The sequence below is a fragment of the Melospiza melodia genome, chromosome 1 (assembly GCF_035770615.1).
Source record: "Melospiza melodia melodia isolate bMelMel2 chromosome 1, bMelMel2.pri, whole genome shotgun sequence".
Taxonomy (NCBI): domain Eukaryota; kingdom Metazoa; phylum Chordata; class Aves; order Passeriformes; family Passerellidae; genus Melospiza; species Melospiza melodia.
Genome location: NC_086194.1, coordinates 91,589,419 through 91,819,228, shown reverse-complemented (window position 1 = coordinate 91,819,228; position 229,810 = coordinate 91,589,419). Strand labels below are relative to the sequence as shown.

Here is a 229,810-nt window from a genome sequence, read left to right as displayed (position 1 = left end):
AAGAAAGAAGAGCAGTTGTGTATAAAATGGCCCAGAGAGAAGAAAACATGGGATAAGTGCAGAAAAATCTTGAAATTGCTCAGTTGAAAAGAAGATGCTAAGAAGATTTTTGACTGAAAAGTTTTTAAATTTAATAATTAAAAACCAGCCTATTGCCAATGATTCCTCAAGTAGGCTTTTTCTTCTTCAGAGCTTGCAATACTTCACAGTTGTCTGGGAAAGTAAGGGTATTTTTCTTTTAAACTCTGATTGCTCTTTCAATACATGCTAGAGAAAGCTAGGCATGACTAAATTATGATTTGAAGAGTTCGTAGACAATTGTGGATCATAATTATATCCTGTTTAAAACATCCCTTGAGGTAGGGATGGAATAGGGTAATTTGTGACCCTTGTCTTCAATTACCAATGACAGCCTGAACACAAAAAAAAAAAAAAAAAAAAAAAAAGAAAAAAAAAAAAGAAAAAAGAGAGGGGAAAACTTTGGGTTTCAACCACATGAAATACCTCTCTTTGCTAAAAAAATCACAAGCATCACCCACTTTTACATTCAAGTTCAAGGTAAGCATGTGCTGGAGTGCCCTTGCTGAACCAGAGTGGGAATGAGGTGAGCACCCACTCACCTCATGGGTACAGGATATAGCCTGTATTCTCCACTTAGAAATTGCTCTTCTTCCTTATGGAAAAGAAACACAGCTGCTCCTGAGCCTGGGCACCACTGCCAAAGCAGCCAAACCCCCCAGCCAGGGGAGGGCCTTGTGGTGGGAGTCTGTGCTGCCCCAGGGGTGAGGCTGAAGCCTGGCTGAGCTGAGGGCACTGCACTGGTAACTGCAGGCACCCAAGCTGCTCTTCAGTGCCCAGACATGCTTTAGATATTTTCTGTACTGCAGTCGCCTACTTCAGCTTCACTTGGGATTTGAGGTGTTGACACTAAATAGCAAACCTAATTCCTTGGACCATTAAAAACCACCAAAGTGGGGCTATTAATTTCAGTAGGAACTAGACCTTATGTAGGTTCCTTTTTTTCTTCTGTAGGAGGTATCCACTCAGCTTCACTTCATTGAATTATTTATTTTTTCCAGAGTAAATTTTATGATTTTTTTTTCAGATTGTAAGACATCCTGCTTATATGCTATAGTCCTAATGAATACAGATCAGACTTAAAGAGCTTCCATAAATGTCATTATTTTGAGGCAACCTACTCATTCTTCAGAAGTGGAAAGCCAGAAACACCTCCAGAATGAAACACCCACACATGGAGAGATTTCCAATTCCTTCTTTTATTCCCAAGATGTTGCCAAATGGAGAACTCCTGCTTTATAAGCAGGGATTCACAGCTGAACTGAATACTGGACATCCCCAAAGAGCAAACAGGAAAACTCTCAAGGACAATTGAACTATGGGCACGTCAAAATAAATACATGTATTGTGGGAGAGAGCATGAGGAAAGTGAAGGTTGCTTCTTTGGTGTTTCTTATTTTCACAATCTACCATAACTGAATGTCAGTGTGTAACACCTCCTCTGGTGAGCACTCCTGCTCCATTTTCAGGTTAGTGCATGCAGTGGGTACAAACAAACACCAACAGTATACCGAGTTGTGCTGAGGCTTGAAGATTTTTTTAACAGTGATGATGTGTGCCCTGAGGAAAAAAAAGTGGTGTGGAGCTGAAGACAAACAAGAAGCAGCAGACAACCACTTCACACCTCCAGTAGCACTGGGCTGTACAGCTGGGGTGGTCATTTTTCCACCAGACCCAGTCTCATCCATAAGCTCATGATAGCAATTCCCACCCCAGATGGAGATCTCTCCTTTTGCCTTTCAGCTCGGCTTCCTGGCAAAGACCTACAGGATCCCAGCTTTGTCTGTTTGTCTCTTGCAGCTACTGAGGGCTTCTGTGGGTCAGAAGCCATTCTTGGCATGAGGGGGTTCCCTGTCTGCAGGTGAGATGCTAAGCAAGGTTTGAGCTACGTAGAGCACCACGCTCTGAGCACTGTCGGCGATGGCTTTGCTCAGTGACGGCGAGAGCTGTGTGTCTAATTTGGGCAGCAGCAGATGGATCATTTAAGACAGAAAGAGACTGGCACTACCAGCAGAGCAAAGGGATAACGTGTTCCTTCTGCAGCACAAATCTCACAAGTGACTCATGACTCTTCTACAGCTCACGCTGGCATCCCTTGGTCTCTGTGACTGTAACTGCACATTTTAAAGGTCAGGACATAGTGCTTTCTCCCTGGTACCTTGGAATCCATGCAGGTGAGGGTTTTGCTCTGAAGAACCTCCATTGTACATGGTGGTTTCCATATGGTTTGATCAGCAGGTTGCTCTTCTCCTTCTGGCCCAAGCGTAGAGATTATGAAATAACCTAGCCAATAAACCTCTCAGTTTGATTCCCGGGTGCTCGTTGCATACATAATTATCATGTACATGACTAATATCAGGCAGGCCTGGTGCCTGAGCCACACCCACATTCCTTCTGCCAGCCCTCATTTCAGAACAGATTTCAATTAACTTTCATCAGATGTTTAAGGTGGCCTAAGTCTTTTCTTCTTTGTGTAGGTGTTTATATTTCAGTGCTTTATACTTAAGGATGTACTTCACTGCTAACTGGAACAGAGACTGGTTTGGGCATGCGCTTAAATGGTCTTTGGACTCCTGGTCTTATTTGGGTGGTATTTCCTCTGACAGCAAAGCCCTGGCACTAACTGAGCTGTGTGTGCAGGCTGCTCACGTTCATGAGTTAGTGTGCTACAGCTTGTGAAAGCACACACTGATGGTTCACCTGTGCCAACCTGGAATCACAGGCATTTCACCACTGTCCTTGCTGAAACATTAGGAAGCCTGAAGCTGAATGGTGTTGAAAAAGCCCATTGCTTTCTTGCCTGAAATGGAATTGTCATCTAGATTGGGTAGTAGCTTTCTGTGCAAATTTCAGTTCTGGGTACAGGGTGTCCTGATACTGCACAGTTTATACCAGCCTTAACTCAGGCGGACTCAAATCAGTGCAGGCTGGGCTCGGTGATGGTAAAATCCCACGGAGAATTACAGACAGTGCAAGGAAACCACTGGCCAGAAAGAAGACCCAAAATATATGAAAATACCAGTGCTTCTGCACATTTAACTTTCCCCAAATTCTCTTGATAACTTTACAAGGAAAAAACAAACCAGTACAGACGGCCATGTGTTTCACAGGCTGGAACACTGCACTGAAGTTGAAATAGGCCCCCCTATTTTAGCAGCTTGGTAATGTTTCCATCTTTCACAGGTTTCTGAGCTGGATCCAGCTGAAAAGAGCAATAACTCACCTTTGACAGTTATGTAAAAGGTAGACTGCGGCCTCAGTTCAGCTTCCCTTGAACAGGGAGCTGAAGTTTGCAAGCATGTTTCATAACAGTACCTTTACTGGCAAGCTTGCCAAACAGGCCTGGGATAGGTGACCTTTGCAAATGAATAACCAACAACTTTGACTTTAGAAATAGTCTTTCATAATGAAGCTGATCCTGGGAAAACACCCTCTGCCTACACTGAACTTTTTTTAAAGTAGATTTAAATCCAAAATTATGCTTAAATAATTTAAAATGTGCTTAAAATTGCATGTTTATTCTTACACTGAATACTAACATAATTAGGAGTATGGGTCATCTTCTGCATTTAACTATTCATATTGAATATAAAGTCCTAAATGTCTTTAATATGCAATTTTATCTGCAGGCACACATATTAAAAAAGCACTTTTTAAAACCTATCTTCAGTTTTCAAACAAAAGCTTGCTCAACTCCTGCTGAAAAAGTTCGAAAGAATAAACCAGCTTGAATATTCAAAATCCACCACAGCAATAAGAATTAAAAATCAAGTAATAACAACCTATCAATTTGACAGGCTTTATTCTTTTTCAATTTCTAGTTGTCACATTCTCAAGGCTTTTTCTTCCAGATTCCAGGGCTAAAAGGTAACTACCTCCTATTTAACGAAAGGTAAGTTACACAAAAAATCCCAGCTGTCATGAGATAAAGGACAAATCATGAGTCAGCAAAATCATTCCAGAGCTTTAGCAAGGAACTTATCTTTTCTTCCAGGTTGTTTTCTTTTGTGTGACATTTGTCTGACATTGCCTGAAATGATTTCCTTACACCTTGGGAGTTTGGCTGGGAGACCTGACAATATTACTGACAGTGGATTAAACACATCTACAAATTTGGTATAAAGAAGCAATTGATCATCCTACAGTCTGGGAAAGGGAAGAAAGGGAATAAAGGGGGGGAAAGGGAAGAAAGGAAATAAAGGAGGAAAGGAGGATAGGAAGATTTGTTTCCTTATTTATCTATCTTATAGCCCCTAGCATGGGCATCTGTGCAAAGACTCTCACTGAAGATTTGTTACAGCCTTTGTTAAAAGTGAAAATACTTAGTAGCAGAGACACTACCTGGGGAACAGTATCAACATGAAAAAAAGATCTTGATATATATGAAATATATATTTATTACTCAACATGAAATATATATCTACATATCCTACAATTTCCTACTAATATCTACAATGTCCCTATCTGATTTTTAAATGGGCCACAGATCTACTGCATTCCTGTTTTTACAAAATAATTTTAGCAGGTCCTTAGTAGCAGTAAATGTACAGAGACTGTGAAACTGATTTTATATGTTGCTGAAAGAGAAGTCAGTATTTTTTTAAAAAGGATTAAAAACAAAAACCCAAAAAGAAATGTATGCTGATAGAGCTGAAGGTTGCTTTGTTGGTTCCTCCCTTGGCTTTAGCACTCAGTCCAGTCTCCCAGTGTTTTAGTTTTAATTTTTCTTAATGGTTTTTCCCCCATCTAGAAGCATTGCTGGGAAGTTTTAGGCCTGCTCAACTAAATCCTGCAATGTCAATGACCTCTTTGGAAGAATTTGGTGAGGAAGGACGTGTCACTCAAAGGACACTGTGGCTGCCTCCACTCGGTGTGGTGGCACACGAAGTACAGGAAGCAGCCTCTCCAGGGTTTGTGTGTCTCCTGGTGCTCTGCACAGCTCATGCATCCCAGCAGGGGTGGTCACAGCCAGGTGAAGAGCTGAGCCAGGAGGCTCACAGAAGAACCTGTCTGTAAGGACATTTCTAGACTGGCAATGGAGCCTCTGTGCACTCAGGAAGCTCCAAGACTTTGGTAAACAGGGGTTATGATGTACAGATGAAAAGAGAGCAATGGGGAAGATTCAGAAAAGTCACTGTTCCTTTTGCTGCAAATCCAGTGGTGACAACCACAGCTCACTTGGACACGGCTTCTTGCCCTTTGTCCTGGGGTGTCAGACCAGATCTGTACTCTAAAGAAAGCCATTTCCCAGAGAAGTGGCTGCTCCTGAACCAGCAGCACTGTCCTGCTGTTCCTCTGCCTGCTCTGTGTTGCATCAGAGTTCATCTGGCTTTCAGCTCCGACAGATTACACACATATTTTTCCCTCTAAGGCTCTGTACAGTTGCTCACCCTAAGTCAGCATGACTGTGGGCCCAAGTCATTAAGGACCTATGCAAGCTATGCATTTTTTTTAAAGAAAACCAGGTTAGAAAACCTCCAGGGCACTTGCACTAGGCAAGATAATTTTATAGTAGCTTTTCCCATTGTACTAGCTTGTCAGTGTTTGAGCACTTCCCCTCCGTGTTCCCATTCCATTCAAAGTCTGGAGTTTCACTTTCATTTCTCTTGGGCACTTCAGTTTCAGTTCTCTTTCAGCACTGCCCTCTCCCTTGCTGACACCTCCCTCAGCTACTGAATTACTTGTAAACCCACTTGGAATATCTCTGTCTTCTTTTTGCTTTCTCATAACATTCCTTATCCTTTATTTTTTCTTCTTTCCTGACTTTGCATCTTTCTCATCTGTTTTCCTCAAGTATCATAGTGTAAGCCATTAAGAAGGGAAAATTAAGAAGAGCTGAGTTAATTAGGTTCTTAAGCTTATTTGTGAAAGTAAGAATCAGCTTGGGAACTGTCACAAATAGGGATGGGCTTCAAGCATTTTCTGGATGAGGAGAGTATACATTTAACCACTACCCTCGTGATTTACCTTACCTTTGTGGATTTTTGAATGGACCAGCATACCTTACCTTTCTGCCCTCCCCTTCCACTCATTCCCACAAAAAATAAATTCCTTTTTCACTCTCCATGGTGTGATCTGTTTGGAACTATGTCACGTTTTATTTGAATCACAGATTGTTAAAGTAGGAAATACTATTTCTAACATTTGGATCATTGCAATTCTGATCTTGCGAATTCTCTTCAGACTAAATATCTGTTTAAATTACTAAGCAGAAATCTCAAGCCTTATTTCTGTGCTTCCACAATTCCAGCTTGGCACATCCCCCAAGACAGTCCCGGTAATTTTTCTTTGGGAAAAAAAAAAGTCAAGAATTCTGTAATTCTAGAATTACTGCTTCACAATGACGACATAAGAAAATATTCTACTGTGGCATTATGATAGCTGCTTTGATGAATGACTGCAGGGATCCGGAGTGATTCACAGGTCCAGCCCAGCCATAACCAGCAAACAGAATCAAATAAAAGAGGATAAAACAAGTTTATGAGACTTCACAACACTTTTCTTCACATCCCTAGTCCTGGGACTAGCAAAGAACTGTGGCAGTCTGGGATGGATGGGTAAGGTCCGACCTACTTCCCACTCCTGAAGATTTGGTGAGGCCAGTGCCAGTGCTCTTGTGATGCCAGTGAATGAGGAGAGCTGCTCTGAGTCAGGGTCAAGTCCAATTGTGTCACCAGAAGAGGACTGAGCAGCCACCAGGAACTTATAAACCCAACATGAGCTACCTTCACATTAGTCATTTAATGTTTAAAATTAGAATACATATGTTTGCTGTACATATATAAAAATGCAAGGAATTATATAGTCTGTAACTCAAGACTGCTCGGTGGCAAATCTGTGTGATGCAGATAATACAAGACTATTATAATCTGCACAACACTTTCTTAGTGGTTGATAAAGCTCCTCATTGTAGCACCATCGGCTTCTGGACAAACAGGTAAGGGGCAGCCAGCTCTGGCAGTTCATACTCTGTAAGCAGCTCAGAGATGCTGCTCTGCATAATTGTAATTAAAATGAATTTTATTCTTCGCTGTGCTGTTAAGCAAGCCACAGGCTTGGTTCTCCTTTTAAATAGACTTCCTTTATGTAACTGTGGGGGAATCAAAATGAGGAGCAATGCAACTTTCTGACTACTCAGAGCACTGCTTAATCTTGTAATTGTAGGCTTTTCATCGTGGAACTACAACAGCTGGGGGAATGAGAGCGCAGCCAGCCTGCTATTTCCTAACAGAGTATCCCTAAACCATTTCACTATATTTTTTCTGCAATTTTTCCTTTATTTCTCTGTTGTAAAAAAACCCTGGATGGAAAGACATGATTCTAGAGCAATAGTAGTTTTAAAGAGGAGACATCTTACAACAGCAGAAGTTTCAACTGCATTAGAATTTAGAAAATAGGAAATAAGTTTAGAAAGGCCTGTAGCAGCCATGTTTCCACACTCAGCATTGTTCCAGCACCGGCACGGCACAGCTCTGGGCCCGCTCCCGCCGGCTTTGGGCAAACCCACGTGGCTCCGCACACCGGAGCCACCAGCCAGCGCACGGCCTCATCTCGGGGAAGTCTTTCATTCGGGAGACAGGGAGGCTCGCTCGGACTGCTCCAGGCGAACTATTGACCCGTTCCCATCGGCGTGTCCACCGGGACTCACCGGGCACACCCGGCCCCCGACCGTTCCCAAAGCGGCCGCCGGTCCCTGCGCCGCGCGCGGGGCGGGGCCGTGGCGGCCGCGCGTGCCCGGGGCGCGCCGCGCGCGCAGCCCCGCGCGCAACGCGCCGCCCAGCCTCGCGCCCCCCGGCTCCCGGCGGGCGCGCGCGCTGACGCGGGCGGCGCCCATAGGCGGAGAGGCGCGCGCGCGCTCCGCCCGCCACCTGCCCCCCCCTTCCCCTGCCCCCCGCCCCGCCGCTCCCCCGCCGGGAGCTCGGACCTCAGCCGGTCCCGCCGCGCCGGCCCAGGGCCACGAGCGCTCCACCGCCGGCGCCTACCGGCTCTGCGCGGGCGCCGGGCACAGGCGGGGAGAGGGGGAACCGCCGCGGGAGCGCGCCGGGGGGAGGCGGAGACGGGGAACGGCCGCCGCCGCCGCGAGCGAGTCGAGCCCCGCCCCGCCCGCCCACTCCCCACTCCCCGCCCGCCGGGACCGTTTCGGCCGCCTTTCCCCCGCTCCGCGTGCGCGCGCGCCGCTCCCGCGCCGGCCGGGCCGCATGAGCGGCATGAGCGGCTCCGCCTGAGCGCCGCGCGCGCCGCCACCTCCCCGCTGCCGCCGGGTCCCGGCGGGCGTCGCGTCCCTCCCGCGCCGCCGCCGAGGATGCTGAAGATGAAGCTGCCCCTGAAGCAGACGAGCCACAAGGCAGCGGCGGCGGAAGATGCGACGGCGGCGGGGTTGAAGGAGCCCGGCGGTGCCCTGGACTGTCACCTCCCGCTGCAGCAGCAGGTGCCCCGGGCTCGCGGGGGCGCCTCCGCGGCGGCAGGGAGGGGGTGCGGGCTGGAGAGGCCGAGCCGGCTGCACGGCCTGGGGCCGGGGCCTGGGCCCGGCCCGCCGCCCCCCCCCGCCTCGCTGGGCGCTCCGGGCGGCGGCGGTCCCGGCTCGGCGGCCGCCCGCACCGACAAGGAGACGGTGTACGAGTGGTTCGGGCTGGTGCTGGGCTCGGCGCAGCGCCTGGAGTTCATGGTGGGGCTGCTGGACCTGTGCAACCCGCTGGAGCTGCGATTCCTGGGCTCCTGTCTGGAGGACCTGGCCCGCAAGGACTACCACTGCCTCCGCGACTCGGAGGCCAAGGCCAACGGGCTCAGCGACCCCGGGCAGCTCGGCGACTTCCGCGACCCCGCCGTGCGCTCCAAGCTCATCGTCTACCTGGCCCTGCTGGGCTCCGAGAACCGCGAGGCCGCCGGCCGCCTGCACCGCCTCCTGCCCCAGGTGGACTCCATCCTGCAGAGCTGCCCGGCGGCGCGGCGGGCCCCGGCCGAGGAGGAGGAAGAGGAGGAGGAGGGGGACGTGGTGGTGGTGATGGACGGAGCCGCCGAGAACGGGCAGGCCGGGCTCCCCGCCGCCCAGGGCCTGGGCTGCGGCGCGCAGGAGGAGCTGCTCCTGCTCTTCACCATGGCCTCGCTGCACCCGGCCTTCTCCTTCCACCAGCGGGTCACCCTGCGGGAGCACCTGGAGCGGCTGCGGAGGGCCCTGTGCGGGGACCAGGAGGAGGAGGAGGAGGGCTTCGGCCGCCACCCAGCCCAGGTAACGGCGCGTCCTGCGCCCATCCTGCTGCGCCATCTCAGCGGGTGGTTTCGTCCTTCTTGCATCGCTCCCTCCTGTTTTTGTAGGAGCGGCCGCTTGCTTTCCCCGAATCCCCCCCACTGGGATGTGGTCCCTTCCGTCCTCCCCCTACCACGGCAGTGTCAGCCCCGGCCGCCCCCGCAACCTCCTGCGAAGTGTCTACTACAAATTTCTTGGCGGGGGGAAGGGCTGATTTTCCTAGCCTGCTATGCTTTATGGAACGCTGGGTTTTTTTTCTGGAACTCTGCCGTGCTGGAGTGCAGGGTGCACAGTACTGAACTGGCTGCCTTGTACACTGTAGGTCACTGCACGAAGCAGGAGTTCAAGCAACAGCAACTAGCAGCTTGATTAGACTTGTAAAAATAGAAATAATAGTAATGCTAGATAGAGACCAGATTGCCTAAGAGCACATTCTCTAGGGGCTTCAAACCAATAGAACAAGTTGAAATATTTTTTTTATATGGCGTCTGCTTCCTTGCCCCTTCACAGAATGAGACACAGGCTTGAACTTGGCAAGAATCAGGGCAGCAGTCGGGTCACCAGCTCTAAGGCTGGTTCTCTGAAACACCAGGTTCAGTGAGATGGCTGGCAACATTAGGAAAGGGGTGGTAATGATTCCACTAAAGAAACATTGTCACAACTGGAGCTTCTGTCCAGAGAAATACTGATTTTTTTGGGGTGTCTGTCAGGAAACAGCAAAGCTCATCCTGAAAGCAGATGTGCCACTTGTTGCTAGGATGAGGCTGTCACCAGGGATGAGGACTTGCAGTGAGTGACAAGGGAAGCATTCTCCTGTGCAGTAGTTCTGTTTAAGCAGAGGTTTTCCTGCAGTGCCATTCACTGCTGCCCTCTTTGATGAGCATGGGCTTTAAAAATTGCCCCATATTTATGCAGCCAAGCTGTTCTCATGGAGCTCTGCAATTTTTGGTCTATAGATGGCCTCTCCTGCAAAAGGGGAAGGAAGGGCTGGAAGATGGGTGTTTATAGTGCTGTTCCACTGAACCCATCAGGTTTTCATGAGTTACTTGACAGAAAAGGGTACAAAGCAGTAAGGGTTGGGGTTTTGGGATTTTGTTTCTAAGTTTGCTTGCAGTGCAGTCCATTTCAGCCACTTGTAAAAAACTTCTGCATTGCCTGCCATGTGAAAGGAATGGCTCCTTCTGTTTGCTAAGGATGGGGTATGCTCTTGAGGAGTACCCAGAGGAGACAGAGATCAATTTCTTAGCCTTCTGATATTATATTTATTAACTAAATGTTTATATCACTTAAAGGCCAAAACGCAATTGGCAGGTCATAAACTAATGGACAGATGTTACAGAACTGAAATCACAATGAATTTGGAGCATCAGTCCAAAAAGTGTTTATTTTGGCTCATTGGCCTGCAGCAAGTCTAGTTCTATCCCAGAATTAATCCTGAAAGTCCATCTTTCCGGGGAAGAGATTGAATTGCAGGAAGTGGTAAGACTGGACACTGTCCCTTCTGGGTTTAAAGTGCTAGGAACCGGAAGCATACTTCCTGCCTGGAACTGGCACAGCAATTGTAGCTGCTCAGTGTGTCCCACCAACTGCAGTTGGGACAGCAGGCTCCCGTGAACTACTGGATTGAAGTCAGTTTTGTGCGGTGTTCTGGCTTAAGCATAAAAGCAGCTGTCCAAGTTGTGGTGGTTTTGTTTACTCGGGGAACACTGAGAGACCCGAGTCGGCTTGGCTGAACATGCACATCACATACTCCGTACTCGACACAGCAGTGAAACGGCAGCGCTTCTGTAGGCCTTCCTTCCCCTTCCCCTCTTTAATGGCTAATTGTAAATACAGCACAGCCTTTCTGGGAAATAATGGCTGACAGAGAACCCACTGAGGGATCAGTGGGTTTCTGCTTAGTATTTCAGTCAGCGTCCCACGGGGACAGTGGGACCCTCGCAGATAAAACGCTAGAGGAGATGGAGCCAGTAGCAGAATTAAAGGCTTCTTTGGCAAAATGCTGCCGTAGCATTACAGTGAACTTGATTTAAAATCCTGTCGGGTGTCCACAGGCCTTTTCTCCTCCTTTAACCTCTGAAATTTGAGTGCCTTCAGGGCTCTGCGTTTGTGAACTGGAACAGTTCATAAAGACCTCTCTGAAATTTTATTCGGTTGGGCTCGTGTCAGGAGGGCTGGGCTCCATCTCCGGGAATAACCCGCTCCGTGCCGGGCAGCGCAAGCAGCTCCACTCGGGAGCCCTCGCGGTGGTCCCGCGGCCGCACGGGAAGCGCTCGGGCAGGCGGTGCCGGGGAGGAGGACGGGACGGCTCCGTTAGAGGGGCACAGCCGGGGGCGGCGAGGGCGAAGGACCGGCGGGAGGGGGAGCGGGGTGGACACGGCGCCCCAGAGCACCGAGCACCGTCATGGCCCGGGGAAAGGGGGTGACCCCTCTCTTTGTTTGCGGGGAGGAGGGTGGGTCAGGGATCGCCGGCGCTCCGTGAGGGCACAGCCCCGCTGCCCCTCCGCGCTGCCCGCCGTGGGGCGGGGGCCGCCCGGCAGCGCCCTGCGCGGGCAGAGACGCGGTGCCTGATGGTGGCCGCCGCTTCCCGCCCCGTCCAACATGGCGGCACTGGCTCCCGGTCACGTGCCCCTGGGGCGGTGCCCGGCCCGGCCCGGCGGGAAGGGGCGGTGCCGCCATTGCATAACGGGGGGCGCTCGGCCTGGCCCCGCTCCGCTCCCCGGGCGGGAAGCGTGTGTGGGACTGCGGCGGGCCCGGCTGTCGGGCGGGGAAAGCGCAGCAGCGTTCTGTGCACGGAGGCTGCCAGCTCTGCTCTGGTCTTGCCGTGCTTAGCGCTCCCGGGCGTTCTCAGCTCCCGGCTTCTGACCCGTCGGAAGGCGGTCACTGAGCTGTTGTTCACCGGCTGGGCTGTGAAATACCAATGCATTCCTATGGCTGGCAGCAGCCAGGCATAGGAAAGCAGCCTGCAAACTGAGGGAGTTCAGAGCTGGAGCAGAATCAGGCGGTTTGTCCGTTCTGAATTCTTTAGGGCAAAGGGCTGTGCTATTGCACGTGGCGTATCTAACTAAATGGCTCCCTTTGAGGTTTTGAGGAGCTGTAACACCTGGCTTCAGTGAACACCAAGGCTTGGGAGGTTCACCTGCAGAGAATTTGTGGGTGATTTACTAGGACGTAAAGCAATTTGCTTTTGCCCATTGTTGGGGTTCTGTTTTCTGGTTAGGGTCTGTGTTGTCTGATAAAATTGAGCTCACTATAAAGTTGCTTCATGACAAAGGGTTAATAAAATTGTTGCTATTTTTAGTGTCTTATTTCAATGATTTTGAAAAATGTAACTTCTTTAGTGATAGATTTTAAAATATTCTACAAATTCTATTCAAGCTCAAAACACGAATTTGAAAGTGAGGAGGTAGGACTGCTGCAGTGGGATGGGCAGGTCTAGGATTACCTTACAGTTGATAAACTTGATTTCTTTATGAAATGTTCTGAGTTAAGGTTAGGGAGTTTTTATGCTTAAAGTAGAAACGCTTGATACTATTTTCAAATTCTTAATTTAAGGTGTAGTTTATAAGAACATCTTTTGGAAAAAAGTAATTGGTGTGTTAAACTGCAGAATATCAGCTTTGAATCTGAAGAATAAATCAGCAGTATTGGCTGCTGAATAAAAGAAGCATTAATGTGCAAAGATCCTGTTGATACCTCTGTATATTGGTTTAAGTAACAGAACACATAGCTTAACTCTTGTGTTGATTATTTTTGTTTAATAAGTGCATCATTACCAAAGCAGTTTGACTTTATTGTTTATCTTTCTCCATCCCATCGCATGTCTGGGATCAAAATGCTGAAATACCGAAGAAGCTCTGTATATCCACGAACATGATAAATATGGCTTGTATTAGGCACTGGAGTGTTTAATCAGGCATACTTGACAGGAATAGAACCAAGGTTCTGTTGAAATAAGCAATCTCCTGGAGATAATAGTTGTTGAATAGTAATATAATTAGTTGGCTGCAGGATTCTTCACAGAAAAATTCTTTACTTACAAACAAAGGGGAAGTTTCTATTTACAGAGTACTTTTCTTAGTGCACTTCTATTTATAGGATATTTTGTGTGCAAATTAGAAGAATGCTTTTATAATTGGTCTTCAGTGACTTGCAGCAGAATAAAGTAGTAGAATTTAATTTTATAATCTAAGAGCTCTGTCTGCAGTGCACTGTTTTTAGTGTCATAGAGTTGAGTATAAGGAGAAGTGTATCTTCTGAGCCTGGTTTAAATAAGAGACATAAAGATTAAAAATGTCATTTCACTCTTGGCAAAGATCTTTTAAATTATGATGCACTCCAGGGAAATACAAATGTTTTAGAAGCTTTGCATACTGAGATGAAAAGTATTCCAGATGCCTCGGAGAACCTAACAGCCTTGTCTCTGAACAGGAATTTCTGTGTCTCCAAACAGGAGTTAAGAATTTCCAGAAACATTACTGGAAGTCTTCTGGAAAGGAAGTCATAGCTAGATAAAAAACAATGCCTAAAATGAATGAGTTCTATTTAGATATACATGCTGATGTTCCAGGAAATTGCAGAGTAAAAACTTTCACTGCTTTGAGCTGTTTTAGCTGTTTAATTCTAAACATGAGGTGTTAGTACAAGTTTGTAGCCCTTCCCAGACCCATTATACCGAGTTAATCAACCTCTTTGTTGTCCCTGACAATTTGTTGTCCAGCAGAGTCAATGAATACCGGGAGTGTTGAAAATACACCCCTGACTTCCTAATGCTGGTACTTCGATTGCTGTAGTTGAGCTGTGGTCCAGTTTTCAGGGTTGCCCAATGCTGACTTATTTATAGGTGGCAGGATCTCACTGGGCTTGGAGTGCAGAGGACTCTGAGCTTTTTCTAAAGAGCTGCAGAAAAGGGTGCAGACAGCTGCAGTGAGATGGTTGTGTCTGTGAACCCTCTGAAGTGTGTAGGATTCTGCCTGCTTAAATCTGTCACCTTGCTTGTTTGTCATTATCAGTCTCTAGCCATAGCTGTCCTAGAAAAGCACTACAGCTGATTCTTCATTACTGTAATTAAAACAAAATACCTACTTTTCCTTAAAGAGTTGGTGAATTTCTGTAGTATCCTCCAAGTCTAAGGGTTTATACTTCTGGAGACCAAAACTGTAAGAGATCTGACTTGAAAGTGCATTCCTTTGTGAGTTTATTGCCTTTCCTCAACCTCTTTCCTTAACCTCCTCAATCTTGTCTTTTTGGGAGAAGAAAGTAAAAATATTTTGAACAGCTAAAGAAAATTTAGTGTCTTGGGAAGTGTCTTAGGAGCAAGATAACCACAAGACAAAGATTTTCTGTTATTTGAAAATGCTGTACATAAAAGAATACTTTCAAACTATGCTGGAGTTCAAGGATTGGACAAAATGATATATTGCCCTTTGATGGTAATTAAATGTAGTAATGAAGGCATTGTCCCTTCTCAGTACTGACTGTACTTAAGTGAACTACTCTTCAGGGGCAAATGTTTTTTAAATCTTCCTATCATTCTAGACTGTTATGAGAATATTTTTTTGTATTAGTCTGAACTGCTACATTCAAGTAATCTTATTTTTATTCACTCAGCTGACAATAGCACAAGTATGATGTTGCAGGGTTGTTGAAAGAGCAGCCACCTGGGGACAGAGTAATTCTTGAACTGGTGCTTGGCTGGCTCTAGCTTCAACTTCCCTGCTGTGTCATGGACTAGCTAGGTTAGACTGAAACTGATTTAGGTCCTGTTAGAAGCTCAGGTGAGGCGAGACTTAAAACACACTGTGTTTCTAGCAAACACGAGGTGCATTATTTCCCCAGCACTGTAAATCATAGGTGTAGCCATGTCTAGTACTTCAAATGTAATTGCCACAGGCTGAATTTGTTCCTGTGATGTAACAGGGTTGGTTGCCCTTTGTCTCAAAATTGTTAGAATTTGGTAATGCTATAATTTGTCAGTGTGTGATTGCTGAAGCTGTCACGTGGTGTCATTTTCTTCTCAGAATCAGCTGATGTTTTGTCAGGTTTCTCTCTCCACTTAAATGTTTTGTTGCTGCCTCTTGCAGGCAGACTCTTTAACATAGTTTAGCAGAACAGATATGCTTCAAAGTACTTTTAGGCCCCTGTGCATACTCTCTATGCAGTCCAGCTTACTAGATATGAGTTAATAGGGCAGTTGCACATAATCCATTTGAACTGTATGTTCAGCCAGTCAGGCCTTTACTGCACATATTATGGGATTTTATGTCTGGTCACAGAACCATGGAGGGACTGAGATTGGCTGTGACCTCTGGAGGTGATCTTGCTTAAGCAGGGCTACCTACAGCTCATTCCCTAGGACTATGTCCAGATGGCTTTTGAGTGTTTTCAAGGATGTAGACCGCACAGCTTGTCTGGGCAACCTGTGCTCAGTCACCCTGACAATGAAAAAGTGTTTCCAGATGTCCAGAGGGAACCTCCTGTGTTTCAGCTTCTGCCTGTTGCTTCTGTCACTGGTCACTGCTAAAAAGAGCCTGGCTCCATCCACGTTGCACCTTCCCTTCAGATGTGTGCATACACACACACATTTTTATAAGTATAGATCTTTTTCTGCAAAGCCACTCTATATATAGTCTGTTAGGTCCCCGAATGTGTGGTGCCTGTAGTTCTTCCTGCCCAGGTGTAGGATTTTGCACTTTCTCATAGTGAATTTTCTGAGGTTCCTGTCAGCCCATTTCTTCAGCTGAGGTTCTGTGTGGAATAAGCATTATTGTTCTGGAGTATCATTGATTCTATTTAAAAGTTGACATGTAAACATCTAAGTTGTATGTTGGTTTGGCTAAAAGAGAGATAATTTGGTGGGTTTTTGTGGTCCAAGATCTTGAGGCTCATTCTGCTTTAGTCTTGTAGAACAGAACAGCATCTCTCCATCTTAGAACAATTGGATGGTGCCTTTGCATAGTTCAGAGTTTGCAGATTGGAGCATGGTTTAGCAGCAATGTCTGTTGGGCATTTGTCTGCAGTCTTGGTCTTGCATTTGCCTAGCAGCTTGTCTGAGACAGCACTGGATTTTTTTTGGTTAGGGGACAATCTGTTGTATCAATGTGGTAAGCATTAAATAGATTTTGAAGCATTGCTGCTCTAGATGTTTGCATTTGTAAGTATTAAATGCAAATGCTGGATTTCCATTTTAAAATGGCAAGAATGTTCTATCCCTGTATCCAAGCCACACCCCACAGTGATGGGGTGCAGGTACAGTTGCTCAGAGTGTTGAGTAAGGCTTCATCTCTGCTGCTGTAGTCATCAGGAGAGGGTTCAGCAGCACACAAATACTCAGGTGGTTTCACCTGGTTGTTGCTTCTGGAGAGGAAATGTTGAACCTTTATGCTACCACAGCTATGTAGTGATACATCTGTGTATCACAGCTGTGAGGCAATGAGAGCCTGCACGGTTTGTTATAAACAAATCATGGCTTTGGTCTTGTAATTGGCACCACATCTGTTAATGATTATTCTGACATCACTCAATTTTGTTGAAGGTGCAGATGCTGTAGTTGATAGCTCACAATCATGAGTTAGACCTTGATTTTTTCCAAAATGCCTTCTTTCATCTGGCTTTGTTTGTCAGTTCCCACTTTTGGATGAATGAACGAGCTGTGCCAGTTTGCATCTGCACAGCCTGCAAGGCTGAGTAGTGCTGTCCCTCATAGCACATTTACTGTAGTTCTTGCAGAAAAATAATATTTCATATTTGGGCATGTAGAACTAATCAAGCTGTCCAGCTGCTGGAAGTGTGTTTCCCTTGTTAGTGCTCATCAGAGCTGATGAATGAATAGTTCTTTTATGAAAGTGCAGTGCAAGCATCAGAAGACTTATGTGCATCAATTGCTTGCTCGTGATGATTAGTAAGCTATCCAGTAACAGATTTCACTGCATATTGCCAAAGCAATGCCAGCATGACATTGTTTGATCAGTCATCTGCATTGATAGAAGGCAGAGTTTGGACATCTGTCATGTGTAGGTGAGCTGAGATCTCAGCTCACATGGAATCAGGCAGAGCAGCATCCTTCTCAGCAGGATGGCTCACCACTTTAGATATTTGGTGCTTGTGTTACAGACAAGCACCCCTGGACCTTGGGGCATAAATACTTCTGGACTCCTCTTCAGGAGACTGATTGGTAGAGTAGCATGAGATAAGCCTCAGAGGGAAGAGGGGCCCCAGAAAATTGATTGATATTACAGAATCACTGCTTCTGAGCTCATTAGTGATGCATCCCAGTGAGGAGGAAGTCAGGCAGAAATACTAGGAGGCCTGTGTGGATAAGTAAGTTGCTTCTCGATGAACTCAAACATGAAAAGGAAGGCTATGAAGGGTGGAAGGCAGTGACAGATATCCTGGGAGAAATACAGACAAACTGTTTGAGTAGCCAGGTTAGGAAAGCTAAAACCATGATAGAACTAAATCTAGCCAGGGATGTCAGTGGCAACAACAAAATCTTCTGTAGATACATGGGTGGTAAGAGAAAGACTCAAAGTAAACGGTGTATTTGGTCACTTGGGATATGGAGAAGGCCGAGGTACTCAATAAATTTTTTGCCTCAGTCTTCACCAAGTGCTCCAGCCCACACCATTGAAGTCATGGCAGCAAAGGCAAGATCTGGGAGAATAAGGAACCACCAGCTGTAGGAGAACATGTTGAAGACTATCTGAGGAATGTAAGGGTGCTCAAAACAATGGGACCTGATGAGATCACAGAATCACAGAATTTTCAAGACTGGAAAAGACCTATAAGATCATCTAGTCCAGCCGATGTTCTAACTGTTCAACTAGATCATGGCAGCAAGTGCCACATCCAGTCTTTTTTTGAATTCTTCAAGGGATGATGCCTCTACCACCTCACTGGGTAAATGATTCCAGTTTCTGACCACTCTTTCTGTGAAGTATTTCCTTCTTACTTCTAACTTACATCTAGCTTGACGCAACTTGAGACTGTGTCCTCTTGTTCTATCCGTTGTCGCCCGGAGAAAGAGGCCGACCCCCAGCTCACTACAGATGCACCCATGGGTCCTGGAGGAATTGACAGCTGAAGTATCTCAGCATCTATCCATCATATTTCAGAAGTCATGGGAGTCTAGTGAAGTTTCCACTGACTGGAAAAGGGGAAACATAACCCCCATTTTAAAAAAGGGAGATAAGGAAGACCTAGGGAATTAGAAGTTGGTAAGTCTCACCTCTGCCTGGCAAGATCATGAAACAGATCCTCCTGGAAACCATGCTAAGGCAAATGGAAAATAAGGAGGCATTTGATGGCAAACATGGCTTTGCTGAGAACAGATAATGCCTCATAAAATGGTGGCCTTCTACGACGGGATGGTAATGTTGATAGGAGGAGTGACTGTCATTATCTCCCTAGGCTTGTGCAAACCATTTGACACTGTCCCACATGATGGCCTTGTCTCTAAACTGGAGAGACATGGATTTGACAGATGGACCAGTCGGTGGATAAGGAAATTGGCTGGATGGTCACACTCAAGGAGTTGTTTTCAAGGGCTCCCTGGTCCAAGCAGAGACCTGTGACAGCTGGAGTTCCTTGGGGTTCGTCCTGACACTGGTGCTGTTCAACATCTTTGTCAGTGACATGGACAGTGGGATCAAGGGTACCCTTGGTGAGTTTGCCAATGACGGCGAACAGTGTTTTGCACTTGTCACACTGGAGGGAAGGATCCACAGGGACCTTGGCAGGGTTGAGAGAAGAATCTCTGTGAACCTCATGAAGTTCAGCTAGGCCAAGTACAAGGTTCTGCTGGTGGATTGGGACAATGATAAGTACAACTACAGGCTTGGCAGAGAATGGATTGAGAGCAGTCTGAGGAGAAGAACTTGAGAGTGTGGTTTGATGAGAAGCTGAATGTGACCTGGCAATGTGTGCTTGCAGGCTAGAAATCCAACCACATTCTAGATATTAGGAAGAAATTCTTTACTGTGAGGGAGGTGAAGCACTGGAAGAGGTTGCCTGGAGAAACTGTGAATGCCTCATCCCAGGAGGTGTTCAAGGCCAGGTTGGATGGGGCTCTGAGCAGCTGTTTCTAGGGGAAGGTGTCCCTGCCCATGGGAGAGGGATTGGAACTAGGTGATCTTTAAGGTCACTTCCAACCCAGAACATTCTGTGATCATATGATACAGTCCTGGGAGATGTCTCAAGTGATAAGCTTTTTTTGACATAGTACTTGCTTTCAACCATATGAGGATAGATCTGTTTAATACAAAACTCTGGTCTAGGTTGTAAGAGGAGATAATTCTTAGGGTACTCTCTTAGCTTGTTTCACTTTCAAGGAGAAGTGTAGTTAGTCCTTCAGCCCATCACTGAGATCTGTGTGATTATCAAATTAATTATCTGGCAGCTGATTTGGGGCCACCCACGTTTCTTGCTTCATTAGCAGCAGCACCGTGAGTTGCAGTGAAGTCTCACAGTGGCAGAGGCTTATGTGAGAGTTAGCCTTACACTTGTGTGTGTTGTGTGAACACGGATAATACGCTGTATTCATTGACAGGAAAGGACGAGCACAGCTGGTTCTGTATGGCATGCCCTTCCTCAGCAGTGTACCAGGCTTTAAAGGGCTTGTGCTCCTGGTGTGACTGGCACCACGTAACAATATATGATGCCACTCTTAATATTCTTTGGCCCTTCAGACTTTGCAGTCACTTGCCCTAGAGTTGTCTGCTCTGACAGTGGCGCCTGTGTTTCAGTTACTTGTGAGTTTGATGTGGAACTGTCACAGCAGGTAACACCAAAAGTGAAGAGTAGTAATGCAGCTTAAGACAGGATCTGGAGCTTTGCAGGCTGTAAGATAAAGCTGTGACTGCTCTGGATTTCCCACTGTCTACCTTCTGTGTTGTGAAAGCCAGCAGTCAGAATAGATATTACTGGTTAACTTTGGACATGAAGAATTCTGCAAGTGAATAAATTATAAATTTATTATAGTTATTTTATAATAATCGGTATAATTATTTAAATAAGGTTTGAAACCTTAATGTAATATTTTGCAGTTTAGAGGGGGCATTCAACTGTGGTTGTAGTTTGCCTGTTACAGACTGCTGCCATGGATAGAAAAATAACCATTCTACAATAATTCACTGCAAAAGTATTTGAATGCTGTTACAGAGATGATATATGTGCTTGGTAAGAAGCAATTTTCTAGTATTAGAAGGTGTAGCAGCAGTATTTAATGCTTCTTTGACATGAGCTGAACAGAATACTTTTTTGAAGTAAATCCTATTTCTATAAATCTCCTAAAAACTGCTCACAGTTTATTTGACTTTTAAACTAGCTATTATTTTTTAGAATAGTCTGTGATTTGTTTTCCATTAATCAAAACAAATATCCTGGCTTTGAATGCAAGAGAAGGTCTGACCTCAAATTTGATCGTTTTTAGATCAGGAGTTAACACTTAACCAAACCAAAGTACTTCCACTTTTTCTGCCCACAGTTGTTATGAAATGTCTGCTGAAACAGTATCGGTGGGTTTTTCGAAGTGTTCTGGAAGTAGTTCTCTCCAGAACATGCTTGTGGTGGCTTGTTTGAGGGGTTATTTTAGTAAACTAAACCTGAAAATGTGCTAAAGCTGTTAAAAATTGCAGTCTCATTGACATACAGCTGTTTTCCTTTCTTACCCTATATCTGACATTGAGCTCATAATTTATTAGATGTTTGCTGCGATTATTTACTGAGTGACTGGGGACTGGTGTGAGTTTTATCTTGAAGAAACAAAGCAGGCTTTGTATTTTAAATCTGATGGCTTTGAAACCTGAAATTACCAATGCTCAGCTCAGAGCACAAACCATACACTGGTTTGATGAAACAGCTGAAACAGCTTTAGACTGCAGTGCACTTGCTAACTGTGCTGCTATGGGTGTCACTGACCAAAGTTAGGTTATCAGCATGCCCAGGGCAGCCTTGATGCCTGGACACTTCCTGGGTTGGCATGTGTTGGATGCACTGTCAGGAGTTGCCACAGTTCCTGCCCGTGCTGTAGATGCAGTAAAGCTGGTTTTGTAAGATGAAGCCAGCTTTAGCTGGTATAACTGTCATATCTGAAGGAGTTTGTTGAAGAATTGGCAGGGAATTCCTATGTCTTTTGCCACCTTTGTGCTTTCTCATTCTGGTCTTTCTGTTGTGACAGTCTTGGGGTCCTCTTCAACAAATACAGCAACTAATCATGGTTGATGATTTGTCTCATCACATTGCACAAAAGTGATAATAACCCAACCAACCACATATATTCTGACACTTATTATGCTTCCTGCATTTAAAAATAAAGAATGCTCTCTGGAGATTTATATTTTTTCTCTACCCATCTTTTATGAAGGTCTTTCAGTGTTCTTCATCCCGTATGAATAAATTTAGTTTTCATGCAGACCAGTTCCTAAATGTTTGTGGTGCATTCAGTTTTCCCGAACTTGCTATTTCATCAGCTCATATGTTATACTACTTGTTACAGATAAACAAAGGTTTTTTACTTAAAAAAGATTAATCCAAACACTTGCTAGTAACTTCCTGTATTTCCTAGTTCTTTGTGCACGTACCTTTCAAAGACAATGTGTTGTTTCCTTGAACATGGAATTAAATAGCTGCATTTAATGTTTAATGTTACTGTATGTTTCAAAATATTTCTGAGTTTTAACTTGGTTGTTCGTCAGTTTGTTTGTTTGCTTGCTTTTGTTTTAGCAAGACCAGGTCATTGAAGAATGTGTAAATTGATACATTAGTGTTTCATCCTAATTTGGAAAAAATTATATAGGCTCTTGTTACCCTAGGGAAACCACTTGTAGTCCATGCTATTCTAATACTTTTTTCTTATTTATCATTGTTAGCCCAGATTATTCTTTATTCTCTTACTTAGCTATCTGTGTTATCTATCTCCTTCTTGTCCACTGTATTAATATGTCTTGGTATATAATTTTGAAGTCTTCCTGTAAATGTGGGGGGAGATGAGCTTTCAGTCTGTCCTTTTCTCTGTCAAAGTGAGGGTGTTGGTGGTAACTGCTTGTGTTCTGAATTTTAGCTGGTAAGAGATGCATGGATTTCATTGATGAGAGATGCATGGACTGCATGTCCTCCTAGACTGTCCAAGCAGTTACTCATGATTCCCTACATAGAAAAGGCGGCAGGCTGAAGGAACAGGGCATGAATATAAGTGAGGAGAATATATTTAGAATGTAGTGAGTAGATGACTGACGTGTTAGTAGTTGAAAGAGTTCATGCTAATTGTAAATTATCACTGAAGTTCTGAGCTAATGGTCTTGAATTGTCCAGCTTGAGATATCCTGTTCCTTACCATATTATGTTTTTAAAATAAGGTCAGTGAAACATTGGAGGCTGTAGATGACATTTGATAAACGCATAAATAAAGTAAGAACTGAAAGGAGCACCTTTTTGCCACTGTCAAGAGCTTCATGGTTTTTGTCGTGTGGAATAACAGATAAAGGGTTTGTGGGTTTTTCTGCAATACCTGCTGAGTAAGAGAGCAAGCTTTGGTAGCAGTCCTTCCACTAAGACGTGTCTTTTTTTTTCTCTTTCTTGATTTAGAACGACTTTTCCCATGGTGACTGCATGTCAAGTAATGAGACCAGTTTGCTAGAACGAACCACAGCGCCTCATGATGGACTCCCGGTGGCTTCCCACAGACCTCAGAGAGAAGGTACGTTGTCTGAGCTTCCTTTTGAGGAAGGCTTCTAAGGGTTTCCTTGAACATTAAACTCTGCTTGGAATTGTAGACATCTTGTATCTTTCTTGCTGTTACAAGAAGCTGCAGTGATTGGTAAGTAAAATAGCTTCTCTGCCACCTACTTGGTCTTTTCTTTGTTATAACAAGTTGTCATTTGCGTTAACTGCTAACTGCTAGTGAATGCCTGCATGAAAATCAGCTGCAAATGGGCTTCCCACTGAAAAAAGGGTCAGGATTTGGGGGAAAACAAGAACATAAAATGCAATTGTATTAAGAGTATTTGAATTTTTTAAGCAAAGCTAAACACAAAAATATTGGGAAGCAGTCCATAGATTTTGCTGCTTGATTCAGTTGTATGTGATGACATTAAAAGAAAAATTAGCAAAGAAAACCCACATTAGCAGGTGTTATAGAAATGGCAGTTTGGAGAAGTGAAAGGCTTAATAGGAGTCACTGTTTTGGCTTGGGAGAATAAGAACAGGCTTCTGAGCATAAACAAAACTCTGATATGCCATTGCCAGCACAATATTTTCTCTTTGAAGAAGTGAGCATTATTGAAAACAGATTTATTCTCACCCTTTATTCTTCAAGAGGATTAGCAAGTTACTTGCCTACTCAAAATTAGTCAACAGATAGTGTGCAGATAGGAAGGAGCCAACAATATGGAAAAACGATTGCTATTCATTTTGTCCTCATAAATGTCCTTTTGTCTCTAGTGTGGAGATTTAACTGCACTTTGAAGACAGGCAATTTGAGAGATTTGGTTCCTTGAAAAAAAAATACAAGAGGAAGATAATGGCAGATTACAGACAACAAACCTGTTTCAAATCCTTTTATGGAGTTCAAAGTGTTCGTATTCATGAATTAGAAACATAAAAGGGGGAATCTCTTTAGTAACACTCAAATTGAGTAACAGAAGCACAAAAAATTTGAATAACTTAATCTAGCAAAGAGCCTAAATATTTTTCCGCATTTGTATTATCATAGTGAGAAACCACAGTGAAGGATAAGAGTACCTTTGTGATATTTGCTACACAGTTATGTGGTAGAAATTCCCTGCTGCAGAAATCTCCTTACTGGTTAGAAATACCACTGATAGTAAAACTCAGGTTTTATTCTCAGTGGTGATGAATATGAATTTTTAAAATCTTGGCTTAGAATGGAAGCAGTGTCATGTATACATGCTTTACTTCATCATCCTAGATGCATGTGCTGTGTCCAGAATAGAGGTAGAGATGTGACATGCCTCATTGGCTTGTGTATTCAAACTTTTCTTCCAGCCATTTAGAATATTTAAAATGTCTTTATGGAGACAGAATTATAAAGGAGTCTGTTGAAACTGTAGAACTAAAGCTGTGCAGCAACAACAGTGTAATTACCTGTTGTATCATGCATTACAATGAAGCATGCAGCAGAAAGAAGTTAAGGAAGTTGAAGGTACTGCATTGTGTAATAAATTTTTTTATACCCGAGGACAAATTTTTAGCATTGAGAACTGTCAATAGTTTAAAATAAGCAGTCTCATTAGGGAAAAAAGCTTGTCTGTGAATGTTAATGGTCTTAGTTTCCTAATTGTGTATGCTAAATATATGCATGTAGTGGAATGCAATTTAAACCACTATTCTCAGTTCCAGTCATGGGAATCAACTTCTTAATTAACTTATGAATATGAATTCCGATATCAATTAGAATGTTAGCCATTAAGAAATTTTACTGCAACAAAACTTTTGTTGTGCCATGTTCCTCCTTCTAACAGCACTTTAATCTATACCAGACAGGTAAAAATTAAGATCACTAAACATTAATCTTTTCATGAAATATTGTTATTGTCTGGCATCCTTAGCTCATCTCAGATTTCTTTCCTTTGTAATAATAAATCTTCATTAACTGGTAAAAATGAAGTGCTTGTCTGTCTTCCTAACTCCCAGCTAGAGGATTACAACCATTGTATAGCAGCACATTCAGTATTTATCTCTCTACTAAGAAAATTGGAAGCTGTAGTACTATCACTAGACTTATTTGCTGGCTTATTGTTCCTTTATGGAAATTGTCAATGCTTAATTCTCTTAAAAATGGCTTGTTTGATGGGGATGAGACTTGATTTGTAACTGTAACAAAATTAATTTTAAACTGTTTACATTATATTAGATGATAATTAGTTAATATCCGTTAATAAATTTTGCAACATGAAATTACAGGAGGTTTAATTTTTCTTTTTTTTAGGAAAAGACACTGTTGTTATGAGTAGTTCCCAATATATCCCATGTAAACGTGCATTTAAAAATTGAAAGGGAAACATTAACTGTTAACACCACCCACCTCCCTCCAAAAAAAAGTAGCTTCTAAAGCATTGAAAAGGAAGCATTGATGATGTAGGGCAGGTCGAGCTGCTTTTAAATAATTTTTTTCTTTACATGTAAAGATGTGTTCAGGCTTGCTCTGCAATAAAATTCTCTTGAATTCTTAGGCCAGCATAGGAGCAAAACTGGAAAGCCCATCTTGGCTATACAAGGGCTTTTATATGGAGTATTACCTGAGCAATGCTGTGTGCCCTCGAGAAAGTCTCCAGGCCCTGAAAGCCATATGGTGCTGCAGTTTGCCAGGTCACAGCCAGAACTCCCTGTTGTTGTGTACAGTAGGCTCTGGGGAAGGAATGTGAAATTAGCCAGTACTTATAGTACCTTTGTTCCCTCTGGGTTCAATTCAGTGACACTCTTTGCAGTACAACTGTCAAAGCTTTCTGCTTCTTCTTTGTTTTCTGTTTGCTGACACTCATTTCTGTCTCCTTCAGGCCTTCCCTAACTAATTCTTTTCACCTAAGTACCCTCAGAAACGTGGGTATTTGGCCTTAGTTTGCCCTCATGTACTATTTTGATGCTCCTGATGCCTAGGTGTAGAGGGTACTGGCTGGTTTTTATCAGCACTTGTTACTTCTTGAAGATACCATTTGACTTCCTTTTAGTGTCTTTTCACTTGGAGTGGTTATATTGTTGTAATTATGTGACATTTGGTGTAAATAAGCTCTTGGGAAATGCATAGATTCTCATGATGTGTGCCAAAGAGATTGTCATTAGGCCAGAGAAATACTTAGAGCAAGGTTCTGCCTGCTCCCAGCAGTTTGTTGCAATACAACAGCTCCTAGGGAAGAGTTGCACTGTGTGCATCAGGATTTAGCCTACAGGCATGCTCAGAGAGCCTGGGAAAGTAAGGAATGGTTTGCAAACTGACAGTTTTGGAGTGCACAATAAGGTGTTTTTCTTTCAGCTGTACACATTGAGAAGATAACCCTGAAAGACGTATCAAGAAAAAGGGCTGACAAACATTTGGAGTACACATTCAAAGTAAGCAAATAATCTCTGGGATGTTAAAATTATTGTCTGTGTGCAGATACATACAGCTTGTTTCAAAAACCTTCACAGGAGGCAATTTTGAGATTCTTGGAATTATCTTGTGATTCTTTTGAATTCTGTGTACAAATCAGGTGTTTTACATAACTGTGGACGTAAAGTGTGAGGGCATAAGGTGGGAACGTATAAAACATCAGCCCTAGCTAGGTGTGTGACATCAGTTCATGAAACTTGGCTTTTTCTAACTCATAAGAATTCTGAAACTAGAAGTTTTAGAGTGCTCAAGTGGCACAGGAAAGCAGGTGTGTCTGCAGATTGCTTGGAGTCGTATGGTCATCTTGGGTCTTGTTTCTCGCTGTTTACCATATGAGGGTGGAGCCTGTGCTTTTTGAGAAAACTGGAGATTGGTGCCTTTGTTTTGGACTTTGTCTCTTAAGGGAAAACCAAACAAGCTGGAAAACAGCCAAAAACTGGACAGCCTATCTAGTGTAGTCTTCATCTATGATAGTAGCTAAGGGCAGCATGTATTAAATGATAGTTACTAAGGCTGGTGGTGGTGATGCTCTAGTTGAATCAAAGTAGTAATTTTCTTAGCAAGGACTGACTAACACTATGAGTCATTGTGCCAATAGATGTGAATCTGGTATTATACCAGGTTTGAAGTTAAAGTTAAATGTTCTCCTTTTTCACCCAAAAAAGAATGGTTCACATCAAACATTCTAACTGATCATTTGACATGGGGGATGTTTTTAAAGAAGCAAACTTAAAAAAAGCCATTTTGAGCTGAAAGTTGGTGTGTTGATCGCAGAATTTGGTATTGTATTCTGTGATGTTGTATTCTCTAAATAGATGCACTCCTCTTTTGTTGAGGACAGTAATATGTGGAAGGTAGCCTTCAAAGTCTTTAAGGTTAACCTGGCCAAATATTTCAACCACATCATAGATTTTTTTTTTTCCAAATAGTCTGTGAAGTGAGTATGAAGTAAACTACAGTAGGAGATGGGGAAAGTTTGTACAGAATGTCTATAGGGATTATAAAAATTTAAAATAAAAAAACTATTTTAAAGATTCAGCATGTAGACAGATTTTACAGTGGTTTTGAATTTCTTTGTTAAAGGGGGAATGTGGAGATATTCTGGCGATTATTTCAGTAATCTTGAAACTCCACCTCAGTTCTTTTAGGAAAGAGTTTCCTTTCCTCATCTGTGCAGGTATATTCTGTGCTCTTCACTGTAGATAATTTTGTACTTGCCCAGACACTGCTGTTTTTTAAGGTTGTAACAGCAATTGCAGTCATGGCTTCCCAGCTGAGGACACTGAGGGTAGTTGGCATTTTTGGGGACTAAGTTGAAGGCAGTTGGTGGATGACATTACTCTATCAACTCCTGAGAGTAAATGAATGTTTGTAATTGTTGTGTCCGCTCCTGTTACCCTGAATGTTCCCATGTAACTAATTGGAATCTTTGGCCCAGAAGTGGGCTTAAAGCCAGGCAGCACTCATCTAACCAAGCTTACTTATTTTTTACTCAAAACATGCATGTGAAGGTGCTATTTTACTACTTGCATGTCGTGTCAAAACAATAAGCCAGAATCATCAAAACATATGCCAGAATGTTGTCTGATTCTTGAGTGCCTTCTTCAGTAACTTGCAGTACTTTTTATGACTTGTAGCCTAAAATAACTTCTATATGATTGTGTAAGATTTGAGTCTAAGGCAGATAAAATTATTTTATAGGTAATATAAACAGATTTTTTGTTTCGTTTTGACTTCTGGTAATGACAGTGAGAGCTCAATGCAATATATCTGACCTACAGTCATTTTCTCTGGTACCTATTTTTTTGTGGTCAATTATTTCTGTTTGATACAACTCCCATAATTACAGAGCCTTCTGCCTGGCTTCTTTTTGAGTCAGTAATCTTCAGGGACTTCATTGTATTTCCTTGAATTTGCCCATGCTCCCTTTAGCCACAAATAACATGAAGGTGATCCTAAAATACACACTCAAAATTGGTATGTCTTTGAAAAAGTACAGCCTTATCCCCGATTTGCCTGGTGTTTGCTTAACTGCAAGTGTTAATTCTGAGACTGCCAAATTTATGAAATTGTTCTGATAAGCTAATTGCTATGAAATTGCGAGAAAGGCACTTTCCTCATTCTTTTTTCCTTCATTCTAGGTAACCTGGTCTGATTTTTCTGTAACATGTGTAACAAAAACACATCAGGAGCTTCAGGAATTCCTGCTAAGAGTATGTATTCAAATATGAAAGTAGTGTTTATACATCAGAATTATAACTTCAGAAGTAGTCTAGGAGAGCTATGATTTCTGAGGTGTAATTATAGAAACAAAAGCATGCCAGCAAATTTTTGTACTTCACAATTGTATTAACCATTTAATTATATATATTGGAGTTAAGGATCTTGACAGAAGAAGCAGCCCTGGAGAATGTTTGGGGAGTTTCCCAGGAGGTGATTGTTTGTCTCATCTGAAATGGCACTTAAAGTTTTAATTGAACTACCATAAATCTACCAGATGAGGTTTTAATATTCCCCACAGACCTCATGTATAGGTACAACCACTGGTTGTTTGCTTGTGTTCCTGCTAGAAGGACCTTAAAGAGTATCATTTGTTACGTTTAATTAGTGGGACACAGCCATAAGCATAATAGTTTTTAATTTAGCTGTTGTATTCTTCAGTAGCACAAAGGCTGGCCTGTTCATCATCACAAGAAGTTCAACCTGAGGAAAATCTAGCAACTATATGTGTGTGTGTGTGTATCCATGTTTTAAAAAGCCACAAGTTCTCTCAGTTGTTTTCCCCTCTGCTCTGATCAGAGAATACATTGCTGTGCATAGGCCATGTGCAGACCCCATCAGTGTGATGACCTCAAACTGTGTTCATTGTCAGTGTCTGATATTTTGGGTTCCACCTATTCTGGGAAATTATTCTATATTTAAACTCTTCCCTACTCAGGGCAATAATGAGGGATCTGTTTTGGACATGTTTTGATGGTATCTGGGGTTCTTAACTGCAGTGTTAATTGCAAGTGGAAAGCCAGTCACTGTATAAAGGTCATTCTCTTGTTCACTGTTTAAATTATCAACATTGTTTTCTGGTATTCTAGAAATTAAGCAGTGAATATTAATCTAGTTGAATATCTGGTTCTAAGAGTTCCCAGAGCTTGGTTTTGGGGACTTTAAATTATGGATGGCGTGTCTGATTGCAAGTGGGTTATCCCACAGCTTAGGGTACATGCATCTGCACCTGAAGAGAGCCCTAAAAGCAGCGATTCGTACAGGGTCCTGTGCAGCTCTTGGATGAACATTCACTTGCATGCCCCCGTTCTCCCACATGTGTAAGACAAACATCAGTGTCTGAAATGGACCTCCTAGAACCTACTTGCTTCCTGGAGGAGCCAGGAAAACAGACACGGTCCAGTGTGTTGAAGAGTTGTGCTGTTTGGCTGATATAGGATGTTCCATGTGCTGGCTTGCATGTTCCAGCAGTGTCTAGGACATGGCAGAACAAGACGACGACAACCACAGGTTGCTATGAGCTTCCTGAGATCTTCTGTGGAAAATGTGCACAGCTGAAAAGTATATTTGGTTTGATAGCTGTAGGTATAGAAGTAAGAGAGCATTGTTAAGTAAAGCAGGACAGAACTTATTTGCATTAAAAAGCATAAAGCACAAACATCCACTTCACATGCCCTTATGTTTTGGCTTTTTGTTGTTCTTGTTCCAATCTACATGGCATTGTTAAGCAGTATACTCAGGTTCCTGGGGACAGAAAAGAATGGTCAGAATACTTGATGGAAAATTCCAATGCTTCATATGATAGAAATAAGATAATGGTAAAAATTGTTTCAGAATAGAGGCATTGTTGGGAAAACTAAGGTAGTAAAAGGCATAACTTGGATGCTTAAATTAAAGGCTGGCTTCTCTTAGGTGATAAGCCAAAAAGTTTTTTTGCAAGTAGGAAATTACCCACATATGTGGAAGGACTAATAAGCTTGTAAGTAAGTAACAAGGCTGTCCCATTACCTTAAGCACCTAATTTTGGGTTGGTATAACTGAATCTTTAACTACAGAAGGAATTGCATTCCTTTTAGTGGAAGTTTTAAAGGCAAGAAGGTAACTGTTTCCAGAGACAAATCTACATACAAAATACTAGGATAGGAGATTTGATAATTCCTACACTTCTGCAGTAACTTCCTGATACCTTTTGTCTAGCACTGACTAATTCTTCAGTCAGAGTTCCTCAGTAATGCATATTAAAGCCAAAGGGTCTGTTAAGAACCGCTGCTTTCAGCCCTTTGTGGTTTTAGATATAAGACATTTCAGATGTTGCAGTACTGTGCTAACATAATACTAACAGCACCTGTCTGTCTGGATTCCAGGAGTTCCTCTTATGTATTTTACCAAGCAATTATCTGCATCAGACACAGCATCCCTCTGTTAGTACCACTTGATTCAGTGAAAGAATTACTGAGTGCTGGGCTGCTGTTCCAGTAGCTGGATGCAGTATCCAGCTGGCACTCTGGGTCAGGTGTATTCCAGATATACAAAATGAAGATGCTGCTTTAGTGTAAATTGCTGAGTGCTGTTGATCATAATTGGTGGCAGATGTTTTAACCACATTAGCAATAGCTTTGAACTTCAATTTAAAAAAAGCCTTTTTCAGTAGCAGTTTACTCTTAATTGCACCATATTAAAACATTTTTTTAAATGTAGATTTACAAGTTTGATCAGCTTTGATGTACATAAGTACAACATTGGAAGTTCTAAAGGTGAAAAAACTTTGTTCTGGGGAATAGTCTTCATTTAAAATAGATGTGCTCTTAAGTAGCAAGCATTTTGCCTTCTCAACTAGAACATCAGAAGACCTCACTTTGTAGTATTGGCATTGGAAAGTTATAATGAATTTTGATAAGGTGTTTCAGTGTTTATAGCAACTGGGGAGGGACTTGCTATTGATTAATCTCAGTATTGCCTGCTGAAGTCTAGTGTATTAAAGTCTAGTGTTTAGTCTAGCTAAGTGATGATAGTGAGTACAGTGCATTCAGTCACACCTGTTTTTTTTTTTTTTTTGTGTTTTCAGAACTAATTTCTATATGTGAAAGATTTAAAAAAATTAATTGTAAAAAAGGCTATAAACTATCCTGAAAAGACCATAGTATTTGGTAGTAATTCCTTCAAATACAGCTTTAAACAATTTTATGCCTGGATTTTCTGTGAGGATTTACAGCAAAGTGTTTCTCTTGCAAAACTAGATGATGTTGATTTGTTGTACCTTTGGTTTGTAAAACACATCACTCAAACTGAAACAATTGAGTTTCTTGTTGATACCAAAAGGTATAAAGACACATAGTGAACAAATGCAGTCTTTAAAATGTCAACTACTCATTTTTCACATTAACCTTTTTCTCAGCTCCCAAAGGAACTATCTTCTGAAGCATTTGACAAGGCTATTTTAAGAGCACTAAATCAGGGTTTTCAGAAGAGGGAAGAACGAAGGCATGCTGATCTTGAGCCCATAATCAGGTAAATGTTTTAGCAAATAGCCTGAAACTCAACACCAAAAAAGTGATTGAAGTCAAGCTAGAAGACTTCTATGGACAGTGGAAATTCTGCTACCTAAACCAAATTTGCAAAGAAAATGGGAAGGCAGTGATGAAATAGATACTCTTGACTCTTAGATTTTCTTTAAATTAAGACTTTTAGTAAACTTCATAGAATTACTTCTTTGGAAGTAATTGCACAATTATGAAAATAATTGTCCTAAGCAGCATTATATAGTAATGATTGGCATTTGTGGAAGCATACTACCTCCTTTACAAGGGTATATTTAGAAATACTAGAAACAGGAACTCAGAGCACATATGTTCTACTTTTTATGACAGGGTAGAGTGAGAGACAGAATGGAAATTAAAAGGTATAAACTGTAATAATGAAGTGTGTCTATAAAATTAAAAGTAGCTCATGTATTTATAAGAAAATGGCCCATATCTCATGACCTGCTCTTCAGTGATGAGAGAGCTTGGTGGTCAAATTCTATAACTCAGAACAGTAATATGAATTTGGGTTTACCTACTTGGTTTTGATTTTGTTTTTTTTTCCTGGTTTGGTACAGATACCTTGTTATCTTTGTCCTTTTCAGTCAGGATTGTTCAACCTTGTTGAAAACAAATTATTCATCATGTTAGGCAGTGTCTCTTGAGTTGGGGTAGTTGAGGAATCAGGCACTGCTTTCCAAACTCCTACTCATAATGTTCTGTTGGTTCTAGCATTTTGTCCTAGTATTTTAGTTAAAGAAGATTTGTAGCCACTCTGAGCCTCAACTACCCCCTTGCCAATTTTTTAATAAATCTTGGTCTGTAATATTTATCTGTCTTTATTGGCTTGATTGTCAAGCCAAAAATTAATCTTTGTGAACAGTTTTGGCTGATAAACATAGTGGTTTTAAATCAATAAACCTGTTAAACAGAGGTTGAAGGGAATGTATTGTAATACAGAAAGGTTGTGAAGCCTCACTGCACAGTAATTACAAACCCAAGAGACTCACTTGGAAGATAACCTTTGAACATACACAACTGTGATAGAGTAAGCAACTGTAATTACAATTTGCAGGTTGTGTTGTGACTATACAGGAATGCTACATGAAAAATCTCAAGCGAATAGCATTACTGTATTCAAATTCCTTTTTCTTTCAGTATCAGTTTTAACATAAATATATACTTATTTGGGGGTTTCAGTATGTGCCCATTTGCCAAAAATTGCTCTCCCCTGCCCCTCCTCCAAAGAAATAGAGCTGGGTAGTGCCTCTTGGCAAGTAATATCTGAAACCTTTGTGTGTGGGCAATGAAAACCATTAATTGTTGTCCTATTTTCTTATTTGAAGCTAATAAAATTTGTCATTGACATCTTGGTAACTGACTCAGACCAGTACAGAGCAATGTTGAGCATCCCGCCCTTTGCTCTTGGAGATAATTGCAAAATTCAAATACCGACCTTACAGGTGAACTCAACTTTGTATTTACCCTTCAAATGCATTTAAGAAAGCGGTGCATTGTTTTGGGAAAATAAATGTGTTCTCAGTTTAAAAAAAAAAAACAGTTAAAATACAGAGTCCAGTGCTTTTGGACTCAATCCAAACTCCTCTTTAATAAAATGTTGCAGGCGGCTAAAATGTTTAAATTAGGATGACTCAAAAGCACCTATCTTTTTAAATTCAAAAAAATCATCATGCCAATTGCTTATATTGTCTGTACTCCAAGCTTACACTAGCACTTAACAGCTCAGCTCAAAAGTAGCTTTTAGCATTGTTGAACGTGCAATTTGAAGGGTTTGGACTTCTTAAGAACTGCCTATTTTGCTTTTAAATGGTACTGTAGTACATTTTTGTGCTTTTCCTATGATTCTGTTACTTAGTTTAATAAACTCTCACTTAAATTTCAGGCAGCTATTTTCAAATACATCACAAGCTTTTCTGCAGAATCAGAGAGTATACAACTTCTTCCAATCAATTTCATCAGAATCTTTGCACACTCACAGTAAGAAATATCCTAATACTGTTTTATATTATGAAAAGTCTATAAAAAGCTAGTCTTGCTGCTATGCCTAAGTACAGTTTTACAATTTTTTGTTTGTGTGTTATATTCCACTGGTTGTATTTGAACTCCTGGTAAATGAATAGTTTCTTGAGCAGATACTCATACTTTTGACAGTGGGAACATGCTATGTAGCATCAGCTTGTGTTCTTTTTGTTCTTTCTTTCATTCTTTCTTTCATTCTTCTCTGTACCGTCATGCTCTTCAAGTAGACTGTTATGAATTGAATATGTTTGAGTATGAGTATGTTTGACATTTCTTCATTTCACAAAATTTAAATTTTGGAACAAAAAGTTTGAACTGACTGGAAAAATCACATCTGCTTTTTGTTTTGTTTTTTTTTTTTTTTTTGTTTTTGTTTTTTTTTTTGTTTTTTTTTTTTTTTTTGTTTTTTTTTTTGTTTTTTTTTTTTTTTTTTTTTTTTTTTTGTAGATAAGCATCTCTCTTGATATTTAAACTGAGATTTGTTTTGAGTACATAAATGATGGGATGTCCCTAATTTCAGAACATACAGAATTGTGTACCATCATTTATATTGTAGAGATTTCTTTGGTGGCCCTCTTAACCTACTGTGTATTACAGTTTGTGTAACCAAAGCTTGACTTCCCTGTATGAATGCCTTAGGATGATGTGATCTTTATTTCCATTTAATCTTTCCTTATTTCAGTGCATGTTACACACATGACAGTTGAGGCACTCACTGGGAGGCCACTACCTCAGAAGTTGCAAAAGATCATAGTAGGAAATTGAATAGATTGGAGATTCCAAATAGACAGCTCATATTTGTTTGGGAAAAACTAGAGGAATGACAGCTGACTTCAGTTTGAAATGATGTGTGTGATCTGTGAGGGATGTATTCTTTCCATGATGAGATAGAAGCGCTGTGGTTAGGGTAGAAGCTGTAGGTTGCTTTGTAACATTTTTTAGTAGCACTTAGTACATTCTTACATGGCAATTTTGTGGAAATGTTAAACTAATTACAAGGTCATTGTGGAACTGGCTGGAATTTACTGCTGTAAGAATTGACACCTCTGTTGCACTGAAAGGCTCCAAGGGGAGGAAGGAGTTTCCAAAGTCCAGAAAGATTCATATTAATGATGGGCACGCTGGACAGGGTGTGCATATTTTGGACTGTAGACTTCATCTGGTTTGGAAGTACTTGCAGATGCATTGTTGTACATGGTAGTAGTTTGAAATGGTTTCAGAAAAGAACCAGTGCCAAGTTCCATCAAGACAGGGCAGAAATGATCTGCAGGGTGGGTAGACCAGAAGGAGAACAGACAAATGTCAATTCCGTCAGAAGTCTTATGGATTACAAAGTGATCTTAAATGTGAGATAATTTTTATAGTAATAAATAATTCAGCACATGAAAGTTCATGAGGATTTGTCAGATGTAGAATGTATGACAGACAGGATGAGGAACTTAATTGTTTAGCAGAGTGGAGGAAAGACTCAAATGGAAAATTATTTAAATCATCAAATACCAGAGTCCTAATGTAAAGAGGATGATCTGTTCTCTCTGATGGATCAGACAGAAAGCACTAGGCTTAACTTCTTATGAAGAAGATTAGGACCAGGGGCAGGCAAGAACCTTGTGATTGCCAGACAAGTCCAGAGTAGTGAGGCAGGTCTGAGGTCAAGGCAGAAAAACAAGTCAGTAGGTCAGGGTTAAGAACAGGATCAGCAAGATTCATGTCCAGGCACAGGTGTGCCAGCAGTGCACCCTAGGCAAGAGCCTGAGCTCAAATGCAGCTCCTGAGCCAAAGGATGGAGGCCCTGGCTGAGGCATCTTTCAGTTCTTTTCCCAGCAGTCACACCCCAGATTGCAACACTGCGGTGTACCGGATTGGATCTTCACTGTGGGCAGGTGAATGAAGCCCTTGGGAGAGCAGGGAAGAGTTGCAAAGCCCATTGGCATGATTCAGGCCCTGACATTGAGTTAGATATTAAGAAAACATTTGATGAGGAGAATTACTGTGTTAGCAGTAATTAGCATTAGGTGTTTTTCTTTTGAGAAGGGGAAGTGGATGGCTTGTCCATGGTAGCTCACAGTCATATTTCCTGTGGTGCAGGCTATACTAAGACAAAAGTGCTCACCCCACCTGTTGCCAAAATTGCCCCAGTTAAGTGGCTCTTGAGGATTTTTTTTATTGTTGGTTTCTGTGTTTTTCTGTGTTTTCCTGTTTAGGATTCCTGTAATCCTGCACCTTGTTACTGCAAGTTAGTCATACTTGCACGTTTTGCATGTGCTGACAGTGTTGGGAAAGGAAGCATATATTTAAGAAAAAATCTCATCTAGTTCTCAAATAGAACATGCAGAATTAATTGACAGACAAAGCATTTGTGGCTTAAATTGGTCTTCAGTTGCTATACAGAGTCAGCGATAAAAATATCTTTTCACAGAAATACAAAGTTATTTAGCAAAACCTATGTGGAAGTAAATTCTGTGTTTGTGAAAAGTCTTCATACCTTAAATAATAGTGGCTTTCTCACACTGACTATTCACTAAGCTTAATTATGCTGCTATGGTTCCATTAAGGAGGAAATCAATTAGCCTCCCTCTTGATTCATAAACTCAGTTGTTTAGACAATTTTTCAGGTTGGAGTAGACTTTTGATTCCAACATGATCTCTGGGGATGTAGTATCTTCAATGCAGATGCTATTCAGAAAGATCTTATCAATGTTTCAACCTCCTAAGCAGCAGCTTTCAGATGCTTTTACCTGCACTAACTTGAAACTTTTTGAGAGAGGAAGAGTGAACTCTTAGAGTTAGATTATTAAAGAAATTAAGTCCTTTCTCGGAGCATGGAAGTGGTGTTTTTGCAATAAAACTGTTAATATTATTCTTACTTATTTTTCATCCTGTCCGGCATAAAAAGGCAAAAATGGTGTGTGAAGACTGTGCTAAGGGCACTAGAAGACTTTATCCCAAATTAGGTTGCTTTTGGCAGATGAATGATTTGACAGTGGAGGAGTGTAATTTGTTGCAGAAGAATGCTAGTAACTATCATTGCTCTCCTCCCATTTCCTGTTGTAACACAAAAAGATTATAAAGAAAAATCTGAAGTGCAGCATAGTAGGAATATCTCTAGTAATTATCACAATCACAACCTTTTGAAATTGTACCCCATAGCATTACAATTATTTTCGACACTATTTTCTTCAAAATAAAAGTATCTCTTAAGAGCCTTTACTCTTGGAGATGGCCTGCTTTGACAAAGGCAATATTTAAATTGCTGCCACATGCCAACCAGCAAGTTCAGTCTTCCATTTCCCTAGCTTCCAGTTTAGTGCAAACATTCAGGAACTGTCCAATTGTTCAAGATCTATAAAGTTACTACGTGAACTTTATTCTCTGCAGGTAACTTACAACCCTCTTTGAAGACGGTTAAGACAGCAGAACACTTCAAGGAGGACAGTTCAGAAGCTTCAAGTCAGGAGGAAGGTAGTTGTGTACTCAAAGGTGGTTCTTGGAGATATTTTACCACACTCAGTTCTGAAAATCATACACTTCACTGATTTCTCCATTGGTATAAAGTGGTACAAAAATTGAATTAAATCTGCTATGCAAATGAAGAATTTTCATGTACTTTCAGCAGTTTCCTTAAGAGGTTGTTCTATAACTCAAGAAGTGGCAGCATTCATAGACTGCTCAAAGGCAGAAGTTCACAGCTGTGTTGAACAACCAGGAATATATACCTCACAATTTACATGAGCCAAGATTATTTATAGACTTTCATGTCTTTACCTATTTATTCTTCAGTTACAGAGTTCAGAGTTAAGTGCGGTATTTCAAGAGTATTTCAAGACTGTTTTACATTAAATATGATAAATTTGTCTGGCTTCTAATTTTACACAGAAAGGAAGTTCAAGTTTTCCTTTTCTTGTTCTTAACCTATGTTGCTTTGATACTCTGGATGGTTACTGAGGTTGGGACTGTAGTGAATATTGATTACAGTCTGAAAGCTTGTGTTTTTCAAATGCTTCAAAAACAGTTCACACATGGAAGCAGCAACCTGGTGACTGGTCAGTAGTTTCATTCTGAAAGGAACAGCAAGCCAGTTTTGCATTGTTTTTAGAAGGAAACAAGTACAAGCTCCTGGTAGGTGGAAAGAACAGGAAAGGGGACTGATGGGTGAACACAGACCACTGAACACTTATGCTGGCTTTCAAGTAATGACAGCACTCTTATCCTCTTTCACATTAAAAATTCATTAGAAGTTTGCTGTTGAATTTCTGTGGATTCAGTAATCTACATATGCAGTTTGATCAGCTTTTTCTTGTGTTGATAATCGTTGCCATATTCTTAAGAGTTCAGAGCACACCAAGTAAATTTACAATCTATTACCCAAATAGTCTTTTAAATACTGCACTTAAAAATACATAAATCTCTTCATCTGGTGAAACTACAAATGCATTTCAGAACACCTTTTGTGCCATTTTAGTGGTTACTAGAAGTTTAAAAATCATTTTTTTTCTCAAATTTTTAAACTAGAATTTGAACTTAGGTGTAGTATTGACGGGAGTTCAGGCAATATCCTAAGTACCAGGAATACAATCATCTATAGTTGGAATTAAGGAAAGTTGCTTTTGTTAAAATGTAACACTTGCCTTAAAAAAAAGGGTAGACTATATCTCTGAAATTCTCAGTTTTTCTTTGTAGACTCTTAAAATGGTTTGGGTTGGAAATCTTAAAGTTCCAAACCATCTGCCACAGTCAGGGAATCTTCCACCGTACTGGGTTACTTGGAGCCCCACCCAGCTGAGCCTTGAGGCTGTATCTCTTTTTGCCAGGTGTAATTTGCAAAGCTTTACTTGCCTAGTGAATTTTCAGGTTCAGAATGCAGTACTTTAGTGTAGGACTTGTTTTTGTTTGCTAGTCAGAATGTGTGACATAGTTTTGAGATTAATTTCAGTATTCAGAAGGAATAACAAAATGTTGTATTTTTTTCTGATTCATTCCTTTCTTCTCTCTCTGATCTTTCATACTGGGTGATACTCAGTCATGCATTCAGTGCTTAGAATTAAATACAGAGGTGAGCAAACATTGGCATTGTCATAGTTCCTCTCTTTCTGTTTTATTGTTCTGTGAAATGGAAAGTAAAGAGTCTTGTTTATATAATCTATACAAATTGATTTCTCTTCTATGCAACACCTGCTAATTTCAGCACTGTAAATGAAGCCTGACCTGTTTAATAGAGATGTCTTCTGCTATGTGCCTGGTAGTTATGGAAAGATGAATTTGCTAGATTGATTTAAAAGATTAAATGGAATTTCTGTTGAAATTATGCTTTGGTTTTTTTTTTCCAGATGTAATGCAGCACACAGCAGTTCACAAGAAACATAATGGAAAAAGTCCTGTTGCCAAGTAAGTACTAGGGTGTAATGTGACCATGTTACATGTCTGAACTTCCATTTGTTGATGCTTTGAGAGTATGTGTCCTTCTAGATTAATGCTTCTTTGTGGAGCTTTTGTTTGTTTGTGTTTGGCTGTTCTGGTCTTATTTTTACAATTTAGGAGGTTGTTACTAATATCTGAACTATTAAAAAAATAGTTCAGAAGACTCTATTTCTAAATCTGTAGGTCTAGGTCATTTTGATAGCTCTTCTTTCCCAAATTTTGTGGATCTTCACAATTTGAATGGATGTTTGATTTATGTTTATAAGATATGCCATAATTTGTATGGCATGTATCTTTCCTATGTGCACATACCCCCATGCTTGTACTGAAAATTTCCAGTGCTATTGATTTGAAGGCTAGGAAACCTCAAAGAGGAGCTTATAGGAAAAGGCAGCCCATTCTTGCCCTTGCTTACTAGCAGATGCACACACACCTCTCTGGTTTGTGTCCATTGTAAGTGGAAGCAGTTCCTAACCATATTAAAGTAGTTTATATATGCCTTCAGATTCCTGAAGTACCTAATGTGAATTCAGTCATTAAAGTATTTTGATTAAAGACTTCAGGTATGTTTGCACATAGTTGTGCATAATTCAACTAAATCAAGGAAAAGGAATGGATACAGAATTTATTGTGATTTACAATTTTGTTCAGTGTTAATTTGCCTGTAAAAGGTATTTTTCTTGTAGTGAAAGTTTACCTGGAATTCCAATAATTAGATATAAACATAGCACAGAACAGTGTTGGTTAACGTCTAGAGATCTTTACCAGACAAAATTCTTGTGAACTCACCACAAGACAACTTACTGCTTTTTGTCTGTTTTGGTTTTAAACTGTCCTACTTTCAGCCTATATTTCCTCAAGAAGAAAGTGTAAACTTGACAAAATCTGTGATTATAACGGTGGATATACAGTCTACTACAAATTTATCAGATCAGGATCCAAATTTACTAGCTTATGGTTATTCATAAAGAAATTGTCTTTTTTTTTTAGTCATTGTATAATGAATTACACTAAGGCTGACCATGGTTTAGGGTCTGTCTTTCAGGTAGGAAGAGAGGGACAGACATTTCCACAAAGTTCTGAGAAAGAAACTTCTTTAGCTAACTATTATTTTCTGTTTATCTAAGAGGGGGAAATATATGTACTCCTTGACTGCTAGAGGTCTGTTAGGCCTTTCCTGTTTGGTTATGTGTCTGTCTCCTTAAAATCTATGCCTTTTGTTTATGGGTTTGTAAAGAAATGGCATTGAATGGAACTTTTCTGTTATAAATATGCATAAAGCTGTTTAGAGTCACATGCAGTTAATCTCAAATAGCATTGGTACATTGTGCATCTCTCTGCCTCTTGTTTTCATTCAGTATTGCAGCCTTACTCTTGAAAAGTTGAAAAATTTACTGGTAGCAATGAGATCACACATAGAAAACAAAAACTTTAGTAATGCTACAGTTTCCATGAAATGACTGCAAATTTGGCAGTGAAACCATTCACCTCCACTTGGCAGAAGTTTCTAAAGTGACCTTACTTCTGCCTTTGCAATCAGGGGTTTATGTCTGTCTTTTGGGACCTTGGGTTCTTGCCATTTTCTTAATTTTTTAAAAAATATTCTGTTGTGTATCTTTTAAGTAGTTTGAGTCCTTACTCACAGAGATATTTGGTAGGTAGCTACTGGAATTTGATGATGTCTTGTGCTTTTCAGTGAGCTGGATTTCTGCCATCATGGAGCTGAGTAACATTTCATATTGCTTAACTTTTGTGAAGCAGCTTGCCAGCAGCCCTGAATTAAAAGGCACTTTCAATTATCAGCATAAGTATTTAAATAAGAATTTTGAAGTATTAACTCCTTTTTTCTTTTTTTCTTTTGCATCCAACCTGCAGTAAGGCATAATTTTGTATGAGATATGAAAAGGTTATAGGTCCTTGTGCCTTACTGACTCTGTCAGGACCCTGACTATTTTCCAGCAGCTTTAGCTGACCAGTGGTCTCAGACCTAGTTCAATATTTCTTCTGACTGGCTGCTGTAGAGCAGAGCTTCAGTGGAAATCACTATAAAGTCCAAAGTAAATGCCAAATGTAACTCCCCTCTCCCAGCACTACTCAAAACTAGCATTCCTGGAGGTAAAAATGCAAAGCAAGATGACCATTTCAAAATTGAAACAAACACAGCTGCAGTGTGATCTGTAGTAACTGTGTCTCCATTCTTTAAATATCTCATGAATTCTGAAACAGAGTTTAAAAAGTAATTCCAGCTTTGTCATTAATGATAAGGAAGAAAGAAGATGAATTCAGACTACATTTCTGTCTGGAAAATTGCCACATGTCTGGTATGAAAATAGCAAAGTTTTTGTGTTATAGAAATATCCAAGGAAACTCTGCCCTCAATTACTGTTTTCTACAAATTCTGTTGTTCTGAATTTTACATCAAATTATAGTAGACAAATGAAAAAAGAACTCCAGTTATGATCAGATCATAACTTTGGAGCGCAAGAACTGCTGTAATTTACATCTTTTAAACCTCTTGAAAATTCCTAGGGTTTTCTGAAAGCAAAATTTCCCAACATGCTGCAAAATATGTATGTTGGTAAGACAAGCCCACAAGTTTGTTCACATCAGCATAACTTTTGGGGCTTTTTTTTTTTTTCTTTTCAGCAGCACTAGCAGTGCGAAATGTTCTTCACTGGATAGCCTTAACATTCAGCACTCGGAGCAGAATGGGGTAATGGACTGGAGGAGAAAAAGCTGTATTGTCCAGCAGCACCCAGAGCACTGTACTAACCTACTTGACCAGGTGTGTTGCTGTTTATTCTTTAAAACCATATTCCGAGAAACTTGAGAAGATTGTCCACTACACGTGATGAGATTTAGCTTTAAAAGATGACAAGTGCTCCTGATATTGTACAAAATAAGTGTTGAAGTTGCTACTGACTTACCTTGATTAGAAAACCCTTCATAATTCCTTACCACACTCTCAGAAAGCTGAATATTTTGTTTATGAATTGGTAAATAAAATTCCCCAGGAGAATGTAAGTAATCAGAAAAGTCTAATGTTAATTTCTGATCAGGCACTTTCCTATTGCTGTAGCATTGTCATTAGAGAGGATTCCAGAATGCCTGGGCAGTTTCTGTTATTGCAAGGAACAAACTAGAAACAGTATTGGTAGCTAAACTGTATTAATGCTACAGTAGGTACAACAGGTTAAACATATTCTTTCTGTCTCACCTGCATTATTTAAGTAATAATCTTTGAAAAAAGTTAATAGATCAATACATATACATTTTCTGGGATTTGTGTCTCTTCAATGCTCAATCTCATTATGACTATAGGTAACCAGAATAATTATTTATAAATAAAATTACTGCTACTGAATTTGGGGGAAGGAAGCTTGCTCACTGCTTATATATGAAAAACACTGAATGTTCGAATTGTTTGATATCGCTCTCATTTATGTTTGGAATTTGGCTATTGATTGTTATGTGTGGAATAGCAAGCCAAACAAAAATAGTTTCCTTTTTTGATAAAGCAGAATTGAGGTTGGCTTCTAAACATGAAATGGTAGGCTGCATCAAAGTTTGAAATACTGCAAATTTGAAGGAAGAAAAAGGTTAATTTACTAAAGCAAAGGAAAAGCTATTTAAAGGAAGTTCAAATACAGTGATTTGGACAGATATTATTTCAGAATTTTCATAAATTTTACTTCCTTGCCAAATATGAGTTGTTAATGACAGTTATTGATAGCATACTTTAAGAATTGTTTTTTCTTATGTGCTTGTGTGCTGTATTCTAGAGTTCAGTTTAGCAGCTTAAACCTCCAGTTTAAGGCTAGGTACCTGCTTGTCACTATGTAGAAATAATTTGTCACATGTATTTCCCTCACCCAACTATCAAATAATTCAATTTATAACAACAAATTTTATAGCTCCTTATGCTTGGTGATCGGCCTTTTTAGCAGGTATGTGACGAAACACATTTGTTTTAATCCTCTGGAGGAAGAACAGCCTGCAAACACTAATTTGATTGATATCTCTGGCATACTTGCAAGTAGTAATTTGCTGAATGTTTTGCTGATTCTCGTGTAAACACGAGACATTGCACATTATTTTATAGGCTCAGATGCACTGAACAAGTGGTTCTTTGAGTGGTTATAGCACCTGTGAGCCCCCTACTCTTGGACTTGTGGACCTGTCAGTCTAGAAGAGGTGTTGTCTTGGCTTTCATAATTGTTTGACTGGGGTCTTTCTATTTTCTGCCTAGCACACAGTGGAAAAACGAAGTCTGTCTGCAGTAAGCAAGAAGAAAGGAAAGCCACAGCTGGAAAAGTAGGTTTCTAATGTAACTGGTAATCCAGAAATGGAGTATAATGCATTCACTCTGATAAACAGTGTCTGCAGTCAATTAGGTGCTTTCATTTGCTGTGCTGGCACAAGAGCTGGCATGGTGTGAGGCAAAGCTGCATAAAAATCCTTATTTTATATTCTATAAAGAAGTAACTTGAAAAATAGAATTTTAAGTGAATGCATTAATTTCTCAAAATAGCGCTTGGCATTTAATAAAAAGATGAAGGAGTGGAAGTATATTCTTAACCATATTGCCTTTTCCCCTTTATATTTATTTGAAACTCAAAAGATGTAAAGCTGTCCAGAATACACTGAAAATCAAATGAGGGTTGACAGCAACCTTTAACATTATGAAGTGGGTGATAACTGGCTGAAATGTCTTAATGAACATAATTTGCACATCAGAGGGCTTCCGAATTTCCTGCAGGCTACACAGCTCTACACTGCCAGAAGTGAAAGCACTTCGACCCTTACGTACTACTCTGCCTACTTCCAAGTTTCCAGATAACTATTATTCTAGACTGGTATAGGGCTGCATTACACACATCAGCTTTCAAAAATGACTTTACTTTTGCTGCACCTATTCCTTTTCAGTATCTTTTCTTATATAGATATTCATTCATAGTGTTTAGTAATGCTGCTTGTAGCTTAATTCCTGGTATATTGCACCAGCAGCCTCCATTTAATTTTTTATTATTTGTTGTTATATCTATTAAATACACATTTCTGGCCTGGAATCACTGCCTTTGTTTCCAGTGTCATTCCATGTTTATTCATGGTTGGTTATTTGTACTCATGCATTTGCAAAAAAGCCATGAAATTATTTACACAGGGAGAAAGCAAAGAAAACTGACTGCAGGTTGACTAACAGGAGCAATGGAGTTCGAGTTGCAGCATCGCAGCACATCCGTACTGGGACAGCAAAAGGTAAGGTGCTTTTTCCAAAGCTGTTAGTAAGAAACAGAACTTGCAGCTGATTTATTTGAGGCTTTCTGTAAAGGGGAAAGCACAAGTCTGAAAAATGTTCTGGTGTAAGTTGGTGTATTGGCAGCCTAATTTGTGCTCTGACTTGCTGTGTAGTACGCACTAGACTCAGTCTTCTGTATCCAATTGCTTGGAGTGTGTCTCTTCATGCATAGGTGGCAAAATACTTGTCAAGTCTGCATAAGACAGCTGATGGGGTGGAGTAATTGCAGAAACAGCTACTGTTGGGCTACTTCCATATGAAATTCAGCAGTCTGAGTGTGTGGACATGGAGCATCTTGCCATTAGTGTGCTCTTTGTAGCCTACTAGTTTGTCCATCTGTTGCGCAACGGCCCACAAGAAACCTGTCTAAAACCTATGGTGTGAACCATTGATGAACTGTAGTGTTTATATCAGGTGACCACTGAGCTACCACACAGAACTGTGTATGCTGCCCTAGCAGGGTCATCAGTTTAGAGTAATCCTAAATGGAGTGTCTAGGCCAAGACTTGTGTACATCAGTCAGTTGTAAGAAAAACTTATATTTGTGTTCCTTTAGTAAACTGAGTCTTCAAGCTTTAATACAAATTTCTGTAGTCTGTGCTACTCATTGACTTCGCCATCTTGATGTTTTCTAAATTCCTGCTATCAGTTGTGACCTTGCCTGTCTTACATGTAGTTCTTGTGACGGAAGGTTGACAAAGAGTTCGCCTTTTTTTACGCCACCTAATTGGCCTAAGTGTTGAAAAGGACTCTTAAAAGTGCCTTGTCTTTCTATTGCTTCCATTTGTGATACAATCTTGATTAAGCTTTCAATCTTTTTTCTCACTGCTTCTCACCTTGGAGAGTTCCAGCTAGGTCCAGTTCAGAATTATTACTGTGTTTTATGGGCAGGTGTTTTTACCTTTTACAAACAGCTTTGAGTAAAACTTTTAAGAACTCACTGTTCACAAACTTAGCAAGACTAGAACCATTTTGGAAAGCTATAGTTAAGGGCCGTTAAGTAGAAAACATACTCTACAGCAGAGCCGTGCTGCATGCATTTCTGATTGATTACTGTTTTTGTTGTCAGGCAAAACGCACTGGGTTTTATGAACTGACAATGACTTTAGGAGGTGATGCAATGGTGGGTAAGGGGAGACCTTATCAGTCTGTACAGCCACCTCAAAGGAAGCTGTAGCCAGGTGGGGATCAGTCTCTTCTCCCAGGCAAACAGCAACAGGACAAGAGGACACAGACCTAAGCTGTGCCAGGGGTAGTTTAGGCTAGACATTAGAAAAAAATGAATCACAGAAAGAATGACAGGGTATTGGAATGGGCTGCCCAGGGAAGTGGTGGAGTCACCATCCCTGGATGTGTTTTGAAAAAGACTGGATATGTGGCATTTGATATCATGGTTTAGGTGGTGTTAGGCATAGGTTGCACTTGATGATCTCAGAAGTACTTTCCAAACCAGCTGATTTTCTGATTCTGCAAAGTTAGTAGGGAATGCTTTTCCATAGGAGTTCTGTTTGCTCACTACCCACCACTCTACAGATGTGAGACTGCCTCCTGTGAAATGGTTGGCCGGTTCAAAAAGAAGCTGTAACCCACAGAAGCTGTTAGCCATTAAATCCTGCTCAAAGACAAGCTTTCAACCCACATATAAACATCAAACTGTCTTTTGAGATACTTATTGGAGAAATAGTCTATGGGGAAAAATAACAATCTGAATCTCTGCCTAGGTTTATATATCCAGGCTTGGTTTGAAATGCCCTATTTTGAGTCTGTAATTCTTAACTACATCATGTTTTCTTTCATTTTTAGCTCCCTATTTTGAGCTTGTCTGAAGCATTAGTTAGTTACAATGGTAACTTTTAAGACTGGATACTTTGTGATTAGCACTTTACACTCTAAGCTCTTAGTGATCCCTGGTTCACACTGAGGCTCCAGTTTATATTAGATGTTCAAAGTAGTTCTTAAAATAATTTAAGCAATTATGGGTTTAATACAGGAAATTATTTCAAGAACTGAAGCATTAAGGCAACTTTTTGGTGAGCATCCCAACCTGTTAAACTTCCGATAGCAATAAAAAATGGAGGAAAATTATTTTATTTATAAATTATTATAATAATTAGTGGTCTAATTTTTGTCCTGAGGTTTTGCTAACCAAGGTTTTGTGGGCTGGGGTTTCCAGCTTGTGTTTGTCATAGATTCTGAGAGAGGGTGCGTTTATCATTTTTCTTCCACTCTGAGGCTGTACTTGAAAGCCAAACCATAGTAGCTACCCACCCTGAAAGGTGGTTTCCAGCAAAAGTGTGTCCCATGATCCATTCAGAATTTAGAAAACAGTTAACCACTGTTTCAGTTCACCTCTTTTTCTTTAAACAGGATTTGTTGATAGAGTTTGGTTAAAGCCTGTTCTAGAAGAGTGAGTTGTGAAGTGGTGCATTGTTTTGCTGTGTCCTGCTGAGTTAGCTTCCTGCCTGTGCTGGTGTCACTGAGGAGTGCTGCGGCTCTGCCAGTGGAAATGCTGGATCGCTGCTGTTCAGAGGAAATCAGTGTTGTACTGCAGTCCAGCATAAACATCACAGGAATCATTCAGGATCATCATTCTTTTCACTGCTATGCATAAATACCAATTTTCAGTATCATCTTTTTTAACACCAAGGATTCACTCATCACAAATTTAGGGAAGAGACCAGTCCTGAGTGCTGGGAACGGAAGTGATAGGAATACAGGGGACAGATGCTATTAAGTAGAAACAGGCAAAAATCTCAACTAGTGGGAAATGTGAGAAAACCAAAATAACCTCACTTCCATACACTGAGATCTGACAACTTTTATTTGTAGATCTGAATTTGGATGCTGGATCTGGTCATGATACGTGTGGAGAAACATCGTCTGAAAGTTACAGCTCTCCTTCTAGTCCACGACATGATGGGCGGGAAAGCTTTGATAGTGAAGAGGAAAAAGACAGAGGTTGTATTTATGGAGAGTGTGCATGAATGCCTTTATTCCCAGACTAATCTCTTTATTGCATTTATTTTAGTTCATTTTTTAGTTTGATTAGGTACTTTGTTTTCTGAACTAGCCACAGAATACATTTTTCTTTGTGGATTTCATGACTGGGTGTTTTGAGGGCTTCTAGCACTGTTTTAATACCACTGAGTTCTAGGTTACTAAACATATGTCATAATTGTTTGGCCTCTGTGATACAGCTCTCTTGAGAAATTTCCACAGTACAATAATGTGGAAAACTTTGGCCTGAAAGGGGCTGGGTTTGTATGAAATTATGGGTGGCATGTCCAGGAGCTCCATCTTTTTGTACTGACAATTTGCCACTCCTTCCAAATTTAAATAATCTCTGTTAATATCTTTCTAGACAGATGCAAATTCCTAATTCATTCTGTGTCCTACTCTTTACATTTGCAGATGTGCACCAGTCAAAGATACAGTAGCTAGTTGGGCAGGGAGATATAGACAAGTCATGAAGATGGACCTAGCTTAATTTGGATGAATGAGAAGAATCTCGAAGTTGTCACAGTTTGGGAAGACATAACTATCATTCATGTCATCAAATTCGATAGGTCTTATATGGGTAAATGGGTCCAGGGCATGATTCTCTGTTGCTTGAGGTTCATTCTTGTGACTGACAAATGCTTTTGTCCCCACAGATACAGACAGCAATTCTGAGGACTCTGGGAATCAAAACACAACCAGGTTTACAGGCTACAGTGCTGTCAGTTCATCAAATACGAACAAATCATCTGCTCAGATCTCTTCAGTGAATAATGAAAATGGGAGCCTTTCAGAAGATCCTTTGAATGCAAAGTTTCAGCATATTTCCTTCATGCCTGCCTTACACTGTGTGATGCACAGCGCTGCCCAAAAGCCTGAAGCAGTTGTCCCACCACCCATATCTGCAGATGGTAAAACCATGGGAATGCTGGTTACCACACCTGTCGCTGTCTCGCCGGTGAGAGAGGCTGCGAATTCCCCTCCTGCGGGAATGGGCCCGGTGACCTCTGGTGAACCTGAGAAACGCCTTGAGCTCATGGCTTCCCCTTTGCCAGTCCCATCCTCTTTCCTTCCACATTCTGTCCAGCCTGGTAGCCCTGCTTTGCATTTGGCAATACATAGGTTGAAAATCCCCTCTCCACAGGGATCATCAGAAAGTTGCACAGTTAACGGACCACAGCAGCCGACAGGAAACTTAAGTATTGGATCACCAAATACTGCCTTTATCCCAGTCCACAATCCAGGTAGTTTCCCAGGATCCCCAGTTCCTACTACAGATCCCATCACAAAACCTGCATCCCAGGTGGTAGGACTGAATCAAATGGTGCCTCACATTGAGGGAAACCCAGGAGCAATCCCTCAGCCTGCCAATCTCAAGGTAGTTCTTCCAGCAGCTGGTCTCTCCACAGCAGCACCGCCACCTCCACCAGCTTCGTACGCTTTGCCAGGCAGCCCTCACGCTACCAGCGTGTTGCCCAACCAGAATACAAACGTGCTGAGCACTGGAGCAACTTCCTCACCTCCTCAGTCCGCTGGCCTCGGTGTTGGTCAGGTCCAGTCCACTGTTCCTCCTGCAATCCCGACACACACGCCAGGCCCTGCCCCCAGCCCGAGCCCTGCTCTAACACACAGCACTGCACAGAGTGACAGCACATCCTACATAAACGCTGTTGGGAATAATAACACTAACGGGACAATGTTACCTCCGCAGCAGCTGGGATCTGGCCCTTGTGGTTCTTGTGGACGTAGGTGTAGCTGTGGGACCAATGGCAGCCTTCAGATTAATAGCTATTTTTATCATAACCCACTTCATGGACAAGTCTACAGAGTTCCATCTTTCTTCACTCTGCCATCACTTTGCAATGGCAGCTACCTCAACCAAGCACATCAAAGCAATGGAACACAACTTCCGTTCTTCCTGCCTCAGTCTCCGTATGCAAACGGGCTTATGCATGACCCAGTGATGGGAAGCCAAGCCAACTATGGTATGCAGCAGATGGCAGGATTTGGGAGGTTCTATCCTGTATATCCAGCACCTAACGTAGTTGCCAACACGAATGGGTCGGGACCCAAGAAGAATGGGAACGTTTCATGTTACAATTGTGGTGTAAGTGGACACTATGCGCAGGACTGTAAGCAGTCATCCATGGAGGCCAGTCAACAAGGTAATCATGATAACTCCCAGAGGACTTGCTTTTGAGTTTGGTGGTTTCTCTTTACCTTTCTGAATGTGCTGTTTCTGGTCTTGCAGAAAGGTGTGCGTGCGTGTGTATGTTTCGTGTAAATGGTTGTGCACTAGTGACCTGCTCTAAAACTGCAAAGTATCCTATCTCTGCCTGAAAATCTTGTAGAACAGTGCGAGGGAACGGGGCTCACAGTGTAAAGTTAAAAATGGGTTCAGAGCTGGAAAGTAAAATGATACCAGTCCTAAATTGTCATTGTTTTTTCACTGGTTTGGTTTTGGCATTATGTCGAGACTTCCATGTTGTTTCAATTTTCCCATTCCCATTCAATGGAGTGCTTTTTGAGGGAATTCATTGGCAAAAAGAAATCAGTTGTTGTTTATGATATGACCTTGGATTCCTTAAACTTCTGAGAATTGAAAGAAAAACCAGTAGACTGGCCATTTGATATTTAGCATTTTTTAGGGCTTACCTTTGCACAATCAGCCATCCTTCTGTGCCCCGTCATGCAATACGTTTAACTTTTCGGACAAGTTGCAGCAAAAAGGCAGAAACTGGTTGGAGCTAAATATAAAAGGAATAGCTCCCATTTCTCTCTCCGTCCAGAAGAATGGGGAAAATGCAGGGTTTGCATCAAGCACAGTCTATTTTTGATTCTTGCCCTTGTTCCCATTCTGACTTTAGTAGTTTGATTGGACCGGAACAGGAAAGATGAACCTTGAGGGGACCATCTTTTCATTTTTCCAGTAGAGCTCAAGTACTATATCTACACTCTATCTTTTTTTAAAACTTACAGTTCTAGAAAGAGGATGAAAGAAAATAGTATTAAGTCTGAGGACCTACTTTAAAAGGACTGGAGGATGATAGTGCCTTTTGAAGAGCATGTCCATTTTGATACCTTGTAGTGGTTTTGTAATCCATTTTAATTGTGAGCAGTGACTTAGTAGTTCTCTTTCCTGTTTTAGGCACTTACAGACTGAGATACGCACCTCCCCCTCCCCCTTCCAATGATACCTTGGATTCTGCAGACTGAAACAAGTAAACATTGCCTACTTAAAGTGAAGCTTGGGAAATTGGGGGAAGGTGTGTGTGGGAGGGGGAGGTTGGTCTTGTGTTTTGGGACATTCCCGGTTTTATATTCTTTTGGAATTTTTCATTGCTTTTGCACCTCTGTTCCGTACAAAAGAAGAAGGCTGAGTCCCTGGTCTCCTCCTGGTTCTACAAGAGGCTTGCGTAATGCATGTAATTCACACACACAGCCAAACAATCAGACAGAGCATTCGAACCATGCTTTTGCACTGAAGACTTGAGACATGTGCAATGTTTACTGCAGTTTTAAAAAAATTCCTCTGACCTCTGACATCACTGGTGGAGCAGTCACATGGTGAAAGAAGAAACTTGGTCATGTTCCCCACCACAATCTTCTTCCCTCCCTCCCTGTTCCCCTTATGCTGCTGTTTTCTTTACTTTCCTTGGTTGTCCACATGGATTCATTGGACTTACATGAGTGTTTAGCAGTTCATACAGACCCTGCCCATACTCTAAATTTAATGCTCATGAATTGAGAGGAGATGTTCAAACATCCTATTAGCAGAGTCCAAAGGAAAACATGACAGTGTATGTGTACTATACCTGATAATAATACAGATCCGCAGCTCTCGAGGGGCCCAAACAAATGAAAATACATAGAGCAGGAAGGGGCTGAAACTGTGTGGACTGGAACAGATTTAGAACAATGAACGAGCTTAAATTGACAGATTTTTCTTCCCTTGTAGCTTTTTAGCCTGTATGTTCAGCAACAAAGGTGAAAAAATGGTATGAATGTTGTACTCAGTGTGTTTGCATTTGTAATGAAAGTTGACAGCATTTTTTCCTTTTTTAAAGCTATTCTACATCGTGTCAACACAGAATGAACATTACTTGATTGAATATTTTTTTCCTAAACTATTACAGTGTTGCATTGTACTTAGAATGTAAATGTTTTATTTCAAACTGAACAAAAGCTATGGTTTTCTACAAAATAGTCAGGTATTAGTATTAGAACCTGTCTACCAAATAGGAAAGTCACTATTTTATAACAATTTACCACTATGCGTAATTACGGTATAATGTGAAAGACTGAAATGAGTGTTAAGATGGTATTAAACATGTCAGTATCATGAGTAAGTAAGTTTAATGCTGCTGTATTTTTTATTTTATTTTTAAAAGCCAATATATGTACTAAATTGCTTCCAGGTAATATTTGATTTCCTAAAGTGCACTGAGGTTATCTGGAAGACGAGTGTGTTTTTTGACTGCTGCATTCAACACCGATGAACAACTACCACTGTATATCCATAAGGTTTGGCATTCCTCACAGTTCATGGCAGAAATGTTTTTTTCTTAAAATCAGACCCAGTGTCCGGTAGAGGGATGAAATAAAAATCAATCTTTGGTTCAGCTGTCTAATAAATTGCTAAACAAACAAAAAACTTGAAGAAAAAAAAAGCTTGATTACTACATTTCTTCATAGATAGCATTTATATTTATAGCACCAGTGTACATTTTGAAACTTTTTTCTTGGAGGGGGGGGGGAAGGGGAGGGAGGTAGATGAAAGCTTTAATTTAAAAAAAAAAAAAAAGTTTAAGTAGTAAATGAAAATTATTTTGATTAAAATTTTTATTTGATCTGGGTATTTTTGGACCACTTGAAATGACTGAACTGCGTTTGAGTTGAAGTGAGGGTGTTAAACCACCAATGGACTTGTATTGTGAATTACCTGCCAGTTGTACTTTATGGAACTTATTTTATGATTTAAAATACTGTACTGTAAATAGGAGGTATGTTACCTTCTCTTTATTTGTATGTTTACCATATACTTTGATATTTGAAATGTACTGGAAAGGTCACTTATATTTCTAGAAGAGATTGGATTTTATGCAACCTTTTTCCTTGAATTAACAGCAATAAAAAAAAAGAAAAAAAGTACCTGTGTGAGTGTATTGTCCTTTATCTCTGAGAACGATGAATCACTGCTGCTGGGTGTAGGGGTGGGATGATGGAGGTTTTGGCAAGCTACCATTTTGGGTGGAATTTGTCACTTTTGAGACAAAGCCAAGAGTATTTGACCTAACTGACGTCAGTCTTGTGTCTGAAGTCAAGATATTATATCTTGATTTAAACTTCTTTAAGATATAGGAAATCTCCTGGTTAGAAACAGGTTGCCCTTGTGTGACAGGCCTAGGACTTGGACCTCATCCCTTTCAGATCAGATAAGCCTATCCTAACCTGATGGCTCCTGGATTTGGGCTAAAATCCAGGTTAAATGTGCTTTTTTGTTGTTGTTTTACTGCATGCAAATAATGTGTGTCCTAGTCCTGTAGTGAAAAAAAAAAGTGAGACCTTTAGTGAAAAGTGAGATCTGTAGTGAAAAGAAAGTGAGATCTTCTATTTCTAAAATAAATGGAAGGGTGCCAGGAGTTGCCAGGAGTAGGAAAGAAGCTTGGAAAAATTTGCCTGATCAGGGCAGTGGAAGGGTCTGCTAGGAATGCAGTGTCTGGATGTGCTCAGGTTGTGCTTAGGAAGAGTACTGAGGACTCTGATCTCACTCTGCTGTAAGGAGAACTTCTAATTCCTACTACTTGGCTGCAGTTTATCCATGGAGCCAAGTCCCACAGCCCACCTTGGATTTTTATCCTCGATTTTTTTATCCCCTTGGATTTTTTTATTCCAGAACAACTTACTTCTGGAGATACCAGTGCAGGCGATGAGAAGGCTGAAAGTTGCCCATAACCCCAACCTTCCTGGCAATTCCTATAATCACGGTGGGGTATTGAGCCCAGGAGTCACACAGACACCATCACACAGTTTCCATTACTGCAAGTGGCCCATGTTCCTTCCCTGGACTCCAGGGAGTGCAAATACCTGTCCAAGGAGTTTGTAAAAGGTGATACTACTCTGAAAATGCCATCTCCTGCTTTCAGTGCCATCTTGAGTTGCTGGTACACTCCTTTGTCTCCATACTGCAAGCAGCCCTGCCTTTGACAGATCATGGGTGGACTCAACTCAGAAGTGTGAAAATACATTCCGTGTGGCAGAGCAAACAGCAGAAACACCTCACACTTGTGGTGCTTGATTTGCTGGAGAGCTGACAGCACTGGTGCCTGACTGTGCTCTCTTCTCTGGCTGCACCACTGCTGTCTGTGCAATCAGGTTTCACTCCAGCTGCAGCTGCAGAGATTCTCCCTTCCGCAGAGTGGCTTGGAAGCTGCTGAATGCCCGAAAGATAAATGAGAAAACCCACTAGTTGGTTGGCCTGAGCAGCTATCCAGGAGTCACTCCTGAGTACTGTGCTGCTCCTGGTTTGCAGTGCTGCTCTGGATTGGAACCATTTGGTCCCTAAAGCTGGAAGAAAAAATGAATAATGAGGCAGGCCTGGGGAGGATGGGAAGGAGGGAGCACAAGGGAGTGTGATGATGCTCCTTGCTGTGGCTGAACATGTGGCCTCATTTTCCCAGCTGAGTGACCTTTGGATGGTGGGGATGGCCTAGTGTCTGGGTCTTGGCTTAGCTGGTACTGCTGGAGAGGTGAAGGAACAGAGCACCTCTGTGTTCTGCCAAGGCAGAGGGGGAAGTAAAAAGGTGGGGAAAGGTACATTGAGAACTGCAGAACTTGGCCAGTGCCAAGCTACTTCAGTTTTAGAGAGATGGAAGTGCTCTTGTAGTTTGTTTCAGCTTTGCTCATGGTGTGAGCCTCTGGAGGTGTGCTGGACTGAGCCTCCTGAGGCTGCTCTCCTGAAATAAGTTTGCCTAAATTCTGCACACAGGAAAAACAGAGTTTCCTGCTCAGGGCCGGTGACTGCAGCTGCTGGAATCGGGCACAATAGATATAATGGCTACATGGACTGCCCTTGTGCTTGGGGGAAAAAAGAGGGGTCCTAAAGGCGCAGTCGTGTGTTTATACTACAGCTCAAGTTCTGTCTCAATTTTGTGGAACCAACCTATAGCCCTGTGCTCCTCGCATGAGGGAGGAAGGAAAAGCACATCTTAGAGCTGGAGCACTTTGCCTCTCTGCCCATGGCTGCATTCCTCGACCACTGATCCAAGTAGAGAAGCAGGGTTCTCATTTTGGACCAGCTTTTGAGCTGACAGCAGCAGACAGAGCCAAATTAAACTGTGCATGTGGTAGATTAGAGATCAGAATGTATGAACACCTGTATTTGGTCCAGCTGAAAGGCCACCTACGCCTGCAGCCTCTCCCCAGCAATGATCAGTAGCAGATATTTCAGAATAAAGTACTTCTAATACAAAGAAGAGAAGGACTAGTGATGATTATTGCAAACGTTGCCTAGCAAAATAACGTGTGTCAGATTCATCCTCACAATAGGTGGCAGCATAACTCCACCAGTGGAATATATGGGAACTTTTGAGGTACCACTTAAGATCACAGAAATCACAGAATTTTCCACATTGGAAGGGCCTCACAAGGATCAAGTCCAGCTCTTAAGTAATCAAACCCATAACCTTGGTATTATTGGCACCATATTTCAGCAACTGAGGTAATCTCAGATGCTTCAGTTTAACTTGGTTTCAGCATCCTCATGCCATTTAAGTAAGCTTTGACTTGTGATCCTGTAATGCTCGTTTCTGCTGAGTTTTCTCATGTTTATGTATTTTCTCACACGATGAGCATACTATTGTTACCTCTCGAAAAAATAAGAATGGTAACTGTGTGGCCAGCAGGTTGAGGGAGATGATTCTCCCTCTCTACTCTATGGTGAGATCCCAGCTGGAGTACTGTCCAGCTCCGGGACAGCTCCCTAACTTAAAAAGGATGTGGACCTTGAGTCCAGAGAAGGTTCATGAAAAATGATTAGAGGGCTGGAGCGCCTCTCCTGTGAGGAAAAGCTGGAAAGCTGAGAGTGTTCAGCCTGGAGAAAAGAAGGCTCTGGAGAGACCTTATTGTGGCCTCTGATACTTCAAGGATGCCTAACCAGGAAGGTGGTTTTAAACTAAAAGGAGGATGGTTTAGAATAGGAAGAAATTCTTTACTCTCTGGGTGGTAAAACACTGGCATGGGATGCCCAGAGAGGAGGTAGGTGCCCCATCCCAGGAAACATTCAGAGGCAGGTTGGGTAGGGCTCTGAGCAGTCTGATCTAGTGGAAGGTGTCCCTCCTCATCACAGAGAAGTTGGAATAGATGACCTTGAAAGGTCCCTGCCAACCCAAACCAGAGCTAGAATAGCCCAGGTGTCATAAGGAATATTGAAGACCCAGAGAATTGCAGCTGGATATGGAAGCTGTGTCTTAAGAACTATTGAGGATTAAAATTATTCTAGAGTCTTGCATTCATACAATGAAAATTGCTTTCTGAGCACTCTGAAGGTTTGGGGGTATTTTTTGTTTATTTTTGGTTTTTTTCTGGGAGTAATTCCCGAGGCAGTCTGGTTAACTTTGAGGGTAATGTCTTACCTCTCTCTACTTAGCCTGAAGGTCCACAGATCAGACATTATCTGGAATATCTCATGCTCAGGAACAGTTTGCCCTTGAGACAGAACATAATAAAACTATTATTTTTAATATTGATATGTGTTCCCTGACTGGTGTACAGGGTCACTGTTACATGAATGAGTCAATAGCACAAGGTATAAAGGCAGAGGCTGAAAAAAGTGCTGAACTTGGAAAGCTGTATCTTAACCACTTGTGCATTTATCTTAGAACTTTCCTCTGATCTAAAATGTCCATTTTTACTGACTTTTAAAGTATGCTTTTATCCTGAGGCAGAGGATGTTGAAGATGGATACAAAGATAAGAATTAACTCCTACTAATGCTCATTGGTGTGCCTATGGAAAGATGGAGATTGTTGCATTAAAAACTTACTTGCCGCTTAGCTTTGGTGTTAAAATACTGCTTAGGAACTTCTTTAAAAAATATGGGATACATAATAAAATATAATTTATATAATCAAACATTACATTGAAATAGTCTTTTACATCATTTGTAGTTTGATGCCATTTCAACATCTTCAGATTTTTTTCTTGTTTTTACCAAAAATAAGATTTGAAACTGATGGCATGTCTAGGCTGAGTAAATATAATGTCATAAAAATAATTGTGTTGCTATCAGAATGCTCCTTTCCTTTCTTTAAAATGTTTTTTACAGGATATGCACATGCCTCAGCAAAAGAGCAGACAGCTTAGCAGTCTCAAGATTTCTGGATGAAAGCATCATGGGACTTATTTTAATTGCTCCTTTAAGACCAGATTGGCTCTGAGGTACATCTTGCCAAGGCCTCCTGGGTATTTCAAACCAGGCATGTAAATCCTGGCCTCTGTCAGTGTACAAAATAAAGATCACAGATGAAAAGAGCAGTAACATGAGGAGAGGAGAGCAGGGGAAAGCAACAGCAGCACCAAAAAAATAGGAACAGGCATTGGGGAGAGACAATTTCCACACATCACTTGATTTCTTACCACAGCTCAGATCAATTTCATAGCACAGAACTTCAAAGAGCAACTGCATCAATTTGGTACAAAACCAGCTGAATTCTGCATGTCACCACAGTGCAGATGGCCAGATGAGACACATGACAGAGGAGATGAGCCCTTCCAGCAGTCTGCACAGGGCTGAGCTGTGTGGGCATGGGACAGACTAGAACAATACATTCAAAACCTTATGATGTGTTCATAATTGCTTTGGCTACACAGAGCTAGCTAAGACACTCAGAAGAGTGTTGTCTCCCTTTGATTTTTTTTTTTTTTCCATTTCTCATTTATGTTTGCTGGGGTTTTTTTTCATCTCACTTTTGCCCTGGTTAGCCTTTCTAAGTCTCTTACCCATTTGTGCTAAAGGCATGCACATGATGAAGGTGGCAGAGACTGTAATGTTAGGGTTCATGGCTTAAACATTGTTATGAAGGATGTGGAGGGCTACTTGAAATTATTTAATCTGTGATAGGTAATCTCCCAAATGATAGTACAACTTGCTAATTCAAAATAAAAATAACCAGTGCAAGAGGGTAGCTATCAGAGTCTGAGCCTGTGCCAGTGCCTGCTGTTGCAAATGCAGCTAAATGGGAGCTGGGACTTTGCACTGCAGACTGAAAATACATTTTTTTTCCTTGCTGAGGAAGGATATCTCATTTCTAGCATGTTCTTAGTTGGAAGAGGCAAAGAACAGGATGTTAATTCAGAGTTAAACAGGAAAGCAAATGTGCTTGGATACTCTACAGCTAAAGCTTGATTCCCAAAGGCTGTCATGCCTCCAGCACCACTGGGGAGAGCAGCTGCCCTGAGGTGACAAAGCTGCCACTTTGTCCAAGCCAGAGATGTCTAGCCAAGCTGCTGGAGACTAACAGCAGCATTTTCCTAAGTTTAGTTCTTGACTGTGGAATATGATAATGCTTTTATTGCCATCTATTGCCAGCAGGTTCCTAATGCTGGTGCCTGTGTGGGACAGCTGGTGGGAGGTGCTGTGCTTCACTGCCCAGGGCAGACTGGCAGGAGCAGGGCACTCATGCCCTGACCAGCACTCTGCCCTTGGGCTCAGCATGCAGGGACTGCTGCCCAAAACCTGGCAGGGAGCTTGAAGGAAGAGAATGCTGATGTGCCGTTTCTGAAGCTTTTTCAGGCACCTGTGTGAGCCCTATTTTCATTTGCACCAACAGCCCCATCAGCAAAGACAAGAGGAGCAGGAGGTGTTGAGGCCCCGTCAGCAGGGACCGCCCTGCGGCTTGCAGGATACATCTCAACCTGCATTTAGCTGGTGACCTGCCCTCACTTTCGGGCTCTTTCCAGAGCACCTGGGACGCCCTCGGGCAGGAGGATGCCACCTCCTGGCCAGTGGCAGTGACATGCACAGCACTTGAGAGCAGGTTTTGACTTGCACAGGGGTGGGGGTCAGCATCCTGCGGGCAGAGGGGTGGGAGCTGTGATCAGGAGCCACCGGGGCACCACGACTGCTTGCTGGTGCTCCGTGCTACAGAAGCTTCATTTACAAACTTCATTTGTTTCTGGTTTTGGATCCATGTTAAAAGTACCTAGCCAGTGGTCTTCTTGCAAACAAGTAGAGCCTGGGCTGGGATGCAGTAGGGTGAAGCCAGCCCGACATTTCCAATGGTGTGTATAGGCAGAGCGTGGGCTCCTAGAAAGTTTAACCATTTATTTGGGCCCTTACTTTCTTAATTGCCAAACAATGCCTTCTTGATCAATGCCCTAAAGTTTCATCTTTCAGTGCACATCTTTAACCAGTTTTAGACAACTTCCATATTCAAAAGACTTTAGTGCTTCAGGCTTTCTCACTCAGAGGGAAGGCGATGGGAGCCCTCTCCCCTCCCCACTGGGTGTTGTCACTCACCCTGTATTTTTCAGCCTATTTTTGTTTGGAAATGTATCTAGTTTCCTTCGGAGCACTTTAAAGCTCCTTACTTCAATGACAGACATGTGTAACACATTCCATATGCTCTCTTCCCTTTGGTCCACGAGCTCTTGCCGTCTGTCTCTGATGGAGGGACATGCCAGGCTCCTCCTGTTGCCACTTAAAAGCTGGGAAGCTCCCTTGGTTCTTTAATAAAATTAAACAAAATTAATTTTGCTTTAAACGCTCGCGCCGCACACAGCCTCGCTTTGCTCTGCTGAGGTGTTTGCATATTGTGCCGTACTGCTCCATTCATGCCAGGGTATTATTTTTACAGCTGGCCGTGCCTTTGATAGGGGGAAACGTGAGAGTTGAAAGGCGGCGGAGGGAGGGAGGGAGGGAGGGAGAGAAGTAGGGAAGGAGAGAAGGAGGGAGGGAGGGAGAGAAGGAGGGAGGGAGGGATGGGTGGCGGGGAGCCGCGGCCGCTGCCGGCGCTGTCCCCGAGCGGGAGCTGCGCTGCACCGGCCGCTGTGCAAGCCGAGCTCCAGCGGGGCGGCTGCTCCACAAAGCAGAGGGGAGAACGAGCCAGAGCTGACACAAAATGCACGGCTGGGCCCTGGGGGCACCGATGGGCCTTAATGGGCCCGCCCAGCCTCCCCCGGGCCCAGCAGCCCCGGTTCAGCTCAGCCAGGGGCGCTGGTGCCGCCCGTGTGCCTCGGCCCGGCTCGGTGCTGGCCAGGCCTGCCCAGGTGGCTCCCAGGGCCATGGTTTGGGTGCTTCCCTCTCCTGCTGCTCCTGCCCAGACCCTGGGGAGGTCCTTGGGCCTGCCCCATTGCTGCTCTTGGGGCTGGGGCAGTTCATGCACCTGTGTCCATCTGGGGGCTGTGGGAAGGCTGGGGGCCCTCTCCCTCACGGGGCAGCCTCGCTGTCCTGCAGCCCCCTGGCAAGCATCTCCTCATCTCGGGTGAGGTCCCTTCTGCAAGGTGCTGAGTTAAAATCCCTCCCAGGTAAGTCATGGTTTCCTTCTTGCGGTCTTGGCTGTGGACTGAAAAAGAGAGGGTGGCAGATAAAGATGGAGGTCACCCAGATTGCAGAGGGCAGAACACAGATGGGGAGAGGGAAGAAAAGCTTCAAAGACTCAGACTAAAATGTAGCTAATAGAGTCACTCAGTGCTGTTTATTTAAGGCTGGTTCAGGTTCAAATCCAGTCCCAGGTACTCTGGAACTGATTTTGGTCACACAACAAATGGAGAGCCAAAGGAACCTGGCGCTGGTTGGGGCCCTCCAGTGAAGCCCACAGAGCTCTGCAGGCACACTCCCACACGAGTGTTTGTGCAGCAGTGAGGAGGCCATCGAACTGTGCGGTGATGGATTTCATTGCTCACCTGAGACCTATTAAAATAAGGTATTACATCGTGTGCCTGAGGCAGCAGGGACAGGTGAAAGAGGGCAGATTTGGCATCAGACTGCAGTTGCCTTATCAAAGAAAGCAAAATAGAGTTCTCTAATTTACAGATACTGTAGTCTCAGCTAAAAACTCACTTGCCTGTGCTTGTTAGCACTCAGTGTCTAAAATGTCACTTTTCCCTCCTTGAGAAAAGGAGCAGCAATAATCCTGTGGTGCTGCCTCACAAATGTGAATGCAAATGCACTGAGTGGTGGTTTGTTTATTTCCAGAGACTTCTAATCCTACAGGCTCCTTGTTGCCAGTCTAGGGCTTTGCCTGCCCTTTGTTTTATCTGTGGAGAGCAGAGTGGTTCTGGCTGGGCTCTCACCAGTGGGGTGTGCAATAGCACCTGTGAGGAACAACCTGGGCTCAGCTGGGCACACTTATCCAAATGAAAAAGGTCATTTTCCCCTTCATCTCAGCTTCCATTGTGCTGCCTCTGTTGGGTCTCATTTAAGTTTTGGCCACAAGCCATACTGTGCTACCACTTCCCATGTTCTTGCTTCACTTCTCTCACAGTGAGGCAATGGGATCAGCCACAAAATCCCTGCTTCCAGGCCTGCTGCTGGGTGAGTTGGACAATACTTTCTCTTCCCTGCTTCTGCCATTTTCCTGTGTTTTCCCTTTATTTCATCTCCTTGTGAGTCTCATATGCTGCTGTTTGTCTGCCTCGGCGTGTCCACAATGACCTTGCTCCATCCTTCTGTTTTGGGTTTCGCTGGCTGTAAGTTATTTCACTTTTAATTAGTTTATGTATTTTTGTTCTGTATTGTTTATTGTAGCATCATGTTCTGTTTGGATAATGTCATGTTTTGGCTCAAAGGCCTTTAAAAGCTCAGAAACTGTCGCTGGAGACAAACTCTCTCTCCAGACCGAGTTTCTCCTGAGCATCCAGCAGGTTGCCCTTGTCCTCAGAGCCGTGGGGAGCATCAGCTGCAGTGGGGAGCCAGGGCCTGCCTGTGCCCAGGACATGGGGCACTGGGCAGGAGCGTTGCTGTGGTTTCTGTCCCTTGTGGGATTGAAGTGGAAACTCGGGCACAGGCAAGGCTGTCACTTCAGTGGTTCCTGGAGCTGAGTGGGTGGCAGGAGAGTGACTGAGCTTTAGACTGGAGTGGCACATGGTAGAAGTGCACGTGCATGTTCTGGATCTTTCTGCTGCCCAAAGGCCAAAGCAGGGCTAGACTTGGCTGCCCAGGAGAAGCACAAGGCTTGGACATGAGTACTGGTGGAAATCTCACCCAGCACAGCAGGTGAACCTCAGTGGCTCAGCAGTGCCCTTGTCTTGCTTCCTCTGCCTGGAAACTGCCTTCTTGTCCTCCCTGAGGTGCCTGGGGCGTCTGCTTGGGCCACAGGGCTCTGAAGCCACCACCAGCATTAGGGATTGATGATGTCCTTCCCTGCCAGGCTTTTCTCTTTGTTCCATTTTAAACAAAATTACAACATGTGGTTTGAAGGTAGACTGAGAGTGCTTCTCCTTCCCTCTAAAATTTTACATCTTCATGCTGAAGTGACAGCTGAAAAGGGAACAGCAGCAAAAAGCTTCCAGATTAATGTACACAGACAAATCACAAGCCAAGCAACTTTCACTCCTTCCCTGTCTCCGCCTTCAAGGCTTTTGTTTGTGTTTCTTAATGTTGCCTGTTCCCTTCCAACTCAGAATATTCTGTGATTCTGCATCTCCAGCAGCTCCCAGTGAATGCTGGTGAGGTGGGAATATTTCTTCATCTCCTGCCCCAGCCCAGCCAGGGCTGCCAGGTCTTAGAGGTCCCACAGACTGTGCTCCAGCCGGTGGCCTGTCATTCCCACTGCTGATACAAATGTGCTCTTTAAGCAGGCAAAGCAAGAACTGTGGGACATGCCCCTTTGGTGTTTATCATTGCAATTCTTTGATGAGATGCTGTCTCCTCCTGTCCTACTTAATGCTGTTTTTTTGTGTAGACAGGGGGCTGGATTAAATTAGTCCAGCATCATTTGAGGAACCTGGGTACATCCCAGCAGGCCTTCAGCTGCCTCTCCAGGCATGTGGATGTCTCCTGTATGCCTTGGAGCTTTATTTTCTCTCTCTGCATTGCTGCCACAAGTAGCTGTGGGTGGCTCTGGTGGCAGTGAGAGACCATGGGGCTGAAGGAGGCCCTTTACCAATGGGCAAAATGATCAGCTCTCCACTGATTGCCAATTTTATCTATTTTTGTCAAATTTTCCCTCAGTTGTACTACCTATAAATGGCATTGCATCCAAATGGAGGCACACCTGCTGGAGTCTGATAGCCAAGCTTGACATCACTGCTTCTGATGGGGCTCCTGTCTGCCTCTGGTGCTGTGCACTCCCCTCCTCTTTCTAGTGCTTTTTCCTTTGCTCTAAACGTGTTGCTGGAGAAAGGGTGAATGCAGCCATGCACGTCATTCCCTGTCCTGAAAAATAATCAGAGGGAAAGGTGTCCTATTCTCCCAGTATCCAGCTCTTTGTGGCATGTTTGGGGCTTGGGGGCTTTTTTCTTTCTTTCTCTGACTTTACAGACCATGACTCAAGGAGGCAGCTACACTATGTAGACAGGTCTCAAGATTCAGGTTATCTGAGCACTGAAGAGTTCTCTCTAGAATTACTTCCATGGCTCCATGGGACACAGAGATGCTTTTGTCCCCCATGGCACTGGGAGGATGGTAAACAGCAGTGTGAAGCTGAAAGCATGAATCCCCTCCTCTCCAACAGTCATTTGCTCTGGGAGAAATGTGTCCAGCTGGTGTCAGGAGCCCAGGGTTACATCCCTGCTCCTGAATCCTGCTGGCTGTGGGATGGGGCTCACAACAGAGCTTGGCTGCACACAGCTGATCCCTCTGCCCCAAGGTGGGCAGGAGAGACTCGTGGGGAATGGCACAGTGGGCCACAGTGATCATGAGATGGTTGACTTTGTTTCTCAGTGTAATGAGGAAAAAGGAGAGCAGAGTTGCCCCCCTGGACTTGAGGAGAGCTAACTTTAAACTACCTGGGAGCCATTTAGCAGGGAACTCTGGGAATCTGCTTCTGAGGGCCTCGGAGCTCACAAGTGCAGGTCAATTGTTAAGAATCACTTTTCAGATGCACAGGATCAGGGAATTCCACTGTACATCACCCCTGCAGAGAGTGGAGGGTCTAAGTGGGGATGGAGGGCCACCTGTGCTGAACCTTGCAGGTATTTTGCCACTGTGAGCTGTTCTTGCTCACTTGGTGAGGTTTCTGCTCAGAAATCTGTGTTACAGATCAGCTGCCCTTGTCCCTCAAGCTTAGTCTCCTCTTGCCCTCTCTGAAACCTGGATAAATAAAAGCTCCATTAAGGGTCAAAATGAAAAATGAGAAAGCAGCTGTTTTGTAGGCAAAACTGATGGCTCTCTCTTACCAAAAATTGGTGGTGGCTTCTGCAAAGGCTTCCAAAGTCTTTTCCTAAGAGGTGCTGGGTTGTGCCTATAGGACTTAGGGACAGCTTTGCCTTGTGCCTTGTCTGAGGTGCAGCCTTGGCTGTGCAGGCTCAGCTGGCCAGAAACAGAGAGCAGAGTTAGCCCTGACTTCCTGGATGGGAAATGAGTACAACAGCAATTGGCTTTATTCCCTACTGCCTCCAGCCTGCCTTGCAGAGGAGTTTTAATGCTCCTGCCCATGGCAATTGCTCCTGCAAACCCTGGATTGGTGATTTTGTGAGTGGGAGCCTCAGCATTCATTTGCTGCCCACTCAGGGTCCCTTTGCCAGTGTAACTCCCCCACTGCCAGTGCTGCTTCCTTGGCTGTGTGTGGTCCTTTTGCCAAGTCCTGACATTTTTTATTTTTGGTTTACATCAGAATGGAGCTGCAGAATAATTGCTCTTTCACTCTGCTCTTAAATAGGCCACGCTGCTCGTCTGCATAAATGTTCTCTTCATGCATGCTGCCATTCTGCCTTGCAGGCTTCTTTGAAGGGAAAAAAAAACCCAAACCACTTTATTTTTTAAAAAGATGCCTTTTCTTCTTCATGAATTGCCCCTGCTCTGTATGATAGCCAGCAATTGGCCCTGAAGGATGAATAATAAGCTGTTTTGCCAAGGTGCAATTCAGCCATAAGGCATCCCATATATCCTAGGCTGCCCTCTGAGACCTTTCAAGCAGGGGATTGAAGCTGGGCAAGGCCACCTTGGCAGATCCACCCCACTCAAGCACTCGACCTTAAAGCCAAAGCCAGGTTTGAGCCACTGGTGTGCAAATCCCAGGAAGAGGGGCGGACGAGCCGCAGATGCAAGTCAGTCTTCTCCAGGATGAAAGCTTTTGCTGTCAAGCTGTTCAAAGGGAAACATCCTGAGGCTGGGAACTGCTGGTGAGCACTGGCTCCTGTTCCAGAGGCTGGCCATGTGCCTCAGATTGCCTCAGGGATGGATGGATGGATGGATGGATGGATGGATGGATGGATGGATGGATGGATGGATGGGGACAGACAGAGAGTCCCAGGGGAAGGGTACAGAGGAGCAAGCCAGGCTTTGCAAGGCTGGCCACAGAGCCCCTGCCCTGCTCGCCCTGCCCAGAGGCAAACGTTCCTGCCCCAAATGCGACAGGACTTGGCCGAGGAATGCACAAAGCTCTGGCTCTGCCATCGAGCACAGCGCCGAGGGTTTGCCCTCCTTGCTGAAGAACTTGCCGGCAGAGCTCATGCAGCTGATCATGTCTGATAGCGTTTATGCGACCTGATTCCTTATCAGCACAAAAGCCAGCTCAGCCTTCAGTCCGGTCAGCTCTCACTGAGATGTTTCCCAGCGCTCGGAGGCCGCCCTGAAGGGAAGGAGCAGAGGAAAAGCACCGCGCACCCTGCCGGGCTGGAGCCCGTGTCACTCTCGCAGAGCCAAGGTGGAGTTTGCTACGAAAGGAAAAGCAAAAAAAGGAGGTGTAAGTCAGACCATGGGGGAAATGAAGCACGTGGAAGAGAGGATGCATGTGGGAGCAGTGCCCGTGCCCGCAGGGGGAGCAAAGCGGGATGCGCGGAGCCGCTGGCTCCCCTGGCGTGGCTCCGCGGATCCGCAGGAAAAGAGGAGCGGCACCAGAGCGGAGCGGGCCGAGAGCGCTGCCGCAGGCTGTGCTCCGCTGTGCGGGCTCGGAGGTAAGGGCAAGCACAGGTTTTGCCTTTGAAAACGGCCAAGAGGAATGTAGGGGCTTAAAGACATCATGAGACTCCTGTGCGCGGCTGGCAACCTCTTCCATCGCCCACAGCTCGCTGTAGGTTTCTGTTTCAGACTGCCCTAGCTCTGCTAGAGTGGTAATTAGGCTGAATTTTGTCCTACTTCTCTCAATAAAAGGTTGTTCTGGAGTCTCCCTGCTCTGGCAATTTAGAAACCAGCCAAGAAGAAGGGAGCAGCCACGTGGGGTCAGCTGGAGGACCTTTCTGAATGTCATTTGCCCAGCATTAGTTAGTAGTGTATTTTAGCTGGAAAAGCAAGACCTCTTAAATTTAGAAAACCTAGATTATAAACAAACCAAACAAATCTTCACCCTCTCTGGAGGAAAACACGAAGCATTTGGGAGGCCACATCTAAGTGTGCTGTGTCCAGCTGTAGGGTCCTTGGCACCAGAGCAGGTCCAACAGAAGGATGTGGCATACAAGGAGAGGACAAGAGGGCTGGGTTTGTCCAGCCTGAAGAAGAGAAGGCTGAAAGGAGACCTCAGTGCTCTCTGACACTACCTTGCAGGAAATACAGAGCCAGACTCACCTAGGAAGTGCACAGTGACAGGATGAGAGGCACCAAACAGAAGTTACATACAAGGGAATCCCAATTAAGCCTTAGCAAAATATTTCACAGGGTTGGTGGTCAAGCTGTCTCCTGCAGGGATGTGCAAAACTCTCCCAACAAAAGCTTACCCTGACTTTAGAGCTGGCTGTACTTTGGGTGGGGATTGGGCCAGACAGTCCCTTCTAACCTTATTTATTGTGTGATTCTATGTATTGTTTATAGGTATACCTGATTCTTTTATTTCATTTGTATGTGTACCTGTAGCCCAGGCAACTGTAAGTGTAATCACACTTGTAATAAGACCTCATTTTCACTTCCTTGTGGTACCAGCAGATACCACCCATTTATGCTGAAATTGCCAGTGAAGCCCTTTGTGCAGCATCTTGTCTTTCAGTATGTTCATCTCTTTCCCTTTGCTGTTCCAGTTTCCATGCTGCATTTCAAAGAATGAGATTTCTGACAAAGCCATGACCAAGAGCCAGGGGATGGCTTGGGAGCCAGGCAGCACCTCCAGCAGATGTGGCTGACAGGGTTGATCCTCCAGCTGTGAGGATGATGAAGGTTCACACTTGAGCTCAGCTCCTGGGTCTCCCTTCTGTGGTGTCCTTTTTCCCAGACAGTGACACAGCGCCATGTGGGTGTCTCTGAGCACAGCTGGGGTTGGTGGCAGCCCTGCTCTCACATCTCCAGAACAGGGCCCCAGCCCCAGGGCGTTGGTGCCCAGAGGGCGCCTGTGCCTCCTGCAGCAGCTCTGTGCCCACACCCTGGGGACAGAGTCTGACCTCTTGGTGTCGAGGTCAATCAGGCAATTACGAACCAAGGTGTGGCAGCAGGTCCAAAAGGATGTAGGTCCTTCCCCTCTGCCACCCACAGAAGGCCAACTGCTCTGGATTCATGGCTCTCTCAGGCAATAGCACCATGCTTGGTTGAAATGGCTGTGACCTCCATACCACCTTCTGTGATGCTTTAATTATATCAGGTGAAAAACACATCTCAAATGAAGCTGCTGGGGCTCTGGGCCATGAGCAAGCCCTTCAGCATTACTGTCCATATTGCCCTTTTTGCAGCCTGTCCTTTAATGCAGAAAGTGGCACATAAAATGGACAGGCATACTCGGAGGATCAACACTCACTTGTGAACCCTATGTGAACCCAGGAAAAAATCAATACAGGGTTTAAAAAGACCAGCAAAATAGCATTTAATCTCCTCTGTGTCAGCAGATCTGCAGAGCAGGTTTAGGGTTGTTTTGCATCTGGGACTGGAAAAAAAAATGCCATGTAGGATTGCCTGCAGGTGATTAGGTTTTGTTTTAAAACTTTAAACAAACATGAAAATCTTAGCATAAGCTTCTCAAAGATTAAGCACTCATGAATTTGGGAAGAAAGAGCACAAGGCTGGGATTCAGGAGATTTAGGATTGCTGTCTTCTTTGCCACTGTGCAGCTTGGAGTGTGGCTGTGTCCTGCTTCATTGAAGCCAGATCTTCCACTGAAATCAGAAGGCATAAGTTAGCGTGGGAGCTGAGGACCTGAACACAGTCAGGAGACATTTGCTGAGGTTTCTCTCCTTCTCTCCTGTGAAGCATTGCAAGAGCTCTGGGATGAGGACTGGTCCCTACATGTCTGTAAAATTATGAGCTCTGATTTATTGCTTTCCTCTGAGGGTCCATGTAGGGAGTTGTGTTGCCACATGCTGGTGGTGTCCACACTTGGTTTGTGTCTGGAGATACTGATCCCAGCTTGAGGTCTGTGGCTGTACACTGACAGCAATGTCAGTGACGAGGGGTGGGCTCTGGTGATGTGCAGCCAAGGGCTCCAACAAAGCTGAAATGCCTTGTCAGGCTCTGGGACTGGTGCCAGTCCTGAGCTGCTGGGAGCCGCTGGCAGCAGGGTACACACAGCCATGCACGGCTCTTCATCCTTGTGTGCACATCCACAGCATGTGCAGGAGAAGGTACACAGATTAGGTGTTTACTCATTTTTCATTTTTTTCCCCCCAAAAAAGAAAAAGTGTCGACCTTGTTGAGAATAAGACCCCCTCATATTATCAGCCTGCACATTCCCACTCCCAGAGGTGGGTGCAGCAGAGCTGGCACTCACTCTGTCCCACAGCCCCAGGCAGCACCAGTGACCCCACGTGCCCATGGACAGTGGCACCTGACTCACTTCCTTCTCTGGGTGGAGCAAAACCTCTTGCCTGGCGACACCTCTGCTGCCCCCGGGTACAAAGGTTGGCCAGGGCTCATGTGTGGCCAGCAGGAGCAGGATTTCTTCTCCTCTTTTCATGTGACGTAAATGGGAATGAACCAGGGTTTATGAATCCCAGATGAAAAATGTCAGGAGTGGAAAGCAGAGCTGGTCCAGAAGCCACGTTTCCATTTGCAAGACTCATTTTGGAGAGAGGACATGTGGCCATTTGGAATTTGGGGTAAGGGCTGGTAGTAAAACATCATCCACCCGTGCAGTTCAAACCAAAATCATTGTCATGAAGCTGCTTCAGCTTCTGACCTCAGTTCCCTCCCAGTCTGTGGGGAAAAAGAGGATTGTTCCCTGTGTGCCCAAACAAGCAGGTGGTGTTTGGTGTGTGCCTGCACACGGTGGGGCAGGAAGAGGGATGTGCAGTGTACAAACGCACCCGTGCTCACAACACAGCCTTGATTGCACAGCTGTATCATAGATGGGGAGATACCAACCATGTTGTGTAACAACAGAAGGCTTTTCCAGACTTACACAACAGCTGGATACTGTAGATCAAGAAACTGTAACTAATTTATTCCAGGTAACAAAGCACACCCTAAACAGTGGAAGCTCGGTACATTACACAGACACCCCCCGCCCCGCAACTGACCCAGTGTGGATGACAACATTTTAATTTGTTTTGGATCAAGATTAATGGGCTTGGCATAAGTGAGGGAACAAAGATAACCCTTCTGAACATAGGTGATGTCTGCTCCAGTGGAAGATGCAAGGTGCCTAATAGCTTTCCATGGCGACACCATTTGTGAGCACAGGGAAAAAAGTCAAAGTGGAAGCAAAATCCAAGTGCGTTGGATGATGGTGACAACTCCAAAAAGCACACTTCTACACGTGGTCACAGTAAAACCTAAATTTCTCACTTTGAAAAGCCAGGGAAAGCAATCCTTATCAAACCTGGCTTCCTCAAGATACACCAGATGTATCCAGTGCCACTCATGCTGCCACAGGAGCACATCCTAGGGGGGAAAAAAACCAAAAGAGGAAGATATGTAAATCTGGTTTATAGAGAGAGGGATGATCTGGAAGAGCCCTGGTGAGCTCTGTCCTAGGTTTGTTTTCCAGTTGCTTCTGGAAAAATCCTGCTGTATCTCTCTTGCAGTTGCAGCACCTCGAGTAGTTCTGGAAGACAGACCAAGTTGCCATCTTCTGCCATGTGCCCATAGACTCTTCTAGAGGACAACCACCTGCAGGCAGAGACACCTAAGTTCAGCTAGGAGCCTCGCAAGACCAGGCTAGGAGGGCTGAAGACTTTTCTCTGCATAAAACACATTGCAGGGCTTTTGCCAAATGTGCTGTGGCTGACGCAGTCGGTGTTGGTGCCTCTCCCTTTGCTGCAGAAACCCCCTGCAAGGCAGCCCTGGCCACAGACACAGATCTGGTAATGGCTCCAGGGAAAACAGAAATGGATTTCTGCTCTGCATGGGAAGCCAGAAAGAGCCTGGTACTGGAGTCAGGTTGGGAAAAATGACCAAGAAAGAGGCCACACTCATGACTGAAGCATTCAGCCACTAAATGCCCTGCTAAGGAGCTGATGTCACAAGGATGGGAAATCCATCATATCCTGCTGTGATATGATGTTTGCTTGGCTCTGGAGCTGTAGCATGAAACTTGTGCAGATGCTATGGATTGAAAGTGTTTGTCGGGACTTGCACATCACTGCGGTGAAAACCAAAGTCAGGAGTTCTCCTCCACCACAAGAGTGGGTTCACACAAAGTCGTGAGATTTCATCTCTTGCCTTCAGTGTCTGCATTTTATATCAGCTCCCTGTGATTAAATGAAGAATACAGCATGATTTTATGGCACAGCCTGTGCTTCTCATAAAATCTCTTGGCAAGAAAGAATTTTTCTCAAGATACACAGTGAAAACAGCAAGGCTTTTTCTGTAACCACAAAATAATTGTTCTAGATCTACTACTGAACCAAGCAGAACCTCTTCTCTTTATATCTGGTATTTCTTGGCAAACAGTGATTACTGCAATGAAAAATGTTTGAAAGGCAAAATCTTGTGATGGAGTTTATCCAAGATATTTTTGTGTTCATCGGGCGCATTGCTGACAACTGCTCTGTTCTTCATGACAAGTTCAGAGAATAGTAAACTACTAGGAAAAATGTTTCCATTCCAAAAAAGAGCATTCATACCCCTCAGTCAGAACCTGGCTATGCTTACTAAAGCTGGTGAAAAGAAATAGTTGTCGTTATATTTTGTAAAAGCTTTGAATCCTTTTTACTTAGTTGCAGTTTTTAAACTCTTCTTTAGATAAAGTAAGTGCAAAGCCCCTTTCCAATTTCTGAGATCTGGGTTGGTTTTTTTCCAGAAGAAGCACCAAATGCCAGCAGAGGACACTACCGGGATTCATGGCATCCCAGTCAAAATCTGCATCCTGCATCAGGCAAGCCAAATTCCCATTAGCACCTGAGGTTGAGCCAGCAATACAATTCCTGTTCTCCTTTCTGTCCCTTTTCTTTTTTTGAGCTGATTCACCACCTTTGTCACCCCCGCACACGGGGTCAGCCTAAGGATGTTGCCAAAGGAAAGCAGTAACCTCTGAGCTGGTACCCAGGCTTAGGATCATCTGCTGGAAGCAGGAGGCATTGCTCCTGCTGCAAAAGAAGTTCTACAATTGCATGTGTTACAACTGGGATGGAAGAAGTTATTCTTAATTCCTTGGCTCCCTTATTAGCTCCTTTTTAAACCCTAAATGACCTAAATGGAAAGAACAGTGCCTGTGCTTTGCTCACCGACAATTAGGAAGGAAACAAGTTTGAACTGTGTGTGTGCAGTCTGTGGCAAAGGGAAGACTCGTGCTCCCCACTCTGCCCCCGAAATTACTCCTAATAGGACTAAAGAGTGTTTTGCAACCGGGCTCTGGGCAAGCAATGAGCTGCCTTCGGGAGGCTCTGCTGCATGCTACCACCAAAACGCCAGAGTGCTTTCGCATGTATCATGCTATTGTTATTATAATGGAAATTAACGAGCTGTAAACAAATTATATGTCTCGATACAGCCCTTTAAATGAGCTGGGTGCATACCTAGTGGTAGGTAAAAGGTAAAACAACAGCACTAGACAAGTCGTTTCTGGAGCCATTACAAGTAATTTGCAAGTGCAGGCATCTCAGTTTTGCAATCTCACTCATCTTCATTTCCTTGGAACCCCGCGTCTTGCCAGCGACAGCAGGCTCTGGCTTCTCTTTTGGAAAGATTTGCCTTTACTCAGCTCTCTTGCTCTGGCTGTGCTTGTGCAAGCGTCGACAAATGTTTAACTCCGTTCATATTTCTAGCCTGGAGTAAAAGAGAAACGCAAGTCTTCTATGGACAGGGATTAATATTTTCTCCTAAATTTGCCCTTTTAATTATTATGTGAAGAAATTAGGGTTATATTTGCCTAAGGGCGCTACTTTTGTTACATGCTTTGCAAGTGCCTGAAGTTGCTGCTCTAAGCTTCATTAGGCAATTTTGGCAAATCGTGGCACGTTCCTGAGCCCTGGCTGCTTATCCCGCAGCCTCGTGTTTCTGTGAGCTGCAAGGCAGGGAGCTGCAAGGCAGGGAGCTGCGGTACGGAGGGACCCTGAGGAACAAAAGCAAAAGGATGCACTCAGCAGGTGCCTGCCAAGCAGGACCCCTGGAGTTCCAGGTTGTGGCAGCCAAAAAGGTGTGTGGGTTCCTGGCAGGCAGCTGGGTGAGGGGGATAGGGACACACAGGCAAACTGCAGGAGCTGTCAGGAGCCCAGCCTCACTGCAGAGAGAGAGAAATCCACGTGCCAGCAAAGAGTTGTTGAGTAAAGCAGCACACCTGCACCAGGACGCTGGGGGAAAAGAGCCTGGCAGTGGGAAGGCACACTTGGGATTTAAGGGATGAGGCAAGGCAGTTTGTCCCTGCTTGTCTTTGAGTTTAGGGGTTCTGCACAAGCACAGAATTTTAACACAGCCCGGCACAAGGAGCCACCTGGCCCCACAGGCCGTGGGCACGGTGTGGACCCAGAGGCACAGCAAACCCCTGGCACACTGGGGGCGCCATGACAAAGCCTCATGTGGCACAGTGGCTTCATCTCCCTGGGAATCTTAAAGCACTTTTGAATTGATAAACCATTCCCATGATATTATAGGATAATATTTTTAATCCTTAGTGTTTTGGGGAAAAAAAAATCCCCAGCACAAGACAAGCCCAACCTTCCAGCGCTGTGGCTTAGAGAAATTATGTGAGCTCAGCTGATCTTACCAGTAGGAAATGCTGGCTTCTCCCAGAGCAGTGTTTGCTATAAGAAGGAAAAAAGTAGGATGAAAAAAGGGTTGAATAAGAAAAAGGGAAACACATTTTACAGTAAGGGCTTAGGAATGTTTATCTACAACGGCAGCTCATGTCACGGCCAGGGTGAGCAGGGCCCAGATGCTGAGTTTCAGCTTGTGCATGGCTGCAGGTGCCTTGGAATGGGAGCAAAACCCTCTTCCAAGGTGGGCTTTGCCATTTGGGGAAAGAGGGGCACACACGCCGTGCAAAATGTAGGTCAGGGCCACGGGCAAGTGCTGGGGTGCTCTGCAGGGACCTGTGTGATGGACTAAGCAAGTTGTACAAAGAGAAAACATATCAAGATCCCGTACAGCTGGCCTCAGCTTGTATCACTCACTAAATATTTGATGAATGCTAACTGCCTAACCTACTTTACTCCTCTCACCTACTGCAGCGTTGACTGTCTCCTCCATTTTTTCTCTATTATTTATGCATTTTGGAGGAAGACCCTGTTTCATGACGAAACAGTGATCTTAGATGTGAGATAAAAAAGGAAACACAAAAAGGGAAGGTACAACAGACAACCTCAGGAAGACGAAAGCAATATGCAAGCAAAGGAAAATATAAATTGAGAGGCAGGGCACTATCATCATTTTACAGTGGAATGGAAACCAGCAAAGTCTGGTGATGAAATTGTGTGGAGAATCACATTAATCTTCTATCCCTCCCGAAAAAAAAGTAAAAAGTAAGATTGATTTCGCCCTGGGAATTGCACAGGCACGAATCTTACTGATATAACTATATGGAAGAATTGCCAAGGAACTTCATTCTATATGAAATTGCTCATTGCGTAATTTTAAAGTTCCACGTAATTCATGCTATATCTAGTTTTGCCACCATAAATATTAATGAAGGAGAGGGAAAAGTGGGTGCAGGCAGGACTCCATGTGGCAGAAGGGTTTTTACATGACAGGCACTTCAGTAAGGTCATTCAGTGCATGATTCTCCTCCTCCTGCTGAGAGCAGAGATTGCTGAGCCAAGGTGCTCTCTGGCCTTATCAAAATCAGGGAAAACAGATGAGGAGCAATAAAAATAAAACACAGTTATATTGGATGAAGTCCCACAACAGCCCCTGCTCCAGTGTTTCAGAAGCCAGGGTTCAGTTTAATCAAGCATAGCTTTCCTGAGCAGAGCTGCTCATGGGACTTCTGGGGATGCGCAGTGGCAGCTCTGTCAACAAGGAGCCATTTTTCTTCATTATTAACAAAACATGGTTGGCTTGTGCTTTTTGGCCAGCCAAAGTGGAAGAAGAAATAGTGGGTAGAGTGGAAGAAAGCAGCCACTGGCCTTTTTCAAAGATTATGTCAAATACCTGCACCCTGGCATTCCTGTTACCCTCTCCTTGTCTCTCCCAGGGCTGCCTTGGGGATGTTTCCCTGCTCCCCAGGTTCAAAAGAGCACAACAGTTCTGGCATTAATGGTATGGCTGAGTACCGAGTTTCTGCAGGGCTGCAGGGAAGTGTTTTTCACTCTGCACCAACTCCTTTCAATGGCACTGTGAGAAATTGGCCTCATCAGTCCTGTGAGCTGGGGTGAGACATGGTGCACCAGGGATGGATCTGTGAATGCGCAGGTCTCTTGTGCTGCCTCCATGAGCAAAGCCATGAAATCTACTGATTTACTGTTTTATTTTACTTACAGTGACACGTACCAGGGCATGACTCACTTATTTGCTCTCTATAATCTTTTATTCTTTAATTGTTGCATCTTCCATTCTCAGCACAGGAGGGAAATGCCCAGGAAGAGGACACCTGGCAAGACAAGCACGTACAAAGCATTGCCCCAACATGCAGGGGCAAGAGAGGGGATTATCAAGGGACACCAGGAACCACATTCTGATGTGAATCACATCAGGAATCCCATTCTATGATTCTATGGTCTCTAATTCCTGAAAAAGGAATGCTTCCATCGTGCTCCTTTCTGTAGAAGAGGTGTTTAGTGCCTTTAGTTTCCACTTTTCTTCCCCAAAACACCAGTTGCATGTGGGTAGGTAACACAAACACCAGCAGCACCAGTGGGAAAGATGGGTGACTAACAAGGAAAGAGTTCATGCAGAAGTTAATTATTTGCAAATTGGCAGCGATACTTTGACCTCAGATACTTGAAGACCTGGCTAATGGCACCTCTGGGCCATGAGTAGTTAGTTGTCTGTGTGACTTGATGGAGAATGAGTCAAACTGTGACTTTGTACAGAGATGGACAAATAAAAAAAAGCTCTCCCTTAAAACTGAGAGCAAAGGAGAAAACTGGCCAACTTCATGTCAATGCCCTGGAAATACTGGAGCAAGTAATCAAATGTGGGCTAATTCACACTTGGTGATAAAAGCAATGAGCACTAAATGAGCTAAAGCAAATTTATTTCCTTTTGTGGCAGCCATCAGTCTTACAGAAAGGAGACACCAAATACCGTATCTTGTCTTCCAAGTGCTTTTGACTGTGTCTCTGATGCCATTCTCATCATAAGTAAACTCAACAGAGAAATTTACAAGAGGCTGACACAAGGCTTGTCAAATTGTAGCAAGAGGGTGAGTGACAGCAGGCGCAGTGGCTGTGCCAGGGACAGCAGGGCACACTGGTGCCGGGGCTGGCATTGTCACTGGTGTCGCTGAGGGGACACTGCGGTGGTGTTGGGGGAAACACAGGATGCAATTCAGAACGGGGACAGGCTCATATGAGATGGTGCCATCAGGCAGGAACAATGGACAAATCCAATCAGGTAATAGCCCAGATTGCTGGGCAGGAGTCTGCCTTGTGAGCTAAAGCCTGGGAGCACCGTGTTCCTGAGACAAAGGCGAACACCACACTGGGATGGACCAACGAGGGAACGGCTCACAAGATGCAGGCACAAGCCCTTTTCCTCTACCCTGCTGCAAGTCAGGCTGGTTTTGGGCTGTGGCCCTCCCAGAACAAGGGCACCCCAGCTGGACACAGGGGCAGCCATGTGGCTGGCAGGAGGCCTGGAGAACAACACCTATGAGGAAAGTCCAAAGGCACTGTCCTTGTTCTGCCTGAGGAAGGAAAGAAGGGCGTCTCCACACGTGGGGCTGCAAAGAGGAAGGCAATTATTCTGCTCTCTGCCTGTGGGGCAGCAAGGCGGTTTCGGGTTAGTCACTGGGAAATAATTAGGGCTGGTCAGGGCAGCGGGGCAGAGGACAGACAGCAGCCAGGCAGGGACGTGATGGAGCCTCTGTCGCTGCATATCTAAAAGACAACCTGTTGGAACATCATGGGTACAGTTTATATATTATTGCTGACATTATACTATAAGTAATATTTCTGTACGGTATCTATAGTACTCTAAGTCAGTAAGAGAAGACAGTAAATATCCCACTGGGATCCCTTCCAGCCTTCATTCTTCATTGAGCACAGCTCAGATTGAAATTCTACATGTTCCACATCACTTGTAGGAGAAAAATCACCCATGCAGAGCTCAGCATGAATGCCAAGTAGGAAATGTCCCTCACCACAGTGTACTAGTCCATGTTCTTCAGGCCGTAGGACACATCCAGCTTTGGGGGGTCTGCCAGAGGCTCCAGAGAGTCAAGATCTGCAGAGAGTTAACAGCACCAGGGCAAAATCTGAACCACCCCAAAGTACTAAAACAGCACAGGCCAGAGACTGTGAAGAAGGATTTGGCTACACATCAGGGAAGAAGCAAAACCTGTATCCTTTTGGGTTGGGGGCTCTTAGGGCAAGCTTTGCACATAGACTTTCAACTGCACCCCCCTTTCTGAGTTCAAGCCCTTACCTAAGCTGGAGCTTTATGAGAGACAAAGTAATTTGTGACATGCCCTAGGATGTCTGTATCTGGGTCTTCTCCTGGCCCTGTGCCTGAGGCTGACCAAATCTGAAACTTGATGTGCAGGGCAGCACCAGATGTTCCAGTTTGCTCCAAAGGGACTGATGGCAAGAAGAAATACATTGAAGATCTTTTTAGTTGTGGGTGCAAAGCTGGCCTGTGCAGAGCTGACTTGTATGTCCCTGCAAACAGCAACCCACACTCCAGGAATTACTCTTTCAGCCTTAACATTCTCACCAACTATTGGAAGGCATTTTGATAATTACCTCAAGCATAAGGAAAACATCTCTATAGTTACTCAGTAACTAAGATACTTTGTCAACACAGAACTGACAGAGTTCTTATTGCCTAGTTAGTTACTTGAAAAAAATGGAATTATTTACTATAGAGGCATTCAATATATTGTATTTGCTAATGCTGCATTTCAGTGCTATAGCCATGGAAATCAAGATGATTTAATAGCCTAGAGCTTGTCATGTTTGCATCATGGAGGAGCTTCTTCAGAAAAAAGTTTGCAGAGGATACTTTATATACATAAAGTGTATTTTATTTGATGGAAAATTAAATTGACAATCAGAAGATACCAATACTGTAAAGTTACTTGTTATCATCTCCCCATTAATTTCCAAATACATGCATCACTGTGCAGGATCTTGCATTACTACGGACATTTGAAGGCCTTTGAGTTTATTCAAGTCAGGTTAAGAAAATTCTGGTAAATATGGCAGAAGGAAAAGTAAAGGATATTCACAAATGCTGCCTTCTGCCTGTGGGTCAATGAAGTTACCTCCTCCTAAGCCTCAAGAAAATGAAAGCTGTGCTGTGAGAAAACAGCTGTTTGGGAAGATCCTTTTAAACATAGATGCCGGCATGCTGCTGGGAGCTTGGCTCTTTTTCATGTTTTGCTACTGCCTTTTGATTTATTATGTGTTCCGCTCTCCCCTGGCCCCCTGCCCACCATTTCAAAATGAATGAAAGAGATTAGCTGTGACAACAGCATGGGGAATGTGTGCACGAAAGAGGTGAGCCTAGAAGAACGAAACAAACCACAGTATTCGATATTCTGCAGTTGGCTTTAATTAGGGTAATTAATTGTTGCTCTTTCGTGAGTGGAATGAAGTGTGCAAGGCCAAAGCTGAGTGGCTTTGGTGCCGGGGCTGCAGGGAGGCAGCAGAAGCCACCAGCTCTGCTGCCAGCTGTCCTTTTGGGGAGCAGCACTGTGCTCCCTCGCTGCCCTCGCACACCTTGCCACAAGCACATCCTTGTCACAAGCACACCCTCCCACTCCCAGGGCCATCCTGCTGCCCCTGGCCTGGCCTGCAGCTCCATGGGCTCACCCACACCTCCCTCCACCCCAGGGATTCCCCAGGTGCCAGCGCTGCCTCGGTGCCAGCAGCAGCTCGGCCTTTTGGAGGGGCCTCTGTGAAAACTCCCTTTAATTGTCAGCGAGCATGAAGCATTATGCAAACAAATTTCACTGGAAACCAGGAAAAGAGGAAACCATAGGAAAAGAAATTACAAGATCCCCTGCTGCTCAGAAGCAACTCCCTTGCTTTCTAAAGTAGGCTGCATAAATATTGATCTAGCCGGGATATGCCCTACATTCATTTGCACAGACGTTATAAATGTGCTTGAGAATGAGAAATCAATCTTGTTTTCCTGACTGGTAACCATGTATAGCCAAAAATGTGTACTGATAATGCAAATCACAGTTCTCAGGCTTGCCACTTAAACAGGGAGTCAGAAAAGGTGTTCTTGGGGAACACAGGAGGAAAATATCTTCTTCCCTATTTGCTCATTTTCAGGTATTTCCATTAATCCCTTTACAGACCACCTAAAACACACGCCCCCTCCAATTCTAACCATAGTCTGTCATCTAACTAGTTTTCTGTGTTTTGCCTGCTGAATTTGTTTAGGTTACTGTTTCATAACCTCCTCCAAGCAAGGTGAGGTTCAACCTTAGGCATCCCCATAACTTTATGTCTCCCTCTGCCATCAGCCTTCCGTCTGGCTGAGCGCTGCAACACCGCAGCTGGGAAAATCATATCATTAGGTTGCAAAAGCAGTAGAGTTCCTGCACTAGAGAGCCACAGGGTGGCTTCTGAAGCACTGAGTGATTAATAATTAATATGTAATTGTTGGATAATCAGTTCATACAGTCCGAGCATAGAAAATATATGAGTATTTTTTTCTGGAGAATGCTGCTACTAAAATAATGAAATTTTAACAAGCCCCCTCTTGTTATAACACTACTTGATAACAGAAATAGTGTAAAACTGCCATATCTTGCTATACATTTTAGTGAAAGATTCTGCCTTTTTACCAAGCAAAGTGTATGTGTTCATAAAGTAAAAGATGTGGCAAATGTTAGGTGACAGAGATAAGAATTGCATGTCTAGCTGGATTTTGAAAAGAAAATTATTCAACTGTTTTTTAATATGTGATCTGCCTTCTTTGAGCTACCATTTGGCTGACTCCTCTGCTAGTTTTATTGGCTTGACTCATTATTTTCAGTTATTTTCATCTCAATTTACGCATTCTAAAAAACATCACCTTTACAGAAAGCATTAGAAATGGTTGTATTGCTTCAAAGACAAAAAACTTAAAATTAAAAATGTAGAGTCCCTTTTCATAAATATAACTCCAGAACAACATGATGCAGTAAATGAATGGCATAATGGAATGGAATAAGCTTTAGATGGTGTTTAAATGTTTAAATGGTATCTTTAATGACCTGGCAAAGGCAGGAGGAAAAGATGAGTCAAGTGATCCCTATTTCTTCTAATTACTTGCCATGCTGACAGAGCTCATCACCATTGGCCTCAAAATGAAATAATTGTCATGTGCATTTCAAGGCTGTGATTCAGGAGCTGCAGGAGGTGTCTTTCTGTTTCACAACATTGTTATATATGGAGATACTCAACTATACTCTGAGGTTGCTGAACTTAGAATATTCCTGCATTACACAAGTAGGGTTTTTTTGAATGCTGACTGCAATATGCAGAATTTGATAACCCATCAATTTACTCTCGGTGACTAATGATCCTGCGTTAAAGTGCTGGATATTCTTATAATGGGCAGATGCTCGCCCCGCTTTATAGAGCGTGTTTTGTTCAGCAGTACATTCAATGTGATTTGTAGCTACGGCGCAGAAGCGATCCAAAATGATAAATTTGCTTACTGAAGGTAGCTGTCAGGCTATACTAAGTGGAGGAGCAGAAGCACCCGCTTTCAGAAAGCAGTGTCTTCCAACAAAACAATTTCTGCCAAACATACGGAGCTTAGAGAATAATGCAATGTTACAGCTGAAGTACCAGGATAATTGAGCCTATAACATCTGCTCTAAATGTAGTGACACCAAAAATAAGCCCTTCTGTCTGTGTTGTTGTTCCTTGTTAAAGCAGAGTGCAAATATGCAACATGACCCCAGCACATCAGGGAATTTGGGAACAGAAGCAGCCTACTATCACAAGTACCCTTCCCCTGCCAAAGAAGGAACTTTCTCAGCAATATAACAATGACATTGCTTGGTTTGGTTTCCAATAACCTTTATAAGAAAGAAAAAGGGATCATACTTAGTTAGCCCTTTTAATAAGAGATGTTCTGGTGACTGTTTTAAAACTGGAAGAATGCATTCGGGTTAAGGTTGATTGATTTTACCTTGATTTTTAGTCATAGAAGCACAGATTGGTTTGCGTTGGAAGAGACCTTAAAGATCATCTATTTTCAACCTCCCTGCCATAAGCAGCGATACCTTCCACTAGCTTGCTCAACTAGAAATTGCTAAGTTTCTCATAAAATATTGTATTGAATCATTCCTGAAAGAAAAAGGAGGAAGGGAGGCAGTGAAAAAATATGGGTGTGTTCTAAGGACTAACTCTCCTAAGACTTTCTCTTTGTTCCAAGTTACTATTGAGTTTGATTAACCAGAACCCCTAATTTGTGTATTCCACTGTATTGTGATTTCCCCTGGTTTGAAGCAGTGGGAAACCAATCCCAGCCCTTGTCCAGCAAATCCACTCACAAATACATGCTGCTGGTTTCCCTTCCACAGTATAAACACAAAGGAATATTCAATTAAATTGAAAATGTACACATTTAAAACTGATAAAAATGAAATAAATTTTTTTTTGCACAGCGTGCAGTTACTCAGCCAAATCCCTTCCTACCTAGTATCATCACAACCAAAATCTTAGCAGGAGTCAAAAGAGGACTGCTAATACATGCATAAAAATAAACAAGAGCTTTGGAAGGGATTTATACTCATGCTTCTGGAGTAAAGCCAGCTTCCAATCACTGCAGTTTTGGGAATAGGTTTCTAAGACTGGCTATCCCTCACCATCTACCACAACTGTCCTTTCATCTTTCCTTGAAGTGTGGGGTAACAGTCCCTTTGCAGCAGAATGCTATCTAGAAGGACCAGTAGTCTAATCCACTTATGCTGCTGAAAAGATGTAGGTAGGAAATCCTGCAAGTGATTTACAAATCATTTCAATATCTCAGCTCTTGCCAAAAACCAGCCCTTGTTTAGGTATTTGACAATCTGTCGTTACACTCGTTCAGCAGCGACCACATTGACAACTGATTCCTGGCTGAGTGACTCAGCCTGCTAATTCCAGCCTGCCAGAACTGCTCTGAGGTTTTGTGCACTGCCAGGCCCTGGTGATGTGATCTCGCTTTGACGTTGGCCCTGCTCCTGGCAGGATGACCTGAGGGGCCCAGAGGTCATCCACCATGACACACATTACTGACCAACACTTCCTCTCTGCAGTGAGACCTGTTCATCTCATGCAGAGGCTTTCCAAATTTCTTGGCTTTCTTCAGTCAGTGCATCCCTTCCGGGATGGTCGTGGAACAGCCTGCTTTTTTGCCTGCCTGACCTTTTTTGCCTGCAGTGTGACCACTCCTCTGACAGCTGGTCTGCACCACTGATGACAGAAGGAGAGTCACTGGAGCCTTTCTTGTAGCTGCTTTCTGCATGTTCCTACACAGCTCCCCTGAGAGATCCTCAGCGGGGTTGCTGGTCTCGGAGAGCTCCATGGTCCATCTGATCTGGAAGATCATTCATTCTCAGAGAAAGTGAAGAGGAGCAGGCATACCTGGTGGCAAATTCTCCCTTGTGGCAGCAGAACTCTGGCTAAAGCACCTGAGAACAAAACATCACACACTGGGAATCAGTGGATACTTTTTGCAAGCAATGCCACCATGTGGGGGAATGATGTGATAAATGGGTTTCCAGCAGTCACCTCCAAATCTGCTGCAAGTTCCTTGTATGCCGGGACCTGATATGAAGAAAACATAAAAGGGCAGCCAAGAATGGTAGGACACAAAATGCTTGGCTATCACCCAGAAAGGCCTGCAGCCCAGCTGTGCTAAGCTGTGGCGGATGTGAACCCTGGCCAGCAGCCTGGCTGCAATCATTGTAGAGAAGAGCTCCCAGGCTGGCTCTTGTGTGCTGGATTGTGGATCAGTATCATGGAAAACCTCACCACCTGGGCTTCTTTCAAAAGCCTGACTGCTCACAGTCACAGGTACCAAGGGAGCTCTATCCCTTTGTCTCTTCAGCTCTGCAGGAAAACTCTTCACTGTGTGCACCAGCTTTTTTTCTTTTTTTTTTTGTCAGAAATTGGATGCTGGAAAGCTTTGGCATTCCAGATCCACTACTGGTGCTGGACAGATCTGTTTGGCGAGGCAAAGAAGTGTGTCGGGTTGCTGGAGGGTGAAGTTTGTGCTATTATTATGAAAGCAGGTTATCAGTACCTGTTGGCAGAAACAATATTCCTAAAAATCTGGCTGACTTTCAATCACAGCATTTCCCAACTGCGTGGGGGCCACCAATGGGTTTTCACAATGGCTTCACTGCCTGTCCTATGAAGAGGCTGATGAAAATTCAACTCCAAGGCATGTCTTGATCTGCAGGGTGCTTAGGTCACAGGCATTAAATATCTTGGAGAACATGCTACCAGTGACAGTGCCTGGGCATGTATCCTTTTGGGAAAATGAAGAGCTCATTCTACTCCAGCAATGAGAATTCACATCAGTTTGGAGAACCTGCTTTTTACCCTTGCTCTGACCATAACAGGTGAAGTCTCACAGAGCATTCAGATCTGTTCTTGGCACTTAGAAAGCAACAAAGGACACCTTTAGAAAGCCAAAAGCGGGATGATGCTGCTGCTGAAAGAGTTTGGATGCCATTTATATATACATGACTGTAGTTTGGTGTATCCTGACCAACATCTGCAAAGCTAACAATGCATGCTTTCACCTCAGTCAAACCTGGATCCTAAAATATTAGCTGTTGTCCCTTTCCTATAGCTTCCCTTCCTGACTGTACCAGGCCAGCTTCTGCACAGACTGACAGCACAGAGCAGGGCACCGCAGTGACCCCCACTGTGGGTTGCTGCACAGGGAGCCACATGATCTGTCGGTGAAATGACAGACTCGTTTTCCTGGAAGTTCAGTTTAGCCTCGCCCATGAATACCGAGCCCATTCCCATCGTTCCAGTGTATTGCAGAGCTCTCTCAGTCTCACACAACGGCGTGTCACAGCCCTATGACCGCGCAGTCATCGCTGGGGTGGCTGAGCCCGGCAAGGGAGGGCGGAGCTCTGAGGCCAAGGCACCTCTGGTAGCCACATCCATGTGCAGCTGGCACGGCACATGAGAGCCATTCTGCACACAAGTTCATGGCTGCCAGCCCACGAGTCAATGGGCATTTTGTCACTAGAATAGCTAAGGAAGAAAAAAACCCTACTCTCCTAGATTTATGGTCATTTTCATCAAAGCTCGATATGTTCCCTACAGCTTTCCTGAAAGCCCTTCTGAGAGGGGTGCCTGGGGAGCCACAGAAGTGACAGCGAGCTATTTTAGTATTAACTTCTAAGTTGATCCTGCCAATATTTTAATCGTCTAAGGCTTTATTTTGTAAATTTCCTTGGAGGATTTCTGTGTTTACTCTTAACAAGAGACACCTTTGGTGTTGAAGAAATAAATTTAAAAAGGCTGCTTCAAAGGACATAATGTGCATCTATGTTTATACTTCAAGTAAAGTACTGTAGATGCAGCTGTTGATAGCACTCTGTACTAGGATAAATCATGACTAACACATTTTTTGAGGGTTTAGCTTCCCCTGGGCTAGTCTCACTTCAGTGCTTATGACATTCACAAATAAATAACTTGCATTTATGTAATAGATCCTTACGGTATTAAAGAGATACCTGAGATTCTTCAGGCACAATTTGCTTTAATGCAGAACATTCCCGTTTTCCTGCTGGCAGTGCTGCTCCCCTCATCCTGGCACACCAGAGTGGCAACACACCACGCAGAAGAGGCAAAGACAAGTGAGTAGGGGCATGACCTTTCTAAGCCAACTTTGTTGCCAAACCTGCTGTATGGCAGAAACATATCCCCAGTCTCACATGAAAGGCCTTTATGCACAGCCTTTAAACAACAGACAGTAACCTTCCTCCAAGATATTTACAAGGGAATTAATAGGAGATGACTAACCTCGTGAAAAGCTGATACCAAAAATGTTGGAATCTCTTGGGTCACTTCAAATGCGCCAGTCATGCTATTTAGGGCATTATGTAAAACCATCACATTCGAGTCACTGTGTTGGCTGCAGCTTAATGAATCCCCATTAATCCATCTCTATCAGTACCTTGAGGAGTTGTAGAGCTCTGAAACAAAAAGGGCTTAAGACGCCATATGAGGAAGAAAGATAAAAAGAAATAATTACAAGGAAGGATTTATAAAGTTCTGGAAGAGAATCTTTTAGTGCATTAATATCTAACAGGCAGCAAAGCTCTTTTTCTTTAAAAAAGCAACAAACAAAACAAATAGCTTAAAATGGAAGAGTTGAAGACACAGTAAGAGGATTAGTGTATGGTGTTGCTGAGTCTACTGGCAATTACAAAGTCTGGCTTTGCAAATAGTATCAACACAAATTAAATACAAAATTTGTAAAATACTGGTTTAATTTTAACATAGTATTTAATATAACACTAGAATGTATAACATAGACCTGTAATCAATCCAGGTATAAAGCTGGAGTTCTTTTCATCATGTTTGTCCCTCTGCATGTGGCTTTCAGCTGTAGAGTTAACTCATGATCAGCTGCTCATCGCCTTGAACTGCAGCAGAGGTGCTGCTGTTTCCTTTCTTTCTTCATGTGATGGAAGCAAGAGGTTTGTGCTGCAGAAGAGATTCCAAAATTTGCTAAGGAGGCTGCACCTCATGACTGTTTAACTGCAATGCTAACAGAGCCCAGCCTGTGCATGTCACAACGGGAACCATTTGTGTAATCAAAGGATCTCCACACCACACTGCTGCTGCTGGCTTAGGAAAACCCTGCCTTGCTGAAAGCAATACAGGTTACCTCTACAAGAAACTGAAATTCAAGTGGCCAAGTACTGCAAGTGAGAATCACCATCACTTGAACAACATCCCAGCTGGATTCTGCCCAGAGGGAGCTGGGACAGGACTCCAGCTTACCAAGAAGGAAGTTTCAAAGCCTGGCACTTCACTTTCAGAACATGGGGACCTGATTTGTGTCTATCACCTTTAGAGAAGTCTAATGTACAGCCAAGAAGGTCCTTGCCTCTTTTCTCCGCTCTCTGTATTATGAAAATATTTACACTTGCTCTCGTTTCTGATATGCTTTCAAGTGCACTGCTGAAGAACATGTAGTAGTGTTGATATTACTTGTATGGAAGTGGTTTTGGAATCAGAAACATAGATCAAACCTTGCTGAAAACTATTTAGGGAGTTGTAGGTACAAATAACTTCCTGGGTCATAAGAATCCAGTGTTACTGAATGTTTAAGCAAAAAGGCAACTGTAAGATCACTTACAGCCTCTAAATTATATTTCAGGCATTGAATAATGGAAACTCCCTGTTCAAGAATAGTTCTTAATCATATCCTCAATATAAGAACACTTTTAAAAGTAAACATTTCCCTGAATTAGCACCACCTTAAATGCCTTACTACCCTGAAGGCCCTACATGCCAAGATGAGCACAACTGCATGGAATATACACACACTACTGTGCTCAAGTTCACAGCTGGAGCAGCAATCAGCATAAAATTTCAGTTCCTTGTTATCTGTATATCCAGTTGGTTCCTATAGCTGTGGCAATTGCAAATATGAATGAGGGCTACAGGTGCATACCTAGCATTTTGAAAAATGCCATTAATCCCTACTGATAAATTATTATTTTGAGAACAGTTTCCATATGACAATATTCAATTTCTCTTTAGAAAGAAGGTTATTCTTACTACATTGTTTAGTTTGAAATGGTCCCTTTGCTCATCCATCTCCTGGTCTCTGAATTACACATACAGTGGCAAATGTCTTTTGTTTCAGCATTTTGACATTGAAATAAGTCTCTTGCTTTGTCATCTGTAGAAAAATCCTCCCTTACTACAAAAACAGACTACTAAAGAAGAGAGCTGAGTAAGCTCCCTAACACTCTGCAGGGTTGAAGGACATTAAATTCTTTCTTTCTAAGCTCCCTTTCCACCTTCACACGTTAACTGGAATCACTAAAGTGATTCATACCTTTTTGAAACACAAATGAACATTTAGCAGCATCACTGAAGATGACTTATAGCAGAGAAAGTATAAATATCATCTTTCCCACACTAGCATTTCTCAGCACTCAGCTTCTGATCCAGAACTGACTTGTCAGTCAATTTTTCTGTAGTCGAGGACTGGGGATTAAGCAATTTCTATTTAATGATAGCATATTATTTTGCAGTGATATCTTTGAAAACAAAACTGAAACTGGGTATTCACTGTGTATTTGATATAACTAAAACGAATCCCTTTGAGTATAGTTCATGGTAAAACTGAGCCTACAAAAGCTGTTTACTATCCCACTGCAGCAGACATTTCTGAAAAATTAGACAGAACAAATAAGCCATCATTGAATTGTCTATCACTATAATTATTAACTATAGCTAAACAAAGATGTTACCAGAAATGAAGGGGTATAATCCTAACAAAGAAGAGAAAGGAACAGAACCAGCAGCAATATGAATCAAAGCTGGACCTGGTCCTTTCTTCTACATTCATAATGAAAGAGTAAGGAAAACCACAGACATCAGCTGATGCCCATAATCTGTCCCTTCCCTTGCAGAAACATCTAATAACAGCACAGTGTATCCCTGAGGGCTTTAAAGGAATCTGTGAGAACGGGGGGAGGCAGATTTCAGAAGAGGCTGAGCAGGAATTAACACACTCCAAGCACCACTGCAGTTCCTCAGTCAGCTCCAGGGCTGTGCGTGCAGCCTGATGCCTCCTGCTGTAGCAGCAGCACAAACGTAGACAGTGAAGATCACAACAGCTCCAGCCTCTGTGAGGATTTCAGATAAGGTCTGGTAACTCTGGACACAAAACTGTCCTCAAAAGTCTTCTTGTGGTTTCAAGACCTTCTGGCATTTTCTTGAACTTATGTGTGAGAGTGTATAATTTGTTCATTCAGTATAAAAAGTTTTGGTTTGGAGTAATTTATAGTAATCTCGGATAAATTACTTTTTTATTCGCTCATTTTTTGTTGCCAACTCCTGTACTCAGAAAACTCCTCCTCAAGATCGCCTGAGTCTGGTCAGAAAATTGCAGATTGCAAACCACCCTGTTTCATTTTACCTGTCTCCCAAACAGCTGCCATCAATCCAACTTCAGAAAAGGGAATGTGTATTTCACCCTTCCACTTCCTCCTGTCAAACATCAATTTCACAAACTCCATTCCCATGTCTGACAACACCAGTTAATCCCTATCAAAATTCACAATTTCAGTAGAGTTTAAGAGTATATATGAGATACCAGGAAATGGAAAATAGCAGAGCTTTCTCATAAGCTGGAGAATTCAATTTAAATATGCATATACTTAGAGATTTCAAGCACACTTCCTTGCACAATGCAAAAATAATCAGTCTGGGTACTGCTAACATTTGGAGGTGCTAGGCCACTACAGAAACTGTCTCCTTCATATTGAGCAAAGTGTGAAAATCAACCCCATGCTCTCTTTTCTTCTCACAGCTCAGTTCAGGGCTCATAGGATGCCAGGAGCCTCACAGCAGCCCTCTGCTCCTGAACAAACGTCATGGGGCAGAGATAAACCCAACAACTTCCCCACTCCCTCTGGACTTTAGAACAGCTACTTTGTGCTTTAATTGCATAAAGCCACTCATGAGTAGGGCTGCTGGCAGCGGTGAGTTAGCCTGGCAGGAGGGAGAGCGGGGTCAGCTCAGTCCCCGGCCACTCCTCCGAGCTCCATCGCAGACGGCGGCTGCCCCGTGCGGGCTCGCGGGGAAAATCCAGAGCTGTGGCCGTACCATCCACCCCGGGGAGGATCGGGCCCAAGGCTGGCCAAATGACCTTAACTGCGTGTTCCTACACAGTGGGATTTATCTCCTCAGAGGACACAACAAGACTGTGTTTAAGTCTACCCAAGAGAGAAAACAAAGCCTGCCAGGGAATATTGTTGCTGCTCCTAAGCACCTTGGGGTAAAGGCTCTGGAGCAAAAAAACCCCCAAGCCCACAGCTATTTGAGTCAAAGGGCAATGCAATGCTGGCATGTGAGCAAGTGTGCATAGACTATCCAAGTGTAAAATTCAGGCTGAAAATTGAGAGGAATGTCCCAACAGGGAGGACAGGATGGCCCTTGGACAGTCTTCCAGTTAGGGCAGAGGACAAATCAGCTGAGCTCAGTTCAAACTGATGCTCAGCTTGTATATCTGCTGTGTTAGGGGGACCTCACTAACATGTAGGATGTGACATCTTCAGCCATAAGGGAGAAAACTGGAAGCCCCAGGAGACGTCTCTTTGGTTCTGTGTTCTGGACTTTTCCTGTGTGGATGAGCATTCAGATATTTGAACAGTTGAGAAAGGTAGATCTTACCTCTTGCCACTCCCACTAAAGAAGAGAAGGGCTGGAAACTCTTTGCTAGAAACATTTCAAGTATCATCATTAACAATAATGTCCCTAGAGCTTGCTGTCTCCTTCTGAGTGTGTATGTCTTGTGTGTGTGTGTTTTTGCATGTAGAACATTTCTCTCACACATTTAAATCAGGGGGACCTGCTGTAACCTCTGTGAAGTAGGTGGCAAAAGGGTGGTGCAAAGCAGTAGAAATAAATCAGAATATGTCAAACAGCCAGAACCAGAGCTCATCTACTCAGTTCTGACTTCTGCTGAGTGTTGCCACTGCCAGAGGAGGTTTTGGGCACCAGTTTAAGTCTTTAATGGCCAAGTGCTGCCGTCATCTTCTGTCAGTTTGTGCTCTTGAATTCCAAAGAAGCTCCTGCTGATGATTGCAGCTCTAGATACAGCTCTGCATGAACTTCCCAATCAGAACAGTTAATTTTTAGATTGTTCTGTTCAGAAAGTGGGTGGTTTTCACACACAGTAAACATCAGCTTTGTTGTTAAAAACACTTTTAAAAGGCAGATACATGATTCCATTGTAAGTTCTTTGCTGTGCCCTGTTTAATCTGCTTCTCTGTAGTATGAACACATTAATGTGGAAGTGTAGAGAAATGTTTTATTAGGAGAGGGAAACCTTAATTTTCTTACGGTTCTGGTTTATTTTGGGGTTCATATATTACACGTGCACTAAAAGACTGATCAGCTAAAAATAATGTTTCGCTAAGAGTTTATCTCAGGATGCTTAGTGATGATTTATCTCCCCTGATATTGACGTAACTGGTCAATTGCCCAGAACTCCAAATTTATTGCAGTCTATTGCGTTTTTCATGAGTATCTGGCAAGATGCTTCGCTGTGATTTTACAAAAGGTATTAAAAAGGAGAGATCTCAGGCAGTTACAGCCCCATCCAGCCGGCATTACTCAGCTAAAACATGTCCATGAGCATAAGAGATTTCTCTGAATTCCACAGTATGGTGTACCTGCAGTATAAAACCTGACATGTTTACACTGCTAACTGAATGTGTCTGATTTTCCTTTTCAGTGATTTGTTTTAAATCATGGGACATGTTTTTTCTAAAAAAATGTTTCTAATTAATGGCTACTTCTCAGCGACCTTCTACAAGTAGGTATCTGAGGTAAGTTTAGTCCCTGAAATACAATGACAGACTAATGGCACTGAAACCTTCCTTCTCTGTGCCTACTCACAAAGCAGCCCTTCTTACGGTACGTGCGTGCATATAAAGATACATGCTTCCACCCACATTTCCATGTCTCTCTCCATCTTGGATCTGGAAAAACCATCTCCCTTTTCAGAGGGGAAGACTGCCTGGGCTCAGCGCTCGGGCTCTGCGCCGAGGCAGCCAACGGGGAGAACGCGCCGGGCTGGGCAGAGCGGGGCGAGCGCGCTCACTGGACCTGCCAGAGCCGCCGACCAGACCCAAGGAACACGGAGCGCGGGACAAAGTCCTGGAATTATTTTAACACGGATTCAGCCCCGCGCCGTGAGGGAGCGCCGACACCGCCGGTGAGCCGCGGCCTCTCGCCCGGAGCCTGCGCGGCCCCCGGGAAGCCGCGGGACTGCCGGGACTTGCGGCCGCCGCGGGACTACAGCTCCCAGCGGCCCCCGCGCAGCGGCCGGCTGGGAGTCACGCTGTGTTTATCGGCGAGGCCCCGCCCCGCCGCGCGAGCGGTGGCGTCAGCCTCGCGAGCCTCCCTCGCTCCCCGTGGGCTGGTTAATATTCATGAGCCGCGCGCGCGCGGGGAGCGGCGGACGGCGGCGGGATCGCTCGCTCCTCGCCCGCCTGCCTCCCTCCCTAATGGCGCTGGCGACAGCCGGGCAGCGGGACTGAGCCAGGCACCGGCGGAATGCTTCCCGCGGCTGCTACGTAATCGCCCCCCACCCCCGGGACGCGGCGCCGCGCTCCGCTCGGCCCCCCCGCGCCGCGCCGAGCGGCGCTCCCAGCAGGGCGGCGGCGGCGGCGGCATCCCCGGCCCCGCGGCGATGGAGCCCGCGCAGCAGCGAGCGGCAGAAGCCCCGGCGGCGGGAAGCGGGCGGGGAGACCCGGAGAGCGGCTCCCCGGGCAGGAGTCGTCAGGCGGAGAGCGGCGCGGAGCCGTCGGGCGGCGGCGGGCAGCTGGACGGCAAAGCAGCCGGCGGCCCGCGGCGGAGGCGAGGGGGAGCAGGCGGCTTCGCTCCTCCCGCGGCACTGGCGGCCAGCGGGACTCCGGCGGCCCCCGGCGGGGCCGGCAGCGCTAACTCCCTGCTCCTGCGGCGGGGGAGGTTGAAGAGGAACCTCTCCGCCGCCTCCCCCTCTGCCGGAGGCGCCCCGGCCCCCTCGCTGGGCACCCGCAGCTTGGACAGGAAGGCGCTGCTGCTGCTGAAGCCGCCCCGGCAGCTGCAGCCCCTGCAGCCCCCGGAGCGGGACTGGGTGCGGCGGGACCTGCAGCGGGGCTGCGTCCACGTCTACGAGCGGCACATGAACTGCTACCTGCGCCCGGTGCTCTGCACCCTGGAGACCACGGCGGCCGAGGTGGCCGCCCGGCTGCAGCAGCTCGGCCACCGGGGCGGCAGCAGCGTGGTGCGAGTGCTGGGCAAGGCGGGCGCGCCGCCGCCGCAACCCCCGCCCGAGCCGCCGGCGGGCCCCGCCGAGGCGCCGCCCGAGCCCGCGGCCGAGGGGCTGCGGCCGCAGCCGGACGAGAAGCCCAGGAGCCGGCGGGGGATGCGGAGCGGGCTGTCCGGAGGAGGCTGCGGGGAAGCGGCGCGGCCCGACCGCCTGCCGCTGTGCAGCGGCGCCGAGGAGAGCGACTTGGCCGGCGGCCGGCCGAGCCCGGCGCCCTCCGACTTGAGCCCCGGGGCACCGCCGGCCGAACTGTACCTTGCCGGGCCGCCGCTGTCTTGCCCCTCCCTGCTGGGGGAGCTGGGGCCGGCCGGCTCCGACACCGAGAGCTTCAGCCCCAGCGCCGAGAGCGTCTCCGACCGGCTGGACCCCTACAGCAGCGGCGGCGGCGGTGGCTCGTCCTCTTCGGACGAGCTGGAGGTGGAGCCGGCGCCCCCCGACGGGGTGGAAGAAGCAGGTGCGGGGCCGGGCCGGGGCCCCCCCTGCCCGGGGGAGCTGCCCCCAGGGCGGGCAGTGGGGGTGCCGGCGGGCGCGGCCGGCGGGCGGGAGCAGCCAGCGGGGCCGCCCGCCCTGTATGTACAGCTGCACGGGGAGACCAGCCGGCGGCTGGAGGCCCACGAGAAGCCGCTGCAGATCCAGAACGACTACCTCTCCCAGCTGGGCTTCCGGGACCTGTGGCGAGTGCAGGAGGAGGGCATGGACTCGGAGACCGGCTGCCTCATCCGCTTCTACGCCGGTGAGCGGGGCTGGGGGGCGACCGTGGGGAAGGGGGGGAGCCGCGCCCACTGCCCCGGCTGATGGCGCGGCGGGCGCCGGGGTGAGCGGAGGGCGTGCGGGCGGCTGGGCGCTGCTCCTCCGCCGGGCCGTCCCCTGTCACGGGGAAGGTGGCCCGGGGCCGTCCCCTGTCACGGGGAAGGCGGCCCGCGGGTGTCTCCGCGCCGCGCCTGGGAGGGGCCGTGCCGGGAGGTCCCCGGCGGCGGCGGGAAGCGCTCCCCGAGCCGGCTGCCGGGAGAAGCCGCGGTGTCAGCGGCGCTCAGGCTGCTCCAGCGCTGTGCCCGGGGCTGCCTCCCCTTCTTTCAGCGCCTCGGTAATGGAGGTCGCGCTTGTGTTGTTTTCCCGTTCCCAGCAGCGGCACTGAGCGTTCGAGGTTAAATCAGCCTTAATCTACTACTGCTTTCCCTAGTGACGAGGAATTGCATCGGTGCCGCTGCCGGGCACGGGAGGTCGAAGGTTCGTTCCACATGTTTGCGGGATGCCGGTAGCTGGCTCACGGTTTAGTGGAGCTGTGTGCTCGCTCCGGGGAGCACCGAGCACGCCCCATGGCGCAGCCGAGGGCACGGCCGGCTCGCTCCCAAAGGAGCAGTGCCCGCAGTTCTTGCTCCTGAAATAGGTTACCACAGTACGGTGGCTGCCTGAGCTGAGAGCGGTGCATGCCTGCAAACAACATCCTGCGATTGGCTTTCTACGTTATTGGCATCAGTTTTTCCCGTTAGAGTGGTGGGAGTTCACTGAGAGACTGAGGGCAGCAAGCGAGAGAAGTAGGGAAGCGCAGGTCATGGTCTTTGGAAGCAGGGTGGTCAAAACCTTCTTAATGGAAAGGGAGAAGCTTTGTAATGCAGCTTTGCTGTTACAGCATACAGTACAGAATTTGGAGAGTGTTGGGTGGAAAAGTTAGCTCCCACGTTGTAATTATGCAACCTTCTGCAGTTTTAGGGAGGTTTAAAAATACCTTGTGTGTCAGTTGAGTTGGTTTGTGTAAAAGACTTACTGTGATCTCGGAACTTCTTGGGTTTTAACTATCCTGTACATCTCTTCAAAACGAAGACATTGTTTAATGTCCAAGTGTGCATTCAGACACCTTGTCAGTTTTCCCGTGAAACAGGTAAATGTGATATCCCAAGAGGAGGTCATGCTAGCAAAGTAGCACATGCCATCCATCCCCTTGCTGGGTTGGCTGAGCAGAATGGTCCTTCAATGAACCGTGAGAATTCAGTGCTTTAACTTTGAAAAATACAGAGCTTCTTTTCTCGAGTGAATTCCCCTGAATGTCAAACGGAGTCGGTAATGGTGGGGTGGGAAGGAGCACAGTATGCTGGATAAGTGCCCTTTTTTATTCAGAAGAGAATGTGGGAGTGGTGGAAAGTGGTCAATTCAGCTTTTCTTCAGATTTTTCTGATTGTACAATGACCGTGGCATAACGAGTGCAAAAGTAGCATTTGTTAAAGGAATTGACAGAAATAGGTTAGCTGCATTGGGGTTAGAAAGCAGCTTAAAATACTTTTTTTTTCAGATCATGATTGTGGTCTTTTGTGTTTCTTCGCCTGCTCGTGAGGATGGAAGTCAGCAGGTGATACTGGGAGGGATGTTACTTCCTTTATTTCCAGTCCCACCCCACCATTAAATGGGGAGGCACACACATGTTTTAAATTGGGACAGCTGTGTGCCTCCTTTTCTAACAGGATGTGTTCTAAAGAAAACACAATCAGGAAACACAGCGAAGTCTTACACACAGTTAAGCCTGTTTGCATGTAGTTTTAATGCATTAAATGATTAATTATACATGCTAAATGAGGATGTTCCAGCTTTGTTTTATTTCAGTGTCTCAACTTGACTGCTAATGTAGCTCGTACATTTTAGACTTCCTTGTACAAAACTACTGGATAGAAGGATATTTCTGTGAGCATACATAGGATTAAATTAATGCAAATTTCTTACGCAAGTTCATATGCTAACAAGTATGCCTCTGTACTTCAAAAGTGCTGCGTTTTTTGAAATCCTTATCTCTTTGAGAAGATCTGTGATCAACATCTAAAACACCTGTGATCAGGTGCTTGTAACAGAAAGGTTGCAGCATTTAAGGTACCAGGCCAGCCAAAAAACAGCTAAGAAAATATTACTGACACATAATTATACTGATTTTATGTAACTGTCTTGGCAAGTTATCTCTGCTTCCTTATTTTATACAGACAAGATGAAAGGGAGGGAAGGAGAGACACTTAAAAAGAATACACACCAAATTACGCTGGAAAAGGGAGCGATTTTTTTGGCCCCAAAGTTAAGTGTTTTGCTTAGGAGAAATACCTTTTTAATAAATGATCCTCCAGAATCATACCCTAAGGAAAGCTTTAAAACAGTGATTTCCTGTTTGCCTAGGACTTCGTTGATTTAAGTTGCCTGGCTTGTCCCAATGGATAGAGAAGCACTAGCATCTCTATCCCTGTAATTTCCTGCAAGCTATCTCAGCAGGATTTGGTGATACTTGTCCTTTACTATGTGAAATGATACAAACCTTGGTTGGATTTATTGCATTGCTTCTAAAAGGAATTCTTTCACCTAATCCCCCTGGAGTAGGGAGAGAAGAAGAGAGCAAAGTGATGACTTTGGTTTTTTTTTTTTAATTTCTGAGGTGAGACAGTTTTAAGACTGGAAGATGATTGTACTGAAACTTACCATTACAGATTCCACATAAGACAATACAGCAAATAGTTGTAGTGATTGCTGTAGGCTGGTCATTTCTCCTGTTGTGGAATCTGGAAAACACAGATTAAAAAATTATTGCTAGGAAAACTGCAGAGAATTAGATTTTTCTGCTATGACAAAACAGTTTTCTTAATAAATAGCAGTCCACAAATATTCTGTAAATGAAATAACTGGTCTTTTATAAACCCTCAAAATGGGACACTAAGAACGTAAAAGTGCTTCCTGTACATTGCCTTGGTTTATTTCAGAATGTGGTTAGTGCATGTTTATTCTGGTGTCTCCTCTCATTTTCTTCCTTAAGAGTGTGAATGTGGTTGACTTCATCAGTGTCTTGACTCCTAAGCATTAAATGGGTAACACCACTGCTAAAACAAAATCCCTTACAGCTTTAAGGGGCTGATCTTACTTGTAACATCAATTTGAGCAAAACTGGGTATTAGTGATTGGTCAGGCATGTCAGTTTTTCTCTTTGTTGAAATCTACCTTAACAAAAGATAATGTCCTCAAAGTTTGAAATACTTAATCTCTATTTAAAAGGACATGGTTAAATAGCTTTCTGCTGAGATACTGTGTGACTGAGTTCTGGAACTGTGTAAGAATCCATAGTGCAGTTACAGTCACGATATTGTCTCTGGGAGACTGATTAGGTCAGACTTCCTAAACTGTTCCTAAAACCTCAAGAGTGGCTGTGATCCAGAAGGCTTCTTGCAAACAAGTTCTAATATTCTGTATTGCTTTGTAAAAATAATTGTTGTCACAGTGTCCTTGACGTCCCAATAATTTGCATGTGGAAGGAAAAATAGACTAATACAACAGTCTCATTAAAAGCTGCAAAACTGCTTATTTGTTTTAGATCAAAAATAAGCATGGAATTATATGCAGTGCTGTGTTCTGGAGCTTCTGCATGGCAAGAAGCATGAGTAATATGAGCCTGGTCTTGGAGACTGGTTCAGTACAATGCGTGTTTGAGGCTTTTTTGTTTTAGTGCTGAAAGGTAATGTTTCTGATTCTGGCACTTGGCCACCATTAAATTCTCTGCCCCCTGATGTGAGATAGGGCTTCTGCACCTGCCGGTGTCATCAAATCTATCAATTTTTCAGTAGGTGACTGCCTATAGGCAGAATACTAAGAAATGCCAGCTGTAATTAAGGGTGTTAATTTTGCATCTGGCTGTCACATGTTATTTGGGAAGAGATCCTTTTGGCTCACGTGGCCTTTTAGAAAGCTGTGAAGAAAAATGAATTTAGCTTGGTCTTGAGGTATAAGTGATGCTGTTCTGTCCAGTAAAGAAAAAGGGGGAAGATCTTGTGTCAGGATCGGTTGCAGTGCTCTGAGCAATTGCGTTTGCTTGCCTTTATTAAAATATCTACACCTTGTAGTTGGGGTCATACTGAGACTTCCAGCTAGATGGATGGAAACACAGTTTTAGATGCTTAGTTTAGAAGGTGCCAGACGCCTGGCAGTGCAGAGCTTCGTGGAATGTGTTGAATTGCTGGTGCTGTTTATGCTACTTGGTGAATAACTCAGTTCAGCTATTTAATACGTTGATAAACTCGATTTAAGGTGACTAAGTGCCGTTATGGGGGGGAAGCATGCCAGAGACACTCTTTTTATTATTGAGTGTGGGAGAGCAGCTGTGCCCTAAAGAGCTGCTTTTGGAGCACTTGACATAGTTCTGACATCTCATATCTTTAACATGAAAGGAATTAATTCACATTAATGTGAATGGATGTCTTTTTGCAGGTGTGATTGGACAGGAGAGGTCTTCATGAACTTGTCTGAAACTGAAAGGAAAAACAACCTCTGCCTAGGGCTGCTATGATCCTAATTTTTTTTTTCTTCCTAACGTGACTCGGATGAACATTCTTTACCTTGTAATCATTTATGTGTTGGCATGTCCTGCAGAGAGAAGTAATACCTAAAATTTTCCTCTTTGGGAAACTCACTTTTCAGCTACATAGCAGTTTAAATCTGGGCTTGGTCCATGTCAGTCCCAAGATAATGACATTTCTAGTCCTGTTCTGCGGGAGAGTTTAAAATGGTTGCGTTGCCTTTGGCTGGCTCCACCTGTGCATAGCCGTTTGCTTATCTTCTGTTGGAATGGGGTCTCTGAGGTAGGCAGCTTTCAGGGGGCTCTGGGCTCCTACAAAGGAGGAGCCATGCAGATAAGGCTGGAATGCTGGTGCAGCCACAGCTGAGCTTTGGTATGTGACAGCTGTTAAGTACAATGGTCTTTGCAACTTTTAAATTCTGTTGTACTCCTGGCTGGCATCCATAACTTAAGTACGTGTTAAGTACCGACACGGGAGATTTTAGTGTGATGTACATAGCAGTTACTATATATACTGAATATGTAGTACCTAATTTGGTACATCCAGGAGCTGAATTTCTTCACTGCTGCAGGACAGAACATGGCATTCTTTCTCCTTTCTTTTCTCTTAATGTATTTTGATACTGTCATTGTTGCAATTTTTACCAATTATTCTCCCCCTCCCCTTTTTTTAATGGTATAAACATCCTCTTGATGATGGAATTGCTGATATACCTAAGAGCCCTTCTCTAATTAAAGCATCCATCTGTTCTATTAGTACACTGACAGATTGCTATGCATCTAAAGCACTACATGGTTCTTGGGAAGGTACTACCTAATAGTACGAAAAAAAAGGATTAATTCGATCCAGTGTTAGCAACTGGTGTGTGCTTCTTAACTACCAAAACCTACTTTGATAGTTAAAAAAATCTTTATAAAACAATATAAAGAGATATTTATTTGTTATTTAAGTGGTCCTGTAGAAGACAGGCATGTATAAGATAACCTGCCTGAGCAGGTCAATTTGAAAAATATATGCATACAGAATTCCATAGAACTTTAGAGATGGAAATCCTGAAGACTCCTGCTTCTTGTACTCAGCTTTCTAATTTGGAGGGAGCTTATGCCTCACATACTTACAGCTTCATTTCCCTCTGTGTTTAAGGGGTGATCATTTTGAATAACTATTTTAGCTATTAGTTTGTTAATTTAGGGGGAGGAAAAGAAAAAGAAACCAAAGACTGCCCATCTGTGCAAAGCAAGGATAGTTTGACTTAGTCTGCAGTGTTTCATTATTTCACTGCTTGTGGAATGGGGCGCACTGGCATTTTAGTTCAGATCAAAGTCCTCATGTACTTGTTTTCAGCCTTCCTTGAGTCAGTTTTATTGCTGTATTTTAGAGCTTTTGCTCAAATGAGGATTTGCACTCTGAGAAGCTGTTTGTCTGGAGTAGCTCTGTAATAACTATATCTTTAACCCAGAGAACTGAATTAGTTGTAGCTGTAGTTACCTTTGAGGGTATGTTGGTAAAATATTTCCTGTGTGTATTCAAATGGAATAGATTTTGATGCTTCAAGTCAGTTGCAGTTTGTGTGTGGAAAACCCAAGTAAAAACGGTAGCATGTGGTGTACCAAAACATCTTCAGGTTTGTAAACTTGACTGTCTTGGCCATACATTTCCAACTTAGTTTTTACTTCTCCGAAATGTTTAGGAGAAATGCAACCGACCTTCATAAACACCTGAAATGTTTTAAACTCACTGAGAAATAAATGTGTCTTAACTTTTTCTATATTTGTCTTTAAGACAGGAATTCTGAAACACTAAGACATTCACAGGATATTTAAAAAACATTGCAGGAGCACAATGGACCTCATTTAAAGAAACCCAAACAATGATATCTTTTTTATGAAAATCATCAGAGAGTTTGGAAACCTGTTAAAATTACAACTGCGTGGTAGTGTCGGAATTGTGTATAGATTTGTGGTAGTTAAGATCTATAAAGTTTGGCAGAAAATTTTTGTACTTCATTCCAAAGTGCCAACTTTTATTCTTTTGTCCTTAAATAGCTTTTCTGAACAGTTGAATTAGCTGTAGTGTTGCCTTTTTTTGTGAGAATAATCTGTACATTTTTCACTAGAAAATAACCTGTATTCATTGTAGATTAGTTATTTTTTTCAATTAGTCTGGCATTTATCCACCATGGTATCCTAACATAGATACCACCTTCTAAAAATAACTCATGGCAGATTTGAATTGAACATTTTCCCACTGATTGCTGTTACATACTGACATCACCTTAGGTATCTGAGGATTTAAAACTTAAGTATAGTTATTTATGATATATTTTATTTAACTCTTTGTCTACTTTTTATCATATGTGTGCTGTATGGTAAACGTGAATGTCAAGAAAAAGCATTACTTGCTGTTTGGAATGCAGCAGCTGTTGTACCATCATGGAGGGATGTGTGTGCGTTTTGCTCGAGTTCCATTCAGGATTTCAGGTCGGCAAAATGAATGGTAGAACTGGTTTTCTGTGGTGTTTGTGCTGTCACAGCCACGGTGGTGTTTGGTTTTTTTTAAAAGAGGCACTGTCAGTAATCACCCTTTGGGGTCTTGTCTGCTACCCACCATGGATGTGGTCACCAGGTCCCTCTGTACTCCCTGCCACTGTCACATAAAATCATTTAGTTACCTAAGTGGATAGTCCAAGTTCTTTGTGGCAGTTGTCCCAACCAGGATTCCTTTTGCTTCTGTGGTTAGCTAGTCCTGACCTCGGGGTCTGATGGCTGGGGCTTTCTCCTCCCATGGATGGGGTAATGTGTGAAAGAATGGGAATGGTACGTAATCTCTTGGGGGTTTTGTACCCCCCTTCCTGCTCCATCTCCCCATTATTTAGGGGGCAAAAATTGTTCTTTGGAGGACATTGCATTTAAAAATGACAACTGTAAAATCAGGAAGAAAGACCTCCTGGAGTGAAGTCATTTAATTTCACAACATAGCATACTCTTCTTTGAAGCTTTTTCTGTCTATAGGGAAGTAAAATTTCTTCCAGCTGGCTTTGACTTATTTGGAGGGATGCAGAAAATACTCATTCCTCAACTAACTGTGTGTTCCTCGATTTGACAGCTAAGAATAACTATTTACATATTGATGCAAAATACTGAGTTTCAGGGAATTTTTGTCTCCAGTTTTATCTAGTTTAGTTTCTGGTAGAAGGAAAATGAAAATTGTGCAAGGGGGCAAGATTTTTAGAGTTTAAGTCGAGGTGTTTTTGTGGGCTGGAGGTAAATTTGTTCCTCTGCAGGGTGTTAATTGTTCTTGGTCTTGTGCAGTGGCAATGGGAATCTTCAGCTTTACTAGGCTCTGGATTGTAGTCATAATTCTCAAAAGCCCATAATAGCTACTGTAACCGGTTCTTCTCATCTTCAAGCACTCCAAATGCTGTGCCAACTTATTTAAATAAAGACAAAACAATGGGTCTTGGTCCAGGGGGGAATGAGGAGCTGGAATGCCTTTGAAGTTCAGGACCCTGGGCTGTGGTGTAATTTACATAAACCTCATTATGTAATCTGAATGCAATTTCTCTTCCTGTTTGTTTGATTTATGAAGCTTTGTGTCCGAAGAGAAAGAGATAGTAAGACCTGTAATTAAGATAAGTGGCAAGCCACTCCTTTTCTGAATGTGTGCTGTGGGGAGGAGAAAATGTAGATGCAGCATTAAGGGTAGAACAGAGCCTGTGATTCAGGCACCTTCAGTTGATGAGAATAATTGACTCTTTTCCTTTGAAAAAGCAACATGCTTCTTCAAACAATAACTATGCCTAGTTCAAACTGTTATTGGCTCTAATATAAACGGTACAGAAAAGTTTGGAAGTCCTTACCAGCAGCAATTTTGCTTTTATATACACCATGGAGGAGCTCTATCTAAGCAGCTCTCCTGAGTTTTAGAGCTGCCTTGAAAGTTTTAAGTATCTAAGTGGACAGTGAGTTTTCTGATCAGAATTGCGTACAGTGACATTTTGTTGCTCTCATGGAAGCACTTGCTTTGTCTTACTGCCAGATCCTCTCTAACCTTCTTATTACAGCAGAAAGTAAGTAGGAGCGCTGCATTTGTGCTTGGAGTCCTACAAGCAGCAAAGCTAACTATGTGTGCAATCTACTTACTTATTAGATGATTGATCTGCTGAACCAGTGACTCCTTATCGTGAGTTCTTTATGATTATTGACTCAAATTCATACAATGGTGGAGGTTGTAAAAGACCTCCAAGGTCATTGAATCCAACCTTTGGTTGAACACCTCCATGCCAACTAAACACTAAGTGCCATGTCCTGTTGTTCATTGGATGCTTCCAGGGATGGTGACTTCACCACCTTCCTGGATGGGCTATTCCAATGCCTGACCATCCTTTCAGTGAAGAAATTCTTCCTGATTCCAACTTGAGTCTCACCTGTGCGGCTTGAGGCCATTTCCTCTCATCCTGTCACTTGTTGCCTAGGAAAAGAGACTACCCCCCACCTGGCTACACCCTCCTTTCAGGCAGTTTTATAGGGTGATAAGGTCCCCACTGAACTTTCTTTTCTTCCGGGCTGAACACCCCCAGCTTCCTCAGGTACTTCTCATCAGACTTGTGCTGCAGACCTTTCACCAGCTCTGTTGCCCTTCTCTGGACGTGCCCCAGCCCCTCAATGTCCTTGTGGCTGTGAGGGGCCCAGAACTGGACACAGCATTCAAGGCACAGCCTCACCAGTGCTGAGTACAGAGGACAATCCCTGCCCTGGTCCTGCTGGCCGCACAAGTGCTGATACAGGCCAGGATGCCCTTGGCCTTTCTGGTCACCTGGGCATATGCTGGCTCATGTTCAGCTGCTGTCAACCAGCACCTGCAGGTCCTTTTCCACCTGGCAGCTTTCCAGCCTGTACCCAGAGCCTGTAGCTCTGCATGGGGTTGTTGTGACTGAAGTGCAGGACTAGTAAGTGATGGAGGAAGGTATTTTTCCTTGTTGTGTCTTACTTTGTGGCTCAGACGGACCTCTAGGGGACATCAGTGAGCAATCATTTTACTTATGAAACTTTTTAGGTTGTCTCAGGCATAATTACTGTGTGTCAGTGCTGACTTTCTGCATCTACGTCTGTTTGCTTTCATGCTATGAAGCTTGTCTGATGAAATAAAGATGTTAATGACAAAGTGTTAAGAATGAAGTGGTGGAACATCTGGAAGATGGCTAGCATGTCTAATGAACTGAAGTTAACAGTCTAGGAGCTCTTGGTTTCTTCTGGTACCAGCATTTCATGGTCACAAACACTAAAGCATGATCGTTTGCAGGTTGCAAACAGGATGTGTCTCAAAGAGAAGTTAATCATATATGTGTGGGAGATGCAATTTAACATTTCAGAAATACAAATAGGAGTTTGTTGAAAGCTTTGCAGTATGTATGTAATTATAAAAAATTGTTCCTGAGTTGAGGACTTCTAATGTACTGTCTTGGTAGATGCATGGTTGTCTGGATTAAAAATGGATTATTTAGAAGTAGACCTGAGTTTATGTCCTTTCAGAGCAAGTAGTTAACAATCTTTGTCTTGGGCGTCCTAGCTAATAAAAGAAAATACTGACTAAAAAAATTTGAAATGACCAAGCTCTGGGAAGTTGGTGGAATGTGTCTTATCTTTTTTTTAATTTTTAAATTTTTTTTCTTCCTTTTTGTTTGTTTGTTCTGTTTTTGTTTTATGGGTGAGGTGGGTGGGTTTGTTTGATGGCATGAAAAACATGCCTCTTCTCTGTATAAATTAAAGTACCTATAGTCTGTGCATTCCCTGTGAGTAAACAAAAGGTTAATGTGGTACATTTCATACTATCAAATACAGAAAGTGTTTCCATTTCATGACTTCAAGAACAATAGTATCATCTGTATAAGCATATTCATGCCTACTAAGATTAGAATGTAACACTGAGAACTGCTTGGTATGTGTGTCTTTAATCTCCTTAATCAAATGACAATGTTAATTCCTGCTAATGCAAGAAGAGTACATTAAATTATTTTACTTATTTTGCTTTATGGGTTACATATTCAATGTGTCTCTTTTAAGAAAAATGCTTCAGAATGTTTCTTTTCTGAATCTTTGTGATAAGTGTTCCTAGTTTATTTTGAAATTTGCAGCTTCTTGTAATTGAAATCTAAAATGAAATAATATTGATCAGTATCACTAGATACTGTAGTACAGAGATTAAGACAGCTTGTAGCCTGCAGAGGACTAGGCCATACTCTTCTGTGAGTGTCTGAGTAGATGTTTCTCTGCTGGAACCCGAGGTATATTTGATGTTTAATTTGCAGCACGGGGTGGGATGTGATCCTTTGTGCAGTGCTCCACTGGAATGTGAGCAGTTTCAGCACCTCTTGCTGCTTCAGTTCTGTGTTAATAGGAGATAGATTTTGAGTTCCTGGCAAATAACTGATACTACTTTCTTACACTGTGGAAATGGGAAATGCAGATTTGTCACCTTAGTTGTGAACAGTGCTGTCTTGAGAGTGTCAGCAGATTGCGAAGCAGAGATCAACTGTAGATCCTTTCAGCCCAGAACAGGCAGCTAGATGCTTCTCCCCTCTTTGCCTTAATTTTTTCCATCTTTTTTCCTACTTGTCTCTTTTTGTAGTGCTTTTATTTTTCTTCTTTTTCTGTTTTTCCTTTTTGTCTTTTTTTTCCTTCCTGCTGCCTTTTCCTCTTTCCTTTCCCCCCCCGCCCCCACTTTCCTTTTCCTTTTTCTACTGGAGGGTTTTGGACATTCTTGGCTTCATTTACCAACTCAGCCTTTTTGTACATTTTGAGTCTTCTTATTGAAGATTTTGAAGGGTTTCTTTTCAATATGCATGTATCAGCAGGCCTCTTTGTGTGTTCCTCGTTCTCCCGTGCCTGTATCTGTAAGGCTGTGTATCAAACAGTTCCACTGCATTACTTGTGGAGAAGAGCATTTGTTCTAGCATGGCTGACACAGGGCTGCAAAAATAAGTAAGTAAAATTCTCTCCAGAGAGTGACAGCACATGGCTGTAACAAATTGCTGTCTATATATGTCAACAGTGTAGGATCAGGCAATAGTGTAGTCAAAAGAGATAAAATGAACAGAGCCTTAAAGCAGTTTAAGGTGTACTGTACCTTTATATTACAGGAATAAGCATTTGAAAAGATTTTAGTTTTTTTTTTTTTTTTTGTTTTAATAAAATCTCCTGTGTCATGTGTCGTGTTCTTCATCCAGCAGAGCATCTCTAGCAAATGTAGAGTTTTAAAAGGGAAGGCTTGTGGCCTGGGTTGTCTGTTATAAGAATTTGTAAACTGATTATGACATAAAGGAAAAAAAGGCTGATTTTGCATAGTAAGAACTCTGGCTGATGGTAGAAGAGTTCATGCTGTTATAGCCTTTGAACCTAGAATTGGATGTACTGATTCTTTAGCATTAGACTGACTTGTAAACAGTGGTATTGCATGCAGCACATCCTTAAAGCTTCTGCTTTTTAGGAATGCATACAGCAGACATGGAGGAGATTCAGCATTTGGCACTGCTCTCATGTTTGCTATCACCAGCTAAGCTAGGCACGATCAACTAGACAAGTTAAATAAAACATGCAGTTAACAATCATTGTCCTTTCTGAATTGTGAACAAAAGTGCTGCTAGGGAGTATTGTACAGGGAAAGTCTGGTCTCCTCTTGTAGCCCTGGAAAAGGTTAGGATTCCTGGTAGGCAGGTCCTGGGACCTCAGTGGTCAGACTTCTGTCCAGAAGAGGATTGCATGCCAACTGTATGAATTTCAATGGAGCAAGTGCCAGATTCCACATCTGGAATGTTGGAGGCACACAGCCTGGGAAATGAGGGGCTGGAGAGAAGCCTCACAGAAGGAGATCTGGGGATCCTGGTCAATGGCAAGTAGAAAATGAGTCTGCAGTGTGCCTTTGCAGCCATAAGGGCTTATCAGCATCCTGAGGTGCATCAGGCACAGCACCACCAACCAGCTGAGAGAGGGGATTGTCCTGCTCTGCTCTGCACTGGTGCAGACTCGCCCTGAACACTGTGTGCAGTTTTGGGGCACCACAGTATAAGAAAAATTTCAAGCCATTGAGAAGAGTTCAAAGGAGGGCTGCAGAGGTGCAGAAGACCTAGAGTGGAAACTTTTTGAGGAGCAGCTGAGGTCAACTTGGTTTGTTCAGCCTGGAGAAGAGGAGACTGAGGGGGAAACCTCATTGTAGCCTACAGCTTCCTGCTAAGGAGAAGTTGAGGGGCAGGCACTGATCTCCTCTCATCTGTGACCAGTGACAGGAGCCAAGGGAATGGAATGAAGCTGTGTCAGGGGAGGTTTAGGCTGGATGTTAGGAAACCACCAGAATGTGGTTTGGACATTGGAAAAGGCTCTCCGGGGAAGTGGTCATAGCACCAGGCCTGCAAGAGTTCAGGAAGTGTTTGGACAGTGTTTTCAGACACATGGCATGATTCTTGTGGCTGTTGTGTGCTGGGTCAGGAGCTGGACTTCAATGACCCTTGTGGGTCCCTTACAACTCAGAATATTCTATGATTCTATATGTCCTTGTTCCTGGTGAAACAAGAACAACTGTAATTTTAGTAGAGGTGAACTGTTCCTGCATCTATGTCTTTTTTATTTTGTGAGATTCTTAACCATGTTGCAGTTGAAGCTGGAGAATTGCCTTTCCAGGTGTGGTATTGTTAGTTCAAGTTTGTTCCATTACTGTGTGTTTAGGTAATCCTTAATTAGAGATGGTATTTAACATGCTCTTCAGTAGGTTCTTGGGCAATTGTACCTTGGCACTATGGATTTCTGGTTGCACTGGCTTTTTTCTTCACATTTGCTTCACATTTTTCACATTCAGGTTTTACTTTAGCTCATATCTACTAATTTTCATATACAGCATCTTCTCAGTTGAAAATCCTTCGGACTGGTCTCTGCAGACATGACTTTTGCTTTGCAGCAAAAGACATAGTTGTCTGAAGATGGCTAGAGACTAATGTCTAACTTTCATTCCTAATGTAGATGCTGTCCATACCAAAACAAATGCTGTGGCCTGAAGTCTTTTATACCCACTTTTTATTTTTATAAACCCACCAACTTTTTTTGTAGCAGACATGTCTGAATATAATGATGTCTTCATGCATAGCCAGGAAGTACTGCAATATCCTTACTTTGCTAATGAAATATTAGACAAACCTTGTCTTATCATTCATGCATAAACATCCTGTTCTGTCTTTTTGGATTTTCTTGTGCATTAGCTTTTCCACACTGGAGTTACAGTTGTCCTTTGGCAGCTGATGCTGAGGAGAATGCAGCCCTGTGGGACTGTGCTGGCAGGCACACCTGGCAGTTTTGCTCTGGATGAGAGTATTTGCTTCCCTTCTTGGTAGTGAAAAGTGTGATGGTAGCTGGTTGCAGGTCTCATTAGCTCATGCCAGCATGGCCACCACCCTGAGCATTTCACTGTGACTGATGAGATGTAGGGCTGTCACCTTTCTGGCAAGGCACAAGGGTGAGGTGCTGCTGTCTCACGTGTGCCAGCCTGGATCCCCAAATTGCAAGCATGGCTAGCTGAACTGTAAAAATGAGTGCACAGTGCTCTGGGTCATTTTGATCTGAGTGCTGTTCTTGCCCTATCCATTTTCTCGTGTGTATGTGAGGCTGTTGAGAGATTTGATTAGTAACAGAGTCCTCAGTTAGAGGAAGCTGCTCTGACTTGGTTTCCTAATGATCTGTAAGGCAGATTGCTGAGTGCATTTGTTCCTTGGTAGTTACAAAGCGGGGGGAGGTAGCACATGATGGGGAAAAAAGAGTTTTTGCATCTCTGCTAACTGGTAGTTGTTACTCTTATTAATGTGTGTGCTTTGGTTTTTACTGAAGGCACTTGAAGTGAAAAGAGGGTTTGAATGCTGATGTATGAGTTCATCCAGTTATCAGAGATAAATATGGACGTAGCTTGCTTGCAAGTGTCATGAGTTTCATGGTGAGTGAAGAGCAAAGGTAAAAATGTGGGAGAGAAGCACAGCTTGTCTCAGGCTGGCTGGTGAGGACTCTTGCCTGCAGGTAGAGCAGCGCTGTGCCACCATGGGCAGCTCTGCTGGATCTGGCAGCAGTGTGCTGGTGACATCACCCTGAGGAGAGGGAGAAGGTTAGGCAGAGTCACTGGGGCTGCTTGTTCTGCGCAGGCACTCGGGGAAAGGGTTTCTTTCGTATGCTGTCTAATAGATTCAGCCTTTTATTTTATAATATAATTAAATAACCAAGCCTTTGTGAGGCTCCTGAATTCCTTTAATTTAGCGGCAGCACAGAAGCTGAATTCAGAGTATTCATGGGCCTGTACTATCTCCCTGACTACTTGCCAGGTCTATTCATGCTGTTCTGAGTGCAGGAAGTTCTCACATTCATTCAGGGTTGGGGGTTGGGGGTGGAAGGCGTTGTGTGGTTGGCTTTTTTTTTTTTTTGTAATCAAGGGAAATGGTTATAAGGAAAATTCTTCAGCAATTCCCTGGGACCAATTTACCAACTGTTAATCTGTGAGTAAATAATGGGAACAGTTTATACACTTGGCAACTCTTGAGAAAGAGCAAAGAATCATGAGAAGTTCACAGTCCGCAGCCTGAAGATAGCTGAATCCTTTGGTACATTTGGATTTGTCTGAACAGGGATAGATTAGCACTTTTTTGCTAGCACATGTAATCTTAGATATTCTGAAGTGCTGAGTTTGATGAGGAAAACTTTATGCTGGCGTGTGGTGGCTGGCTGCTTACATTTAACTTGCTTGAGTTAAATAGTCCTTTTTCTATTTGAGTTTTAAGGCTCTAGCCAATATGTTTGTTGTCCATAGACTGTTGCTAATGGTCTCTCAAGGAGGGATGAGGAAGTGAACTTGCTGCCTGGTGAGAAGAAAGCTGGTAACAGGGGCTTTCCTTTGGGTCATGGAGAGAGAGAGGGGACAAGAAAAACTCAGAAAGGTGAAAGAAAACTCAGAAAACAATTACTAAATCAAAGCTAGTAATCAAAGCTACAAATTGCTCTGCAGACTTAAGCATTCATTTCACTTCTCAGGAGCTGTGCTACATCTCTGATCTGTGGTCTCTAATCTTTATAGCTAGATACTACTGTGATAGACATTACTGACACGTGTAAAGGGTACTGGAAAAGGGAAAGTGGCATATTGGTGTGGGTTTTCTGCTGTTATGGCTGAGGCATTGAGGAAAGGACGCAGCTATCTAGGATGAGTACAGCAGGATTTGCGCAAGTTGCCATTTTCACCAAAACAGATTTGGGGTGGTACAGACCCTTCTGATATTTGCTTGTTAACAAGTCTTTGGATTGTCTGTTGGAAAATGGAGAGAGAAGTACTTGATGGAACTGTATATACTGGGATATACATGATTTGGTACCTGAATAGCAAGGAAGTCCATAGATGAAAAGCTTTTTATGTAGGCAGGATGGGCTACAAATATTTTAAACTTGGATTACCTTAAAGCTAAGTAATCACCCTTATAAGGTTCCACCTTTATTGGGATCCTGGCATGTGTAGGACTTAAGCATTGCCCTGCTGTGAGACTTAGTTTGAAAACTCTGATGCTTTTGTAGGACAGCTTCCTCTTCTCCTGAAAACTGCAGTGTGTTTTTGAGTTTCATTCTGTTTCTTTCTAGTTTCTATATGGAAATGGATTGTGCTTGTTATTCCATCAGTGAGTACTTTGGCTGGTTTTGTTCTTTTCCCTTTCCATGCTCTAGCTTGCAAGTTTTAGAGATCAGTCTGAATTACTTTTCATGAGATAACAAGTCTTGTGAATGAAGTAGCTTTCCCAAGGTGTCATTGGTTCTGGATTGTGGTCTGTTGAGAGCATTTACATATGGATTATGGCACCTGTTACCACACGTGCAACTGAGAAAGTAGTGCCAAATGTCTGGATTGTTCTAGCAAAAATGAGGAAGTAAGGAGTGAAAAATTGTTGCTGGTAAATAGCCTCTTCATACTGCTTTTTGTCCCCCAACTTTCAAACTAGGAGTTTTGAATTCTGTTTTCTATTATAAGTACTGGTGCTGAATATCCATGGCAGCTTTCCTTTTAGAACCGCTTACCATTTTAAGCTCTGAAAGTACTGTGGCAGCTTTACTTTTTACAGATTTATATTAAAAACCTTCTGCTTGCCTGTATGTATAAAATTACACATTATGTGCAAGGTTTTAATCTCTTCAAAGTTAGAAGGTCACTACTTAAACTTACTTTGTGAACCCAATTTCATAACAAGACTAAAAAGTGCATGCAAGCACAGATTTGCTTCAAGGTTGGTTTTCTGGTATTTTTTCAACACCTTGTGAAAGTCTTCAGCAAAATGAAGACAAATAGCTTCAGCTATTCCACACATTCTTGAGTACTGGAGGAGGGGAGTATGTCAGTGGAGGGGAGATTTACAAGTAAAACTCCTGTTGCCAGGCAGCCATAGAAGTGCGTTGGCATCACTTGGAAATGAGTGCAAATTATGGGTTGCTGTTGAAGCAGAGTGGACAATGGAGATAAAGAGAGTGTTAAGAGAAACTTGACTATTTTGAAATTAGCTTGTTTCACCTTCCAGAACAGAGGACATTTGAAGTTAAGGTAACTATCTTTGAAAGTCTGAAAGTACTGTGAGTAAGAGGAGAGCCGGGCTACACAGAAAGTGTAATTCCTATCCTTTTTAAATTATTATAGCATGTTCTGGTGAGCTGATGATTGCTGCTGCAAAAAGCAGTGTTGGAATGTGTGCTTATGCTATTGCTCCTCCTAGCTGTTAGCGTTGTGAGTAGATGAATGCTCAAGAGCTGCCTGTTCTGTTGTAATGCCAAGTCTTTTTGTTTAGCTTCTGGCTTACATAAGCAAATCGAGCACTTGCCACAAGATGCTGTGTGCAAGATACTGTCACCTGAAAGTACCAGTCTCCATAGGATTGTCTTGTTCCCTCTGCCTTTATAATGTGGTATTGGGGACCTATCACACAGGTAAACTAAAAGTCAAAGGCTTATTACAGTGTGGATGAGTTTTACATATGAAAACCATCTTGGTTTTTATTGAAAGCCACTTTTTGTGTGTCTCATTTCCCACCATCAGTGGTGTAGGATTTACTCTGTTGAAACACATGCCTTTGTATGTGTGTGTTTAGCAGAATGTTGTAGGATAGTAATTAATACTGTAGCCATCATGTGAATGGAAAATATTTCTGCAAACATGTCTATATATCTAGATACTTAAGAGGATAAAATTAGGCTTTGGAATTTCCCTCTGGTCCTGTTCAACTTAGCCAGCTCTTAGACATTTTATTATGGTGATAATAGTTATCTGTCATTGTTTCACTTTTAATGTCAACTTTGTACTGTTTTTTGCAAGAGCATAGCATGCAAACCAGTAGCAAAGCTGGGGCAAATCAGGACAGTCAGATGGAGGTTATGTCCTCTCACCTGGCAAGCTTCTGTCCTTTTTTTCAGTTTCCTTCTGAGCTATAAAACTGTTATAGTCACTGTGTTGCACCTTTCTTGAAAATATTTTAATATTTCTACATTAAACCCTTGAAGTTGGAAAGTACAGGCATATATAGTCATTCACAGGTCTTCAGTTGTTTGCATTTTATGATGACTGTAAAAGACACTGATTTACCTGAGACTCAAAATTCCTCTAAGATTCTTATGTCCATACAAGATAATACTGTATAATCTTAGTGATGCAACAGTACCATGTTCTTTTGGCTCACATATTTTTGTGATTAAAAAACTTGTGAAGGCAACTCTATTGGATGCACTATGTTGTCAGCTTTTATTATTTTTAAAATTATGTTTAACTTTTTCTTAAGTATTTTGAGATGAAAAATTGTTTAGGAGGGCTTTGGGCAAGATGGTAAACTTTGTGGCACCTGGTCCTTTCCTCTCCATATTCCTGATAATGGTGAGAAACTTCTTAGCATACACATTTCTTCCATAGTTTTGATCTTAAAACTACAGGGAGAAATGCTGAACTACTTTTTTCCTCTTCCCTTTCATTTCTGTAGCACACCTAGAAACCCCTGGATTTTTGTCCTTCTATTGGGGGTTCTCTCTTGGAAGCTGGATGCTTGCAAGGTGGAGATTTCTTCTGTGGTATGACTCATTATGGAAAGTCACAAGAGCAGCAGCCTTTTGGTTTCTGCTGTGTGCAGGTGGGCACCTTCTTCCCAGGAAACCTTCCAACAGATTGGCTGGCCATGATGCTGGGCTGTCATACCATTATCTAAAGTACTCAAGCAGTCTTCCATTTCAAGTCACTGGACAGTCCTGGAGCTGTATGTGGGTTGTGAGTACCAAAACAGATGTTTCATGTGGCCCTGATGTTGGAACATACAATAGCTTGCATTAGTAAATTGCTGGGCTAAATAATCCAAAAGTTCAGTAGCTACAAATCCCTTGTTTTCCTGTTGGCTTGTAATCCAGTTGCAAGAAATCATTGGAGCACTTTTCCAGAAACCTAATTTACAGCTCTTCCTTTTTTTCCCACTTCTCCATGGAAAAAAAAATTTAAAAAATCAGATTTTAAACATTCTAAACGTAAATTCTAGAAGAAAAAATGGAGGGGCTGGGAGGGGTTTGAAAGGCAGAAATTATTTTTGGTCTTTAATAAAATTTAAGGAAAACAAGTTGTCTTTTAACATTGTTGGCTTTTAAACTTTATTTCTGCCTGGCTTCATAACAGGGTAGGTAAATGCAACCAGTCAAGTGCATTGCTCTAATTTTTGTACACTTTAAACCTTAATCAGACTTTATAGTGTTGCTTTCAAGCTTAGATGCAGTTATCTAGATGACTGAGATTAAATATTTGTGATTTTTGGAATTTCACCTCAGCTTTTTTTTGGCTGTGTATACTTTCTACTGCAGAAAAAAAATGTGGTCATGGGCAAGGGCGTTGTTGTTGTCGTGGTTTAGGGACAGGTGATTTTAGGGCATGCAGAGAGCAAATACAGAATATCCCATGGGGGGAGGCAGTACAGAGTGCTCTGCCAACTCCATTGCCCTATTGCCTGTTAAAAAATGCTAATTATTAATTAGTGTGGATAATGGATATTCCTTTTTTTGAATAAAGCAGATTTGTTGGCAGCAAGGGAAGGGTTATCGATTGGTGTTTTATAGTGTGCTGTCCTGCACCGCTGCTCTTAGAGGCTCTGGGGAGTCAGTCACTGCTTGCACAGCTTCAGGCAGCTCTGACCCTTGAGTGCCAAAGGGCTGGTCTGGGCTGAATGAAAATGAAATCTGTTTCCTTTCAAGGGATTGCTGTACTGAAGAGAGCGCTTTATTACATTTCTTCTAGAAAGCTTCCTGAAGCAGCCACTGTTGGAAATTCTGGGTTTAGGTGGGGCTTTGTGCTCAGCTTTTCTGAACCTGCATTAAAAGAACACCCTGTCTGTTCTTACTAGGCTGCTGGGCATGGTTAAGTGAAATAAATGTATGTTATCTCTGCCTTGAAAAGATAGCTGCTGTTTGCTGTGTCTTCCAGTCTGTAGAAATGAGTGGGAATGGGTTAAAACTTTTGAACGGCAGAATCTTGCTTTGGCTGAGTGGGTAGGTGTATTTAGCCATGCTGGATTGGTTTTGTACTGTGGTGTGTGTAACACTTCTGTGCCCTGTTAGCATAGTCTCTTATACTCCTCCATGTGGAGTAATATGCAGTACTTTTTTCCAAGATTGGCTAATCTTTATAATGGATTAATTTTGTTTTGATGAGGGTTTTGTTGTTGTTTTTTTTTTTTTTTTTTTAATTTATTTCCTACGTTCACTTGCAGTGACAAGGCCTTGCTTTGACATCTCCCAGAAGTGATGCCTTTTCAGCATGGTGCAGTTTGCATGGGCCTGATGCTGCTCACCAGGACATGCTACTTTCAGGGTTGCCTTCCATAGGCAACTTCTTCCATCCTAATGTCTGCAAGACATTGAGTCTGAAAAACATAGTTTTGGGGATAGCTTTCAGGAGGCAGTGCTTCTTGCCATCTCTTTTTTGCCTTATTGGCACTTGGGGGCTACGGAAAATTCTTAAGATCAATAAATATGTCAGTACCATTTACTTGTGCCTCCGCGCATCTTTTATAATCTGAACAAGGACTAGTGCTGTCTAGCTGTGCACTCTTGTGTGTGAGCATTTTGTTTTTAAAAAGATTTGGTATAATGGTCACTGCAAAATCAGAAGGTACTGATGTGACATCGTTTTATAACATCTTAAAAACCTGTTTTTGAAGTATCTAAAATAAGGAGTTTGCCTGTATCTCTTAACATTTGTTGAATTCTCACAGACTTCTAACTTAAGCCTTCTTAAAAATAAATGTGCAAATATTTACATGTTACCTTTTTCAGTGAGTGTCCTCCCACGACTCCTGCTGCATACCATCCAATCCACCTATTACAGGATAAAATTAGTAATATGTTGAATCTCTGCTATTACTCTATATTAAGTATGATAATAATGTAATTTTAGCACTAATAAATCAAAAACTTGAAACTCTAGTCTCTTTCACCGTTGTTTATTTTAATGTCTGGATGCAGGAAAAAAGACAAGTTGTGTAGTTCACTGACCAACTTCTGTTGGGATACAAAGGGACAAAGTTAGAACACAAAATCCACAGTGTCTGGTTATTTGAAGTTTGAGACCTTTCTGTCAATTAGGCTTTTTTGTATAAGGGTCATAAAATGTGAATAAAGACTGCACATATAAAACTTCTTGTTCAAAACAAAGGGAACGGCATCAGTATGATAGGTAAAAGAAACTTGTCTTATTTTTAAGAAACTTACAAGGGGAAAGTTGATCTTCTCTTTCGTTTTCCCTACCTGGTGCTGGGCTGTCAGCTTGCAGAGATTTGCTAATTGTGTAATTGGTGTTTTGAATTATGCTTAATTCTGCAGAAAGCTTTCTTAGTACAGAGGATTATATGATGTGCTATAGCTAAAGAAAACATTTTTAAAACTTACAAATGACTAGTAAAAATGGTTCACCAGTGATGTGGAAGAATTTGAAATCAAGAAGATTGCACTTTTGAACACAAAAATTGAAGGTTAAGCCTGGATGCCCTAACTTGCATAACTTTTAAAGACTTAAGCTCCAGGCATAAACAAAACAATCTGCCCAAAGTAGCACTTGGTGCAGATTAGAGAATTGCTCAAGGGTAGCTTGCACAGTAGTGGTAGTATCATGTTGACACGTCGCTGGCATCCCCTGGATCCAGAGGTCAGTAGGAAGTATTCAAAAGTTGGGTAAATTAGTGGCACGACACTATTAAAATTGTACCATGAATATTTTCATGGTATGATATTAGGAGGTTGGTTAAAACTGAGCTTTTTGCACCAGTACTTGCTTTTTCTCCCCACTCAGTTCCTCCACTGTGCAGGTGGCCAAAATGTTTGGAGGGAAATCCTTTTGCTTTGTGAAGTGTTTGTTTTTTTTTCTGGGAAACCCTTTGAGAGAAAAGGTTCTTGTGGCCTGCCTTGCTAACAAAGCAAGTAGACCACCAGATAGAAAAACAACTGCAGTGGGAAGAAGGACTCTCTTAGATCTTTTGGAGTTCCATATTTCTTCCAGGCATCTGGGTGGTATTTGTGGCATGGGGACTTTTTGGGCAGGGATTAAAAGAGCCTTATTTTGGGCAGTATTGCCTTGCTGAGGTTTGTCTAAAATTAATCAGCTTGTGTAAGCTGTCTGGTTACTGAGAAAGCTGTCCAGTTACTAACTGGTGTTGCTGTATGAAATAGGTATGTAACCCCTTTTGCAGCAATTCTGTTGACATGTGTGTAAAATGCTCACAGAAATAAAATGTTGGCTGTAAAATATGTATTTAAAACCACAAATTATAAATGGGTGGTTGTTATACTAATCAGATGTGCTTGCTAATACTTAAGACAAATACATGATGAGAGATTCAAGAAGATCTTTTCTCTGTCTGCATTATAGTGGTACTTACACAAGCAGTGCTGGTATTTTCTGTGCTTATGTTTTCTCCCAGAATGATGGCTAGAGAACAGCCTACTTGGATAACAGGCTAGCTTGGGCAGCTGTTTTTTAATAGGAGGATTGTGTGTATTCAGACACTGTTTTGGAAGAAGCTGGGTTTGTTTGTTCGAATTGCTAGAACAACACTTTATTGCTTTCCTTGAAATTCACCTTCAGACTATAGCCAAAACAAATTGGTGGCTCTTTCTTGTGCTAAGATTCTAATGCTAAGAGAGAGACATATTTAAGCATAAAGATGAACGGGGGGAGGGGGAAAGAATAAGGAATTTACGTGTTACCTTGTCCCTTTTTCCTCACTGATCTCTTTGATGAGCTCTATTTCTAGAAGGAAGTGCTCTCCTAAGGCTATAGTAAGGTGTTCATGTATAATGGGAAAAGAAGCATGTGTTGTACTGATCCCCTCAAAAATACAGCATTTACTGGAGTTCCATGTTCTTCTCCGTGAATGTAGGTGCCTATCATAGAAAAGGACTGCTACAAGTAATTGAGAATGGAATTTACGAAGCTGGAGTTGAGGTGACTTTAGATGCTGGCAAAATGGAGTTTGGGGAGGATTTAATCGACACCTAAATGCTTAGGATTGAATACAATCCAAAACTCAGTGCTTTCATCCTATCTAATGCAAGGTTGTTTCAGCCATCTCTGAACTGAGAACTGAAATGTAAGGAAAATAAGATTTGACTCTGTATATGAGCATTTTTTAGAGGTAGGTCTATCTCAAAGTTTCTCAGCTACTTCTTGGAATGAGATTTTCAGAATTTGCCTTGGAGACAAATGAGCTGTGTAGGGAGAAAAGGAGACATTAGTTTGTGCATATTATACCCTTTCATAGATGCTTAGCATCATCTTTCAGTGCTGCGCCACTTCTTAGCAGTTAAGATCTTTCCTATTTAAAACCGTGGTTATGAAGTTTTTCCTCCTAGAGAAGAAATGAATGTGACGTTTTTCTGCTGTCAGTGGGATGAGTTCTACCCCATTAAATATAGCTTCAGAGGTGTCTGCCAGGGTGTTCCTCCTACAGCCTTCTTGAATAAGCCAGAGTCTGCTTTCATGTGTTTGAGTATCTACCCTGCTGCTCTGCTTCCTCACTCCCATCAGGATCTTGAGCTCCAGTGTCTCATGGTCGCCACAAGCACAGTTGCTTTTGGCTCCTGTAAGCCCAGGCAGCTGCTCTTTAGTCAGGAAGAGATCAAGCTGCAAAGCATAGGAAAATGTGTATTAAAACTTCCTTGAAGTGAGTGAACCTGGAAAGTCAGATTTGATATTTGAGTTCTTTTGTGGGTGTTTCTGATATTCCTGCTTGAAGAAACAGCTCTGAAAGCATTTAAATATCAGATTTGTTTGCAGATTTGCTCTCTTTAACTTATAGCTACTGTCACAGATTTACACCTGCATTTAATAGTTTATTTCTGCTGTTTCAGTTTGACATAATTACAGGAAGTAATTGGTGACTAGTTTTGTGTTTTACTTACACTTTCCCTTGTCCCCCAGTGTAGTTTTGGTTTCTTGTACAGTGTCTAAGGCCATTGAAGTGTACCAGAACAGTGGTAGGAGGGAAAATTGAAAATACTTCCTGAAATGTAGTAATGGAGAGGGGAAATGTGTAGCACCCTGCCACTGTATCTATCTTAGAATGGTTAAAATAATGTGTGTATGTATTTGTATTTATGGAGGAGCAAAAATACAGGTATAAAACTGCAATGTTAAAATCAGCTAACTTTGGTTCCTTACTAGTGCTTAGGTCTCTCCTGGGTGACCTTTTTGAGTCACCCAGGAACACATAATTCTTCTGTTGTTGCAGAGACAGCTTTTTATGATAAGTAAGTTATGTAGATAATAGGGGGCTTGGAATACTTTGGATGTTAGACTTCAGGGAGGGTACCCAGAGTCCTCTTCTACAGGAAAAGAGGGAGAAGGTTCAGTTTCATAAATACTGCTGTAGGTATTAATAAGAGTTTATGTATTTCAGGATTTTGCTTTAATCCATGGTTTGTCTAGTTTGGTTTATCCTTTTTATATAGGTGTCTTTTGTCTTTGGAGGGTAATGGCAGGTATCTCACAATAAACCTGTCTCTAATGAGGCTCTTGAATTTTTGTTCAAAGGTCCAATAAAGTGAAATACCTTTTACTGTCTTTTTTTTCTGCTGGACTCACTTGAAGCTTACAATGTTATCCTTTGTTACCCATGTGACAGAGCAGGTGCCTCTTTGAGGCTATTGGCTCAGGAGGAGACTCAGAAGCGTTTCCAACTGGGTTCTAAATGTCTGATACATTGATGAAACATTGTTTTAAGTGGGATGAAACTAATTGGTGGGCGAGTGATGACTTTGGCCAGTTGAAGGGATGAGTCCACTCCTGAGACTGTGTGAAAAACTCGGGAGTTGGAAAGAAGTAAAGTGTTCTAATCAAAAGTTGCAGAGAAGGTGGAGGTGCTGCACAGCAAAAGCCAATGGGTATGGTACTTGGGTTTTTGAAGATAGGCTTCTCACAGATGAGCTGTGTTTGTATGGAAGTTGGCTGAATATAGTGCAGGAAGAATTGGAGGCAGAATTTAGACCAGACTGTTGAGGCTTTTCCAAGAATAGAGAGCAAGTGGAGTACCATTTGTATGTGTGGAGCTGGGGGAAAATGGGATGCTGGATTAAACAGATCTAGCTCAGAGGTGTTTAGTTAGGGTTCGAAGAACTTGTCAGTGGTGGGTCTTTTACCCAGATTTATGTATGTAAAGGCTATCTAATAATAAACAGCAAGCTTGTCACTTAGATTGTGAAAGCTGCATATTAGCGAGAAAGATATATTTCCAGGTTTCTAATGTTTGTGTTGCTGAATTGGAAATTAGGTCTCTTGTGAATTGGAAGTTAAGATTCATTAGCAACTCTGCGTGGAAATATATTTTCTTGTCCAAATTAGTACATTTGCGTGCAAAATTGCTTTCAAGCTGTTTTATTTAAAGCTTTCTGTGTCAGTGGATTAATTTCTTGGTATTTTTAGAATATGGTATTTTGCCTTGAAAAGATATTAACTATTTCATGTTGAAGAACAAGTATCCCAAGGAGATTTGAAGTAACTTTGTGGAACATTGGCAAACCTTGTAAAAGAATCCTGCTGCAGCAATAATTTGAACTGCAAGGCTCATTCTCCTGCTCATGGCTGTTGTAGGTCCTCTCTTATTCTGCAGCTGTTTTATTGAAGTGAGGGAGTTGAGAGGTGTGCTGTGAGTCATTCCTGTTAAAGTCTACTTGATCTGTTGCAGCATCTCCTGTAGAGTTCTTTTCTTGATTTTTACTGATTAAAAATATAAGCAGGAGATTGAGTTTAATAACAGAATCTTCAACCGTATGATCTAGAATAAAGTAACTTTGCATTCCTAAACAAAGCACTACATATTATATGACTTCTCTACAGGACCCTGTCCAGGTAGTTTTAAATTTTAATATGATTAGTAGGAAATTGCCTTTTATTTTCCTTTTCAATTATGTAAATAATATTGTCAGAAATGGAGGCTAAATCCATGTGGATTGGGATTTACTTCCAAGTAGTTACTCTTTGTTTTATCTTAGAAATGCTATGCATATTCTTTAAAACACTTTACACAACTTTTATTAAGGGGTTCTTTAATCTTTCAAAGAACATGTTTAAGATTTAGCTTGGATAGCATGAGTAAGCACAATGTCTTCAGTAAGCTGTGGTAAATAGATAAAGCAGTTGTGTTCATTATTTTGCAGAACTGGGCATTCACTGTGATAGAACTGACACTGGCTGTATTTGATAGTTTTGATAATAATGATATTTAATCTACAGGTGAAATCAGTCTTTATTTATGAAAAAGCTCAAAGCTTACTAAAGCTTACCAAACACTTGAATATGCATAGGTTGAAGTGCTTGTGTGCCTGCTTTTTCTAGCTAGAAAGTTGTCCAAAAATGTGCCTGTTTGCAGTATGTGAGGCTTAATTCATATCTGTGGGATGGTTCCAGAAAACACTCTAAGTCACTGACTTCTGTGACTAAACAAAAATAGATTTTAATTGTGATGTATAACTGAGTGCAGAAATCTGTCTTCAGTTTGGCTTTTTTATTTTCTGAGTAAGGCAACCTGTGTATCCTATTTGAATAAGTACAGAAGACTAGCACCTTATCAATGCCCTATTGCAGTGTTTTTTTTCAATTTTGATCTGTAGTCTAAAGTAATGAGCCAATATTACAGCCTACATAGAGGATTAACCTCTAAAATACTATAAATCCATTGACCTTACAGAATTAATTCTTTTCTTTATACACGTGATTAAAGTCTTCCTTTTCAACGTGACTTTAATGTCTGAGATGATGATTGTTCTCTGCTAAATTCCTTAATGCCTCAGCAAGGGTTTAGATGGCAGTTTTATCTGATTCTGCCCTTAACATAAATTACTCCATCAGGAACTTAAGTGTAAACATAAAAATAGGGAGTCCTGGCTGCCAGGCCCTGCTGGATTAAAACCTGAGTGCATTTCTTGGGTTTGTAAGCTGAGAAGTTTTCAGGAAGAGCAGAAATTGAATAGAAGTGGTGTTAGTTATTTAAAAGAGAAGAATAAACAGTATTTCAAAGGTGCCATGGCGCAAAGTTTTAAGCTCTTGAGAGAATACTTAAGCTTTTCTGTTTAGTGGTGAACATAATTGATTCACCTTCTCATTGCACAGAACATAACTCAATTATGGTAGGAACAAACATTGTCTCCAGAGGTGCAAGCTTGAGTGGATATGTGAGATCCTGGCCTCCATCCAGCAAATGATGCCATTGCTTCTCTTTCTTCTGGTACTTAAAATCTTATAGCAGAGTCTCTCTGTGGGAATTAATGCAAGCAGAGCAGAGGGTGAACTAAAGTTGTCTGTTCAGTTTTAGATACCTCGATGAGGCATTGCTGTCAGTTTAAAAAGCAAGATGGAAACTTGTTTTTATTTGTGCTCTTTCAGGATGCTTGCTTACTTCTGTTGGGTAAGCAGAGTGTTAAGGGTATTTTTTTTGTGTGTGGTGACTTTTTTGTATTTGGTTTCTGTTTTATTTTTCTATTTGAACTCTGTTTTGGGACCTTTTTTCTCTACTATTCCTGATCTAAATGTATTTGACATATTTACCAAAATGGGTTTGTTGCAAGAGTCCATTAACAAATGTGGTGTTCTCTTTTGGCTTAGCACTTCAGCTGCAGGTCTGTGAGGGTTTTGTTTGAGTGTTTTGTTGATGTTAATTCCCAGTAGGAACCAAGTTTGAGAGTCTTGACTTGAGAATACAAGTGTTGAGGCTTGTTTCAGAAAGGCTCGTGAATCTTTTAAGCAGAACAGTTACTGTCCTTTTCCATAGTACCTCTATTGTGGCTCTTAGTCCATTTTGTCTGCTGAAACCAGCAGGGTGGCAGAAACATAACATAAATCAAACAAAGGCTGCAACAGACATTTTGGATTTTCTTTAATTAAAAACACAAAGCAGAGATCATGGTATAACTTAGGTGAGAAGGCATCTCTGGGTCTTAGCTGGTGTCACTTCCAACTCAGAGCAGGTCAGGTCTGGTTAGATTAGGTTATTCAAGGTTTTACTTGGTGAAGTTTGGAATTATTTCCATGGAAATGGGACAGCCAGCATTTGAGTTTCATACCACTGAGTTCAAGCCTTGAATCTGATGTTATTGTCCACTTAGTTAATATCCCTAGCTGAGGGCGCTGCGGAAGACCAACCAAAAGGTGTTGCAAAAATGGCAATGAGAAATGTCCACTGCTTTTCCTTTGCCTGTATATGTGCCTACTTGTGGCCCTTGAATACAGTCAGGTTGGCCGAGTGCAGTCTAAGCTCATCCCAGTAACATCCTTGTTGTCCAGGTGCCCAGAAATGGCTTCCTGCAGGACCAGCTCTTGGTTGTGCTGCCAGATCCTGTTTCTTTACAGAGGGACGTGCTGTTTGCCTCCCAAAGAGGATGGTGGGGCTAATGACCTCCAGACCTCTGCTCCAGCCACTGTCTGTGATCTTAATCCAGTGTGATTGCCAGTGAACCCGGGACTGGCTGCTGTGGTTTATGCTGCTGGCACCTGAAACTTCTTAAAATCTGCGCTTTCTAGCCTGCAGATCTGAGCATTATTTCACATGTGTGGTTCCTTACTCAGACTCTTTTTTGGCTCAGTTTTTTCTCTGAGAAATGAATTCAGAGCAGCAGCAGTCTTGTCTCGAGCATTTCATTTCAATGGTGTTTTGGTTCACTGAGGAGATAAGCCTTGTATGGATTTAGTAGGGAGCCATAGTTCTCTCGTAAAACTTTGGGATTTGAATGATTGTTAAGTTTTTGAACTTAACTACTTCTGTACTTAATTATTGAATTAAGTACAGAAGTAGTTTGTTTAGGACCTGCAATAATATATAGGGAGTGCACTTGATCTTATGATCTTATGTATCTATATACTGCTGCAAATGCTAGCTTCTATTAGAAATACAAAATGAAAATTTTACCTGTTTTTAGGAAGTTTTAGTAAGAGCTGTAGCTTCAGGTCATTTGGCTCTAAGTGTATTTATTCATAGGAAGAGCCAAAATACAGACAATTGTCTCCTGAAGCCATGAGTGTTCTCTGGCAGGAAGTTGCTAAGCAAGAGAATTCTTAGATCTTGGAATTTTTGGTGGAAGGAAAAGTTTGGCTGGGGAAGTCTGACTTCTACATAAAATATGATTTTAGTATTAAAGTGAAATAATTATCTATTATTGGAGCAATTGTTATGACTATCTGTTCAAAAGTATAAGTACTGGAAATGGAAATAGAATTCCATTTCCAGTGTTCCTTCTGTGCCTGAGCTGAAACTTTTGAGATGGAGAAATTAGCCTTGACTAAGGGGGTACTGTGATTATTCAGGATTTGTAAGCTTGCTTAAACTTGTGTTTGTGTTTCTGGCAGTTTGGAAAAATTGGTTTGCCTCCGTGAATGTACTTCTGGCTTCAGGGGTCAAACTTGCGAAACTGAGCATGAGTAACGAACAGTGCTTGTTTAGTCTATTTGTGCTGCTAGGGTTGAGATTGTAATTACATGTTCAATCCAGTGTGCCCTTCTGGAAAGGTATGTGTTGCTGTTCTGCACGAGTCCAAACAAGTATTTGTATTCAGCTATCTGCATTCCTTCAGCCAATGTACAGTCTTTAAAAATTAGAGACTTAAATATACTTACCACAGTAAATTAAGTAGCACAGTTAGTCTTCTCATTTGTAACAGAATATATTTAGGAATAATGTTTATAAATGTTTTAGGCATGTTTCTGTAATAGAGGAAAGCGTGAAATATGTACTGATGTTATTTGACTTCATTATTTGAATTTCTTACTATCTCAGAGTGGGAGGATACTCAGGGATGTGGTAGAGTAGCTTCTGAAATCCTGTTATTTCTGTCGTCCTCTGAAGATGGGACAGAAATCTTCCAAGCATGGGATAGATGCTGCTTTTTTCTATTTCCCATGCAGTATGTGAGTGTTGCTGTCCTGCTGTCCTCTGCAGAAGCTAAGGGCATGCAAGTAAGGAGGGAGCTGGGAGCTCACACCAGTCTAACTATGGTTTTTTCAGTGTTGTTCTTAATGTAAACAAGGTAGCTCTTAAGATGCTACATGTTTAAGAAGATGGAGTCTGATTTTTCTAAAATCTGCCTGGAAGTATGGGATAAGTTTTCTCAATCTGAGTCCATATGTGGGTAAATTTGGTAGTGGTTGTAAAATAAAGTGGACATTGAGACACAGTTTGTTTGAGTGTGTTAAAACTTCTGATTTACGAAGGCCTAAATCAGCACTGCTATAGGATGTGTGGGGAGGAAAGGAATCCCAACTTCTCACCTGGGTAAGATGTAGAACATTAATAGCTTGTGCTTCTTGAAATTTGAGATGGAGCTTCATGTGGAGAAACTTGTGAAACCTCTCTGAGCAGAAAAAATGTAAATGTAGGCATAGGCACCTTAATTATGTTGGTTATGGACTTTGTGAGGTCAGAACATTGTTTCTGGTGTTAAACACATGGGTGCTTTTCCTCTTCACAAAGCCTGTGCCTCTGCTGTACAAGATGCAACTTTCCTTACTAGCAGTAGACCACAATGATGTAAATATTTTTTCTGCTGTGTATTTGCTGACCAGCTACACCTAATGCTTTTTAGATGAAGCTTGGATAGAAATGTGTTCAATTAATAGATTACTGGGTGGTTAAATTGTGAGTTGTGAGATAAGCCTTAGTCCTAGTGCTTGCTTGGATTTTCACCTGTAATTTCTTATGGTTAGTACTTTCAAGTTCTGTCTTGAGCATTTTTGAGCTGTCTGTTCTGTGTGTGATAGGCTTAGATAAATCCTAAATTGTAGTGCTGATGGTAACAAACAGCTATTGTACTCTCCTCTCCAGAATGAATGTCTGCTGTGTTCTGTAATTACTCTGGGGTAAAAGAGGACACTTGAGTTCTTAAAGTCAGCTATTTTCTGCTGCTTTCCTGGGTAGCAGTCATCTAGGCTGTAGAGAGTGTTTGTGCTGTCACTTCATGCAGAAGAGTATGATACTGGTTTATTCCAGTCTGCTCTTCCCCCTTTGTCTAGCAGAGCCCTTCAAGTAATGGGGGAGCTCATACAAGTTTGTTTTATTGCTGGTTTTGAGAAGGTCTGTGAGGTGAAAAATGGTGTGAAGCATTGCCAAAAAGAAAGCTATATTTTAACTCCTTCTGTGGCTGGGACTGACTGAATATGTGTTTGTCTGAATGATTCTGTCCCTGTGTCACTGATGTGTGGTTTCATGTGGGAAAATTCTATACTGGGACAGTCAAGCATCCAGACTTTGGGCTCCCAATCATCAGTGGATGTTGCTAGTCACTTTTTGGCTCAGTAACTGGGCAACATTGTGATGGATCTGTCTCCCCAGACACAGTTGGGATGTTCAATCCATACATTCCTTTGGTACCTTAAATCTTGGCCATTCATTTTTGTTGTACTTGTAGCTGCAAGAGAGCATGTGGTGTGGGGAAAGGGGAGAACAGTTCTTGATGGCATTGGCAACAGCGATATAATAGGTGGGATTTTGGGTTTCTCTGCTTTGCTTCTGTGGCTTTCTTCCTGAGTTGTTACTCCGTGCAAGAACTAATGAGCATGCATATGGTGTGATGGATGCCTTACACAGACCAAAATGAATATTTCATCACACCTCCCAAAAGATAATGTGTAGTCTGCTAAGCAGCTTTTTTTACTGCAAGCAGCTCAGCTTCCTGAAAATATCACAGCTTCCAAGTATTTGTCTCTTTGAAGAAGAGAAGGCTTGGGCTTCAGACTGAAGTGGAGAAAGTGGTGTAATCTAGTTCTTGCTCACCAACCTGGGTGGTCAAAGGTAAGCTGTATATCTGATTTCACAATGATGCTTAGTTACTGGGATTATCTAACTGTACTTTTTAGGTTTTTGATGGTAGTTATTTGCAGGCTTTGGTAACCTAGCAGCTAGCTTAGAGGTAGAAGATGTCTTGTGATAGAGTGCTGAATGGGATTTTTTTTTTTGTTAGTTTGCTGGGTTGTTAGGAGGTGTGGGGTTCTTTTGGTTTTCTTTTTCTCCTCATCCTGGAATGTTTCTGGAAATAGCATCTTTCTCATCAGACTGCTTTGTGACAGGGTGAGAACACTGAGAGTGCACTCCCTGGCTATGGTCTCTAATCGCAGCAGCACTGAAGTGCTGATTAGTTATCCTGAGAAGTTATTTGCCATAGGGCTGAGAATCCTGCTCCTTGAGAAATGGATGTGGTTTCAGCAAAGGACTGAAAGAACCTTTGGGGTTCACTAGTGTATTTTCTTCTGCCTTTCTTCTCCAAGAGGGGATAGATGAGATACGACAGGAGCAGTAGTTGATTTTTCATACATGGGTCCCTGCTTTTTCCAGACACCCAAGTGCAGGGAAGCATCATTGCTCTCATGAGGGTGCTGACAGCAGCAGGCGCTGCAGAGTGTTCTCCATGTCGCTGAGCACTGTGAAAGAGCTGTGATGGAGGTGTTGTCCTGGACAAGGTCTGTTCCCTTTCCATGGGCTGGCACTGTGGAGTTGTTTGAAGTCCCTCCTGAGAGGAGGCTTGGGTATTATATTAGGGCAGTTCTGATGCCTCCTGTAGAGACTGTGCTGCACAGCTTTTTGTGATCAGTGTTAGAGGCAGCTGAGGTGTATATGAGCTGCAGTTGCTGTCTCTAAAGATACTTCTACTTTTCTTTTGGGTAGTCAAAGGCTGACCCTCTCTTTTAAGGTGTATGATTCATACCTACTTTTTTTCTGTTTTGATTGCTTTTGTTCTGTAAGTTAAAAAATAAATGGAGAAGACTTTCTAATAAAACACAGACCATGATATCTGGATGATGCATCCTCTGCATTTCTAATGCAACACAGACCGTGATATCTGGATTTACGTCCTCTGCAGCAAATAGCTAAGATGGCAAAGAAAGAAGATGGGGTCTTTGAAGCAATTAAAGGACTAAAGTTTTTCTATTTTATGGCTTGCACAGTAAAGTCAAAACTGGTAGTGATCCTGCATTTGTTTGCTTTGTCAGGCAGCTTTCCTCTTAAAGAGATAGCAATGCAGTTGCTGCTAAGATGGCCAAACTTTATGGGCTTATATTTTCCATACAGAGTATCTGCTTTATTCTGGATTATTTTTATAAAACCTCAAGAAAAAAATATTTAAACTACTTTCAGGAAAGATTAAAGCGATTAAATTGTCTTCCTGTGGAAGAGGTAGGGCTGTATGTTTTTGGTGAGGGGAGAGGTGTAACAGCTTTAGCACTTTGGTATTCTGGTGAAGTGGAAGTTTGTGGCAGTGTGTATTTTACTGTTTCAGTGAAAATCTAAAACTTCTGTATCACTTTGCAAGCAACTGAAAATCTTACTGTATGTATAATTGGTGGAAATGTCATTTGGAAACTGTATTCTTGGAAGATAGCAGCTGTGTCAAACATTGAGCTCCTGCCCCCACCAAGCTGCAATGAGGGTTTAGACTGCATATAGGATACAAACATGCCAGTGAAAACAAGGATATCCTTTTCCTTTACAAATTTTTTTTTTTAGATTTTCAAAGACAATATTTGGAGTTTCAAGTCTTGAGTTGCTGGCAGAAGGCAATGAGAAACCATTTTGGTATTGCCCCTAAATTTGAAGCTTTTTAGATACCCATTTTATTCCTGTGATGGTGTTCCATTGGCAGGTTGTAGATCTTCTTTTCTCAAAAGTGAATGTCCTATCCCTGTATTTCCATCTTTGCTTGAGCATTCAGCAAAGGATTTGCGGTGTAACCAGCCTCCTTGCATGATGTGTCTCCAGTGCTCTGTTTTGCCCATATTGGAATCTCATTAACTTTCATGCAGGTTTAGGAAATGACTTACGCTTCATGAAGGCTTCAGGTGCCACTGATAAACTCTTTCTTGTGGTCCAGCTGTTGGACTTCGTGTATACTAAAGGATATGTCATCCTAAAACAAGAGGAGTTGCTGGATGATTTCTGGCTGAATACTTAATTCAGTCTTACAAAATGAGTGAGCTTGATGTGTGTTTATTGTGGAAGAGGGTCCCTTGGTGTTTGTTATTAAAGGCAGGAATTTAAGTCTAGTTTTCTTAACTGCAGAAAGTCACTTGCAGGCTTCAGACGAATGATTTTTTTGAACAAGATTTTTTTTCTAAGCTAGGCTGTTTCAGGCTATTGGATTTTTTATCGCTTCTGGTGTTTCAAATTGAGACCTTTCATTTGTAGCTGAAGAATCTGTTGTAGGGATTTTTAGACCGTGAAAGGGTTTGAGATTTGGAAGAAGAGGAATTGTCTTGCTGTCTCAAATCTTTCAGGCAAATTGAAAAATTCAGGCAGGGAGCAGTTGATTCCAGGCCGCTATAAGACAAGGAGGCCTGATAAACATACAGTGTAGGGTTTTTTGTGTTATGTATAGTGTAGTACTCAGCAGAACTTCCAGAAGTAATTTTCTTTGTACACAAACCTGGGAAAGCACTAATGTCTTAACCAGAGTGAGAGTGGATTACACTTCAGAATGTAACTGCATTTGCTCTGACACACAAAATGAATAGATTGTATGGTTTTGGCCTTGTTAAATAATTGTGTGGTTTCTCTCCAAATATAACTGCTTAAATTAAAAAATAGAATAGGATTGCATTGAGAAATTTAGTAATGAAATAATGAAAAAGAGAAAGAATGCAGGGAAAAAATCACTCCTTTCAGCTTCTTTGCAGCTCTTCAGTGAGAAAGAATGGTATTCTGTGTCCCTGGGAAATCTTACTAGTGTGTGCTCTTGCTAAGTTAGCAGTCAAAGAATAATGGGGAATTCTTGTAATTGGTACCTTTTCTATTAAGGCTTACAAAGACTGGTGACAGGTTTTAAAATTAAATGGCAAACCCACGTCTGAATGTTCTTAAAGAACTTGTTAGTACCATGAGCTGCTGGAATACTGGTTTCTCTCGTAAAGAAGTAGTTTTGCCAACAATGACGTCTTGACTGCTATGCAGAGTCCTTAAGATTTTGTTTTATGAGGAGGGTGAGAGAAACTTGGATAGATCTCAGCAAAACCTTTAGCAGGGAGTGGAGAAAATCTGAGAGAATTCCTCCTAATTTGCTCCCTGTTGTTAGATTTAAGATCAGTTTTCCTTCCATACCAAACAGTTGCTTCAGCTTTTGTTATGACACAATATGAAGAGCAGATTTTGCTGAACTTGCCTACATAACTAAAACAATATTGGTCAAATTCTTAAGCTGCTTCTTATTTCATTTTCTGTTACGTACTGGGAGACCTCTATGATACTGAGAAGGAAAAAACTTCAGTGAGCTGACCAGGATTGGAAAATTGAAAGAATAACTTTTTTCAGGCCTGAAAACATTGGGACTTAAAAAGATATGTACTTGATATTTCTTTTTCACTTTGGAATTATATTTCACTTACAGAATATGAAAATATGTTAGAACTTGTTTGTTGTTCTAGTCAAACTATGCTTTTGTCCAAAAAAGTACATTAATGTGTTTTAATTTCTGAAACTTTGAACTACTTTAGTAAGGCAGAGGAGCATTGTAAAATTAGAAGATTATGGTTGCTAGTCCTCTTCCAGTTGTACACGGAATTTTTCAGACATGTCTAAAGATGCTTTCTTCTCATTCAAGCCATAGAGTTCAAACATAAGCTTTGTGCAGGTGAGAATATCTCTTCTCATTTCACAGGGTTTTGTTTTTCCTATGTCCCTCATCATTCTGTGTTCAGCCCAGCCACCTTTTGCTGAAACTAATTGTTACATGTTTCCAAAGAATAGCTCAAAGCAGATGACAAGAGATGAGAGAAACCTTTTCTTGCTTTGAATTATTCAGTAGCGGGCCTCTAGTTGACATTTTTAATATTAAGCTTTGATAGAGGCTGTCTGGACTGCTTGATTAGTAGACAGTATTTTTTTTCATGGAAGTAATGAAACCATTTAGTAGGAAACCCTGTGTGTCCTTCTGTAAAAGGCTTCAGTCTGTATATCACCTACTTGCTCTGACAGGTAAGATAGCACATAGATTTTTGTCAAACTGGCCACTACGTGGCAGGTGCACTTTGAATGGTCACCAGTCTTTTAAGGGGACAGGATGAAATAATATTGGTATTTATTAGGTACTATATGAATATATACTACACAGTATGAAATACTACTGGTATTTACTGACCAGAGAGAGTCTTCATTCACCCACATCCCTCCTAGGGCAGTTTTTGTCTGCGATCCTGAAGTAGCAAATCTTCAATGACTTGTACAGAAATCCCTCTTAGTGAGCAGCAGGCTGATTGCCATTACCCACCTGGCTTCCTCTTCAGGGCTTGATTGGCTTTTTGGCAAATAGGAGGAGAAGTGATTCTCTGTGTGTATGTGTGTGTTTGCACTTTTGAGTTGAGAGGTGTATCATTATGGGAAGTGCTGAGGGGAAGAAAAAACTCTATAATGCCATCAGCCCTTTGGGAAATGATTGCTGGCGTGTCCATTGTGTCTTGTAAAACAGCTTTTACTGGAGGAAAAGCTTAATAAAGTCACATCAGTATTGGAGCACTGCAGCTGACTTTGTGTGTCTAACTTGCTTATTAATACATACAGCTTGACTTTTTCTGCTGTAAAAAATAAACTATGTTAGAGAAGTAGTAGGAGTCTCAAGTCAAACTTTGTTCTGTAAGATGATGAGTGTTCTTTAGTGCAAGGGTGCTGTACTGGTAGCAGATGGGGGAAACAAAGGTCGACAGTCAGAGCTGGAAGACAAGGATAACTTCTGGTGTTTCTCTCCTAGCAGCTGGGACTCTAGAAAGCAGGAACACTGCAATGAAGGGTATGGAATGCAACAGACAGAAAAGATGAAAGGGAAAATATGCCTAAGCATACAAATTGCTGAGAGTTGCCGCCTTTTTTTTTTTTTTACTTTTCCTCTACTCGCACTAAATGTACACAATTTCCATAGCACGGGAACAACACAGGCTGTGAAAGCAACTGTTACTATTTCAAGGCAGTATCTATTGAAACTGTTTTAATTTAGCTTGTTATTTGTCTCACCTAAGTTGCACTATTTTACTGATCAGTAAAACAGATAAAGGCTTTCTTCTCCTGTTCTGGAGACAATGAAAGTAAATGTTACTTATTTTCAATTCTGTCATCCTCGAGGGAAGTAGTCTGGTGTACAGTCTTTAAACACGGTGTGTGGTACCCCTCTAAATACTCCTTCAGTGGCTGCTAGCAGAACAGTCTGATGCAGATGAGGAAATTCTGCCATGGAGACTGCAGTTTCAAACAGACCAGCCCAAGTCTGCTGCTGAAGGAACTCTTGCTATTTCTGTCAGCAGAGACTTTGCACTCTCAGGGTATCTTATAAAGCCTGAGCCACATCAAAGCTTTAAATCACTTGGTAAAAGCTCTAGTGCTACATCAGTACTGCAGAGCCTTGTCAACTCAGTCATATGCAAAACAATTGCCATCTTAATGTGTGTTGGAGTGTCGTCTTCATAGGCTTGAAAGTAATTTTTCCATAATGGCATATTTTACATTTTTAAAAAGAAAATTTCATTTAGAATGTGTACTGTTGCCCAGAACTAGGCTTTGCTACTTTGTTTTCCAGTTTCCTGTTTCTCCCCTGCAAATGAATTATAGAGGTGCAAGAACTGCAGAAACAGACTTGCATGTAAATTGTCACCAGAAAGAAACCATGGCTGTCATCGAGTCCCGAAATGCCCAAGTTTCATCCAATTATGACATAAGTTGTACTAAAAATACCACTGTTGTAGTCACACTTGGAAAACTGAAAGGGAAGGATTTTTTTTTTTTGGAGACATATGCATTGTGACTGTCCACCTTTTGCAGGCAAACATAAAAGACTTGCTGTTACATATCAGGCTTGTAATGACACGGAAATAGTTTGGTGAGTTTATGCTTTATTTGTGATAGAGATGCAGTGACTGCTGGCAAGAGTGTCTAAGTAGTTAGCATCATAGAAACAGAGTGCTTTATATCCTTATTTTTTATAAAGGCACTTACTGAGTTACTTAAACAGCAGCTTTTTAGCAGTTATTTGTTTCTTGGTTTCTAGATCTTTCTTTTTAATTGTACTTTGACAAATCAAGATAGCATTTCTTAAGACAGTGGGAGTAGTAAAACGTTGCTGTCTGAAGGAAGGAGCTGAGCAATGAGAGATGATGAGATCCTGCTTCTCCCACTGACTCACTGTGGCCTGGGGCAAGGCTGTCTCCCTTAACTGTCTGCAGAATGATGATGATGCTTGTCTTGTGGTGGTAATTGGGAGCATGTGAGACAGTGAATGTGATACTGGAGAAATGAAGTGTTCCCTGCATCTAAGGAGTAAGTGAGGCAGAGGCTGCTAACTAGAAGATAAAATAATTTTGTCTTCTTTCCAGAGGAAGGCCCCTGTGTTCTAAGGTTTGGGCTTTACCCAGGTAAACTCCCTTTTACAGTGTGAATGTTCTTTTGCAGAGTGAAAGATTCTTCCAGCCTTTATTTTCTGATCTTTCCCTTGTGTACTCATGTTAAGTTTTAGCTGATAATTTCAAAAACTTTGAAGGCCTAACTGATGTAGCTTCAACATCGTAACTACTACTCCATGCAGCATGGATATTTTTAATATGACAGTAATATTTGCAAGTCCAGTGACTTCTGTTGATACTCAGCAGAGCTTGTGAGCAAGCTTGAGCTCATGAACTCTCATTGAATACAGTAAGATGGTTGTATAACAGGAGATGACAGCTATAATGTGTGTGAAAGGAAGGAACCATATGCCACTTGTGAGGCCTGGTGAGAAGAACTTTACTAATTTCCTCATGTCCTCTTGACATCTGGGAAGTAGGAAACTCCTTGTTGTTGCTCTTAGTATTGACAGAGTTGATCTAGAATATCTTTGAGTGGGTGCAGCTTTGACAATTTTCCTTATAATGCTCTGACTGGAAATGAAAATTAATGTTTTCAAAGCCTTTTTTCAGGGAAGCAAGTAACTGATGACAGACAGTTGTCCACACCAGCTTCATAATATGTTCCTGACACGAGTTCAACTTCTAGATCCTAAAAAACAAACAGTTTATTTTTGCTGAGGTCTCTTCCTTAGCAAATTGAGAAAGTTGTAGTAGTTGGGTAAAAATCTTGTTGTCTGAGAAGAATGCATTTGGAGTGTAACTGAGGTTAGAGGGTGTAAAAACAATAACTACAAAGTAGAAGCACTATGTCTGATAATAAATTTGGTAGTTGTTTTATACATGAGGATTCAAGGCATGTTCTTCACAGGAATGTGGAGGCATTCAGAGGAATGATGGTCCTTGAAAAAAGTAAGCTGTCTGGGACAAGCGTGTGTTTTGTGTGTGCCTTGTTTTTGTTTTTGGTGGGTTTTTTTCTGTTTGTTTGTTTTGTTTTGTTTTTTTGTTGGGTGCATGTTTGCTGCTTGTATTTAGATATCACCTGGCATGGTGGATTCCTGTGCTATGATGAGGATTTCTAGGTGCTACAAAGTGAAGTAAATACTTAGAAACAGTTAAAGCAGATGGCTTAGATGAGAGCTGTTCAGACATCAACAACATGGTGAAATATCTTTAATCATACCTTGCTCTGGCATGTAGCTTTTTCCTTTTTTTTTTGTTTTTTTGTTTTTTTTTTTTTTTTTTGCTTCTCCAAAGAGATCAGAAGGGTTCTGAGCTGGTCTGCAATGACTCACTTGAAGTCACTCAATTCTCTGGGATTCTGCATGTAAAAAGTCCATCCTTTCTAAACTCTCTTGACCTTCCTTTCAGAGTCACAGCAGTTTTCAGGAATGGCCTTTTTCTTCATGTGAAGAAAATCAATGAAGTTTATTCCCTGTGGCAAAGACTGTTGTTTGGTAGGTTCACAAAACACAAGGCAAAGGTGTGAGACTCCCCTTGAGCTGTTTTGTGTTTCTTTTATGTTCCTGGCATTCTTGCATGCTCTTAACTTACAAAGTACTTCATATAAGAAGGGGAGACTGAACATAAGTTCCAGGATGGTAAGGGAAGGCAATATGTTAGTTTTGAATTAATGTTACATGGCTAACATTAATTCAATGTTAGCCACGTAACATTAATTCAAAATTAATATATTGTGTGATGGTAAAGACATCATCAGCACTAACTATGCATTGTCTGGGTTACCTGGCTCTGTTGCTGTGTTTTCCTCTGCTAAAGCTGGTTTGTTAGTTTTCTAATTTAGATTTAAAAAAAAAAGTCTTTGTGGGACCCTGCTCCCTTAAGATGTCCTTAATTTGAAAAAAAACAAGGCATTGTTTTGCTTATATCTGGAAGGGACAGGATTTGTTCTTGGAGAAGTCCAGTGTGCTATGAGAGCAGAGGGGGAGGAGATACTGCTATGTTTTGCTTCCTGGAGCAAGAAACAGAAAGGGCACTGTATGCTGCTTAGATAATAGCATTGGTTATTATCTAAGGTTAAGGTTAAGTCTTTTAAATTCTAATAACTGATCTGTGTGTGTTATCTTGTCCAAAAAGATTTTAATCATCCTTTTTTTTTTAAGAAAAAGGAAAAAGTGGGAAACATTAAGAATGGGTACCAGGTTTTTCTTTAGGTCAAGTACTAATTTTAAATCTGAGTTTAGGGGAAAAAGAATCTTCACAAGTGCAAAATCAAACTCAGCCATGAAGGTAGGACAGATACCACAAATTTCCAAATTTCAAAATGGCTCCAAGTGATATCTGTCTACTTTTTCCACTGATGGTATAGATTCCTGAAAGAAAATGTTTATTAGCAGAGCACATCTGGTTTCTTGTTCTGAAGTTTTTAAAGGAACTGGAAGCTTTGGTGTTGAGCCATTACACAGCTGGAAGGATGCACTCCTCCAGAAGTGAGTCTTTTTAGCATCTGTGGAAATCATTGTAACAACTTCAACTGTTGCTTTGGTTGATAATGGCTTAGGTTGAATAGTTGTTTTTTTTTTCTTTTTGAGACCCCAGCCTTTGGAGAGTGCAAAGTGCCTGGACTTGACACCAGATTTGGTGTAAAAAAATTACATATATTTTCAGCTCCCTGCTGATCAGTGAGGTTCTCTGCCAGGAGCCTGCAAGAATAAATTATCAATTGCATGGTGAAAGGAACTTCCTATGAGCTAATCCAGCTTCTTGCTTAAGTTTTACAAGTCCTTTACATGAAATTTTGTTTGGAAAGACTTTCTGTTTTAGAAAAGTTTCTAGCACCCAATCAAAACTGCAGCGTGTGTGTGTGTAAAATATACTCCTGTGTCCTGCAGGATTCTTGGGGGGAGTTTAAGCTATTTTACCATTAAGAAAGCATTTATTTTGTTTTGTCTTGTAGCCTAACATGTTTAATTTCAGCTTTCTTCATTGTCTGTTGTTACATATTTCTAAGTCTGGAATTCTTGACTTTTTCATCTAGGAGAGAGGAGACTTGAATACTGAATTGCCCTTTTTCCTTTTAATTGACTAAGTGAAATTTATGAACTGTGATCTATTTAAAGATTGATCTTCAATCTTTTTATTTATTTTTTTCCCTTTTATCAGATCTCATTTTAGTCTTTAAACTGTGGATTTAAGAGCTGGCTTTTTATTTTACTAGGAGTTGTACCAGTACTACAACATTATTAATCCTATTTACTATTGTCTATTTATATTCTCAAGGATGAAGTCAGCCCTTTTGACCTAGTAGCAGGGAGCTTTTCTGACTCAGGTGGGAAAACAGACTAGACTCATATGTCCAAAATAGCTGTACAAGGATGTGAAATCTGACCTGTTGTCAAGACCACCATGTGTGTCTTGGGTTAGTACATGCTGAATGTATTTTTTGTTGCTGTTGTGGAGATTTTTATTTGTTTGTTTTCCTCAGCTGCATAGAAGTAAAACGAGGTCTTTCTAAATTAAATGGCTTTAAAATATTTCACATACTGGCTGATGGCTAACCATTCCCACTTAGCCAAAGAGATCTGAATTTCATCTAGGCCTGTTAATAGTTTTCTGGAAGCTGGGGTCTGTTACTTTTGCAGAATTATGTTTTTCAGCTACTTGTAAACTTATCCTGTGAGAAATAATTTTTTTCCTCCTCCCCTCCATTCATAGCTGCCACCAGATTAGATATTCCATTGGTACCACAAGACTTTCTTTGGCTGAACTGTCTTTAGGAGGAGTCTGTAAGATCACTTGCCTTGCACCTCTTTGTGGATTTACAGTGATGTTCCACTAAAAACACCACCCACGAAGCTGACAGTCACCAGTCAAGGTAGTGGCAGTAGTTGCTGGGAAGGAAATCCCTCACCAGTTGATGAGATGCAGTTACAGCTGTCCTTGGTGCTCTGGCCTCTGAGGGCTGTCAGAGGTGCCAGCTGGTTTGATCATTCATGGCTTCTTCACACATTGGCTGGTGTGTGCTTTCATCCTCTGCTGCTCCTCTTGTGGGCTGTGCATTGATGACCAGCCCTCCGTGATTTGCTGCTCCCTCTGATTTCTGTTACACTTGCCACTGAAAGCGTCCCTGCTGCCTCTCAGGAGGCCGGGCTCACCTTGAGCCTTCTGCATCTTTCATGGCCTGCTGACAAGTTCATTTCATAGTATTTCACTGCACAGATGAAGAAGCTATCAAAAGCTTGCCAGAAGTCTTTAGCAGAATTACCATTTTCAATTGCTTGCAAATGATCTGTGTTTTCTGGAGGGATGAGTTTACATCTGTTTTGGTTAAAAACAAGTTGATTTGGTATGAATGGACTTATTTTACCATCTCATAAAACTATGTTGAAAGACTGTTTTTCAGCTTAGAAGGCCTTAAATACCTAGTTCACTTCTGGAAAAGGCATGACTTTCCTTCAGTGCTGATTTTTTATTTTCTTTTTTTCCCCATTTCTTCTAATTCAGTAGCATTGATAGAACAAATAGATTTAGGATGAGAGTGGGGTGGAGAAATCTTCAGAGCAAACTTTTTTTTTTGAAGTCGAGGTGATGGTTTGGTTTTTTTTTTCCTTATGTGTTTTGTTTGGTTGGTTTTCTTAAGCTTCAAAGTGTAAGCTGACTTTTTCAATAACCAGAGTTAGGAATTTAGCTTTGCCTAACTGTTATAAACAATAAAATTGGTACATAGGCAAGCTGACATTTAATAACATATTGTGCAGGAGCGCTTGTGAATAATTGGATTGGGTTCCTGCAATGCTAGGCATTGTACAAAATACTAATTCCTGCCCTTGAGATCTGTGTACAGGCAGGACAAAACCAAAGCAGTACAAGCAAGTGTAAACAAGCAGAGTGGGGCAGGTGTGTTTGTTAGGCAGCTGTGTTGCTTTCTGGTCTCAGTTAAGTGTGGGTGAATGCAATGGAAGGAAGTGAAGGCAGGTTGCAGGGGAGAGGAGGGAAAGGTGGGAGTAATGTTGCAGTCAGCTATGGAGAAGCTGGATTTAGAAGTAGTGGGGGAGAAATCACGTCTGGCATTAAAGAACCAAGCCTTTGCCTCTCAGTCTATTAGAGGGAGGGCTGGAGGAGGAAGAGGAGTGGGGATGAGGCTGGCTCACAAGGCCAGCAGCATCCTTGCAGTCTGAAATGACTGCACTGTGAGATACATTCCTTCTGTCCTTTGGACTGTGAGAGCTGCTTCCCCAGCTTTGTTTACTCTTCAGTGTGAACTGTGGCAATAAAAATATTTACAGTAATTAGAAAAACTAATCCTTTATGAGAAGCAGAGGCAGTGATTATACCAATTACAAGTTGTCCTTATGCACTTCCCGGTGTGATGAAAAGCAATTGTTTATCTGTGTGGTTCTCCCTCACCCTTTCTTCATTCCCTTGTCCTTTGGTATTTGAAAAACAAATATTTTCTCCCCTGCCTCTTTTACAAATGGCTGCTTAGTAACAAGGATGTTTCTGAAGATCTTGCTTTAACTGAGAGAAGTTGATCAATATGCAGTGTGGAAGGTTGTGAAGTTGAATTTTGCATCACTCCTGGCTTGACATCTTGCGCCCACGTTGCCAGCAATGAACCTGGAAGTACCAGTGCTCTGTAGGACATGGAGATTCCCCTGAGCTCTCTCCTCTTTTAAGGGGCTTAAAGCTCTGAATCACATTTGTCCCTCTTGTGGTGCCTGTGAATCATTATAGCTTTCCTAATGATGGAACACTGGTCTCCTGTGGTCTGCTATAATAAGATGAGTCACTGAAATGTTGTTTAATCGCTGTTGAAATGTCTTAAGGTAATTTTCTTATTTAAGTTATTTATTCTAAAAGTGATGCTCATATTCATTATCTGTTACTTACAATATATCTAGTTCTACAGCACCCCTTCCTGTAGATGCAGATGGTGTGAATTTCAGAGGACAGATTTCCTTGGTGTTCGAGGGCAAAGGTGATTATCTTGTCTCCAAAGAGGAGCTTTCTTCAAAGGTCCTGGGTTAATTTTAGTGTAGGTAGTTACAGTGAGGTAATTAAATGTTTTCATCTCTGAAATGGCTGAGTAAATACCTGGTCTATGCTCTTCTGCTTCAGAGAGGAATACCTTTTCTTGTTTACTGTAGTGGATGGAGCAGGCTGCTATGTAACCTCACAGTCCTGTGATTCCTGTATCTTGAATGCTGTTTTTGTTGCATTCTCTCCTTGATCAGTGTGGAAGAAGGCTCTTTTAAACACACTATAGTTGTCAAAATAATGCTATAGGTAGCAGCTTAGCACTGAGAAGAAGGGGTCTCAGCTATCACAGTTGTGAATCTCATGGTAGTTTTGGGATTTTCTTTTATTTTTCATGCTCATACTTTGGTTGGGAGGGCAGGAGATGCGAACAGTGAACAAACACATCATCACATGGGAGGATTTTGTGGATGGGTAGTGGCTTTGGAGAAAGTACCAGATTGGGTTCACCTTCCTCTTGCAGCAGAGAAGTGAAGCTGTGGCTCTGCTGAAGCAGGATTGCAGCAGGGTAGGAAGGGTGTTGAAGTAAATGCTGTAGGACTCCAGTGCATGGAGGATACCTGAGCCTCCAGCAGGGAAAACACTGCTGAGCCTGGTAACAGTGGTGTTGCTTTTCTTCACTCTTTTCTGTAGACAAGTCTATGCCCCTTGGAAGAAACTACCAGGAGTATAATTGGCCCAAGACTAACTGCAACTGTAAGCAATCTCTGGTGTGTTGTGCTGTTGGCACTGAGCTAAATATTAAAAAGGGAGTTTAACCAAGAATGGGATATTCCACCAGGGAGCTGTGGCTGTTCCATCTGACTCTTCACATTAACTCTAGAGCTCAGATATGAAGTTTGAGAGCAAGCAGCCTGGGGGCTCAAACAATAAATAGCAAATTGAGAAGTGATATTTAAAGAATTTTGCAAGTGTAGGGGGATGAGGGATTAATGTGCTTAAGGCATGCTAGTATGGATGAAAGTCTAGTTTTTCTATAGATAGTAGTTTTAATGTGTTGTTGTTATTATTGTTGCTTTTGTTTTGTTTTAAAACAACTTTGTGACACCTTGCCACTTGATTTTGAGACATTTTAAAGGTTTTGTCTGAATTCAGTGAATTGCCTCCATAATCCCAGCCATTTGTTAAAGTAGTTATTTAAATGAAACAGTAAACCCTCATGATGAGTTTGAGGATACCTTGTCATAGTTCATAGGTTTTGTAGCCCTTGTGGAACATAAGGAGCACTTGTTCCAGATGCTAGAACAAGAATTTGCAAGAAATAGTAACAGAAAAGGCAAAAAACATGATTAATTGGAATAATGCTTGCATTCACTTATTTGTAGGTAACTTTGGAAACTTACCTTGTATTGCTTAAAAGGTTCTATAAACTGATTGATTTAGAAGTAGGTGATAAATCTTGTCATGGAAATTATGTGATAAATGTTGTCATGGAAATTAAGTACTAATGAAGCCTTGACGAATTCGTTTCTTGATACTCTCACCTTACTTGTGAGTATGTGAAACTGTGTTTGCCGTTCTTGTCACTCAGTTTATAGAATCTTTTAAGAGATGTAAGGTAAGTTTCCAAATTTTTGGCATTTGGAAGGTTATATGCAAATAAGTGAATGCAAGCATTATTCCAATTCATCAGTTTGCTGCCTTTTCTGTTACTATTTCTTGCAAATACTACAGCTGCTCTGATGAGAATAAGAAAACTATTCCTGGGTACAGGAAAAAGAAGAAATTCAATATTTCTTTCTGCTCTTAGTCTTTTTCCCTTGTGAGAGGATTGCATAATGTCACAGACACCTAGCATAATAAATATCCAGAATGTGAAAACTGAAAACACTATCAAACTTGTCATTGTTCCTTTTTCTTCTCTTGCACCTGGGGCCAAAACCAATGTTAGTTAGCTAAACAGAATTGCATACTGTTTAGCTTGCAAGATATCTATTGTTTTGGGGGCTGCTACACAGTAAAACCCAACTGCTGCTTTTTTTCCTTGCTTCTGAAATGCTTAAAACTCTTTACAAGGTATTTAAAACGAAAGCCAAACTGGAGCAAATTTATGAAAAACAAATGGATGAGGGAGCGCAGAGGTGCTGCTGCTGACCTTACAGGTGGAATGGAATGTGTCTGTTTACAGCAGCACAAAAATAACCCCACCAGAACGTGTTGCCTGGGCAGGAATAGCCATGTGAGACTTCTGCCTTAGTTTATATCTTTCTTATGTGAACTATAGCAACTCACTCTGTTAGTCTATGCATTTATTAATCCAGTAAAAACTGAAGTTGAAATATCTGATATTTACTTGAAAGAGTCAAATGGTGCCAGACTTCTGTGAGAAGTGTCAGACTGTCTGATGGAGATGCTAGACTGTAGCACTCAGTTTCCATGACCTTGCTTTTCAGTGACATTCCTGGCTGTTGCTGTTTTTCCTGCTGGTTAGTTAATATAATAGCTCACTTTTCTGGCATAGCATTTCCAAGGCATTAAACCTATGGGCAGGGAGCCTGTAGAGCATTCAAAAAGGACATGAGCCCCTTTTAGCACATTCATGTAATGTAACTTCCTGTATTGCTGTACATTTCATCCCAGTGGCCTCTCAGCTCGGCAGCCTTTCTGCTTTAGAGAAAGATTTGACACATATTTAAATCAGCATGTTCTGCTTCGATGTATCAGCCGGGAGGCTTGTTTGAAAGGAATAATACAGAGACTTTTGTTGCCAAGGAATAAGAGACCTGCACTGACATCAAGGTCTGCAATGTGCTAGCTTTAGCGCTGCAACATTTGGTGATGCCTTGTTTCACAGGCAAGCAACTTGTTCAACAAGTTTTCCCAAATAAATACAACTTAAAAGATAATGAGGACTTGTGGTCAATTTCTTCCTTTTTGAAACACTATCCGAAGTAGGTTTTGTGCTCCTCTTTTATAATCTAAACTGGTTTTGTGGAAGTGCTTGGGGGTTTCCCTAGCTGTAGTTTGGAGACCAGTGTGCACTTTGCACATGCCCTAAGTGGTTTTTTGGCATGGGAAAGGTTCAGATTTAGCCCACATGGTTTGGGTATGTTACATTCAACTGGTTGTTACTCTTTACCTTTTCTGAGTTTGTTCACAGATCTTAAAGATTACTTCAGCTGTTGGTCTCTGATTTGGATGTTGACATGCAAATGAACATGTGACTAATCACTTGTAGCTCTAAACTTCTTGCCTGAGTGTTTTCCTGCTGCATGTCCAGGTAGTGGCGAGTTCTCCTTTGTCTTCTGTGTTTCCACTGAAGACCACACATTGCCATCACTTCTGAAGACTGATTGAAGTGGTGTAATTTTATATAGTGGGAGGGATGGAATGAAATTTTGTGTCGTGTTTATGGTTAGTTTGGGAGTTTAGATCAAAAGTATTTGGTTCATGAGCTTGCTGCCTGACCTATTGTTACCTCTCTGAATTTTAGCATGTGAGGGAAGTCACTTGCACTTAGCAGGTGTGGAAGTTAAAAGGTGAGAAGATGGACGAGGTATTGGATTCTGAGAGGATTCAATGAGCAACAGTAGCTTAAAAAAACTAAAAGAAGATAGCTGTTTTGTAGCAGGGTAATTTCATGGTCTGACAAACAGTGTGTTCCCACAAACAAGTGCACTGTCATGGCTGTGGGTGGTAAGGGAAAGAAACACTGGAAATTAACTGCATAAGTGGGGGTAGGAGGGATGAGAATACCTTTGGAACGGTCCTGCTGCTGAACTGGTGACATGGTGTTAAGAAACCATGGTCTGAGGAAGAACCTTAAGGGAATGTGCACTTTTGTATTCTGAGTGCAGAGGCAGTATGTGAGGTGGCTGTATATGGAGTCAATTGACAGATATTTTTAATATTATTTTGGTGGGGGACATTTTTTGTTCTGTTTCAGTATTGTTAAAGTTAGATTGTTGAGGAACAGTGTGCAGCTGGTGGCTGGGCATTTAATGGAGATTTCAGTCAGCAAAGGGAAGCAACTCAGGGAGCAATCCTTTGGATTGTGAGAGAGGGAGGGGTAAATTGTTGCAGAAGTGAGCTGGGGAGATAGCAACCTTGTGGTGAAACAATTTGAACTGCTTGTATGGAAGAGAAAGAGCCAGAAATAAGTCACCTCTCTGCAGCGCCCACATGACTCTGCTTGCCTGTACATAAAGACGAGTGGCTGCAGCAATTTGCAAAACTCATGTTGACACTGTTGATGCTACACTACTGAGACCTGGCTTACGTGCTTTGCTGTTGAAACACTATTAAAAGATAGTATTCAGTGCTTCATCATTGCTGACAAAGCAGCCCCATAGCAGCAGCAGAGGGACCTAGACTGCCTAATGCAGCAGCAGCATAAACATACTCTGTTTCCTCCTACAATGTGAAAAGTGTGTTGTTCTGAGTAACTAGCCTGCTGGCTGTTCTGTCTGCTCTGGCTATGTTGAACACACCAAATGCTTATCTGTGCTAGAAGTTTTAAGAGTGGCTTCCCTGGATATTGCTTTAATGTGAAACTACTCAAAGTATTAGTTCAAAAGGCTTCAAAAGTTGTCTTCAAAAGTGTTATGAGCATGTCAGTTGTAAAGTAAGTTCTCCCCTTACTTTAAAAGATGAATTAGATTGACTGTACTGTAAAAAAAAATAATCAGGCTGCTACATGGACAAGTCATTATCAGACAAGGGGTTTTTAATCCTTCCTCCCCCACAGTGAAAGTGACTCTCAGTTCAAGGCAGATGGAGATGTGATTTATGCTGCAAGCTCTAGTATGGATGTGGAGAAATGCTGAAACAATCCTAAGCATACATGATCTATTGCAATATTAATTAGAAAAAGTGAGACGTGGGAAAGTTGACAGCCCTTAGAAATTAAATGGGCAAACTCAGTGAGCAGAGTACAAAAAGCAGTAAATTTGGTTTTTTTTTTTTGAGAGACTGAAAATGTTTAGTTGCTGTAAGTGTCAAAGGATAGATAACTGTTAAACACTAGCTGTTGATAAGATTTTTTTTTATTGTTTGGTAAATGGAGTAATAAAAGTCTATTTTTTATTTAACAAATTGTTTAATTCAATTTTAAAATGTTATTTAGCATTTTAATTTATTACACCAAATAATTTATCCTGTAAAATACAGTTTTACTGTATTTTCTGTAAACTTTCAATTTAATTGACAAGACAGAATAAAGTTTTTCTTTAAAGAATGTAGCATTGCAGTTATCTTTATACTGTTGAGAAACTACTGATGAAAAAATTCAAAAAATTTTTGGTGGTTTTTTTTGGTTGATTTTTTTTCTTCTTCCTCCTATGTAACAAGACTAACCCTTGTTATATCTTGTGGTGCCTTGAGAGTTGTTCACAAAGCATACCTAACTTTGTCACCTTATGACTGGTACTGTTGTTTCTGCTCTTTGCCTCCATGTCATGCCACTGATGCTGAGAATGTGGCTTCTGTAGGGTTACTCCTGTCTGCGTTCCTCACTGATAGCTGTGGAAGTTGAGTGAAGAAAGACCTCTATAATCTGTCACATGGCAGACCTTTGGTAGGAAGGCTGAGAGAGGAGGAGTGCAGACTTGTGTTTTAATCCCCACTTTAGTTTTAGACAGCATAGTGAATTGCAGCTGGGAAGCGCTTGTGGCTTTTTATCCCCTCCCTGCTAAGTTGGTCCTGTTGTCCTGTACCCCTTGTATGGTGTGGGTGTGAGCTTTAATGTCCTTTTGTTACTTTAGTAACAAAGCCTGAGAAATCAAAGAGATTAAGCATCCTGCAGCTGTCCTCAGATTGTGGAGTTTCACTGCTGGATTTAAGCTGTAAAAAGGGAACCACGAGTTACAGGACTCGAGTGGACTTCATGTAGTTTAAAAACAGGACCTAAGTCTTTTCTGTCTGTAGGAATAATCTTTTTGTCATGAAGATCAATATTGAAGTTAAGCTGAAGTTGGTGTGAAATACCCAAGTTTCTGAGGAAGGATTTCAAAGGAAAGATAAATGGACAGGAGTAACTCAAACCAACAAAATTTTAGTTGCATTTTCTTCAGAGTAGCCTATTTCTCATTCAGCTGAGACATAAATAGGGATTGTATGTATTTGAATTTGTGTAGTCTCTGGCTGCAATAGGTGTTAACTCAAGTGAGATATTTGAAGAGCAATATTGTCATTTCTGCTCAGCTGAGAGTTCTGCTTCCTCTACTGCAGAGTGGATCAGCTATTTCTGTGTGGGCAGTGTTTGCTGATGCCACATCTGAGGTGGCTCTGAAAATACTGAACATCAGCAGCCTTCAGCTTTTGGGTTTTTTTATCCTTTTAAGGTGGTGAAGTTGATCTGCCACTTTGAAGTTGCCAATGTAGTTTTAGGAATCTTGTTTTAAGTTATGGCTGTGACTCATTACTCTTTTTCTGGTTTAAGAATGCACAGGGATTTGGGGAGAAAATGATGGTTTATGAATGTTACAGAAGAATGTTGTCTCCAGGAAACCATAGACAAAGATTTTTATTTGGAACACTTCAAACTTGCAGGTGGTTCCTTTTTCTTGTGCCTTACTGAGTAAGTTTAGTTTAATGTTGGAACAAAAATAGCTTTATCTAGTTCTTAATAAAATATTGTGCTCTAAACTTTAAGACTCCACTCTTGCATAATCTATAAACTTGTGGATAAGATGGGCCATCTCCCCTTTTCATCAAAAATAGAGCATTACACATAGGCTTTTTTTTGCTTAGGAAATGTGATTTATTTCTATTTTGTATACAGCTGCTTTGAAGTTCTGTTGCAAGCATACTTCACCCTAAACTTTAAGGTAGCTTAGCTCAGGAAAAGAAACTTTATCTGAGCTGGATTTTTAGCTGCAGAAGTTTGTCAGCATCAAGGCCCGTCAGAAGATGGGCTTATCTGTCTCTAAGTGACAGATTTGCTTTCTGTTCCTGAAAACCACAACATGTGCTGTGGAATCTCATCTCTGTTTGAAGTAAAGATATCTTTCATCTGAGCATGGAGCTGTTTTGTTTAATGCTTCTGTTTGCCACTGGCATTTCTAGAGCAAGTAGAAAAGTACATGTGCAAGTAAGACTTAGGAGCTCTTTTCTGGTTGAGAAATGAACATGGACAAACTCACTTCAGGCTTTCTAGCTTTGTGTGATTCTGTCTTTTCCTGTAGGCTTTGGAAGAGATGAAGATAAATCAGTCTCAAAGAGAACTTTATATTGGAACAGGTGACTTCTCCTGCACTTGAAGACTAGAGTAACACATCAGCACACCATGTAGAGCAGAGGGGTCTTCCATGTATGTGCTTTCCTGATAGTGACACCAGGTGGGTGTCACTACTTGTTATCTCTGAGTGCCACTTCTCGTCGTGGTGTGCATCCCCCACTGTGCATGCTGGAGGCGTGCTGGCTCCTTTGCTCCTGAGAAAGAGCTTCTTGCAAATCAGAAGCAATATTCTTAGATTAGATCTGCCTGGAGCATCTTAAAACCCTGGCAGCCCTCTGGTGCTTTACACAGAGGTGACTGACCTTGAAAATTCATGTTAGAGGTGGGAAGATGGAAAAAAAAGGAACCAGTGGGAGACCATAGTGAGGAGGGGTCTATGCACTATTAGTTTTGGTGTAATAGTACTTTTTTTCCCCCTTGCTATCATGTGACTTGGCATAGCATTAGTGTTTCAGGTGCTGGGATGTCTACCGTGGCATGTGGAAAATAGTTTCATGTGGCTGTGAGAACAGAACATACCAAAAAGACTGATCCAGAAATAGCCAATCTGGTCAGAGAATTGGTATTCAAGATGCCTGTCTGGTGTATGTCTATCCCTTTCAGAAATGATTTTTTAAAAGGTGGGGAGTGTTCTGGGGTTTTGTTTGAGTGGGGGTTTTTGAGTTTGTTTGTTCTTGCTGTGTACAACAATCTGGCTGAAGTTGCTGGAATAATTTGGGTTTGTATATGGGAGTACTTAAACTGGGGAATCTTACACTTTAATGGAAGGATGGAAAATTTATGCAAGTTGTGAAATTAAATAGTACTCACCTCTGCAGTACTGAATCACTGTCCAGCAAAATCTGATGCTACCTCTTCTCTCCCCAGATCCTTAAGCCTAATGAAAAGAAAAAGCACCAAATACAGAGTCTCATTTCTGGTTTTAATATCACAGGTAGGGAATTCCTGAAACTGCATGGCTTGCCTTTTATGGATTTGGTCCTTTTTAGAAAAAAACTCAGGGATGTGAAATAGAGTCACAGAATTTTAGGTAGAATCTTTTTTCCAGTTTTTCTGAGGACCAGTGACTTGCACATTTAGGTACCTCTAACCCTCTTGCGTACATGGATGATGGTGGGAACAGCACTTGTTGCTTCAAGGGAGGGGCACCTCTAGTAGAGCATTGTTTTCTTCAGAAATGCCATAACCAATATGGGTTTACTAGCCTTGTCTCTTGACATTTCCTTTCTTCAATAGAAACTGAAGTGCAAAGAATTACTTTCTTGAACACTGGAGAAGAGTGGAACTAACTCCTCCACTGCCATCAAGGATTCTTTGAGGAAAGTATGTCTCAGTATAGACTCTTGTCTGTTTCTACATCTTCCAAAAAAGCATCATGGTCTTGATAGAGGAACTTGGTTGGGATAATTCCTGTGCAGATGATGCAGTAGACTTGAGAGTTTGAGTTAAGCAGTACATATTCCTGCTTGAGTGTTAACTTGTGTGGATCTGTCAACCCCATCTTTGAACTTAAATATGCACAAATTTATATGTGAGAAAGTAATAAATCTTGTGTAAGAGGGTCCATAGGCAGGTAAGTAGGCTTGGGACAGGTTTGGGGCTCTGGTAGTCTTTGAGAATCTCACGGTGGAAGAGACTGAGTTGAGCTGGTGTGTGGGGCATGCAGAGCAGCAGGGACAGTCATCGAAGCTCTGCTGCTGTCACGTGGCTTGTGCCAGTATCAAGAATCAGAAGTTCCAGTAACCTTGAAAATACAGTTTGCTTCATAAATGGGCAAGGGAAGAGTAGTGATGTGATTAAGTTTGTCAGTGTTGTCTGGCCCAGAGCCATGAATTTTCTTGACCAGTTGAAGGAACATATTTTTCTCTTTACAGTATCAGGTAGTGAAAAACCACAAAGTTTTCCATCTACTTATTGTGAAAGGTACATATTCCCCCCACTACTAGACTCTTCACCAAGTGGTGAGCTATGGGAACCAGGTTTAGGGTACCAGATATGATACTATCACCATAATGCAAATTTTTTCCCCTGTAATTTCTGTCTGGCCTACGTATTGCACCTTGCTGACTGCACACCCATGACCTATGTGGTTTCTCGCAGCAAACAAATCCAAAGGCTAACTTGCTTGATTGTTTTCTGTGGAAAACTTTCCATCTTAAATAGGTACATTGAAAATGACTCTCAAGAGGGGAGCTCTGAGGATGTACCCACCAGTTCAGAGAAGCTGCTTGCTTTCTTCAAATCCAGACAAAGAGCAGACAGTGTATATTTGAAAGCCTTTTTGTCGTAATTCAGATCACTTGTCCTAGTTTCCAAAGCCAACTCGATAATGTCAGCTAGAGACTTACAATGGGGTATGTCAGTATTTATTCTACCTCTGCTCTACTTCATAACATCCTAGTCCCATTATTTCATCTCTGCTCTCCTCCCATTGTTAAATAGCTTGATTCTGTCAAGTTGAATAAGTATCTAAATTCTGTCCATTGGAAAATGGCTCAGTTTCATCAGCAGAGATAAATGTGCACAAGGTCTCAAAAATGGAGCAGCACATTGTTGCTGCCTTTGTCTGTCTGTGGGCTACCCCTCTGCACAAACCCACTACAACTGAGATGAAGTGATGAGAGCTGCAGCTCCTGCTCTCCATGGGCTCTACCTTTTGTGCTCTAAGAGAGCAGGCAGTTGTGAGAGCCAAGCACCCGTGGGCTATGCTTTGGCTACCCATGCGCTCATATATCGTGGGTGATGGTAAAATAAAGTGTTTTAACTGCTGATTGCTGCAGACATGCTGAAGTAGCATGCTGCATTTTGTAAATATGATTTGGAGCTAATGAAGCAGATCAGAGTTTTACATAATGCCATTGCTTCAGCACTAATATGACTAATCTGTTTGGACAAGTAACGATGAACTTCTGAATGGCTTATTGCAGGATGCTTGAGTAACTCGGTTAGAAACAACAACCTTTGTACTGGCATGATAATCTTTTTATAAGAACAAGTGGCTCGGTTCTCTTCAGAAGTGTACTATTTTTGTTTCAGAGCAGTGGGATGACAAGTCTTGGGGTAATGCATTAATAAAAAGACAGAGAAAAAAATCAGCCAAACTGCATTATAATAGCAGACTGCAAAATGTTATTTGGATCATTGTCTCTGCATGGAGAGGAGAGTGGGACAAGGGATGCATAGTGATGTAGGATGTCTGTTGAGGAGTAGCTAGTACTGCTAGTGGCTGCCCATAGAAGGTTTTCACTTTTTGCTTGAATATAGTTTAAGTATTTTGTAATTTATTCCTAAAGTAAGGAATTTATAACAAAAAAAAAAAAAACACCTAAGTTTCAATGTGCTTGGATTTTTACAGAATCTAGACAAATCTGCATTACTTCCAGGTCGAGGGATCTGGTCACAGAGTATTTTTGTGTTTGGTAGATTCATGGGGTTTTTTTACCTTTCTGACTCTGTACTTGAGTGTTATGTGCTGTACTTGAGGAACAGTACCAGAAGATTAAATCTCTAACGATGAAGACTGAATGTACTTTTTTCTACAGATGAGTGTAAATGCTGTTGGCTTGCCCTCTTTAAAATGTTACTCCTGGCCTGCTACTGTGCAGTGCTGGCTAACTCTCAGGAGAGGAGACAGCAACTCAACTTATATAGGTATGTGAGTTGGTCGTAGCTATGTAATTTTAATAAATTGAAGTTGTCTTTTGTGAATTAGTGGTATTGTGGCTTTATGCTTCTCGTGTAGAAGCTGGGTAGGATTTTTAAACCTCTCAACAAGATGATATACCACAGACCAATGTTCTGGTTAGGTGAAAAGTGTGCAGCAGCCTTGGAACTTGCAGCATTCCCCGTTTTGCAGCCTGGTATGTTGTTTTTGTCAAAGGTATATCTGCAGGAAGAAGCTATCTATGCCATGCTGGATAAGTCTTGTGCTTGATAGTGTCTTTTATCTTTCAGTAATATACCTCAGAGAAATGTGTCCTAAATGTGTTCTGTTCTTCTTTTGTTTTCACTAAATAATAAATTTAGCATTGCCTTGGAGCATTGGTGTCCTTTAGCTTAAGGAGAAATGTAGAAGAATAGACCGAATAATGGCCTTATTCAACCAGAATCTTTTTTTATTTGGGTAGATAAAGCTGAAGGTGACTTGATAAAGAGTCCTGTGCTTTGAGAGGACAGATTTCTTGAATGCGCTTTTTTCATTGTTGCCGTTTTTCCAGCCAGATCCCTCTCTAAAACTGCTGCTGTCACGTTTTTACCTTTCAGCAGGTTTCCTTTACAGAAGAGTTATGAGCCTGTCTGACGCATCTCTGGGGAGATTATATTTAGTAACAGGGAAACTCACTGTTGCAGCTATTTCCAAGAAATATAAATGTTGTCCTGAGCTGTTGTACCTAGGTTATCATTGTGACAGTACCTAGTTAGGACTGTGAGGTTTGCAAGTAGATTTTGAAGTCTAACTTCAAGTACTGAATTGTATTTACTTTGTTCCAAAACAAATTTCTTCCCCCATAATGAGTGTTGGATGAACACAGCTGCTCTGCTTGCAGCTTGAATAGAAAGATTTAGAAGCAATTTTGTGCTTATGCTTTCTTTTCTTTTCCTCTTTTTCCCCCTCCCCAAAATGGTAAACAATGCATAAAATTTACAAGTTGAGAAAAGTAAGGGATAGAAATTTGGGTTTCAATCCCATATCCTGAGGCTTAGCATAGTGCTCTCAGATCTCCACATTCTCCACAAGCAAACTTCACTGAGGGAACATGAGAATTTTCTTTCCATGCATTGGATTCTGTGTGGTAAAAACTTAATACCATGTGTGGATTCAGAATGTCTTTTTTGCATTAGCTTTAAATGTCTTAGAAGGGATCATCTTCATATTCATTATGAATTAACTGCTTCTAGTACAAAAAAAAAACCAAAAAACCAACCAAACAAAAAATCCAGTATAGCAGTACAGTCTTCTTCAGAGATGATTTATACTCTCAGTATAAAATGACAAAGTTTTATAGATTTGACTATTTCAAGTTAATCTGTTAAGACCAATATCTCTTTTAGATTGGACTTTAAAGAAAAAAGTTTCTCAGTTAAAAAGCTAAGTTGTTTAAAAGCTGTTTCCTGTAGTGATTAGGTTCTGGTGAATTGATGAGTTTATTTTCCAAAGATACTCAAAGGATTTTGAAACTACATGATGTCTTCAGACTGTACTTCATGATTCAGTAAGACAAGACCTCTGTGATAGCTGCTAAATCATTGCATCCTTGGAGCTGAAATCTCTAAGTCTCCAAGTTCAAATTCAAGCAGAGCCTATTTTCTGGAGAAGAGTGGCCAGTTTTGTTTCTGTAGCAAGTTCTGGTTGGCTTGCTGTGTATATTACTGTAGAATATTCCTTAGTACAAATTTGATGGCCTTTTCCCTACAGTTTATTAGGACAAGCTTTCCACAGTTTATTTCAAAGGCAGAAATTTGTCAGGCCTCAGTGCCTAATACAGCACTCTTAGTTCCAGGTTGGGCATTGGTCTAGTAATGTGCTTTGTATAATTTTTACCATGAATTTAAGGTAGCTTCAGGGAAGTGATCTCTGCCATGTTAAGTAACTGTGGTCTTGGTTTATGGGATAAGCCTTCCTAGCAGGACTTTGGGCTGTTGGTGTCATTGCTGGGGAGGAGCACATGAACCACTGCTGAAGCCAGCTTGAGGAGGCAGTGGTGACTTCTGCCCTGGAAGTAGTAAAACCTGAGGCAAAGGATTAGCAAAAGCATTTCCAGGAGATAGAAAGAAAGTGGATTATAGGGTAAAACAACTGGCCAAGAATGGCTGAAATGCCAAGTTGTATAAGTGTTTGAGTACAGTTGCTGTGCTTGCTCAAAGCCTCTCTGCTTGTGAGCAGTCCAAACAACTGTATGCTTTTGTAGGAAAAAGACTATTAAAGTAAATGTGAATCAAAAGTGTTACTAAACTCACCTAGTGAGTTCTCACATTATATTAACAATTCTAATAGCAAATAGTTCAGTAGAGCAGTGAGAGAAAGTATGTCTAAACAGCTTTTCATACTATGAGTTAGTATGCAAAATGCAAATTTGATGAGGTAAACTACATAGTTCCTTTCCCTTAATTACGTTCTGGGTCACTGGCTTATTTGCTTCAAAAACCAGCAGGAGGCCACTACAAAAACTCAGATTAGAGCAGAATGTTGAGCAAGACAAACTGGGGCAATAAGGGGAAATGTTTTCCTGCTTTGGAGGGGCAATACTCCCTCTCCTCCCTACTTCCCATTACAACTTTGCAGATGTTCCCATGGTGTAAGACTGTTCTCAAGCCTTCTTCTCTTCATCTGGGTTTGATAGCAAAACCAAAATAGATATGCCAGTGTTACTTGGAGCTGAAAGCAGATCCTGATGACTGGTTGGTTGCCTTTTGCTTATGTTTTCAAGCAGTTGATTCCTCAAGTTTTGGGGAGGTGCTTCTGCTGGTGGCAGTGTTCCAGCCAGAGAAAGCCTTCTCAAGCAGGGTTGGTCAGAGCACCAAGCCTGGCAGAGTTCAAGAAGTGTTTGGACAGGGTGTGAGTCTGGGGATGGTCCTGTACAGGGCCAGGAGTTGCACTCAAGGATCATGATGGGTCCCTTCCAACTCAGCATATTCTGTGATTCCATGATGTGATTATTTTTCATTAAAAATGCTACATTGAATAATTTTATGGTGTTTCAGTTTAGTCTCATTGTCATTATGAGTGATCTGTCTAGCTATCTAGAAATCATCTAGTAGTTAAAATGCCTAGAAGTTAGAGTATCTCATTAAATCTGTTAATGTTGCAATACTGTATATGAAATTTCCATTAAAAAATAATTCAAAATGTGAGTTCTACAGATCTGAAGTATAATAGAATAATGTTCTTTTGGAGTTTGGCAATGCTTGGCATTTTGTACCCAACATGCTTCCCATGTGCAAAGTAAACAGTTTGTAATTTAAATTAATTATTGTTTTGCTCCTAATAATAAATTTCACTGAATAAATTCTTGTTGCTGTGATACTATAAATTAAAGTGCTGCAACTGTAATATATCCCTGACTTCTTCCTTTCCTTTATTGCTGAGGTGGAGATGAAGATATCTGGAACATAAATAGAAAGTGTAAAAAAAAAAAAAAAGTCCTTAGGAGTCTCAGTTCTCCCTCAAAGGAGGGTGAGTGGGCAGTGGAATCAAAATGATAGTATTTTGGGAAGGATTCTTTTCAAAATCTGTCCAAACACTTTAGAGATTTAATCCTGCAAATGTTTGTGAATGAGAGGTTCACAGACCTCTCCTGTGGTTTTTCTGACAGCGAAGCTTCATGTGTGTTTTAGAGAGGAGAGTTTTATTGCTGTTCCTTGTTGTGGATGTGTGGCTGCCTCTGCTCACACAGTTAGATCCCTGGACAGGGGAAGCAGATGAGGTGGTTTTGATCTTGTTCCTCCTCTCTGTTTAAGAGACGTAGCACGGGAGAGGATTTCTGCCATTAGGGTATGTGATCATAAAGGCCTGGCCGTGTGCACTCCTCTGCATGGAGGCGACCTGTGAAATGGCTTTCAGAAAGACAAATGTAATGTGATCCCTTCCTCTGGAAGGAGCCGGGCACTAAAGACAATTGGTCAGCGAGAGTGGGTGGGTCAAAATGGAGAGCCTGCTTAAATGACATCTTGCGTATTTTAGGTTTTACCCCTGATTACAGGGTGGAGCGTTCAATACAGTTTTAATAAGTTTAAGATGTGCTGAACTTTGAAAGGATGTGCTTTGGAGAGGAATGATTTTGGTTTTGTTGGGGTCTTTTTGTTTTCAGATGCTAACATTGGGCAAGGATGGAGGGTAGAACAGTTTCATTTGCTCAGCTTTTTTCAAAGTAAACAGTTTAACTACTGTGTCTCTGTGTAGCCACAATATTTTTTCCAATGGTAGAGAAAGCATTCATTTGTAGGGCAGAAGAATGAAATACTATTATGGTCTGGCCACAATCAATATACTTAAATGGACTTACTTGTGCTGTGTATTATACTGAACACTGTTCAGCTGGATTGCTCTTGTGCTATTGAGAGGTCTTGGATTCAAATGCCAGTAAAGCTGATGCTTGACTTTCAGGATGGGGTCCTCCCATATGTAGGTGGGCTTTTCGGACTCCTCTGGGAATTTTCACTGAACGGAGAAAACTTGGATTAGCCCCAGCTTCAAGTTGATCCTACTAGTGTTGTACAAAGGACTCATGCTGGGTATTTATGGATCCTTTTCTAAAATTGTCAGGAACCAGAGTTAAAGTGGTGCTCTGATGAATTTGAATTCCTGAGGTTGTTTTTAGCACGCTCACTTTCCTGTCAAAGCTGAAATTTATTTATATCAAAACTTGTTTTGATTTCTCCTAGATAACTTCCTGAGGCCTCAGGAGCTCCAAATCAGACTGTGTACTTGGGAATCTGGACCTTTGTACACACTTTTTCCTGCTTTTGCTGTGGGTGTGAGAATTTTCAACATTTTTCTTACAGGGACGTATAGCATCAAAGATGCAATGAGTGTAGTCAGGCTTATGAGCTACTACTTGTGATTGTCCTTTCACAGACCCATGGAGTGCTTTGGACAGAAAACTGATGGGTTTGGAGATGACTCAGATGTGTGATAGTTAATTTAATTTAAAAAGGGAATGGAAAAAGCCAATGTCTTCTGTTTTTTTCCTCTCCTTTGTAATAAAACCGTATGATGTGCACTCCTAGACAATTCCCATATGCTATCCAGTTACTCCTAGTCTCTGAGGTAGGAAAGAGAAGAAACTGTGTCAAACCTGATATCTGTGGGCATGTGATAAATCTTCTCTGCCTGTTTCCAGGGGTAGAAAAGCATTGAGAAAATGTTCTCTTTCATGTTTCTTCATGATGCATATCTCTCCCCACTGTTTCTTTCTTCACACTTTATAAAATCAGCTTTCCTTCTGTCTTGTGTTGTTTTTTCCCCCTGTGGAATGTGGTCTGAGGCACAGAATTTTGCTGCTGACACACATTTAATGTATATCAGCATAATCCAACCTTTGTCATGTAAATTTGAAAAAAGAAAACACTTGAATGATTGAAGTCAATTTAGTGTGAATCAAAGGGTCTGTGTTCTTCAGCAAGGAAACAAGGTGGATGGCTATAAGCAGGCAGAAATCCAGGTAGTGAAGCTTTCCAAGGGTATCTGCAAATCCTGTCTCTCCTTTTTCATCATCCAGGCTTCTGTGTGGTTCTTTGAAGCTGCTTTTGCTGATAAGAGAGAAGTGAAAAATAAAGGCTGTTAAGGTGGTGTCAGGAACAGTCCCTAGAGTGTTGTAGGAGAGGGAGAAAGAGGCAACCGAGAGTGTCCTTGTGGCTTGCTGCAGCTCTCACTTTCTGCTGAATATGTGCTCCATGCCTCCTTACTGAAGTCAGAACAAAACCCATGATTGCTCTGACTAGCTCCTTAAAACAAAAGGTTTGTATGAGCATCCTACATAAAATCACATGCACATGTCAACACTGATGACTAGTACATGGGAAAAGCAGCCAAGGTATAGACATAACATGTATGGACTGAGCTTACCTAGCAAGTTGTAAACAAAATAGCTGATATGATGGAGTAAGATTGGATTGTAAGGTCAGCCAGGATTCCTTCTAGCAATAGCTTGAAATCTTATGTTAATGAAGCTGAATCTTAAATGACGGATAAGTCTCTGACTAATTGCTTGTGCTGTTTCTTCTGACTTTTGTATTTCTCTGTGCAATTTAAAACAGTCACTCAATCTTTACATACTAATTCCTCTCTTTATTTATTAGGTATTGTGGCTTTTGATTGTAGATGTTGCCAATTCCAAATCCAGAATTCTGGTCTTTTCTTTGCAGGGCTAAACTTTGGAGGGACTTGACTGAACAAGTTATATATTTTTCAGTATAGTTTCATATGTCAGTTATTTGTGATTTTTTAAACTAGACATAGTTGAGATGTGCTAGTAATAGATGTGCCTTGCAATACTCTACAGAATTATTTTGATAGAAGCTATTTATCAGTTGGGTCCGATGATAAATCTTGAGTTTAGATTTTGATCTGTGCAACAATGCCGCTACAGTGGCAGGAAGTGTCATACTTGAAATGTTTTACCTTAACAAGGATTTAGATTAGTACTTGCTTTTAGATATGTAGGATGCCTGACTCGTTTCTTCTGATGAAAGAACAAGGAGAAAAATCACTGTACTTGGAACTTGAATATGTTTAAATATACACAAAGTAGCTTAATCATCATCATCTTGCAGTTGATGGAATTTTAGTCTAGAATACTTTGAAAGATAACTTTTATGTTATGTAAGAAGTTAATGCAAAACAATTCTTGACCTAGCATGCACGTGTTCCTCTGTAGCTTTTTAAATAAATGTTTGACCACCCACATCTTCCCTCCTTGGGGCAAGGCAGGTATGTTCCAAGGGCTTGTGGGGGTTTGCTAAGCTTTTGCTGATAAGGAGCATGAATTCCTACATTTCTGTTGTAGTACTGAGGCATACTGATGAACTTCTGCCAGGGGCTGTCATTCTTCCTCCTCAGAGGAGTGTGTGTTCAAGTGGTTATTTTGAGCTTACATTGCCATGCTTCATGTTGAGCATCTAACACTGATAAAACCTGAAAGCTGCTGCTAACTTCAGTGTAATTTTGCTCTTCAATTCCATCAAGACTCAAGCTTTGCCTAAACAGTTGGTTAGCTTAGAGCTTTTGCCAATACAGCAATTGCTTTAGACAGGATAAGTATCCTTTGGGATGCCAGGGATTTTACTGTGCTTGTGGCTTTATTGTGCTTTTGGAGTATAACAAGTAGAATTCAATTTTTGCATGACTTCACCAGAAAAAAAGTGCATTTTCAGCACTTTGTTCAGCTGTGCTTTATAGGGGCTGAATTGGGAAGGAAGGGGAAAGGTCAGTTGAGCATTCACTGGGTCCCATCCTACAGAAGCTGTACATGCTGTCATAAAAGTCATGGCAAGTACTGGTGACTTTGTAAGTTTTTTTTTTTTTTTTTTGCCCCCATCTATTACATTTTCACCTCTTTAATATCAGTGCATAGAAATGTAAAACTTGAAAGTGGAGTTTTTTGAGGCCATCTTAATTGGGGATAACTTGAAATGTATTGCTAAAAGTATTCTTTTAAAGAAATACATGCAAGGAATTTGACCAGAATTTAGCACAAGTCTTCCCAGTGTAAGACTAACTCTGTTTTAAATTTACTTTGAGCAGAAATACTTGGTAGATTACGTCACTGAAGAACTTAGTCAGTAGCTTCCTTAAATGAATCCTAACTTCAAGATGGGAAAGTTGTTTTAGATAGGACTTCCTGGAAGCCTATAGACCAATATTGCAGCTTTTTGCAACTTTGTTAAAGCACAGGAGGAAGATGACATTTTTTTCTTGATGGTACATTTTCAGGATATCTCAGTTATTTCTCCTAGGAGAGGTGACATATGGTTCTTTCCTGAAAGAGTTGGTATTGAATTTTGCTAGGTGACTCTCTCCCTTTTATAAGCTTTCTTCAAAATGAGATATTTGAACAAAACAACAGAATTCAGCCTGCATCTCCATTTTAGTTTTAATACAAAAGTTAAACCAAACTTCTGCTTCCAAGCAGAAGTTTGGACATCAAGTGTGCCTTTATTTTGCTAAAGTAAACAACCCTGCCTGCATGGATTTCCTGCAGACAAGTGAAGTGAATGGGGATGCAAAGGTCTGAGAATGAATGTGAAGGATCCATGTTTCAGCTGCAAGAGTAGTCTGTAGGGATAGATGGGGTGAAGAGTTTAAGAACCAGGTGGCTTTTCAGTTTGTTGGTGGTCACTGTGTGTTTATAGATGTTTGCTTGTACAAACTGAACTTCAAAATCTGTCAAAATAACTTTGAAGCAGCTAGATCTTGAGTTCACTTGCTACAATCAGAGCAATTGCATTCCAAGGCTTTGTGTTTGCTGTCTCTACATAGTAATCCAGATGAATTTCCACTGTGCTTGGGTGCTTTAAATTGCAAATAGCATCCTGTCCACTGCTACATATCCTGCTTTAGCTTGTTGCCTTTATTAGGTTGTCCTAGTGTAGGAGTTGTGCTGGTTAGCAATGACTCTTCAATGAATTCTGCTGAATCACTGTTAGGTTTTCCTTCAGAAGCTTTTGCTTATATTTGCTTATATGCTTCGATACTTAGGTTTTGGCATTATAGGTATTACAGCCATCATCCATGGATCTATGTGGCACTTGATAGAAAAGCTTTTCAGAGAAGGAATTTTTGTTGCATTTTGCCTGCGATATCCTTGGATGTGTTGATACCATGGTTTTGGGGCTCCTGTGTCAAGATGGCGAGTCTTGTTGAGAACAAGGTAAAGGGAATGATCAAGTGAACAAAGACTAAACTCTGTCTCAGTGGGCAAAGAGGGATATTTTCTGAATTATTAAATACATACAAACCTTTCCTCCAGTGAGCATTTACTTTGAAGTAGAAGGCAGGATTATGGCTATAAAACTATTAACTAAGTTTTATTGTATCATATCACGTAATGGTAATCCTTGCTTTTACAGGGATCTTCCTGTAAAGTAGGAGGAGCATGTTTTACAAAGAATAGAGGGTTATCTGTGTTCTACTCTGCCAGTTTTGTCTCATATTGAATTTTCTTTCCTTAAAGAAAAGAATGAGTTTAACACAGTTCAGTAAAATTCATCATTTGGAGTCTGCTTTTCTTTCTCAGGTGAAAAGATAGAGCCTTCAAGTAGTAGAGCCTGAACTGCTAATTCCTAAAGGATACTTAACTACTTCAGTTTCCCCCAGCACCCATACAATAGAGAGTGCAGCAGAATGAGGAGTATAATGAGTAAACTATGGGACTATGCTGATAGTTACATGCCCTTAAGAACAGTATAATGGTGACCAAGTTCCTCCTTGACCAAGCAGTATAGAATCAGTCTGCAGCCTTGTGTTAAGTCTTGCAGCAATCTTTAAGAGTCTAAGTAGCTTTGAGGGAAAAAAATCAATTGCTAATTTTGGAATGTTTTGACAGGTGAAACTTTGGTATATATTCTTGGTCTGTTACCTTTGCAAAAGAAACCTGCTAGTAGAGACTGTGAGGTGAATCTTTGGTCTTAGTTAAATATAAAACCTGCTAATTCTGTGCCTTTGTTTCTAAATTAAGACAGTGACGACAAGAAAAAATACTTCTAATAAGCATGTGTCTGTATGTAGGTTTTCTTTTTAAGTTTCAAATAAAAAAAGAGAGCAGTACAATAGTTTGAGGTTTTACTTTTTTTTTTGTTTCCTTTGCCACCCTCTTTTTTCTTTTTTAAATCTCACTTGCTGCTTTATTTTTATCTCATTGCACTGGGGCTTGCCTGAAGTCATCACTGCTGTCCTTAGTTTGACGAGAATGAAAGGGGAAGCAGCCTTACATGACTGAAAAACTTCAAAAACATTGCAGACAGTAGTTTCATCTGTATTTAATGAAAGGACTTGAGCAAAAGTAGAAATCTGCAGAATGATTTGGCAGTAAGGTTTCAGCAACAGCAATTGCAGCATAGTTTCCCAAAAGGTGGGCAAAGACACTCAAGGGCTTTCCACATTTTGAGCTAATTGAGGCCTCTTTGCACTTATATTTAGGCAGGACCAGTGTTGAGCTTTGATTTGCAGGTTCACAGGCAAGGTGGGATGAGCTGTTCTGGGTTCAGTGAGGTGGCGGAGATGGTGCTCCAGGTGTGAACTCAGGGGCTGCCACCCACCCTGCTGGCTCCCCCTGACCAGCTGGGGAATACCCCAGCTTTCCCAACTGGATTCAGATCAAAATCTTCAAAACTGAATGGTGGTTTTTGGGTGTTCTTTTGCTCCAATGCGTACAAGAATTGAAATTCACAGAATATTTGTGTGTGTAATATCTTGTTTCTGAAATGACTTGCTGAAAGCCGTGGGTGGGTTTGATTGCATATCCGCTCAAGCAGCAGCCACTGTGTCACAGCCCTGGCCCCTACGTGCCATTCCTCTGCTCTCCATGCTGAACTGCTCACCATGAGCTGTCCCTAAGGCCTCTCAGTGAAAAGGAGAAGCAAGAAATGAAAGCAGCCTGTTTTGTCTGGAAGGGCTCGAGCACACCGTGCAAGGAGCAGCTGATGTGGTAGGGGTGATGCAATGCTGGTCTCGGGTTGGGGGCCCAACACTGTGCAGAGGAGGATGATGATCTCTGTAGCTGCCCAACTGTAGCAAGAAAAGTACATCCCTAAATTAGGCACTCAGAGTTAATTCAGTCACTTCTGAGAAGTCTCAAACTTTGACAGTATTCCTGCTGAATAATAACTTAAGCCTCTCTTACCACTGGCAAATACCCGAGATGGCTTGGGGGGTGGGCAGTCTCTCCAGCTGGCTGGGCTGCCTGCACCATGCAGGTCACGAGGAATTTTTAGTTTTCATTCCATCAAACCAATATTAGTAATAAAAATAAGACCTGCTGCACAGAAGTGAACGTGTTTCTTATGTCAACACTTTCCCCTGCTCTTATTTTGGTAATGTCTTAAGTCGCTCTTTAGAGACAGACTTTATTGGCTGTACTTTTCAAACAGGGGGAATACGAAGTACTTGCAACTTAATCAGCCATATTGCTGAAGAGAGGTTTTTTTTCCTCCCCAAGTACTTTTATGTCCCATAATGAGCTGGTATTTTATAACTTCTGATGGTAATTTATTCCATATGCCTTTCATCGCTCGGATAAAGAGCTTTGCTCCAGAATCCAAAGCAAGTGGCTGTGGGTATTTATTTAATAAAGTTTGAAGTCTCTGCACCAAGCAGGATGTCAGTGTGTTGTGTACCCGGAGCTTCCCAGGCTGCTTGTGGTGAGATCTTAGTTCTTTAACATCATGGAAAGATTACCCCTGTCCCATTCTGCTTCCTATGAAGCAGGGTGGGTTCTGTGATTCTAAAGACAGTCCTGCTGTTTCAATCAAATTCCTTGCTTTTCTTTATTCTTGTGAATACCGCTAGTTTCCCTCCAGGACTTGGGAGGAGTTAAAACTGAGAGGAATTCAGCCATGAATATCAAGATAGCCAAATGAGTGGTCTGCTCATAATTCCTTGAGGCATCTCTTCTAATGCCTTGCACAGAACAAAAGTCCTGTTGTGGGGGTGCTTAGGAGTTGCTGTAGTCTTGGAGACCTGACAGGAATGAAAAATAATCTTTTTATGGTTTCTTGCTAAAATACTCAAACTGCTTTGGTTGGGCTTAGCATTTGAAAAACATTTTCTGGTATGTGACTCTTCTGGATGTTCTGGCTTATTTGCCTTCACTCTGATCAATTCAACAATGATTATATTTTAAGTTTTTGGCAGGATTCAGATTTATGTTTCAAGTCGCTAAGGATCATCATTGCCATTTTATCTGCATGACTGTTGGCTTTGGTATATTGTCACAGGCCCCTGTGAAAACTCATTTGCTTCCTTCAGGGTTAGTTAAAACTGAAGAATCATCTCAGTATGTGACTCTCATGCAGCCTTCTAAATCTTGAATTGGAGGTCTGTGAGGCAGATTGAGGGACATAATTTCAGAACTGCTGATGCTTTTACTGAAAACAGGTGCTTCCACTGGCACTGTTAGAGGCAGGGTACCTCCAAACCAACAGATTTTTGGTGGTGATGCTGTAGTTATGCTGTAATTTGTGGTGTTTGATTCATGGCCTGAAGGCATTCTGCTGTAGTCCAAATGGCTCCCCATCTTTCTGTACTCTTGGAAGAAAAAATGTCACTTGCCTTCTGATTTGGTTGTTTTCCAGATCATAGAAAAGGCAGGTGCAGTTCTGAGCCTTTCCCTTGTCCTCCACTCCCCAGCCTGTCAGTGATGAGCCCTCTTGCAGGAGACTCTGCCACCTGCTGCTTTCCTCCCTGAAGTGAGGAATCTAAGCCAGCCTTAGATTGCTTCACACTCTTCCCAAACCCCATCCCACTTCTGCTGTGGCAGAGCACACTGTCATTTAAACTTTTCCTGCTTTTATGTTCTCTTGGCAGCTAATACCTGAGCTCTTTAAAGCTTAGTCTGTCCAAGCTTATTTTTTAGTAGGCAAGGCTGCTGCTTTTCAAACAGCTTTTGCTCACTGTTACCTGCAAAAAATACTTGGGTGGATTTATAAATCTAGGAATTTAGTTCCACAACTAGTTGGTATGTCCTTGATTAACCTCTGTTTAAAATCAAAATAAGCCAGTAGCTTTTGACTCTTTTTTTCCCCTACTTGCTTGATAATAGTATCACAGTGTTTTATCAAATATCAATGATGACAGGTCTTAAGCAGGAAGAAAATTGAATATGTGAGCAGATTGCGTCTCAGGCAACAACATGTGATCCAATATTAAACATGAGCTTTTCAAGTTACAGAATCAGGGAAGAGCCCAGGTTGGAAGGAACCTTGAAAGATCATCTGGTGCAACCAGATGGTTGGTTATATAGTGAAGTAGACAAGAAATGGAAGAGAGAAACCATTTGCTTTAATGAAATTGGTCCAGTGTTTATTTCTGTATGTTCTCATCAAGAAACCTTCTGATTTTCACTTAGCAAAGGACAGTACTTGCTGGGAAAAAAGCACCTTAAATCCTTTGAAGGGTTCCTTGAAGTTCAAAGGGCTGCTTTTTTTTTTTTTTTTTCTTGTATTTGTAGGAGTAACTGAAGGTTCATATTCCAGTAATTTTCTAGTCAAATATGAAGTTTGAGAGAAAATACAGTTCATATCTAGCAGGAATACTTCTAGTGATAGCTCTCTTCCAGGTATTTTAGTAAACCTTTACTAATGGTACTAATCTTGCGACTTACAAATGCAGAGAATTTACATTGAATTTTAGGAACTACTTTTCAGAGACTTCTGAGTATTTTTGCGGTTCCAGCTGTGCCTAACATAACGTACTTAGTGCAAGAGGGTCTAGAAAGCAGATTTCTCAGGCACCTATATTTATTTTCCCTTGTAAATTTCCCAAGACTAGCTTTCCAGTACTCCTTGTGAAGTGTGAGTACTAAGTGTGGTAGTCTTTTTATCACTGGACTAGGCAGGATAATGCATGCTAGTACTTGATTGCCCCAGAATGCTGTTGTTTCCTACCAAGCATCTTGGCTGCAGCACTGTAGCCAGAGCTCATGCTCTTTCCTATCCATGATATTCCTAACATTTCTGAGGTTTGGTGTTTTCCAGGACACAGGTCTGCCCAGATTAAGTGCAAATTATGCCTTTTGTTCCTGAATGTTTGTGAAAGTTGCATTTGGTTCTGTTGAAATGCTAAATGAGCTTGTCTTCCCAAGGGATTGAATTTATGTCTTGCAGTCTTAAGGGGTTTCTATCAGCAGCATGTTCTGCTTCTCCTGGGAAGTTAGAGAGCACATAGTCAGAGAACAGACCTGAGAATCAGGTCATAAAACAAAATTTTAGAGGTGCAGCTGCATGCATCCCTGACAGCTATTCCTTATACAGTTGTGCTATTAGTATTTATCAAGCACTTTTTACTCCTTTACAGAGATGTGGTTGTTTGTGTGTGTTAATTCTTTAATCAGTGCTCTGCGACATTTTGCACAAGCTAGATAAATTCTCAGTTACTATAAGAACTAAATGCTTCGTATTCCAAATGTAGTGTTTGGTTCAGCTTTTGTGTTTGTTAAGGCTGAGTTGCTCTAATTTACTCACTTGTATTCTCTATCAGTTGTCTTGTGGCTTTGCACGGAATGGGTGTCCCATTTCCCTGTGTTAGGCAAAGAGTTAATCCACAGCTTCTGTGGCTGGATATGAATTTGCTTGGCAGTGTAACTACTGCTTTCTTGGAGCACCTATTTTTGAATTTGATGCTGATACCTTGTGGGCATTAAAGTTTCTGTGTTTCAGCTTCAAGCAACAGTGATGTTCCTGCAGATCCAAACTGGCAGACGTTGGTAGCCTAAATGCTGGTGTTTATTAGAGCAGAGCAAGGCTTGAGGGTAACTGTGCCAAGTGTTGGCTCATTAAATTGGCACTAAGATTCAAAAAGGCTGCTTTTAAAGATAAGGACAAGAATTGGCATGGGCTGGGCAGGGCTGAGAGAATGGCAGTGGATAGGGCATGTGGTAGGTGTCTTCTATCTTTCTGTAGACAATTTGAAGGCAAGAGCAGACTCATTGAGACAAATGAGCTGTCATGCAAGCAGGAATAATAGCAAGTTGAAGTAATAGTGTGCAGCACTTGTCACTGCTGGAGATCAGTAGGCACAGCTCTGAAATGTTAGTGTTAGAATCAACTCTGCTTTTCTGGAGTCCTAATGAGTTATTATTTCCTTGTATTTAGGAATTTTGGTAAATATTAGTGTGGGGAAATTAGTGATTTATCTTTTATTGTGATGAGGAAGCTACTTGAAATTAACATACCCTTTGGTTTGTTTATCCAGGGGAGCTCCCTTCCAAAGTTCATTGACACTGGTGTTCTTACATAAATTTGAACTGGTTTAACCTGAACATGATTAGCTCTTGTCTCTGTTTGCAAAATACTTACATGTATTTGGATTACTCAAATCTGGGCTGGACTGTTTAGGGTTTGATAGGGTAACTTGGTGTAGATAAATCAGATTAGAATGAGTAAATTGTGCCTCCCATTTACATCCTGAAAGAACAGAGTTGAGAGATGGTTGTCTTTGTGTTGCCATCGCTCATGATGTTTTCTGTAGAGTAGAATCCTATTAATAGATTAGATTAGTAGTATCTGAGACCTTTAAAGTCATTTAACAGATTTGGTCTAATTGATAGCTATGCTAATAATCTGAATTACTAGAAATAATGAATTCATTGTAATATACACAAAATGACCTCACTCTTTCCAAATCTTTACTCAGACTAAAGCAGGGTCTTTGAGAGATTTCATTGCCCCTGCTAATGTAATGGCTGAGTGTGCTGCCTCTGCTGTGGGGGTTGGACTGAGCAGTGTGGGCTGGGGGAGGTAGGGCCTGTGTTCTTTGGGAAGCTTTTGAAGCTGTTTGAATCATGACCTGAAGGATTGCCAGGAGAGACATGGAAATGCAAAGATATGGGTCAGCATGCACTACATCTCCCCCTTCTGCAGTTAGCACACGCCTTGTGAACTCAACAGGAGCCAATTCCTTATTGTTGTGGATGAACATTTGATTTCCAGGTTCCAGAGAGAAGGCTGATACCATTAATTGGTGCTTCTATGGTTATTGCAGATTATTTAATGTGACCTGCTCCTCATCATACCAACCTGTATGGAAAAAGACTGTACTGAAGCTAATATTAAATTACCTGCTTGCATGGTTTTGAAGCTGTACATCATTTGCCATGCTGCAGTTTGTAGCTTGAAAATTTCCTGATCAAGTCTCAGGATGACTTGAGTGAAAGAGGCAAAGATTTTCTGTGATTAAGTGGATGCTTTTGTTTCTATTTCAGGAAAGCCCCACAGCACTGGCAGCTCCGAACGGATTCAGCTCTCAGGAATGTACAATGTTCGAAAAGGGAAAATACATTTGCCAGTCAACAGATGGACAAGACGCCAAGCTATCCTTTGTGGAACATGCCTAATTGTCTCATCAGTAAAAGAAAGCCAGACTGGAAAGATGCATGTCCTCCCTTTAATTGGTGGAAAAGTAAGATATTTTATTTCATTTATTTGCTTGATTAACCCGTGTCTCTTTATGAAGAGAAGATTGCATTCAATTAGGATCATTCTGACCCTCCAAAAGCTTGTTTCTATAAATGGGATTTTCAAAGTATATAAATGACTTTTGATTATGGTCAGTCATATTTAATGATTTAGAATGTTTGAATTAAAACTACAAAAAAAAGCAATGGATGCACAATCAGTGTCTTTTTCTTGTGTGCAGTGTTAAGTGGTTTATGTATGCAGTAGCATACAGCCAAAGGATACACGCAGGTCTGTTGTGTATGCTCTCTGCCGTTCCTCCTCATTGAGATTTTATCCATGCTGGATTATTCTTTAGTGCTGAAAATTAACAAATAAGGGCATGGGCTTATTCTGAACATAGTGTGAGTTTTTGAGTGTTCAGCATTGCATGAGTAGTGGTCTGTTGTAAGCTAACAGCAACAAACATTTTTCCTTGTGAAAAGCAAAAACCGGACTTTTTTCTGATAGATTACATCTAAAACCCAGGAGTTCCAGACTGAACACAAGCAAATATATTTTTCCCACTGGGATGGTGACTGAGCACTGCCATGGGTTGCCCAGATGAGTGATGGCATATCCATCACCCCTGGAGATACTTAAAAAGCATCTGGACATGGTCCTGGGCAGCTGGCTTTAAGTGGACCTGCTTGAGCAGGGGGTTGAGCCAGATGACCTCTGGAGGTCTGTTCCAACCTTAACTCTTCTGTGAAACTGTAGTGAAGACAGTAAGATTACAACATCACTCTTTTAACCTTAGCAGTGTTTCAGAAAACTATTGTTGGCTTGTTTAACTGAGGTAATAGGAAGAGAATCATAATCTTGAAGATGAATTTACAGCTTAAGTAATTCTCCTTTACCTTACATACTGGTAAGTTGAATTCTAAAGAGTTATTTGGAGAGAAACAAGCTTCACAGTATTATATATGCAGACTAGAGTGGATTCATTAATATTCTATACTAGCAGTGTGAAAAGCAGAGCTGCCTTCTACGAGCTGTTTTTCCTGCCTCTTTTATGATTCTTCACATGATTCTCCAACTCTTCCTGGGAGATACTGAAGTAGAAACATTGTCTTCTTTTGGCAACAGTGTGTGAACTCTGGAGAGCGAATTGTGTTCTTGGCTGTGGATTGCTGGAAAGGACAGGATTAAGGTTCCCATCAGCCTTCTCTTTGAGATAAATATTCTTTTCATCTCAATATATTTCTTTTAATTTTAAAAGGGAAAAGATTATGTACCATTTTAATTGCTTAATATGGAATTTCTAAGCAGCTTTTGCACAGAAATGCCTTATGTGATATAAAACATGCAGACTGTGTTAAGCAGAAAGTTGACAACAAATTTTAAAAGAAAAGGATAACTAAGCTCAGAAAAATGTACTGAGGGCTTCTGCTGACAAAGCTTGGGAGGAGGGTGTTTGGCACAGAACTAAGTGTTTTTTAAAATATTGCTCAAAAAAATATTCTTCCTCATCCCCATAAATACTCTGCACTTCCTGGTTTGCAAAGGCTTTCCAAAATGCTGTACTGAGACATTGAGACCATAAGTTGTGTGGGACTTCTCATGTATGGTAGCAGAATGATGTACTCTGGGTGTTTTTTAACAAGTTGAGAAATGCCAAAGAATTTAATTGGGCTGTAAGAGCAGCATTTTGTTAAGCCTGTTTTTAATAACCGGAGAGTAAAAACTGTATTTTTTTAGGTTGCATAAAAACAGCCTTAAATGCGTTTCACTGGCAAACCTTTTATGGTGTTCAGTTTCTATTAAAATGTTTATGTTCTTGATGGTTTTCTCTGTTAGCTCTTTCCTTCTTCTTTTCTTATTCCTGCTTGTGTGTGTAGATTTCATATTTATTTGACACCCAAGATCCAGCTTGGTTGTTTGAGATGGTTAGTCTGGCTCTCCTTGATGATCTGCTCTTGAGCACACTTTAACTTTGCCTTTCGGGAGTTCTGCCAAGTGATTTTTGATTCTTGTTGACTCACAGTTTTGTGTCTCTGCCGTAGGTGGAAGAAGTGAAAAAGCACCAGCACTGTTTAGCATTTAGCTCCTCTGGACCTCAAAGCCAGACCTACTACATTTGTTTCGATAACTTCACTGAATATCTGCGGTGGCTGCGACAAGCATCAAAGGTGAGAATGCTGCTAACTCTGCTGTGAATGGGATGTCTGGAGAGTTTCCCCCAGTTCAGTCTTCTCCATGCAGCAGTACTGTTCCTTTTTGATGGTCAGGAACTGCTATTGCTGCTGTTAGTGTTTTTTTGCCAATACCCAGATTGAGAACTCGTGGTAATAGGCATGAGCACAGGCAATAGGGAGGCGAGTTTTTTCTGCATTTACACCAACACTTCTTTCTACTGAGGTTGTGTAAGCAAAGTGCTGTACTGAACTTCATCCATTTTCTTATCAGCTGGATGGATCTACTGAGATCATTATAACAACAAGGATGACAAATACAACTGTCAACATTTCAGTTAAAAAACATTTTTTCTGTGTTATTAAAACCTAAAGTAATGTCAGGGTTTTAAAAATCCATTCCTTACATAGAACCTAAATATGAAATTGCTAGAATAAAGGAATTTTTTCCTGCTTTGAAGTGTTGCTGAACCTCTCTCTAGTTTAATAACTGATTTTTGGGTTATTTGTAATAAGCAAATAATTTTCTGTCAGTGAAAAAAGGTTGCTAACTAAAACCTTTGTAAAGTAAATTTTATACTGGGCTAAGAACACAATTAATTATAGGAATTTAGGGCCTGCATTTTTTTGTTTACTCTTCAGTTCCACCTTCTGTTGTTGAAAGGTATTTTTGCAGTTGTCTGTTTTATCTCTTAATCCCTGCCACTTTTTTGCTAAAGCTTTGTATATCTTGAACCACTATATTTTTCATACTTACTTCAACTGAAGTTTTTTTACTGTGCTCTCAGCGTGCTCTATTTGGTTTTGTAGTCAGCCCTAAACTGCTCATTAGTTCTGTACTTGATAGGACTCTCTCCATGCTCTTTACTATGTACAAGCAACTTAGTTTTTCGTTTTATGTAGCAGTACTTGGAGACACTTATGTAGCACTAGATCTGTTTTGTCTTTATATTGCAATAATGTATTATCCAGCTGATAGCCAATGATACAGCCTAGGTTGTGAGCTTTTTAAAAGGTTTGATTGGATGTCAAACTTCCTTCAAACAGTAACTAATGCACCTTCTAGCACATGCATCATTTGAAACGTTTTTTAGGGGTTTTTTTCTCCTAGTAAGTTTTAAAATTCTTTTAAAAGAAGCTGTTCTGGCATATCTGCTTAGGTCTGTTAAGCCTCAAGGTAAAAATCCCCAAGGCATGTTTTATGAGATGGTGAGGCACGGTCTGTCAGGTTTTTGAGTCCTTGCTGCTTTGGGGCTGTCTCTAGGACAGTGGTGTCCTTTCATCTCCAGAGGGTTTGACATCAGATAAATGAAAGGCAAATCTAATGAGTGAGGAAAACAGTGGAAAACAATGAACTTCAGAGCTAGAGATAAATGGCCAGAAAGCCCCTCTGAATTACTGGCAGCATAAGCTTGTTCTGTGCCATGCTGTGCTTCTCTCTTTCTCTCTGGTTCACCCAAATGACTAACAGCATCGGGATGATAGCCAGCATGAGAACATATCCCCATGCACTCATGATAACCTCCCATGCTTATGTAAGTGTAGAAAGAAAATACATAGTTTCAAGTGTCTTTTCAGACTGTCAGAGGTGAAGAAACTATGCTATTCTTTTAGTTGGTAAAGCATGCTTTGAGGAAAAATAAAGGCATTTTAAACCCCAACTCCCCAGCTCCCAAACCTGAAAATTAGCATTCTGCATTCATGGATTTTCAAACAATATTTTGCCACTTCAAGTTGTTTTTTTGATGTTCGGGGTTCCTGTCCTGAGACAGAAAAACAGAGACAAGCATGATTGTATGCAAGCAGTCGTGTGGGAAGTGCTGCACAGTAACATTGTTTCTGAAGAACAGAAACAGGGAAACTAGTGATGCTGCAAAAGTAATTCAGATTTCCTGCAGCTGATGCTGTTTGTGTCAAAGAGCTCAATTGTAAGGTGTACCACACTTGATTTACATGTATAAAGAAATTACAAAAGTTGAATCTTCAGCTCTGTAGTTCAGGCAAACTAACATTCGTTTCCTATTGCTGGGAAAAAACCCCAATATTTATATGAGGTATTCTGCCTCAGGTGTTTGGGAACTAATCAAGTTCAAAGCTGCTGAAAGAATCATGCTAACTAAGAAAATACTGTGTAAAGCACTGTGTTTCTAAAAGCAAGCATATTTAGCAAGGGCGCTATTATGGCTCTGAAACTTAGTTTCTTGTTGCTTGCTGTGGGCTAGGTCATATGGTGCTTGCAGATTCTTCCCTGATACTGATGTTGTATATAGTACTTGCACTTTTGTGAGTTATGAATAATATTTAAGACTGTATTTTAAATATAGATGTTGTTTAATGACACTTGTTCTGAAAGTGACATTTGTGTTAACTTATATTCATCGGTAGCTCTTCAGAGTAGTTCCTCTCCTTTGTGCTCCTGATACGTGCTGCTGAAAACTGAGGCTTCTGATTCTTACTTAGTGTAATGAAAGCTTTAATTATAAATTTTATTGCAGAAGGAAATCCCTGGTAAAATACTTCATTAAAATGGCTCAATTCAGTTTTTAACTATGAAAAAGCAATTCATATCTATCTTCTGTATACTTCAGAAGAGGTAGAAGATGATGTTGTTTTAACTTTTAAATAACAAGCTCAGTCTTGAAAGGAAGCTTGCAAAGAATGCTTGCTCTGCAGTCTTTCTCCCCACAGAATATTGGCAATGTTGACTTTTTAGTGGTGGTTCAGAATGAGACAAATCCTAATGCATCACTCCTGCAATAAATATGTGTATGCTAGAAAAGATTTGAATTTGTGTTTGTGGAGACTGGAGTTTAATTGAATTAAGAATAAGCATTGCTCCTGTATAATCAGATTCATTCTAACAGTGGAATCCATCACAGCCAAGACCGCTCTCATGCTCTGCCTCTGTAAAGTTTTGGAAGGTGAATAGGTATTGGGACTGGTTTTTCCTATATGGATGTGTCCTGAGGTGAACAGAACTTCTGTTTTTAAGGACAGACTAGAATTATTGCACAAATACTGACCTAAATATCGAACTTGGTGACATACTTATTCCAAATAGGCCACTTTTAGATACGCTGATTTAGCCTCAAACAGAATATTTTTAAAAGCTGGAGATCTGTCTTGTTCGTTAATATTGATAGTTCTGTACCACAGTGCATTTCTTTCCTTTTACTTTCCAAAAACTGGAGAGCTAATTAAGGAAGCTTAAAAGGAAAACAACAGCAACAGATTTGGTCCTTTGTGATCTAATGCATTCGTTCCCTTGCCAAGTGTTGAAAAATAGGCTTATGCAACTGGGAAGGGGGAGCAGAGGGGAAAGAAAGGAACATCTTCACAGCTTTAAAGAACTTTGTCTGCATAAAGTTGTCATGATAGTTATGGAACTGGCACAATTACTTGCACAGCAGATCTGCCACTGTTTGCTACTTGAATGTCAAATGCAGAAGGACAGGGCCAAGAACGTGTGTTTAACAGTGAGGAGGACCTCACTGTTAAATTTGCCACTTTCAAAAAGTAAAAAGCTACACCTTTACTGTAGAAGAGAGAGAGGTGTTACACATACGGTGTTAGGGAGTGGTGGGGCTTGCTGTTGTGAGGCTTTTATTTGGGATGTGGTCTGCTGTTGGCTGCTTCTAACACCTAAACCTAGCAATTTTTCATCATGTGAAATTTCTGTTGTGAGCATTGCCTGTGACACAGTTCATGACACGGGTGGTTTGGGTGGAGTATAAAAGGATAAGTGGTCCTCTGTGTTCCGAGGCATGCAGTTAAAATGTGATGTCAAGGTCTGCCTAGGAAATTCAGTATTGCAGAGCTTAAGCCAGGATGCATTACAGAATTTTATCTTCTTGGAAACAGTGTGCCCCACTGGGCATGCCGGGATGAGTTATGTGATCCCACAGACCCTCTTTCTCCCCTCCTGGCTGCAGGAGAGCAGGAAGGGTGTCAGCAGCTTCATGTGACAATTATTTCCTGCTTTAGTGCTTGGTTCAGTGGGGCAGGTAGAGGAAGAGAGGAGATGAAGGACAGGGGCTGTGAACAAGGCATGTCTGTGTAGGTGGGGAGAGATGTGCAGGCAGAGCTTTGTGTGTCTGCACAGCAGTGACCAGAGTTGGACAGCTGTGCCTGGGCACAAGTTGTCATGTGGGGCTTAGATGCCTGCACGCAAAAGAGGCCTGCTGTTGAAAATACAAGGAATGTCCAAAAATAGGATTTAAAACCTACGAAATTTAAGAGTTTTCTCTTGTGTGCTTTTATATTTTCTTTTCCCTGTTTCAGTTGTCTCTGTGTTAATGTCTGTCATGGAAGTATGTGGTGTTCCTAACAACTGTAGCCTGTGAAAAAGGAGAGATGATGTCAGTGTACATTATGTTTAAAACACAGTAAAAATAGCAAGAATAGCAAATTCAGCTGAGAAGGGCATGCTGCCGTGTTGGCTTTATTCCTTTCATGTCAGCGCAGAATGCTCTCTTCATACATTTAGTTGCACTGTGAAGCTAACAGAAAATAAGAACAGATTAGAATTTAGCTTATGCTATACAAGTAATTAATGCAGGAACCTCTATAGCTGTAGTCTCCGTCTTTCCTCAACTTGTGTAGAGATCTACCTGGAGCAGCAGTGTAAAATTATTAGTTTTGCTTTTTGCTTTTTTTTTCTCTAAAGTTATCTAGTTCTGACCATCTGCCTCAGTCTTCTAACTTTTCAGTCTTCTTATTTTTTCAGTACAAATATGAGAATTGTTGTAAAAAAAGGGGAGTATGAGCCCTGTAAAACTGGTCTGTAACTCTAGTGATATGATATTTACTTCTGATGAGGAGAAAAGGTTTGAGTTCTGAACACATACTTGGTGCTACAGACCACATTTATATATATATATATATATAAATTCTGCAGAACTTAGAAAATAATTCCTGACCTTGACTGCAGTTCTGCAAAAATATTTCCAAAATAGGGCACCAAGATGATTAGCTTTTGGATGTGTTTTACAGCAACTGTGCTCTGCTTTTCAGCTGTGCTTCATCCACCTTTGAGACAGGGATAGATCATCAACTGTGAGACTGCTTTTTCCTTCAGCACAGAAGATTCTGCTCTTTAATTAAAGTGGTGGGAAATAAGGTATATCCACTTGTGCATATAGCTTCATCCCTGTTTCAGATACGTTCAGATGTTAGTGTTTGTCTTTCTCCTGTCAGCCATGGTCAACCAGGAAAAGTTGTGTGAGAAACTTCCACCACAGCTTCATTGTGGAACACAGACTTTGCAGAGCTTTTTAATACAAAGTACACCTTCCAGTCTGTACAGAAGGCTTGAAGCCACGAATCTCATTGTTAAGTTAGCCCTGCATTGTATTTGCCTTGGCTTGCCCTCTAGGTGATTGGCCTATTTCATATGTATTTCTGGATACTGTAACGAGCTGTCTTCACAGAGTTCATCACTGCAGTGATTTTTATTACCAAGCTTCAGTTGTTTCTGGAGGCATTAGGGACAGGCTTTTGTAATGCTTACTGGTCAAAATGGGCTCAGAATACCTTTTTGCAGAGCTTTGATCACAGAACAGCCCCAATGGTGAGTGTAGAAAAAAATCATATGCAAGGATAAAGTAGTTTATTTTAAGATATTTGGGATGTTACTTATTACAGTGCTGACAACTTTTATGTCACTGGATGCACTGTCTCCTTTCCAAGTGTCTGTTAAACCCCCTAAGCAATAGATAACCTTCTGGAGGAATACTGTGGAGAATTTTACTTTCCATGCAATTTGAATTTCTAGATTAGCATTTTTGCTTTTACCTTTTGCTCTTGGTTGTCACTTGTGGTCATTCCACAGGGAATTGTGTACAACAGACTACTTGTGTTGCAGTTAGGAATTTCTGACATTTCCTTTTAGCTTTATAGTCTTAGTCTGTGTGTTTGAATGTACCATTGTGATTTGGGGCTGCCTGGTTTCATGTGTGTTGGGAGCAGGTTGGAGGTCAGGAACCTGCTGGTTGGTCACTGTGGAGGTGACCATGAAGTAGTTGGTTTGTTTCTTATGCCAGTTGAGCTTGGAGGCTGAAAAATTAGTCTTTATTCTAATATGACCTAAAAATTAGTTTAGTATACTGCCAGCATCAGTGGGCATCTTTTGAGAATAGCCTTTAAGCAAAGCTCGTTTTCTTTGTGAATAACGATTTGTGTTTCTTCACACTTGAGACTAAGCAGCACCATTAGCCTCTTGGAAAAATTGATTCAACATCTAGTCAAGGAAAGAGAACCCAGCAAGATTTTCTCATTTTTAGTGTCTTTTTTTGAGCTGATCCTTACTTACAGGAAATATGATGACTCTAAGTTTAGTACGAGGAAACCATTTTTTCCCCTAATACCATAAAATGACAATGTTGAGATAATGCTGTCACTAAAAATAGATCCCTAAGAATAAACCTACAGCTTCCTTTTGGTGGTGATTACAAATACTCAAACATAAACAGACCTCTGGTTTCCACGCGGAACTTGACTTCCTTTTCTCTGTGTGTGCGAAATCCTCAGTATTTGGGACCTTTGCTCTGAAGTCATATCTGGTCATTCTTGCTGTTGATGGCTTCTTATCATCTCAAGTGTGAAAGCAGAAGATTGGGCAAAGCAAACTTGAAGCCAGTTTTCTTGCTCTTTTGATGATAACACTTGAAAGTTTTCCTCCTCCTCTTTCCCTGAAAACCCTATTCTTTTGTGCCTTTTGTTATTAGAGGTTAGTTGACATTTTGGAAATTAACTTCTGGATGTGTTTCAGTGTAGTCAGTCTCTGTTAATGGTTCATGAGGGAAGCCTGATATTTTGTCTCAGCTGATTAATTTTGCATGTCTAAACAGTTCAGCTGATTTTAAAGTGTAATGGTGACTTGAAGCTCTTCATTTGTATTTTAGAGAAATTACAGTTTCACTGTTTAGGGTTTTTTTTTCTTTTGCTGGATTTTAGAGAGTCTGTGGTTCTTGTTTTGGGCTTGCTGCTTTCAGTTAATAATGATTATTGAAGTATTGCAGCCAAGAGTGAGAACAGAGAGCTAGGTATCGCCCACGCATGTGGAATAGCATTCCAGTCCTGTATTTTGAAGCCTCTAAATCAGGTTCTGGTATTGTTGAAGCTGAATTTGTGCAGCTCTTGCATAATTACAGGAAAGCATCACCTGGAAGCTCAGTGAGGAGTTGTATATGTTATCTTTTAAGGTGTGTTCAAGCCAGAAGGATCCCAAAATGATTTCAGTAATCTCTGGAAGTGAAAGAGTAGAAACAAGTGGGAGAATTAATGTAATGTTGATCTTAATGAAGCTCAGGGGAACCAAGTGTCCACAGTGAGCACATCCCATAGGACAGGAGGGGATTGCAGGGACTGACATGCTGCACAGAATTTTGGTGTGTGTAAGGTGTGATAACGGAGCTGATCTTGAAACTGAATGGCTGTAACACTGAAAGCCTTTCCAAGCAAAGTCTAGCAGCAAGGAAGAAAGGATAGGAATTATTAGGAAAACCTAACTTTAGGGACATTTACTCTCCTTAGGCCTCTTCTGTAGTCAGTGGAGAAGGATTAAAGTCTCCAAGGAGAAGAGGGAATGAGTGCTGGAGACCAGTTTTTGGCCACAGGCCAGTAGAGCTATATCCATGATTATTTGTATTGCAAAATATTGGGTCAGAAGGACTTTCTGTGTTAGAGTGGAATAACGGCATGAAAAGAGTTAATCTCATTGTTGAATTAATCCATATGATACAGCTGTGTCAAAGAACCTAGATCAGCAATTGAGGACCTAACATAAGCTCTTGCTTAACACAAACAAGAAAACCCTACCACCCTCTCCATGGGAGGCTGTGGAGACTCAGACAAGTGAATTTCCAGTGTAAGTCTTACTGGCAAGAGTCTGAAATCTATAGTGTATCATGGAATGGTTTGAGTTGGAAGAGACCTTAAAGATTATCTAGTTCCAAAATTCCCACCATGGGCAGGGACACCTTCCAGCAGACCAGGTTGCTCAAAGCCCCATACAATCTGACTTTGAACACTTCCAGGGATGGGGCATCTGCAGCATCTCTGAGCAACCTTGGATTATCTTTGTAGCCTTCCTCTAGACATGCTTTGAAAAGTTCATGTCTTTATTGTGTTACAGACCTTAGACCTCGTTGCAGCACTCCAGGTGTGGTCTCACAAGGACAGAGTAGAAGGGGAGAATTATCTTCTTTGCCCTCTTGGCCACGTCTCTTTTCATGCAGCCCAGCCTGTAGTTGGCTCATTTCTGGCTTTTCATCGACCAGAACCCCAAGCTGCTCTCAGTAATGGCTTCTACCAGTCTGTACTTACATCTGGGGTCGTCTCCTGACCCTGCTGCAGCTCCTGGGACTTGGACTTCCTAAACTTCATGAGCTCTTGCGGGCCCACTTTTCAAGTTTGTCCAGGTGCCTCTGGATGGCTTCTCTTCCTTCTCTTGTGTTATCTGTAAGCTTGCTGAGGGTGCACTTGATCTCACTATGTCATTGACAAAGACATTGCAGAGCACCAGTTGCAAGACCTGTGATCCTGAGGGCCACTACCCTCCACCTGACAGAGAGCCATGAACCACAGCTTTGGCTGCATCCATCCACCAATTCCTTATCTGCTAAATAGTCCACCCTTCAAATCCATGTCTTCATGGTTTGGAGATAAGGATGTTGTGTGGGACTGTGCTGAAGGCCTTAGAGAGGTCCAGGTGGATGACATTGGTTGATCTTCCCTTGCTGACTGCTGCAGTCACTCTGTCATAAAAAGGCCACCAGATTGGCCTGGCATTATTTGCACATAGTGTCTTGTATGCGCTTTAGCATTGCTTCCATGAGGATCTGCTGCATGATTTTCCCATGCTGAAATGAAAAAATGCTGAAAGAAAGTCCTTGCTGGAGGGCTGCTCATTGCAAAGTCTGTGTGCTTGGCAGTACAGCAGCTTGTCTTTGTAAATAAATAAATCTAACAGGAATAGTAAGAAGAAAAAGGGATTTTTCTTAATTTTTATTAGACTGTCACCTCTTTGGCAGTGTTTACAAATGAATTATTTTCAGTCAAGCTGTTCTAAGGATGTTAATATTCCTTGCTCCACCAAATGGAGATTCACATGTCTGAATTAGAGGTAGCTTAATGCAACAGCTAATTACTGTCACTTAACTCTAAGTTACGCCTTAAACCTTGTCCTTGCAGGGATCTTAGTGTGAGCATCCCAGTGTGACTACCACCAAGATCCAGAGTTGCTACCATTCCCTGGGAAATATGGATACCAGTACATTATTTCTAAAAGAAGACTACTTTTCCTCCAGGAGGAATAAAAGTACTCATATTCTAGTAATGACTTCAGATATTACCCAGAATTTCCAAATAACATATGATGAATGTCAACTTTTTTGTCAAATTCTTGCTCTCAAGATCTTTATGCTAAGCTTGGGACACTGGCTTTCACATCTATGATTTTTTTTTCTGGTCTCCTGTCATGAAAAGTAAGGGAGCCCAACTTCTGCTTAATCCCCTCCACATTTCCCCCTCTCCACACATATTTGCTAATGCTGTTTTCAGTTGTTAGAGGTTTGCACAAGGGCCAAAGGTAGAAGTGACCTGTCTGTCTATAAAACTTTGTACAGAGATAAGGAGAGCAGAGAAGTGACAAGTTGCAATTATTTTTGTTCCCCCGAGTCTTGCTGGCATGAGGTGTTTGTACTGGAGGCTTTTGGCTGCTTCACCTGCACAGGAGAGCTGGGGCAAGAATGCCCTGTGAGTGCTGCCACACTGGCATGCACTTCTGCCCTGCTCTTAGTAGGGAATTACTGCTCTGACCTGTGGCAGGGCCCATTTGGTTTGTGGATCTGAGTGACAGCTTTCAAAAAAAACTTTTGCTGGGTTTTATATTTTCTGTGGGAGGTCCTTAGCTTGAGTTGGCCTGTATCTAATTTAACATTTGAAAGAAAACAAGAAGGAGATGCCAGAAAAGCCAGTACCCTTTTACCCTTGGGCTGCACCCGTTTTAACAGTTGTTATTTAAAAATGAAAATACATGACTTTAAAGCAAAAGGTTTTTTCCCTCCTCCCCTTCATTAAGTTTTCTGGCATTAGGTTGTTTACCAGGCTAAGGAGTTCCTCAGCTCTTGGCTGTGGCTGAGGGCACCAATGTGCTTCCTGGCTGTGGACTTCAGCTCCATGGAGGGAACCTCTCTGCTGAGCAGGGCTTTGATGTTTGAATAGAAAGGGGGATTAGGATTTGAAGCAAGGTTAGTTGTGAGGTGAGGAGAACCTGTTTACTCAAAGTTAGTTTAGATATTTCAAGACAATGGATCACTGTTTAGTTAAGGCTTATGCCGGCCTCGGTGGGATGTGATGATTATCAAACTGTTTAAAAACAAATTCTAAAGGAGAAAAATTAAACTGCCTTTGTATTGCATGTCTACAGCAGGTATAATTTAACACTGTCAACTCAGTTCAAACAGACTGGGAATTTGGCTGCCTCTACAGTGTGGGCTGTTTTGCTGTTTTGTCTTCTGTAGAAGTCCTAAGCAGTAATTTCTTATCTGAATAGAACTATAGGTAATGGGATGAGGGTAAACAGGAAAAAGACATAATTACATTGGTTTAAATTCACACCACAGGTCACACCAAAAGATGTCCTTGTGTAAACAAGACTTGTGTTTGTCCATACAGCTGGGTTCAGCTGTGGCCATTGCTGACATCCATTGTCAGCAACAGATCATTTTTGTAGTGTAGCCAAGGCTTTAAAACAAAGACCATAATCAGTCTTGTTGCATAGCTCAGTGACAGAGGTGTCATTATACTGATGGACAAAGCAAAGTGGTTTTTCAGCCCTGTGTAGCAAAAAGCAATGAGAATATGGGTTGATGCAAGTGTTTTTCTGTATTTTTTTTGCCAGCAGATTTACAGTGAACCCATACTGTATTTTCACAGGTCTTGGAATACTGTTTCCTTTTTAAAAATAATAAGTAAAGAAAAAAATAAAATCAGAACACTTTGGCAAATTTCTTCTATTTGAAATGTTGCATGGAATTTAGGCATCAGAGGTACTGCTGGCTTTTTGGAATAGTTGTTTTTATTTGTATAGTGGCACAAGTAACATATGTGTAAAAGTGAGTTTTCATATTAGGGAGACTCCTGTTTCTTTGGCATGTGTGCTCCTCCCTTCTCAGGTGGGGAGGAGCAGAAGACACACTGCCCAAGGGAGGGAGAGAACTCCGCAACAGCATTATTTGTGGTGGTATTTCTAGAACAAATCTGCATTTTGTTGCTGCTGGGAAAATGAAAAGCACAGTTATGGGTTTCTGGTGTTTGCAGTGGGTAGACCCATGGCTTTTTGCAGTGATGTTGTGTATCACTTCTTCAAAACTACAGTTAGTTTGCTGTATTCATCTGAAGACTGAAAAAAGGTAGAACAGTGTAGACCTAGGATGCATAACTGAGGTTGCAGCAGGAGCTGGAAAAAAAAAATCTTCCCTTGGACTTTGTGGTTTGATGTACAAAGTTCAGTGTGGCCTTATCCCATTACTGTTCTTCTGGTATTAGAGTGGGGGACATTGCAACACAATGACAGACTGTGAAGTATTTAAAAATCATATCCAGGGAATGGACAAAGCAGCATATTTCAAATATTTTTATTCACATTTTTTGATGATTAAATATCCCAACTGAAAAACAGACTTCAAAAAAGTGTGAGGTCTTGCTTTGTGTTTGAGCTGCAAGGGTGTCAAATGTTGCATGTCTTGCAGAGACAAGCCTTGACTCTACAGCTCCTTGCTGTAGCTCCTGTCATTGAGAGCGTGTGATGTACCATCTTTTGAGAAGGTCATCGCCCCAGCCATTTCCTCAGTGCTCTTGGGGCTGGAAATGCAGCAGTGGTTTCGTGTGATACAAGTTGAGGGGTCTGTGCAGTTTGGGATATGATGAGAAGACATTTGAGAGGGATTGGTTTGGGTCATGGCAGCTTCTGCGTGTGGAGTTTTGAATTGTGCTGTTTATGGTTTTATTTTTATATATGTACATATAGCATATCCAACAGCTATACTTATGAGTTTTCCACAAGAAAACACCAAACAAACCATAGCAGGCACTTAATGCAAGTTCCCTGTGTATCCAGAAAGCCTTTCCCTCTTGCAGTGCTATCACAACTACTGTCTTCACAATTTTTGTAGGAGCATGGATGTGTTGAACACAACCCAGATAACTTGATGGGATATTTATTTACAGTGGATTTTTTTTGTTTTGTTTTCTTCCAATGGAAGCATGACTTTCTGCAGATAATGTCCTTTTTTCCAGATGCATTTTATTCTTTGAGTGTGAAGGATATCCTACTCAGCATTTTCCTACCTTTTATCAGCTTATCTCTGCAGTGATTCTCCACAGCGAGTCAGGGAAACACAGTGCTTTATTAAAGAACTGCATCATCTTTTAGGAAAAAAAAAGTCTTTGCTTTTGATAAACAATAGCAAACTCAAGCATGTGCAGTCTTGCTATTTTCAAATCAATTGTAGACAATTGCAAGATTGATTGATTTCAGAATAACATGATTTCAGAATTTTGATATTCAACATCAAAATAACTGGTGAAAATTTCTGGTCAAAGAAAGAAAGTATTACAATTATGTTCTCCTTTGTTACTCTTCTTTTTTTTTTTCACCTTGTTATTCTATTCTGTAGGAATTTGTTATAGCACAGTATTGAGCAATGGAAAGAGAAGTTTTATCCCTGCCTGTGAGAGTAACTATGTGTGCTTATATGAGCCTTCCTTGTAATAATTTGGGAGTTAATTCTTAGAGTACTGTTTGGTAACAGAAAGACTTTGATAAAATTACAGTTGATTCCAGAACTTAGACCTTTTAAAATAATGGTTTTATGTTTTACAGTTATCTCTCTGGTAGAAGCATCATTCAATATTTGTAAATTGCATGAAAATATTAATTAAATGCTTTGTATAATAAAGTGTTCACTTTAAAAAAAAAGTCAAACAAAAAATAACCAGCGCATACAACCTGTAAAAACAAAATTACTTTTAACTAGATTTATTTCTCAGGATTTGACAGTTTTAAGAAAGGATCTGCATCCTTTTTTTGGGCAACAGTAGAATTTGTATATTTGATTTTGTTTGGCTGCATTATCATGATTCCCACTCAGAGTTACCATTTCTGGTTCTTGAGATATTTTTAGAGTAATGAGCCTTACTAAGTGCTGCTGGATTGCTTATTGCTGTTCATATCACATTCCAAACAAGTAGTTGGAGCAACAGTGTATGCAAGTGTTACACCTGAAATCAAACATTCCTCCTTTTTAATTTAATGGGTGTCAGCAGTGTGATCAGAACTGTACAGAACTGGGCATGAACAGACTGAATACCCAGCATTCAGAGATGGCTGCTCAGTATAACCTGTGAATAATTCTTGTCTCATACTACAAGGGGCAGAAAAATACTAGCTACAGTAACAAAAGGACTGAACTAATTGAGTAAACAAATTTCACACATTTTAATGGATGTGGGAGGACTGGATTATTAATGGTTGCGTTGGAGAAAAACACTGCGGTGTCTGTTCCCCTTGAAGCTTATGGCTCTGTTATGTGTGTTTATAACAGCAACCACTTATCCTAAGGCCTATGCACCTTGCATTCGAGAGGAAAAAAAAAAATCAGCGGCAAGCTACCTCCTCAACACGTGATGCCTTTAGTTTCAGAGTGCCTTGTAGCAGGGGCTCTATCTCAGCTCAGAAGGTTGAGTGGCGTGGCTTTCATCAGTTGAGAAGCTCTTATGTCACTGGGCATTGATGAGGAGTTGTTGGGTCTTTTTCTCTTTTTGCCCCTTAGATATGGTATTTGTACCTCCAGAATCCCAGCATAAAAGGCCAGTGAAACAATAGCTGCTTTTGGTATGAGCAGCTGACAGAACACCATAACTATTTGAGCACTGTTGGTGTGGTCCCAGAAATGTAAAATGGTGGTGAAGTTGTTTGCTTCTCTTCCTTTGGTCGAGCCATGCCTGCTCCAATAATGCCTCTCCTTCTTCTAGCATTTGGCTCCTCTTCCTTGCCCACTGTCCCCACTGCCTTGCGTTACTGTGTGTGGTGGCACTTTGCCATGTAGCATGTCTGTGACACTACTTTGTGAAAGAACATTTTCAGTAGTGTAGGACAGAAAATATAAGCATTCTACATTGCAGGTTTGTGTTTGTTTTTGATTTTGCTGGTGATATTTTATGGTAAAGTTTAGTAAATAAGTAAAACAGGAAGATGTAGTTCACCGAGGTGTATCCTAGAGATATGGAAAGGGGCAGTATTGCTATCACTTGAAGAAGTTTCCTATAGGTCTCTGTGGAATGACACTAGCTATATATATATATATATATATAGTGCTAGGTGATAGGATTTTTTTAGCCGCTGCAGATTGTGTTTGTTTTACCTTCCTCTTTCTGGAAAACAGTGTTAAGCCTCCAAATCTGTTTTGTTTTTGTCATATTTTTTTATCACTTTTGAACAGTCTTCTAATTCATTGAGAAGAAATGAGTGTTTAGTGCTTTGCTGCTGGGTTATTTTTTCTCTTCAGTAAGGTGTAAATGGGATAACTTTTCTTCTGGCATTTAATACTCATTATCATCTTGGACATATGAAACCAAGACAGTGGTGATGACTGCTAACTTCTCACTTCTGCTTACTTGAGGAAGCAGTGCTACCCAAAGGTCTAAACTGAAGCTCATGTAATTTTTTTTTCTGGTTGTAAAGTATTGTATAACTTCATAAAAGCAAATAGATTCATTTCACATATTAATTTGACAAACCTTTGTTCTTTTCTTCCTGCTAGTCCTCTGTGCACATGGTTTAAGCACTGAAGCCAAGGAAGAGATCATGGCATAACTTGCAGCAATTATGTAAACTGTGTTAGATCAGCTATATATGCCAACACTGGCTTCTGCTGTGCTTAAAAAGCGATTTATCATGTGCTGGTAGGAGTGAAGGAAATGTTATTTTTTTTTAAATTACTGTATTAATATGTTGGTGTTGTACTTGACTTCCAGGTTGCATCACAACGCATCAGCTCAGTGGATCTTTCATGCTGCAGCCTGGAGCACCTGCCTGCCAACCTGTTTTATAGCCAAGACCTCACTCATCTCAATTTAAAGCAGAACTTCCTGAGGCTAAACCCCAGCCCATCCACAAGCAGAGCGCTTAGTGAATTACAAAGGTAAAGTTTGTATGTTCTAGCACTCTTAGTTAGTATGGTTCTAGCACTCTTCCTTTGTCCTTGGAGCCATGATCTGCAGGAACTTCCCTAAAAATTACTACCTCCTCTTGTGGAACATTGGCCTGACTGTAATGCTTCAGAAATTGGTTAACTTTGTGTGTTAGAAACAGACTGGCTTTCATAAGAAACTTCAGGTTTTTCTTGTAAATAGAAGGATATTTTCAGCTCAAAATGCAATTTTCATAATGTGTTTTTATGTACCTACTGAGGCCAGACTGTAGTTCTTCAGGCTTTGACTCGTGTGAGTGAGTATGAATTGGTGAGCTGCCCATCGAGGGCAGCCATTCTATGTAGGAGCAGTACTGCATGTGACCAAGGGAAGAAGTTTTCTCTTAGTCCCCCCAAGCAAAGGAAGCCCTGATTTCATAAATTCAGTCTGGTTCCTGTCTTCCTTCTACTCTGCTCAATCCTATTTTTCTTTCTTAGTATCTGTGACCTTCCAGTTCTTTCCACTGCAGCTCATCCAAGAGTGTAACAAATGGGTAGACAGCAGCATGATTGATGCTCTGAATGATTTAATGTATGTGTTCTGTGGAATCAGCAGCCTTTCTGTGTTCACAAAGATGAATGTTCCCATACTGAATATAAAGCTGTGATTTTAATTTCAGTGGTAAGTGAATTGCAAAGTACCTCAGGATTGTATTTGTGGATGGTCCTGTTCAAACAAAATGTTTTAAACCACATTTCTAAATCCCTTCCTCTTTGAAAAACAACTGAAAAGTACGAGATGGATTATGCGGGCTGTTGTGTTTTTATATCATTCCAATTTCATTTTGGAAAAACAAAAAAATCTGGCATAATGAAAGATGAATGAACCCAGCAAGTCTGCTTCACAAACAAAGCAGGCAGCTATTCCAAGACCTTATGAGCACAGTCTGGAGAGAAATTCTGACTGGACTGTGAATGTCAGCATAGGTGTCCAGATAACAAGTGGGATTTTAGCATAAGCTAGCGATGAACATGGACAAATAATCAGTGTCCCTTATTTTAATGACTTCTTACAATTTTTTTCTTTTTTAAGTATCAGAAAGTGTAAAGGAGATACTTGATTATGCTTTGTCCGTGTACCTACAGCGAATTTCTGTTTGCAGTAGGTTTGGATTTGTCTGTGTACCTGCAACTAATTCTGTTTGGGCTTAGAAAGTATTGATAATTAATGTGATAGGCAATGGTCATTCTCTGTTTAATGTTCTCTTGGTATTGCAGTTGTAGGAACAGCTGATGAGTCTTGCTGATAGTTAAAAAACCATTAAATTTTTTCTTACTAACATGAGGCTGAACATAAAAGAGTGAAAGAGTTCAGAGGACAATATATACTCCTGTTTTCTGAGATGAGGAGAATCGGGAGAAGTGGTATATACCTGAGGTGGTGCAAACCTGATTGTCTCTCATTCTTCTGTGAGCTGGCCCTATTCTGTAAGCAAGTAATATTCTGCTCTGCTTCCATTGCTTTGAGCTTGTCAAAAAGGCACAAGGCAGATCTGGGAACTTCTGGAGAAAAAAAAATTAGGTTACACAGCACTGTTTTGGTGTATCTGAGTTGGTGCATCAGAAACTCCTGCGCTTGATGTTTCCCTTTGATGTCTTCCTTTGTCTGCTTGATGTCCTCCAGCCTTACCTTCACCCAGGACAGGTGGGATCACCCAGACAGTGAGTAGCTGGAGGAAGCTGTTGCCACTGTTTCCATTGCTGTGCCAGTGGGAAGGGCTCTGAAGTAGCGGTAGTTCCCACCGAGGGTTCGGAAAAGCCATGCTCAGCTGGTTGCCTTTTGCCTCCATACTGCAGCAAAAGCCTGACCCTGGAGTGTGTTCCCAAGCCATTCTCCTTCCTGCCCTAAAAAACAGAGAACTGACTTCTCCTTTGGGTGGGAAAACTCGAGTTGTACTTGTGTTCCCCAGAAGCTTTGAGCCAGCTTGACCGCTAGCAAGTCTGCTTTTCTCTAATGAGTAAACACACAAATATCTAGAAAGAAGAGAGCACCACACGTTTTGAAATCATTAGTGAAACCCAGTATCAAAACAGGTGTAAAGTGAAGCTCGTTGTTCCTGTGAGCACACATCTGATTGATCTATTTTTTCTTTTTAAACTAATTCCATAAAACCATTTTCAGATTTATAGGGGTTGCACAAGGTAAAACTTCACTGAATAAACCAAAGTCTTTTTCTGTTCACCGTGTTCTTTCAAATCACAGGAAAACAAGTTCAAAATCTCTGCTGTTCTGATTTGGTGCTGTTGGCTTTTCTACAAAATTCTCAATTGCTAAATTGGAGCTGCACATGAGGCACAGCACCACTGAATCAAGCCTACAAGTATTTAAGGCTCCAAAATAGCCATGTGCTTGGATGTTTTGAACAAAACACATTGGCATTTACATACCTACCCTTCCCAGTACAATTTTAAAGTAAAACCTGGTTAGCAAGAAAGAAAAGAAGAAAATTACTCTTACTATAAGCAGTTCTTGGTGCTGCAGTTCCTCTTAATAAATCCTTTTGGGTGGTAATTTAATGAATGCTGGATTTCAGAACAAGTGTGTCAAAGACACAATAAAATACCAACTTTTCAGCCACCCACTGAATTGACTTGCAAGCAGCTGGGTCATAGTAATGATGTGCTGACTAGTGCACTGTCATGGCAGGTACAATCAGGAATATATTAGGAAAAAAGGAATTCCTATTTTTGTCTACACAGTTGCTTCTTTCAGTTGTTAAAATAATACCATTTGTTGTATTTATGAATAAAATGTTTAGTCCTGATTAGTACATGACATCTGGAGCTGTAAAAAGATGTAGATGAAAGTTTTCCCAGTAACTGCCCTTCTACTTGCTTTACTGTCCACTCAACCCCCTTTTGTTGCTGTAGATGCTCTGCAGCTGTGAACTTCCATAACTGAACACTCTGAATATTGAAAGGTGAATACAGCAATCTCTATTGTTTTTCCTGCTTATCAGGGAATACATATTTCATGATATATGTACAAGTAAACCATCTGAAAATTCACCTGTACTGAAAAAAGTAACAAATGATGCTACTTGTTCTCCCTCACAGAATCTTTTCTAAAACTAAAGGAAAGGATGTTTCTCTTTTGGAGAAGAGAGATTTCCTGGTTGAAATGCTAAGAAGAGTACAGGCTTGCTAATTTTGCAGAGTACTGTTGCTCTGAGATGAGGCACAAGAATAGACCATAGTCTTTATTTGCTGTTGCTCTACTTCACTGGACTGAGAACACTTCATCTTTATAAGTAATTGTTTCAGTTGCTGTTGTTGGAAAAAGTGGTTGGCATCAAGAATATTATTTTCTTGCTAATATTGAAAAGTAAGTTATCAGTATGTGGATTTTAAAGATATGACTGTTGCAGATTTAAAAGAAAATTAAGAAAAAGAAAAGCGAGATGTAGTAAGACACTACAAGTTGTTTTTAAAATAGATAAAACACAAAAGTTGTTTTAAAAACAAATAAAATTATGCTTGCCAGTTTTATCTAAATAACAAATTATTATTCTGATTGTGGTTGTTAATTGTTAACAGTGATGATATAGATTTTTATCTTAAGATGAGTTGGTATAGTTTTTCTCCCAGAGCCCTTATAGAAATCCACTGCCTTCTTGGCATCTCTGGTGAAACTCTTTGGACTAGTGGCAGAAATTTGAAGATGTATCTCTAAGTTATGAGAAAACTAGAGCACTCTGAATTACTGATGCAAATGTTTCTGAAATCCCTTGCAACTTCCAATTTATATCTGAAAACCCAGGATTTCAGGGAACTCAAACTAAACTGTCCTTACAAATTCATTGTGCAGTAAGGAGGTGAATTAAAAGGTAATCTTTGCTCAGAGAACACTTGGAAGCAAGGGCCAACCAGTACTGCCAACCTAACAGGTATGAACCCAGCAGGCAAGGTTGCCTGAAGTCAGTGTGGGATGCAGCTTGATCTTAGCTTGTACCTAGAGGAGCAGGGACGAAGGTCTCCAGCCTGCCACTTGGTTGGCCTCAAAGTGCCCTGAGGTACTCCTTGTGGTTATTGCTATCAGGGTATGAAACTGAGGTTACTGGAGAAAGTTGGATGGTTTAATGGATGTCAACTATAAAACTACCCCTTTGTCAGCCTCACAGGGGCACTGGAAAAGATTTGAGCTTTCTCCTTCCCTCCCCACCCTCCCACTTTATTTCGGGGGCTGTATGTTTGAGTTTTGAGGCAGTTTTTTTTCCTTTGTTTTCTTGTTGTTGTTTATGGGGGTTTTTTTGTGAGTTTTTGTGCGTTTTTTTTTTGGTGTTTTTGTTTGTTTGTTTGTTTTTTGGTTTTGCAGGTGGGTTGTTGGGGTTTTTTTAGGGGGGCGTTAATGGTTTGGGTTTTGGGTGGGTTTTTCAAATGAATCCTTGTTTGTGGATCATACTAACTTTGCTTGTTCCGTGTGTGAAGATGTGGGGAGCTTCTTCTCACAACTCTGTTGGTCTTGGATAGGAGGAAACCTTTTATATAGTTTCTTCTCTTTCACTTAAAGTCAAACACTGAAGTGCAGCTATCTAAGCAGCAGGGTAAGAGGAAAGGTTGGGATGGTATTGACAACCAGAGGTCTACTAATACAAACCTCATCAAGTGCTTGCTGTATTTTAATGCTACACTTATTTTCTCACCTCTGTAGCTTTGGAATTATTAAAAAAATATTTGTTATGGTAAGGATGGCACTCGTAGTTTGTTTTTTATGTAACTTCACTGCTTTTGTTTTATCCAGCTTGTAAAGACATTGAACAAAGAGTTTGCTTTTGTTAGTGCACCCTTCCAAGCCTTCATGATACTGTGTTCTCCGTAACTCCTGTGTATCTTTGTGATCTCAAGGAAGTGCCCTCATGAACACCCAGCAAAAATCACTGATATTTAATTAAAGAAAAATTAAATCATAAAATTAAGTCTCTGCCAATGACTAAGTGGGGACAATTGCAAAATTGGCTTAATGCCTGAAACACATTGAATTATTTTTTATTTTTATTTTTTATATTGGAACAGTGAACTTAATAGTGGTGTGAGAAAAATAAATGGCAGTAAGAGATACATGCTTTTAAAATAATGTAGTCTAAAAGTAGAATTTGCATTTGGATTAGTTGGATTCACTTTAGTGAACTGTAAGGCTAAGTACAGCAGTCTCTCTTCCAAGTAATGCTTCAACAAGTGAACATATCTATGGAATCCAATTATTGTGTATCAGTCTCCAATTTACTTGTCTAGTTCTTTTGGGTATGGCTTCCAAAGTAAAGGGTTTCTTTTCATGTAGTTAAACATGTTTCAGTTTGGAAGTCCACCCCTAGTTGATGCTTTTGTATTTCCATTATAAATTGCCAATTAAGAGGAAGTGAATATATTTTCACTACTTTTTCCTAAGAATTTTGTCCTTCCTCTGAGGTCGGTCTTCCTCCCCATGTGAAGCAGTGTGTGGTAGGTATGTGCAGAACCTGAGAACTGCACTGTGTAGTAGTGTAGGTTCAAGTTATTTCCACTAACAAAACTATACACTTGGTTTTCTTGTCTTCATGGTACTCTTACCTATCATGTAATATAATAAAAGCTTTATTCTTGTTAAGTTTGGTGGTAGTCTGAATTTGACTTAACTATATTAACTCATCTTAACATCATTTGAATTATATTACTAATTTAGGGGTTTTGCAATGGCACCTTTCTGGAAAGGGAATGCAATGACAGTATTTCTGGCACTAGGCTGGCAACTCCCTTAGGCAGTAAGGCCATGGAGGGTAATCCAACACAACTGCAGAAGGAAAGTAATTTGCATGTTTTAATTCCAGGGAGGAAATTGCCATGGCAGAATTTTAGGGAAATTGTCATCATGGTTAAGTAAGTGGCCACAGTAGCAGGTGTTCAAGAAGGTGGAAAGTTTTAGTTGGGTTCTAAAAGTTGTCACAGCACTGCAAGGCAAACACCATTGTTCTGCTCAGACGTGGTGCTGAGAATGAGGGACACCGACGTTGATGCTTGAAAATATTACTGAGCTGTAGCCACAGCACAGTCATGAGAGCCCAGGTTCTGGAGGTAGGTGTGGGAAAGTGATTGATTTCCTTAGATTGAGTTGTTTATTAAGCCATGCCTTCCCTTGCAGATGTAGTAAAATACTGCTTTTTAATTGTTTTTGTAAGAGTAGGGCAAGACCAGTTTTGTCAGATGGGCCTGTTATGGCTGAATTTCAAGGACCTCCAGTTGGAATACACTATTCTCCTTGCCCCAAACATAGTGGAACACAAATGCTGTACTGTGTAATGGAAATTCCTCTGCTGTTCACACCAGGTAGAGCTGAATTTGAAATTAGCACGTCAGTTCATTGCTCTGCCATAATACAAACTTCTCTCGTTAGTCCCTCTCTTTATTTTTCATATGTCAAACTAAAGCCCTTCCTGAAGTGGCAGCTTCAGGATTAAATAAGTGGGCAGTTTTTGACTCAATTAGGGCAATTAGTGTTCAGTCATATTGCATGTTTAAATCCAAGGCTTGGCATGTCAATATTTTGCTCTGGCTTAAAGTAGGGCTATTTTTGTGCAGCAAAGTGAGTGTTTATGTATTGGCCATTACAATAGAAAGCTTAGTAACCTAACTGAGCATAGTGTATTGAGAGATGCTGTTCTTCATGCAGGCTGACTTTTACTAAGATATAACAAAGTCTGGAACCATGGAAGAAGGACAAAAAACATATGTATGGGCTTGATGTGAGGTTATTACACTGTCATGCCTCAAATGAGCAACGTTGTGGTGCCTTTTTTTCTTTCTAGAAATGCCATGTGGGCAGCATTGATCTATGTGCCTGCTTCTGATAAGAGTAAATATTTGGGTGTGAGAAAACAGCAAAGATGTTGCTCTGTAAAATCTGTTGGAAGCCTGATACTTTGCAAACTCAGCTGCAACAGAAATCTGGAGTCTTTAGAATACTTCTCTCCTACGTTATTTATATTGATGTGATATACAAGTGATACTGGTGTGACTGACTGTAAAATCTGTGTAGATATAAGAAGTACTATAAACAACGCAGCATTTTAAATGTGCAGTGTGGCAGTGCTCCATAATGGAAGTGATGTTTGTGATGTGCGTAGTGTGAAGTGAGTAGCCAAAGATGAGAGGTAGACTTAGATCTTAATTTTGAGCAAATGCCTGCTAGTTTGGCTCAGTAATGTTCTGCACTTGACAATGCTCCATGGGAAGAAATACTACTTTAGCATTTTCTAAATGAACATGCTTGCAATGGGGGAACAAAATACCTCTTTCCGGCCAGATGTCTTAAATTAGTGTCTTAACTGTAACTAAGACTATGGTATCCATCTTTCAGTGTTTCTGTAAATGTGATTCAACAATTTGTCTATTTTTTGATGTACATTTTGTATGAGTGTATCCAATACTGGATGTACTATTCATTCTCACTTATGCAGTAAATAGACCTGTTAACCAGTTCAGTTTGTTTCCTGCCTAGTTAGATTATTCACCAAAGACCTTTAATAAGCACACAGTACAACATGGATTAGAGTAGTAGAGATGTAATCCAGATATGTTGGGTAGAGGGAACTTTTTTCCTCTCCTCCTCTTTGACCTAGGGCAGTTATGCACAAGAATGTATGCAGAAAGTCTTGAAGCTGAACATGGCACTGGATTTACTGTTTTACTTAGCTTCCTTTACCACTGCTGCCCCAGTCCTCTTTGCTCTGTTAGTTTGATCTTCTGTAATTTTATCTCAAGATTGTGTTTGGGATCTTCTAGTGGATTCTTTAGTTGGCAAAAGCCCTGAGACTATCCTTTTGAGACTACAGAGTGGCACAGGTAAAGGCTGTAGCCTCGCTGTGGTTGTTAAATTAGTTAATTCTTTTTTCATGGTTGGCTTGAAAATTGGAAAGGTTACATTTTGATGTTTCTCCAGCAGCTGAGTTATTTTGATTTAATCTTCATGTTTTTACTTTTTTTGTACTTGCCGAAATGGGAGAAAATATTCTAAAGGCTCAGAATCCAGTGCTTGGAGCACTCTTGTTTGTATTTGCAGCTAACTGAGGATGATGTGGGACAGCTGTTCCACCACAGAAACACCCCAAATTTCAAGGCAGTATATCTGTGCCCTAAATCTACAGTTATCTTCAAGATAAATGCAGGATTGTGTGTCTCAGTTCTAGGTTCAAGATTTTTAAGTACTTTCTCTCGAAATAGAGGAGTATGAAGGTATAGTGTTTAAAACGTGCATATTTATTTTCCTGGCTAGCAGCTCTTACTAACTTACCTATGCCTCCTTTTTAATTTACAGTTCTTCCTTTAGAGATAGACTAGTCATCGTTTCTGCACAGTAGCATTTTTTCCCCTGCAGCACTAATTTGATTGCAAGATTTCCTTTAGTCTCCATCTAACTTTGTTCCAAACTTCTTCTGCCTCCAGCATGGCACAGGGTGTTCAAAATTTGTGATAACTCTGGCAATGTTTTTTCTCTGTTTTTTTCCTGTCATCATTGCACCAAAATACCACTAGAGAGTACAACATTCCCTTGCTTGCTGCAAGCCTGTGTACATGCTATATGAGTTTACAGCCTGCCCTCACTGAAAGTACCTGTTATTAAAACTCTTTAACCTTTTAATGCTTGATGCATTTGCTCTCCATGTTTCCTAGTTGGAGGAGAACAGAGTTCTCTGAGGTAGGAATGGGCTGATGCAGAGGCTATGGATACATTGGCACATGCTGCTGGAGATTACTTCTATGTGGAATAGCAGCGCTCATGGGTGCAGTTTTGCTTCCATTGCCAAGTTATATAAAAGTCTGCTCACACAAATAAAGGTCTTGATCCTTAATGAAGGGTAAATTAAGTCCAGATAAAATGTCCTGGTATAAGCTGTGCCAGAATAGAAACTTCCTTCCATCTATCGGAGTCTGACACAGATCTTTTCATTCATCCTTTTACTTGGCTTTAGGCACACCTCCCAGTGGTTGTCAGGCAACCATAATAATGTTGCTGAACATGCAGGCTGGCTAATTGGATTGTCCCCTTCTTGGGTTTTTTGTTTAAATGATTTTGGCCATTTTTAGTAAGGCAAACTCATGCAAGTTGCTTTCTTTTTGGCTGGTGTCATAAACCAAGGAGCTTTAAGAGTTTTGTGATATGTCAAGGGCAAAATTTTGCTTCTCTCACCACAGAAGCCGTGCTAAGTTCTGTTTGAATTCAGCACATTTCCACTTGTATTCCAAACAGTCTATTCTAATCAGAATTTTTGTTTGGAAGGCAAACATGAATGGTCCTGAGCACACAGGTCAGCAGCACCACAAAAAATAAGTGTTCAAATAGTCTGAGAATTTCCTGCACCTTTGGTAGTAAAACTACCAAAAAATGGGTTCAGGAAAATAGCAATGCTTTAGTACAGGGTGGGATGCCGCGGAAGTGAAATATATAAGGATGGCAAGGGATTTTTTGTTACGCTCATTGGAAAATGCATTTAATGTGTTGTTCAGGAGGGTCTGTTCCTCTTTGTCAGCTTAACATGAGTGAACTCTTACAGGTGGTGTTGAATTTGAGTGTCTGGTCATTTCCCTGGTTGCTCTGAGCATATGAATTAAAAGGGCATGTGATTTGTATGTAGATAATCAAACTTGCCTTATATTAATCTTGTGAGGCAACTTAGTATTGATTACTGATTTGTTTCCTTTATTTTTTCTTATCTCATTTTAGATTCACCAAATTGAAGAGCCTTAACCTTTCGAATAATAATTTAGGAGACTTCCCCCTGGCAGTCTGCAGTATCCCAACGCTGACTGAACTCAACGTGTCCTGCAATGGCCTCAGAAGCATTCCAGCAGCTGTAGGAGAAATGCACAAGCAAGTACTTTCTTAGAACTTTCACATGCACAGCCTGACAACAGCAAAGGCAACAAGCAGTTTCATGACTCTGCTTACTCCTGCTATGAGAAACAGTTTAAACTTGCAGGGTTCTGTCAGAGCAGACTGGCTTGTAGATCCATATGGAAGCAATTGTGGATGGAGGGAAAGCACACTTTGTGCCTCAGAGCTCTTCCAGTCTCCAGCATTTGACACAAGGGTCACCTTCACAGTGAAGGAAATCTTTTAACCCTTCTTGCTTATGTTCTTCAGCTGTCATACAAGTTGTAGTTCTGGAGATAGAACTGTCTAACAGCCTACACTTCATAGTTGCCAAAGCTTTTAATTATTTGGTGAATATCTTCTGTAGCAGATGTTACAGCATTATTCATTAGCATTTTTCTTTCTGCTGCCCTTTTGTATATTGTATGTCACTGTAACTGCAGCAGATTTGTGTGTTTATAGGAAGGAAATGGGATTTAACAGGTCACTCATTTTCTTCACTCTCCCTTCCCCTCCTCTAATAGCTTGCAGACATTTTTGCTGGATGGCAACTTTCTCCAGTCCCTTCCCGATGAATTGGAGCATATTCATCAGCTCAGCTATGTGAGTCTGTCCTTCAATGAGTTCACTGACATTCCTGGAGTGCTGGAGAAGCTGACTGCAATGGATAAGCTCTGTATGTCAGGAAACTGCATGGATACCCTGAACCTACAGGTGTTAAAAAGGATGCCTCATATTAAGCACGTGGATCTAAGGTAGGTATTCAGAAAAGGGGAAGAATTAGTGAGCCTAAATTATTTGTGTTGAAGTGGCTTCTCCTTGGCTGTCAGAATTGCCTCTGGGTATAACTCTCTTGTGTTTGTCCACTGAACCATGTTTCTGGTGGTGTTATGTAACTCCCAGCACTTGCTGTGACTTAGCACTCTTCTTGGATGAAGTTGGAGCATTTAGGGGAATCAATATGAAATGAGTTTTAGGGGAAATTAATGTTTGCACCAAAGGATCAAACAAAACGGAGCCTGGGGCGCTTGTGATTCCTGCAGTTAGTGTTGTTGCAGTGTTAATGCAATAGACCTGATAGTCCCTGGCCCAAAAAGCTTCTGTCTGAAATCTTACATGTGAGGTGAAGAAAAGGGCATTGAAGGTGAAAGGGCAAAACCAGATATTTTAATATTTCTTGGTATGTTAAAAGACCTTGTCCACCATTAGTAATGTTATTTTATTGATGCCCTCAGAGGGGTCCAAAGAGATCCTTATTACAAATGGCTCTGGTAGGAGATGGTTCTCTGTTATTATGGTCTTTGGGGAAGACAAATTCTGCAACCAGCTGGTCAAGGCTCAATTCAGAGCCTGGACCATGAGGTCCTTATAAATTAATTTTGGAACTATGCAGTTAAGCTAAAGTAAGATAAAACTTATTTTACTGTACTGCCATGTAGCTGTCAAGACGTTGCAGTCTAGGATGGCCCAGCATAAGTTTAGCTGAAATAGATAGGTGAATTCTGAAGTGCTTCTGGTAGGGTTAAAATATGTCTGTGTTTGTACATATGTTAAAAGCAAATAAATTTGCCTCAGAAGATTTTGTGGCTGACCTGGCCATGAGTTCCAGTGGTGCAGTTTCAGCCCTCTGATTGTCTGCTGCATCCTTTCTGCACCTGGCAGTGAGCAGTGGTTCTTTGTGGCACTAACTGAAATAGCAAATGTTTTACTTGCTGTACAATGAAGTGCTTTGCTTCAGTGAAATCACAGAGAAGCGCTGCGTACAAATTGAAAATATAAAAGGTAAGATGGTGTTGGAGGGGACATGTTAATTACCCTTATTCTTTTAAGTGGAAGATGTAGCTACTCTGAAAACACAACTGTTACACAGAGGTGAATGCTTGGAAAGCAGGAGCAACAGGAGAACTAAAGTATTTGTCATCTGCTGTAGAGAGGGCTCAGCTGGCTTAGTGGGCCAGCAGAAGTTACTCTACTGATTTTAGTGTTCTGCTCAGAGCTGGGAATTTGAAACTGATCTCTTTGGAGTACTCTGCAGTCTTAAACTTTATGGGGCTATAGATAATCTCATTCAGTTATAATTTCTGGGGAAGTTGCTGAGTATTAACAGTATCAATGCACTGCAGTAAAGAAGTCTAAAACCTGTCCTCTTTATCTGTCAGACCAAATTGTCTTGGATTTTTGCTTTATTTTCTTTCAACACCCATTTTCAGGGCTCTGAATTTGCGTGCTGTGAAGCATGGAGAGGCGAGAAGCAAATACATGGGAATTCATAAATCTCAATTTGGCCTTTCAGTAAGGCAAGGGTCTCCAATACATGCTGGTTACTTGTATGTGCTGGATTTTTCCAGCAGATGATAGGCCAGCAAGAACTGTAGAAGTTTTGTTCTTTTCCAAACTATTGGGCGCAAATAACAGCGAGATCATCTTTTATTTTTATAGACACAGTAACGCTTAGCTTTTTGCAGAGCTTTTCATCAGTACTTTTCAAAGTAGTTTAGAAAGGAGCTTGGTGTCATCATTCTTTTGTCATGAGGGATAAAGCTACAGAACACAGCTATCCTGCTTTTCAAAGGATTAAAATCGTAACATAACAAAGGGGAAAATATTAAAAATCAACCTTGATCAGAACCTGAAAGCGTGCTAGTTTAATCCAGTGCAGCTGATTGATTGTAGAGCAAGCAATGGTTTGTCAGCAGGAGCCTGCCTTCTAACTACAACTCATCTCCTTTTTTGTCTGCAAGATTGAATTCAATTAGGAGATTGGAGGCCGAGGAAATAGATTTTCTGCATCATGTGACCCAACTGGATCTGCGAGACAACAAACTTGGGGAGCTGGACGCGACAGCTTTTAACAACGTGGAAGTGTTGCACTGTGAGCGAAATCAGCTGGTGACCCTCAAAATCAGCGGCTATTTCCTCAAAGCTCTGTATGCTTCCTGCAATGGTGAGTGGCAGCTGTGGTACTGTCATTGTACCTGGCTCTCTGTGAGATGCTTCTGGAGTGTAGTGCACATAGTCAGAAGGTTCTTGACACAGTCCTAGATAAAAGGGTTTCTCATGTGCTGTGTAATGCTACTGGCAGTTCTGGGCTTTGGAAGTGACTTCCTAATAAAAATACAATTTGGAGGTCTAAGAACTGTGAAAATCTCAGAAATTCTTCTCTATGTCAGTAGGGAGGGTTCTTGAATTTGTCACTTATTTTGGTTGCATTGATGTGTTGCTCTACTAAAACCAGTAGGAATTTACTGCTTTTCTCTGCACTGAGAAAGTTTGAACAAGTGGCCATTTGGGAGACAACCCAAAACTCTAAATTTTTGCTCCTCCCTCCAGCTGCTTAGCCTGTCCAGAAAGGTCTGAAATTCATAATAGTACCTTTATTTCCTTGTATTTGATAATAATAATGCAGCCTTGTGCATATGCAGTTGCATGACTGCTGTGTTTCATGAACAGGATCTGTTTGATCTGTCTCTGGAAACTGCTATTACTTAAAATACTCAGTTTGCACCACAATTTTTATCATTTTTTATCATTTAGAGTAGTTCAGTGTGGAATAAAGAACATGCAAAGTAGGAGAACTGTGCATTTGATGAGCAGTCTGAACTGCCTTTAAAAGGCTGTCATCTTAGCAATATCTAAGCCTGTGCCTTCATTAAGTATTCATGCCAGGATCTTTGTAGCTGAGAAAAGTTAACATAATCTGAGCATGTGCTGTTCAATGTGGGCTGAGAATCCAAGTCAACCCATGTCTTGCAACCAACTGCCTATTTGGTCTTGCTCTTCCTCCTGGCTTGTCCTCTCATTACCCTCGGCCACCTTGTTTTCATCTCATTTTCCAAAGAAACTGCTTGTTACAGTTGCACTTCAGCTGATTTTTCTGTAGGCTCAAATAAATGTCTGTTTGGGTTTTGGGTTTTTTTTTTAAACTTAGCACTAAGCACTAGCTACCTGAAACCTTAAGACATGAACTATATTTTGGTTGCTTCAATAATAACATTACTAGCTCTAGTTGTGTTATAAAAGATCTGCCTGCAACTGGGAACTCCGCAGGCATGCCAAGGCTTATGTAATGTGTTGACAAATACTCTGGATCTTGCCATGACCTAAAGGACTCTGGTGTTCTGTAACTTGCTGTTCCAGCGTGGGGAGGTTCCCTTCCCATGCTTATATCTTAAGTGAATAGTGAGACAAAAGTAGAGCAGTTTTGTGACTGACTCTTCTGGGCAGAGGGCGGTGGAGGTGAAGTTACAGCTCTTGTGACAGAAATGGAAAAAATGAGAATTTGCCATGAAACTTTTAAAATCCTCTGCTCTACTCTCATCAGATCAGTTATGCAGTGTCAGTCATAGCAAGTACAATGTAACAATGTACTAAAACATAATAAAGAAACAGAGCTCACAAGGGGTTCACAAAGGTCCATATCTTCAGAAATTTTTTAGGTTATTGATGTGGTCTGAAATCTCTGTGTGTTAGCTCTTAAAATAGTTTTTATGGAACAGTCATTTAAGTGCAAATCTTTATGACCACTTTTCTTGTTATATGTATTTTTTCCCCTAGAACTTGTTCACCTTGATGTGTATCCAGTTCCTAATTGCCTGGCTTATATGGATATTTCTAGGTAAGATTATGTTTTTTCTTGGACCCGTGAAATATAAATCAAAGAGACTTATGGAACAATAACATTCACTGTCATCTTACTGAGTGGGAATGGGGGTAGGAATTGGACCTTGGGATAAGAAAAGACAAATTTTCAGAGTTAGAGGATGCTTTTTTCCTGCAGTTCAGAAGGTCAGTTCTTTCCTGTTTCCTTTTTATAGATTTTCTCTTTTTTTTTTAAATTATTGCCCAAATCAAAATTTCTATTTCTTTATGGTTAAAGAATTTCCATGATTTAAAGATTTCCTGTCTTATGGAGTTAGAACATGATGATTCAAGTGCACACCAATCTGAGACTTGTTGAGAAGTTACTTTCTGGATATGTCTGCAGCGTAAGCCCAGCGTAGGTGATGGTTTGATAGTTTACTCATCAGTTTGGCAGCTCCTGCAGCTCCTCGTAGTTCTCTGTAGCCCTGGCTGCTGCAGGGATGTCTGCAGTTGCCATTTGAAAGCATACATAAATTTCACCTTAATGAGGGAGGTGGGATAAGGGAAGAAATGGAAAAAGCGGGTGTTTTAGTTTGTTTTACAGTTCCAGGAATGAATCAGGAAAACATTTATACACGTGCCTAATGACTGTCTTATTTAAGAAATTACTCATCTGCATTTAAAGTGATAATCTCATTCATTAAAAAACCTGCGTAAAGCGCTTACGCTGTTGAGGGTGATCATAACAATTAGTGAGCTACCTGGGCTGGTGGCCATCAACATGGAGGTTCATCAGCCCTCAGTTACTCACATTGTCCTAAATGTAACACTCGTGTGTGACTAAATAAGGGATTTGTTGAAAAACAATCTTTGAAAAGCTGTGTCCTCCATTTATTTGTTAATGAATTGGTGCAGAATGCATGATTTTGATCACAAAACCCTTTTTGTGCTTCATTGCAGTGATGGCATTGTAACTAAATGGGTAGGGTGTCCTTAGCTTTTTGACTCTCTTGGAATCTGGGAAATCCATTTGAGATCAGAAAGGAATCTATCTCAGAAGAGGGATTGTGTTGCCATTGCATACTTTGATTGAGTACTATTGCAGGAATAAACTAAAGAATATGAGTGCATGATTGATTTATATTCATGCTTCATAAGCATCCTATTCCTGAACTTCAGGTCTACAAGTGTCTGACTATTATTTGATGTCCCGTTTGCATCTGTGTATTCTGACTGAAGTAGTCATGATGTGGATGCATTTGCACACAATCTCCTCCATGTGTCTTGTGCTGGCAATTTTTGTCATTAAGGCAGGATGCAGGAGTGCCCCACAGTGCCTATTTGCATGTTTTCATGCAGTATTTGGAAAACCTTGCCTCCAAGACGTTAGTTTCCATGAAGATAAATGCAAGAAAAGCAAAACAGTTGGCTTGAAAGATATACAGAAAAAAATTTTGCTCTGTTCAGTGAGATAGCAAAAGAATGGTTGAGTGGATTTCAGTGTACTTGAGAAATTCAAGAGATATTTCAACTGTGTAAGGTGTGAATATCTTCTGAGGAGCATCTCAGAAATTTTTTTCTTCATGGAGAGATTTCAGCTTTGGTACTGTGATACTCTTAATACTCCCCTGGTAATTTGGAAGCTTTTTTTTTTCCCATTTTCTTAGTGACTGCACATGTAGGGAGATAACACTGCTGTTAGCTTTCTTGCCCCCTCACTCAGGACCTGATTGCACTGGTACTGCCCTTGCAGAAGGATGGGTGGTAGAATCTCACAGGCAACATGCTATGTAGCAGATTTGTTTCCTGCAGGTATCTGTATCTCTCTTGGGGCTGTGTTCTTAATAGCCTTTACATCTCAATTATAATTTAGTTGCACCTCTTTGTGTTCTTTATTCACAGAAATCACCTGGAAAACCTGCCTGAGTGGGTGTGTGACAGCAGGAAACTGGAAGTGTTGGATGTTGGCCACAATCAGATACGTGAGCTGCCTGCCCGGTGAGTCTTGCATACCAGTTCCAGAATGGGGAACAGGATAAACAATTCAAAAATAATTGCTGACTCAGTGTTTAGCTTGTTCCAGTGACTGTCAGGGCTGTTTTATCTTTTGTTTGATTTTATTTTTACCTTGTGGGGTGTCGTCATGCCTCGAGCTTCCACCTAGCCTTTCTTCTTTTACTTTCATGCAGAGAAGGTAGTGCCTTTGAAGCTGTTCATGTGGCTGTTCAGGCAGGAAAGCACTTCATTTTTAGTACTGAATATTAAATATTTACAGCCATAACTTTACATGACAGTTTAGAAATTCAGCACTTGCAGTTTAGTTTGTGATGCTTGGAGACTCCAGTTCACAGCCTTGTTTGAATGAAAAAGGATTTAAAAAAGAGACAGCCTCATCAAGTAACTAAATTCCTGCAAGAAGAACAATTGCCTTCACTACCAAGATGATCTCTTTTCCAGAAGTGTAAACTTAAAATTGATAAATATAAATGATAAAAAAGAAGTCAAGAGGAAGCAAAATAGGAGTTGAGTTTAAATAATAAATGAGTCTTGCTATTATTTGTTCTAGAGAGAGCTGTCTGTTCTAGGTGAATTATACTGCTTAGGTGGTGATGTTGGGCATTTTTAAATTCCTGCCTTCACTGGAAGAGAGCTGTCATTTGAGGTTGTTCTGTACACTTTGAAAGAGATGTTGTGTAAGATGATGATGTATCATGAGCTACTAAATCACAGAATAAGCTGAGTTGGAAGGGACCCACAAGGATCATCAAGTACAAATATCTTCCTTAAGGAGCTGTACAGCACAGAAAAGCATCAGAAACCAAGAATGATATTTTTTTCTGGGTCAGGTGGATGTGTAAGATGGTGTAAACTTGTCCATTTTAGTGTTAGAAATGGGAAAAGAGTAGATTTCAAAAATATGGGCAGAAGAGAATGTGAGGAGAGTTACCAAGCAAACTAGCAGGCTGATGTGCAGACTGTTAATCCCTCTGTTTTTTCATGCACACACACTAAAAAAATGAGGCTGTGCCTGCTCAGAAGGTGGAGGTGCAAAAGTTCATTTTTCTTTCATTTGCACTTCATAACAGCCAGAACTTTCAAGGCATACCGGATATCTCTGGGAGATTAATGATTAGCTGAAATTAGGTACAGTCAACATCCCACTTGTCTCTCCTGCCATCTTATCATTAACCCCAGGAAATAGCTTATCTTTGAAAGTTCTTCTTTGTAGTATATGTCTAGATAGCTTAGCTCCTAATAAGTCAGCTCAGTTTTAGAGTCCTGTTCCATTTAAAAAGCAGGCTTTGCATATCTTAAACTTTTGGGGAAATTTGGGTCTGGACTCAAATGGAAATGGCTCAACATGGTTAAGTATTAAGGAAATGCAAGTAAAAACTGAATGAGTGTGTTCAGGTGCTCTGCTCTGTACTTCTTCCACATAGAATAGCATTCTGGAAACCTGTGAAGTGAATCAGCAGGGCTCTCCTAGGAGGCTGCTTGTGACACTTAAATACAAATGTTGAAGCCTTGAGTGACTAGCATATTCCTGGTGGGGTGAATATTGCATCTGATCTAAACAAACTACACTTGATACCGTGTGTTTGCCTCTTGAAACAGAAAAATAGTCCTTGAAGACAAAGAGTTGAAGCAGTTGAGATGGACATTTCTGTACTAGCATTTGTCTCAATTGAGGGAAGAGGGAAAATGTCCTCTGGACTGTAATGCAACTGTTTTAGCTTTAAAAGTACTGAAAAATAACAAAAAAGGGTACTTGGTCTTAGCTATTCAGGACAAATTCATAAAAATCATACTGCCAAAGAGAAAGGAAATGCTTCAATTAGGGGTTGCCAAAATGATCTTGTTGCCATCAGGGAATAGATGTTTGTATGTGGTTTTGTTCCTTTTTTTTCTGTTTTTTTTTTTTTTTTTTTTTTTTTTTTTTTTTTTTTTAAGAAAGATCTATCTGTATTCAACATTGCGTTCTCTTGAAGAGTTGTTTAGTAAAGGAGTTGGTAGAATGCTTACCCCAAACGATGTTTTCTGAGAAGATGCTGATAATGAATGATGTGCTTGTCCTTCGAATGTATTGATTTCACAAGAACTTCCAGTGGGAATTGGGCAAGCGGGAAAGCTGCCTGTATGGAAGAGCAGTCCCAGCATCCTGGTTCCCCACCCAGCTCGAGAACTAGGCATCCCAGGCTCATCAGGAGCTTGTTTAGTTAAATGCCCTTCAACCTCTTTTCAGCTACCCCAGGTCCTTCAGTGCTTGTCTGACTTAAAAAATAAGAGAAAGCAAATTTAAAAAAAAACAAAAAAAACAAAACCAAACAACCAAAATCCCCCAAAGATTTACTGAGTTCTTCTGAGTTATGGAAAGAGAAAATCTCTGAGGATTTTGGCACAATTTCAGCTCTTTTAAAAATTTTTAAATGGTGCTGCCCCCAACCATCCCAGAAAAAAATCCAAGGGAATTTTTTTTTTTTTTTGCTGTCAACCAGTTCTGTTTTCTACCCTGATATTTGGTGTTGACAGTATTAGCCAGTCTCAAAAAATAGAATACAAAGGCAAATCCATAACTGAGAGATTTTTCAAGTAAAAATAGAGCAAACCAAAAATGGTTAAATAATGAATACATAATAGATAGGATTATCACTTTGGTAGGTCTTTTCATCCCGTGTTGAGCCTTCTAGAATGATAGGGCTGGCTGTTGACTTGTATCCATGGCCATAACTCAGGCAACCCAGCCAAGTGAGATAACTGTTAACACTGGCATGCAGATACCGAGAGTGACGGTATCTGTCAAGGGGAAAATACTCAATGTGCTTGATTGATGATTTTGGCACAATAATCCCATGACCTGATGCATTGTAGGGAAGAGGGTGGGAGGCTTGTTATGTGTATTTGGGTCATTGTGACAGAGGGAAGATTTTTATTTTAATGCTGAATAATTCGAGAGTATTTGATTGAAGCAGGTCAGCATGTTGCATGGGCTCGCCAGATTAAACAGTACAGTAGCAGGCATGTAAGACAGATGTAAGACATGTGGCAGATGAGGAATAATCTTTTTTCCTTAATTTGCTGAAAGTGGTTTCTGTTCAAAATTGAGAGTCGCTCTATTTTTGGTTTCTTTAGGTGCATGCCCTCATTCCTTTGTCTATCCTGTGAATTTAAGCTATACTGTTTGATCAGAACAGCTATTTTTCTCCTTATGTTGCCCTCTTCTCCCTTCCCCTTCTCTCTAGCCCCACAAAAAATGGAGCAGGGGGGTGGGACTCCAGGTTGTCTATTGGTTGTAAAAACTCGAGAAAGTAAAGCCGATTAGATAAATTTCATTTGCTGTAGAACTGGAAAGGAGGCTTTATGTAAGTCTGGTATTAACAGAAAAGAAAAATTGTGGGGGTGGGGAGTTGCATTGGATTATGAGTCAGCACATGATGAGTAGAGCACTGTAAAGCTTGTGGGGTGACTGGTGATTTCACCCCCACTTCTGAAGTGATTGCATTGGCAAGGGGATCCCACCTGTGCAGATTTCTGCAGCCTTTGTTAGCAATTACCTCCTTCACTGTTGTGCTTCTATATTCATGTTTTATACAGTGTCATAAAATAACCCTTTGTCACTACTTTCACTCCTGAATCATCTGTGAACCTCTTTCCCCGTCTCTGAAAACCTTTTGAAGAAGTTGGTGTAGAGTGGGAAGACATTCTTGGATCTGTGCGTAATTAATATCACGTCTGCTAATCAGTTGGCTGAATCACTTCTTTGTAATGAGCCATGATACCATATTTAAATTATCAAAGGAACTCCTCAGCTTAAATTTTTCTCATTTTTGGTGTTTTTCATTTCTCTTAAGGTTGTTTTACAGCAGTAGCTTGCGGAAGCTGCTGGCGGGACACAACATGTTAGCAAGGCTCCCGGATCGGCTCGAGCGAACGCAGGTGGAGGTCCTGGACGTGCAGCACAACCAGCTCCTGGAACTGCCATCCAACCTGCTTCTGAAAGCAGACAGGTAAAATTATAAAGAAATTTGTTCCTTTTGACTTGTATGTGATGAGCCTTGCTTGGCCTGTTACTTCCTGGTTCAGAGGGTAATCTGAGGTTCCTCTAATTTGAAAGTTGCCAAGCCTTGTGTGGTAAGAACAGATGTCTGCCCAACTCACCAGAGCACATTCTTTTTATTCTGGTTTTGTTTCCTTATATGGTTGCTTCTTTTTTCCCCACCAAGCTCCTGCTGAACACCTACTTCTTGAAATCTAGCTGTAGAGTTAAGCACATGCTATTTTCTACTACATATACTGAAATGGTTTAGTGGCAGTTTCTTTAAATACATATTTCTTAGGCTTGTTTGATGAAGTGTGAAAGCTTTTTTTCCCCCTTCAGTCAGAGGCTAGAACTTATTTATACCTGTCAAACAAAACAAAATCTATGCATAAGGCTGTCAGAATAATTCAGTTATTCCCCTGTCCCTACTTTTTGAATTTTTTTTGTGCTTTTTAAGTGTTTGTCACTAATTTAGCTGGTGTCACCACTTGATCTGCTTTCTGGATTCTTATTTTTATGGTGCTATTTCTTTACTATCAGAGTCTTCAAGGTTTTGGGGTATTTTTCCAAATATGAACATATTCTTCAAGTGACTGTGATTGGAATATAGGAGGTTGGTAGCATCATCTGGGGATGGTGGATGGGCTGGCCCCACTTGGTGTCAGCATTCCTTGCACTTCTTCACTTCCACATATAGTCATGGGATTTCTGAGTGCTCAGTGCATGCATAATTTAGCAGACAGTGAGATTGTGTGCTGTGGTGGGGGGTTTATTTCTGATCCTAGCCGTGACAAAAGGAATGCAAAGCTCCTGGCTTTCTTGAGAGGTGCAGAAGCAAAAGAGGTGGTGATCTCCCTGGCAGAGCTCCTTTCCCAATTAAGAGTATTGCAAAACCCCTCCTTTTATGCTGTTGTTAATTTTGTTATGAGCGTCTGGTTAAATTTCCTGGAATTGACTTGGAGAATTAGGTTGATGGTTGAGATGCTTTTTAAATAAACTCTTTAACTGTTAATGTGTTAACTTGAAAACAAAATAAACCTTTAAGTAATTTTCAGAGAGCTCCTGGTATTTTGAAAGCAATGAGAGAAATAATTTTGCAAAATTTGTATTAAAAACAGGTTGTAGGGCTGGGATGTAGTGTACCACAATTTTGGCAGAGAGAGAACATGATTTTTTTGGTACTGCAGCTCATCTGTATGCAGGGTTGGGTTTGTTTTTTTTTTTTTTTTTTTTTTTTTTTGGTTGTTAGTTTTTGGTTTGGTTTGTTTTTTGTGATGCCAAAATGAAAAACTACAAAGCTAAAACCAGGACTGGGGATAGATTCCCAGAAGTTTACTAGAAATACGCTGAGAAAAGGTAGAATTAAGGAATACTTTGAATAATAGTGTTAAGTGGCTGGTGAACTTTTTTTCCCTCTGCAGCTTTTGAGCAGTATAGGGCTGGTGTTTTCAAAGTCTTGTACAGGTCCTAACAAAGTCATGCATCATCACAGGAGGTAAACAGGTAAACCCATTCTGGCATCTCATCACCAATGCAGCCTCCCCTGGCTGTGATGATAATAGGAATAGATATCCAACCCAGGTTGGCTTGGGTAGCATTTTCCCTCTTGATCCTTACCCTTTAACTTGATTTAAGATGATAGAGCTTGTCCATGCTGGTTCTCCTATGAGTGCTGCAAAAGTGAGAACTCTGAAGGGAAGCAGCAGTACAGGTTAATATATTAGCGTACAAAGTCAGAGTTTTAAGTTTGGGATTTCCTACATAAAACTTCTTTCCTTTTGTTTTCAAATGGTTGCATCTATCAGCAGCTAAGTGTCAACAGAAATGTGTCTGGAAAGGCACTCAGGAGATTGTTTTGGTTTTAAAAAGGTAAGATGCTTCTCTTCTCCAAACATTCCCTGGGAAGCCCAATCTGTACTGCCAGACGTGCCAAGAGAACTGGTTTTCCTGAGTGGTGTGCCATGGTCTCTACCCAGTGTGTAATATTGGACAAATCACTTTACCTTACAGTACCTTTATCTCTGCATAAAATGACTTGCCTTTTACAGCCTCAAAAAGATTTGGGCTTGTTTTGGTTTGGTTTTTTTTGAAAGGTACTCGGGTCTGTGCAACTGACAGATGATATCTTGTCTGGATATGAAGTCTCATGCTGTGAATTATAAATGCTTTCGCTTTCTCAATCCTGAATATTTGACAAAGTGGGTGTGAAGTGCCTTGGGCAAACTTCAGCACAAGCACTGGTGGGCTTTGACATCTAGAAGAACATCTGAGAAAGCAGAGGAAATGGGTGCATTGGTGCACAAAGAGAGAATATCACTTTCACCAAAAAAACCCCATCCAAACCCCAAATACTGAAAAACCTCAGTTCTCTTCACAGAGGAATCTATAAGCATTGATTTTCTGCCTTAATCCTTCAAAAAACAATGAAAAGGTGTAATTTTTTGCTGAAGAGTATAATTAGGGATATTTTGTTGGTCTGCTTTTTAATTAATTTTCTATTTTAAACTGTTAGTCAAGGAGAAATTGAGGACTAGCCTATGACACATCTCTCTGACTGAGATAGAACTTGGTTCTGTTTATTGCACTGAAAGTATGCACATCTTGATCATGTTAGCAAGGATTCCTCTTGTGGGGTGGGGATTTTCTTGGCAAGATCAGTGCTACAGAGGCAGCCAGATAATCTCTTCATTTCTCATTACCATATGCTGGAAAAGCAGAATATTTCATGCAAGTGCTGCAGCTGATGGGGAAAACTCCCAAACTGAGTGCTGAACCTTCTTTTGTGCACCTGCATTCCTGAAGCCTTTCACTTCTATGCTCTGCTGTATCTGTTGTGATGCCATTTCCACTGTCTGATTCTTGTACAGACATTTACTGCCTTCCTTGAGCAGTTTGCAGGCAAACTACCATTTAATGGCATGGACACTGTTGCACCAAGTGCTCTCCAGATGAGACAAATGAGCCTGCAAGAGATTTAGCTGGGCACAGTAGAAAAACAGTGGTCAGGGCAGGGTTAAAAATGGGGAAGCACAGTGGTAAGATGGTCAAGGGTTTGTCTCTTGCCTAAGCTCCTTTCCAGTTAGAATAAATGCTTTCAGTGGCAACCCTTAAAACAGCCATCAGACTTCTTAAAGCATTTGTGTGGTGAAGATTTGTAGCTGTGATGTGCACAGCTTAAACCTTGGGCTTTGTTTTGCAGTGTCTGGTAGTGGCCAGCTGTGGTGGTTTAGCCAATGTCAGCTATTCAGAGCTTGTCTAGACTGTCTGCAGGATTTTTGTTTTCAGCTTTGTTCAGCTGTTCCTACCTCATTAGATTTTCTGTTTGTTTTGAATTTATTTTATTTGTTTCAGTGGGTTTGGCTTTTGCTGGAGTTCTGGAAGGTGACCCAGTTAAATTTTCTCTTGTTTGATATTTGCCATTTCCACCCACTTTGGCTGCTTCTTTGTGATGCAGGGATTCAGTCCTATCCTGGATGCAGGGGAAGTGTGAGGGAGGAAACCAAGTCAAATGAATGCCAAGTGCTGTTTGATGCACTTGCTTGTGTTGCAGAAATGCTTGGCCACATTTGTCTCTTTGATGCTGGGTTAAGGATTGCAAGAGGTACTTTAGAAACTGGGGAAATCCTGGTTTATAAAATAGCTAAAGATAGGTTAGAAAGTAAGAGCTGATGAGGGAGCAGCAGTGAAGTGGTTTTTCTGGCAGTCTGTCAACAGGAAGAGGATTCACTTGAGTGTTTCTGTCTTTTAATTTATTTTATTTATTTTTTTTAAGAAGAAATACTCTCCTCTGCACAGGCTGGCAGAACAGCTTTGATTTTTTTCCCCCTCTCTTTTCCCCCCAGACATGCTTAGCTTACAGGATCCTTCCTCACACACCTGCTACCACATTCATAAATTATTTCAGTCTTTGACAATCAGAAATTGAGGGCATGTCTCTGCAGAAGGCACTGAAGAAGAAATTTTGTATTTTGATTGCTCTGTATTGATGGAGATCTTGGGGCATAGGCCAAACTGGAGATCTTGATTTCTCTGCAAATTCTCTTTGCAACTGCAGTGTTCTTTCCAACTCTTATCAGTACTTTCAAGCTAAACACTGTGGTTTTGATTTGTTGCTGCTTCACCAAAGAATGCAGTTGTCTGTGCTCCTATTAGTGTCAAACATTCCTAAGCTTTTTGGAGAATTTACATTTTTTCAGTGATGGCTGTGTCTTGCCCAGCTAGGCAAGTTTGTCAAACTGCCTCAGAAAATGGTGAGGAATTCAGAGGTGCTGTGTTCTCCCAATTGTCTCTATTCAGCTTTTGTGCATGCTAGAGGTAGGCAGTGGTAGGCAAAGTTCAAACCTTTTGCAGCTTTATATAGACTATATTCTTCCTCTGCTTTTAGAAGTTCAAATTTAGATGGAATCTTTTGGATATGAATAGGGAATGGATATGACAGCATATTAGGTGTTTTTAGTTGAATTAAATCCATGCCCCTTGTTTCTAGGCTATTCTTTTGGGACAGTCCTTTTTCTTATTTTTGTCTTTTGGAGAAGTCCAGCAAGGGACTTAATACCCCAAAAAACCAAAGGTGACTTATTCCAGCCAGAGATCACTGTTTAAGTTATTATTCCAGACGAGAATATTCACCTTGTCAAAGCTGAAGAATTCAGACATCTCCCTGCCAGCATCTTCATTTCTTTCTTCATCTGCTGCACTCTTTTAGTCCTTGTTAATTCATGCGTTCCTGGCTGTGTTGTGCTCTGGTATGTGCACAGGCTGCTGCATCCAGGTCTTTGTAGTGATGCTGTAGTTTTTTCATGAGCTTGTGGTATAGTGTGTGGGTGGAATTGGAAAGGGGAAACAATTAATTTTGGACTGAGCTTTAATACTTGACATTCTGCTTCCATCTGATAAGCAGAATGAGTGGGAAATCTTCAAGGAACATGAATCAGTTTAAGTCCATGCACAAGAGGGATGGGAACAGTTGTGCCCAAGTAAATCTCCACTCCTCTGGAGGGCATTTATAAGATGTGCCTTCTAAGGTAGCAGCTGGCACATTGCACAAAGATGAAGAAATACGGAAGTGGAAATAACCTGGAAGAGGACTTCTGTGTTAAACCAGTGTGAGGGAAGACCTGAGGGGCAACTACAGTTTTAGGTTTTGCTGGGTTTTTTTGGTTGTTGGGTTTTTGTTCTAGGGTTTCTTTGGGTTGGTTTTTTTGATTTCTTTTTTGTTTTTGGGGTTTTGTTGTTTGGGGGAGTGTTTGAGGTTTTTTTTTGTTTTGTTTTTAACATAAGATGATAGTACAGAATTGATAAATATTTGGTACTAGTAATCTGATTCATTCTGGTTCATTCTGTTCTCTACCCAAAGAATAGTGTCCCTATTTTATTTTATTTTTATTTTTAAATCTAGACAATATCTTGAAATAATTATTATGTCAGAATGTTTTTTGCCATTTTAATGTAACAACTGGTCTAAAAACATGTAAGCAAGCAACACACTCATTTCCAAAAGCTGATTTAATTCTAATTATGTCATCTGGAGACAGAGATGAGTGTGTGACTATTCTGACCCTGGCTGTCAGTTGTTTAAGGTCAGACACTCTGCTAGCACAGTGTTCCTGTTCTAAGCTGTTGGCAAAACTCCTACTGGTTACCTAACCTTTGTTCACAACAAGGCAGTAGGCTGTAGGTTAGGCTGATGGGGATTTATTTCCAGTGTCATTGTATCACTCCCTGGAAGATTTAGGAAAAGATCAGGGTGAGGGGAATTGTATGTGTGTGCAGAGCATCAACTCTCCTCTCTCCCTTCCCCATTAGAAAATACATGCTTCAAAACTTATTTCTGACAGGAACACACAGATTCCACTCACTTTTATTACCAGTGAGGGAGCAAATTGAAACATCTTGTTACATTTTACCAATGTTGAAAGTTTATTGAAAACAGAAGAATGGTTAATTTTTTCTTTTGAATCTAAAATGGCTACAGTATAGTACACTGTATTAATTTCGGCTGTATCAGTTTTTTATTATCTTTTCTTAATTGAAGCTTTTAGGTGTCCTTTGGGCTAGCGGTTCTTGATCAGACTTCACAGCCACGGGCTATGATGCTCTCTAAATCACCTCTTTGGCTGCTGGTACCTGTGAAGCACTGCAGGTTATTCTCATGCAGCTTGCAAGAACAAAACTAGGATACAGGTCATGCTCTTCTGAAGAAGAACCATTCTCAGGGTGTGTTTTGCTGTCACCTCTTATCCCCATCTTTCTGTGACAACTCACTTTTCCCAGCACCCTTAAACCTAACTGTTTCTTAAGCTTTTCCAGCTTGAGCTGAAGATGACCATTTTGTACTATGAATGGTACAAAAAATACTGTGACTTTAATGTTAATCAAAGTGCCTTTATCTTGTGGAGAGGGAAGACTACCATGCACATTTGATTGAATTTGCCAAAGTAGTATCTGTCTGTACTTTAGTAATAGCTCTACTTGCTGCTGTTTAATTAAGCACAGGATCTGTTGATGCTGTACGCTTCGGTTTAATGATCCAGCCTTGAATGAGCTTAGAGTATTTTTAGTTTGTAGCTAAAGGGTGAAATTGAGCATCTTTTTAGAATAAATAAATAAATTAAAAATCTCTTTCAGCTTCTTACTTTCTTCTCTGTACTAATCCTTCCTCTCCTCCCTTCCTTCTCTGGATTTTTAGCACCCTTGTGAATAATGAATGAGCCTGAGGATTAAACTGTTTCTCTGAAGTGGACTCCTCTGTCTGTGTAGAAGAGCTAACCTGGTTTCAGTTCTGTGCAGTGCTGAGAGGCTTTTGCTTCTGATGAAAATAGTGGGGTTTTTTTAATCCTTTGGCATTCCACGTGACTCCTGTAGCATGCCTGACCCTTATTTACTGCTGAGCAAGACTGAACCAGCTGCTACTCCTGCAAATCCACTTCATTCATTAATAGACCTTAAAGGTCAGTGTGGACTCCTGCGTGCATGGGAGCAGCCATCAATATTTTATTACTTTCTCTTAAGATCGAGGACAGGAGTGCATCTACCTTTTGTGTCCTGACCAGTGGGCTTTGCAGGCTTGAGACGGCGCATTTATATGTCTTTCTTCTTGAATGCAGCCTTGCTCTCTGCAGCTGCCTGTTCCCATTTAGTTGGTAGGAGCAGGACAGCCTGGTCTGAACGCAGTCGCTGCAGACTGGCAAGCCCACACTTCCTTCTGCATTGCTCCAAGGCCGTCCTTTCTTCAAACAGAAGGAAGGAAGAGAGGTCCCATATCTGTTGAAAAGGCACACTCATGCCAGAATTGGTTACTTGTGGGATCTCAGCACCTCAGGACTGTGGTGCAGAGAGACCGAGACCACCCTTGGGGGGCTCGGGAGTCCTGGAATGTTGCCAGAAGTGTCTGGTGACAGGACTTTGATCCTACACAGGAGATGACACCTGTATGAGGACTGGGAGGATTTCACTGGGGTGAATGGTGAAGGGATAAGTTAATTAAGGTGTAGAACACAGGGTTTAGGATTTCTGTACAGGGGGGTCTAGAGAAGTAAGATGGAGGAATTGGGGCGTGTCCTGTCCTTCTTCTTCTTGGCCTCCATCTTCTGTGGTGATGGTGGCACTTTGGGATTGGTCTTTACTAGAAGTGCACTGGTTAATAAGAGTAGAAGGTATTGGAGAAAAATCATAAATATTGTACACTTAACTTTGGGTATAAAGATAAGTGACCGCCCCAGGGGTTGGGGAGTGTGCCCATGGCTGACTTGCTGTGCAGACCTCTGTCGGGCTGAAAGAAAATCTTTTAGATAAACAATTAATAAACACTGAGACCGAAACAAGATCAGAAGTCTCGTCCTTTGAAGCGCGGGCTGCCCAAGGCCACTCTGGGCCTTTCCAGGTCTTTGAAACAGCCGAGAAACCGAGCAAGTGGCATCCCTGAATCTCCGGACATAAAACAGCCGGGAGAAACAGAAAACCGACAAACATAAATCAACCTAAAATGAATCAGCCTAAATCAGCAAAAAGCAACAAAGAAATCTACAGTTACTAAAGGATAAATAGGCTTATTTTTCCATTTGTTTGGAATTGCTGGTGAGAGTTCTAGCCATCAAGACACCTACAGTGCTGCTGTGATGGTCATCACACTCCCCTAACAAATCCTCTGCCCACAGAACTTCGCTGGCAGGAATGGACAGTGCCTCTACCTCAGCAGGTCTTATTCCCATCCTGGAAAAGGCATTTGGGGGAGAAAGAATAGCTCCATTTCTGTGCTCCTTTAGTTGTTGTCCCTTGTGGTGGGACTACAAAAACACGGGCTTCTGCTGTGTTGGGGCACAGGGGAAGGGCACTCAGAAAAGCTATGCAGAGATAAAGCTCTCTTGCTGCACACATCAGCAAGCAAGGATGTAACTTTTAAAGTTTAATTTGCTACTAGCACAGTTTCTCTTTAAAATTAAAAGCATAAATTACTGTTTGGTCTCAGGTTTTGGTTTTTGTTGTGATTGCTGCATCTTTATTCATTCAAATATTCAAAGAGTACTTTTCATATTTTGCAATTGTTTTCAGGCCTGATTGTTTGAACAAAATACTGTCTGCACCTTAGACCAATACTGAAAAATTGGCTGGCTTTTTTACCATTGACTTGTTTAGTCACTTGAAAGGCAATTCTCATGGTTCGTTGATGATGAATACAGAACTCATTTTTACATGTAATGAGTATGGAAATGATGTGGTTTGTTATTGCTCTTACCTGTAGCTACAGCTGTAGTAACATTGGAGATACAGAGCTCTTGATAACAGGAGAGAGGCGCTTTGATGTACTCTGTTTGCTGATGTTTTGTTCTTACGAATGTGGTTATTAAAAACACGATCAGAAGTTTTGCTCATGTAATGCTACACTTTTGGTCCATTGTGAACTTGTTGCTTTTGACCTTTACCTTATGACTATCTTAACTCTTAAAAATAGAGATTTTTATTTATATTTCTAGACAAAACCTGCAGGATGTTTGACTGAACTCCTTTATGTAACTTCTCTTTGCAGCCTGAGATTTCTTAATGCCTCTGCCAACAAACTGGAAATGCTTCCTCCGGCCACCCTTTCTGAAGAAACCCATAGCATCTTGCAGGAGTTGTATTTGACCAATAACAACCTCACAGATAAATGTGTACCCTTGTTGACAGGCCACCCACACCTGAAAATCTTGCACATGGCTTACAATCGCCTACAGAGCTTCCCTGCAAGGTAAGGAACTTGTTCCACTGTCTCTGGCACACGGGTGGGTGGCATCATGAACTATTTTCACAGTGAGAACCGAATTGCACAGGAATGTGGTGGCAGAGGCTGCATTTTGGGTGCAGTGGTACCACAGTGGGTGGACTCCCCCACTTATGCCCTCCTGCACATTGGTACCCTCTCTTGCAGTACAGACAACTCTTCTCAGCTGGACTAAGTCAGCACGGTCACTCTGTGCTTTTGGAAGCCAAGCAAGGAGATCCTCTGTTCTCCCTGGCTTGGTAACTTTGCTTACACTTGGTGAGCTTCTCCTCACAAGAGATTTGTGAGCACAGCTGCCTGGAAATGTCCTCTGGAAGTGGACTAAACTCCACTAGGGAAAAATCCTCTCAACTCCAGAAGGAGATTCTGCCTTGGCAGCAATTTCTGTGCTTCCAGTTCACTCTGTTTTAATCAGAAATCTTTCAAGTGTAAGATGTGCTGTAAAACTGATGGGGTACAACCTTGAAGAAGAGATGCCAATAAATAATGGAAGAGACATCTCTGTCCTTGTGTGATATTCTGAGCAGCTGGGCTTCAGTAGCAAGGAGAAGGAGATGCATTTAGGGGGAAGGGCTGGGTGGTGTGCTAGAAACAGGAGGGGAAAATGTGAGGTAGAGAGATGTAGTGAGAAACTAGAGTTGATAGAAAGGGGGAGAAAGGAGGAAAGAGTGAAAGTGAACTGGTGAGTAGGGGGGATGTAAGCAAAATAAGTAATTTGAAAGGTAGCGTTAACAAACACTGACAAAAGAAGTACACATTTTGTTCCACAACTGTGTTAGCATCTGACATGAGGAGAGATGACAGGCACTGCTGTGAACAAGAGTCAAAGTCTGTGATGTTGTTCTCTTAAAGTAACAAAACCATTGGTCTTATCACCGCTTCAAAATAAAATATGCGTCTATTAGAAGAAAAATTCTCAAATTCTTGTTTTTATAGCAAAATGGCCAAGCTGGAAGAGTTGGAGGAAATCGATATTAGTGGGAACAAACTGAAAGCCATTCCAACAACCATCATGAACTGCAGACGTATGCATACTGTAATTGCTCACTCCAACTGCATTGAAGTCTTCCCAGAAGTCATGCAGCTTTCTGAAATAAAGGTATGGAATGAATGTGCTTTGGAAGAAGCAAGCGTAATGCAATTTTACCAATTCTTTTCTGCCCTTGGGTCTCTCATTGCTATGGGATAGTATATTCTCAGAGAGTATGGGGATCTGACAGCTGCTTTCTCGTCTGAAATCATATGCAAAATATTTGCCCCATGCAGCCTCAGAGTGGAACGAAGAGGAGCCTCAAAATCTGATTTTACGCTTACCTTGGTTGCACTGTATTTTTTCTGGCAGATAAGTGTTAATTGTCTTCCTGTGACAGTCTGTTTTGATACGACTTAAACATTTGGCAAGAGCTGTGTGTAAGTAACTCTTGCTGCCTTGGCAATTGGTTGATTCTGTAGGAATGGACTTTGTTTAGAGCATGTCTTAAAAACCAAGGAAGCTACAGGATAGACCTCAGGGACAGAGATAAATTCAAGGAGCACAGGATTTGAGTATTTAGGCAATCAACTTTCATTTTCCTAATTGCAGTCCTATTTTGCACAACAGGAAGATTAGCTAATCTGTCTCCTGTCTGTGTTTCCAGAAGTAATTCTGTACTTTTTCCGATGTTTCTTTTTGAGGGAGGCGTTCTTCACTTGACCACACTATGAACGCTGTTCCTTACCTTCTGTGAACTGAGTTCCTGCTTCTTGCTTGCCTCTAGTGCAGAATAATTTGCACTGTGTGCCCTTTCTGCTGGACAGAGCTGGGAGACTGTTGTCTCACAGCATACAAATCTTGTGATGCAGCAGAAAAATCTGTCCTTCTCTGAGGCTGAGAACTGATTACCTATTCAGGGACTCAAAACAACTTCAGTGTCCTTCTGGCACTTTGTGAAGTCAAAAGGCTAAGTTCCCAGCCTGCTGTGTGTGCCTCAGTGTCTGGGGTCATGGAAAGCAGCAGGAGCAATAATTCTGTTGGACAAGTGAGTATATGTAAAGATGAGCTTTGTGGTTTCAGCCAGGAAATCTCAAACAAACTCGTGAGTTTGAATACTCCTCCCTCTTTGGAACAATGGTCAGAGGAAGCAGAGGGCCATTTAGAATCAATCAGAAGTAAAGCTTTTTTCTCAGAGGAAGAATTGGGGTGGGGGAGTAAGGCTCTGCATGGTAAACATTTCTTTAAAATGTGAGGGTGGTGTTAACAAAAAAAAAAAAAAGATAGCATAAATATACCGATAGGGAACAGTCACCTTTTTCCTTTTGTTTGTGCGTCTTGGAACAAACAGAATGCTTTATAGAGGTGTCATATTTAAAGTGCTCCTTGGCCAGATTGAGCAGCAGAATGCTCTTGGAAGAGCTGGCAGTTTCTTCCTGCCGGTTCCCTATGGTTTAGTTCTCTTCGGCAAAAGAAAGAGACATGGACGTCACTAAGTGGTTTGGGAATGCAGGGATAACGTGTGGCTTAATCTAAGAGGGCAAAGTGTTCTTTGACTCCACCTTGGTGGAAGGAAAATGCCTGGTCAGTAGTCAAGCCTAGTTTTGACTTACATGAGATGAGTGCATACAGTTGCCAGATGGGAATGTGCCTTGTTAGACAGACATAGGGGTTCTGGCCTTCGGGTGATTTCTCTAGGTCAGGGTTGGTGTTTATCAGTCTGGAGATTAAGCATGTGCTGCATTCCTGTATCCATTTCTTGCCTGTACTCTAGCTCCTTCTTAGATAAGGGGTGGCATTCAAAATATGCTGAAGTGCAGAATTTATTCTTTAACCGTGGATTTGGTCACTTGGTGAAATAAGCTTGTTTGTAGCAAAGCACCAAGTCATCTAGTCTAATGTCACCTCTGAGATTATATCATATTTGATGATTAATTTTAACTGAAGTGACATTCGCTCTAAACTCCTGGGGAAACTCTGTTACCTGAGGTAATGGCTGTTTTGTTTCTGTATTTAATTAGCCTGAGAGGCTGACGTATTGTGTTTTTGGTGTCAGTGTCACTGGGACAGTTAGTAGCAGCAGTTACTATGCTGTCTGAAATGATTTTAGAAGGAAGACTAGGGTAAATGATGATCCTTTTACAATTGCAATAACTCCAGGACTTCCAGACACAAGGTCATTTTAAAGATACAATTGTCTCTAAGCCTTTTTTCACACTACAGTCAGGGCTACAGAAGTTGTGTGTTGTCCTCTCTTTTCAAGACCCCAGTGGAGACCTTGGACAATATATTTTTAGGGTTTTTACTGTCTTTTATGACAGGTATTTATACTGTCAGAGTTAGGTTTGCCCTGTGCACCCTGAAAGGTCCTCTGTGAACGGCCGAGCAGCTGGAAGCACTCACACCTGAGTCAGTGCCCCAGCAGACTCTTCCCTGCAGCTGTTGTGTGACTTCCTTGCTTTGCCAAAACAAACAAAAAAAGCCAAATAGGATAACATTGGTATGACCACCTTCAGCAACAAGTGAAAATAACCCAAGTCCCTTCTAGCCTTGCACACAACAGTTACAAAGCTGTGAAAGCAGCAGCCTAAGCAGATGCTCCCTGTTAAACCCTGTCTTCCAGCTGGCCCATCCAGTGCAAAATCCTGTGTGCGGTTGCAGTTGTTCTTCTGGTGCTGCATGGGCGGGGCAAAGCCAGCTCGTATTAAAATAACACAGGAGGAAATTGGGATAAGTTAGGAAATAAACTTTCCTGCTTGCCTGGGGAGTAGAACAAAGACTAAATTTAACACAGCAAGTCCCTCTTAGCCTATTCTTCAACAAGTACAAGCAACTCCTAAGAAACTCCAACCTGATAAATAAACCATCTTCACTAGTGCCTAGGAGCCAAGGGATCTGCTGTAGAGTGTCGCTGTCCTTGGCACACTGGGCATTTAAGAAGAACAATGAAATTACTGGTGCTTGTACTTTTCATTCCAGCATGCTCTTCCATCGAGTATGTAATGGCATGGAGGTGTTGAACACAGCAAGGCCTGCTGGCAGCTCCCTTAATCTGCAAAGTAATTACTGGCTCTCTGGAAGCAGCAAGCAGTTGTGCAGAGAGGAGAAACTCGCCGGAATAACTGCTGCTAAGCTGTCTGCTGTTTTGTTTGCGTGACTGATTCAAACTTTGATTTCTTATCAGGCTTAGATAACGTCAGCAGTTTGTTCTTCATAGATAATAAAGCTTCCATAATAGACAATCTCAGGATTCAAGATTTGGGTCAAAAATTTTTATTTTCATTGCGCTTTTAAAATAAAATGTTTGGAGACTGTTCTTTTCCAGGATTTAGTAGGTTATCTTGTGTCTGCTTCCACATCAGGAGCCAATGTCTTTGAATATACCTACAAAAATGAAAGTGCCTCTCTTCCAATGATGGAAATTACAGAATGGTCAAAATGTGCAGCTTGAAAAAGTCTCCCTCTGCCCCTTTCAGCTCTTCTATTAAAGTTTCTGAAGTCTCTCACTTTTGCAACTTGAAAGTAGAAAATGGCCTTTCAGAAAGATGTGGATAGTTCTTCTGTCCTCTCAGAATTACATTTTTTTTCTTCAGTTTTTGTGGCATACTACACTAGTCATCCTTCCAGTAGTTTGGAGATTTGATTTTGTTCTCATATTCCCTATTTTTCCCTGTGTATTAACTTTCATTTGAACATGCAGCTTTAAGCAATGTTTGGGGACTTTATCATATAGTGCACTTGTTCTAGCTAATTTGTGCTTAGCTGGTAGACAGCCTGCAATTTTCTTTGCTGTTTTGTATTTTTGAAATACTTTTTTTTTTCATCTTTTTATTGATTTTGTATTTAAACACAAATGCATCTAAGATGACACTAATTAAAACCATGTTTAAAACTGCTCCAATATTTCCCCCCATACTCCTCCCTTCCACATACATTATTAACACTGCTTTTTTTAATATCCCTCAGTAAATACTGAATTCCTGGGAGCCTGATGCCAGTGGCTTAGAAGCCCCAGCTGTACTTACCTCCATTTCCTTTGTCTATTAAGAGACTGTTTTCATTAATAACTTTTTTTAAATTACTTTGAAAATCCACTGACTATCTCTGTGAAGAGCAGACAAAACTTACTTGTTTTGTAACAAGATGACACCTGACTAGAGATGGAAATGGAAGGAACATATTTCTAGGTGTCCCAGACATCTGGCAAGATGGCTAAATGCCATGTAAGAATTTCTTTTGTAAGAACCACTTACTTAAATGAATGGTCTTGGGTCTTGATTGCAGCCTTTATTGTTCGTGAAACATGCATTACCACATTTAGTCAAAATTTGTATGATTGTGATGATAGCTGAATTCTCTTGCTTTTTTGGCTGTTTTCCTTTTGCAGTGTGTGGACCTTAGCTGCAATGAACTGAGTGAAGTCACATTGCCTGAAAACCTGCCTCCAAAACTGCAGGAGCTGGACCTGACTGGAAATCCCAGATTAGCCCTGGATCACAAAACCCTCGAGCTTCTGAAGTAAGTTACCTTACAGAGTGGGGAAGGAGCAGGACAATTCTAGATGTGAGAACCACAATACACAAGTGGAATCTCTTTGAAGGGATATGATTCCCTGTTGCCAGTGGATCAGAAAGTAACAGATATTGTGAATAGGTCTGAAATTGATGCTTCATTGAAGAGGATGACTTTACCCAATTTGGTGCAATTGCTTTCAGCTGTAACTCCTGGAGGGTCTGCTAGTCTGATGTAAGCACTATTGGGCCAGTTGGATTGTTTTTTTTTTCTGACACTAAATTCAGCCAAAAGATGTATTTTATACCACTGATGAGATATAGCTGCTTGCTATATCTTTTTGTTGCATTCATCCTGCTGGGGTCTGTCTTTGCCATTGTGCTGCTTTTTACCTCTTCATATACTGTTTCTTGTTCCCTTTCATATCTGTCTGCTTCTGTGCTAGAAATTGTATGTTTTATTTATATTTAAACTGCTGAAGACTCACTCTGTTTGCAGAGAAACTGGTTCCTTTGCTTTAGGACCCTCAGTTTCCTTCCTGTCTACCTGTTTGTTTCCTGTGGGATTTAAGTGTCATCCATAACTGAAATTCCCGAAGTGTTTTGTCCCTTCTTCTGCAGTGTGCTGAGGAGCTGTTGCAGTAAACCAGATAATCTGTGGATGGTGGTGCTGCCTTGAACTGCACCAGCTCCAAGTTTCCTTCTAAATCTCTTTTATTCTTAAACCTCAAATGGTTCCAAGAAGGATTGATTTACTTTTTAGGGGTTGAGTAATTACTTCGCGTTGCTTGCTTTTAAATGGTTAAGATCAGACACTGGAGCAGCAGCCCTCATCTGTTGTGCAAGCAAGGGAAATTTACAGTGTGAGTTTACTTTTAGCTTGAATCTGCAGATTTTGAAAATATAGGTGGAAATTTGAGGAATGATGATTTCTCAGAGATGAAAACAAGAGTCCATATTCTGCAGCAGACAGTGAAAAAAGGGGCATGCCTCTGTTTTAAGAGTTGTTCTTAAAACAGGAAAATCTTACTGAAGGAAATCTTCCTGAAGAAGCAGTGTGTACTATTGCTCTGGTTCATAGGGGAAAAGCTACACATGTTTTATAGAGTTAATGAATGGTGTCAAAACTTAGAAAACACCAGCTTTTGGTATGTATAACCCAGAAGACAAGATGGTTACACGTTCTCTTGCCACTTTAGTATTCAGGCATCGTGCATGGTAGCATTCTTGTACAAATTTAAATTCAAAGTAGTTGAAGAGTAGTGTGGCCCAGTTAAATGCTGTATTATCACTGACATATGTGTGGTCTTTAATTCACAGAAAACTTTCCCTCTTGCACGTGCATTTTCCTTGCTGTTTGTTTTGGCATTGGCAGTGTGGGTGGATTTTTTGTTTGTTTGTTGGTTTGGGTTTGTTTTGTTTTTTGGTTTTTTTTTTTTTGTTTTTTTGGTTTTTTTTTGGTTTTTTTTTTTTTTTTTTTTTTTTGTTGTTGTTTAGGAGTGGGTTTTTTGTTGTTTTTTTTTAGGGGGAGAAATGTATGTGTATGTTTTGTTTGAGGTTTTTTGGGGTGTTTTTTTGTTTGGTGTTTTTTTTTTTTTTTGTTGTTGTTGTAGGATTTGGGTTTCTTTTTTTTTAGTTTTGGGGTTTTTTAAAAATTAATTATTCTTAAAACCACAGGTCCATTCTGTTCATTTGAGTTCATTAAGCACAATCAGGTATTTCAGGCCTCCTGAGGGGTTTCTCAGTGTCTGATATGCTACCCTTACTTTTATGGTATTCTGCTATAATTGACTGTCAGGGAGGAGGTGTTTCTTTCACTTGATTTTTGTGGCAGGCACAAAAATACTTGTGCACTTGGTACTTTTTATATCCTCCTTCTGCATGTGAAAGGCAGCTCTCCATCTGTGTCCTGGCAGAATTCAAGCAGGTAGTAGGTTAATATGTATTCTCAGTGCTGGTGAGAAGAGTCCTGTCATGCATGCTTGCTTTTTTAGTATGTATGGAGATCTTAAAGGAAGCTTGCATACTTAGGAGGATGTTGCCAAGTGATTTATTGGATGCAAGAATTTTCATTAGCAATTAAAATCAAAATGAAGAAAAAAAAAAGATCTGTTACTCTGATTTTTAAGAGCCAGCATCTAGTTCAATTGTAACAGTCATTTTAAATTAAGGGGAAAGGAAGCCAGGCTGTCCAGAAGCCTTGGCCTGTATAGGATGTTCTGCTGGGTATCATTCCCTTCAGGACACATGGTCTGTTTGTACTGGTTTGTGCCCCTGAGGAGGCTGGAACCAGTGTGTTGAGGTAGCTTTTTTTTTTTTTTCACCACTGCTGGGGAGCCTTGAGACAACTCTGGGTCCTTGACCTGCCCAGGAGCCAGAGGTCAGTCAACCCAGTTAAAAAAGAAACAAAAAGAAACTTTTGTGACCCAGGTTCCTCTGCCCTGGAGATAAATGCCTTGTATGAGAAGACTGCAATGCAAGTGTGTTTGCTCATGGGTGTGCTGCTTTGCCAGTGCAACAGAATTAAAATCTCTGCTACTTTAGAAGAGATCCAGGTTTCCAGTTTGATTTGGGGTTAGTTAACCTTTTTAATAGTCATGGCAAGATGTTTGCCTCCTCTTTGTCGCACAGAGGGCTGCAAAACCAAGAACTTAAAACACAAGTGGTTCCAACATTATTTATGTAATTTGTTGGCTTTTAGTCTGCCCTCACTGATGTACATCCTGGTTATTAATGTAAAAAGAAATCAAACTGGATGTGACAGTACTTTAGGTTATTTGAGGAAGGCTTTGCAATGTAGAAAAGACTTTCCTGTGTGTTCAGGTCAGGTGGGGATTTAGAGGAAAAATGAATGCTCAGAGTGAACAGTTAGACCTTTCTGCTTGTGTCCTTTTATGTTCCATTTGGTTCATGAAAGGTTTGGGTGCCTTTGAAGTGTCTGCAGTGTGTGGGGAGCTCGCTTTTCCTGCCTTTGGAAGAGAGCAGTAGGGAGCAGGGTAGGTCATCTCTCCCAGCAATGCAGGGCTGTGAAGAGAAGAGTATAAACAGAGAGGGCTGGGCCCTTTTTAAGTCTTTACTATGCTCTAGGAGAAACTTGAAATTCAGGCTAAAGGCTATGTTGGTAGTAAATTGGAGGGTAGAGGATCAAGGGCCTGTGTGAAAATTGGACTGCACAAATGGGGAATACAGAAGGGCTATTCCTGCTGTCAGGACCACAGGCTGGCTCTTGCAGGTTGGTGCAGGATCAGGATGGGGCTGATTTCTGTTTTGTGGGTGTTTTCATTAAAGGCTGTTACTACATATTGTTGTTTCTAAACAACTATTTTAATTTTTTTTTCCATTTAGGGGGTGCTGTGGGTCATACAGGAGATTTCATTTGAGTCCAATGAAAAGAGCACAGAAACTTGTTAAAATGTGTGGAGATGCATAAGTTTAAAAAGTCACTTTGCTATACTGGCTTTCATCAAACTAATGGCAAATTAGCTCTGTATTCCTGCAGGGGCTGGTTTGAACCAAGTAGCTCAGGGGTGAAGGCAGGGAAATAGAGGCCAGCTAAACAGAGTAGTGCAGCTGACACCTCACTCATAGCAGCTCAGTTATTGTTGGTTGCACACAGGCACGTAAAGGTAACCACCACCTTGGATGTCCTGCTTCGTTTTCTACTAGTAAATGTCTTACTAACAACTGAGAGAGTAAAAAGGGTGCTCTTTTCACATTTGAAGTTGGATCATCAAGTCAGCAAGTCCATCCATTGCCTCTCTCCCCTCTCCTTTCTCCTTGCAGCAATATCCGGTGCTTCAAGATCGACCAGCCGTCGGCGGGCGACGCGTCGGGAGCGCCGGCGGTGTGGAGCCACGGCTACACGGAGGCGTCCGGCGTCAAGAACAAGTACGGCCGGGCACGGTGCTGTGTGTGAGCGCCTCTGTGCCGAGACACAGAGATGCTTTCCTCAGTGCAAGCTTTGGGGACGTTCTAGGGTTTGCAGAGGCCAAGCCACGTCCCTCCATTTGTGTACCAAGCTCTCCTGCCTGGCTCTCCCTTTGGGTCTTTGTTGGGGAAGTTGCTAAGATACAAGGGCAGCCGACACATTTGGTCTATGCAAGACTCTGCTACTTGCAAAAGATCTGAGTGTTTAAAAGCATTTTCCTCTTTGCAAAGCTTCTTTATCTTCAACCAAAGGATGTTTACCAAGCAAATCAGAGATACTAAAAAGAGAAAGAATGGCCAAAACTCTGAATATTCATAGTGTGTGGCGCTCCTGTGACTAAAGGCAGCGCTTGACAAATAATGTACCAAGAGTCTGCTAGTCTCTGTGTTTCTGGCAATGTCATGAATCTTTCTTTGTTCCTGAAATACCTTTTTAGAAATCTTCTGCTACCTAGGTTTCCGTAGCAAGTGCCAGCAAGCCTTTCCTGACTCTTAACTGATTTGACACACAACTTGGTTATCAGCACGCTAGATCCCAAGGATGGCTTTTGGAGCAGCAAGTGCAGTTTAAATTGGTGTTGCTTCAGAGATACTTTCCCTCCCATTTTTACAATAAAAAATTCACGTGCTGAAAAGGAGGAATGTGGTGTTCACAGGGATCCCAGGACCAGGGAAGGGATGAGAATGTTGACTCCATGTTTCAGAAGGCTTGATTTATTATTTTATGATATATATTATATTAAAACTATACTAAAAGAATAGAATAAAGGCTTTCATCAGAAGGCAAGCTAAGAATAGAAAAAGAATGATAACAAAGGCTTGTGACTGACCGAGACAGTCTGAGACAGCTGGGCTGTGATTGGCCATTAATTAGAAACAACCACCATGAGCCAATCACAGATGCACCTGCTGCATTCCACAGCAGCAGATAATCATTGTTTACATTTTGTTCCTGAGGCCTCTCAGCTTCTCAGGAGAAAAAATCCTAAGAAAAGGATTTTTCATAAAACATGTCTGTGACAGAGGAAGAATCCTTATGGCTTAGCTGGAACCTCCAGTGTCTCTCCATGTTTTAGCACTGTTGATTGGCCTGACTCGACCCCACAGCTCAGAAAGCAGTCCTGAAATACCTGTGACCAGAGGTGGTTAAAGCTCAGAGCAGGCTGCATCTCTCTGGTCAAAATGACAACTTGAGAAACTAGTAGTGGGATAGAACCCCTGATGTTTTCCTGCTTTGTTTTTTCCCTAGGCTGTGTGTGGCAGCACTTTCAGCCAACAACTTCTGTGACAACCGGGAGGCGCTTTATGGAGTGTTTGACGGGGACCGCAATGTGGAAGTGCCCTACCTGCTGCAGTGCACAATGAGTGACATCCTGGCAGAAGAGCTGCAGAAAACAAAGAATGAGGAAGAATACATGATCAACACGTTCATCGTTATGCAGAGGTGAGTCTTGGATCTGAAGCTTTTTTTTACCTTGTCTGTGCTGACAGTGCAGTTTCTTTGCTTTCAGGTCAGGCACCTGCTCTTGCTTGGAAGAAATGTGGGAGGGGGGGAAAAGCCTTGGTATCTGGCTACAGTGCTTCCTTTTATTGCTTGTTTTGTGAGTATTGCCTCAGTTCCTTTAAGGTGCAGGGAGAAAAATCCCAACACCTCTCCACCAAACAAAAAAATCCCAACTCACCTGCAAAGTTACTAAAATGCTTATGCCTAAGTGGTGGGTGGAGGTTTTTTCATTTTTTGTATCATCTCCTGAGTATTAAGGTTTACAATTGGCCATAACCAAGTCAGTGGCATCAATGTCTTGATCATCTTTTTAAACTTCCTTGCTACAACTGCCTGCAAAGCCTGAACTCATCCTTTCTGTTTCTGCATACCAATTCAGGTTATTTAAGGTTATGCAAATATTTAAAACACATAGTCTGACTTCTTTGAAATCCCTTTGGCCTTTGAATATTATTTGAGCAGGACCTATCACAAGCTCCAGAGAGTTGTGTGAGTCACTGTGAGTGTAATAGTAGTTCTGTGTAGTGGTTTGGAAACTGTGTGTGCTGTTCTGGTCAGAAGAAGAAATTGTGCCTAGGGAGACACTGGGTGAAGGAGGAGTATGAAAGGAATTGAACAGAGGAGAGTGAAGAGGTCAGGGAAGCAAGAGGGGAAAGCAAATAAGCAGCTTAGAGACTGAGTAAATGGATCAAATTGAAACTAGCATTGCTTCTCGTTGAATTTCTGCACCCTTGGAAAGGAACAATACTGAAGCTGTTGTATTGGAAAAGATAGGGAAGCAGTAGGGTGGCATTGACTCTTACAAACATAAGGGAGAAAACACTTCCTTCCCATAATTGCTTATAACAGTGCCTCAGACTGCTAACTGAGAAGGTGGTTGCCATATACTTAAAATATTCAAAAATAATAACAAATTTGAGTACTGGAAGTACTTATTAAGTGGTTTTGTTTCTTGTTTGCTACTAATGCAATTTACAAGGAATGCAGCATTCCTACAAAAAGCCAAAAAGCTCTTTTTTTGTTGTTTTTTTTTTGGTCTCCAATCAAAATCGGCTAACCATTTCTTTGGAGAGCCAGAAAAAGTATTCATTCCATTTGCATTTAGCCACTCACTGATGCCTACAGATGATATGCAGCACTCCTAGAGTTTAGAGTTTTCTATTTGTAAAACATAATGTAGTAAGCACATTGAGCCTTGGTTGCAAATTTAGTTGTCCATTCTCTCCTCAGGATTCTGACATTTTATTTTTTTGGTCATAATTTGATAACTTTTAAGAGCATTATCCTGAAGATATCACAAAACAGTGAATCTCTGCCTTTTGCTTTTGCTCAAAAGTAGAGGATTCTTACAGACAGAATTATTATTTTTATAACAAATTCCATAGCTTCAGAAGCCAAAGCTCTATCTGACCTTTAAACAAATATCTGTTAGATGTAAAGGAGAAGACAGCTGTGAAACTCTTAGAAGTGCAAAGATTTTTTTTTTTCTAAAATTGAGCATATTTGACTATCTGCATATGTGAAAATAACACCCTGCCTGAGATTTGCACATTCGATCCCTGCACTGCTGCTGCTGTAGTGTCACAGTCTTCAGTGGAGACTTCTGTTTCTGTCCCAGTGATCAATAGAGCCAGTGCCCCGAATGCTTCTGCTTGTGGAACAGCGGCTATTTCTCCGCAGTCCTCCTAATACTTGTTTTCCAATTAAAGAACAATCACTGTTTTGTTTAAATTCCAGGAAACTTGGAACAGCTGGACAGAAACTTGGAGGCTCTGCTGTCCTTTGCCATATAAAACACGATCCCATGGACCCTGGTGGATGCTTCACGCTAACCTCAGCAAACGTGGGGAAGTGCCAAACCGTTCTCTGCCGGAATGGGAAACCTCTGCCTTTGTCCCGGTGTTACGTGATGAGCTGTGAAGAAGAGCTGAAGAGGATTAAGCAGCATAAGGCCATTATCACAGAGGTTAGAGAGCAGCTGGGGAATGTTGCAATTTGCAGCTTCTTTGGAGAGCATTTGCACAGCAGTGCATGAAATTACATGTTGATATCAGTAACCTCTAGGAGGTGGTGTTCATGTGTGAGTTTCTTAGTTGCACTTCTGCTTTCAAGGTGATTCATACCATGCAGTCAAGTTGCTTTTCCATTCCATTGCCATGCTGGACTTCCATTAGCTTTCGAGAGTGAGCAGCTGTTAGCATGTTGCATTGAAACAGGAAAGCAGATACTCTCCTTCAAATGGGAGAGGAATTGCTGTGTTGGAACTGTCATGGAGAGCTTTTCCAATTAAAAAGGATGAGAGGGCAGAGCACTTGGAGCAATGCCGTCCTTCCCTTAGGAGACTCCTTGCTCCTGGCAGGCTGACTTTGCTGTCTGAGCTGTGTTCCCAGAACTGCCCTTTGACAGGCTGCTCTTGAAGAGAGCACTTGCCCAAGAGGAAAACTCACCCTGTGCTCAGCTGAACCATGAGAGAGGAGAAAACTGTTTGTTCCTTTCTTAGAAGCTTGAAGCCACTGCTGTCAGTTTGCTTTGGCTTTTGTGACACAAGCAGAGGAATAGATAAGTATCGAATCCTCCTAATGGTGGGGGAAAGGGCAGAAACCTCCCTGCTGTGTGCCTGAGAGCAGGGTGGGCGTGTGTGTGGAGTAAGTCACGTGTCTGTTGATCTTGCCTGGGAAAGGTGAGGGCTGGGATCTCAAACGTGACAAGTTGAAAGGGAGTTACTCCAACATAGTGTGCATCAGGGAGGCACACTCATTCTGTGGCTCCATAGAGGAAAAGGGAAATTTCTGGGCTGAATCTTCAGATGACTGACTGATTTTATGTACACTGATGGCTTATCACTGCTGTCAGCCTTCTAATGGGAAAGTTAACAAGCTGACGTGGGAGATTTTTTTTTTTCCTGAGTGATTTTAAAGAGTAAGCTTTTTTAGTCCTGGTTCACTTTTCTGTGGTTATCTGCTTTATAATAACCCCTACAGTTATTAGCTGGACCCAAGGAGTGTAAATCCTCACCTTTACTGTTCTTCTTGAATATGCAATTAGCAGGTGCAGCTATCCCCAGCAGGCTGACAGATAGCCAGACTTGCTGTTTCAGACACTTGCTCTGCTTATTCTGGCAGCTTGGATTCTAACCAGGACAGGATTCTGGGATTTGGACGTGCATGGGATTCTATTCTCAAATGCGTCCGTTTTTACTGATGTTATCCCTTTAGATACTACTCCTCCTCCCTTTGGAAATGTCATATCTAAGTAGAGATGTAGTAAGTAATTGGGGCGTGTAAAACATTTCACTACAACTCAGCTGACTGAGAAATGCAGACTTGCTCTCTGCTACATTTGACTTGCATGCTTAATTTAAAGGTTTTTTTAAAATGAACCTTGGTTTCTAAAGTGATGAGCCAAGATGAAACCTACAATTGTTACAGCTGCAAGAGAAGACTTGTGACTGAATGAGCTGCCCCTGTATCAAGTGTGTGATGCTTTGCTCTGTCTAAAGCCAGATACCGTGGGTGGAGGAGGGATAAGTCTGACTCACTGGTAAAAGATTTGTCCAGTTGGCTCTTGCAGCTGCAGGAGCAGAATAGATGGCTCTTTGTTGCAGCCTTCTGCTTTGTTGGTCTGTGCATAGGTGGTGCTGGTGACAAATCAGTCGGGTGTAGGAGGTGCAGCACAGCATTGCAAACCAGCCCTTGCTGTGCTCTCATCCCAGCTCTGTCACCTCCTTGCAAGTCACTTTGCTTGTCTGTCTCCTTGTCTGTGAGTGGCAGTGTTGGGGGTACTGCAAAAACAGCCATCAGTAGAATACAAGGAGAGGCAGGTGCTGTATATCCTTGTCTATCTTGTTGCCAATTTCCTGTCCTTTCTAATTTCAGGATGGCAAAGTGAATGGTGTGACAGATTCCACAAGAATCTTGGGGTACACCTTCCTTCACCCAAGTGTTGTGCCGCGTCCTCACGTCCAGTCCATCACCTTAACTCCTCAAGATGAGTTCTTTATTCTCGGGAGCAAGGGGCTGTGGGACAGCCTCTCCATGGATGAAGCAGTTGAGGCCGTCAGAAACGTGCCTGACGCGCTGGCGGCCGCCAAGAAGCTTTGCACTTTGGCCCAGAGTTACGGCTGCAACGACAGCATCAGCGCCGTGGTGGTTCAGCTCAACGTGACGGAGGACAGCTTCTGCTGCTGTGAGCTCAACGGGGTCCCGCCCCCCAGCCCAGGCATCTTCCCCCAGTCCGTCAACGTGGTCATCAAGGACAGGCCCGCGGACGCGCTCGGGATGCCGTCCTCGAGCAGTGGCATGGCCTCCGAAATCAGCAGCGAGATCTCCACCTCGGAAATGAGCAGCGAGGTGGGCTCCACAGCCTCGGACGAGCCTCCCCAGGTGGCCATGAACGAGAACAGCCCCGCGTACCCCGGGGAGCAGCGCTGCATGCTGCACCCCGTCTGCCTGTCCAACTCCTTCCAGCGGCAGCTCTCCAGCGCCACCTTCTCCAGCGCCTTCTCCGACAACGGCCTCGACAGCGACGACGAGGAGCCCATCGAGGGCGTGTTCACCAACGGCAGCCGCGTGGAGGTGGAGGTGGACATCCACTGCAGCCGAGCCAAGGAGAAGCAGCTGCTCCAAGTGCCAGTGGAAGCCAGTGACGAAGGGATCGTCATCAGTGCCAACGAAGATGAGCCCGGCCTTCCCAGGAAAGCGGAGTATTCTGCCACGGGCACCATAGGGCGGCGGCGAGGCAACGGCTCTGTGGCACCACACGAGAGGAGCCATAACTTAATTGAAGTTGCCACGGATGCGCCGCTAAGAAAAACCGGGGGCTACTTTGCTGCTCCAGCACAACCTGATCCTGATGACCAGTTCATCATCCCTCCAGAGCTGGAGGAAGAAGTCAAGGAGATTATGAAGCAGCACCAGGAACAACAACAACAGCAGCAGCAGCAGAAGCAGTATCCCATGGACCACCTGGCAGACTATTATGACACACCACTATGACCCACTCTATTTACTGCTCAGAAATAAACTAACAAATAAGGAGACTTGACTGTGAGACCCAGTGGGCTTGCATTACAGCAGGGGTTTTCCTTATCCTTTTCCTTTATATACTTCCTTTTCCTTATCCTGCCACTACAGATAACTGCAGCTTTTCAGTTTGTTAGGTTTAATATTCATTGACTTTCTTCTAGAGACGCTTGACTGGTAAAGTTTAAAATAGTTAACCCTCCCTTAACATATCAAGTGTAAAAACAGGAAAACAAAACAAAAAATAATAAAAAAATAAAAAGGTTTAATATATTGCTGAGAAACAGATGATGATGTAATATTTTTTAAAATGGCTTGTTTGTTTTGTTTGAAAAGCAGGGCAGTAGCCAGTGCTAAATGATTTAAGTAATATTGTAATACTGTATTTCTTTGAGAGAAAAGGCTTTTTTTGGTCTTGAAAATGATAGACATTTGTAGAATATGGAGACTAACTCCTAGGAGTTGCTTTACTCTTTCAGGTGACTTAAGTCACTGAGATTCACTAATTTTCTCTGAGAGAACAGTTGATTGGGAAATTCCTGTAAATAGCTCAGTGTTGTATAGTGATGCTTACATGTTTTGTAGCCTTGGCATTAAGGACACAACCTGAAAAACTGACCTTTTTTCTTAAGCGACTCTTTGGGCCATGGTCATTAAGCGTAATGGACTGTGTGGCTGTGTATACAAGTTAGCTAGAGCCCAGGTGGTGTAGACTGTTCAAAGAAACCCACTTTTTCCTCCAGTCTCTTTCTTTCCTTACTTTTACAGACACGTTTTGTTTGTGTTCCTTACTGCTGCCACAACCAGCATGATTGTATAGAGCTCATTTGCTGTAGAACATTTACATACCAAGAGTTATATTAAAGCCGAATGCACAAATGAACATGTCATAATTTTTGTTATAATAAATATGAAATTTACACCTGATGTCTGCTTTTATGTCTGACTAGCTGAGCAGCAGCTCTCAAACAGCAGTTTGCTGTGGTTCCTCAGCGTGCTGCTCAGTTAAACCAAGAAGTGTTGAACTTTTTCAGCTCTATCACATTTTTACACTAACTGCAGAAGCTCACTTGTATTTTCAGAATTCAAAGGTTGTGCAAAGTGGCCTTTAAAAGATACAAACCAACTCTCTGAGGAATTGACCTGTTCCATTTTTTTCTTTCTTGGTACTAATGCAGCACTATTGATTTGCCCTTTGCCACAGTATTGACAGTGCCAGAAGACTGAAGAGGAGTGGTGTGCTCTGCTGGCTCTGTCCCACTGGGACTGAGTGACTGAAGATAGAAATGATGAAGGGATAACAAAAGGTAGAAGGAAAGCAATGGATACTGAGAGAAGAGAGAAAACATGAGGAGAAGGCAGAAAAGTGAATTTAAAACTACCTATGTAAATTTGCTCCAATGTGCTTCATGAACTTGAGTTCGATGGCAATCAGACTTTGGTAGCAAAGGGGCATCTTTTTGTGATTCCTGTGGGAAAGGAGAAATGTCCTTTCTCAGTATTGCCCTCAGCCAACTGCTCCTTTTTACCACTTCTCACTCTTTAAAAGCTGAAGTAGTGTGCAGTCATGACAGTGTCTTGTTCCTGTTTGGCATTTGGTCTGTATTTGGGAAGAGGACTGTGGTGACAGGCTGTTGTCCTTATTCTGTTCTAGGCTGAAATAGCCAAGTTAGAACAGGATTGCTGTTAACAGAAGATTTTTAGTTACTTTTCCTTAATAACAATAACAACAGAGGAGCAAACACTAAAATACCTGGTTTGATAAATGTTTATAGCACTGTGTACTGTAGATCTAGAAGATTGTATTTCATTGTAATTTGAGCTTCAAAATATCTCTTTCTTAAAGAAAACTCATTAAATAATGTATTTAAACAAAAAGGGTTTATGGTTTATTGGTCAGTAACTCTTAGATGTTCTTTAGTAAACAGTTTGTATATTTCAGATTTTGCTGAAGTGATTCTTTGTCCTTGGAAAAGGTTCTCTTTTTCCCCTTCTGTTCTGATGCTGCTTGAGGCTGAAGGTGATAACTTCCTAGCAAGGACACTACCTTTATTTTCCTGCTGCTGGTGGAGGAGTAACCTTGCTGTCGCTGCCTGTGTGCTAAGGTGTCTGCTGTGCTGTCCATGGGGTAATTCAGAGAGAGGAGCAGAGGGCAGAACAGGGGTGGAAGGGGAACTGTTTCATGTGAGCTAAATGATGGTGGCTGATACTCCTCTTATGTGAATAGAAGGACATGCACATAGGCTCTGTAAAGACCTTCCCTTCCCTCCATTTGAAGGACAGACTCCCAAGAACTTGCCAGCCCCTGTGGTTTCCCTCCTTATGCCCTTACTTTGAAGCATAGATGGTCAAAACTGACAGCCCACTGAAGGCTGCCCCTTTCAGCCTGCTGCCTTCTGTAAAGTTAGCAGCAGCATCCTGGAGTCAGGGCTTCTGTGGCAGCAGAGTGACAGGATTTTGGTGGAGGAAGTATACCTTTGGATTATTTGTCCTGCCTTGAAAATGTGGCTGTGATAGTAGCCTGTCTTAGCAAGTTATAATGTGAAGGATTGATGGATTCATAGGGGTGATTCCATCCCTCTGCTGGACTTTGTGTCATGTGTTTAGATTGCTAGGTTGGATGGCTTGCTGCATGTTTGTAAATAGCATTTATTTTTCAACAGAGGCAAAAGGTATTTTGTCCTGGCTTTAAACTGATTTGAAAAACAAGGTGCAGTGTTTGCAACTCATGATTTTTTCTGGATGTTACTGTCCCCTTTCACAAAAGTGAGTTGGTGTGTTCCAACCTCATGACCTCACTGATTGCATCTACATGCACTAATAGTGCACATGATTTTTGGATTATGTTCACAGTGTATTTTGCACAGTTTTGACCTACTGGGAACTGTCTGACTCAAAGAGATGTGGATTTATTTGCAGAACTTGACAGCTGTAGCAGGGATGATGGTTGGGAGCTAAAAAGAAGGCTTTCAGCCATGGAAAATGTACAACCCCATTACCTTTATAATCGAACCTTGCATGTCCTTTGAAATTTGCTGATAGTTTTATCTGAGACAAGCAGAAATGTATGAATAAGAGGAGGTAGATGGCTGATGGCAGAGAAGTGAACATATTTACATTCTTTTCTGGAAGATAATTTTAAACAGAAAGTTGTGGTACTATTGAGAAGTAACTGAGTGGCTTCTGTGCTTGTAAATGGGAGCCTTTTTTTAAAAGCCATAAAAGTTTGTTTCTTGCTTTCTGCCCATAGTGCTCTAATGTAGCGATTTTGTTGTGCCAGAATAGCATGCTGGCATCCTGCCTGTGGCACCACCATCTCCATGATGGCAACCACTATGGTGGCATCACCTTCCTCTGGCTTACTGGCCTCAGAGCATGCCACTGCATCCATGTGGGTTTTGTCCCTCATGGCTACAGAATGTGCTGCTGCTGTAGTGCCCCATAAGTCCTGCTTCAAGTAATCTCTTTGTAGCAAGCT

General features: G+C 41.7%; 2 protein-coding genes across 3 annotated transcripts; both read left to right on the top strand.

Annotated features, from left to right (window-relative positions):
- The first annotated feature begins 8,345 nt into the window (after positions 1 to 8,345).
- Positions 8,346 to 52,383, top strand: ZCCHC2 (zinc finger CCHC-type containing 2). Of its 2 annotated transcripts, none has more exons than XM_063162080.1 (14): positions 8,346 to 9,304; positions 22,904 to 23,015; positions 26,307 to 26,383; positions 28,565 to 28,636; positions 31,819 to 31,931; positions 33,846 to 33,940; positions 37,361 to 37,444; positions 39,310 to 39,367; positions 42,050 to 42,185; positions 43,650 to 43,714; positions 44,565 to 44,659; positions 47,529 to 47,657; positions 48,353 to 49,861; positions 50,845 to 52,383. In XM_063162080.1, exons 1-14 carry the CDS (start codon positions 8,381 to 8,383, stop codon positions 50,910 to 50,912), a joined length of 3,537 nt encoding a protein of 1,178 aa, XP_063018150.1. In that variant the 5' UTR covers positions 8,346 to 8,380; the 3' UTR covers positions 50,913 to 52,383. The 2 variants fall into 2 exon arrangements, with proteins under 2 accessions (XP_063018150.1, XP_063018141.1); XM_063162071.1 differs by having other exon boundaries at positions 42,047 to 42,185.
- Positions 52,384 to 83,153: 30,770 nt separating this feature from the next.
- Positions 83,154 to 227,259, top strand: PHLPP1 (PH domain and leucine rich repeat protein phosphatase 1). The gene is given in 21 exon segments (XM_063148178.1): positions 83,154 to 83,362; positions 89,963 to 90,372; positions 90,537 to 90,584; positions 90,587 to 90,633; positions 90,636 to 92,001; positions 163,058 to 163,254; positions 165,296 to 165,421; positions 180,464 to 180,630; positions 190,373 to 190,519; positions 191,047 to 191,277; positions 193,264 to 193,466; positions 195,077 to 195,137; positions 197,006 to 197,101; positions 200,953 to 201,108; positions 210,166 to 210,366; positions 211,336 to 211,498; positions 215,757 to 215,887; positions 219,664 to 219,768; positions 221,057 to 221,251; positions 223,049 to 223,277; positions 225,187 to 227,259. Coding segments are annotated over 21 exon segments (5,607 nt in total). The 3' UTR covers positions 226,306 to 227,259.
- The last annotated feature ends 2,551 nt before the right edge of the window (positions 227,260 to 229,810 follow it).

Excerpts from the sequence above, each read along its gene's own strand:
- ZCCHC2 (XM_063162071.1), top strand. The coding sequence starts at position 8,381 with ATGCTGAAGATGAAGCTGCCCCTGAAGCAGACGAGCCACAAGGCAGCG. Across the intron at positions 9,305-22,903 it reads TCGGCCGCCACCCAGCCCAG|AACGACTTTTCCCATGGTGA; the intron begins GTAACGGCGCGT and ends TTCTTGATTTAG. Across the intron at positions 39,368-42,046 it reads GGAAAAAGTCCTGTTGCCAA|CAGCACTAGCAGTGCGAAAT; the intron begins GTAAGTACTAGG and ends TTTTCTTTTCAG.